Genomic DNA, 288,358 nt, shown 5'->3' on the forward strand with positions numbered 1-288,358 from the left:
TGTTTACCTGTGTTTAGACAGAGCAGCACCTGATTCTTGAAAGTTTTGGTGAAGTCACAGAAAGGAGTCACTTTTTCATCGCAGAGCATAATAAGAGGTAGGTTAATGAAATCGTTTTGTTCTTAGCATTACCAAATTTAGTACTAAGAACAGTCAATTTCCTCACAATTTAGCACATTTATTCTTCCAAGTCAAAGAGCACATCTGAACTGTCTTTAATGCAAAGTTCTTAATGTAGGGCCGAGCACACTCTGGCACTCGATAGCTGTGACTGACCACCCTACAACTGTTTGTCTGAGGTTGCCAAGAAGGTTTGGCACACATGTCCTCAATTAACAGATTGGATAGTTGCTAATTATCTGGATGAAGGATTTGGCTCTCAGAGCTTGCCTTTTCCTGCAAACAGGAAGAAAGATTCCACCATAGTGTTCTGAATTATTGGAGTTCTCCCGTGTGGCCTACAATGATGTCACACTGACATTTTCTCACCAGAAATTTTTGAGGTGCATTTGGAGTTTAGAAAATTAACCCAAATGGATTAAATAAATGACTAAGGTTTTAAAGAACACTAACCTGAATGCTTTAATTGCAGTGAAGACTTTAGAAATGCAGGTTTGGGGAAAATGTCATTTTCAGGAAATTTAGTTATTTCTGTGGTTAACTACTAACAATCCCTTGGGAGACAGCCCGCTAAGTGGGTTGTCCATGACAAGTTGTCTAAACTGGCTTCTTTGGCCACCCAGTGTACTTCTGATTCTTCCCAAATTGCAGCCCACCCTTATCTGCAATACAAACTCATTTCACATCAGCACAACAAAATTGCACTGCAAAAGGGAAAGTTTTAGATCAAATACAGAATATGTTGCACATGCATAAGCATTTTATGAAAGTTAGTTAGAAATTCCTTTCACTTTTAGTTATTATAGATTATTTTTATAAACATATAATGTATTTCAAGTATAGTGAATATCTTTCTTTGATGACTAAGAATCTTACTGAATTCCAGGGAGTTCAATTTCAACATCAATTTTCATCATAGACTACAACAACTGTGTTAGAAGACAAATTAGATTGAGTACACCAATTTCAATCTTTGAAAGCTTTTCATGTTGTAAAACATGCCAAAAGAAAGTGAGACTAACAACAAAAACAAAACAACAACTACACCAATTAAACCTAGATAGAATATTAATTCTTAAGCCAAACTTCCTAGAATTGAAAATGGCTCTCCCACTTCCTAGCTTTGTGACCAAGAGCAATTACTTAAGCCTTCTGTGCATTAATAGCCTCATCTGTAAAGTGGGGGTGATAATAATTATACCTACCTCATAGGGCTGTTAGAGGATTAAATGAGTCCATTAATATAAAGGACTTAGTATAGTGGCTGATACATCATGCATGCTAACATTAATAAATACTATTCTTAATTTGAAATTTTTAATTTTACTTGTTTATTATTACTTTATTTGAAAAAGCTGGCATCATGCTTTTTTATATATATTTTTAGAATTTTAATTCCAGAGGCACTTGGGTGGCTCAATTGATTAAGCATCTGCTTATCTATCTCAGGGTCCTGGAATCAAGTCCCATGTCAAGCTCCCTGCCCAGTGTAAATTCTGCTTCTCCTTCTCCTTTTGCCTCCTCCCCTCTACTTATGCTCTCTCTCTTTCAAATAAATAACAATAAATAAATAAATAAATAAATAAATAAATCCTTTAAAAAATCAATTCCACTGTAGTTAAATATATGCTGTCATATTAGCTTCAGGTGTACAATATAGTGATTTGGCAGTTCCATACATCATTCAGTACTCATCAATATTTACTCATCAATATTAAGTTTTAAGCATAACACATATAGCAAATTGCCCAATATAAAGTAACTTTCAAAAATTTTCTAAAAGATATACATGTCCTATATTTATCACAGTGTTATATACAATAGTCAAGATATGGAATCAACCTATGTGTCCATCAATAGGTGAATAGATAAGGAATATGTGATACTATAATGTGTATGTGTATTATGTGCATGTGTAATAGATACATATATAAACTATATAAAGTATTACATAACCATAAAAAAGGATGAGCTCTTACCCTTTATGACAACATGGATGGACTTAGAGGGTATTATGTTAAGTGAAATAAGTCAGACTGAGAAAGACAAATACCATATGATATCACTTATATTTGGAATCTAAAAAACAAAACGGATGAATAAACAAACAAACAAACAAACAAAAAACAGAATCAGACTTACAAATACAGAGAACAAACTGATGGTTTCCAGAGGAAAGGACATGAAGGGATCGACAAAGTGGGTGAACAGGAGTGGGAGATACAGGCTTCCAGTGATGGAATGAATAAATCATGAGAATAAAAGGCACATGAAATAAAGGAATTTGAGGTGAATTTGGAGTTTAGAAAATTAACACTAATGGATTAAATAAATGACTAAGGTTTGGAATATGGATCAATGGGGAATATAATCAATGATATTGTAATACTATTGCATGGTTATGGTGACAGATCGTAGCTACTCTTGTGGTGTGGGTAGTATAATATATAGGGAAATTGAATTACTATGTTGTACACTTGAAACTAATGTAACACTGTGGGTCAACTATACTTAAAAAAAAAACTTTTTCATTTACAAAGTCTTGGGGCACCTGGGTGGTCCAGTCAGTTGAGTATCTGACATGTGATTGTGGCTCAGGCCATGATCTCAGGGTCATGAAATCAAGCCCCGCATCAGGCTCCAGGCTAGGTGTGGAGTCTGCTTGGGATTCTCTCTCCCTCTCCCCCACCCCTCCTCCTTCTTAGTGCGTGCACTCTCTCTCTTAAAAAATATTTAAAAACTCTTTTTAAAGAAACTACATTGTATAAGGTTGTTGGCAATTTCAGTTTCTAGAAGTGAAAATGTTATTAACTCACGTTGATAAACTCTCCAAGATAAATAAGCCTCTTAGTCAAACATTTGAGACTTTCTGGAATGCACAAAGAAGCTGTGCCTAGGTTAATGTTTGTGGTGCTTAGGGAAGTAAATGGTATGCATCATTGCCTAGTTTTCAAGGCAGAAGAAAAATGTTGTCCTGAAAAAATTTAAGGTTTAAAGTTCTAGTGTCCCATATAAGCTAAAAATCCTAGATCTGGAAAATGGGTTGGAACTGTTATTGTTGCCTTCTATAGACTGTTCAGGCTGCCTTCAGCCAGCAGAAGAAGAGTGGTTCTGGGTAAAGGACAGTGTCAAGGCAGGGGGTAAGCAAGGTGGGAGCTCTGCTGCTGACATAAATGCTGGTCTCTCTTGACATGACACCCAGGGAAATCAGTGCCTGGTACAAGGGGAGTAACTTTGAATAGATGTTGGTTCCAGATATTCCTAGTTTTCAGGTCCAAGGTAACAACCTGCAGAGATAGAAGTGGGGAATGAGACCCTTTAGTAAGTAGACCAACTAGACCAACAGGTGACAACCCAGGTCCAGAGGAGTTAAGTGGCTTGCAAAGTTTGCTCCGGTAGCCTGTGATAAAGGGAGAGCAAAGCTCTGGTTTCATACCTTCTCATCAAATGCCCTTTCAGTTTCCTTCAAAGTCCTTTTAGAAATTTAAAGACTGGATTAGAGCTGTAATGATGCCTGTAACTCTTAGATGCTAATGTTGCAAACCTTGTCAGTGTACTGTCTTATTCTTCAAGGGGATGTGCATGTGTCTGGGTAGAAACTACCTGGTAGAGTGTTGCTTCAGATAAACACATCAAGAGCTGTGCTTGACAATGTGTGGAATATGAAATATGCTTTGGTCCACTCCTGCTCTCTAGTTATACCACTTCTATTCCTGTGTACTGACAAAAGCAGAGGACACCAAATGAAGCTTCCTACATATAATATACAGGAGGGTGGTTTGGAGCCTGTCCTCCTATAATTAGGGCAGGCAAAGGTGTTCTCAATGTTTCTTCCTGAGTTATGAGAATGAATATCTTGAGCTTTCCCCTCCAGCAAAGACTGTCTGTTAATATCCAAAGTACTTTCAGATTTATTGTGACAAGTGATACAGTACCATGTTCAAGGAAGAATTTTGGGATGCGTGCCTTGGAAACTTTTTTTTTTTGTTGCCCATCTGTTTTGCTTGTCGCAATTCCTGTTTGTTTAAGATGTATGTGTGCCAGAAATGTGGAAAGAATGTGTGTAGCGACAAGTGCTATCGAGCCATTTTCACACTGGACTTATGGGAAGCATGTGCTGCCCATCTGTGAAGTTCTCATTTTATGCAAATTTAGAAAATATATTCTTATGTCATGTTGCCTTAATGCCCAGGGGTAAATTGGAACATACATAAGGAGGAGAGAGACAGGGAGGAAATAACCTCGTGCCCAGTGACAGGGTGGCCTTGCTATGACTAAAGGAAAGTCTGAGATGCATGTTATTTGTCAAAAAAGTGGAAGGCCGAAGGGAAATTTTCTCCTTAAGAGTGTTGCATGCAGTAAAGCAGTATGTCTTTAAGAAGATTGATTTTTAATCTATGAATGAGATTATAGGAGCCCCTATCTCAACAAGCTTTGAATTGGAGAGAGAGAGAGAACACGCTTCTCTGTAGGTCTTGCCTATCTTTTGGAACATTCTGTGATCATGGCCTCAGATATATTCTGAGTTCTAAAGCAGAGTATTTTTAAGGAGGACATCAGTGGATTGACAGGTCAGTAAATATTTCTGAGAAGTTATTCTCTCTGGACCTTTAGGACTATGATTGGAGTTCTGTTTATTCCATGCACCAACCTAGTCGATAACATGCTAAAGTCACCAGAAGTAAATGAGGACAGGAATGGCTTTAGAACAATGCGCTGCAGACCTAATGTGCATTAGAGAAGCTGTCTGAAACTCTGCTTGTGGATCATCCTGAGACAAGATCAAGTGAAAGATCTCCTATATCAAGAGTACTTGCTTCATTACTATCTCCACTTCGGGGTGTCGGGTGGAAGTAACTCTTCATGTTTCCTACCAGCATGAATATAACTCCTTACAATTTATCAGAACCAATTCTCAGTCTTCAAGACAATAGTACAGTAAAAAACTGAATAGAAATGAATTTTTTACACAACTAAGACAGTAAGGACTCTGAGAAACAGATGGTGAAGGGGTCTCGGAGAAGCAGCTGAAATGATGAGTGCAGTTAGTGGTGTTCAGGCTGCCCAGAGCATGTGCTCTAAACCCAGAGCAGGACTGAGCCAACCAGGGCAGGCTTCAAGGATGTGTGACCTGTGTAGTCCCATGACATCCCATCCTTAGAAGGGGCCTCAACTTGGTTTAATGCCCTGCTGTTGCCATCTTGAAGTTATTAATTATTTTTAAATGGAGGGCCCCTCATTTTCCATTTGCACTGGACTTTGCAAATTATCTTGCTTGTCCCACTGAAGACAGATGCAAGCAAATATCAGCAAACCCAAGCAGAGTTTGAAAAGGAAAATTGAGATGACGGGTCAAACCTGATGAACAAGAGGGCCAAGTGTAGCCACGGGTCTGCTTCTCCCTCACTTTGTCCTCAGTATTTGGCATCCGCCTATACGTAGTGTGAGCCTGGAGGTTGAGGCTAAGTCCCTCGGTGTAGGCTTGTCGGTGCTCATCCTCACAGCCACGGACTCCTCTTCGTTACTTGCACCCTGGCCTTGGTTCAACAACTTTTTTGCTTCTGGTAATTTTCTGGAACTCCTCAACAAAATGCTCTCTTAAATGTTGTGCCACTTACCTGGTGGTGATGAGGAGGGTATTAAATGCACGAGTTCTGTTTAAGTGGTTAAACTTGAGGTAAACTCTATTCTAAGGTAGTGCAGGTAAGGGTATAATGTGGACAGTTGGATGTCCCTCAGGTAAGTTCAGACGGGCCCCATAATTGAACTTCTTAGTATCCATTTCCTTTTGTTCACGGTGACCCAAATACCAGTTAAAGATCACCTCTCCTAAGGACTCAATGAAATACTTATTCCGGGCTTTTTGTTGTTGTTGTTTTTGTTTTGCTTGTCTAGGGAAGAAGGCAAAGGATCACTTTAATCCTCCACTTATGTACTTATTCTGTGTTTATATAATGATAAACAGGTCACTAGGTGACAACAGTGAGTTGAGGATGGCATGAGATAGAAGTGAATATTAAGATGCAAAGGAGCAGCTGGAGATAGCCACACTTGGCTGAATATTTTTAATTGCCATGACCTGACTCTTTTACCAGCCCACTGAGTTTGCCTTATGATGGACTTGCTGCCTGAGAGTAGGTCAACTAGCTCAGAGCCTGGCACATACCAGGAGCTCAATAAACATCTGTTAAATCAATGGCATGCCCTCAAAAAAGAAAAGACTTTCTTTAAATTGAATATAGGGTAAGTTACCTAGGGTCACACAGACCCTGGGGAGACCTACTCAAATTCAGAGCTTTTGTCTCTGTAAGTGGAAATATGTTGCTATTATAGCTGATATCATCCATTATTGATTTACCTCACGTGCTGTGCATGCTGGACACACACACACACACACACACACACACACACAGAATGAAAGAATACTAGTAAAAAAGAAGAAACACTTTTTTTTTCCATTTCTTTTGTACTTCTCAGTAAGGCTTCACACTTAAAAATGCATCTGTAGTAAGTTCCAGGAGATTCTCTACCACCTGCCCCCCACCAAGGACCTAGTTGAGTGTACCTCTATTAAATACAAAACAGAAAAAGGATAAGAAAAAGAATGGTACATTTTTTATTCACAGCATAAATAGAACATGTTGGTAAAACCAAGTTCGGAGTCTCTACAGCACACCATTTCTAAAACCAACCTCCAATTTTATCCTATATAACAATATATGACCTCAAGATGGCACTACATTCTACCCATTTAAGCCAATGCCCTGGAAATAATCCCTGATTCTCTCATTTTCTAAAATTTAGTCCATTAGCAGCAAGTTCCATTGGCTTTACTTCTAAAATATCTCAATTGTGTTCACTGCACTTTATGTTTGTTTTCATATTCTTGGTCCAAGCTACCATCACCTCCTGCCTGGAATTTTGAAAAATCTTCCTAACTGGTCTCCCTTCAACCACTTTGTCCATAACCTAATCCATTTTCCATACAATAGTCACAGTAATCATAGTCATCTGTGCTCCAGTTTTCTCTTGTGTAAAATGGGAAGCATAAATACCTACCTTACAGGATTTTTGTAAGGATTGTGCAAGACCTGGTATAAATAAATAAATAAATAAATAAATAAATAAATAAATAAATGTAAAGCACCTAGTACAGTGCCTGACACAATCAATCACTGTTGTTGCCATAATTAAGCCCTTAAACAGCCTTCTTTTATCTTGCCATCTCTAATCTCCTTATCACACATAACCAGAGAAATTTTTCTGAAATGTACATCTGATCCCGTCATTTCAAAATCTTCCTATTGCCTTAAGGATAAACTCAAGTTTCTTACCCTGACATGTGTGGTCCTAAGATCTATTCCCTGCCTGCTACTTCTCTTTCTTCACCTTCTGTCATAGATCCTTGCATTTGTTTCCCCTCCCAATTCCAAAAAGGCAAGGTGTACTCTCTCCATCCAGGTCTTTGCAAATGTTTTTTTTTTTTTTTAAATCTGCCTTAAATTCCTTCCTCCCTTTTCTCTCCTTTCCATCCCCCACCATACATGGTGGTACCCATTCACATGTATAACTCCTACTCAGAATTCAGAACTTCACTGAGATAGTAACTTTCAGGTCACAACAGTTTTCCCTGAGCCCAAGAAGGCTGAGTTGGGTTTGTCTCTCCTGTGTTCCCATAATAGCCTTTATATACATCTTTGTATAGATACATTCTGTATACATAGATATAGAATTATAATAGGAAGTTAAAGTGGAAGTTGTAGTTGAGGCCAAAGAAAAGAGCTCTGTGTCCCATAGGAGATCTAGAAGATGCACAAAATTTACAAAGAGGTAGTTGAAAAATGGCTATATAACTTTTGAACCCCTTCACTTATATTAAAGATCTAAAAGTTAAGAAGTGGAAATTAGAGAAGGATTGGGGGAATATTCCTGTGTAGAGGGTGTTATGCTGTAAATCCAACCTCCTCTAAATAAAAAAGGAGAGGGAGAGGATGGAAGAAAGAGTTGCCAACAAAAAAAGCATATAATAAAGAAGGCCCTGCAGTTCTAGAAGCCAGACTCCATGGTCTCATGTCATTAGTCACTGTATGACCTTGAAAAAGTCAGTAGAGTTTATTTATTTATTTTTAAAGATTTTATTTATTTATTCATGAGACACACACACACAGAGAGAGAAGAGAGAGAGAGAGAGAGAGAGAGAGAAAAGCAGAGACACAGGCAAAGAGAGAAACAGGCTCCATGCAGGGAGCCTGATGTGGGACTCGATCCTGGGTCTCCAGGATCATGCTCTGGGCTGAAGGTGGTGCTAAACTGCTGAGCCACCCAGGCTGTCCAAGTCAGTAGTTTAAAAGGACAAAGTGAACGTAGATCATTTCAAGGGGCTTTCAAGCTCTAATATCCATAATTTATAGTTTAGGTGAGGAGAAATTCACATCAATAGGTACTCTAAACCAGAGGATTAGATGACACAGAATAACTTACTGAATTTTTTCATCTTGTGTGAGAGAGAGAGAGAGAGAGAGAGAGAGAGCACGCCCTTGAGTTTCCTAGAAGAAAGAGCTTTGAGAACTGACCCTTCAGTTCTGAATATATTGTAGCCAGATGCCAACTTGTCCCGTTGTTTAACATGGCTTTTCTATCTTGAATGGCTCTTGTCCTCAAGCTTTTATTGCCAGGAGCCTCCTTGTAGTGAGTTGAATGATGTCCCCTAAATGATATGTCCATATCATAATTCCCAGAACTTGTAAATGTGACCTTATTTAGAAAGGGGACCTTTGCTGATGTAATTTAGTTAAGGAACTCAAGATGAGATCATCCTGGATTATTTGGGTGAGCCCTAAATCCAATGACAAGTGTCCTTATAAAAGATACCTTAGCAGAGGAGAAGGAGGCCATGTGAAGACAGAGAAGAGGTTAGAGTTACAGGGCACACTCGAAGGAAAGCCTGAGGTCACAAAAAATTGGAATAGGCAAGGGAAAATCCTCCCCTAAGTGCCGTTGGAGATAGCATGGCTCTGCTGTCCCTTTGATTTTGGTCTCCTGACCTTAATATATATGAGAGAATACATTTTGGTTGTTTTCAGCCTCACTGGTTTGTGATGATTTGTTATAGCAGGCTTGGGAGACTAATACACCTCCTGTGACATTCGTCTGAGCAGAGCTTGCATTCTAGAATCATTCTTCACTGTACCTCAGCAAAGCTCAACTCTCTGGTGATATGGTGATATACCAAAAGGAGCCAGCATGAATAGCCGTGCCATCGGATAAACCAAGGCTTATCTACATGTCGATAATTGTGGATAGCACTTGCATTTCTTTAGAGATTTTTCTGCCTGAATGAAAAAATAAATATAATATTTGCATAATATTTTGTATTTCAAAGTATTTTCAGGAACATTATCTCATTCTCTGAAGTGCCATTAGACAAATTAGAGATATCACCATCCCCATTTTGCATGTGAGGAAACTAAGCAACAACAGGACAATAGCCACAATAATTGACTCACCCAAGGACACCCAAACAGTAATGATGCAGGTAAGGCTGGAACCCAAGCCTTTGGCTCAAAGGATACTAATCTTCTTGTTATCAAATGACCAATGGAGAGATATCCTGAGGGCAATAACATCTGAATGCTTCTTAAATCATAACAAAGAGGTAACTGCCTAGGCAAAGCTGCTAACTAATACATCACTAACCCTGTACCCATATTATGAAAGTAATTCCCATCTCACTTAGAGGGGAAAGTCGAATTCTTAACCATAGGCCACAGGATCTGGCCCCACCTCTTACCACAATCTCTCCTTTCTCACTTCAACCTCTGTAACCCTTCCATTGCCCTGAGCTCCTATAATCCCTTCCAAAGTACTGCGGCTGCCATGCTGCCTAGATGGGCTCTCTGCAGACGTTTGCCTGCCCTCAACCTGAACTATCACCCTCCAGGTTAACCTTATTGCCAGTTCCCTGGCTTCCATATCATCTTTGCAGTGAGGTTCACCTCAACCCAATCTAATTAGAATTAAATCCTACCCCCCTTCCTCCTTCCCCACTACCCATTGTGTTTTGCTCTCCCGCTTTATTTGCCTCCATATCCCCATGTAGTCTACTGACCCCAGAAGGATGAGTGAGACTACAAAAGGTAACATTAAAAATAAGAAAGAAAGGACAGTTTTAGCCATGAAAACATGCTGAACAAAGGAATGCGGGAATAAAAGTCGAGGGTTGTCCTGGAGTCAACATAAAAGGCCAGCTGTGCACTTTAAAGTTTCTATGTCACAGGATGTGTGCTGCCCGTGGCCAGGGCTTTGCTTCCTACCCTTAGACAGCCAGTCAGGTGGAATGCTCTGGGCCCTGCTCTGGCTGCCTCCAAAGCAGAGCATCACCGGTCCCCTGGGAATATCAAAATAGCATCCCCGAATGAGAAGTAAATAATGATTTGAGAAGTTTTCTTTCTTTCTTTTTATAATTTACAAGGAAAAAATAAAATGTATCAGGAAGATAATCGCAGATGAACTTGCAGGATATTCTGATATAAACAGGAAGCTTGTCCCAGGGACTACTGAAGGATTCTTTCTACTGCAAGGGCAACTGTCCCACCTGCCTGTGGCAACTGGTTGCAACATGGGAGCCAGAATTGCCCCTCACCCACTCCGTAGGACTCGTAGCTCTCTCTCAAAGAGAGGAAAGACATGGGGTTTGGATTTGGTAAAACAAAATCAGGTCTTAGTCGAAGAGGGATGTGCATGTGTGTACCAAATGACTGCGAAGTTCAAAATGTTATTGTGAAGACTTTGATAGAGAAGTTTAAGGCTGACAGTTAAAATGAAAATAAATGAGTTTCCGCCATCTCTAATAAGGATTTGGAAAGAGACCATTAACTCTCCCTGACCATGTGGATTGGGGGATAATGAACTGAGTCCTGCTTTTTGCCCTCCCGTCCCTCCATTTTACCCTGTGAAGAAGAATCTAACCATGGTGGAGAGAAAAAGCACACCAGTGGCACCAAGCAAACCACCATCCCAAGGTGGAGTCACTTGTTCCTAGGACAGCAAACCAAGACTTAATTGCAGTTGCAATCTCTCCAGGACTGGAATTTTAAACCAACGAACCAGGAATTGTCTGATTGGCCTCAATGAAGTCATTTGTCACTTGGGCTCCCTCCATCCTCAAAAGGAAGAAGAGATAATCCACCTAATGGGACCTCCCACCTTTCTGCCCTAAAGGAAGGTGACCTGGCCTGAAGCAAACCTTTCTTCTCCTTGGCTAATAACTTCCTGCCCCACCCCTTTCCTGATAAAAACCTTCCATTTTTGCACAACTCCTCAGATAATCCCCTCTACTTGCTAGGTGGGACACTGCCCTACCTCATGAATTGCTTAATAAAGCCAATTAAATCTTCAGATTTACTCGATTGAATTTTGTTTTTCTAACACTAGACTGGAGTGCGACAAAGCACATGGGGCTGGCTCACAGCCCTGCATTTTTACTTTCCAGGCAAGTGAGTTTGTACAAGCCCTGAGCCTCTCCTGGCCCATTTCCTCATCTCAAAATACTACTGATCTCACCTGCCTCAAAGACTTGTAGTAAGAATCCAATTTTACCATAAATATTAAGAAGGGTCATATTTGAACAGGAGACATGCCAGAGTACCTCAGGCCAAGCATGCAAATTTCTGCAAGTTGTTTAAAATCCACAAAACTCTGTTTTCTCCTCTGCAAAATGGGAATAATAATAGTACCATCTTCACCGAGTTGTAAAGATTAAAGGGACCCATGAAGGCCGCTTAGAACATGCTTAGGTAAAACCCAATACATATTATAATCACTGTATCAATAGTGGTTCTAATTGTTGGTCAGTTAAATAATTGTTATAACTATCTAGTATAGGGCTCGGCATGCAGAGAATGCCCAGGAGATAATAGTGGATAAGCTAAGTTTTGCAACTAGTCATTTCCAGCAAAAAAGTGCTTCTTTTCTCCCTTGAGTATTCCAGCCAGAACAAAGTCTACTCACATTGAGTTTCAATCTAGACAGTAACATGTCAGATGCCAGAACAAGCAGGAACACTGTGCTGCTCCAGGATTTGTGTTGCAGAATCAATATGTTTACTTATGTTGAGGAAGCAATGCTTTGATAAGGATCAATAGTTCTATAAATGAAAGTCCCAGAGAAACATATACATTTCCTTAAACATGAGGGATAAAGGTACTAATCTAGAGGCAGTTACTCTGTTTGACCCTTCTAGTAATTATAGATTGGCACTGTTACATATTTACATGTGAGGGAACCATATCTTGGTGCAGAAAGGCACCTTGCTCTGGATTCAAATTCAGCCTTGTCTGATTCCAGAATCCATATAACTATCCACTTAGCAGGATAAAGCCCTGGGCAAGACCAAGGCCCCTGCATTTAGAAGTGCTTATCAGAGTAACTTTGGAAGTTAGGACAACTTCATAAATGGTGGAAGTGGAGACAAAAATGTAAATGTTTCAGGTGAGAGTCTGATTATGAATGGAGGAAGTTCCTGCATTCAGAGGTTCAAAGGAGAGAGGTTCAAAAGAGAGACGTCACATGGGGATGGGGATCAGCTGTTTTGTGAGCTAGTCCTGGAAGGGACATTGAGTTTTCTTGGACAGAGCTAAGGGCCAGAGAAAAGAGATTGAGAGAGAAAGAGAGAGAGAGAGAGAGAGAGAGAGAGAGAGAGAGAGATAAAGAGCCTTTCAGGGAGAGGTAAACAGAATGCCATGATACCAAGAGGCAGTGAAACCTGTGTTTTCTCCGAGCTGCCACTTGGTGGCTCTGTTACTAGCAAATTACTGATCTCAGACCTTCTGGCTCCCAGGGGTTGTGAAAATTAGGGATAAACATGCCCAGTGCCTCAATCAATGATGCTATTACTATGATTTTCCCAGGTAGTTCAGGGTAAGACACACAAAGATGAAAAATATGTGCCCTAGTTAAGGCACATAAGAACATGAATAAGAACAGAAATAACATAAGAAAACATGAAATAGTTAAACAAGAAAGAAAATTTGTCTCTACAAATACACACTTGCGAGTGTGTGAACATGAACTCAGACACATAACAAAAACACAGGAATATATCATTGGTGTCTCTGGAGTTGGGAGGGCTGGAGACCATTTTTACTTTAGGAATAGAAATGATGGTTACTTTGCTAACTGCCTTCTTTTTCGTATCTGGAGACCTATCAGGACAAGAAAAAGAAGTCCCTTCCTCTGTCTTCAAATTCTTTAGTCAAACACTCGCCAACTCCGATGAAACGTGGGGTCTAGTCAAGGGGGCTGATCCCAGAAATGTGGCATATTTCTCACGACCACAGGACTAAAAAAAAGCACTCCAAAACAAGCAGCAACCCAAAAAAACAACATATTGCCATCCTGCAAAAAAATCCAAGTGTGCTGAAAAAACAACAACATATGGCTGGGCGGGGTGTGACCAAAAGGAATATAGTTATCACGTTTTGAACATTCCTTTTACAGACTTGAGTGAAAAGAAATTTTCTAGGACAGAACATGGAGTAGTCCCAATGCCTGTCTTTTTTTTTTTTTTTTTTTTGAAAGCACAATTGGGGCAGTAAAAGCAAAGAAGGGCTCGTTCCAGGTGAGTTACAGCTGAGAGCCAGGAATGGAATCTCACCCTTGACCCAAGAATATGCTGAAAAGAACCAAAGCAGACAGAAGAGGAAGAGATAAGGCCGGCTCACTGCTTTGTAACCAGAGGGCTGTTGAGATTAAAACAGAATGAGGAATGGAATGTACTTGAACATGCTCATTATCAACACCAAAGCCACAATATACACTGATAATAGCTCTGGGGTGCCATCATTATGTACCTGGAATCTGGGTTTCATTTGAACAAAACAGAATCAGCTTCAAGTGCAGTGCTCTGCTGGGGATTTCTATTATATAACTGTTTCATAACTCAAGGTGAAGTCACACAGCAAGGCTGGAAGAGTACGGCGAAATGAGTTTTCAAACTTTGGGACTTTTGCTATTTATCTAAACCTGGCCTGTTTACCCACTAGTTATACAAACTGAGAGTAACCTACAACTGAGCCGCTCTCTGTAGCTTGGTACCCCAACAGGTCATTTGTTCATCAGGAACTTATACAACACCTCCTTTGTACCAGGCCTAGAGAGGGAAAGACACATGAGACAGATTCCTGACCCCAGTGAGCTTGAAGTCTAGGAGAGAAAGAGTGTTGTGAACAGATGATGACAATGTACTGCTTGTAGTGAGATCGCAAATATCCACTACAATTCCAATGCTTTCTCTTTTTAAACTGACTTCACCCAGTTCTTGCCTCCTTTCTTCTGTTCTACACCAGCTCTTGGTTGGTAGTCGAATAAATTAATTGCATTTGTCCATTAAAGGTATCTCAGTATCTTTTGGAATAATCAGTGTCTTCAGGATAAACTCAGTCTGTTCTAAATGAATATCAACTCAGGAAAGTTGTCCTAGTCCGTTTGGGCTGCAGAAACAAAATACCACAGACGGAGTAGTTTGTTAACAACAGAAATTTATTTCTCACAGTTCTGGAGTCTGGGAAATCCAAGATCAAGGTAGCAGCATGGTTGGCTTCTGATGAAAGCCCTCTTCTTGGTTCACTGTGTCCTCACAAGGTGGAAGGGGCCAGGTTGCTTTCCCAGTCTGCTTTTATAAGGGCTCCAATCCCATTAGATCATGAGGGTTCTGCCCTCGTGATCTAATCATTCCCCAAAGGCCCTGCCACCTAATACCATCATCTTGGATGTTAGATTTCAACATAGGACACCAACATTCAGACCATAGCAGAAGCTAAATATAGTAAGTTCTGGATTCCCTGCACTGGAATCCCAGCCCTTTTGTCTTCCTTTCCAGGGGACTGATGAGTTTGAAGTGGGGAGGGGGCAGGTAGTCGTGAGAGGCAGTATTCAAGTACCATTTTGTTCTATCAGAGGAGGAATACTTGATACCTACTTGTGATGTCTCTACAAAGGATGCCTGACTGGTCACTGAGTGTCCTATCCAGGATCACTGGGTGCTCACCCTATGGACATGACAGACATGGCTGTGGTGGAAGAACTAGAGTTCCTAGGTCTCTAAGTCTCATCACGAGTCTTTTCCAGTCACCAGATCTCTTAGTATTTTAGCATTCTCTGTAGAGATACTAGAAGTACTCGTGCCACGAATATGAATGAGGCTGAGCCTGTGCCCAGGCCCTCTTGGGGGATGCCTTCCTCAGTCATTCTGAACTACCTCCTATGTGGCATCATCTTTCTCTGAACACAGGAATCCCCTAAGAGACTTGAAATTTTCCTAGGTTTCTATAATGAAAGGAAAAGCCTCTCTTCTGTGGATTTTCCCAAAACTCTCTGGTTATTTTTAAGTACACACCTCCACAGATTCAGCACCAAGGCTAGGGAAGGCTCACATTTACCAATTATTGCCCTTCCTTCCTTCATCTCAGTGGAAGGGTTTTCAATTGTAGGGCAGGAACTCCTCTTCTGTTGCATCCTGACTTAGATGCCATTTGTATTCTATTTTCGTGAGGCAACATGTAGGGATGGTTACAAAGCAAACAAACAAAAATACCAAGTTACTAAAGCAATAAGATATATTAGGAAGTTTTTTTTTTTTTTTAAATAAGGCCTCTACAACAGTGCTGTGATAGATCAGACTTTTTGAGGTAGATGCCCTAGTAATTCTGATAATATACTTTTCCATCCTTGATTTCTGCCCCAAAGTGGTGCTTGCAGGAAACTCAAACTGAAACCATTTACTATTACTACACAACTTTTCCCCAAGATAATTAGAAAGCACACTGCATCTCCAGAAGCCCAGTACCCTCAGCTGTGAAAAGATTCTGAGAATTTGAATTTCACAACTTATGATATTATTAAAAATTTCAATGCTTGAGAAAGGAAATTTTATTCCAGTTATATTAAATTATAATAACTGTCACATCACAATTTCCAAAGGTATCTCCCATCAGCCACACTCTTCCATATGACCCTGTCTCTATCAAGATGTGAAATCTAATTCTCCTGTTCTTGAATCTGGGGAGGGTTGTGATTGCTTCGACCAATGGGATACTGTAGAAGGAACAGTATGTGATTTCTCAGACAAGGGCATAAGAGGTCATACATCCTCTGCTTTGCCCGTCATATCACTCATGTTTCCTGAGTTCCACGTATGACATCCAACTACCCTTGGGTTGCCATACTCTCTAGAATTCAAGATAACATGGAGGTGCTAGGGGAGGAACTGTGGTCAGCAGCCTTAGTCTGAGTCATCCCAGCCCAGGCACCAGACACATGAGGGAGCATGCCTTCATGTAACCTAGCCTCCTGTCTGGCCAACCCCAGCCTTTGGGTCTTTCCACCTGCTCTTTGAACTATCCTCACCGTTCCCCATCCTATTTCTTGACCCAAAAAATCATGTAGCATAATAAAATGGTTGTTTTAGGCAACCAAATTTTGGATAATATGTTAGGTGGCTTTAGCAACTGGAACAATGACTTAAATTATATGTTGCATATTTGCATATTTTTAAAACTTGTCTCAGTCAAGGACTAGGAACCAGACTCTATTTATTGAATCCAATATCCAAATGTGAGAATGAACCACTGAATTATGTTTCATATATTGAAGAAAACAGGAAATACCTTGTGTTTCTGTGAAGTACATAAATCAGTTTGGTGTGTGAACATTATGTAGAATTTTGGACAATTTGGTTTTGGGATAACCCATGTAAAATTTTCTACAATAATGAAAACTGGATGATACTTGGTGGGGGAAGGGAGACTATAAATACCATGTATTTTTTCTCTCAAAGATCTGCAGAAATTATTAAATTATTAAAAATAACTCTATATTATGAAGCTTACAATGGGAAGTGCAAAATTTATAGAACAAAGTTTTACTCCATTAATTTGGCCAAGTAAACTGCATGAAACTTTAATGTTTTTTTTTTTAAGATTTCGTTTATTTATTCATGAGAGACACACAGAGAGAGGCAGAAACAAAGGCAGAGGAAGAAGCAGGCTCCCTGCAGTGAGCCTGATGCAAGACTCGATCCCAGGATCACAACCCATGCTGAAGGCAGACTGAGCCACCTAGGCATCCCTAATGTTTCAATTACACTGAAACTATATTTTTTTAGGGGTAAGGGTAGAAGGATAGGCTTTATCTCAACCTGGGTGGAGCTTGCTCTCCAACGAGAGAGTGGAAACTTTATATTCTGAAATCACTGATTCTAATGGAAGCGAGAGAGTTTCTCGAGTTGATCAGGCTCTGCTCCTCCTTCCTTGCTGTATTACATTGGGCATTTCTATATACATAAACTAATGAACTATGATAGGCCAAGAATATATGCAGTCTTGGGGTTGGGATATATCATACATTCTCTGATAGATATGAGCTTATAAGACTCCTGGGGAACCAATTTTGATCTTAACAGAATGTTCCAAGGTTTCAACCCAATTCAGTACTTAACCCCTGCTATATGACAGACAATGGCCGTGACACCTGAAGACTCAAAAATGAAGAAGAAATGCTGCAGGTAGTATAAATGAATAATTACACTAGAAAGTGATTCATGTGCATATCTTTATGATAACATTTATTACATTGTGTTGAAATTGTCTGCATATGTGTCTGTCTCCTTAACTAGGGAAAACATTCTGTCTCACTCATCTTTCTATCCACAGCATCTAGCATAGATCTTGGCTCAGAGAAGGCACTCAATAAATACCCTATAAAAATAATTGAGCCAGAAGTAAATAGAAAAAGAGGCATCTATATTGCGTAGAAATTCTGTAAGTCAGAAACCTAAGAATTGTGCTTAACTCCCCTTCCCTTTCTTCCAATTCCCACATCCACCTGTCCACAAGGCTCTGATGTTCCTCCCTTCTAAGTCTCTCCAGAATCTCTACTTTGCTGTTTTTTTCTTCTGTTACTGCCTTAAGTAACAGCCTGATCATCTTTTCCTTGGGCTGCTGTAATAGTCTCCTAACTCTTCCCCGCTTTCTATCTTGCCTACTCCAATTCATTCACCACATTGCCAAGTTTCTAAAAGGTAAATCTGCTTATGTTATTTCCCTGTTTAAAAATCTTCAAGATCTTTTCTTTGTCTATATGCTCCAGTCCAAACCACCTTGAATAACATACAGGACCCTCCATGATCTGATCTAGAGCCACTTTTTCAGGTTCATTTCACACACATCCAAATTCTTCTCTAAAGTTGGTCAAAATGATTGTTAGTCTCACCATGGTTTTTGGAAATGACATGGTTTGTACATCCTGTTCTATGAATCCACTTTCATCTTCTTCCTCTCTACCCCCATCTTTATTATTTCTGGCAAAGTTCTACGTATCCTTCAGGGGTCACTCTAGCAGAGTTCTTACCTTCTTTGTACTGTCATTATGCTTTTACTCTGTCACAGGGGAGGGCAGAGCTTCAGGAATAAATAGTAGCCTCTAGTCTGAAGCTGCCTGGGTTCATAGTCTACCTTCAAGACGTACCAGCAGTGATCTTGGCCATGTGCTTAACATTTCGGTGCCTTCATTTTTTCATTGGAAAAGTGAATCTTCTGGGTCTCTGCAGACTGACTTTCATGGGCAGCCCCAGAAGACTGTATTGCCTTTTGCTAGGATTTAGCCAATAATAATTATTACTTGAGCATGAAGCAAATGGGGCTCCTACACAAGCTTTGTTTGGTAAGAATGATTCTGTTGCTGTTAAAATGTTTGAATTCACTGTCTTAGCCAAGTTCCTCACTTGGTATAGATAGGGAAAATAATAGCTGGTAAAGGATAAATGTAGTAAAGGGTAAAGGATAAATCTAGTAAAAGGATTGTCCAAATCACTATAAGCCCTTTGGAGCATTTTCATTTATGACAGGGAAGTTCAGGTCTCCACTCCATCTGTTACCTTGAGTGTAATAAGCCCAGGAAAATCGAAGACTTTGAGCCCATAGAGTACAAGGAGGAACACTACAGACCTTGAGGCAAACACTGTAATGAGGCCAAGCTCATTGCTTTGTTAGAGGCATTGCTTGCCAAATGGAATTGGCTGTGGAGGGAATGCTCTGGGGCAGAGCCCTTGGGAGACTAAGGACAGCACATTACAACAAGCAGACACAATTAGGCCACAATCCATTCTGCATGGTTTCCTTCACCAGAGAGCTGGCGCTGGAGACCAGATTTCCAAGGAGTGGGTCAGATGGCAGGCATATGAGATGCAATTGTGAGGTTCAGTCTTGTAGATCCACTTGCTGAAATAGAGACACAAAAACTGAGGAGTCTACAGTCCAAATGGCAGGAGAGAGCTCCCTGTAGGAAACCACACACTTATTCTTTCTAACTACTTTCCTCTGTGTGCTTGCTAGTAGGAACTTGGAGAAAAAGGAAGCAGGCTTGATGTCATTAGCAATATGGTAGTAGTGGCCATCTCTGCCTCCCTCAACCTTTAATAAGTAGTAGTATGTGGGCTAGCAGGTGCTCAACTGAAAGTATTCATGAATAAATCAATGAAGGAAGGAATGAATAAAAAATATCATGTATCGTATCTGAGCCATTTGGATAACTGGTTGCCAGGGACTGAATATTGTGTCCTCCATAAATTCATATGTTGAACCCCAAACCCCCAAGTGATGGTGTTTGGAAAGGGGGTTTTCAGGAGATAATTAGGATTAGATGAGGTCATGTGGATATGACCCACATGATGGATTAGTGTCCTTATAAAAAGGGACACTGAAGTGTTTGCTTGCTCTCTCTCATGACACGTAGTCGAAGAAGAGTTCATGTGAGCACACAGTGAGAGGTGGCTTCTCTGCAAGCCAGGAGGAGTCTCACCAGAACCTGCCCATGCTGGTGCCCTGATCTTGGACTTCCAGCCTCCAGAACTGAGAAAATAAGCCACCCGGTCTATGATATTTTGTTATGGCAGCTGAAGCTGACTAATACACTGGCTATAGTTGCATTGTTTTTGTTGCTGTTGTTAAAGAAATAGAATGACTTTCACTTGCCAAGAGAGAACAGAATTATTTTGAGACTGAGATGCAGTGAAGAAGTTTGCTATGCCAGTGATGTTCAAATATTGACTCTAACATTCAATACATATTGCCATCTAAAGGGCTGGGCCTTATATTAAGCTCTTTAGTAGTAGTAAAACAAGCCCCTAATCTCTTATTCAAAACTATAGGGACCAGACCTGTTCCAGAATTTGGAATTTTTGAATTTTAGAAAGATTAGGTGCATATGCCATATATTTTCTCTTATCCACAGTGGGTTCTGAGCAGCACATCACAACCATTCATGCTATTATTTCTGTAGGAAGGCATATACATATTCATACTAAGTGGAATAAACTTTGTATCAACTCAATTCAGGTCATGTTTAAACACAAAATAATTTTGCTAAAAACTTACAAAAGCTTTTGATATTGAGAATTTGGGGATTTAAATTAAGGGTAAGAGCTCATGTGGACCTGTAGTAATAATAGCTATATTTAATGCTTACTGTATGTTAGGGCTGTACTAAACACTTTACATTTATTAGCTTATTTAATCTTTAAAGAAGAAAGGCAACTGTGAATAGACTCATTTTATGTTGAAAACTACTCTTAGAGAGCTTTATACCTGCCTTTCACCACATAGCTGGTCAACTTGTTGCTACCAGTCCCCACTGCCTCCGGCTGTCTGAACACAGAGGTAGAGAAGGTTGGTCTGCCACAAGGTAGAGAAGATTGAAGAAGATCCAGAGACAAGAGATAGAGAATGAGGAAATATTTTTTATTGTCAATTCCTGGTTTTAGCCCTCCTTGAGGTTTTACTTCTTTTCTGGGTTGTAAGACATTCTTGTTTTTGGAATAGACTCTGAATTTTTACTTAATCTAGCTTTTATTTTTTAAAGATTTTATTTATTTATTCATGAGAGACACAGAGACACAGGCAGAGAGAGAAGCAGGCTCCATTCAGGAAGCCTGACGTGGGACTCGATCCTGGGATTCCAGGATCACACCCTGAACCAAAGGCAGACACTCAACTGCTGAGCCACCCAGGCGTTCCTACTTAATCTAGCTTAAGATGGTTTCTATGACTCGCACATAATTAGTGGCTAACTGATACCATGTGTGTCAGATATTTATTATGCAGTTTTGATAGGGAGAACATTGAATGTTATTGAACACTGAAAAATTAGGGGACCCTACACTAAAAAAACAGCAAAGTCAAACAAAGCTCCTCTGATTAGTAGTCAAGGTAGTTCTCACACTGAGGTTGTCTACCTGATAAGCCATTTCTACTACATGATGTTGCCTTTTACCATGAAGAACTGAAGTTTTCCAGATAACTTGCTGAATATTACATTTGGTTAAAGGTTTCACGGTGCAGCATCTGAAGCTTAGAAAGAATACTTTCAATGCAGAACCACTACACATGGAAGAATGACAGGTAGGAATGTTGAAAAGTTTCATTATACATTGAACAATAAAAAAATTGACCAAGGTGAGTGGGTTGTAATTCTCAGGGTTTGAATGTGTTGGACAGAGGTGGAGGGGGTGAAGAGAACAGCAAGAGCACAGCTCTTTGTCAGTGTGAACAATATCCTCTGAGTTGGCCATTAGCTCAAGGCCATTTCCATAATGAATGGTGACAATATTGCCAATTGCTCCTGGGGTGGCCGTAGATCTTCTGTGGATGCTGTAGGTCTTAGCTCCTCTTTGGCAGCATAGATGTTTCTTTTATTTATCTGGGCTATCTTATACAATATACTACCTAATTTACTACTTGAGAGCATAACATTTAGCAGGCAAGCCACAAAACACACATTTCATTGTAGCAGCTGTTCTACAGCCAGAAGAGGTGAACTGCAATGCCAAATTCAATACTCTGACGCAGGTAGGTTCTGGTTTTCTTTGTCTTTGAAAATGGCTATGGGGTTTATGGGCATCCTTAGAATGGACATTTTTGCTTTAGTTATTTATTCATGAGAGACATACAGAGAGAGAGGTAGAGACATGTAGGCAGAGGGAAAAGCAGGCTCCACGCAGGGAGCCCGATACGGCACTCGATCCCGGGACTCCAGGATCATGCCCTCAGTCAAAGGCTGGCACCAAACCACTGAGCCACCCAGGTGGCTAGACACCTGGTGTCCCTAGAATGGACATTTTAGCCAAACTGCATACCTGTGTTCTATAGACAAAGCTTGACTAAAGACTGGTTTAATTCTTCAGGTATTATCTTATTAGTGAAATTTGGCAAGGGAGTATACTTGTGGCACAACATGGTATATGAGAAAGAAGTATGTTTGTTAAGAGCCCCTGGTCTAGGTGAGACTCAGGATTCAGTCCAGACATGGCTAGGACTTTGAGTGTTACTTAAGTTCTGTGAGACTGTTTCCTCACCTTGAGAATGAACAGATTAGATAGATGATTTTAAAGATCCTTCCAATTTTTAAGCTTGAACATTTTAGAGTTCTTGGAAATCTTTTAGTGTAAAGAATTTAGGGGGCAGCTGAGTGGCTCAGTGGTTGAGCATCTGCCTTTGGCTCAGGTGGTGATCCTGGGATCCTGGGATCGAGGCCTTCATCGGGCTCCCTGAGGGGAACATGCTTCTCTCTCTGCCTGTGTCTCTGCCTCTCTCTGTGTGTGTCTCATGAATAAATAAATAACATCTTAAAAAAAAAAGAATTTAGTAAGGTTGGTAAATAAGGCACAGAACGTAGACTAAAATTAATTAATTATTAAAATCTGGGCATAGGTGTGGTGTGTATTTCTCTGAGAATTGGTTTTACCAAATAGAAACTCTTGGGAAAATGGTTTCAAGATTGCAGAACTATTGTGTGAAGCTAATTAGAAAACAAATTTATTATTTTATGTTATTTTATTTTTTTAATAATAAATTTATTTTTTATTGGTGTTCAATTTGCCAACATACAGAGTAACACCCAGTGCTCATCCCGTCAAGTGCCCTCCTCAGTGCCCGTCACCCGTTCACCCCCACCCCCTGCCCTCCTCCCCTTCCACCACCCCTAGTTCGAGAAAACAAATTTAAAAATGCTTACCATTTTGGGAGATTCTGCTATTGATTTATTTTTAAGGAATGCCTAGCCCTTATGACTGCCATCTAGTGGACACAATAATAATTACACGATGCCCACTTTCTTTGGCTCCTGCAACCTCTCACAAATGGGATTCTAGAATGTGATTTCAGTCAGTTCTCCCACCGGTACATGCCATTCTAACTTAAATTATTTAATTTACATTTTTTAAGGAGAAGTATCTCATTAGAGACATTAGAAGTATTTGTTGGCTTTTTAGCCAGTCAGCCTTCTTTAAGTAATAGAGCAAGATTTCTTTGTGGGAAATGCTTTTTCCCACTGGGAATGTGATCCAGGCTTGAATGTGGATCTTGAACAGAATGACTATGAGATGGAACGTGGTAAAGTGTCTGCACATGCCTGCCAAAAAATTGCTTTTGCTGCTTCGACCCACAACCTTACCTGTTACTTCTCATTTGTCTCATTTAACGCTCCAGTTTTCCCATTAAGTTTTTAAAGCCTCCATATATTTTTAACAAAGTCTCCATTGTATGTAGAGGAGGCGGATTTTATTTTGTTCTTTGTAACTTGAAGGCCTTAACTTATATATTAGGAGGTCAAGCATACGAAGCAGTTATGGTAATATTTGCAGCAAAACAAAATAAATGGCCCAAAAGCTGCCATTTATTGCTTTAACTTACGGGCCATGTGCCAGGCTAAATTTTTGCCATGTACTCTTTATTTAATCAGCAGAACCATCCTTTTCACTGTTACTATAAATCCCTATTTTGAAGGTAACACAAGTTCTACCTCAATGAAAGGTAGAGCCTCGGTAAGCTGCAGCCATCTCTGGTGATCAGCAGAAAGCACAGTGAGGCTACTTTTCCCCCATAATCTGTAATACAGACATTGCATTTCTTTGGCTGCAGCCTGGGAATGTTAGTAGCCACATTACCTTGTGAGCTTATTTGAATTTGTTAGCCAAAACCCTACCTTATCTTTCATTTGAGTTGCTATCAAGCACTTCCGGGTCACATAGCTTTGCATGGTCCTGCCTTCTCAAGAGAACACAGAACAATCTGACAGAGATGAGGAGGAAGGAAGCATTCCCCTCTGTCCCCTGACTTTCAATTTGTCCTTGGAGTCATTCTGATTCATACTGTCCCAGCCAATTCTGGTCCCCAGGAGTGATGGTGAAGCCAAATTTAAATGCTCTAATGGAGCACAGCCACACTCCCCTTCCTTTATTTTTTCTTACCACATGTAAAACAGGGTGAAATTTTAAAGAAGAATTTAATTATCTACTGATAGCAAAACAAAACAAGGACAAGAAATCCCCAGGAGGCAATATAAGAAGTCTGAGTCAGAAACATTATAGAGTTACTTGATCCATTGCTAACTTTATTATAACAGATCCTGTTGTACTCTTTATCCTGTCTGAGAGTCTATGAAAAAAAACGATACCTTTAATTCTTTTTTTTTTTTTTAAAGATTTTGTTTATTTATTCATGAGAGATGCTGAGAGAGAGGCAGAGATATAGGCAGAGGGAAAAGCAGGCTCCCTGCAGGGAGCCCAACTCGGGACTCCATCCCAGGACCCCGGGATCACAACCTGAGCCTAAGGCAGAAGCTCAACCATTGAACCACCCAGGTGTCCCCATACCTTTCATTCTGAGGCTTTCCCCTCTTCTCTTCTCATCAGAACAGAGATCATGGCCACAAAGATATTTACGGAAAAATAATAAATTTATCCACTTATCAAACGAATATTGATTGAGCTATAATAAATGCCTGAATAAATAAATGGAGACTTCAAGTCATTTTTAGAACCAGCTAATTTTTAGAGCATGTCCTTTACCTCCATCCATAGAGACCCCTTTGTCTTCAGTTCTCACTGCTTCTCTGAGCCGCTCGAAGTGCCAGGAAAGACTGCCTGCATGCCATCCCACAGGAAAGGCTCTGACTAGGGGAGCTTAGAATCAGCAGCACAGACTTTCCTCTAAGTAAAGCCAATTGATTTCTAAAGGAATTGAAATCTGATGCCATACTCATTAGCACAGGCCTATGAATAACTGAGCCAACTGGGCATTCCAACATTGGTGCTCCACTGAATGAAGTGATTCTCTTGTGGCCTGAGAGACCTGACCATGCCTGTATCAAGGACCTGCTTACCTGCAGGGGCAGGCCCCTAATGGCAGCCACCATCTTAGATCCAGAGCCATCCCAGGCCAGCAAGGAATATTGTCACCATTCATTTAGAGCCAGCAAGGAGTAGATGACAAACCCAGAGGCCTGTTTCACATTGACAACATCTCCATACCCTAAAACCTAAAATTGGCTTGACCTCTGTGTACTTACCAGCAGCAGCACTGGTGTGGCACTGATGAACTTGGGGCCCAGGGAGGTTGCACCCCTCTTTGTCGTCTGACTCATTGCCAAGCCTGTAAGAGGAGACATGCTTTTCTCCATCTAGTTATTAGAAAATAGCCACTGAAAATAAAATCAGCAGTGAAGACAGAAATGCCTTTGCTTATGACTTAAATGTTTCCTTTTCTCCTACAGCCTTGCACACTTCAAACAATGTAATCCGCTCTTTTTGTGCATATTCTATCTTGAATAGTCTACTGGTTAAGAGCCTGAGCTTCAGTCAGATGGACTCTTTTCTAACTGCGTGGTGGTGAGCAAATTACTTAAATCCCCTGAGGCCAGATTTCTCATCATGAAGTGGAAATACCAATAGCTCTACCTGTAAGGTGGTCGAGAATGCTTAAATAAGATTATATATATACATACACACACACACACACACGTATAGTGCTTAGCACAAAATCTAACCTAGTATAATGCTTAGCACAAAGTCTAACCTAGTAAATGCTCAATAAACTTAAATATTACTATCACTAAATGAACTTATACATATGCCTAGTCCAGAGTAGGTTATTAACAAATGTCAGGAGAGTATTTGTAAACTATGGAGCGCTATTCACATGTAACAACTGAATGTTGTTAGCACTGTCTTACTGATGAAGCATTCAGTTCAGTCATGGTCCAGTAAGAGATGAGTCAGAAGGAAAATTAGGGCACACAGCAGATGGCTTTCCCAAGCATATGACCTGCTAGATCTTGAAAATCAGCCTAGCCACTGGTCACCTAAAATCCTGGGGTATTTTTCAGTTGAATTTCTATCACATATTTTCCTCTCTTGTTGTCCTTGCTAAAAGGTATGACCTTTCTTCTTTAAAACATGAAACACTCCGAGAGAAGTGTTAACAGGAAAAAGTTCAACTCTGGTCTTTGACCTTAGCCTCCCCTAGAGTCCTTTTTATTCCTGCTGCCTGCATTTTAATCTGGTCCATAAGTGTGGATTAGAACTCAAGTCTGGGTATGGCCAATGGCCCCTTTCTTTAGGTTCTCTTTGGACATCTAAAAGCAGCTGAGCTATTCAAGAAAAAGTTGACAGCAAACTGATGATTCTGGAACCCATTGACAATGAAACGGTGTGTTTCAGAATGGCAAAATAACCTCTGCTTCTCTTTCTTGATTGTTTTCGTGTGCTGTTTTAAGTCCCTCTGGTTGGATACTATATATGTCAGATAATGAGCAGAGCTTCTGACAGGTCTGGGGTACAGCTAAATAGGCCAGGATTGATGAAGAAGCACTGCTAGCTTGAGCTAAGTAATTAGGTGGTGTTAGAATATGATTTTGATCCTGTTTAGTGTGTCTAATTTAATAAACTCTTGAAATTCTTTTCAAGGTTGCAAATAATTTATGGCACACTAGAACTTCACTTCAGCAGTTCCCAAAGCATGGTTTGTGCATCTCTGGGGATCCCTGAGACTCTAGAGTTCCCTCAGGCAAAAACAACTGTCATAATAATGCCAAGATATTAGGGGACCTTTTTTTACTGGGTTGACATTTGCACTAATTGTGCAAGAGCAGTAGTAGGCAAAACTGTGTGAGTCGCGATCATGGTATCTATTTTTTATTTAACATTGCATTCTTCAACACCATATGCTGACAGTAAAAAAAAGGAAATGCCAGTTTCACTTAACAATACCATTAAAGAACTAAAAAAAAAGTATTAGTTTTATTAAATCTAGACTTTTGAGTACATGAAACACCATGCTTAGAAGAAGGACTGACAGACTATGGTTACTCAGACTTGGACATTCGGCAGATAATTTCTTAAAAAGCTGAAGACAATGGATCTTTCACTTGAAGGAAAACAATTTACAGTATTTGTTGCCAGTGGTAAAATTTGAATTTTCAAATTCAAAATCAAATTCTTGAAAACTTGAATCTATCACTGTGGGTGTGGAAACTTTTTAATATTTAGCGATGTTGCTGATGATATAGGTGGTGATATCAACAAATATGGCTTTTTGATTTTGTATAATAATATCTGTGAACCTTTGGAAAACTTGCATGACTCAGTGAAGCAATACTTTCTAAGTGACCAAAACATGATGTTAAAATGGTTTTTGGAGTCTACATTGTAGCTTTTTCAATGAGTTTTAGTGTAGTTTCAAAGAATACTTAAATTACCTAAAAAGGCTATTAACATACACCTTCCTTTCCCAACTGCACACATCTGGGTGATGTATACACATTTCTGACTCAAGGCTTTTTCTGATCCCTTTAGAATCTCTTTGGCTTGTTTTTGAATTAGTGACCATGGGGTATAGGAGCAGGTGTACTCCAGCATCCTGCCCTCCAGGTGCACAATTCAGGGAGACCTTCTGTACGCTTCTCACAGATGTTGGTGGATGTAAAGCCTCACTGTCTAAGGTGGACACTTTAGTAATGCACCCTTCTCTTGATTTTTCCTCCCGGCTTGCCCCTCTCTCACTCTTGCTTCCTGAGATCACCTCCCAAATAAACTGCCTGCACCCATATCATAGCCCCAGGCTCTGAGACAACCTAAATCAGTAGGCCTGCTATGTTTAGGTAGTACAAGTAACTGAGGATGTAATGCTAGAAAAAGCCATGTTGTAACAAGCAGGTGAGTCTCACTGTGTTGGTGATAAGGAACTATTGTGTGATTTGAGACAAGATAATAAGATTTCTTCATTTTACAGTGTATTATCCATCCCATTGGATATAATCTTTATATACAGAAAAATAACACTCATGTACCTTCTACCCACAGAAAGAAATAGAAGAGTAGCAGTGCCTCAGAAGACCTGTGTGTCCCTCTCTAGCATGATCAGATTTTAATTTTTAAAAGAACGCCATGGTGGCTGCATAACCAATGGATAGGAGGAGGATCAATGGAACAATAAACACCCACCCATATTTCAAGTCTTGACCATATTATCACTTTTATATAAAGTCTTTCTTGATATTCAGGTTGAATACTGTCCTTGCTAATCTTGATGAACTCCAGAGCTTTTTGGCGGCAATTAAAATCCTTTACAGCACATACGTAACTCTGCTTTAAAACACACACACACACACACACACACACACACACACACACACACCAGTTGTATTGAAGTATAATGAACATACTATATAATTCACCCACAGAACATGTACAATTTCAGTGTCTTTTAGTATATTCAGAGTTTTGCAATCCTCACTATAATCAATTTTAGAACACTTCCATCACCTTAAAAAGAACCCCCATGGCCTTTAGCTATCACCCTCTCCTATCTCCCTGATCCCATTCCCACTCTCAGCCCTGAGCAAGCACTAGTCTACTTTATTGGTTTCTTTTTTTTAATTTATTTATTTATTCATGAGAGACACATACACACACACACACAGAGAGAGAGAGAGGCAGAGACACAGGCAGAGGGAGAAGCAGGCTCCATGCAGGGAGCCTGACGTGGGACTCGATCCCAGGTCTCCAGGATCAGGTCCTGGGCTGAAGGTGGTGCTAAACCGCTGAGACACCCGGGCTGCCCATACTTTATTGGTTTCTATTGGTTTTTCTATTCTGGACTTTTAAAAAATATTTTATTTATTTATTCATGGGAGACACAGAGAGAGAGAGAGAGAGAGAGAGAGGCAGAGACACAGGCAGAGGGAGAAGCAGGATCCATGCAGGGAGCCCGATGTGGGACTCGATCCCGGGGTCTCCAGGACCACTGCACCACTGGGGTTGCCCCTATTCTGGACTTTTATATGAAGGAAATAATACAATTTGTGGCTGGCTTCTTTAGTATGTTTTCAAAGTGCATCCATGTTATAGCATGTATCAGTACTTCCTTTCTTTTAATGGCTGAAAAATATTCCATTGAATGGACATAATATATTTTGTTTATCCATTAGTCCATGATAGGCATTTGGGAAAGAACCCAACCTATCACTTGACATTTGGCTATTATGAATTCTACCATAAACACTTATGTACAAGTTTTTGTGTGGACATGTATTTTTAATTCTCTTGAGCAGACATTTAGGAGTGGAATTGCTTGCTTATATGGTACCTCTATGTTTAATCATTTGAGGAACTTCCAGACTGTTTTCCAAAATGGCTGCACCATTTTAATTCCCAATAGTAGTGTATGAGTCTTCCAGGTTCTCTACATCTTCACCAACATTTCCATAGTCTGGCTTTTTGATTCTAGTTATCCTGATAGATGTAAGACTGTCTTAAAAAAAGAAAAAGACCATGAGCTTTTGGAAAACTGGAATCAGATTTTATTCATCTGTACATTTCCAGTGTCTAAGATTGTGCCACTGGAAGTCCATTTATTTAGTGACTGAGTGAGCAAGCAGATAGAAGTTTGAAGAAATGAATGGGCTTAAAAAGTAAATTGACTTTAACTCTTTCCTCATCTTCTCTTTTTCTTTTATCCCCAAGTCCAAGTGGTTGCTAAGTTCTCCCAATTCTCTCTGTAATATCTTATTTGTCTCCTCTTTTCCATTCCTAATTTGTTCCTAAAAGGATAGCCACCATACTGGTCACCCTAATTCTAGGCTTTCTCCTTTTCTCTCCATCCTATTCATGAAATGGGTATATATGGCCACTCTATTCACTTTCCTAAGACACTGTTTTACAAAACCCATTTCTTATTCACAACTTTCATCAGTTCCATTGATTAGCAAATAAAGTCTTTCTTTTAGAGCCTGATATCCCTTATCTAACACTTATTCACGATGTAGGGAATCTGGTCACTCATTAGTGCACCATACGCCAGTTTCACAATGGAATGCCCATAACTCTCATTTCTCTCCATTGTAATCTTTTATCCCTTCTTCAATGTATAGGTTAATAGCAATGTTTTATTTATTTTAAATTTTATTTATTTGACAGGGGAAGGGAGAGAGAGAGAGAGAGAGAGAGAGAGAGAGAGAGAGAGAGAGAACGCAAACAGGAAAGTGGCAGAGGGAGAGGGAGGGCTCAACCCCTGGACCCTGGGATCATGATCTGAGCTGAAGTCAACAGCTCAACTGAGGGGCCCCAATGGCAACACTTTAAAATGTTTCCACTCCTTTCCTGACTTCTCAGCTTGCTGGGATTTTTGCCTGTAAATTCTACAATCCTTATTTATATCTCTACTACTTAGCCTTCTATTGGCAAACGTTATTCTTGCTTTCTCTCAGAGGGAGTTCCTTGAGAACAAGGACTATGATTTCATCATCCTGAGTATAATGGCCTATGTACAATAATTGATAAATATTTAGGAAGCTAATCACTAAACAAGCAAACAAATATGCAGATAATTTTAACTATGAATCAACTTTATAAAAATAGTGTGAGAAGGGAGTATAGTCTGGTGGGGGCTCCTTACTTTCCGTAGATGACTCCAACCATTACTTAGCTGTTTGGAAAAGCCATTGCTCATAAGATGAATGTGACAGGAAGGTGGCAATGACTCAGGATAAGCTCACCCACAGAAACAAAGGAACTGAACTTTTTCTGAAAACTTTTCAGGAGTATAATCCTCTTGTGTTAGAGAGGCTCATCAAAACCTCACCAAGTTGTCTGTTGGACTGTGTTATTACTTACCCTGACTTCCCTTCTTTATAACAGCAACAGCAGTAACAACAAAAGCAATCGACTGACTCAAAATTTACTTGGTCAAGAAACTTGTGTTCTCTTACAGGGGGCTAGAGGTTAGACAGCATCTTAAACTATGGGCCTTTTGTGGAAGGTGGATCCTCTAACAAAGTCTTTTGTGGAAGGTGGATCCTCTAGCAAAGCCATTGCAGATTATTGCATCTGTCTTCCCACAAAAACCCCAGGTATGTTTAAATAGCAATCTTGTGTATTTAACCCTTGTTCTTTGTGCACTTAGTGCCAACCAGACAGACTGTGTTGATGTGGGATTAACATTAATGCAAAGTAGCAAGATAGAGTGAGAGAAACTTGTTCAGAGAAATCTTTATGTAAATACAAACATGTTTTCATTCAAAGGCCTGGTGGGGGGAAATGTCTGCAAAGAAGGAAGTCATAGGGTTTCATATTTGGAAGTTTAACCATTCTGATTCCGAATGATGATGAGGATAATGAAGAAGAGGAAATATTTTGTGTGCCAGATAAGGTGTGGATTTCTATCCCCCTCTAACTTTTGATTTAAAAATATAGTACCATTTCATTTTACATGATATTCCAAGGGAAGTGAGAACTTTTGCCAATTTGCCAATTATTTCTATGTTTGATCTTTAGTATAAGAAGGATAGGTCCAAAATCTTTGCTAGCTCGTTTCATAAATCACTATTCAATCTCAATGTGAAATTTTTCCTTTAAATGTATTTGCTATGAAATACATTAGGCTTTTTTTCTATCTCTTATCTTTGATAAATTACAGCATAAATACTATGAATATCCAGTTTTCTTTTTTGTAGTATCATTAAAGAAGAGATTGTGTCATTCTGAGTACATTTTCTCAACCCATCTTTGTTTATCAATGAGATTGGTCACTAGATGGCACCAGCAGCTAAGCTGGTGAATTGAAAAATCTCTTTGTTAAATCTGCACTGCCAACCCCTGGCAAGGATTGTCATTATCATCACTTTGATGTTTTTATTTTTCAAGAAAAGCCAATAGGTAGAAAGACAATGTTGCTTTCTAAATTTGTTGCAATTATAAACATATATTTTAAAATAAAATATCCCCCAGTTGTAATATTCATTCTACTGCTTAGGGGTGATTTGAAAATGATTAGCTGAATCTCCAGCTATGAAAGACTCTATGATCTTTGAAAAAGTAGTAGATGCAAGTTGCCAAAATAATTCAAGCCGAAAAGTATTTTATGTGTTGAATTTGTCAGGTAGCTCAGTCTTCCCCTTCCTCCTGAATTGATTCCTCCATCCTGGAGATTATTTGAATTTTACTTCCTCTGCAGTCACCTGGTTGATTATAGAAGAAGAACTGAAATTGGCAGGCTGTGTTGACATGCACATTTAGATGATAGCACTGTGTGCATATACTATGACCCTTCTATTTCCATACAATCTTTGCTCACTGTGGACAAAAGGAATCTCATTCATCTTAGAGCCGTAGGCTAGAATTAATTACTTCTAGAAATCTATATAAGGCGAAGTTTTTACATATTTATAAATGAGTTCCCATTTCCCCAAGAGTTCCTGAAACTGCCATCTAAGATTTCTTTCTTAGGGAACTGTGTCCACAGGTGAGGTTAATCGCCCATGCACTATTCATATTCAGAATATAGTTTACTATTATTTCCCACCAGTCTCCTTTCTGAGAACTTTAGTTCAATTAATCTGATATACTCAGTCTTTCTTCTTTGCCTTTTGCCTTTGCTTGAGCTCTTCCCTCTACCTGTATACCTCATCTCTTCTCTTCACCAATGCAACACTGTTTCAAAGGTATATCTTCAAGATCAACCTCTTCCATGAGACCTGCCCTGTCCCCCTCAAACTGATATTTTTTCCTTTGTCTTGACTCTCATAAGACTTACATTCTGTAGTCAAATACACAGCCTACTGCACTGGTCAAAAATTCAACACATTTTACCATACCACTATTTCTAAGTGCCATTCTCAAAAACAATGAATGAGGGAAATACCTCCATCCTCACAAGGTCTGTCTAATGAGAAAAACAGGTCATAAAATATAATTTAATGGAATAGAATAGAGGGGCTGGAAATATGCTCTTATAGTCAGCTAATCTTTGACAAAGAGAAAAGGCAATACAATGGAGTAAACAGATCATAAAAATGTAATTTACATGGAATAGAACAGAGAGGCTAGGAATATAGTCAACTGATTTTTGACAAGCAGAAAAGCAATAAGATTAATAAATGGTCCTACAACAACTGAACATCCACATGTAAAATAATGAATCTAGACACAGACCTTACACCCATCACAAAAATCAACTCAAAATGGATCATAGATTAAACGTAAAATGCAAAATTATAAAAACCTTAGAAGATAGCATAAGAAACAACTTAGATGATCTTGAGTACGTTGATGCCTTTTTAAGAAACAACTCCATGAAAGAAATATGATTAATAGTTGGGCTTCATTAAAATTAAAAGTTTCTTCTCTGAAAAAAAAAAAACTACTCTGAGAAAGACAATGTCAAAAGAATGAGAAGACAAGCCACAGACTGGAAGAACATATTTGCAAAAGCCACATCTGAAAAAAATACTGTTACCCAAAATATACAAGGAACTCTTAAAACTCAACAATAAGAAAGCAAACAACCTGCTTAAAAATTGAGCCAAAGACCTTTACAGGCATCTCACCAAGGAAGATATACAGATGACAGGTAAACATGAAAAGGTGCTCCATATCACATATCAGAGAAATGCTAATCAAGACAATGAGATACCACTACATGTGTATTAGAATGGCCAAACTTTATAACACTACCAACACCAAGTGCTGCTGAGGATGCAGAGCAACAGGAACTCTCATTTATTATTGGTGGTAATGCAAAATGGTACAGACACTTTGGAAGACAGTTTGACATTTTCTTTTAAAAATGCTTTTGCCCTAGGATCCAGTAATCACACTCCTCGGTATTTACTCAAAGGAGCTGAATACTTATGTCTGCACAAAAATCTTCACAAAAATGTTTATAGAAGCTTTATTCATAAATACCAAATTTGGAAACCATCATGGTGTTCTTAAGCAGGTGAATGGTTAAATAAACTGTGGTACATTTAAACATTGTAATATTATTTAGCACAGAAAAGAAATGAGCTATGAAGCTATGAAAAGACATGGAGGAAGCTTAAATGCATACTAATAAGTGAAAGAAGCCAATCTGAAGAGACAATATACTGTAGGACTCCAATATGTTACATTCTGGAGAAGGTGAAACTATGGAGAAAATCAAAAGATCAGTGGTTGCCTGAGGTGGGAGGATGAATAGGCAGGGCACAGAGGATCTGTAGCGCAGTGAAAGTACTCTTTATATAATAATAATGGATCCATGTCATTATACTTCTGTCCAAACCCATAGAATGTGCAATAGCAAGATTGAACCTTAATGTAAACTATGGGCTTGGGATGATTATGATGTGTCAAAGTAGGTTTATCCTAAAACTGTACCATGTTGGTGTGTGGTGTTGATAATGGGGGAAGCTTTACTTCTGAAAGGGGAGGGAATATATGGGAAATCTCTATACCTTCCTCTTCATTTTGTTGTAAACCTAAAATTGCTCTAAAAATAAAGTTTTGTAGTGGTTTATACACAAAGGGTATGTTAGGAGAAATCAAGCCTGCCATGTCTGATCTAGCCTAGAGATTATAAAAGGCCTCTCTGGGGAAGGCATGCTAGACAGGCTCTTGGAAGAGGGGTAGAAGGTAGTCAGATGACTGGGAATTGTAAAGAAAATTCAAGGGAGAAGAAACTAAGGGATCCAGGATTTGAACCTAGACAGTCCTCAGATTCTGTCTACATTGTCACCACCACACCATGCTCTATTAGTTCAGTGTTGCCTGTCAACTCAGTGATACTTGCTACCCAGGCTTGGCATGCAAACCATCATTGTTTCTAGAGTGTACATGGTTCTTCTACTTGGCTTCCCTTGAGTTTTACATTGAAATTTCACTCCAATTCTGAGACAAGCTTTTGTTCTAGTTCTCTGAGGAAACTAGCTGGTAATGCATTCATTCATTCATTCATTCACTTAATCATTCATTCATTCAACAAATACTTAAAGAGAGTCTGCTATGTTCCCACTTCCAGAGATCAGATAGTCATTCCAAATAGATAAAGCACTTTCCTCTTATTATTTTATAATGTCGGGAGAGAAGCAGACATCAATCACAGTGATCTCTTAAATAAATATAAAGCCACAATGTGATAATTGATATGAGGGAAAAGCACATCATGCTCTCAAAGCCTCTGGCAGAAGGATTGGATTCAGTCTGAGGAAAGGCTACCTGAAAAAGGGACTTTTGAGTTGACTAATCACCCCCTGGTGAATTGGTATTGAATGGTGAAAGGAAGAAAGGGTCAGAGAATCCTTGGCAGAGAAAGCAGCGTTACAAAGAGGTTCTAGCTATGGGAGTGAAGGAAAGCCATGGAGGGTGGTTCACTTGGGTGAGGCATATGGTCCAAGAATAGCGAGGAGGCAGTCAGGCCATTCAGTACTGTAGGGATGGGTTAAAGGACTGAAGAGTGATAAATAGGGAGAAGATGAGATCTGGAGTCCATTTTAAAATTCACCCCATGTAGAGAGACCAGATTGCAAGGGGTGTAGAGCCCAGCTAGGAGGCTCCAGTAACAATTCAGGGTAAATGATGCTAGTGTGAGACAGGGAACTAAGGAGGGAAAGAAGACAACAGATTTTAGAGATGTTTTAGCATTAGGAGGAGACAGGAAACAACATAAGGAAAAGGGACTTTGAACAGTGTGGAGCATTTTGAGGTAACATTCAGCTTAGAATATACGAATTTTCCTCTCAAAGCCAGGGAGATTTATATAAACCATTCCACCCTGGTGATAGAAGTCCTTCATAGTGGGCATTTTGTCCAAAAGTTTACAGACACATTATGGAATGTTCTTCCACGGGAATGCAAGCATACCTCAGCATTTCCCATGTGGTATAGATGTGTATGGCACTAAACAAAATGGAAATCACTACAGCAATAAATTTCCATTTGATGGATCCTTTATAGTAAAGAAGGAAAACCCAGTAAAGATCAGATTTTGAGAATATTGTTTATCCACTCAGAACTCTGCAATTTGTAGACTAATTTAGCTATTAGGAGTCAATCGGTCTTGTGTGAACCAGAATGGGAAAATGATAAATGTGTCCTGGAAAGTAAATGATTCAGAACTAAAGACACCTGAATATAAGGATTCAAGACTCAACTAATAGAACTTCCTGTAAAGATGGAAATATTTTGTATTTGCACTGTCCAGTATAGTTGTCATTAGCCGCATGTAGCTATGGAGTAATTTAAAAGTGGCTAGTGTGACTGAGAAACTGAATTTCAAAATTTTGATTGAATTAATTTAAATTTAAATAACCACACATATGGCAGTAGTAGTGTTTTCGGTGAACACACATCTTAGCTAACACCAAAACAAGAACACTACACAAGATTCTCTTGGCTAAAACTTTCACTAATAACCTAGTTAATGGAAGAACTGCTCTCTACATTATTTGTTATTTGACACATACAATTGCATTTGAGTTGACTGTTGATTATTACACATGACTGCAAAGTTCTAGCACCTACTTACGACATTGTAATTTTTTAGTAAATGTTGAATGAATTCTAATAAATGAAATAATGCTACAAAGCAACCATCATAGTATTTTTTACATACTAAGAGCCCAATAAATATTAGCTATTATCATCATCATCATCATTTATAATGTCCAAATAAACTTTTAATCTCTTCTGAGAAGTTGTGAGTAAAGAGCATCAGAGCATCTTTTTAAAAAGAGGACTGAATTGGCTAGGTGACCTTACCAACCTTTTGGCTTCAGACTCTGCTTCTTTTCTCTTGAAAAACTCCAGAAAAAACTTCTTTCCTGAAGAGACCAGTCCTGGATTCCCACTTAATTGAGAATAGTTTCACCAAAAAGAGGAGTCTCAATGCCTGCTGTCTTTGTGTTCTCTCTCTCTCTCTCTTTTTAAAAGATTTTATTTATTTATTCATGAGACACCCCCCCCACACACACACACACACACAAACAGAGTGGCAGAGACACAGGCAGAGGGAGAAGCAGGCTCCATGCAGGGAGCCCGACATGGGACTCCATCCCTGGTCTCCAGGATCAGAAGGTGGGCCGAAGGTGGCGCTAAACCACTGAGCCACCTGGCTGCCCTGTCTTTGTGTTCTCTAATTTAAATACAATGTTGAGTGTATAAGCAGTACCCCTATAATTTTACTGGCCAGAGGAAAACGAGAATGATAGTAAGATAAAACTAACACCAGCCCCTTTATTTTATCCATTCAGCATCATGTAAGCACCAGTAATATGGTATTTAGCATATGAGAGAGCATTCTTAACAGTGGTCAGAAAGTACAGCTTTCTTTTCTGTGCTTCTAATCTTACTATTTTTCAAGTCATAAAATAAATTCCCAAAGTCTGCCAGTACCCTCCTGTTATGGCAGAACAGCGGGTTCCAGGCAAGCATGATGAAGGAGCAGATGTTGTCTTCTTCGCACATTAGACTGGACTTACCTTAAGTGAGGTTAGTTGGTAAAGAACAGAGAAGAGACCATCACTTTCTGAGCACTGGCCTCTGTGCTAGGAGGGGTACTAGAGGCTAGAAGTTTGCTACAGTTGGAGAAACTGAGGACTCACCATTCTGAGTTTGAAGAATGAACATGGAAATAGAAAGTTCACTTGAGAAAAATGAGGAAGAGAAACCAAATAATCCTGCTTCCTTGGTTTGATTGAGGGTTCTCAAGAATGACTCTATTAACATTTGGGTTGGATACTGCTTTGTGGTGGGAGGAAGGTAGAGGTGCTACTGTCTCATTCATTGTGGGATGTTTACCAATATCCCTGTCCTCTATGCATTAAATTCCAGTAATAGTACCTCTTCCTCCAATCAGGATAATCAAAAATGTTTCCACACATTACCAAATGTCTCCTGTGGAGCGGGGTGGGAGGCAGTAAAATTGCCCCCAGTTGGCAATTCCTGATTTGATTGAAGTTTCACTTTGTGCTTTTCATCTTGTGATTTGTCTGGTCACTTGCTGAATGACCCAGAATAATAAGGGTAGTGGTCAAGAAGACATAATTATCTGTAGTCCTTACTTATAATTAAAGAAAAATAAAGACTTGAGAGACAGGGACACCTGGGTGGCTCAGTGGTTGAGTGTCTACCTTTGGCTCATCCCAGGTCCTGGGATGGAGTCCCACATCAGGCTCCTCGCAGGGAGCCTGCTTCTTCCCCAGCCTATGTCTCTGCCTCTCTCTCTGTTTCTCTCATGAATAAATATATAAAATCTTAAAAAAAAAAAGACTGAGAGGCATAATGAATACTAAGCTGGAAAGGACATCTTGGAGGCAATTTACAACATTGGAGATTTCTTCTTTCATAGAAGAGAGAAAGCAGCCCCACAGAAGTCTGACTGTTACGCCAAGAACAGGGCTGCAACTTAAAAGGGAAAAGTCCTATCCAATGCTGAAACCCACATGTGTTTTATATTCCCATCCATAAGGTTTATTCTTCTAAGAAAAATAAATGCCTAGGAGATTTATAGATCAATCCAGTATCGATTATTAACAACACTATATCTTACCATATAATGGGTAACCATCCCAAAGCTGTAGCTATTAACTTAAAATGAAGCATGGAAAAGCCATAGTTCTTTTTTTAAAATCAAAATGTCAAATGATAGGATATCAAAAATATTGGGAAGAAATATACTATATTTTAAAAATGCAAATATGTATTTAATTTTATATGCAGATATGTTTTAACTTAACAAGTTACTACTGAAAACACTGACAACCAATAGATAAAGTTATTATCCCTTATTTCCCTTCTCTTCATCACTGGTCCTGATAATCCTCTCAAAATGTCCAGTAAGGAAAAGGCAGTTATACACAGCCTGGCATGAAAGGATGAGGGAAACTGAGGCCATTAGACACCTTTGCCTGATGGTCAAGGGCTACCAGACAGAACTTGGAAAGGTAGGTGCCTGGACCACTGAGGCATGGAAGAAGTCATGTTTTTGCTTAGTAATTGCTTCTTTTTGAAAAGAACCACTGTTTTTGAATAAATTGAAATCAGTGTTTCAAACTTGTATCAAAAGATATCTGAAAATAACAGAGAGGAAATGAAAAAGAATTTCTTTGTTACTCACAGAGGGACATTCTATGATTTCCTTCCCTAAATGTCTTTAAATGTAGGGCAGGCAATCAGTTTTCAAGGATGGTATAAATGGGGACCTGCCTGGTAAAGGGGAAATAGTCAATCTGTTGACTCCTCTAGCTCTCTGGTTTTAGAAATTCCTGTCTTCTCTGAATGAGAATGAAGAAGAGTATGGGGAAGAATACTCAAGGCGAAGTAAACTCTCATCCTATGTGCTCCTAAAGAGAAATAGTGAAGACCTTTAAAACATAAACACATAAAAAAGCTGTTCTGAAAATCCATATTAAATTCTTACTTATAGACATAATAGATGTAGAGGCATTGTGCTGGGGAAAAACTAAAGATGTTTAGCAATGGTCTGGTCCTATCAAAAAAAGGGTGTTATCTAAAATATAATAATTTAATCTAATGCCTTTTCATTAAATCCCTTCTGCTGCTTTCTCTAAATTTAGAATGCCCATGTATAAATATTTTTCTGGGCTTGTTTCACTAAAATTTGATCTCAGACCTCCAAGTCTCCACTGGCTTAGAGCACAATGAGGCCATTGTTAATGGTAAAGATATAGTCACCTCTTGGGATGCCTGGGTTGCTTAGCGGTTGAGCGTCTGCCTTTGGCTCAGGGCATGATCCTGGAGTCCTGGGATCGAATCCCACACTGGACTTCCTGCAGGGAGCCTGCTTCTCCCTCTGCCTGTGTCTCTGCCTCTCTCTCTCTCTCTCTCTCTCTCTCTCTCTGTCTCTCATGAATAAATAAATTTAAAAAAATCTTAAAAACAGAAAAATATAGTCACCTCTTGCTCTCTCAAGAACCTTCACTCCTCTAACCCCAACCTGTCTGGTTAAGGGGGCTTGAAGAGTTTCCTTCATGCCATGGTCCCATGCCACTGCAACATGAACAGCATGAAGCTCTCTGCATATTCCTTATGAGATGTATTATTATCTCTTCCCCTTCTGAGCTCTAACTTGCCTTTAATAGAGCTTTTTCATTTTTTATTTATTTGACCTAATGTTTATGAGAGATTCTGATTCTAGATTGAGGGCTATGATATCAATTGCCAGATTTAACAAATAAAAATACAGGATACTTAGTTAAAGATACATTTCTTTTTAAAAAAAATTCATTTATGATAGTCACAGAGAGAGAGAGAGAGAGAGAGAGAGAGAGAGAGAGGCAGAGACATAGGTAGAGGGAGAAGCAGGCTCCATGCACCAGGAGCCCGATGTGGGATTTGATCCCGGGTCTCCAGGATCACGCTCTGGGCCAAAGGTAGGCGCTAAACCGCTGCACCACCCAGGGATCCCTAAAGATACATTTCAGGTAAACAAGAACTAATGTTTTAGTTTAAGTATGCCCCAAGTATTGCTTGGGACATAATTCACTAAATGGTTATGTCTTGTTTATCTGAAATTAAAATGGAACTGGGCATGCTGCATTTTTTCTGGCAGTGCTAATCCCAATAGCCCAGCTGCATTCAAAGTAGCCTTTTTCCCCCCTCCAAGGAACATTCTCAACATGTCTTTCTGGATAAGTACATTCCTATCAGGTCCAGTATTCGTGAGTTACGGCATGGTCTTCACTCTCATATTGCTTCCAGAGTCTTTGTCATTGGTAAACATCCTTCCCTGTACATATACCAGTCATCTGGCATGGAAACAGAACCCCAGATCCTATTCTTATTGCCTTTTCAGATGTCTTCACTCGTGTTTTAATTCAATGGGACTAACGTTCTTAGGCTGGAATCGTTGCTATAGAAATAAATTTAAATTCTAAATAGAGGGCAGCCCAGGTGGCTCAGTGGCTTAACGCCACCTTTAGTCCCAGGTGTGGTCCTGGAGACCCGGGATCGAGTCCCACGTCAGGCTCCCTGCATGGAATGGAGCCTGTTTCTCCCTCTGCCTGTGTCTGTGCCTCTGTGTGTGTGTGTGTCTGTGTGTGTGTGTCTCATGAACAAATAAATAAAATTTAAAAAATTCTAAATAGAGCCATGATCTTTTACCTAAAAGTAACGATTATTTAATTCATTATTTCAAAATCCTAACTGCAGGTTCTTACCTAATTCGTATCTTAATGTTTTTTTTAAATTCTCCTTTTGACATATCAGGTAAAGGGCTAGTATCCAAGATCTATAAAGAACTTATTAAACTCAACACCCAAAAAGCAAACAATCCAGTTAAGAGATGGGCAGAAGACATGAACAGACATTTCTACAAAGAAGACCTAGAAATGGCCAACCAGCACATGGAAAAAAATGCCCCACATCACTTGTCATCAGGGATGTGCAAATCAAAACAACAATCAGATATCACTTTACACCAGTGAGAATGCTAAAATTAACTAAACAGGAAACAACAAATGTTGGCAAGGATGTGGAGAAAGGGGAACCATCTTACACTGTTGGTGGGAATGTAAGCTGGCACAGCTACCCTGGAAAACAATATGGAGATTCTTCAAGAAGTTAAAAATAAAAAATAATAAAAAATAATAATAAAAAAAAAGAAGTTAAAAATAGAACTACCTTATGACTCAGCAATTGTGCTACTGGGTGTTTACCTCAAAAATACAAAGGTAGTGAAACAAAGAGGCAACTGTACCCCAATGTTCTTAGTAGCAATGTCCACAAGAGCCGAACTATGTAAGGAGCCAAGATGTCTTTTAATGGAAGAATGGATGAAGAGGGTGTGGAATATATATATACAATTTAATATTACTCAGCCATCAAAAAGGATGAATACTATTTACATTGACATGGATGGGACTGGAAGATATTATGCCAAGTGAAGTAAGCTAATCGGAGAAAGACAATTATCATATGGTTTCACTCATATGTAGAATATAGTGCAAGGGACTATAAGGGAAGGAAGGGAAACTGAATGGGGAAAAATCAGAGAGGAAGACAAACCATGAGAGACTCAACTCTGGGAAGCAAACTGAAGGTTGCTGAAGGGGAGGTGGGTAGAGGGATGGGGTAATTGGGTGACATGTGCTAATAAGGGCACATGATGTGATGGGCACTGGGTATTATACTGTATGTTGGCAAATTGAATTTAAGTTTAAAAAATCTAAATGTAAGAAAAATTTAAAAAAGGTAAAATTCTCCTTTTGGGGCACCTGAGTGGCTCAGTTAAGGGTGTGCTTTCAGTTCAAGTCATGATCTTGTGGTCCTGGAATTGAGCCTTGAGTGGACCTCCCTGTTCAGCAAGGAGTGTGCTTCTCTCTCTCCTTCTGTTCCTCCCCTTGCTCATGTTCTCTCGCTCACATAAATAAATAAATAATCTTTAAAAAATTATTCTTATTTTAATAGTGATATGATAGCATAATGAATATAGGATTCTCCGAAATTATGGCTATGAATGACTATATTAGGAAAGTAGCATAGAGGTAATATACAATTTTATGAAAATTTTCTATCAACTTAATTGCTTTAAACAACTCAAAGAAGGTAATCCTTTATTCTGTAAGAGTTCGTATATTTGATTAGCCTGCATGTTGGTTTTTTTTTTCCATATAAAAAATTCTGGAATATCTTATAGTGGGAAGTTTTTGGATAAAGGTAACTGATTGAGCACCTACACCTTCTTTTAGTCTTTCTGAACATCTATAGTAATAGAGTAAAGAGTTTTTTTTAAAATGGCATAAACCCATAAGGATGAGAAAAACAGGAGATATTGCAATAACAACAAAACTATTGGGAGCGAGAAAATGGAAATAAAAGTGGTAACTGACTCAGCAGAGACCAGAAAGTTGAATCTTAAGCTAACAGTAGAGAAAATTGGAGACCAATCTAATTTTACCATAGAATTCACAAAAACTTGTGAACTTGTCAATTCCAGCTATCTAGAGACAATGAAATGAGAGGCTTACATAAGAAGACAGAGTAAAAGACTAGTAGATTCCTGAAAGCCCATCTCCACTCTAAGCTGCTGAGGAACTGCATCTCAACGCAGGTTTGCAAATTAATTCTGTGGAGCAGTAAAGAGTGGGTTGGGGATGTCCCTGCCCTGGAGACGTTAGGGCTGCATGCTCTATCAAAAATAAAGAAATCAACTCTTTGTATACTGAATAGAAATGCAACCCAACACAAATTCAACTCTTTTGCTCCACTCAGGTGCCAGGACACTAGCAGCCTTTTATCTATGCAAGAGATCGAAAAACTCTCTTCTCTGGTTACCAGCCTAAGAAAAAGACTTAAAGCTATAAAATCAAGAGGTTTTCCAAAAGCAGTCCACATTGAACACACTATACCTAACGTCAAAGGCAGCACACTCCTTGTGCTCAGATATTCCAGATACTTTTTAAATCTCTCACCCTTGATAGGGAGCTGACTACCAAGGATGACCAGACATTTCAGAAAAACCTTTACATAAAAGACAACCAAACACACTTACTGAAGAAAAACAAAATAACTGCAATTCAGAAGAATTGCTATAAATTATTTTAGGGATAAAAAAGTAAAAGGCTATTATTAGAGAGATATAAATCTACTTTATAGCAAAAGAAAACAGATCAGTGGTTGCCTGGGGCTGGAGAGGTGGGTGAGAAATTGATGGAAATAAAACACAAGGGAACTTTTGGAGGATGATAGAAATGTTCTGTATTTTGATAAAGTTAATGGCTACACTGGTGTATATATTCACTTAACAGTATATTTATAATGAGCGCATTCACTGTATGTAAATTATACTTTGGTAAAGTTGATTTTTAAAAATCCCTAATATTTATAACCCACATCCTCAAAATATTAATTATTGTATCCATGAAACAAGAACAAGGTGCTATATGATGATGGAGGAGAGGCATTTAAAGAAAAAAAAACCTTTGAAATTCAAAAGTCAAAAATAGAAAAATAAAGTTAAAGTCTCCCAGAAAGTTGCACAAGAAGTAATGAAACAGAAAATAAGAGATGAAAAAATCATATTGCTAAAAGAACCCCTACAATTTGTATACCCCAATAGTAGGAATCTCAAAAAAGAGAAAATAGAGGTGAGAAAATCATTAATAATTCATGAAGACATCCTAAACATGAGTTGACAGTTTGAAAGGGTCTGCTAGATCCCCAAAACAATGACATTTGAATAAAAATTGATCTACACAAAGGATCATCATCATGAAATTTCAGAATGCTAGAGGGTAGAAAGAAGTTTGTAAGTTTTTAGAGAGAAAAGAAATCAAATCTTATCACACATAGAGAATCTGAGATAAAATTACCTTGGGCTACTCAACAGCATAGGAAGCAAGAAATCAATGGAGCAATACCTACAGAATTTTGTTGGAGCCTTAATTGCAACCAACAGTCTATACCCAGCTATTCAATCAGCATAAAGGCAACCTATAGACATTTTCAACCATGAAAGATCTGATTAAAAACTCCCATCAACCATCTCCCAAAAAACAATAGGAGGTAATGCCCCACTAAGTAAGAGAGAGAGACCAAGAAAAGGAGTATGAGGGATACAGAAAACAGGATTTCAAACAAGGGACTTAGTGGAAAGACAATCACTAGGAGAATGGAGAAGAGATAATCCAGAACTCGAGGTGTGCACAATAGGGAGGGTCGGACAGGGTGCATGTGAGAACCACATGGTTACAAAGCACTCTGTCCTTCATATGAGGACAGAATGCCTAGTGAGCTTGGCCAAGATTCTTAGGTACACTAGGCTTCCTTAGACCATATGCTCATGAAGTTTCTGCTCTTGTCTACTTGTCTTGCTGCCCAACTTGTGGACCTTCACATGACTAGGAAAAAAAGGCACTTTGAACATCTCCTGAGAGATAGACTCTGGTCAGCTTACAAACAAAAAACAGAGCTGCTTGTTTTCTCTGACCAGAGTCTTGTCTGATATTTAAATTTGGTCTGCACTTCAGCCCTTCCAAGTGTCCCCACTGTGGTGAGCCCTGTACTTCCCAGGACTCAGTTGTGACCTTGCTTACTGACTTCCTTAGAAGAAGTTCTTACAAATTGCCAAAACCTGAAACCAGACTCACAGACTCAGGACAGTTTTTCTTTTTCTGGAAGCTTCTTTCTGACACTGGCAATATTACCTTTTCCTTACATAGCTATATTTGAGCTTACTACTCAGTTTTTCAAAACTCAATCATTTAGGGACTTCTAGGTGGCTCAGTTGGTTGAGCATCTGACTACTGGATTAGGCTCAGGTCATGATTTCAGGATCGTGGGGCCAAGCCCATGTCCTGCTCTGTACTCAGCATGGAGCCTGCTTGAGTTTCTTTTTTTCCCCCTCCCCCTCTGCTCCTCCCCATGTTCTCTCTCTCTTTCTCATAGATAGATAGATAGATAGATAGATAGATAGATAGATAGATAGATGATAGATAGATCATGGCTACCTTTGAGGAAAAGAGAAGAAAATGGTATCAAAGAGGGATATGCAGAAGGCTTAAGGTAGGGTGGTGTTTTACCACTTAATTTGGATAGTAGATACACAGTAGCCTAACATTTTATATATTGTTTAAATTGTACATAAGTACTCTTTTGTGTATATCATACATTTCACAATTAATAACACATCCTGTGGCAAATATATTATGCTTTGAGAACTGAGATTAAAAATGTTCAGCTCTGGTTCTCATCTTTCCAGATACCCTATGGGCTTCTATAAATGGTGAAGTCTTGATTAGCAGGATCTCTACAAATCAGGTTTCAGACATTTTATTCTCAAATATGTTGACTTGCAACATTCCAAGGTTGCTAAAGATTCATAATTTGATTTCAAATGATAAATATTCAAGAATACCTTTATTTCTTTTTAGAGGCTATCAGTTATTTTGTGACTATAAACAAACAACATAGTAATCTAATTTTAATTGATCAAGTTACTTTATGTTTCAGATTATAAAACTGCCATTTATAACTTCCAATAGTATTTTTTCCCCAGAACATCTTTATTGATTGGTCAGACCCAGAAATGTCTCTAGCACTCTTCCCTATGTGTGGGAAGTAAAAGAGAAGAGACTTCAGAGGCTATAGGAGAGCCTCAATTAAACTGATGACATGTGAAATAGGAGAGACACATGAAACATTATTAAATGATTAGATAAAATATTGAAAGACTAATGTAGCCTGGAGAATTATGAGAAGATGGAGTTCCACATCTCTGTTGAGAAATCAGGATTTATTGGTTTGATTGCGGGACTCATTCAAGTCCTATACTTGTTAATTTGGAAAATATTTCTCATAGGACTTCAATAATATTCCAAGGCCAGGGACTATAAACATTTCACACATTTCTATTTTGATTAAAATACTTTCCCACATTACCAAAAGAAGTAAGTCCTCACTGAGAGAAAGTGTGTAATAGGGTGCTAGCTCTCTTTCCTACTCTGGAGGATGGAAAGCCAAAAACAATGTAATATGAAAATATTCTAACATAGGTGTTCATTGTGGACTTCTTGCATAAAAATGCATTGTTAAGGGATCCCTGGGTGGCGCAACGGTTTGGCGCCTGCCTTTGGCCCAGGGCGCGATCCTGGAGACCCAGGATCGAATCCCACGTCGGGCTCTCGGTGCATGGAGCCTGCTTCTCCCTCTGCCTGTGTCTCTGCCTCTCTCTCTCTCTCTCTCTCTCTCTCTCTCTCTGTGACTATCATAAATAAATAAAAATTAAAAAAATTATTTAAAAAATGCATTGTTAAGATATTAAGTAATAAAGTTATTTGAAAGCTCATCTCAAGTCCTTCATAGCATTTCTATAATTACAACTCATCAGGAAGATGACAAGTATTTAACTCTAAACGAATGCTATAATCTAATATGCCTTAGATTGCTAACAGAGTGTAAATTCTTACTCAGTGCTTACTTGTATTTAAGATGGACCAAAAGCTAAAGCATTCTTCTTATATCCAAATTAGAAAAATACTTCTCTGGTTAACCTGGGACCAAAGACTTATTTTGAAAAGAGAATATAAACAAAGAGCAAAATAAATCTCTGAGCTAAATTTCTCACCACAAAACACATACTGGCATTAAGAAGACTAAAATTAGCCAGAGCTAATTTTCAAGCAAAAGAAGTTCTTTTATGCTTCTCTGGACAATTTGTTTCATGCTTCTTTTTGTGAGCTCCTCCCAAATTTTAAGTTGCCATTGTATAAGAATGTCGAGTCAAAGAAATGGCTATATCAACAATTGCATGTGTGTGGCCTACAATCTGCACACAATATTGTCAAGGGCATTTTCGGGACCCAAATATAAAATTCAGCTTCTAGTTGAATATATTATTGTTTGCAATATTTATTCCATATTTCTTTACTGAGGTTTCTTTTCCTCCTCCTTATGATATGCTATGCCCATGCTGTTTATTTAAAAAAAACTTAGTATCTTTCATTGATTTTTTTAAATATTGAGAATGCTACCTTTTTAGTGCCTTTTACCATGAGAAATGTTTGTTTAAAGTATTCAAAAGATACAAAAAGTTAATACAATGAATGCCAATATACCTTAAATAAAAAGCACAGTTTGTGCCTTTTCTAAATTACATCTCCTTTTCCTTCTTTCACTAAAGATGATCACTCTCCAAGATTGCTTTCTGTCATTCCCATGGATTTATTTATATTTTTACTATATATTTATAAACAATATACTATGATTTCACAATGTTTTCACTTTCATATAAATATTGTATGTACTCTTCTGCAACTTGCTTTTCACCCAATATTATGTTTTTGAGATTCATGAGTCTTGATATGTGTAGCCATAGTTTATTTTCAGGATTGTATAAATACTTCACAGTGTATTTATCTATGCTCCTATTGATGGACATTTAGGTAATTTCCAACATTTCTCACACAATCAATGCTATATGAATACTCTTATATATGTTTCTTCGTGCATATATAAGAGAATAGGGCTTAAGCCTACAACTGGTCACAGATATGCACATCTTCACCATAATTAGAGATTGGAAAAATGTTCTCTGCAGTGGTTCTAGCAATTTCTAATCTCTCAATTGTGGATTAGCAGTTCTTTTCTTAACATCCTTGACAACATTTTTACAGTAAGACTTTGTAAATTTTACCAATCTGATGAGTAAGCGATGGTACGTACTGTACACATAAGATTTTCCAGAAAATGTGGACTATGTTGTGTGAGATTCTCCAAGTGATGATAATTTTGGCATATTTGTGATTGCCACACATTTTCTCTAACCACGAGTTATCAGTATTTCTTTGACACAGCTAAAGATCAGTCCTAGAGAAACCAAAAAAAACATAAGATAACATGTCTGTTATTTTTACAACTCTGTCTCTGTCCCCAAGTCCCAATCCTCAAACCTTGGGAGCAGGAGTAGGAGAAGGTGTTGCATGGTCATTCTAGAGCATTCTAGATGAGGTCAAAGCACCAGGCAATGATATCAGGGATATTTAGAATGCTGTTATTGCTTCTTTTCCATCTATACCAGGCAAATCATTTGCCTATTGTTTTTTAAGATTTTTTATTTATTCATTCATGAGAGACACATACACACACAAAGGCAGAGACACAGGCAGAGGAGAAGCAGGCTCCATGCAGGTAGCCCGACATGGGACTTGATCCCAGGTCTCCAGGATCATGCCCTGGGTTGAAGGCAGCGCTAAACGGCTGAGTCACCTGGGCTGCCCTCATTTGCCTATTTTTAACAAGGGTTAGAAGGATGTAGATATATGCTTGCACATTAAATCAGATCTTGTCTTTGGATACAGAAAGAATAGATATAAATAGGATTTTTTTTTTTACAATTCACTGCAACTATGGCAACTTTAAATATAAGTGTGGCTTTTATTTTAAGTGGGATTAGACATGTAGAAATATCACGTAGTCTGATCATACATCCATTCAATAAGTATTTTAGAATTAAATCCATACAAGCTACTTGTGGTATATTACCAACTTTAACTTTATGGGATGGAGAGATATACAAACAAATAATTATGATGCCACAAATCTTTACAAAAGAGACAATGTGTTACAAAAAAAAAAAAGAAAGAAAGAAAGAAATGGAGAACCAGAACACTGATACATAAAATGATTTTAGACCATGCTCAAATGAAAGCTGAAGCAAAGCCAAAAACAAAATAAAATCCAAGTTTGTCCATCAAGTTTAATATTTTGTAGCTAACTAGATGCCTTTGTTCAAATCCCAGTTCCACCACTTACTAGAGATGTGACCTTGGACATAAATTAAGTACATTCTCTAAGTCTCGGTTTCCTAACTAACAAAATAGAAAAAAAATTACTTGGGGTTGTTGTAAATATACTGTTGATATATGTAAAGTGCTGAAAGAATTCACTGGCATTCACATAGCACTTAATAAATATTTGTTGTTCTAGGGTTGCTCAATAATATTTTATGGAGGGATGTTCCCCTTCATCCCCAATGTGAAGACTTATCTCTATGTTTCCTAATTTCATCTGAATAATCTGGAAACAAATATCACCTACAAAATCATGGATGCAGTCACTTTCAGACTCCATGGTTTTTGTACCTCTTTAAGACTTTGACTTCCGCTGCATACTTGAATCAAATCTCAAGCCACATTAAACTTCTAATTTTGTTCCTTTTATAGGATGTCAGAACATTTGTCCACTGTGCATCATAGATGCTTTAATCTCTGCTCTACTTTCTGAGTCTTTTATATCTCACTCTGCCTCTGGGAATGGCATAGTCTCTCTTTCCTTTACAATATCATTGCTGAAGCTTTGTGTCTAACTGTTCTAAAAACTTTATATCTTCACACTGGCTTCTTTGGTTTGAATGCCATGATTGGGAGGATGAAGGAGATAAATATAGAATCTCTATTTCCCTTTCATGTGGAAGTCTTGAGAGCCTCAACCTTATGGCAGTTGCCAGCAGTAGGCTTTTTGTAAAGCCTTCTCTGTGCTTTTATCAAACCCAGACCGTGCTGGCACGTGAGTGAAACAGCCACTGGCAGAGCTTCTGTGCAATCTTTCTGTAATTCTCCCTACTTTTTCCCCTTCTTAGGCATGCCATTACCCTATTTGCGTGGGCTCTTGGATAAGGGAAGACAGCACAAGAATAATCTAAACTGTGAAAAAGAAGGGAAAGGCTTAGAAAGGAGTGTGATGGAAAAAGAAGGACCGAGGGTGGAAAAAGAAGTCAACATTTATTTAGGATTCATTGCATGCTAGCCATGACGATAAAGACTTCAGATGTGATGTCATTCATTCTATGTGGGTATGCATGTATACACGTGTTGGGGAAAAGCTCAGCTGCAGTATGAGGACTCTAGTGGGCTCTATCTGAAAAGTAAATAGATATTTTGGAGATGGGGAAGAAGTACTCGCAAATAGCTATTTTGTAATATTGTTTCCAGTGGATGGCAGGAACATTTAATGAAACTCTTGATCCCAAAATATTTGTTTTATAATAATAATAATAATAATAATAATAATAATAGATATTTGTTTTCACTACAGATTGAACTATAAGTGAAAGAATGATGAGAACTATCCATACCCATTAACTCAGTGTTGGTCTCTGAAAGAATTCAGCAAGTGCTACCACGTGTGAAGAAGGGTGCTAGGCACTGCTCTAGGTACACACAGTTATGATCTGCATAGTGCCAGAATCCATTTTACTAGTCCCAAATTCTTTAGTTCTGAAAGTAAAGTTAACTACAGGGTGGAAAGTGCACCACTGAGGAAAGAAATTTGATCTAGGCATTGATTGTACAACACAGAAAAGCAGAAGGAGCAGAAGGAGAGCAAAGAGACATTCCAGGTAGACAGAGAAAAAAATACTGAAGTTAGGTGGAGCATGCTTTGGAGAGGCTAGTTGGGAATCACTTGGGAAGGATGGCTCTGTATTATAACTTATCTTTAAATATATATCAAGTCTCACCAGAATTATCAAAAAGAATTAGAGAAAGGACCCAAATAGATAAAATCACAAATGAGAGAGAAGAAATAACTAACAATACAAAAATACAAACAATTATAAGAGACTATCATGAAAAAGTATATGACAACAAATTACACAACCTAGAAGAAATGGATAAATTCCTAGAAACACATAAACTACTAAAACCAAAACAGGAAGAAGTAGAAAATTTGAACAGACTAATAGCTAAGAAAGAAATAGAATCAGTAATCAAAAAACTCTCAAAAAGCCAAAGTCCAGGGCAAGATACCTTCAAACAAATTCTACCAAATTTTTAAGGAAGAGTTAATATGTATTCTTCTCATACTAATAGAAAGGAAAGGAAAACTTCCAAATTCATTCTATGAAGCCAGCATTACCCTGATACCAAAACCTGATAAAAATTCCACTAAAGAAGAGAACTATAGACCAATATTCCTGATGAACATGGATGCAAAAGTTCTCAATAAAATACCAGCAAACTAAATGCAACAATACATTTTAAAAAATCATTCACCACAATCAAGTGGGATTTAATTCTGGTTTGCAAGGGTGGTTCATTATTTACAAATGAATCATCATGATACACTACACTAATAAAAGGAAGGATAAGAACCATCTGATCATTTCTATAGATGCGGAAAAAGCGTTTGATAAGTATAACCTCCACTTATGCCTTAAGAAAACCCTCAACCAAGTAGGTTTAGAAGGAACATAGCTTGCCATAATAAAGTCCACACATGAAAAACCCACAGGTAACATCATCCTTAATGGGAGAAAAAACAGAGCTTTTCCTCTATGGTCAGGAAAAGATAGGGATGTCCACTGTCACCACTGTTATTTAACATAGTACTGGAAGTCCTAGTGACAGCAATCAGACAACAAAAAGAAATAAAATGCATCCAAATCAGCAAGGGAGAACCAAAAATTTCACTATTTGCAGGTGACATGATATTCTATACAGAAAACCCAAGAGACTCCACCAAAAAACCACTAGACTAGAACTGATAAATGGCATCAGTAAAGTCACAGGATACAAAACCAATGTACAGAAGTCTGTTGCATTTCTATGCACCAATAATGTAGCAGTAGAAAGGGAGATTAAGGAATCAATCCCCTTTTAAACTGCACCAAAAAGAATAAGATGTCTAGGAATAAATCTAACCAAAGAGGTGAAAGACCTGTACTCTGAAAAATATTAAACACTGATGACAGAAATTGAATTGACGAGGACACAACAAAATGGAAAGACATCCCATACTCATGGATCAGAAGAACAAATATTATAAGAATGTCTATACTAAGGGAGCCTAGGTGACTCAGTCAGTTAAGCATCTGCCTTTGGCTCAGGTTATGATCTCTCATCCTGGGATGGAGCCCCCAGTCAAGATCCCTGGTCTATGGGGAGCCTGCTTCTCCCCACTCCTGCACCCATTCCCTTTGCTTGTGCTCTCTCTATATCTCATAAATGAATGAATGAATAAAATCTTAAAAAAATAAAATGTCTATACTACCCAAAGCAATCTACACATTTAATACAATCCCTATGATAATACCAACAGCATTCTTTCACAGAGCTAAAACAAGCAATCCTACAATTTGAAACTACAAAAGACTCTGAATAACCAAAGCAACCTTCCAAAAGCAAAGCTAGAAGCATCCCAATTCTGGACTTCAAGTTGTATTACAAAGCTGTGGTAATCAAAACTGTGGTAGTAACACAAAAATGGACACATAGATCAATAGAACAAAATAGAAAAAACAGAAATGAACCCACACCTATATGGTCAAGTAATCTTGGACAGAGCAGGAAAGAATATACCATGGGAAAAAGACGGTCTCTTCAAAAATGGTGTTGAAGCTGGACAGCCACATGCAAAAGAAAGAAACTAGACAACTTTCTTATACCATACACAAAAACAAACTAAAAATGGATTAAAGACCTAAATGTGAGACCTGAAGCCATCAAAATTCTAGAGGTGAACATAGGCAGTGGTTACTGTCAAAGTGGTTACTTTGACATTTGGCAGTAGCAACTTCTTTCTAGATATGTCTCCTAAGACATGAGAAACAAAAGCAAAAATAAAGTATTGGGACATCATCAAAATAAAAGCTTCTTCACAGCAAAGGAAACAATCAACGAAACTAAAAGGCAACCTATGGAATGGGAGAAGACATTTGCAAATTGCATACCTGTTAAAGGGTTAGTATCCAAAATACATAAAGAACTTCTAAAACTCAGCACCCAAAAAATGAACAATCCAATTAAAAAAAAAGGCTGAAGCCATGAATAGACATTTTTCCAAATAAGACATACATATGAAAAGATGCTCAACATCACTGATCACTAGGGAAATACAAATCAAAACTACAATGAAATATCACCTCACACCTGTCAGCATGCCTAAAATCAACAACACAAGAAATGGCAGGTGTTTGCAAGGATGTGGAGAAGGGGGAATCTTCTTGCTCTGTTGATGGGAATGCAAACTAGTGCATCCACTGTATAAAGCAGTATGGACCTTCCTTAAAAAAGTAAAAATTAGAACTACCCTATGATCTAGCAATCGCACTACTATTTACCCAAAGAGTACAAAAATACTAATTCAAAGGGGTACATGAACTCCCATGTTTGTAGCAGCATTATTTACAACTGCCAAAGTGTGGAAACAGCCCAAGTGTTCACCAACTGATGAATGGATAAAGAAGATGTAGGGATGCCTGGGTGGCTCAGCAGTTGAACGTCTGCCTTCGGCTCAAGGCATGATCCCGGGGCCTGGGATTGAGTCCCACATTGGGCTCCTTATGGGGAGCCTGCTTCTCTTTCTGCCTATGTCTCTGCCTCTCTCTGTGTCACTCATGAATAAATAAAATCTTTAAAAAAAGATGTACTTTGATACAATGATGCACAATGGAATATTACTTAGTAATAAAAAGAATGAAATCTCAACATTTCCAATGATGTGGATGGAGCTAGAGAGTATTATACTAAGTTAAGTAAGTCAGAGAAAGACAAATACCATGATTTAATTCATATATGGAATTTAAAAAACAAAAAAAAAATGAGTAAAGGGGAAAAAAGGGAGAGGGAGACAAAATAAGAAACAGACTCTTATTCTAGAGAACAAACTGATGGTTACCAGAGGGGAGGTGGGTGGAGGATGGGTTAAATAGGTTAAGGATTAAGAAGGGTACTTGTGGTGAGCACCAGGTATTGTATGTAAGTGTTGAATCACTATATTGTACACCTGAAACTGATATTGCACTGCATGTTAGCTAACTGAAATTTAAATAAAAAACTTAAAAAGTAGATCAAGTCTCAGACACAGCAACCCCCATTATTCTCTAAATGTGACCATATGATAGTGAATCCAGTATATGCATTTTTTTTATTTGCTCTTTATAGAAAAAATATCATCCTGAACCAAAGGGTAGTAAGTCATGGGTCAAGCTGTTGAGCTTCCTAGGAGTAAGATTGAGAATAACACCTTAATCCAGTAGAAACTAAAGAGCACAAGGGACACCTGGGTGGCTCTGTCAGTTAAGTGTCTGATTCTTGGCTCAGGCCACAATCTCAGGGTCATGAGATTGAGCCCTGAGTCAGACTCCAGGCTCAGTTGGGAATCTGAAGCAGATTCTCTCTTTTCCCTCTCCCCTTGCACACCCCACCACACTGTCTCTCAAAAAAAAAAAATGAATAAAAATTAAAGAGCATGACTATTGAAATACAGTGATTGGGTGTTTATTTGATTCTGACTTGAGGGGTGAGGGAGATGATCAAGAGATCATGAAGAGAAATCAAGCAGAGTGTCTAAATCTAAAAGATAACATTTGGTAGAGCCACTGCCCATAGTATGGAACTCCTCTCTGCCTACCTTCCCAAGAGAAGGTGAGGATAAGGAGAAGAGTCTTGAGGGATGTGTAAGAAGTGTCAGGGTCATAGAAGCAACAGCAGCAGCCACAGTGGGGCAAATCACTTGAGGGAACCCGGAGGCTGTTTTACTTTATCAGCACAAAGATTCTATGGCTTTTTATTGTTGGCTACAGTTCTTGGGCCTACTGTTTGATGCCTCTGCAATGAAGTTAAATGAGGAGTCCAAGTACTTACTGCCTGGATGTTTCTGAGTCTTTCTTTTGCTCCATCTCAATTTCCTATGACCCAACACTGGTCCTTAAAAAAACAAAGGAAATCTATGGTCTGGTTATAGGGCATTCTTATGCTACTCATCAATATTCCTTTGGGAGAAATATTGAGAGAAGTTTCTAAAGTGTAATTGTGCCCCAAGGGAACTCAATTATATTCTTGAGACGTTCTTATGAAGATTCGTTTCCATGTCAAACATACCATCCAGCACTTGATCAGAACTAAGGGTAATATCATACCTCACAAACACAAAAGCTGAGATGCAAGGATGGTAAAGAATATTGCTACTTGAGGTTCATATGCAGCCTGGACACCAGCCAAGTTGGTGTGGTACCGGGAGAGGAAAGATCAGTGGGTTTTGCATCAGAAGACAATAAGCCCTTGTTCCTGCTCTACCACTATCCTGTCCTTTGGCTTCTCGCCACTTCTCTAAGCCGCAATTTCCTATTTTGCACAATGGGAGGATGGGAGAATGGGAGAATGGGAGAATGATACTTTCCTCACAGCACAGTTGTGATGCTTACAAGTCACATGTGTGAAAATGCTGTGAAAACTATTAAGTGCTAGACAATTGAAGTTTAATGTCATTGTGATTAAAAGGGACTCAAGTGAACTGTACTCAAATTAGCATTTACAGCAATCCTGGCAACTATAAAATTTCTAGCATCTTTAGCCTCCATCTGATGGACAAACTGCTGAGGGCTGAGTATTGAAACAGCAGGGTTGAAAACTATTAATGGATTTTGCTCCTTTGTAGAGTTTTAAAAATGACACTTGTTAGAGGATGCAGATTATCAATAACCACACCATATCATTATTAATTGCTTTGTGAAACATATAGTAGTTATTGGTATGAGTGATTTTCATTCTGAGAGATAATGTGCTCCTACCCACATTGCTTAGACCCTGGGACTACTCAGAGAGAATGTCTCACAAGCATATGTGAATTGTCACCAGCTCTTTATGCTTTTGAGCATTGTGAAAAAGTGATGATTCCAAAAGGCAGAAACATGTACGAATATACAGTTATCAGTCACTTGGAAGCTGGTTTCCTAGTTGTTGAATTAATTACCATGTATCATTGAATTAAATATGTTAATGGATTTGGATCACATTCTCCCTTAGTAGTCTCATATCTTAGTAGAAGTAGGAAAATGAATAGCAGCAGAAAAGATTATTTTATAAGACAATAAAATATCATTGGACTGTGGGTTTTTGTTGTTGTTGCTGTTGTGTGTGAGAGAATGAGGACAAACTCATGTACCACAGGGCTTGCACAGCCTTCTGAAGAATCCACAGCTTCATTAGCGTCCACAAACTGTCTGTTGGGTTAATTAATTCTGAGCAATTACTGAAAAATTTAAATAAAATACAGCTATTTCAATAAGGAATTATTGTGCACTAGCCCTTTATAACAAAGGCTAATAAAAGCTTTTTCTGAAACTTGAAGCCCATTGTGAGAGTTTGCTATATATAGACATTTTATTATGCATTAAATGATATAACATTTATACCATGCTTCATAATTAAATGTAAATCAAATGCTAAAGAAGGATATATACCATTCCAACAAGATCCAATTAATCTTAAATATGCTGATTATAGCCTCATTTATTAAGAACATATTCCCACTGCATTAAATAAATGCATTGTTAAAGAATGTCTCCCCAGATAGATCAAAAATCATTTATTAAGTTTCATGCACATCTATCTAAATGGAAGTTAATGCACTTGGAGTCAGTGTCAGATTTCCTCCCCTTTCTCAGCCCTTGGTGGCTGGTACGTCTCTTTGTGTGCCACCTGAATGGTTACAGTTTTTTTTCATAACTCAGTATAGCATGGATACTCTCAGTGCAGCCCAGATACTCTCTCCTGAGCTATTGGTTCAGCAGCAGCTTGTGACCAGTTTCTGTATAAGGGTGACTGATCAGAGGGAGCAGGGAAAAAGAAGTCCACAACTTTTGTGTTTGACAGTGCCTTTGCTTGCTCAGGAAGCACCATATAGTATATATATATGCTATACTTTAGGACTATTAGTTATCTCCCTTTTTGCTACCATTGGAGTTTAGAGGTGCCTGTATTTCTTGGGGGGGTGTTATTCCCTTCTTCGCTGATGCACATTACCAGTTACCAAATTAATACATGAAAAGTGCAGAATTGCATTACAGAATTGCAGGAACCCAGATGGCTTTCAGTACTCCCTCTTCCCCCACTCTCCTCTAGCAACAGCCAAAGAGATGGAAAACTGGATCAGAACTTTGTAGTTTGTCAGACTACTTAATTGGAGACTTCTTGACTGTACTTAACTCTCCACATTCTCATGGAACTAGCTTCTTACTTCACCTATGCTGTAGCTGGAGAAAGTCCAGATATTCCTCTGAAGAATTCTTTCTAATTTTCAAAAAGTAGAGAGACTGCCTCAACAGAGAAGTCACTGACTGGCTAAACTTGACCCTAAATGGATTTGAGTCTCTTGCTATCTTTGATCCCAAATGTATTTATCTGTTTGAGATTATTGTGCAGCTTTCGCCCAGGTTCTTCTCAGGAAGCCCTGAGGCAAGGGCTAAGGGATTTTGTGGGCAGTTAACTTATTTTGAGAGTAAAACCAGGAAATAGAGTGGAAGCGGGAACAAAAAGGGAAGGAGAAAATATCCACCCCATAGTGTCTGTGAGTTGGTTATGCTGTAGGTTTGAATACTGGTAGAACCCTGTGAAAAGGCTGTGCAGATGGTGGCTCAGAACTATCCATAGGAAGCTGCAATGCAGGAATGGTGGGCATATTCCCCTAGGCAAACACAGAGAACTATCCTGAGAGAAACTGATGATCCTCAACAGTCAGTCTCCGAGCAATACTGGTTTCCCATATTAAAATAAAAATGAAGGACTTTTCTCAGCAGTTTGTTACATATATTAGATTATATCATATTCCTTTTGCTATTTGTGTTGCTGCTATCAGAACTAGTTAAACTCTGAAATATATCTTAGATAACTAATTCCATCCTTTCACTTTTTAAAAAGGTTTTATTTATTCATTTTGAGACAGGTGGGGGAGGGGCAGAGGCAGAAGGAGAGAGAAAATCTCAAGCAGACTCCCTGCTGAGCACAGGGCCCGACTCTAGGCTCTATCTCATGGTCCCGAGATCACGACCTGAGCTGAAAATCAAGAGTTGGACACTTAACCAACTCAGCTGCCCAGGTGCCCCCATCATTTCACTTTTTCAAATGAGAAAACAAGGAGTCAAAAAGGCAAGATGAATATTTAAAATTGCATAGCAATTCAGAGAAAGAGCCTATTTGTATACCAAGAGTTTATTTGACCTCCCCTTTAATCCTTGTTGACCACAACCCACTGCCTTTGAAAATGCAGGAAGCATTTGGAGACAGGTTCTATTTCAGCCACATTAGATTGCTGAATTCTAGGACCCTTAGAGATGAGGTAGTCACCCACTGTTTATGAGTGATAGTACTATTTGCAAGAAATCTTTGTTTTGTTAAGCATTACTATTCACTAATAATCTGTTATGTTCAAATTCCAGGTATATGGAAGCCTTGAATTCTCTCATGGCCCTACGACCAGTTCTACCAATAAAATACGAATGGAAGTGAGATCTGTGATTTCTGCGTCCAGGTGTTTGTCTGTACTTGAATTTCTAGCCTTCTCTGTCCTCAAAATATTGTTGAGGAAGGTCATACTTTTGAAATGATGGCAACTTTAGATGGTGAAGTTTCCACTAGCTGAACTTCTTGGGACACCAATATGAGCAGAGTCCCCTTCCAATCTATATGGACATATAGCAATATACCAACCTATACCCCCCAAAAAATATACCAATCTATGTTGTTTTAAACCAGTGAGATTTGGGGGGTGTTCACTATAATAGCATAACCTAGCTCATTCTAAGGAATACATTTTGGAAACAAGGTAATTATTCTATAGTTCTTGAATTACCCTCATCTTTTATTGATTATTGATTCTGCTCATATCCCATCTGGGTTTTCTTTAATGTGATGGTAGAAAAATGTCAGTTAAATTTCCTAGCAATTGACTTTTTTTTACTAACAATGATTTGCCTCTCTGAGACATCCACAAGAATATACCTTACAGATCTCCAACTACAGAGAATGGAATTAACAAAAAGCCCCAGACTCTGTGCTCTAAAATCTATCATTGTGTTATTCAGAGGCCATGTTTCCCATGGACTGCTCACTACCTCTTCCTATGGTAAGGATACTAAAGCGGCAGGTTCTTGAAAGACCTAGGATTCCTCTGAGATCCAACTTTGGCTCAAGTGCCTCCTGGTGACCCTGCCAAACCTTCCTTAGATTGCATGTTATTTTAAGACACTTGCATCCTACTTACTCTGCTTCGCTTATGAAGATCAGACCGGCACTGTAGTCTGAGAGGTCAGTTTACCTGCCCTCCTCCTATTTTCTCTCACACTGGCCTTTTTCCTAATAAAAACATTGCACATTCAATTCTGTCTTGGCATTTGCTTTTCAATGAGCCCAGACATGCATACTCTCCATTTTAAAACTAAGATTTCTTCAAAACACTGATTCTTTCTGGATCTGCTTATCAGATTCACTGTCTTAGAATTATTAGTTTCTTTTAATTCATAGCCAGAAAGTTCAGAGCTAGAGAGACACTTGGAGAACGGATCTAGAGTTTCTCAAAATGTAAACCAATTGCATCACAACCAGCTGCAGTGTTTGTTTAAATGTGTCCAAGACCTGCTCAAACTGAATCTCTGAGGATGGGACCTAAAAACCTAAATTTATAGCAGCTCCCAAGGTAGTTCTTATTGCATATTATGGAGGGTCACTGATTAAGTTCACATAAAATTGAGGTCCAGTGAAAAAAGAAAGAAGAAAGAAAGAAAGAAAGAAAGAAAGAAAGAAAGAAGAAGAAAGAAAAAAGAAAGAAGGAAAGAAAGAAAGAAAGAAATTAACTTGACTCAACCAATTAAAGTAAGAGTTCCATCTAAAATCTAGATCTCCAGATTCCAATGTCAGCACATTAATTACTTACATGGTATACTCTGTTATACCAACTATGTTTTAAAGCTGGAGAAGTCGTACCCTTTTGATGAGTTCAGCAATCACAACTTACAGGAAAAAAAATCTTTGACCCTTTAGTACACATGATACCTGTCATTGTAAAAAAAAAAATCTGACAAACATTTGACATTTTCCAAGACTTAGACAAGGTGATCAGCCAACAGTTGTGAACAATAAAGTGAAGAGGGAATCATGACCATTTTTTTTGGAGCCATAAATCTAAAAACTTCATAGCTAATGACATGGATTAATGAAGAGTTTGCAAATTACATATGTGGGAATATTTTGAATGACCAGTTGAGTTGATGTTTATCTTATTTTTTTTTGATGTTTATCTTAAATATTTGAAATAATGAGGTCATGAAAAAATTGGTCTGGTTATTATGACCAGTTTAATAACTAAATTAGATTTGGTATGCACTTTTAATCAATCCAATAAAACCAATCAACGATTTGGTTGATCTGAGCTCGTTACATTTACAAGCTCTATAGAAAAACAACATATAAATTGAAAAGAATCTTGATAATTAAAGAAATAACTCATCAAAATGAAAGAAAACAAACAGAAGGAAAAAATGAACAGGAACAAAGGTATAGGTTATCAGAAACATGTATAAATAAGGGATAATGACCAAAGCACAGAATTCAGATGAACATATATGGCAAAAAAAGTTACATGGGAAGTCAGAATCCGTGATGAACTGGAAATAAATATAATGAATAAACACAAAACTCAAATGTGGCTAGAAAAACCATAAGTAAAATAGAAATTAATAATTTATCAGTTATTAATACTAATATTTTGCTCAGTTTATGACCAAATTTGAAAGGGAATAGTAAAAAACATTCATTGTTACCAATGCAGAGGGAAGCAGATCTACAGCAAAAATGTGCATGTATTGTTTTCATTTATCCTAGAAAAGTCAAATACAAACCTGCTTTTATTATGAAGAATAATTATTGGAATAGAAGGGCTTAAAAGGATTTAAATTATAGAGAGTATGTTAGTTTGTGGGAGCATAAATTTTAACACTGGGCTAAGTTTCTGGATAAGACCATAAGCTCTGTCTGGGTAGATCATATTTGTTACATTCACCATTGGATGGTCAACACATAGTGCAGGGCCTGGCACCTAGTAAGCATCCATTGATGAAATGAATGAAGACATTTGTTTTTATAGTTGGCAGTTTGGGAGAGTTTAGGTGTTTACCATGGCAAGGAGAGGTTAAAGAAAAATCTGTTAATGTATTTTTATATATATGATTCTTTGGTATAAATTTGGGTTTTATGACTGATGGGTGTGTTCAATGTTATTAGTCTAAAAACTTACTTCACTGGGTTCCATTATTCAAGTTAGATAAGAGGAAGCAGAGAGGGGAGGGAAGATACTGTAGACAAATTTTATACACTGAAAGGACATTATAGATTGAGAAAATGTTAATTACTGCAGCAAGTTATTACAATAACAACAGCAGGAGTATGGAGAATAGAAAGAACTGGCCAACGTTTTAATGTTTCTTTATTAATAATTATCTTGTATCATGGGGTTTTACTGTGTTGATGAGCTGGATAGTAAGAAGATTACTACAGGAGAGATGTGTCCAGGCCATAGCTAAAATTGATTTTAGTTTTTTCACAACCATATTTTAAAATGTTAACTGTATTCTCCAATATAGCTTTTCTCTCTATACATATGTATGTATATACACACTCAGCCTAACCCTCCTTCTATAGTTCAACTGACACAACTACCTGAACCTTGCTGGGCATTTGTAAATATTCATGTTTTCTGAATTAAAGGAAATAAATAGAAATAATCCTTCGATAGAATCAGAATCTCTTTCTTTTCAATATGTCCAGGTTGTAAAAATCATTTATTGAAGAATGTATTCACAGAGTGCTTACAGCCAGTCTCTATTTGATTATCTGATATTGTCAGGACAAATAAAATGGACAACCACTGTAGCCTAGTTCTGGGAACTGAGAGAGTAAAGTCAGGTCAAGACATCCAGAGAAGAGAGAAGTCCTTCTGACCTAGAAAATTGACACTGTACAGCTCTGGGCAAGACAACACCTCTTTCCACTTAATGTTTTCATAGCAGCTCAAACTTCATAACCTTTGAGTTGACCTTGGCCAAGGTTCTCAGTGTTCAGCATGTCAGCAGGGGGCTCACTCCTCACACTAACATTGCCTACTGGGAACTCCTAGAAGGTTCCAATTAAGTAAACTGGCTGTCCAAATATATTGTGACTGCTGCTTAGAACATTGAAATCAGTAAGGGACAATTTGCTAAACCAAGTTTCTTTTTTATGTATCACTGTTTTATACTTAAACGAATTGACAGAGGAAGATATTTTTGCCTAACATATGCTATATTGTAATAATTCTATTATTTATACCATGCATCCAATTAGACTTAAATTAATGTTTTCTTAATAATTAAAAAAGTTTGACCAACAACTAGGAAAGGAAAAACACAATTCTGCCTTTCAATCCATGGGATAAGAGTTGAATAATAAAGTAATATTTTGCTAATTTGATTTCTAATTTTTTTCTTTAACACAGTAAGATCAAAACTGCAATGTATTCCAGTGAAGAAACCAGAGATGATACGTAATAATCTTTTCTAAGGTAATATCTATCTAAAAGAAATATCTTCTGTTGAAATATTATAAACAAAATGGAAGTCAAACTTTTAGTTCTTTTTACATGTACCTCAAAGAGCATTTTTTCCCATTTTACCCTATTTTGCCTTGGTAATATCTGCTTCCAATACTCAGCTGTTTTACTTTCCTGGTTATTTGGTCTTTAGCGTAAATATTTTCCCTGCACTCTGCAACTACTGATGTTCTAAAAGATAATTAATTCCAATTTCTTGACATTCCAATTTTATTCCATCTTAAATAAGGCATCATATTTTCTATCCTACCCAGCCATATTTCTATATTGTTAAGAAATATGGTTAAGAGTAGCTGGTGGAAATTGCAGTGACAGCTGAGTCTGAACATGGTGTAAAGAAATACCAAGGGCACTGATGCCTGTTCATTCTAATATGAAGTCTGGGATTAGGGCTTTGATTTTTGTGGTCAGCAAGTATTAAATTGTATACTAATTTCATCCAAGAATGGGTATAAAGAAGGGCACAATTATTGTTGTGGTTAATTCCTGAATAAAAGTATCAGTAATAAGTTGCTTTTATGGTATTAATGCTCCTCATAAATATCTTGTTTAGATGAATAGTACTCCTCCCATAGAAGTGAATGTTTCCATGGATTCTAAATAGCCAGAAGTTAGGAGTGTTTTAGTTACAATGTTATCCTTGTACGGATATCAAATAAAAAGAGGTTAAAAAACCTTACATACAAATTTGAACAGCAAACATTGGTGCATGCTTTTTGTCTTGGGCAGCATCTCTTAGACATCTCAAAAGCTTTGTTCTCTTGTATTTCTTTTTAAAGAATAGAACAGATGAGTTTTAAGATAGAAAATGTTTTGATATATATTATGCATCTTATTTACTTAAAAATTGGTTTTAAACTTATTATAACTATTAAGAATATAGCAAAATTATGTCACTGTGTAAATTCTCTCCTAAGTAAAATATGAATTTATTTAGAAAGAAATGTAAATTAGGCAAAAAGGAATTTAATATTTAACTTTTTATGAGAAGGCTTAGAATGAAAATATAAAAATTCTAAAAAATTTTTTCAATTGTTACACCATAAATTTATAAATACATTCTTTGCAGAAGTAGTTTTCAGGAGACAAATGTGCCTGTAGTTATATGGAATTTTACATAATTGGCCAAATATTTAACTTAGTTTAACATTTAACCAACACTTTTTTCTATCATAGCATAGCAGTTATAAAATCATATAAAGTTTTAAGCTTAATACTGTCAGCAACTTTATAGCTTAATATTCTTGTAAGAATTTTCATTTATAGTGGGATTAAATAAGTGATATTAGCTATTTCATTCTGATGCCATAAAATAAGTAGAACTTTATTTTACAAGATTTATTTAACAACCACATAATAGAAACACTTCATTACATTAGCACTGATATATTCAACAATAGTCTTCATGGCAAAGATGTGTGTGTGTTTAGAAATAGGCTGTAATCTTGAAATTCACAATTAATACAGCTGTACATTTTAAAAATCAATACAAACCCTATAATACATAAAAATGAAAAGATTTTTAACCTTTAAAGAAAATGTCCACCATTTCACTTGAGAGATTGTTCCATACTGAAAAACTCAATTTTAATGCAAGTGTCCCTTATGAGTTTACCTCTGTTGCAACTATATCAGACAACTCTTAGAGTACATTCTTTTCTAAAGAAATCTTTGTAAACTAAGTATGAATATAAATTCATTTCAAAAATTTCACGGGTAAAAAGAGTATACATATTAGGGTGAAGCAAAATTTTCAACTTCTTCCTCAAACATAACTCACTTTCTTATTCCCAAACTAAAGCCTGAGAAAAATCTGGGTTAATCATCAAAACAAGAAAATGATTCTTTACCTCTTTCCTTAGTTTTTAAAAATGTAACAACCCGTGCTTGATACCGTTAATTAATTTTTTTCCTTTATTAGATTTTAGTTATCTGGAGAAACTAGGAAAGGTCTCTTTACTCATATATTCAGCACAAAGGTTTTTAACTCCGATCTGCAATTTCATATTTCAATATAAAATTAGAGAAAGTGTGCAGAAATTGAACTACAGAAATAATTTGAAAACTTTGAAACATTTGACTCTGTATATATAATAAGAAAAATATTCAAGAAGTTCTCAAAGTCAAAATCAGGTAGCCCCCTTCAAAAGTACAAGATGATGAGAGCTTTTTAAATTTCACAGATTAAATGTTTCTAAGAACTTAATGTTTTCACTGCTGATAGAGACTCGGCCATCTGGGTATTATAGCTTGTGTCCTGCCTCTTTGTGGCAGCAGAGGGAGCTCTGGCATTGTTGACAGCGTTTAAGTCCCTGGCGCACTGCGCTAGCATCTCCTTCCCAGGAAGGAAACGTGTATTTCCCTGGAGGGTTGTCACTGAGTATCTCAAAGGGTCAAGCTGTTCCTAAGTTATTCCGAGAAGCTTTAATTTCAGACCACTAAATGAAAGTTGTGATTGTCAAAGGGCCTCCGTGGCATACTATGCCGAAATTCTCCGATTGCGAAGCGTAAACTGTTTTATTGGCAAAAAATGCTGAGCATAGGATTTAATAGCAAATTGGCAATAGACATCAAACTAGATGATTATTTTATAAATAAATGGAAATGAAAATAATCTTAAAAATCTAGAAATATTATGGATCGATAGCCACTCTGGATTTAATTCTCTTAACCAGAACACAAAATTGTGAGTTCCCTGATTTAAATGGTATTTTACCTTCTTTCATATCACGTACCTCATTTCTATTTAGAAAGTAATTTTAAAACTTATTAAGCTTTCTGGAGGACAAGTTTAGATTGTGCTAAACAGGAAGGATTGGAGTGAGGGAGATTAGGTGTGTTTCTATTATGTAATATGAATTATAACATGAGTAAGGCAGAAGTACTTTGCAGCCTTGGACCCTTGTTGCTTCATGAAACATACAAGGGAATGTGGGTACAGGAGATTGGCACAGTTGCGTGAACTCTGGAATGAAATCAAGCTTCCATGATAACATGTAATGCTTTAAACCCATTTCAATTTCCAGTCACTACTCTTAACTGGCACAAGAAGAATGTTTCCCAACACTTTCCTTTTATTATTTGAGAAGCACCCTTCTTTAGTATGTTTTACCTATTCCCTCTTAAATTACATAAAATGAAATATAAATGTAAGTCATCAATGGACATGAAAGACCTCACTTACAGAGTTCTAAAATCAGAGAACAAATAAAATCCACCCTGAGGGAAGGAAATGTGATTCTGTCCTGAGCATATTGTGCTTCACCACTTGACTCATTTGATATATCTCCATCATTAAGGTGTAAAAGAATGAATCTGATGAAATGTATGATCCATTTGTGTCCCACTTCTAGATCTGGATCAAAGTGGGTCTTGCTGTCTCTATTGCCCAATCTGGATTGTTTTATCTATTTCTAATTTTAATAATGTCTTTTATGCTTGTGGATTTATAAACAAATGCAAGCCAATATGTAGCAATTTCTTTTGAGACCTCAGGCTAGCTACAAATTGGATGATTTCCTGTTTCTCGGTCTCTCTCCCCTCTTTGATTCATTATTTAGTTAGGATATTCGAAGTTTTATCATTTATATTTAATGCTCTCAATATCTAGGCTAGGACAATGAAATGTGCGGTGAGATTTAAAGATTTATTGAATATATGAATACTGACCCATACGACCCTCGACTCCTAAAGCGAATCTTCACTGCCTGCGATTTAGTAAGCCACCCTGCCCTTTTCCAGGAGCTTTGAGGAAGAAGATGCTGTAGTCGGTTTTTCCGCAGTGCGGGTTTCAGGTCTTCTGGCCTGCAGTGCCTCCCGCCGGCCAGGAAGCGCTGAGCAAGCTCCGCGCAGCAGAGAGATCTGCAGAGTTTGGGTCTCTGGACCTGCTTCAGAAGGCTGCCCTTGCTGCCGAGGAGGCAGGGGCTGGGTGAGCTCCCGCTTGGTCTCACTTAGTCAGTGCCCACCCCATCTCGTCCTGGTAAGTCTCGAGGTCCTCACGTGAGTTCGTCACGAGTCCCTTTACTGACCACATTAGCACTGTTCAAGTATGCAGCTGAGGACCTTACAGTTTGTATGTTTTAAGGAAGATGACTTAAGAAAAAAAGAAGAAGAATAAGAAGAAGAAGAAGAAGAAGAAGAAGAAGAAGAAGAAGAAGAAGAAAAGAACCTTCATTTTCCTCATTCTCCTTGCAGGTCCCGCCCATTGCTTAGATTCGGGTTTCAGTCTAAATAAAGTGAAACTGTTTCCCAATATACATACACTAGCTGCATAATTACGGGAAGACGGAAAAGGGCAAGTCAAGTGTGGCAACAGCTAGAGCGGACTATTTTGGTAAAATATTAGGTTTTGCTGTATGCAGCATTTCTCTGCTTTTATTTTATTTTTATTTTTTCTTTCTCAAATTACCTAATACTCTGTTATTCTTTGGGACGGGAGCGGGAGGGTCCTATTGCTTTTTGGTTCAATTGCGGAGACGGGGGAGCCGAGGTCAGCACCGCGGACAGCACCAGGCGCAAAGGGCGCGGCCACTCTGGTGAATCCTCTCTTAGCTCCCCTCCTTTGTTCCCAGCCCCTGCAGGCCAAGGCAGAACAAAGACATCTATCAAGGCTCGCTTTCTTAGCCTGGGTTTGTTTTTGGCTCCAAGGCCGTGGTGCGGAACTACTACCTTAAGAAAGTCCACTTCATTGGCTTCCAAATAAATTAATTTGCTGAGTCCTTCTAAACTTTCAGGCCTGGCCTTTTCCCCCCTGTCCTACTCCTTTGACTGATTTGGCCATGGAGACTATGTCGATACAAGGAAACTACCTTGGCTTTCTAAAGCCAGGCAAGGCCGACTGGATACTAGGAAGAGAAAAGAGAGGGGATGATGGAGGGGTAGAGGGCTGTGGTGGTAGTTGTTGGGGGCTTCCCAAAGGAGTTGAGCCATTTGAGGTTTCTTGTGCAATGTGATGAGGGCGCCATTTAACATCGTTATCCTCTCTCTTCTGTTTTGTTTCCGCAGCTTGGCCCAGAATTGCAATCACCCTACTCGCTCTTTAAAGAACCACTGCTTTCTAAACAGTTCCACTCTAGAATATTTGCACAAACGGGAGCTCCCGCTCTCCTGATGGCTGAAGCTCCTGTCTTTATGCGGCAAATGACGGGTTTGTGCTACTACCCCTCAAACCCCCTTGTGATTGCCTTTTCCTTTTTTCTCGTCCTGAGACGCTCTGGTGTCCTTCAAGTGCAGCCATAGGCTCCGCTCTTGGCATTCACCGCGTGCCTTAATTGTATGACATTAAATCAAGGTCCGCTGTGAACACGGAGGGCAGAGTCTGATCTTGATCCGGAAAGTAACTGACCCACTGCGGATACACCACTTCTCCTCATGCTCTTCCCCCTCCCCCGAGCTCTGAGTCTCTACGACTCCCCCAGAGTCGTAACTCATAAGCCCGGCTCCTGTCTCAGCTCGCCTCCTGCCACAGCTGCCAGAGCCGCTGCTAATTAGTCTGTTCGGTGGAAGTGTAGACGATGCATGTGTCTGCGTATACATATGCATATATCTGCATGCCATTTACAGCACACCTAAAAACATACATACGCCTGTAAATCTAGTTTTCAAATGACGGCGTGGATCGAAGTTAATTACCCCTCTGGTACAGATCTAATTTCGTAATCGTGTTATTTTCCTGAAGGCAATTAACCGAGCTGGTTCGCCCTGCATCTCTTCTAAGTCACTTGTAAGGAATGGCAGGTTTTAAGGACCGCGCCATTGGTGTTCTGCAGAAAGCTTTGTCAATCATTTCTTGCTGTCGGGAATGAGATCTAGCACATAGACGGGAAAATCATCATGCGTGTGTGTGTGTAAGATAAACACGCAGATATGCCTAGTCTCTGTGTCCTCTGATAACATTACCGCGGTTTCGGTTGGGAGATTTGGGGAAGAGATGAGAGTCCAAGGGCGGGCTGGGTCGTCTTTCTTTGTAATGCGGAAAAATTAACTCAACCGCACCTGCCTAGTCCCGAGAGAGCTGGGCGGCCCATCTGGTCTGGCTACAGCTTTGGTGCAGAGAGAAAAGGCAGCTCGCTAAGGCTTCCCCACCGCCGGGGAGCGCGGACCTCGGGTCTGGGCCCGGCTGGGGGTTACGGCTCAGAACAGCGCAGCCAATGCGCTCTCCTCAGACTGCGGCAAGAGTCAGGAGGCTGGAGGAACCTGGGCCGGGCGGAGGGAGGGCGAGCAGGAGAGAGGAAGGGGTGAGGGGAGTTGACCTCTACGGGCGGAGCCCTCTGCGCAGCGGGCAGGAGCAGGCGGGCGCAGCGGCTCTTTTCGCGGCGTCCCCTACGGCACGGTCGGCCCCAAAGGCCCGCTGCGGCTCCTGCGTCCGAGGAAGGAAGGATCCTCAACCACCGCGGTCTCCGGGCGGCGTAGATCCCATCTGCGGCTGGAGAGGGCGCGGAGAGCCAGTCCAGCGCAGATTCCCCAGCACGCGCCCCTGAAAAACAGAATCACAGTGCAGAGTTAGAGAGGGCGGCCGGAGGGGGGAGGGGGCTCTGGGGCGAGGGGAGTAGGAGGCGGGAGGGAGCAGGCGAGGGAGATAAGGTGACGGGACCCCAGACGGCGGCTGCGACCTCCATCCCCAGGCTTCGGCCGCGCGCAGAGGGGCCCGCGGCGCGCGGAGCCCCGGGCGCGCAACCCGGGGGGCGGCGCGGTGGCAGTGCGCGCAGGTCCCGGCTGCGGAAGCCGAGAGGTGGGGGCCAGACGCTGCGGCACAGCAGCGGCCCGGGAAGAGACGTCGGGAGCTGTTAACTGTCAATACGCGTCCACAGAAGATCCTCCGGCGGCGCAGTCCAGCCGTTCCCGCATTCTGTGCCCCCTTTCCCCTTCCTCACCCCTTCCCTCAGACCACACTCTGCATCCGTACTCTCCAATCCCCACCCCTTCTTGGGTTAGGACCCTGCAAACTGCAAGACCCGCGAGTCCCAGCAAGAAAATCGAAACGATCGATGAGAGAAAGAATTACAGATACACATAGCCCTAGAAATCCGAAGGAGAAAGACCTGCAAGCCCTGATCAAACCTGGAGAGGACCAAAGCGTTTTCAATCGCTGTTGAGCGCCTTCGCGGAGGAAAGAGGAGGCTGAGAGGCTTCCGTGGTATAAGGTGCTTTAGGGTGGGAGGTGGGGGTGGGTGGGGGTGGGTCGGAGCGGTCCGGTCTTTCCCCCTCGCTTGCTGATCCAGAATTAGGGATTAATGGCTCGCTCCAGCCAAACAAATAAGGCATCTGCCTTCAGCACAAGAGGATTACACGGGCTGCTGACGTCACCAGTCAGACAGATGTTGGCTCCCAAAGTCCTGAGCAGCTCGCTGTGTCCTTGAAACCAAAGAGCCGCAGAAGGCGCTCAGCCCCCAAGAGCTGCGCCTGGGTACAGCAAAGGGCGAGTGCCCTGCCCTTGCCTGTACCCCCTGGCGCCCACGCAGTGTTCCAAAGGCAGCCCCCCTAGGACGTCGTGCCCCCAGTCTCTCCGGCTCTTCCCCACAGCCCTACCGTCAATGCTCAGACTTGCTCAAGGCAAGCCAAAGTCACCATTTTCGGTTGCCTCTCCCTAAAATGGAGACAAGAGTCGACACCCCCTGGGCCATCTCATCTAGATCTCTAATTCTAAGCTCTTGGGCTCTTACTCACACACATGACTGGCCAAGTAACTACAAAATAAGCACCTTAGGCCGGACAGAGCCCACGCTCCAGATGAGGGGCGGCCTTTTAATTATGTGCGCAAGCAGCAGAATCAGGGCTTATCTGCATCTCCTCTTCTCGCCCCCGCCGCCATCCTTTCCCCAGGCCTAGGTTTAGGTTTATGCTTAATCTTATCATGAATGCCATTCCGGGCGAAGGTACCTTTCTAAACAATGACCTGTTCCCAATCAAAATGTGTGTCCCCACCAGAACCCTGAGCCACCACTCAGTGAGCCACGAGGACCTCACCATGGTCCTGATCACTGCATTTTCTTTGCAGATACTTTGAAGATGGTTTTCAAAAACAAATAAACAAAAAGGTGTGTGTGTGTATGTATGCATGTCCAAAACCTTTGTGGCATCTGATTTTAAGAATTTGTATATTCAGGTAACTGCAGTTTTATTCTATAGCTAAATCGAATTCATAATTCATAAACCCTAAACTCTGTTTAATTTGATGCCGTTTCAAAATTAAAATTTAAGTATAAACTCTTTTAATTTCTTAAACCTGCATATTATTTTTGCTTTATATGATTTCCCAGTCCTATAGAAGTCACCCTGAAGTCAGATTATGAAATAAGCCAAAAGATAACAAAAAACTGGAAATTTAAAGGAACAATTTTGAATGTGTTATGTAATTCACGAATGAAATGGTTTTAAGTGAAGTTCAATTTTGTAAAGAAATAAAGGCAATTCAAATAATGTGTGAAACAAAATAAATTGATCTCTGACACAGAGCTTCACTGAATCAATCCTGTGCCCCAAATCAAATCAGTACATATTAAAAATCTGTGACTTTCTTGGAAAAAAAAATGTTTGCCCACAACACTGCACTGTTGGTTATAGACTACAATGCCTAAACAGGAGTAGAAGATGTAGCTGGGTTATATCTCCATTCATATTATTCCTGTCTATCAAAGTGGCATTTAATTTTTCCAATTTTATGCATTTAGAAATTCAGCCACTGATAAAAATCAACTTAATTTGCTTTAGTGTTATTCAGGTAATGCCAGCCCAAAATAGTAAAATTTCTCTATCCTCGCTTTGCTTTAAGGCCTTATAAGAAACAGCCCATATCTTAAAGGGGTGGATTTAAATTTGTTATTTACCAGTAACAAAAGGTAGACTTCATTTCATTTTAATTGGGTAAAGAACACACACTATTTGAGACAGCGTATATAAATCATTTTTTTTGAAACTTGGTAGAATAAGTTTGAAATCCCAAACTTTAAAGAAGTCTAATTCTTCATAAAAATCAAAAAGATTGTTTTGCCTCTCAACATATTTGAATGTAAACTTCCATTCTGCTCTCACAAAATTTTACTAGAGTCCTTTTTGCTCAGTGATTTAATATTAGTTCGCTGTCCATGGTCTTGATCCACATGAAAGGGAGATGCTAGTGGTGCATTTTGAAAAATGTAAATCACAGTGCTTCTGCACCAATTTAATGCCATAACATTTTAAGGTAATGTCAAAGGGGGGAACATCCAAAGGCTTTGAGTTCTCTCCCCCATTCCAGTTGTTTTCATTTTTCCATATTTGCCACCAAATTGTGAGTACAGGAAGCAGATGGGAAAAGTTTGCATTTCATTATTTTTGAGCTGACAAAATCACCATCCCATTTAGGGGTCCAAAGAACTGCAGTAAATAGAAAATAGCATTTTTTTTCAACCTGAGTTTTTTTCTTCCAAAAAAGTGACAGAGACATCCTTGTCTAGGCTGCCTTGTTCACTTTTACAAATGGTTTAACAAGTGCAGAAATTTTTACAAAATGACAAACTGAGGGGGGGGGAAGCCAAACAACAACTTCTTCAACCCTCTCTTTGTAGATAGCTAGATAGATAAAGATATATCACACACATAGGCAGCTCTAAGAACATTAAATTAAATCCCTTCTCTAACACACTATAATTTTTTTTTTTTCTAGTGGAGCAAAGAAAGCATTCGCCCTAGCAGTTAAGGCTACTCAGTAATTCCTTCTTTCCAAAATAACGTTTCACCTTCCTTTCAAAAAACAAAAGACTGACCTGGCAGTGTAACATTTAACCTCCCCTGGGGTTTCCTCCAGGGGGGGTGAAAGAATAAAGGAAAAACTTTCCTCTTTTCTCCAAACACTGCATTGTCTTTCGTCTTTTATTTTTCTCTTCAGATTATCAAGAAAAGTGCATTATTTATCTATATGCGTATAAACGCACATAAACAGATGCTCATCTTCCGAATCCCTAAAAGCCGCTGCGGATCTTTGAAGGACACCGACCTGAGCAAACCGGTCACAGTTTTGTTTTGATGCAAGTACCCCAACGGCAAGAAAACGGGCTCCTGCCCAAACTGAGGTCGGTACCCACGCCAGGCCAAGGGGCCGAACTTCAGCGATTCACACTTTTCCGGGCACGAGAAGACTAGTCTCCGAAGAAGTATTTAGAACTTGGGAAAATCCTTGTACCGGAAGAAAATGGCCTAAACACAATAGGACTCGCCATTTTCTCCTTGTGAAGCACAAAGCGCTCGGCGCTGCCCGGCACACAAAGAAAGCGTGGGCCCGCGGAGTTCTTGCACATTTTCAAGAGGCCAAAAAAAATACCTCCCCAGAACCACAGTTTCTCCCGCTTGGGCGCTCTGAGACACACTCTGCTCCCCTCACTCAGCCCTTGTCACAAGAAGATCCTTTATATCATAGAAGCTAAAAGACCCACCAAAGGCGCGATGCTAGCAAGCAGCCAAACCCGGGCCGACCGAGTCCCGCCAGCCGAGGGGGCCCGGCCAGCGGCGGCCCAGGACTGCATTCTAGGCCGGGGGTGCTCTCGTCCCCTTCCCTCCTCCTCAGATCTCTCCCTCCAATTCCATCCCGTCTCCCGTGCACGTCTCGTAGTGCGGGATCTCCATGACCTGATTTCCATCCAGTGCCAGGAACCAACCTTGCAGCCCGGAGCCGGGCGGGAGGCTCCAAAGGATGCTCGCAACGCGGGAACCCCTCGGCTCCGCGCCTCCCGACGCCCCCCGCCCGCCGCTCCGAGTCTCCGCATCCAAGACTGCCGGTGCCTTGTTCTGCACGCCCACAGCGGGCGAAACACTTCACTCGCTCACGTGCGGAAAGTGCAAGCTTCGAGGGAGCCCCTGTGAATAAAAACACCGAAACACAACCCGCGCGCTCCGACTCACAAAGCGAACACTCCCAACTCAGCCAGCGACGCAGAGCACTGCTAACGTAGGAAAAGACAGTACTTACAGCCGGTGCGCGTTTGGGTAATCCGCGTCTCAGCCCATTGGGTTTGTTTGTTTAGAAAATGTATATATACACATCTCTATAGGTTTGATTTTGCACATCTTCCACCGTTGAGAAGGAACAACAAAAATCTTGTAGCCTAGCGGGGATGGGGGAGGGGGATGGAGATTTTCATTGTCTACGCTCTGCACACGCAGCCCAAGGAAAGACGCTCATTGCCGTGTGGGGCTCCTTCTACTTTCTGCTTGAAATTCAGAAGCGTTCAACGCAGTAAAGCGGGGGTTTGGTCTCCCTCCCAGCCTCCCACCCTCTGCGTTCTCTCTTCTCTCTCTCCCTCCCTCTCCCTTCTCTCTCTCTCTCTCTTTCCCTCTCTCTCCTTCTTTTCTCTCCTGTCCCCTCCCTCTCTCTTCCCCAGCTCGAAGTCTCTCTCTCTCTCTCTCTCCTCTCTCTCTCTCTCTCTCCCTCGCTTTTTTTCAAAAGAGGGCAGGTCGCTTCCTGCATCCCAATGAGTTAAATCAGTCACTTACTTCTCATGCATCAGCAGCCTCTATAACAACCCGAGGGCTGCAGGCACAAAAGAGCATTTAGCTGCCTCCAATTTGTGTAGAAGGCCTGTCCTTAATTTGTTTTTGGAGTATAATTAAATCATGTATTTCACGTAATATGAAAATACCAAGTTCCCAACTTTAAGGAATGAGCCGCTAATGGAAACCTTTGAAAATATACCTCCCTTCTTGTTGGTGTCCTTAGAAAGGGCCTAGGACGCCCCAGAACGGAGAGACCAAGGGTTTGGGCCCAAATCTACCCGCCCCTCCCCCCTTTACACGTCAAGGTCACAGTCATATGATTCCCCCATTGCTTTAAAACGGAGCCCTTTTATCAACTCTTCGCCTTGGAAAGGAATTAAATCTCTTTGTGGTATGGGAAGATCTGAAGGATTAAATAAATAAATAAATGCATCCTTAATCTGAAATACACACGTAAGCAGAATCAACAGTGATCAGACGATATGGTGGTAGGGGGTGTGGGAAGGCTGACACGCCATGTGAGAGTGTGTGGTTTTCATCTCCCCCCACACTCCCCACCCCTCCTTGCCAGGCAAATTCTGAGGTCTCTGGGTTTTGCTAGGGTTTCTTCCTGAGGCTTAGTGGGCCTTACTGGGCGGGCGACAGAGCCAGCACTCCCCCCCCCACCCCGCTTTTTTTAAGCTCTTAGAGAATCTCTGAGGGGTCCAGATCTTGAAGACACTGCCCAATGGTCAGGAGGGTCCTGTGTATGGTCTGGGTCACAGAGAGCAACTCTGCCTTCCCGCAGTTTCTCTTTCAGAAAAACAAAAAACAAAAACAAGGCCAGGCCATTGTTCTTCCTCAATGAAGAGGGAGAGGGTGATAAGAGAAAGACCTCCTCTTCCCCGCACTCATCACCCACCTCCTCCTTCACTCCACCCAAAGCCACTGCTGGGGAGATAATTTGGGGAGCATTTTCTTGCTCCTGAGGTCATGGGAGCCAATATCCCATTAATATCTTCGGTATCTTCCCTGTATTTTCTTCAGCAATATTCCGTTAAGTCGTCAGCACCCCACTCCTCGTTTTCTGGTTCTAACAGGGCTTGTTCAGAAACACTGCATTCAGATACCAGAGAGGTTAGGACTACAGATAACCACATTTAGTTCTATCGAAAGGGAATAAAACAATATCACTCACCACCTCCTGCCTCTGAACATTGGCTCTTATACGGTAAAGCACCCTGGGGTTCTGAGTAAGGCCATGTTTCACCTTGAACATTTATCAAACCGGACTCTGCTGCCGCGGGAGGACGCGCAGGCCGCCAGCACCCAGCTGCTATCTGCTTGAAAAATCCAACAATACCTCCAACGGGGTCGTTTGCAAAAAGTGAAAACCATAAATGGAAGAGGGATTTTTAAAAAAAATTATATATATATATATATACATATATATATACATATATATATATACACACACACACACACACACACACATACATGTGTGTTCCCCCAAAATGCTGGGCTTGGGGTCTCGAGTGACCTAAAACAAAACATTATCTCTGCAGTTAAGTCCAGACGGAAGGCCTCACTGAACCGGTGTTTTATTAACGGCGAGAGACAACGTCCTGTTAGGAAGCACTAGAAGGAATGCGCATTGTCCCCCTGTCCTTTATCTTTCACCAGATGATGCTCATTCTATCTGTTTCCAGTGTATTGACCTGGGATGTGGAACTGTTAAGGATCGGCAACGTCTTGCCAAAGCCTGAGGGAGGCAGGGTCACGCGGTGCGCACCGGTCGCGCTGCCGAAGCTGCGCCTCTGTGCTCTGATTAGCCAGAAGGGTCTGCTCTGTTGGGTGACGACGGCAGACGACCCCAGGTGGGCCCTTAACACAGCAAACACCCCCCCACACACACACACATACACACACACACACACACACACATCCTGGCTTTGGTAATGCCAGCTTTGCCTCTTCTTCCTGGGTCCTGGAATTTCAGACATGCTGATGGGGAGGCCTTTGGAAGAAACCTAGGCGGCGGGTGCCTGTCCTACCTATGGGCAGCTTCCTCGCCCGCGGTTTATTCTAGGTTCAAGCTGCAAAGAAAAACCCTAGAGAGGTCAGAGGCGAATGCTGGAACTTTCGCCTGGGCCTTTTTACCCCTCCTCCCCCAACAGATGGCCGGGCCAGGACACCTGCAAGGCAGCCGGCAGCCGTCGCCTCCGCGCAGCTCTCCGGACAGGGTCCAGTGTTGGATCAAATAAGGTCACCTAACATCCTGGGCCCGGTTCGTTCATTTCCCCCGCCGCCCCCCGTCCCCCCCCCCCAACACCTTTTTCTGGACACCTTTCAGTCCTTTCGGAGAACAGAGCTTCCGATCTCCGCTTCCCACCCTTGGCCCAGGAACCTGAGCGGGCGACTGACTACTTTCCAGCCTCCGGTTTTTTCAGGTTTGCCAAGCGCGCAAATCTCCTGCCCTGCGCACCTCAGCACCCGGGCTCGGAGCTTATGAAAATGTAACCCAACTCATTGCCAGAAGTTGTTGCTAATTAGTGGATAATAAACTTCTGTAGCCAGGGCACAAAAGTCTTTTAAAAGTGCAAAGGTGTTCTTTGTTATGGCATCAGAAAAGGGATTAGCATATCAATTGGACTGGGGGGACCGGACAATGAGCCCTCCTCCCCCTTCTCTGCCCTTAGTGTGCCGCCCGCCGCCGCCACCTCCTCCACCTCCTCCTCCTCTTTCTGCCCTTCCTCCTCCTCTTCCTCCTCTCCCGGCTCCGAGAGCTGTCAAAGAGCGGCTGGGGAACTAGCTGCAGGGCCGAAGGCTGGGGCCGCGCGGGCAGGCGCAGTGCAAGCTTCCCGCCGCCCACCAGGCCGCGCGGCCTGCGCTGCGCCCTCGTCCCGCGCCCTCGCCCTCGCCCTCGCCCCGCGCCCTCGCCCCGCGCCCAGGCGCGCGCTGCGGGAAGCGGGAAGGTGGAGGAGGCGCGCGCAGGGCGTGCGGGGACGCGGAACCCGGGCACCGCGTGACGGGTGGCCTCGGGGGCGGGGACGCGGCCTGTCCGGGGAGGGCGGCCCCACGCGGCCCCACGCGGCGTCCCGTCCCCGCGCCCGGGGCTGCGCCAGCTCGCGCCCTTCGCCTCTCCCGGGCCGCGCGAAGCCCCAGCGGACGCCGCGCCCCTCGGGCAGTGGGGAGCCCTCCTCGCCGCCGTCCGGCCTCTCGGGGCCCCCATGACCCCGACCCTCCCGTGCACGGGTCGGGCGGGTGGCGGGCGCTCCCGGGAGCCGAGCCCTGCGTCCTCGAGGCAGCTGGGTCCCCGGGGGCGGCGGGCCGCGGCGCCCCCCAGGTGCGCGCTCGGTGCTGGCCGAGCGGCGCAGGCCTCAGCAGGCCTCCCCCGCCCCGAGCTGGCCCCGAGGGAGCCGGCTCCCCGGGCCGACGGAAAAACTGGAAAGCCTTCCCCGCCCGGGTGCAGTAAAGCACAGCAGAAGTAAGTCTCTCGGAGAGGGAGACGCGGCCCGGGCCTGCGGGGCCTGCGGGGCCCGCAGGGCCTGCGGGGCCCTGGCTCCCGCTCCCCGCGCCGCCCGGAGCGCGCCGGGGCCGGGGCCGGGGCCGGGGCCGGGGCGCGGGGCCTGCGGGGCCGCCCCGGGCTCGGGGGAGGAGGAGCCGACGGCGGCGCTGGAGCGCGGGCGGGCGGAGCGGGAGGCCCGCAGCGACGGCGCGCTCGGCCCCTGGCTGCGGCCTCGGGGAACGCGGCCCGGGCGGCTCGCCCCTCCGCCCCGAAGGCCCCGCGGGCCCTGCAGCCCCCGCGAAGGAACGTTTGCTTTTCTTGTTCTTCTCCCCTCCCCCCACCCCCTTTCCCCTCGCTCCCCGGAGGCAGCTTCCGTCCTCTAAATGCATTTAAAAAAAAAAAAAAAAAAAAGGAACTCTCCGGGGCTCTCCCTTCCCCCCCCCAACGTCTCGCCTCCTTCTAACACTGGGGTTTGGCGACCAAGCACCAAACTCACACAAGTTTCCCCGAAAACGAGCCGCTTTTACAGCCGAGAGGGAAAATGTCGGGGGGGAAAAAAGTGGAGGTCGGTGTTTCCCTAAATGCAAAACATCAGAGAGGAATCTGAAAAGAGCTTTACTTTCCCTGCGAAATCTCCATTGTTGCTTGGCAAACAATGGGAGCCTGGGCGACTGTGGGGCTGTGGGAATGAATAGGCGATCCGCGGGATGTGTGCGGGTCAGTGCTTGGGGTCCCGGGCCTAAAGCCCCTTTCTCAGCTTGCCACAATAAACCAGAGCGAGGTTTAGTCTTTACTGGGTCACCGGCCATCCTCTATTATTCAACACTTCACAACAAAAAACACTTATTAATCAGCGCTGACCAGAGGCCCCTTTTGAAACAAGAGAAGAGGGGAGAGAGGGGGAGAGAGAGAGGTGAAAAGAAGATTGAGAAGCCCCGGACAGAGCTTTCTAAAGCCAGAGCAACCATAGGGTACCTTCCTCCAGTGGCCAAAGTTTATTTGACACAACAAAGTTTCTAATCAGGCCACGGAGACCTGGATTTCTCCTCATTTGCCTTACTCCCCTTCTCTTCCTCTGAAGATGTTGGAGACTTTGTTGCGAGGAAGGATGGCTTTAGGTCAAATTGCTAAGGCCTGATCTTAAAGATCTAATTGCTATTGGAAGAGAAGCCTGTTTCCCAGCTGGGCCTCCACTCTGGAGATGGCGCAAGGAAGACTGTCCAGCTCTGCTCTGGGCACCCTGCTGATGGATGAGGTGTCAGGCCAGTAGTCATGTGAGGACTGGTTTCCAAATGGTATGAGCAGTAGTCAAATGTGGTACTTATTGGTGATACTGAATGCAATCTGTAGATTTTCTACTTCATGATGTTTCAGTCCGGATATATCAGAGGACTAAACTTGCTTGCTAGAATGAAGAGGAACTGCTGATTCTTATGCTTTGACAAGGATTTAAGGGAAAGAATGTGATGAATAGTTTTTGAGAAGAAAGCGGTTCAAAATGTTCCATACCACTAAAATCAGCGGGTTCTTTGCTCAACTTTGATAATTTTTGCAGAGCTTATGTGATGTTTGTGACCTAATTGTATTTCTTTCATTTATCTGGTTACATGATAATTATGAACACATGCTAAGACATATATGGACACTCATATACATCAAAGTGAAGTGCTACATACATCAGCTTTATGGATGATTTGCAACTCAGCTAGATATTTTTTGATGGCGAAGTTTTGTTGCTTTTTGATTTGGGGTTGGAAGCCAATATTTCTTGGTTAGTCTGTCTGTTTTACATTACTCAGGTTGTAATTTAGCCAAGTGAGCAAAACTCTTTTGTAATGGCTGATGTGTACAAGTGAACAGAGGCGGCAGATAGTGAATCTTGGTTGTCAAAAGCTATGAAACAATTATTTTCCTAAAGAAATAGAAGTGAATGTCAAAGCAGTAGTCTTTTAAGTTTAAAATTTCGTTTGTGTGCACTTTTGAATTCCTGTGTAACATAACTAACCATTTCACTTGTTATGATTCAAAGAAGCCTTTTAAGCCCAGAAAATGTATGGAGGGGGATTGTGACTTCAGCAAATTAAGCTGTAGAACTAGATGGCTTGGTAATGAAAGCAAGAATGCAGAATTACTTGGTAGTAAACTGCACTGGTATTTACCAGACTTTATGTAGCAAATGCAAAAATGAGTTGCATGGTTTGGTCTCAGGAAGTGTTTTACTTAGATGCCTACTATTTGAGATTGGCTTTTTTATGTTGAAAATATTGTGTTACTCAGATTTTGCAGAGCTCAACGCTTCTTGCAATGGAGTAATCAACTGTTATCTGAATTATTTAAAGCCTGGGATTAAAAGGCCTTAGAGTTGATGCTGACAAGCTCTCACATGTAGGCAGGGGAAAGTTTAGTATTCTTTTCTTTCTGTATATACTTTGAAAAAAATTTGGTCAAGTGTGGTGAATTATTTTTAAAATTTATGCATAGGAACAATGAATAATTCTCTTACAAATTGTTTTCCAGATGAGCAAATAAGATATTCTGGAAAAGAGTAGGAATCTCTTTCATACACAACAGTGTGTCTCCTAAAATTCATTGTTTTTAAAGGACTCATCTTTACCAAAAAACAAAACACGTTTGCTGTAGAAATCTCTACTGTTTCAGAAGAGTGTTTAGGGTGTGGGTACACACAATACATTCACTCAACAAATCCATTTGTGGGACATGACAATTTTATGTCATGTTTTTTCTTTTAGTATTTTGGTTAGCTTCCTAAGTTGCTTAAAGGAAGCAATCCTCTATTTGTGTGGGTAGTTTTACTTGTAAACTGAAGGTATGTACTAAATGGGACTAATCAGTGACAGATTATCTTCTGAGTTCTACTGAAGAAGCAAATAGTCGAGAAAAGCTTTAATCATGATATATAATACATTGAATGTGTACATATATCATCACACAGCACATTATTTTAATACATATTTATAGACTCCAAATACTTATCTTTACATTATTTTTCTCTTATTTTTTTTTTGCTAAGGAATTAACTAAATAGCATTGTAATGACATTCCCTTAAACATACCAGTGAATTTGTATGAAAATTGGAATAGCTTCCACATTTGTCAAAGGAGAAAAGAATAATACATAAATATATATTCAGCAAATGTTTAAAATAGAGAAATGCTATTTGTTTATGTTATTTGCCATGGACACAGTATTTATTAAATTTGATATATCTTTATGAAATCGTTGTTATTCCAAAGTACATTTATTCAGTACTATATACATACTATTGCACTTTTTAAAAGAAAGTACTGAAATCTGTAACAAAAACCTAAAAATCACATGATAAATTTAGCACATCATGAAAATTACTTACTAGGTAGCTAAGTCATCTATGTCCTGGGAAAAAAAATGGTTTTTTTTTGCCTTAAAAAAAATCCAACTGGACTTTTTTTTTTTTTTAATGACACATTTAAATAAATCTCAGTTACAGAAGGAAACAAATATCTTGGTAGACCTCGTGCATCTTTATCCAAATGAAGGTTAGATGGCAAAGCCTATGGCTATAAAATGAAAAGTATATGTAGTCTGGTGAGCTTATTTTAAAACATATTTCAGTTTTTACATTTGCTTTTCTTCTTGGCAGCTGCATATAATTCAGACGTTTTTTTCTATCTTGACAGAATTTGTCAAATTCAGTTCAATTTATATCCACATGATCTGACAAAGTATAATATCAATAGGTTATCATGAAGTATAAATGTAAACTCTATCAAATGTTGCTTTAATACCTAGTACTATTTCTTTTATCTAAAAATAAATCAATGTAGTTTTTCATGATAGAAGGTAAAAAGAAACTGATAGAAATTTGACTTGCCCCCTATGATTTACCCTGTTGCCAGAGAATTCTGGTTAGCTGTATAGATCTGAGACTTCTGTGAAGAGACTCAACCTGGTGCTTATTTATTTATAAACTTCCGGCTCACTAGAGAGTCAAAGTTATATTTAGGAAACTAGAACTTCTTACGATATGTGTTTATTTGAGTCTTCGATTTAAATACTTTATGAGTACACCGAAAGTAATTTTTAATGGAAAATTTTGATTTGGTTTACCTGCATTACATCTAAACAACGCTGATGTATTTCTGTATATACCATGATATGACATCTCATTTTTTGGAAACAAAAGAAAATGAAGCTTCTGAATTAAATTCCCCCCTTCCAAATTTCCACAGTTCTTAGTTTAATATTTCCATCGACTAATTGCATTTTGATACATATATCGTAAACTCCATTTTGGCTTACACAACAGTTTTTCACCCAGAAATCTATCTGCTTATATAACCATTTGTGACAAAGCAGAGTGTTCTAGAGAATTGCATAAAAGTCTCCAAAGATGTATGTGTGCGTATTTAAATGCTTTAAATTTCAATGGTTTGTGGCTGTTTAGTATAAGTTTAAAACAGATTATTTGGCAGGCTCTTTCTTTATGGTAGTTTTTTTTTTTCTTTTAATGAGAGCTAAGTTTTAGAAATGCCTAAAAATTAAAATGTACAAAGTGGAACACTTCTTTATTTGGATTTTTTAGTTTGGTAATCAGAGACTCAGTTGATACAGTTGCCACAAGCTTGCTTCCCCCCTCTTCACCCGCCCCCCCCCCCCAATTAAGGAGATACTGTAGGTAGTTAGCTGTGTTGAAGCTATGGCAAAGAACTAAGGTGTTTTGGTTTGGTTTGGCTTGGTTTTGTGCTTTTATGGAATAGAATGTAGCTGAAAGTCCTTGAACTCCTATAGTGCCCCTTACATGTTTTATTGCCTTTTGTAGGACTATTACTGGGGGCAGGGGTGTTAGAGAGGAGGAGGAGGGGTGGGTAGCAGAGTCCATGGATCAAGCAGAGTTTGTGTGGTAATGCTAACGATACTGAACTAGTCTCCCTCTGCCAGGAAAAGAGCCATTTTTCAAGCTTTTCATTCTCTGTTGTTCTCTTCTCTCTCCAAAGTGCCTAGGAAATCCCATGAAAATTAAACTCTGGTAAAAATCATTTGTTCCGTACCTGATGACAAAGGTATCAAGAGGCAGGAGAATGACTCAGGTTTCACGTCAAGATTGGCCCTTTGGAGTTTGTGCTAATCTGCTGCAATATAATGTTATGTTTTATGTATGTGCACAGTGTTTTATTTCCCAGTAGTTGCATGTACATTGCAGATGCATGGATACCATATTTAAAATTAAAACCCTAAAAATGAGAACATTTACTTGAACATATTTTGTAGGGAAAAAGCATAGAGGGGAAAAGGTCTTTACTATTGGAGAAAAAAATACATGGCCATGAAAATATATAATTACATATCTTGGAACTATCCTTAATCAGACTCCAGTTTTCTGAAGACCACACTTAACTGATGATTATGAATATCCCAAGAGGTTTTCTAGATACTCCAGCTTATGAAGAAAGGAAGCTTTTTTATAAAACCAGCAAGCTGAGACCCTGCTCTATCTCAACTGCCTTTATCCCAAGGTGGTTCAATGATCCCCAAAGACCTAGAAATAAACAGGTTTGTTTGCACATATACATCACCACAGAGCCTAGTCAGGACAGGTCATTTGGGGGCCATCTGGGAGGAATTTAGATTGGGGCTGTGAGCCTGGTTCAGGAAGGCTGCTAAGTTTGATATGACAGGTTCCCTGGAATTTTGTGAAGGGCTTTGCACGCAGAAGCAGAGACACAGTTTCTCCAAAGTGGTAGAGTAATACCATTTCATGCTTTGGGGAGGATCTGGGATTGCTAGCATCAATCCTAATGATTCCCACAGCTTTAAAGAAAATGTACTTTATGAGTAAGCTTTCTTTTTTTCTTCCTTTACCTTCTCTGCTTTCTCTATTCTTCCTTCTTCCCCTCCTTCCCTGTTTCTCTTCTCGGACTACAGTAGCATTGAATCAGCTCCATGGACAGATGTATACTCTGCCATAGATTTACTTGCTTTGTTAATTATGCTTTAAAACTGGTCTGTTGAGGGCTTAAATGAAATGTCTGTACTTAATTTTTTTTTTCTGTTTCATTCTTCTGAGTGTTCCACTCTTCAAAGGAGACTAATGTCTTAGACCGGTGTACTTGCTGAACACAAGCCTCACTGTGGAGTCTGGAGGTCAGGTGTGGTTTTCTTCTAGGGTGGGCTTACAGTGGGCCTGAGGTTTACTGATCTGAGGCATATCTCTGAGACTACCCAAAGGGTCTCAAACTTTTAGGAACTCTCCTGGTTTTTGAAGTTCTTCTGGATCTGAAAAGAAAAACAATGAGTTGCCCTTTCGGGTAATTCTATTTTGATTATGTCCACATTCCCTCTGAAGTGTGTGTGTGTGTGTGTGTGTGTGTGTGTGTGTGTATAAGGAGAGAGAGAGAGAGAGAGAGAGAGAGAGAGAGAGAGAAGTGACAGATCATGGTAGGGATAGTTGAGATACGGAAATGGCCTTAAAGTTGGAATACAGACATAGATAAACATGGTTATCAAGGACTTTTCAGAACATCAACAACCTAGGACAAATAACTATACAGTTTTACAATGCCTCTAGTTTGGAAGTGTACTTCTATAGATGGATTAAGAGATTAAGGAGACTCAAAAATCTGAACTGCCTGGGAGCCAGTAGAATTGGTAGGCTGTAAGAGAGGTGGTCTGTTGTATTCCCTTATCTTTAAGTAAGGCTGAGGGCATGTGGGAAGGAAAGAGAACTGACATTGGCTAGGTTTACTCTTCATATCCAGAGTTCTACAAGGCTCTTTCACAGCATGTTATTTTATATATTCTTACCCAAACCATTCAAGGTAAGAATTAATTTTTATTCATGTTAGAGATGAGAAAACAGAAGCTCTGGAGGGTTATATAACCTGACTAGGGTCACACAGCTAACGCATTTTGGAATCCAGATTAGAATTGAAGGAAGCTTCTCTCTAGAATCTATATTCTTTTTCTCAAACCAGAAATATCTCACATGATTTATTTTCCTCATAATCATTCATGACAGAAGTAGCTATTTAATCACTACGTATCTTCCCTGACTAATCTTTCTCTATACTCTCCTTCCTGTGGTTATTTTATACTTCTGTCATAGGGGCAGACACCTTAGGCTTTTCCATACACTCCTAACCCAGAGCCTGTTCTTTGACTCAAACCAGTTCTGTTTGCCTACAGTGCCTTCACCAGGACATTGATTTGAGTTGCCTTTTATTCACATGGGTGTGTGGACTGAAGAATTTGGACTGAACTGATACATATACATAGGTGTACGTGGATTGGTATTTTATGTTGTATTATATCGTGAAACGGAAATTCGACGCCAGCAGTAGCAATGTTGCTTTTCAGAAATTTAATTTTAGTATGTGAAAATTCTTTTTCTTTTTCCAGTTCTTTAATATTTATTTTAAGAATTTTTTTTGCTATTCTATTTCATATCCTAGCACCCAATCTAGCCAATTAAATTATGAATCTGAAACTTTGAGGACTTATGCTAGTTCCTTATTGAAGTTAGGCATTATTTAGTATCAGAATTAACTCTTTCAAGCCCTTGATTACACTTCTTATTGCACTTATTAAACATTTAATATTTTATTCTTAATTCTCAAAGGAAAGAAATACAAGGTATGTTAGTAATATGCCTATATTACATGGAATTTTCTAGCTATGAGTATACTTTTAGTACATTGAATATAATTCTCTGTCTCAATTTTCATATCATGAGAGTAGTAGTCCCTATTTTAGTGAGAACTTTAACAATTTATTAATATTGACAGAGCATCTTGAGAATGATAAATATTATCAGGTATAAAAGTGAAAATATAAATGCTGCTAGAAAAAAATTTAACTTCAAGTTAAATTAATGCTTTTTTTTGTTGGAACATTAATTTTCTTTCAAGATTTTCATGTTAAAATCTTTAAATGGCTATTACTCATATGTAAAGACTGTTTCTGAAGAAAACGAAGATCCTAACATAAATAAGAATTCTTTTTCTTGGGTGTTAACCAATTATAACTTAGGGAAAATTAGGTCAAAAAAGATGGAGTAGTACTTTTTAAAGTATTTTGGTAATTAGAATAACTTAGTAAACAACGATAGAAGTATGAAAGATAAAATATTAAAATTTAATATAGTGATTTGGGGATAAGAACTAAACATTGGAGATTACACCAAGTATTTGCTTCCAAGATACAAATAACCTTGGAAGTTATGCCTTTGGGTATGAGTTACTATTTGTAGTACTGCTCAAAATCAAAGATTGAGGGTTACTATGGGAAAGAAGCAATGAGAGTACATACTCATTTGGATTCTTTCAGAATAGTACTGTAATATCAGTGACCAAAATACTAGACCAAAAACCATTAAATCCTGAGTTTTATTTGGAGTTAAATCTCAGGTAAGCCAGTAAAGCTCTTTGACTTTGATTTAGTTTCTATATCCTCAAAATGGAGATAAAATTGCTTACTTACAGAAGAGATATTGAATACTAATTAATTAATGAGTTTGAACATTGCTAATAAATTCCCCTTTTTTTTTAATTCCCTTTTCTTAATTCAGTTTTCAAGACTACAAACTCAGACATGCTGAAGATGCCGAAGTTCTGTGTCTTAATATAATCTATCTCAATATTTGGGTTGTTCAACTGTGTACCCAGACTCAAAACACAGATGTGTTTCTTGGATAGCTTAAAGCTGGCTTTAAACTAACCAAATCGCAATGAAACTTTTGGTAGAAAGTACCAAATTCTGCTGGTTTCACCTACACAGCTTAAGATTTACATGTGTGTCTGTGAGTGTATATGTGTGTGTGTGTGTACATGCTTTATATATTTAAATATATGCAATTCTTTTGCCTTTTAGGTAGAAATGTGGAAAAATATATTTAGTAAAATAAACCACCAAATCACAAAGATTCCAAACTAGTCCTTATCTCTAGTTACTAATATGTTTGCTGTGACCAAGGCATGGCAGCATGGGTTTAAGTTGAACTGGTTGTATCTGACATGCTTAACTTAAAGGAATGGTTTTATGTTTGGAGGAATTAACTTACCATTATAGTACCCTCTATGCAGGGAAGTAAGATAGACCACATGGTGGCCTTCCAGGGTGAATGGGTCTCACATGTATTCAGTGTCTTGGAGAAGTCACTGGACAAGGAATCAGGAACCCCCATTTTTAGGCTTGGCTGCATCTTTAACCAACTAATGAGGCAATAAGCGGTATCAGTTTTCTCAAATGGGAATGAGTGCACTAGGTTAACATTATACCCCCCTTGTGCTACAACCGTAATCTCTTCATTCCTAGGCTGATAGCCTTCCTATTGTTTTTACACTATCTTCCAAAGAGTGTTTCTGAAGGCTGGAAATCAACTCCAGGCAAACTAGATGGCAGGGAGTATTGCCTGCCGAGAGCTGTGCACATATTCAATAAATACATATTGCTTGAAATACTTGATGATTAATTAACCATCTAGAGAAAGCCTGTGATCAATGTTGATGACTAAGCCTTAATGGCAAAATAGTTAAAATTTATTGAGTACCTCCACAGTGTCAGGCACCCCATTTGCAGTTTGCATATGATATCTCATTTAAGCAATCATCCAGGAAACACATCTCAATCTTCCTGGAGAGTTTTGACATTGTGGAATTATTGGCCATTCTTTTCAGGAAAAGTATTTTCTGCTGGACTTGTTTGGAACCTCCCTCTTGATGTCATTTGAAGAAATTCAATAAAGGCAAATGGATTTGCATTGGAAGAAAGCAGGATGAAATATCCATAGAAAATTCCAGCTAAAGCATTGAATTTATAAATTGCATCTTGAAAACTGTAGCCAAGATCACGTTTAAGCCAAAATCTTCCTCATCATCCATAGTTCCTCCCATTCTTTGAATATGTAAATAAGGCAGGGATATAGGCAGGGAGTGGTTTTATTTATTTTTTTTAATTTTTATTTTACCATGTAAATATCTCAAGAATCCATCTTCTGCTCTCCATCCCTGGGATAATTATTTTAGTTCAGATATCATCATTTCTATGGTGGAATGTTACAGTAACTTCCTCACTAGTCTCCCTTCTCACCGTTTCCTAATCTGTTCTCTTTTCTTACTACCACAGTGTTTCCTAACACTCAAACTTTCTAGGTTTTAAATTCTTCAACAGCTCTTCTTGACATCCTCTATGAGACCTTGCTTCCTTGTTGCCTCCTTCCTAAGAGGAGGGAACTGCCCCATCCTCTGAGTTTCTGTGCACTTTGGTATATGCTTCTTTTAGCAAGTATATTTTATGAATGTCTCTCCTGTTGGTTTCTGAGCTTTCTATAATACAATGTCTTTGAATCATGTCAGTGACTGGCACATTGTTCATAATTATTGAAGGAATAAAGAATTTGGGAACCTGAGCTATTCTGGGTTTAGTAGAGAAGATATAATGTCACAGTTCATTAAAATTATTTTTCTAATCCATTATCTTGTTTGATTCTCACAAAAAAACCCAACCCTGTAATTTTGATCCAAGAAAAGGGCTTGGTTCATCTCCTCAGAATGTCTGATAGGCAATCTGTTTGATCAGGTGACAGTTGGGCAGGGCCTAGAGATAACTATTTCAGGGTTATTTGTCAAAGGTCTGATCCTCCTTTATAACAGTAGGCCCTAAAGTTTTAGGGCCAAGTTTACCCTGACAGCCAAAGCAGAATCCAGTTTCCAAAAAGGAAATGTTTCCAGTTCTTAGCCTAGGATGGTATAGGATGGCTGCAGGAAGTAAGGTAGCAAACACATTTTTAGAATGACCTGAATGAAGAGAGTAGAAAAGGGAATAGAGAAGAAACCTTATTAGAGGCCCTGCAGAAGCTTAGATCTGTAAAACCCAGCACTCTGGGACTTAGAATTGTCCTGTTCTGGCAAACATAGCTAATGGCTAGGGAATTTAGGAGCCTTTTATATTTAGGAGAAGAGAGCCAGAGGCCTTTTTCATCAAGATATTCCTTTAACTTTCTTACCAAATTCTTTCACTTTGTCATGCGTCCTGACATCCCATGAAAAAGAAACTTGTCTTTGTCAATAAGCCTGTTTAATAGACAAATGGCAAAAGGCAACTCATTTTAGAGATGTGACTTACCTAACAGAAAGAAAAAAACAGCATCTCAAATTTAACATGTCCCAAACAGAGTTCTTTGTTTTCTACACTTCCCAGATGTCCCCCTAGTCAGATCTTCCCAGTTTTCCCTATCTGTAAATGACACACCCATCCAAGGGAAAAACTTCAGAAGCCATTCTGGATTCCTTTATCTCTCTCACCTCCTACTCATCCATCAGCAAACCCTATCAGCTTTTTTATCTTCAAATATTTCATAAGTCTGATCACGTTTTTCTGCCTTTACCACTACCTTCTTATGCTGAGCCTACCATCACTTCCCTCATGAGCTAGGGCAATAGCTTTCAAACTGGTCTCCCTCCTTTGCTCTTGACCTTCTTGCTCCCCAACTATAGACCATTCTCCACAGAGCTGCCAGAGTGATCTATTAAAATGTAAATCAAATCACTTTGCCCCACTGCTCAAAACCACACAAAGCTTTCTGTCACACTCAGAATAAATCCAGAGTCCTTGCAATGACCCACAAGGCCCTACATGATCTACCTACCACCTGTCCATTCTAGTTCCTTTCTTCTTTCTTCTCCCCACTCTTTCCTTTCAAGACACTCTGGCCTTCTTACTCATGGACCTGGTGTACTATGAAACTAATGGAGTTTCCCTTTTAATTATTTTCTAATAAGTTTAGAGTTAAATTCCTAGTCAATCTCTAGTAAGACTATAACAATGCACAATAAAAAAAAATACCAACCTTACTTCTGGCTTAGCTTTATTTTTTTTTTGCTATTATTTTTCTTTCTCTTACCTTTATTACTTACAAATTAAATATATGTTCCTTACGTCTTTGTTACTATAACAGGGAAATCAGAAAGCACAATAAAAACAGAATATTTTTACCACATTGCTCCCTACCCCAATCCTCCAGTGACTTCCCATTATTTCTATTGTAAAGTTTAAACACCTTAGCATAAGTTAAAAATTCTGGTTTCTTTTTACTTCTAGTCTCATATCTCAACTCTCCCTCTTCACTTGGCTACCTTGTATTTATTCTTCAGATTTCAGTGGAAATGTTAGGTTTTTCTCAGTTATCTCATTGGTGAGCTCTCTGTCCGCACTGAATCCTAGCACTCTATTGTAAGGTGATGTGTTGCCCCTATTGGAAGGCAGGGACAGTGTTTTTCTTTTTTTTCATTATATCCACAGCTTTAGTCAGTATCTAGCTCATAGAAAATTCCTTTTTTTAAAAAAAATTAAATTAAAGTACAATTAACTAGAAAGCTCTTAATACTGATGAGTGAGTGAAAAAATGAATGATGAGAGGCTTTTGTTAGGAGATGGTTTTTTTAAAGTATCTGTCCAGAGTTTACTTCACACACAAATAAATTATTAGGGGTGGGCAGGGAGTATGTGTAAATAATAAAACACTTCAAACAGGTGCACTTTAGGGGATAATGTTGTCAGAATCCTTTCTCTTGGAGTACACCCAACAAGACTAAAGACTGCCAACACTCTTCCTTTGGTAGGGGATCTCTTCCGTCCCCTTAGTGCTACTTGTGGAGACTATTGAATTTGAATGCATAAACATGGTACAGTCAAACAAAAAATTGGAGAAGAATGTGACCTTTGTCATCATTTTAATTTTATTGACTTGCAGTATTCATTTTATTGATTTATAAAATCGATGGTGTTTTTTTGTGTCCATAGCTGGGTAGCAAGCACTGTGAGCTTGTAGCAGATTTGTGGCTATATTCTCAAGCTCAGTCTCTCATCAGGATGGCAGAAATTTGGCTTAAATGTAATCTATTTTCTGAATTAATGAAATAGCTTTCATTTGGCCCTGCCATCTTTATGGAGCAGTTAAATCTTTGCTCTAGGCAGAAGTGATGGCAACACCACGATTTACAGAAACACAGCAATGCACAGGGATGGGAAATGTGGACAGTTCCAGTAGATAGTTTATTCTGGACTTTCTGGTCTTTTATAAAATGGTCCAAATTGTCTCTTCATATGCAGATGATTTTTTTTAGTAAAAATGAAAACACAGATCATATCTAGACAAATAATATATAGGATGTTGGATTTGAGGTCACTATGATAAAATTGACTTTAAGTGTCATCTTTTTCTCAGTTGGACTTCCTAGGGACATGAACTGAGTATCCTCATCTAATAAGTAGGGAATTACTTTCTTTTTCTTTACTCTAAATAGTTACCATTTATTCAGTGCTTACCAAATGTCCTGTAATCTTGAACCATCAACACAATATGATAGTTGGGTGTTTGTTTTTACCCCTAATTTACTGAGAGTAATTGAAGGTACAGCAAGAGTAAATAACAAATTGGGAGCCACTCAAGTTTCTTTGACACAAGTCCCTGCTTTTACCATGACAAGGATCAGAAAGAATGGTAGAGCTGCCAATGTAGGATCTAAAGTATTTTAAAATGCTTAAAGGAAGCAGAGATTTATTTTTTCTCCAACATACAAGTTTACATTATAAATCCATGAATGAAGCCATTGTGCAGATAGGAGAATGTTCTCTTGGCAGTGAGGGCAGATGCTCTAGAAAAAGTAAAGTGGTATAAAGTTGTGAAATGTTCACTGACTCTTAGCAGAAGTTTATAAGTATAATAAAAAAGGAGTTGAAAGAAGTGAAAGAGAACTCTCGAGTCCTGTGGTTGATTAAGGAGGCAAGGAAAGACAGGAAGCAAAAACTTGTGTATCCTAGAGGACAGACCCTAAAAACAGGCTTGGAAATAGACTTTGGTGAAACAGCCAAAGGATACAGGATGGAGAAGCAACAAAGATCTCTGACTGGTTTGCTCAGGAGAGTGTGGCCCCACGTCAGAAAAAATAGGCCAATCATGATGCTTAAGAAGGAGATATGAGGGGGTGCCTGGGTGGCATAATTGGTTGGGTGTCCAGTTCTTAGTTTCAGCTCAGGTTGTGATTTTGAGGTTATGACCCTGAGCCCAGCATCACGCTCCTTGTGGAGTCTGCTTTAGTTTTTTTCTCTCTCTCTCTCTACCCCTCCCACTCCCACTCTCTAAAATTAAAAAAAATAAATAAATAAATATTTTTTTTGAAAAAAGAAAGAGATATGAAGGATGATACTTAAAAGTGGCTGTAGATTCTGCTCCATACCAGAAGTAAGGGGCATTTCTCTCCAAAGACCATGGAGAAAAGAACAAAGGCAATGAATAGTGAAGTTAGATCTAGGACTGGTTAGCAGAAGTCAGGTGGGCTAGAGAAAGGCTGGGGCCCCATTGACTGGCCTTCCAGCTGAAGGGCAGTGATGACATTTAGTCTCTTAAAAGGTTTGCTGACCAAATTACAGACTCACAGAGACATTGGCTGCAGTCTCTGTCCAGATATCAAGATCACCCTGTGAGGGGAGATGGAGAAGGGAGGGAAAGAGACAGATGTGTAAGCAGATAAATTAGACAGCATAGTGGGTTATATAATATCTACCTATATATAGAAGGCACTTTGAAAGTGCAGAAGCAGTCATGACTAACTGAATAGAAACACACAGAAACTATTATATAAAGTCATAAGTGTTTTTGTGTCATGAGAAAAGTACAATTTACTAGCACAGTTACAGAAGAATTAATTCTTCCTTGTGGCTGTAAAGAAAACTTCATTGAACGGGGAATATTTGCGTGATCTTGAAGGATGAGATTTTCTTCAGGCAGAGAATGAAATTAACTGCCAAGAAAAAGAAGGAGGATTCTGTACCCATGTTCTTTGACAGAAAGATTCTAGGGAGAGAACTATAATCTATTCAATCAGCCAGGGAGAGGCACTCAAACTGTAGATTCAACTATATCCTTCTCTTTCAATTATCATTAAAATGATCCAATGTAAGCAGTTGCCCAGCTTCTGTGCAGTCAAGCTTATAATGACGGGTTTCTTTGTTGTGGAGGTGTGTTTTGTAGTGTCTGTCGACAGGAAAACCATTGGAGTTCTAGCTTCCACAGTGGTGGTTGGAGAGAATTCTGTATGTATCTGGTAGATGAAGGGTCAAACATGGTGTGTGTGAATGTGTGAGTCTGTATGGAGGGAAGAGGCTGTGGTTCCGCCTGTCTGCCTTTGGGCTTCGTTAGCCATATATATATATATATATATTTTTTTTTGTATCCCTGGAGGAATTCTCTGCTGTCCTGGCATTTAGCTGATGGCATTTGTAGAGATCTGGCCTCAGCCATGTCCACCTCTCATCATTAAAAGCCCACGTTTTGTCTGTGCTGCCATTCTGCCTCCTGTAGAAAGGGATTTAAATGAGATAGTCTCTTTTTTCCAGAGACCAGTTTTTAGTTTTCAAATTATTTTCTTTGGTCTAGATATAGTATAGAACGTGTCTAGGTAGTTTACTATTGCTTCTTAACAGCTGCCCTTTGGTGGGAAAAGTCAGGCACAGTGTGTACCCAAAACTATAGAAATGTCAGCATGTGCTATGCTGATAAGTTAATTCCAATAGTGGTGATTCAAAAACACATCCTGCATATACACCATATGGGCCTTAAATATTTATGAAACCTAAAAGTCACAGAAACAATTCTTTAATGTAAAAGTTAAAAAAAATCTATTACTATGATTTTTCATGAACTGAGTTTTAAGCATTTAATATTTTAATTTGCAGATTAACTTATTACTGAAAGGACACTTGTAATTTAAAAATATCATTCTCATTGATTACCTGTTCTTCAAAAGACACTATGTTAGAAGGAATTAAAAGAATGCCCAGAATTTGTCAGATTCTTAACTTGTTCTATTTTCTATTTTTACCATCCATTGAGTGAATTTTTCACTGTAGGAAAAGAATTAAAAAAGAGAATAGGGAAATCTCTAATCAGTCCTTTTCCAAATGAAATGGCATATAGGGAAAAGCAGAGCTTGGAAGGAAATTGCAAAGCAGTAAGTATAAAGAAGGTGTCTTAGAATTATGAAAACAACACTTTTTTCTTAGCGTAGTCTTTGAAGAAGCTTGGTGCAATGCTAGAGTGATTTGATATAATTTAATCTAAAAGCTCTGGGCTAGTAACCCAGACACCTGGCTTCTAGCTGTGACTCTGATGCTAATTATTTGTATCTTAGTTTCCTAATTTATAAATGAGAGACTGATTAGCTTATCCTTAAATTTGATCCTATTAAATATCATCCAGACTTTTACATGTTTACAGCAAAGAACTTAGGCTACTGAGAACTAGAACCATCTCTGTTTTGATCACTGTTGTATATACCATATACCTTGTACAGTGTTTTTAAGGAATATTTAGAATGAAGGAAGGAATAAGATAATGCGAAAGGTTTATGGAAGCTGCCTTTACTGTGCTCTGAGAGCCTGGTCCAATTATCTGTGGATCTGAAAAGTCATAAAATAGCCTGTAATTCGCTTGAGTGTAGCTATGCATCTCGCTATGCTATAATCAAAATCTAATCTTAATCAAAAATTTCCTGATACCATCATATCCCTTTTTAGGAGATTCAACTTCTACCTTTATTGCTTACTTATTGGAATAGGAAGAGATTTTTGCATTGAGACTTGCTTTGTCACATAATTTGTATATAAATGACCTTATACTATATTTTGAACACCTTTTATGCATTGTACTCTCTTTTTTCTAGCCTCAGTGTTACTCATTGACCAATGTCCATGACTCTCATCCATCTTGATAATTTCAGTTTATTGTTTGCCTTTTTACTTTACCTCCTATGAACGTCCTTCAAAATTTTTACTTAATTATTGGACACTTGATTTTTTTCTTAACTTCTTCATTTCTTCACCTTTACTTTATCACCATAATTATTCCAATGGGATCTCATCCCTGCCTAGAGTGGTTTACTTCTAATATCTTAAGATCAGTTATAATAATAATTATAGCAGTAGTATTTTCAGTGTTTCCATTTCTCATCAATTTTTTTAAAGTTGCAACTTAAACATTTCCTTACACCAAATAACCTAATATTTACTTTTTATTTTTAAAGTTCCTCCCCTCCCCATTGATTTACTTTTGAATTGTTTTGAATTCATATCTCCTCTGAGTCTCATGAGCAGTGACTAAACTTTGACATTTTGAGAGTGCAATACTCTTGCAGTTTCATTTTGCTGTGGATCTGGTGTGTCAATTCCAGCATCGAATGCAACTCGACTACTTGTATTCTCAGTTCTCATCCTGCCAGTTATAGAAGGTCATAAATGCATACTAGTTGGATCCTATAGAAATTTATGCAATCTGTCCTGTTCTCTGGGATGTGACATCACATTTTGATGTGTCAGTTCCAGTCCATTTCTATATGTCTTGTGTCCTCACTCTTAATCTTTTACACTCAACCATTAAGCTTTCTTGATTTACTGAGAACATTGAGAAATAATCCTGTGGCAATGATACCATCAACTTCTTTTTCCTTAATCAGAAAATTTCTTGTACCTCCACTCATTGTTTTTCTTAGTGGGGTCCCTTAATCTGAGCAACTTGTGCTTGACGTTACTGCCACCTGATTCCTCCAGGAGTCTATTTCTTGTGAGTTTAATTTCCCAGGCCTACTACTTTTTGGATGTTTTTTGAGTCGATCATTTGACTTACAGGCTCAGTTTTCTCATCTGTACAATAGGAAAACTATACTTATCTGATTGGATTGCCTATGTGTCTTGCCAACTACTTTGTTGTGGTGACATAGCCTTAGCTATTTGTAGTGAAGTTGTTATATTTTCCCCCTCCTAAATCATTAATCTTTGCTCTGAGTATGACCAGAATCACAGCAAACAGCATACCCTAACTGCAGAATGTATAAACATATTTTTGATTTTAAAAAATCAGACTAGGGCAGCCCCGGTGGCACAGCAGTTTAGCACTGCCTGCAGCCCGAGGTGTGATCCTGGAGACCCGGGATCGAGTCCCGCGTCGGGCTCCTTGCATGGAGCCTGCTTCTCCCACTGCCTGTGTCTCTGCCTGTGTGTCTCTCTGTGTGTCTTTCATGAATAAATAAATAAAATCTTTAAAAAAAAACAAATAAAAAAATCAGACTAGACCTAGAAATATGCTGGTATCCCGACGGAATACGTTTTTTACCTTAGAACTGTGGAGACTCACTTGTTAAGAAAAATGAGAATATTCAATTTTGAAAATAAAACTTACAGCTGACTTGGGTATTAATGTGGCTTTTAAGAGCTGAGCTGTTTTACCTGCAAAACCGTAGGGTTTGACAGGATGATCTTGAAGATCCCTTGTAGCTTCAGGGATATTATGGCCTAGAGTCTGAGCTCTGCTTCTGAGTATGAAATTCATAGACCAAACTCCTGAGTCTCCTGAAATACAAGGCAGAAGCTCAGGGATGGTACTATCACATCAGACAAAGAAGAATTTCTTGTTGCAAATGATTGTACTATTAGTTTTTGAGAGAAAACTCAATGATCTGCTGAGTGTACAAGGAACAGTATTGAGTGTTTCCTAGCAGATAGATAGCTGGCAGGCTTAAAATGAGTATTGATGTGTTTATGTGGAGATAAGGACACACGTTAGCTTTTCTCAGAATTCCATTTTCAATTACTCTTGAACTAGTTTGAAAATTCATCGTCTTCATGCCAAATATCTTTTAGTGTGCCACGTATGCCGAGTAGCAGACCCTGACATCTCAACAGGGCTCACATAAGTATACTCAGGCAAAAATTAAGCAGAATCAGGGGAGTGCAGATTTCCGATGCTGCTCTGGTAGTCAGGATTCAAGAATCTTTGTCCATTAGATGATATACCTGTATCTCTTCTCTGTCTCTTCTTGTTTTGCTTCTCATTCCTTCCCTCTCACACCCCTCTTCCTTTCTCTTTTTCTCTTTCCTTTCCTTTCACATAAAATCCATTTTTTTTTAAGAAAAGAATGAGCAAATGCCTGGATACAGGTTTTTCTACCATAAGCCGCTCCTGCTAGTTAAAAGCAGAGACAATATCATAGGGACTTAGGACTGGAGGGGATCTTGGGAAGTCATTCAGTCCACTTCTCTCACTTTAGGCCACACCACACTATATATAGACAACCTTTCTAAATGAGAAGATTCCATCACCTCTCCTAGTCTCTTTTCTAATATTGACCAATTTTCACTGTCAGAAATGCTGCAGTATTGAACTTGCTGCTAAATTGTCTTTAATGCTGGTCAGAGTGAATGTGTTCATAAGTTACAAAAAAAAATAATAAGGCTATTTGGGCATGATCTTAGAAAAGTTCCATGTTTCTAAATATGATGCTTTATAAGATGGCTGTACGTATATGCAGCCTAGAATCGGATTGATCCCCTTGAGATATAATAAGCCTATAATTCTCAGCTACTTTAAATCCTGTCTTGGTCCCATATGCAGCCACAGCTGTGAGGTCCTCACTATGGTTATTTTAAATCAAACAAACTGTTTGTCTAAAGATAGACAATTAATAATGTTAGTAAAATTGTGAGAATCAAGTTTCTACAAATTGAAATTTTACTTATTTTACAGTGTTTCATGGATTGTTGGATTTGGGAAGAGATCTTACTACTCCATCAGGTGCTTAAATCCCCTTTAGAATATCCAAATGGCCGTCAATCCTCTATCTGAATATATTTTGAAGATGTGGAGTAGTTATTAAGGCTCTTCCATTTTTAAAGCACTCAAATTATTAAAAACTTCTGCCTGTATGCGAAGATTTGGACATAATCTAAGTATTTTTCTATCCATTCCTTCATTCAGGATTTATAGCTTGCTTGCAATAAACCACTTACCCCTTTCCCAATAAAACAAAGCAAAGCCAAAATCAACCTGAACATAATTTACAAAGCTATGTAGATCAGTAAGATTCAATTATGTAGATTTTTGGTAGTAATACAAAGAAGTAATTTGTTAAAGCAGGAACACATACAAAAAAGAACACCTAATTGTATATTTTTTTCCTTTGGGGCATCTAAACTTTTATTGGCTGAACTATTGATAACTTCAGCTGTTACATTTTTTTCATAAGACTTAGGATCTGCCCTTTAGTTTTTAATTGTCAAAAACATGGCCTTAAATACATATTAACTTATTTTCATTTCATAAAAGCAAAATCTTTGCTATAAAATTAGCTCAAAGCACAGTACAAAAGTAAAACATTCTAAGCTAAAAACAAGAGTCAGCTGAACTAAAAATGGAATCTATTAAGAATACTGTATTTTAAAACTACAAAATTATTCCTTTTAGTTTGCTGTTGACATGAAAAACAGGCAAGTGCAAGGGAAGAAAGAGCCACTTGAATAAATTGTGGGGGACAAGGGTGGGTGTGTTGAAACTCAGAGGTGTGGTGGGTGAAACACTACACTCTGTCTCTGGCTCTTGGTTCCTTCACATGCAAAAATGGAATGGTTATAATATTTGATACAGAGGGTTGTTGAAAGGATTAGAAATAAAACACATGAAGTATCTGATAATCAATAAAATGGCCATTTTATGACTCATATGCCTAATTTCCAGGTTTATAATGAATCTAGAAATTGAGAAGGATCTTAAGGGAGTTTCCAGAGTTAGTGACTAACTTGTTACTCCATGAGTTTGGGAGGCAGCTATAGTAGAAAGATCACAGATGTGGGAATCTGAAAGGCTTGGTTTTGAATTCTAAGTGTACCACTTGCCAGAAGAGTGACTTCAGGCAAGATATTCATCAGTCTAAATCTGCATCTCTTAATTATGAGTACCAAATGAATAAGACACATGCCAATTGTTTAATAAGGAGATAATGCTTTTTTCCCCTTTTCCTAATATTGCCAATCTATCGCAGACCATAGATTACATTAGTGTAGATTACTCTACTCCTGTAGAGTCCAGAGTAATCATAACTATGGGAGGGAGCAGGCACTATACAATTACTTTCAGAGATTTCAAGGTTTCAGATTGCCAAACAAGGTGTGAAGTTTTGGCATCATAACATGCTAACAAAGTCCCTACTGCTTGTCAAATGCATACTGTTACTGTTCTGTGTAGAAGGATGAGACATTCCTGAACATCTCCTGTCCTAAGATACAACCCCTGCCACGCCTCTGAGGCAATGTTATTGTCATAAGCTCAATGACATCATTCTAATCTATGGTTCTGCCAAATAGTATTTATCCAAAAATCAGGTGGGTTCTTTTTTTAAACCTTTCCTTTTTCTCAGGAAAGAGAGTGGTGGAAGTTTCTGAAATATGGGCATTACAGTAAAAATAGAGACCTGGAATCTGAATGCTTGGTTCTGGCTTTAGTTCTGTTACTTGCAAGACATGTGAATTTGGGCAAGTCACATACCTAATTTTAGTCTTAGTTGAGAAGAATAATAATAGGTTGATATCCTCACAGAATTGTTTTGAGAATCAAATGAGATGATAAAGTTGCTGAAAACTGATATGTGCCATATCAGTGTGAAGCTTATTATCTTACCAGACTTGACTGAGCAAAAATACCAATCCCTTTTGAAATCCCCTGTAAGATGGAGAGAGGCTGAGATACTGCACTTCTCTACACCAGATGATCCTCTTGGAGTCAAAGCCTGGGAGCATTGTGCTGAGGACATAACTGCAGTAGAGCTCCAAAAAGCAAAACAGATTGGCAATTTTAGGCCATACGGAACATATTTTTAAGTATATGTTTCAAGACATAAGGGTCCTATAGTTGTAAACGTTTTGTGTAGTATGTTTGTAGCAGTATAAGTCAATGAATTAGTAGTTGGTGAAATATCTTTGTGAACTCCAATGAACTAACAAATGGTAGTTATCTTTTGTTGTGACAGCTGTTAGTATATATTCAACCCCATAACTGCCCCCCTACACACCCTACCTCCAGACTTACTTCCCTAGATAACTCTAAAGGGCTTTAAACAAACACACTAACAAACATGTAAAAAATAGATTAACCATAACCTTGATTCTAATCATTGGTCCCATACATGGTGTTTTATTTTTAACTAATAATTAATTAAGAAAATTTAGGGATCCCTGGGTGGCGCAGCAGTTTGGCGCCTGCCTTTGGCCCAGGGCGCGATCCTGGAGACCCGGGATTGAGTCCCACGTTGGGCTCCCGGTGCATGGAGCCTGCTTCTCCCTCTACCTGTGTCTCTGCCTCTCTCTCTCTGTGACTATCATAAATAAATAAAAATTTAAAAAAAAGAGAAAATTTTAAGGTCATACAGTACACACGGGAAACTCATCATCTAACATATTTACATGATTTACATGTGTGAATGTTACTTTACCTCCTATAACTCTACCTCTTCTCTTGGACATAATTAGTATCTTAAATTTTTTATCATTCATGCTCTTGCCTATTTTAAAATATGATTTTATCTTAAACATCTGTATCCCTAAAAACTTGCAATTTTAGCCATTTTTAGTTTATAACAAAATATTATGCTTATTCTGCATGTAAATTTGTAATTCATTTTTTCACCCAATTATATATTGCTGAGTCATTTATGTTACTTTAACTATAGTTTATTTGTTTTGACTTTTGTATAATAATATTCCATTGTGTGAATCTACTATAGGTCTTTCTTTCATAAATTTTCTTGTAGATAGACATTTGTATTGCTCCTCCACATCCCTCTTATAGTGAACATTCTTATATGTGTCTCTTCATGTAGATGTGCAAAAGTAGAATTGCTAGATTTGGTGGACGTGTTTTGTTTTAATATTACAAAGCCATGTTTAACTGTTTTCCAAAGTGATACTATGCAAGCAATGTCAATTTCAATGTGCTACACCTTGTCAACACCTGGTAATATTAAATTTCTTAGTTTTTGCCAATTGCTTGGATGTGAAATGATATATCATTATGGTCTTGATGTGCTATGCTGTTCCTTAATAATAAGATTGAACATTTCTTTATTGGCCATATATGTTTTCTCTTTTGTGAAATGTCTACTGGTGTTTTTTGCCCATTTTTCTATCAGATGTTCTATACTTATTGTTGTGCAAAATTTCTTTATATATCTTGATTCTCATCATTTGTTGATAATACAAATAGCAGATATCTTCTCTGTCATTGCCTTGTCTCTTTCCTTAAGTTACTTTTGGTTGAACAGAAATTCTTTAACATCTTATATATAATTTATTTATATGCACTTGATATTTGTTATTGTAATGGTGTGTTCTTCTTTTCTCTTGTTTTTAAACTCAGACATTTTTAGTAGATGCCAGAAAATCATTTGATAAAGTTCAACATCCATTACTCTAAAAAAAACATAGATTGAAGGTTGGCTACAGATTTCCTTGTGATAAAGATATTCAGTCAGTAGAGACTTCATCCCTAGTAGTGAAACAGCATTTTCCAAACTATGTTTGAGGAACACAGGAGCTTATTTGGTATTATCCAAAAAAGAATTTTGGGGCCAAGTAACATCTAGAAAACACTGCTCTAAGAGACAGCCCCTTTAAAGTCAGTTGCAAGACAAGATGTCTTCTCTTATTACCATTAATTGTTATTCTAGAAATTCAAGCCAATGATTAGGCTAGGAAATGGAAGTGGCACAGACTCTTAGAAAGGAAGTTGCAAAATTAATGTTTGGAAATGGATACAATGGTTGTCTTAGGTTTTCAAAGTAGACAAACTAAAAGATAATTATACATAGTTAAGACAGTGTGACGGCCAGTTGCACAATAAATATGCAGACATTATCACTTTCCTATGTATCACAGGATAACCAGTTGCTATATTTTATGTTAAGAAATATAGCCAGAGGAGGAATAGTTCTACCACCTGTTTGCTTGGGTGAAAATGAACTAGTGGCCTTATTTTCTGGGTTAGAAAAAAGAGTGACACCCAGGCAGTCTCCAGCACCTGCCAGTGTCTTCTTTGCCTTCCTAGAGTCCAGAATCCTAAGAAATGTAGGAACAATGGTATAGATGGTGTAATGTAGAACATTCTGGATCTCTCCTGGGGTCATGTAAAAGCTATTTCTTGAGGCTAAGTCTCCCATTTAGTGTTGTAGATGTGAATATGTGATTTAGTCAGGAGACATGGATTCTGATTCTGGTTATTCTGCTTGCAGGCAATAGGGGTTAAGATGTGTTATTTGACCTTCCTGAGGCAGAATGTCCTTATCTGTGAAAGGGAGAGAATGCCATCCTTACAGTGTTATTCTGAGGTGTCTCCAAAGATGTTTGGAACACATTTGTACATTGTCAGTTGTTATTATGAAGACTGGAAATCCATTATTTTAAGCTTAGCACCAATCACAGATGATGAATGCAACTTCTTGAAGAGAAACGAACCATCCTATATTCTCTGAGATAGGGGCTCCCATCCCTGGAATCCTCAAAACTGTCATGTTGAGTGGGAGTGAGGGTGGTGTTTTCACAAGCCCTGGGTGACAAGAGCCTCATTGTTGGGAGTTAATTCATGTGTTCTGGAGGCTGACATTCTGAGATCAGGGAGCCAGTATGATCAAATTCTGGTGTGAACCATCTTCCTGGCTTGACAACTGCTGCCTTATCATAGTGTCCTCAGATGGAGGAGACTGTCTTTCAACTTATGTTTTCTGACTATATATTGCTTATGTATGGAAATGCAGTTGACTTGTGTATATTGGTTTTATATCCAGTCATCTTGTTAAACTATTAAATATTTTGAATAACTAATTTGTATGTATGTTTTTGGGGATTATTTTATAGATAATCCTGTCATATAAATCATAAAGTCCTGTCATATAAATAATAAAATATGTTATTTCTTTTAAAATTCTTATGCCTTTACTTTCTTATTTTTTTAAATAAAGTTGTCCAGTAGATGAAATGAAAGACAGCTTTGTTTATATTCTTCAGTATCCTATTTCTTGTAGAATCTGTGCCAGAAACTTAGTTACATCTTTTATTCCACTTAGATTTGAAAGATTATTTATTTATTTATCCATGAGAGATACAGAGAGGAGCAGAGACATAGGCAGAGGGAGAAGCAGGCTCCTCGTGGGGAGCCCAATGTGGGATTCGATCCCAGGACCCTGAGCCAAAGACAGATGCTCAACCTCTGAGCCACCCAGGTGTCCCTGTTTTCTTATTGTACTGACTAAAACCTTCAGTACATTTGGGTAGAAGTGGAAATGGAGGGTATTTTTGTCTTTTTTTCTGATACTAACATACATTCTTTTAAATTTTCCTTCTTTAGGATGATATTTAGTATAGGTTTTTATTGATATACTTATCAGGCTAAGGCTATCCTTTCTGTTCCTACTTTACTCAGATTTTTTGTATTGCTATGTTATCTTGATTTTATTAAATGCTTACTTTGCATTGATTGTGATAATCCTATTTTTTCCCTTTTAATTTGTTAACATGGTGAATTACATTTATAGGTTTTTAAAGATCCGATCATCTTTGAATTCCTGTGATTCACTCAACTTGGTCATAGTATATTCTCTTTTTATATACTCTGTTTTAGTTTGCTAATATTGTAGTTAGGATTTCTTTTTTATTTTTATTTTTTTAATGTTTATTTATTTATGATAGTCACACAGAGAGAGAGAGGCAGACACACAGGCAGAGAGAGAAGCAGGCTCCATGCACCGGGAGCCCGACGTGGGATTCGATCTGGGGTCTCCAGGATCGCGCCCTGGGCCAAAGGCAGGCGCCAAACTGCTGCGCCACCCAGGGATCCCAGGATTTCTTTTTTAAAAAGATTTTTTGTATATTTATTTGAGAGATAGAAAGGTGGAGAGAGAGAGAGTAGGACTAAGCACTCCCTTGTTGGGGGGAGAGGCAGAGAGACAAGCAGACTCTCTGCTGAGTGGGGAGCCTGGCGCAGAGCTCGATCCTAGGACCCTGAAATGATGACATGAGCTGAAGTCCAATGTTTGACCAACTGAGTTACCCAGGTGCCTCTTAGTTAGGATTTCTACATGTATTCATGAGTGAATGAGCCTATAATTTTAAAAATTATTTTCCTAGTTTGGAACCAATATTTATTGGATCTATAAAATAGGAAGAATTTTCTCTTTTTCCATTTTCTGGAAGATTGTATACGGTCGGGATGATATTTTTTTCTTTCAAATGTTGGTAAACCTTGCCTATCAAACCATTTGGACTTAGCATAGAGTTTCTAATTTTATAGTCAACCCTATAGGTTTATTATTATTATTTTTTGCATTTTTTCCCAATTGTAAACATAGTGTATCTTCTTTATGGAGAATAAGGAAAAACATTAAAAACCCAAACAATCATTCCTAAATTACCCATTAAGAAGAAGAAAGAAAGAAAGAAAGAACCACCATCAACATTTTATTGAAGAATGAGATAGAGGAATTAACTCCACCAGCCTCCTGAATACTCAGTTTCTCAGTAAGGTCTCCTGTAAGCACCCATTTTCCATTGTACCTCCCAAACTCTGTTCCCTGTTACTCGACTTTTTCCCATGATACTTTTTTTAATTTTATTTATTTATTTATGATAGTCACACACACACACACACAGAAAGAGAGAGAGAGAGAGAGAGAGAGAGAGAGAGAGAGAGAGGCAGAGACACAGGCAGAGGGAGAAGCAGGCTCCATGCACCGGGAGCCCGACGTGGGATTCAATCCCGGGTCTCCAGGATCGCGCCCTGGGCCAAAGGCAGGCGCCAAACCACTGCGCCACCCAGGGATCCCCCATGATACTTTTCATATTCTAACATTGTATATAATTTATTTATGTTTCTTATAGTATAGAATGTGAGCTCTCAGGGATTAGAGATTCTTATGCTTTGTTTTGTTAACTGCTACATTGCTATCACCTAGAACAGTGCCTCACACAAAGCACTCATAATATTTCTTTAATAAATATAATTTTTGCACAGAATTCTTCTGTATTTTTATACAATTGAGTATCTACCTTTGTTTGTTTTGCTTTGATACTGTTTTAGAAACATTTTCCTGTATCACTAATATATCTTTTTAAGATCATGCTCAATGTACTATCCTGCAAATATATATCTTTACACATCAGTGTATCTATATATCAGTACATAGATATATCTCACATCAGTATATCTCTTTATCTATGTATACTTCTTGGTCCAGGCAAGTCACACTTGAGTATATTACAACCATAGATTAAAATGCTAGGCATATATTTAAAAGTCATATGACTTGCTAGACCAAGAGGTATTTATGTCTTACGCTCACTATCTAATTTTCTGACCTCCTGGATAGCTAAAAGAGCCTGAAGAAATTGCCTTTAGTGATTCCTTTGTCTCAGCCACATCAGTCCTTTACTAGTGGAGGTTTTACCTCCCAAGGTATAAAGTGGCACCTGCTTAGTCCCCTCTTGTTGCTATTTGCTTCCTGAGAGATACATGAAATACATAGGTATAAATGGAGAGGTACTGATGATGGTCAGGGAATGGGGCAAACAGCACTCTGGCTATGTTTGTATCAAGGGGCTTATATTTCCCACTACAAGATAAGATCCTTAAAGTTAAAGACCTAATATATCTTGCTTTCCATGACATCACCAATGTCTGGTATAGTCTAGTATAGTCATTTTATAGTTGTAGAATAAACACTTGGTGACATTTTTTTTTCTTTTCCTATGTCCTCAGAGACTTCAAGTATTTTTCATTTTATTTTATTTTTTAAAAGGTTTCATTTATTTGAGAGGAGAAGACAAGCAGGGGGTGGGGCACAGAGGGAGAGGGACAAGCAGACTCTTTCCTCAGTAGGGAGCCCAACTTTAGAGTCAATCCCAGGACCCTGAGAACATGACTTGAACCTAAGTCAGACACTTAACTGATTGAGCTACCCAGGCATCCCAAGGATTTGTCATTTTAAACCACCAGAAGCATGAATAAAGGAGGGAGTGCATAGTACAGTGATAAAGAGTCCAGACTCTGAGACTACAAGCCAGTGTTTGAAAGCCTGTTCCAACATTTACTAGTTGTATGACTTCAAGCAAATTATTTGACTTCTCTTTCTCAGTTTCCACACTTGTTAAATGGAGATAATAATAATTCATACCTCACAGGGTTGTTGTGAAGATTAAATAAGTTAACCTCTGTAGAGCTTTTAGAATATGGCACATAGCAAACATAAACACATAGTTCCTCCAGTAGCCTTTTGAACTGAGAGTTATAAAATACTTAAAGCATATTTTCAACTGACTTTCAGGTCGATTAGCATACCTCAAAGTGTGGCTGCCTAAACTAACTTCAAAACACACACACACACACACACACATTGGTGTTTTATTGCATTGGCAATAAGGAATGAGTGGCTCACAGAACTATTTTTATTCATTATAATCAACTGTAATATTTTTGGAACATCCTTATGTTCTTCAAAAACTTACTTCATGAACTAAACCTCTTTAATATCTGCCAGCACCATAATGTGAAGATACTGGTTGGGGTCCTTTGATTTTCTTAGCACTTCCTTCACTGCAAACTTATGGCTGTTGCTTTTGATTATATCCTAATATTATGATTTTGGATAATTCTTAATAGTAACCTAGTCAGGTGTACTATGGGATGATACTGCAGAGTACTTACTTGCAGAGAACTTTGGCAGCCACTTTGCCTCTAATATGAATCACCAAGGTGGCTTCCTCTATTAAATGTGTTCATATCCCACCAGTTTTCATTGCAGCATGAGCAAAAGCAAAGAGGTCAAGCACTACTGGCACCATCAGATTTGTAGGCATTCTTTACATTCCCTGCATCACTAAGTACTGAAATTCTTTGGTATAGGAGGCCCTAGCACTACTCTGAAACCATAAATTTAAACTAGGACATGTTAGGAGACTCAGGAAGAACAGGGAAAATATTCCACAGAAATATCTAAATTTGGGATAATGAAAAACAAGTAAGTTTTAGAATCGTGTTGAATAGTATTTCAATTAATTAGCAACACTGAGGAAGGATGTAAACTGGACATTGTAAATGCATTTTAAGAACTCATTAAATTTGTTCAATATGTATTGAATAATTACTATCAAGTTAGGTGGTAAAATGTTCTAGGACTTCATAAGAGTGTCAGTAAAGGAGGATCTTAGTTAGGATTTATGTTGGCCACTCATGAAGGGGTAAAAATATTATGTTGTAGTGTTGTAAGCTAAAATGAGATAATGCATGTAAAGCACCTGGCTCATACCAAACTGTTATTGTTGGTTTGGGTTCAATTTTCCAAAGACAATAAAACCAGCTGTGAACATCCAGTACAGATATTAGGGACAAATTTTATCTATGGCTTTATTCCTTTCTGGGGTGAAAGCTTCCAATGTGATACTGATGAAAATGACTCTGATTTGTGGCTTTCTGCATTGTGAGGCACACAGCCAGTGGATTACTCTGAATAATAAAAAGTGGCAGAGGAATTCAAAGTTGGATTGAAGGAAAGAGAGCATTTACACAATTTGTTACCTTCTGTATGAGTTTCTGGGCAGTACTCTCAGCTCTGAGTCTTTACTCTATGATCTAGGCCAGTATACTTGCCTTGGAAAGATGCTTAGTATATCTGGAGTGGGAGAACTACGATATTTATGATATATATTGATTTTACTAGTGGGTGGGTATGAGACATAATCCCTGAAGAGTCCTATCCACCGATTCTAGAGACTCATATTTTTTTTCAAGAAATTGTCTCTATAAGGCATGAGATCAGAACTGGATCTGGAATTTCCATTTCAAGGTACTGGAGAAAGCCTGGGGGGAATTATCCATATCCTCTAGGATTTCTAACAATATCTTGGAATATCCATTTCAACTTAGTTGACTTTAGTTGAAAATGGGAGGTACCATATCAGTTTAACAACCTTAGAGTCCTCTATCTTCATCTCCTCTTCTTTTTGGCAAAGGGATTTAGAGCCTATTTTCAGGCAACTTCTATGATAAGTTTATATATTATAATAATATATAATTTATTATATATAGTATATAATTAGCCTGGCCTACTACTTAAGGGTTCTTTAATGATCCAGTATATGTAATCTACAATGTCTAGGGATCCCTGGGTGGCGCAGCAGTTTAGCGCCTGCCTTTGGCCCAGGGCGTGATCCTGGAGACCCGGGATCGAATCCCACGTCGGGCTCCCGGTGCATGGAGCCTGCTTCTCCCTCTGCCTGTGTCTCTGCGCCTCTCTCTCTCTCTCTCTCTCTCTGTGTGTGACTATCATAAATAAATAAAAATAAATAAATAAAAATTAAAAAAAAATCTACAATGTCTAGATTACATGTCTAGGCATAGGATAAAAAGTACATGGAGAAAGAAAGAATGAAAATGCAATAAAGGGGGGATGGCAGATGGAACAAATCTCGGATAAGGAGATATGGGCAAACATAGAGGGCACTGGGGTGGAAGAGTAAACATGTTTCTTTGGGATGGTGTTAGGTAGAGTGGATGATGAGATTGTAGAGAACCTTTAATTGGATAGTGTACACCTTTTTAGTAAAGTGACAATGTCACCATCCCACGATGGAATCTTGAAATGATTGAAGAGGGCTTAATACAGTTGCAATATAATAGAAGATAAGAAGACAAAAAATAAAATGATTTCTGAGCCAGAGTCGAGGATGTGTGGTTGACACTAGATCATAATTTGTCTGGGGTCCAACTGGCATGATTTTGTGGCTTTCTCTGGTGATGCTAAATAGCCTGGGGTTATAAACAGAAAATAATGGAATTGAATGCCTTGTCCACCACAGTATCAATCTCTTAAGTTAGGATTATTTTTCCCCAAGGAAAGAAGTTTTCCTTCTTTTGCTTAATTTGATGTAGTTTTGTTTCCTACCAACTCCTCAGCATTCTTTTTTTTTGGGAGGGGGCGGGTACAAACCATGATGAAGTGCAACAATTGGTCCCATAATCTTTTGCAAAGATAATGTAAAATTTTAAAAATAAATTTACTGATCATATATTGTTAATGGTTGCCTGGTATATGGAACATGCCTACTTACTTCATACTTTCCTCTTGTCTTTTCAGATAGATTTTCCTATATATGTTGCTATAATACTGCCATATGTCATTTAAAAATTTTCTTCATCTCTTAGGAGACTGATTTTGCACAATATCTATCCCTTGGGAAGCATTATATTATACACTGGGTTCTGCTAACCAAGTTTTAGAACTTTGGAGTCTATTAAATGATATGTTTAATTCTTGATATCACACTTAGCTATAGTAGGATATAAAATAAAAATATTTTATTTATTTTTTATAAAGATTTATTTATTTTAGAGATAAAGTGAGAGAGACAGTGGGGGTCAGAGCAAAGGGAGAGAATCTTCAAGAAGACTCCCTGCTGAGTGCAGAGCCCCACATGGGGCTCCATCTCACAATACACGAGATCTTGACCTAAAACGAAACCAAGAGTTGGGCGCTCAACTAACTGAGCCACCCAGGTACCCCTCTTTCTTATTTCTAACAGGGGTACATCCAAAGATCTCAGATTCATTCATCATCTTTTCCTACTTGAGCAGGCCAAAGATACTATTATTATGACCTTGGCAGTTTTTCCAGCAAAAGTTGGAGTAGGTATTGACCTTCCCAATATTTTGAATTCTGTGGAGTTTTCTTCATTACTTTATAAAGTTTTAACAAACAAGTTATCTGCTTGGGTGTAAGGTTATCACTCATGCTAAACTAATAGCCATCTGAGAGAAGCAGATACCTCCATTAAAATATGGAGGCTTAGAGGTGTTTAGCGCTTTGAAGCTCTTTTGCATGGTACTGTAATGGTGGATACATGCCATTACATATTTGTCAAAACTCATGGTATGCAAAATAAAGAGTGAACCTTAATTTAAACTGTGGACTTTAGTTAATGATAATGTAACAATATTGGCTCTTCAGTTGTAGCAAATTACCACACTAATGCAAAGTGTTAGTAACAGGGGAATGGTGTGTATGGAGGTGGTGGGGTGAGATGATATAAAGGAACTCTGTACTTTCTGCTCAGTTTTTCTGTAATCATAAAACTGCTCTAAAAAAAATGTCTATGGGGCGCCTGGGTGGCTCAATTGGTTAAGCATCTGTCTTCGGCTCAGGTCATGATCCCAGGGTCCTGGGATCCAGTCCCATGTTGGGCTTCTTCTCCCTCTGCCCCTCCCCCCTCATGCTCTCTCCGGCTCTCTCTCATGCTCTCTCTCAAATGATACATAAAATCTTTAAAAAAATAATGCCTAGAATTTAAAACATTATGTAGGCTTCCAGAGAGGAGATGAAGATTCATACTTAAATAATTGACATTTTAAAGAATGCTATGTCAAACAATACAAAAGGAACAGAATGTGTTAATTTAAAGGTTTATGGGTGACAAGTAAAGCTTTCTGCTTACCTGGTTACACATGCATTTCAAACAGCATAGTAATGCTGACTTAATTATATATTTAAAAGTAAATTCCTACATATATATGAACTACTAGTAACTGTATACTCAGAGGCATAAATGAACATGAAAACTGCTGCACTTGTCCTGAGCTACACTCACCAGTTATGTTTCTTTTTCTTTTTTCTTTTTTTAGATTTTATTTATTTATTCATGAGAGACACAGAGAGAGAGGCAGAGACACAGGCAGAGGCAGGCTCCATGCAGGGAGCCTGACACGGGACTTGATCCTGGATCTCCAGGATCACACCCCAGGCTGCAGGCGGCACTAAACCGCTGTGCCACCAGGGCTGCCCACCAGTTATGTTTCTAAACAATAGCATCAAACTTTGTTTCATGGGAAGATGTGGCTGCCTTAACTTTTGAGATCCAAAATTCTTTCAAATTTTTCTCATTTTACCCTTAACCTGATATGTAATTATCTACTATCTCATCATAGATTTTTTTATATTTGACTCATTTCCAAATAGATAACAAGTTTCAAATACTTATACTTACCACTAGTAGTTTTAAGACTTAAAATCAGCCCTTAAAATTTTCCCAGGGATAATCTATTATTCTAGTGTTGAGGCAAATGAGCTTGTTCTCATTTTTCTCTAATCCTCCTTAATTTTAAAAGTTTAAAAATGTACCTCTCAATCCATATTTTTCCCATGATCACAGCATTATAAGTTATTTTCTTATCTCTTAAGAAGAGAACTTTAACATCACATATTATTCCAAGGAAGAGTATGAGGCTACCTCATACTCTTACGAGTATTGGGATTATACGAGTTCAGGAATTCCAATAGTTTACTTCTCTTTAATACCTTGCCAATTAATTGGTTGCTGCCTAAGATTTCAGTGTGTTAAAAAAGAGACAGCAGACCCAAAATAGACTCACTTGTGCTAAGCCCACATCACCAAACTGAGACTTAATACCTCACCTAATTGCAGTTTCAGCCTCCCTGGGAATATAATCTTAACCAGCCAGACTGGAATTACCTATTCAACAGTCAGTGAGATAATCTGTCTGATAGACCCTTGCCATTCTTCAAAGGAAGGTGATCTTGCCTGAAACAATACACTCTTTGTTGCTAACTTCCTTGTCCCACCTTCTGTCTATAAATGTTTTCCATTTTGTACAACTTTACAGAGATCCTTTCTACTTACTGGATAGGATACTGCCAATTCATGAATTATTGAATAAAGCCCGTTAGGTTTTTAAATTTACCTGGTTAAGGTGTGTTTTGTAAAAATATTTTGTGGCAGTGTCACAACCTGAAGGAAAACTTCTGGTGGTTTTGGGGATGGCAAGAAACAGAGAGAGACACCTAACTCTGGGAAATGAACAAGGGGTAGTGGAAGGGGAAGTGGGTGGGGGAGTTGGGGTGACTGGGTGATGGGCACTGAGGGGGGCACTTGGGATGAGCACTGGGTGTTATGCTATAGGTTGGCAAATTGAACTCCAATAAAAAAATTAAAAAAGATAAAGAAACAGAGATATGGGAGTTGTGAATCCCATAAGTTCTCTGTCTTCCTTGACATTTCTGAAGGCTGTGGGTAAGGTCCACTTAGTTCTGAGATATGCCTTTTTGAGTTGAGCTCCTGATCTATTTGGCTTTACACAGTTCCATGTTGGGAACAGTGGTAGTTTAGATTACAATTCCCTGTTGATTGGGAAACCCCAACCCCAGATTCCCTGTTGGGAACTACTGGCAGTTTAGTTCACAGTTCTCCATTTGTTTGGAAACCCACTCTGCAGTCCCATTTTGTTGGGTCTGCTCTTGGTTCTTTTCACAGTCCCAGGGTCCATGTTGGGAATCGTTGGTGGTATACACAAGGTCTTTGCTTGGCCAGGCTGCACCAACATCTCTTGGTGACTACTGGTGTGTTTAGGCGCGCATGTTTACTTTGTTTTGTGTAGATAAAGTTATTGTTAATGGAATTCTTTGAGGCCAAAAGCTGCAAAATTGGTGGGCATAAGAGCTTAAAAGCTGTTAGAATAGTTTCTACCTAACTCTGAGATTCCTGTGTTAGGATAAGTTGGTCATGAAACAGGTTAGATTGACACTGAACCTCAAGAAAATGTCTGTGCAGTGAGGTACACTGTGAAACACCATACAATATCCAACTTAGAAGCACATCCCCTTTAGATATTAGTTTGGCTTGGAGATACCCAGAGGCTTAGCTAAAAAAAGGATGAGATCCTTAAATTCCATAGTTGAGTGGGTCACCTTTCAGCACATCCACTTATTTTATATCTATGAACTATGGTCCCAGAAGCTATAGATAGCTACAAAAATGGCAAAATCTAAATAAAATCAGCTTAGGATTACAATGGCCATTATGGGGAACATTCTAATTAAACAAGATTGTTCATTTAAGAAGTGTACTTGAAAGCAAGGTTTCCTGCATTAGAAAGAATAGGATGCTTATTTTAATTTTATGAAAATATAGTTATTTCTTTGCATAAGTTCAGTAAGAATTTATACTCCTTGTAATGGGACACAATTGGACACATTGGATATAGGACCAAGGCTTTGACTGGAATGTCATATTTGAGAGAAATGTATATGGACTCACAAATGACCAGACAGGAATTTTTTAAGAAGCTGCTTGGAAAAATTTGGCCTGGTATCTTAATTTCCAACAGTCTTACCAGGTGAGTAAGGAAGGTTACTTTCTGGCAGGCCCAGGTACCTTAGGACATTTGAGGGGACTACAAGAAGAGAGGGATTCACCCAACTATAGCTATTGCAATAAAATCTTATGATGAGTCCCTGGCTTGGCCTCTTGGCCTCAGAGACTTTTAAGTGTTTGATCTGAGATTCATTATGAAAAATTCTAGCAAAACATTCTTTTAAAAAACTTACACGGTCAATCACAGTTTTTTTTTTTTTAAGATTTTATTTATTTGTTCATGAAAGACACACACATAGAGAGGCAGAGGGAGAAGCAGGCTCCATGCAGGGAGCCCAATGCAGGACTTGATCCCAGGACTCTGGGATCACGACTTGAGCCGAAGGTAAATGCTCAACTACTGATCCACCCAGGCGTCCCTCAATCACAATTTTGGCTGTACTTATGTAAATATTCAGGCCAAGTTTGATAGAAACAATTTAGTTTTAGTGTGATTATATTGGTAAAAAATGGGGGTGATTGTGGAGAGAAAAATTATGTTTGAACTTTTGTAAACATTAGACCTTAGTCCTGTTAATTGTTTTTGAGGGTTTTTTATATACCTATAAACTGGATTATGAATTCTTCTTGTTTTCTCAAATATCTGGTTATGTCTCTCTAAACTTTTAACATTTTCTCGTACCCTTCTATTTTGGCATCATTAAAAACACAGACTGCCCTTGGACCTCCTTCAAAGGGACTTTATGAGATCCTTCTAACTACCCAGGTGGCCACAGATGTAAGGGGCTTGAATGTTGGGGCCACATCTCCCAATTATAAAGGGAGTGCAGTTGTAGGGCCTCAGAATAAAATTTACAAAGAGGAGAAGTAGGTGACATTAATGTAGACTGCTTCCTCCCTAGATGTCAGATCAAGAACATTTTTTTTCATTTTTCCTTCTCTGTCTAATATTTCCCCTAACTCTTACACAATGAAAGTCTTTATGATTCTTTTGTCAATTTTGCCTTTCTCTGGCCTAGAAAGATAATGATATCTCAAGCCATTGCCAAGGGGGTAACCTTTCAGATTTCGGGATTTGTCATCTAAAACTCTGATCTGTCCACAATGCTAGGACCCATTGACAGTGCCATTTTAGCAGGAGTAGTTTGTGCCCTAACAGAATACATGTTTGTTATGGTGGTTATCATTCTTCTTGGTCCAATTAATGCTTATATGGCTGATGTAAAACTAGAGAATGCCTCTTAGGTTATCTAAGTATGTGCCTAACTGTTCAGAAACAAACTGAGATACCTCATTGGTAAACTCCCTTGATTTTACATCATTGAGTTAGAAAGGACCTATGAAGAGGCATTTATGATTGAGAATTCACTTCCTTCTATAAGTCCCTATTTCCCTGCTATTTTCCCTATTACCATTTAGCTGAACAAGGAGGTGTCTCTACTGTGACCAATACCACTTATTGCACCTGAATCAATATTCTGGACAACTGGAAACTCAGCTACATAAGATCACTGAGCAAACCCCTTGACTTCAGGAAGTTACTCCTTTAGTGTGGTTTTTCTTTGATTTATTTGATTTTGCTTGATTTGGATCTTGGGGACCGTGCCTCCGAAGTATATTCCAGACATTGGGAATCATCCTGCTTATAATAATCACAGTAATCTCCCCAGTGCACTGTATTTTCTCAAAAGCTTTAAATGCATGTTTGCAGCCACTAACCACCAAGGAAATGATCTCCTTAAAACAGAAACATCAAAAAAGGAATGAGAGGAATAACTGACCAAAAAGCAAACAGACAAACAAAAAATGTGGACCTGAATTCATGACACATATTCAACAAAAAAATGTTAATCTGTGAATACCACACAGAAGATCAGAAAAAAAATTTGAGAACTTTAGAGCAGTAACAGGGAATGACACTTATGCCTTAAATTTTGATCACATCTCTTGGTTAAGCTGAGAGGCTGATCAAAAATGGGATATTATTTAAAAAGAGACAACAGGCCCAAAATGGAGTTACTTGTGCTAAGCCCACAGTCACCAGACCAGAACTTAATACTTAATTATAATTTCAGCCTCTTCAGGAATGTAATCTTAGCCAGTCAAACTGGAATTTTCTGGTCAGCACTTGTGAGGTAACCTGCTTGATATGCTTCTGCTGTCACTCAGAGGAAGGTGACTTGCCTGAAACAATCCACTTTTGCTACTAACTTTCTTGTTAGCCTCTTTCATGCTTATAAAAGTCTTCCATTTTGTATAGCTCCTCAGAAATTCTTTCTGTTTACTGGGTAGATTCATGGATTGATGAATAAAGTCAATTAAGTCTTTAAATTTACTCAGTTGAATTTTTTTAACACTATTAAATACTCTTTTGACATGATTGTTTGACCACTGTTAAAATTTTACTACTCAGGGTAAGAGTGAAATAGAGAAAATAGAGAAAGAAAAAAAAAATCCTCAAACTTTACCTCTGTGCCTAGAAAAGCTAGACATTTGTCAGTGGTTTCCATCAGTGGATAATTAATGGCATGAAATGGTCTATTCCATGGGAAACCAGAAATGGTGGCTTTAACATCACGTTAGGCCAATGCTCAGCATGTAGGCTAGAGTGACTCCAGATAGTGTTGTTGGTTTGTACCTGGTTGGTTGGTGCAGAGAGTTTGAAATGATTGAAGTTGGAATATTTCCTCTATAATGATACCCTTCTGGGAGATAGTCTATTATAATGCAAAGAATATGAACAGGAGAAGGAGAAAGATTTGAATTCAAATTCTAGACCCACCAATAAGATCTGTGTGACTTTAAGCAAATTTCTTATTTTCTCTTTTGCTTCAACTTATTCCTCTAGAAAACAGGGAGAAATAAACTCACAGGGTTGTTTCAAGTAATGAGGCAATGAAAGTAAACGATATGTTCAGTGTCTGGTACAGTGTTGGCACCTAATATAGGGTAATGATTATTGTGGCCTCAAATGAAGTTTCTCTACTACTTTCAGGTGCTTTTAAAATCTTATAACTTATCCTATTAGGAAAAGCTGAGTTTCCTCAACTAATAGAGACTTCCCTATACATTCTTCCTTTCAGATCATTTGGAGTTTTGGAATAGTACAACTAGGAAGAACTTGGAGAGAACCTATTTCCAAAGCTTTATAATGCACGTTAAAAATCTAACATGAAGGGCTTTGATATGACTAGCTGGGGAACCTACTCAGTACTGATCCCTTCCAAATAGTAAGACTAAGTGTGATCTTGCGGTTACTTTAATAAAGAAATGGCATGGAGGGACACCTGGGTGGCTCAAGTTGAGCATCTGCCTTCAGCTCAGGGTGTAATCCCAGTCCAGGGATCGAGTCCTGCATCGGCTCCCTGTGAGAAGCCTGCTTTTCCCTCTGTCTGTTTCTCTGCCTTTCTATGTCTCTCATGAATAAATAAATAAAATCTTAAAAAAAAAAAGAAATGGCATGGAAATGTAGGAAACATAAAAGGCACATAGTTTTTTTCCATATTGCCCTTGCAAAACTAAAATTTTCTTTCTAGCTGTTGTCCATATAGCATAAGTTATACAAAATTGTAATAAGTATAAATTGTAATTCTGAATCTTTCTTTTTATGCTTAATCACATGCCTATCATTTTTTTCAGTATTGTTATATAATTTTAAAAATTATACTTTTTAATGGCTGTTTAATATTTAACTCACTGGAAGTATTATCTGAAAACATTAGCCTATAATTAGAAATTTTATGTTGTTCCTGATCTATCAATGAATGCCAGCTTTTTCCTTATCATTTCATTAGACACTTCCTGAAATTTCAGATTTTTAGATCAAAGAATAAGGAAATTGAATGGATTTTAATATGTATTGCCAAGTAACTGCCAAAAATGTTATGCTAATTTATAATACCACCAACCAAGTACTTTAGATTCACTGTAGCCACACCAATATTGAGTATTGTTTTTAAAAATATTTGCTAATTTGATAGGTATGAAATGGTAGCTCATTGTTTTAATGTAAATTTATTTAATAATTAGTGTGGTTGAACATTTTTGCTATGTGTTTACGTACATGTTAGTTTTTTTTCTTGTGTCCATTGACTGCTAGACTTTGTTTATCTATGAAAACAGTCACTTTCTAAGAAATGTTTCCTTCACTAGCTTAAATTATTTTTAAGTTTCTATTTTAAAAGGAAATACACATTTCTGATAGAGATTTCACTGTAAAGTTCCAAGACTATCATAATCATCTGTCATTGTTGTCAAATGAACTTATATAAAAAGAGATACTAGAAAATCCCTTTACATGTCAAAAGTATGCATATGCACTATATTTACTTCAGGTCCTAAGCGTGTGATATGCAAAGAGTCAAGTGAGGTAAAACTACTTTACAGTTGATATTGCAGTCCTTAGCATTGTTGTTGTATTATGAAAGATGATAATACAATAGAAGAAAAAGCCTTTCACAGATTTTATAAAGCACTTAAGAAGTAATTTTTGAAGTGGATATTCAAGGAATAGCAAGGCTATTATTTATATATTTATATTATTTATATTAAGGGAGCAAGGTATTATTTATATAACAGTATTGTTAAATTTTTTTAAAGAATGAAGATCTAGGTCTTTTTTATTGGTTTCACTCTTAACTTTATAAGTTTGCTATCTGGATGAATTCTTTTTATTCTGATGTTGGGAAGTTGAGCAGTAGTAGATTTCAAGAAAAGTAATAGTAGATTCAACATTCTAGTATATGACAAGATTATATCTAAGTTGGGTTTCTGATGTCCCGTTAGAAACATAAAATTTAAAAATATATATCACTGGCTTGTAAGGTACTGTTATTGACCATCCAGTCTAATTCATTTTTTTCTACTACATCTGCGAAAAGCAGTTTTTAATTCTATACTTGAACATCACGATGACAAGGAATGTACTCTTTTCAGAGGCAACCCAATACTAGGACAACTCTGAATGTCAGAAATTTTTTTCTTATGTAGAACTAAAAGCTGTTTTTTGTATCTCTTAGTCATTAGTCCTGGTTTTACTCTGGAGATTTGTGGAACAAGTTTAATCTCTCTTCCCCATGACAGGCTCTCAAATATTTGAAGCCAGTTCATGAACAAAAAACTATAATACAAAGCACAGAAGAAATCCCATAACTGTGGTATAGAGATATACTTCTTGAGGGCCTTCAAAGTAGGTAGAGATCAAATAATTTAGGGAATCAAAAGTATGTGACAATTAAGATAGAGGTGAGTGGATAAAATCATAACAAGGGGATTAAGAGAGGTATATTTTCCAAGTAGAGTGGACTGCAGAAGCAGAGACATGAATTAAAAGGAAGACTATGTCCCAGAAAGTTAAGTTTGGCTGGTTCATAGAATAAATGTAAATTCTTAGATGGAAGATGGGAAAGGTATTATGGAAAGTCTTGCATACAAACAATTATTGAAGGTTTTAGAAGTAGGAGGTATCATGTTTGGATCAGAGCTTTGGGAAAATTAATTGACCGTAAGACTAACAGGATTAATAGAAATGTGGAAAAATAGGATCAAGGACTCTCTCTTAACAAAAGCCTAGTGAGCAAATAATGAAAGCCTGAATGTGTAATGGAGGTTGGAATGGAAAGGAGATGGATACGGAATACAATGTACAACTTTGAAACAAATTTGAAACTAATGTAATAGGGTGGGGAGAGGAGGAAAGAAAAGGTGACTCTAAGGTTTCACTTTATAGTTCTAGAGGAATAGAGGTGCTAGAAATAGAAGCAGCAAAATGAGCAATTAATGATGGTAGGAAGACAATGAGCTGCTTCTGAACAAGTAACTGAGAGCACAGGTAGGCTATGGCCTATGGGCATTTGAAAATGCAACTATGGACTCCTATTTGACTCTCTAAAAGGGCCAAAATCATATCTCTGGCTCTACCCAGGTCCAGCAGACACTGCCAATCAGGCAGGCAAGAGTAAGAGCAGAGAAGGAACCAAATGAGATGGAAGAGTGGGAGAGGATCCCATAAGTGTTGTGCACAGTCAGCTGGTATGGAAAGGACTGAAAAGTGAAAAATGAACAATCAAACAAAATATGTTGGTGAGGATTTAAGTCTGTGTGAGTCTACAAAGTCAGAGAGAATGGAGCAGATTTAGGCAGGCAGGAATAGAAACTGGGTTGGTGACTCAGTTTGCTTATCCATGAGAGAAGGATAACACTGTGCCTACCTTGGTGGATTGTTGTGTCAATAAAGGAAAACGTGTGTAGAAATCATCACACTATCTAGGAGAGGTAAACATGTCATAAATACTTCTTAATAGGGGGGAGCCTGGGTGGCTCAGTGGTTTAGCGCCACCTTCAGCCCAGGACATGATCCTGGAGACCCTGGCTGGAGTCCCATGTCAGGCTCCCTGCATGGAGCCTGCTTCTCCCTCTGCCTGTGTCTCTGCCTCTCTCTCTCTCTCTCTCTCTGTGTGTGTGTGTGTCTCTCATGAATAAATAAATAAAATCTTTTAAAAAATACTTATTAATATTATATGATATTATCAATTGGGAGATAAACTCATTGTTCTTTATACTATGTAAACATTTCAAAATATCTTTTGAAATAGCTCATTACTTTCATTGTTAAAATTGTAACCTTCCAAGATCATAATATTGCATAAGATAAATAACATTTGATCAGGGATAGAGCCATTAGATTCCTGATGCCAGTTGTCTATAATGAACTTTGTGATCTTACCAAACTTCTGTATTGCCTCTTGAAATCTTCATCTTTCTATGCAAGGAGTAGGGCTTCATGATCTCTAGAATATCTTTTATCTATAAGTGTAGATTCTGAGATATGGATTTGGAAGTCTGAGTTTCTCACAGCACTACTTTGTGCTCTGGAAGGAAGAAATTGGGGTTTGGATTTTCTGTGTAAGATAGTTGCTCTCCTAAAGGGAAAAAGGGTTCGGGTACATGTTTGGCCCTATCAGGAATCTTTCTTTCTTGCTCGCCAGTCCCCTCCCTTATTCTACTCACCACTGCCCAGCACCTTGAGAGGATCAGAACCAGTTACATTGTGGATTTTAATCCTGTTTAAATAGGTCACTCTAGGGTGGTCTGGGTGGCTCAGTTGGTTAAGCTTAAGCATCCTACTCTGGATTTCGGCTCTAGTCATGATCTCAGGGTCATGATCTCAGAGTTATGAGATTGAGCCCCATGTCAGCCTCTGCACTCAGCATGGAGTCTGCTTGAGACTCTCTATCCCATTCCCTCTGCCTCTCCCCTGCCACACTCTAACATAAATAAATAAATAATAAAATAGATCATTCTAGGAAAAACCAGACTCTGGGATCATCTTATCCTACAGATCTCATCGCTCATGAGATCAGTCTCTCACTTTCCTATTTCTCTCTTTTTTAACCACATTTGTGCCCACCCCCAATTCCTGAAACCTTTCTAATGGAATTCACAGCCAATGTTAAGCAATCTTGTTCCTTCACCCTCTTGCTTTGTTTGGCCCTGGCTTTTTCCATAGACTCTGCTTTATGAGCTCTCCGATTTTGATTATTTTTCTCCCATAACTTTTTACCATGAGGCATGTAGGTAAGGAGAGCATTCTCATTGCTTGTCAATGCTACTTCCAGGCCATTCTTCCTGTTTCCTTCTCAAGCTTCCCTAGCTTTAAATCTTATGTCATCAAACCATCCACCACTCCTTGCCATTGTCATTGGCAAACCCTAAAGTAGTCTCTAATCATTCAATTCCTGGCTCACTGTTGCTTTTCCCAATACTATTTCTTAATTCTTGGTGATTTTAATAACCCTGAAATGATCCTTCTAATATCCTGCGTTTTTTTCCCCAGTTCATTTAGCTTCTTTTCTCCAGGGATTTTGTCCTCCACCTCATTTTAGTCACTCTCTCATGTGGTTAAACCCTTGTTGGGGTCAAATACCTTGTATTTGCCAACATCTGGCACCTGTCCATAATCTCAATTTCAGTAATTGTACTCTGCAAGTCTCAGCTCTAATTTTCTGGTTTACTCCGTCACATACCCAACTCCAACAATTTATTTGTTCAATGGGAACCTGTATCCATCGACCCTTGTACGTTTTTCCCATGACTCCCTCCATTCAGGGCCTCAAACTTTCTTCCTTGCCCATAGTAATTTCCCATACCAATCATTATAATCACTCCCTTGCATATTCCTTAAACCCCCTTGTTACTATCTTACTTTCTACAGATACAAAAACATCAGTTTTAGTTACATCCAAATATCCACCTATCCCATGCTTGTATCTGCAAAACTGAATAAGCCAAAGAAGAAATGAACAATTAGTGAGCTCTAACATCAAATGCAATCCTGGTCCTAATATTAGTTCTTTCCCTTTATCCTCAAGCTTCCAAGACATCTTTCCATATTCTCACTCTTAGCATTATCTGCTCTAATACACTAAGAAAACAGCAGCAAATGGAAGATAATATCCATAAGCTCCTAGTACACAACTTTCCACCTACCCACACTCATACTCAATATACTCAGCCTTCCAGTTTGTAGCTGGGAATGAACCATTTGTGCTCCAGTCCATGGCCAAATCCACCTGGTTTCATCTCCTCTTCCTGACTCAGATTTTGCTTGAAAGTTATTATCAGTTAGCCCCTCACCCTCTTTAAAATTTCCCTCCCCTCCCCTTGGTATTCTTTAGTCTCTTTCCAAGATTCATAAATTTCTTTATTTCGCTTGTGACCATCTAACATAGTATATACTGTCATTATGTATTCTAGGTATTGCCTTGCCACCCTGGGTAATGGAATCCCCCATAGGCTCAGAGGATCTTGTCTGTTTTATTCACTTATGTGTCTAGAAGAGTTCCTAGAACATAGTTAACTGCTCAGTAATTATTGTCGTATGGAAGGATGAATGAATGAGTTCTGTTTTGGGCCATGGGTCAGATGGTGCCATGGGATAAACATGTGGAAATTTTCAACAGGAAATTATAAGGAGATTTTAGGGCAACTATGTAGATTTGAAGTTTATTTTTACATAAAACTGAAATCACAAAAATGAATAAGGATGTAAAGAAAACAGATTAGAGAGAGGAAGCACATTTCATGAGATGATCATGTAGAATTATGAAAACACCTGTGTCTAAAATAGCAGTCTTGTTCCCATTATAGTACTATATTTAATAGGTGGTGGATTTTTTTATTAAATCCTATTAATATATAAATATTATTTTCTAAGCCCAGAGCATGCTGATTACTTTTGACCTTAAAAACCAGAAAGATATAGCCACTTTAGGTAGCAAAGGTAAAAACAAGTTGATAGTAAGGTCCACAAAGCCAGTCAACTTCAAATCCTGCAAAATCACTTTGGTTATGCTTTTTACAGGGAAATGGTCTTTTGAACCCTGATGTCCTTGAGATTAGAAGTTTATTGCATTAAATTCTGTAAGATAAAACATATTTAATTACCAAAGTATTTTAATGTGTACATAATGCATTATAATATATGTATATATAAATATATATGTGTTCATCCCATATTTTTAATAAATTTGAGTTATCTCAAACCTTTGTATCTGAGTACAAAGCACAATAGAATCAGCTAGTATTTTTTATTTCAGGTGGTGGTACTGATCTGATCCTTTAAGTGACATTTTAGCAAAAGATTTTCATCAAACCAGTGTATTTGGCTTTTTAAGATTTTCCTCATTTGTAAATGCCTGTTTAAAAAATATTTTTATAGGTAAATGATTATGACTTGACCTCCTTGCATACTGTCTGGGATTGGTGTTGTGATGGTAACATTATACATCAATTTAAGATATTCCCTAATAACCAGCTAAGTGCCAATACAGAGTCGATCTTCTATGATTGGCCCCAAACCAGCCAATCTCTGCTTGTCTACCTCCACAATCTCAGATGAGACAAAGATTTTGGGTAGAAACATTATTTTCTAGTTTCTTGGTTCTAGTCACCTCAAAATTAAGTAAATTCATTTGGAAAAGTTTCATGAGAGAGCAGGGTTTAGCTAACTGCTCTTGTCTTGACTCTTTCATTGTCTTAATTCATTTTAAGCCATCATCTTGTTTTAGGATGAGGGTGAAAATCCTCAGAGTTCTTGAAGCCTTATGACAACTTCTATAGTTGGACACAACTATAGTTTACAGTTCTAAATATTTTCATCTCATGCTCTAAACAATAAAGCAAAACAATATTTTGGTTTTCTAAAATTCACTATAGATGTTTGCTTGTGTTATAAAGATAAATATCACTTTTTGATTTTTTTAAAAAGATTTTATTTATTCATCACACACACACACACACACACACACACAGAGGGAGAGAGGCAGAGACACAGGCAGAGGGAGAAGCAGGTTCCATGCAGGGAACCTGATGTGGGACTCAATCCCAGGTGTCCAGGATCACGCCCTGGGCTGAAGGCGGCGCTAAACCGCTGAGCCACCTGGGCTGCCCTCAATTTTAGATTTTTAAGTAAAAAAAGAATTACTAATGATATATGTAAAATATAAACACTAATCTAGTTTGTGATTTTTTTTCTTTAACAAAACAGAGCAGAAATTCACACTGTAAAACAAAATAGATAGGAATATAAAGAGATGAAAGTTTTACAACCATAGAAACCATAGATTCTTGGTGACTTATCCTAATAAGTAAAGTAGAACTTTATTCAGTATTAATCAAAACTTGTTTGCTTTTTCACGTTTAAGAATTAAAATATCAGTTAGCTGATGTCTTCGAATACTTAGTGGTATTAGCATTCTTATATTTTGAGTTGGTACCACAATTTTAACTATGTTAAATGGCTTTTCTTTTCATATAATGTTTTTCAGGCTTTAATATACATACAAATCACTTGGGGATCTTGTTAAATTAAAGATTCTGATTCTGTAGATCTTTGGTGTGGCCTGAGATTCTAATAAACTCCCTGGTGAGAAAAATGCATAGATCATACTTTGAGTAGTAAGGATTTAGGGGACAATTAGGGTAATCTTATTTAGGTTATTCATTTTGCTATCATTTTATTAAATAAAGTTCTTTCATTACTTAACAGCTAATGCTATATTTCCTTGTGAAAAATAATTTAAATAGTTTATTGCCACAAAATTATTGTCATCTACAATGCCTTACTATTAAGTCTAATTTTTCAGTTATGTAACTTGTTTCATTTTTTTACATTAGTTACAACACAAGGTAATAAGTAATCTAAAGTAAGATTGTCATCTATTTTTACAAGTTGATATCATTTCTTCAGTTAAGAAAAGTAACATTGTTATTTTGGTTGAGACTGTCAAAACTTGGTATAACACTTGAGTGGGTAGGTCTATTAAGTTTTTATGTGTTAAATCTCTTTGATGCTATATCAGTGGGATATGATTAATTAGGGAAAAACTAAAAGGAATCAAAATCGAAGATAAAGATATGCAGAATTGTATTTGGAAGAACCACAGTTAGCAGAAATATTACTTCTTCACATTATTTGTCTGAATCAAAGTTAAAGACTATTTTTAGTTAGGGAAATGTCACAGTATTGTTTGTATCATGCTTAAGAACCCTATCTAATCTTGGTGGCACACTTACTAGGTTTTGTTTTCCTATGCACAATGCACTAAAGACCCAAATTAGAGATCTCTTAGGGGATTTACTCATCCAAAGTAAAATGCAAACCAGTGATCCAGGCTGACTTGAAGAAAAGCCTGATGTTATAAATACTTGGAAACAAGAAGGAAAACTGTGAGCTCATTTAATAGAAAGGCATATCCTATAGATATCCTGTGATATATCAGGACTATGTATATTTGAGCACTATATATCCTCAAATTTATCAAATCCACAGAACTTTTATCTTTTCTTGAGATTGATTTTGGCCTGATGGAAGATATATTGTGCTACAAGGCATTGGTGATTAGAGCAAGAAGGCAGAAAATGTTACTGAAGCAGAGAACACCTGCTGGGAGCAGGAATGAAAAGCACTGAATGGAATAAGTATACATGTGGTCTGCAAGGAAAAGAGTGTGATGTGGACACTTTCAGAGTCAACATGATATACACTGAACAAATAAGCTGTTTTTGTAAAGCTAATCTTAATTACAAGGTGATTATCATCTAGTCACAGTATCCTACAGGATGTCAGGGTGAAAAGCATGACAGGTATAGTGGGAACAGAATCAATCCAAAAACTAAGTGTATGATTTTTTTAAACCATTGATTAAAAATGTATAAATTTTTACCATGCACAAAGTAGAGGTAAATGATTCTATCCATTCCAGTTTGTGCATGTACCTAGAAATTTGTTTAAGTTGAAATGAAACTTATTCCTAGTGGTTTGTTTGAATTCTAGCTTGACTTTAGGCTCTAAGTGAGAATATGCATGTTTGAGTTGGAGGAAAAAGAGAAAGAACATTCGGTTGAAATGAACTGAGATGTTAGCTCTTATTTAATCCTGGGTCGTCGAGAATTTTTAGAAGTCTTTTTTTCTTTCTTTCTTTTTTTTTTTTCCTTCTGAGGGCGATACGTGGGTTCATGGCCAGTAGCCTGCCTTCATATAAACTTTTAAAGTGAATTTCATATTTGTGTTAGGAAAGGAACAAACTTTCCTTGGCTATTTAGTACAATAGATTGGGAGGTAACAGCTATTTTAGTCTGTACTTCCAGATATCTCTCAATGCATGCAAAGATTCTAAAATAAATAGCATAGGTATTTCTTTGGTAAAGTGGTGGTAAAATTATGAAATTGTATTCTATTTATTATGATTCTATTATGGATTCTACTTATGATGATTCTATTTACTGATTAAAAAATAGTCAAATGCTAAAGTATTAAGGTTTTCAGTGGGAACTATATCCTAGGAATAGCAAATCAAGTGATAATTCCCCTAGAACTAGCACTATTGCTAACGTTTTAGTAGTTTACTATTATACTTTAGAAATTAACTTCAGTGTTTAAAAATATCTGAACCAAAATGTTATTTCAGTCTTTTAAAAAGAATTGTATTTGAAAAATCATAAGCATTAATTGTGAAAGCAAAATCGACATTAAGACCACAATCTGGAGATAGTCACTGAAAATATTTTGTTCTACTTTCATTTTTTTCTTATCAGAAAAATTGAGTATTTTAATTGTTTTACTCTTGATTGCAGTTTTATTACATATATGTTTTTTCTCAATTTTTCTCAAAGAAGAAATAATCTCTGGAATTCAGTGGGAAAATACCATACCCTTTAATGCAAATGTTTCTGGAGGACATTTCTTATATTGAGTAAGGAATGTTTTATGTATTTTTTATATTCTCTAATATGTGAGCCATGCCAGGATAGATCTTGAATCTGTCCACTTCTTTCCTTCTCCACTAATGTCATTCTAGTTCAACCCACACTATCGCTTGCCTGAAGTACTGAAATAATTCCTTTTTCTTCAATCATCTTTCTTTCAATTTTGTATCTCCAGAATTCATTGTTTTCACAGCAATGGTGATACTTAAAAACTGAAATAAGATTGTACCACTGCTCTTTAAAATCTCTCAATGGCCTCTTTATACTGAAATTTATTTTTTATTTTTATTTTTTTACACTGAAATTTAAATTTAAACTCTAATCTTGTTCTACAGAACTCTACATTACCTCATCTGTATCTTCTTCTCTGACTACATCTGGTACTACTCTCTCCTTTATTTACTGCCCTGCATCCATTTACATTTCCAACTTCTGTGTCCATTTTTGTAATTTGTATCTTTCAAGGAATTGTTCCTTTTTATTTAAGTTGAATTTATTAGCATAAAATTATTCATAATGTTTCCTTCCTTCTTCCTCAAATGTTTGTAGGATCTGTGGTGATATTTCCATTTTCGTTCCTGAGAGGTAATTTCTGTTTTCTCTCTTTATCAGTGTAATTAGACGTTTATCAGTTTTATTGTTTTTCCCCTTAAGACCAGCTTTTATTTATGGATTTTCTCTATTATATTTCCATTTTCTATTTCACAGATTCCCTTTCTTATTTTTATTATTTCTTTCCTTCTTTTTTTAAAAAAAGCTTGCTTATTTATTTATTTATTTATTTATTTAAGAGAGAGAAAGAGAGAGAGAGAGAGAGAGAGAGAGAGAGAGAGCAAAAGCAGGGGGAGGGACAGAGGGAGAGGGAGAAGCAGACTCCCTGCTGAGCAGAGAGCCTGGTGCAGGACTCCATCCCAGGACCTTGAGATCATGACCTGAGTCAAAGACAGATGCTTAACTGACTGAGCCACTCAGGTGCCCCTATTTCCTTCCTTCTACATATTTTAAGTTTAATTTGCTCTTTCTAACTTCCTTAAGTGGAAATATAAAGCTTTTTTTCTTTTCTAACATAAGTGTTTAAAGCTATAACTATCCCTCTAAGCACTACCTTAGCTCCACCCTGCAAATTTTAGCATATTGTGTTTTTGTTATTGTTTATTTTAGTTCAAATACTTTAAAATTTTCTTTTTGATTTCTTCTTTGACTCATGGGTTATTTATAAGTATTTTATTTAATTTTTAAATATTGATAGGGTTATCCAGATATCTTTCCTATATTAATTTCTATTTTAATTCTGTTGCTATCAGAGGATACACTATGTATAATTTTATCTTCTTAAATTTATTGAGACTTATTTTATGGTTCAGCATGTGATTTATCTTGGTGAATGTCCTGTATGCATATGAGAAGAATGTATATTCTGTTATTTTTTAGTGTGTTGTGCTATAAATGCCAATTAGGTAAGGTTGGTTGATAATGCTATGTAAATTTTATTTTTTTTGTATGCATGTTCTATGATTCATTGAGAAGGGAGTTGAAATCTTCACCTGTAGGTATGGCTTTGTCTTTCTCCTTTGAATTCTGTTAGTTTTAGCTTCATGTATTTTGAAGTGTTATTATTAGCCACATATAAGATTTTTATGTATTTTTGATTAATTGACCTTTTTATCATTATGAAATGTCCTTTGTCTCTAATAATATCACTTGTCTTAAAGCCTGATCATAATCTTTGTCTGATAGTAATATAGCTATTCCAGCTTTTATATGTTTAGTGTTTACTTGGCATATTCTTTTCCAACCTTCTACTTTTAGCCTATCTTTGTCTTTATAATTTAAAGTGGTTTTCTTGCAGTCAGCATATAGTTGGGTCTTGCTTTTATACAATCTGAAAATCTACCTTTAAATATATGTTTAGACTATTTAATAATGTAATTATTGATATAGTTAGGTTAAAGGCTGCTATCTTACTATTTATTTTCTATTTATTTCACTTTCCTTTGTTCCTTCTTCATTTCTCATGTAATTTTGAATTAATGTAGTTATTTTTAGTATTCCATTTTATTCCTAGTATTTGTTTATTAGCTATATTTTTTATTCTTTTACTGGTTGTTCTGTGGTTTACAAAATGTATATAACTTATTACAGTGTATATTCATCTAATATGCTATTTCATGTATAATGTCATCCTTATGACAGCATTCATTTTCTCCATGTTGACTTTATGTGTTTTTTACATATATTTTGCTTCTACACGAATTATATACCTGACAATATATTGTTGCTTTATTTTTTTTCTATTTTTTTCTTTTTTTTAATAAATTAATTTTTTTTATTGGTGTTCAATTTACCAACATACAGAATAACACCCAGTGCTCATCCCGTCAAGTGTCCCCCTCAGTGCCCATCACCCAGTCACCCCCACCCCCTGCCCTCCTCCCCTTCCACCACCCCTAGTTCATTTCCCAGAGTTAGGAGTCTTTATGTTCTGTCTCCCTTTCTGATATTTCCCACACATTTCTTCTCCCTTCCCTTATATTCCCTTTCACTATTATTTATATTCCCCAAATGAATGAGAACATACACTGTTTGTCCTTCTCTGATTGACTTACTTCACTCAGCATAATACCCTCCAGTTCCATCCACGTTGAAGCAAATGGTGGGTATTTGTCGTTTCTAATGGCTGAGTAATATTCCATTGTATACATAAACCACATCTTCTTTATCCATTCACCTTTCGATGGACACCGAGGCTCCTTCCACAGTTTGACTATTGTGGACATGGCTGCTAGAAACATCGGGGTGCAGGTGTCCCAGCGTTTCATTGCATCTGAATCTTTGGGGTAAATCCCCAACAGTGCAATTGCTGGGTCGTAGGGCAGGTCTATTTTTAACTCTTTGAGGAACCTCCACACAGTTTTCCAGAGTGGCTGCACCAGTTCACATTCCCACCAACAGTGTAAGAGGGTTCCCTTTTCTCTGCATCCTCTCCAACATTTGTGGTTTCCTGCCTTGTTAATTTTCCCCATTCTCACTGGTGTGAGGTGGTATCTCATTGTGGTTTTGATTTGTATTTCCCTGATGGCAAGTGATGCAGAGCATTTTCTCATGTGCATGTTGGCCATGTCTGTGTCTTCCTCTGTGAGATTTCTCTTCATGTCTTTTGCCCATTTCATGATTGGATTGTTTGTTTCTTTGCTGTTGAGTTTAATAAGTTCTTTATAGATTTTGGAAACTATCTCATTAGATGCAGAGAAAGCATTTGACAAAATACAGCATCCATTCCTGATCAAAACTCTTCAGAGTGTAGGGATAGAGGGAACTTTCCTCGACATCTTAAAAGCCATCTACGAAAAGCCCACAGCAAATATCATTCTCAATGGGGAAGCACTGGGAGCCTTTCCCCTAAGATCAGGAACAAGACAGGGATGTCCACTCTCACCACTGCTATTCAACACAGTATTGGAAGTCCTAGCCTCAGCAATCAGACAACATAAAGACATTAAAGGTATTCAAATTAGCAAAGAAGAAGTCAAACTCTCCCTCTTCGCCGATGACATGATACTCTACATAGAAAACCCAAAAGCCTCCACCCCAAGATTGCTAGAACTCATACAGCAATTTGGTAGTGTGGCAGGATACAAAATCAATGCCCAGAAATCAATGGCATTTCTATACACTAACAATGAGACTGAAGAAAGAGAAATTAAGGAGTCAATCCCATTTACAATTGCACCCAAAAGCATAAGATACCTAGGAATAAACCTAACCAAAGAGGTAAAGGATCTATACCCTAAAAACTATAGAACACTTCTGAAAGAAATTGAGGAAGACACAAAGAGATGGAAAAATATTCCATGCTCATGGATTGGCAGACTTAATATTGTGAAAATGTCAATGTTACCCAGGGCAATTTACACATTTAATGCAATCCCTATTAAAATACCATGGACTTTCTTCAGAGAGTTAGAACAAATTATTTTAAGATTTGTGTGGAATCAGAAAAGACCCCGAATAGCCAGGGGAATTTTAAAAAAGAAAACCATAGCTGGGGGCATCACAATGCCAGATTTCAGGTTGTACTACAAAGCTCTGGTCATCAAGACAGTGTGGTACTGGCACAAAAACAGACACATAGGTCAATGGAACAGAATAGAGAACCCAGAAGTGGACCCTGAACTTTATGGTCAACTAATATTCGATAAAGGAGGAAAGACTATCCACTGGAAGAAAGACAGTCTCTTCAATAAATGGTGCTGGGAAAATTGGACATCCACATGCAGAAGAATGAAACTAGACCACTCTCTTTCACCATACCAAAGATAAACCCAAAATGAATGAAAGATCTAAATGTGAGACAAGATTCCATCAAAATCCTAGAGGAGAACACAGGCAACACCCTTTTTGAACTTGGCCACAGTAACTTCTTGCAAGATACATCCACGAAGGCAAAAGAAACAAAAGCAAAAATGAACTATTGGGACTTCATCAAGATAAGAAGCTTTTGCACAGCAAAGGATACAGTCAACAAGACTAAAAGACAACCTACAGAATGGGAGAAGATATTTGCAAATGACATAACAGATAAAGGGCTAGTTTCCAAAATATATTGTTGCTTTAAATAGTCAATTCTCAGGACACCTCGGTGGCTCAGTGGTTGCGCATCCGCCTTCGGCTCAGATCCTGATCCGGGGTCTGGGGATTGAGTCCCACATCAGGCTCTCTGCCAGGGCCTGCCTCTTCCTCTCCCTATGTCGCTGCCTCTCTCTGCGTCTCTCATGAATGAATACATAAAATCTTAAAAAAATAGTCAATTCTCTTTTTTAAAAGACTTTATTATTTATTTATTTATTTATTTATTTATTTATTTATTTATTTATTTATTTATTATTTTTCGATGTATTTGATACCGCGAGAGAGAGCACATGAGTTGGGGGCAGGGAGCAGAAGGAGGAGAAGTAGATTCCTCACTGAGCATGGGACCTACCGAGGGGCTAGATCCCAGGACCTTGAGATCATGAGCTGAGCTGAGGGCAGATGCTTAATTGACTAAGCCATCCAGGTACCCCAATATTCAATTGTCTTTTGAATAAATTTTTAAAAATAAGAAAAACTGACTTTTTCAAGTCCCAACATATTACCCTTGCTTACACATTCATTTGTGTAGATCCCAGTTTCCTTCTCATATTATTTTCCTTCAACCCAAATGATTTTCTTTCTTTATTTTACTTTAGAGCAAATCTGCTAGTTTCAAATTTTTTCAGCTTTTGTTTGTCTGAAAATGTCTTTATTTCATTTCTTCTCTTGCAAGATATTTTGGCTGACATATTTTCTTTCAGCACATTAAAGATGGCACTCAATAGTCTTCTTGCTTGCAATGTTTCTTGTTAAAAATTGGCAAATATTCTTATCTTTGTTCTCCTCTATGCAATGTCTACACTTCCTCCGCTTGCTTTTAAGGTTTTGTCCTTATTACTGGATTATAATAATTTAATTATGATTTTTTCCTGTGGGTTCCTTCCTGTTATATTGGAATTTGATGACCTTGTTGCATCTGTATTTTTGGTTTTCATCAAATTTGGAAAATTTTCAGCAAATTTCTTGAGATTTTTCTGCTTCCTTTTTTATGTGTGTCTAATTATGTGGATTTTATTTTATTAATTTTTTAACTTGGAATTTTAACTATGTAAATAAATAACAACATGAGAACAAGGAGTTCTGAGGCTAGCCATTATCTCTAGATGAGAGGATTTCAGATTAGTCTACTTATAGTATGGCATCACCCAAAGCAACAAAGAAGCCTAGAATAGTTTTTCCTGAAGAAGAAAACCAATATTTTAAATTCAGTATGGACTTGTGCCATTTTTCTATAGAATGTTTACAATATGGAGTTTCCAGTGTTTACCTATAACATTAAAGTGGCAAAGCACCTGGGTGGCTCAGTGGTTGAGTGTCTGCCTTCAGCTCAGGGCATGATCCCAGGGTCCTGCGATGAGCCCTGCATGAGGCTCCCTGCTGGAAGCCTGCTTCTCCCTCTGCCTATGTCTCTGCCTTGCCCTCTGTATCTCTCATGAATAAATAAATAAAATCTTTAGAAATAGAATAAAATAAAATGGACAGAGCATGGAACATTCTCCTTATTTCTGGGTGAATGCTTCACATTTCCTGGCTTTTGAAAATTGTCCTACATATCTTCTATGACTATATATCCTCATGAACCACAGGCATATAATTTCTTCCCACTGACCTGGACAAATATGATGGCTTGTTGTGGATAATAAAGAGAGGCAGGTAATCCCATGAACCCAGATGGATACACCAGCTTCTTTGTTTTTGAACCTCTTAGCCAAAAGAAGTCCAACAATGCCAGCAAAACCAACACTAGCTCTTGGAAAAAAAATCCAAGAGGTGCATTTTGGAGATATTCATTGTTATCTAACCCCCACTGAACCAAGCTCTGCATCTTAGGCTTAGTTTGTGGGTGTATTTCTGGACAGCAACTTGTATATGGCTCACAGTAATGTTGAAGATGTGAGATGCTTTCAAGTTGGGTCTTTGGCTTCTCTACATATTTAGATTGACCCTCGGGAATGGAGTACAGTGAAAACTTACTAACCTTGATGAAAGTTTTGTGAGGTGAGTCCTTTTTAGGTGATGTGTAGACTTGGAAGGCGAGCAGAATCAGACTACCTGGCCCCATAGACCTCTGAATTACTTTGAACATATTGCTGGCACAGGTCACTTCTGCCTAATTACAGGGATTTTAGACCATTTGATATTGTCATAAAGATCATTGAGACTGTGACTTTTATTCTCTAGGAATTATTCTTAGCATTTTATTGCTGTGCACTTTGGATTTGGTAATTTTTAAAAAAGATTTTATTTATTTGACACAGAAAGAGAGAGAGTGAGAACAAGCAGGGGAGTGGGAGAGGGTAGGCTCCCTCCTGGGCAGGGAGCCAGATGCGGGGCTTGATCCTAGGACCCTAGGATCATAACCTGAGTTGAAGGCAGACAGTTACCTGAGCCACCCAGGTGCCCCAGATTTTATGATTTCTAAAGCTATGTTTTCAAATGTAATGATCTTTTTTTCTATGCTGTCTAATCTGTCTACTGAATTTTTATTTCAGATAATGTTCTTCAGTTTTTGAAGTTCAATAATAGTTTCTGTTCCTTTCCTCATTGTGCTCCTATATTTCTTTAACATCTTAAGCATATCTATAATAGCTATTTTAAGGTTCTTGATTACTAAGCCCATCATCTATGATATTTATGGGCCTGCTTCTATTGACTGATTTTACTTCTGGCTATGGTTTACAGTTTGCTGTTTCTTCATCTGTCTTGAGTGTCTGGATTTTGTCTTGAGTGTTTTCTTTAACAATTTTTTGCTTTGACAGGTAGTTAATTTACTTGCAGTGCAACCTAAACCTCTGTGGATCTGAAGAAACCTTTACTGTAGAACTATTTCTGAGGCATGACTTTAGTTAGCCCTGTTTCTAATGCATGACTCTTCTCTACTGAATCGTTCTATTGAATGCCCCAGGTATTCAACAACTCTCTCTGCTTGGCTTATGGGAATTTGAATGTCTCCCTGCTCTGCTTGAGCTCTGGAAATCATTTAGCTTTCCCAAGTGCTTTGTTTAGCATTACAAAGTTTTACCTTGGACATAATGCAATTTTGTATTCAAACAAGAACACAAGGAGGCCCCTCTTCAGTTTTTGGAGCTATTTTTCCATATAGCTCCCTTCTCTCTGGTACTGTCTTTTGCCAGTCCAGCTATCTCAGCCTCACAGTGCTTAGCTTTTATTCTTTCTTCTTCTAAAAAATGGTCTGTTGACTTTAAGCAGAAAATGAAGCAATGGTAGAAGTCATTTCGTGTGTTTCTTTTCTCTTAGGAGTCACAATATTGCCTGTTTTTAAATGTCTAAAAACAAGTTTTTCTCTAATATTTTGTCCAGTTTTCTGATTGCCATAGGAAGTCATGTAGCTTGCTGAAAGCACAAATTAGGAGCAGAGTTTTCCTTCAGCTATTCTGGCCTTTTATTCAGTCCTTCAAAAGGAAAAACGATCAAGTTAATATTTGCCTTAAAACCATTACACTTGTTCTTTCTGCTTAGAAAAGTCTTCCCTTGCATCTCTACAAGCTGCCTCCTTCTCATTTCTTATTTTCCAAAAGAAGCTTTTCTTGAGCACACTATTTATTTAATTTTATTTAAATTTAGTTTGCCAACATATAGTATAACACACAGTGCTCATCTTGCTCATCTTATCATATACCTTCCTTAATGCCTGTCAGCCAGTTGCCCTATCCCTCTACCCACCTCCTCTTCTGTAACCCTTTGTTTCCCAGAGTTAAGAGTCCCTCATGGTTTATCTTCCTATTTTTTCCCCACTCAGTTTCCCCCACTTCCCTCTCTATTTCTTATATTCTACATATAAGCGAAACCATAAGATAATTGTCTTTCTGTACCTGATTTATTTCATTCAGCATAATACCCTCCAGTTCCATCTATGTCAATGTAAATGGTAGGTATTCATCCTTTTTTATGGCTAAGTAATATTTCACTGTATATACAACCACATCTTCTTTATCCATTCATCTATTGAAAGATATCTCACCTCCTTCCACAGTTTGACTATTGTGGAGTTGATGCTATGAACATGGAGGTGCAGGTCTTCTATTGTTTCACTGCATCAGTATCTTTGGGGTAAATACCCAGTAGTGCAACTGCTGGGTCATAGGGTAGCTCTATTTTTAATTTCTTGAGGAACCTCCACACTGTTTTCCAGAGTGGCTGCACCAGCTTGCATTACCACCAACAGTGCAAGATGATTCCCCTTTCTCCACATGCTTGCCAACATGTGTTGTTTTTTGTCTTGTTAATTTTAGCCTTCATACTGGTGTAAAGTGGTATCTGTGGTTTTGATTTGTATGATTTGTATTTCCCTGATGATAAGTGATGTGAAGCATTTTTTCATGTGCTTGTTGGCCATGTGTAGGTCTTCTTTGGAGAAATGTCTTTTCCAGCCTTTTGCCCATTTCTTGATTGGATTGCTTGTTTTTTGGGTGTTGAGTTTGAGTTTCTAAGTTCTCTAGATCTTGGATACTAGCCCTCTATCTGATATATCATTTGCAAATATCTTCTCCCATTCTGTAGGTTGCCTTTTAGTTTTGTTGACTGTTTCCTTTGCTGTGCAGAAGCTTTTTATCTTGATGAAGTCCCAATAGTTCATTATTGTCTTTGTTTCCCTTGCCTTTGGAGATGTGTCTAGCAAGAATTTGCTGTGGCCAAGGTCAAAGAAGTTGCTGCCTGTATTCTCCTCTAGGATTTTGATTGATTCTTGTCTCACATTTAGATCTTTCAACCATTTTATCTTTGTGTATGGTATAAAAGAATGGTCCAGTTTCATTTTTCTGGATGTGGCTGTCCAACTTTCCCAACACTATATATTGAAGAGACTATCTTTTTTCCATGGATATTCTTTCCTGCTTTGTTGAAGATTAGTTGACCATAGAGTCGAGGGCCCTTTTCTGGGTTCTCTATTCTGTTCCTTTGATATATGTGTTTGTTTTTGTGCCAGTACCATATTGTCTAGATGATTACAGTTTTGTAATACAGCTTAAAGTCAAGCATTGTGATGCCCCCTGCATTGGTTTTCTTTTTCAACATTCCTCTGGCTATTCAGGGTCTTTTCTGATTCCACACAAATCTTGGGATTATTTGTTCCAACTCTATGAAGAAAGTCCATGATATTTTGATAGGGATTGCATTAAATATGTAAATTGCTCTAGGTAGCATAGACATTGTAACAATATTTATTCTTTGAATTCATGAACATGGAATGTTTTTACATCTCTTTGTGTCTTCCTCAATTTCATTCATAAGTTCTGCAGTTTTTACTGTAGTTTTTAGAATATAGATCCTTTACCTCTTTTTTAGGTGTATTCCTAAGAATCTTATGGTTTTGAGTGGAATTGTAAATGGGATTGATTTCCTTAATTTCTCTTTCTTCAGTCTCGTTAGTGAATAGAAATGCAACTGATTTCTGTGCATTGATTTTATATCCTGCCACATTGTTCAATTGCTGTATGAATTCTAGCAATTTTGGTGTGGAGTCTTTGGGTTCTTTATATACAGTTTCATGTCATCTGCAAAGAGGGAGAGTTTGACTTCTTCTTTGCCAAATTGAATGCCTTTTATTTCTTTTTGTTGTCTTATTAGTGAAGCTAGGACTTCTAGTACTATGTTGAACAACAGTGGTGAAAGTGGGCATTCCTGTCATGTTCTTGGCCTTAGGGAAAAACCTCTCAGTTTTCCCCCATTGAGAATGAGATTTGCTGTGGGCTTTTCATAGATTTGACCACACTATTTAAAAACATGATTTATCATTTTAATTCTTCCCTCTTTTCTTTCATCCAATCTATCACAGTCTATAATTATCTTTAAAATTTTTTACATGTATATTATCGCTTCTCCCTTGGTATGTAAATTGCACAAGGAAAGAAACTTGCACTCCCATATTCCTTAGCCACTTGAATTATACTTGGCCCACAGGTAGGAACCATGACACATTTCCTAAATGTAAGTATGAATAAAGATAGCATCTAGCCATATATTCTGAAATTGTAAGGTAGGGAGATGCTAAGCAACATAGCAGTGAAGACCTACACATTAGAGTAGGTTATGCCTATGTATTCCTGTAGAATCTTAATTGTCGTGCACAGAAAAGATAATTATTTTCACAAGAAAAAAATGTGACTTTAAATTTTAGATATTTAGCTCTATTTGATATTGGTCTCTACTACTCTATATGCAACCTAAATGTGCTGTACTCTTATTAGCTGCCTGTCAATCTTACTTGTCATGCACAGTAAAGTTAATTTCTTTCTTTAATTTTTAATTGTTCCCAGAGCTTTGTTATTATGATTATGTTTGTGGACTGTTCTTCATCATCAAGTATTGGTGGCTTTCAGTGTGTCATGTAGCATCATGAATATATTTTGATATAAACTAAAAGATTTAATTTTTAAAAGTTATACCTCATGATAATGTCACTTTAATCATAAACCTTCTTCAATTCATCTGTGCTATATTGTCATAATTCAGTATAAAGCTACAAACTTAAGCAATAATTTATTCAGATTAACCAAGGATATAATTTATAGTATATACAATTTTTTAGATATTTTTCAAAATATCTAGAGAGTATGACTTCTCTGCCTAGATGATAACAGCCCAGCATAAATATTTAAAGGCATAAAAAAATTACTGTGATGTGGTTAGAGGCAGGAATTTGTTTATTTAATGTGCTTTGTACATAATTTTTCAGATATGAAAGAGAAGGATCAGCTTTAATCCTTTCAATGTTTCCTGAACATTATGACTTTTAGGCTTGTGAATACTGCCAAGGTGATAATGGATTCTACTAGCAGCTTTTACGTGTAGGTGGGAGTGGCTTTCAAGGTCTCAGGTAACCATGGTTCAAGAGTAACTTATGTTTCAGTCTCTAATTTTCTTGGCTCCACTTAGCTTTTTCCTTCATTGAGAATACTTGCTCTTAGGCCCACTTTTCCTAGAGTCCTAAAGATGTCCGATGATAAATTGGAAGCCTCATCCTCACAAGTAAGTGAAATACGGAAATAACTTTGTTGTATTAAGTACGGTATCTAGTGTTTTAGCTTTTTGCTTGTTCAAAATACCATGCATATCCATCAGTCTTCTTTCCCAGGTTGACTTTCCTAATGTATTAAGATTTATTTCTGTTGTTGATTATTCTTTTTCTTTTTTCTTTTAAAGATTTATTTATTTTATTTGAGAAAGAGAGCGTGCACATGCATGCACAAGTGTGGGGAGGGGCAGAGGGAGAGAATCTTAAGCAGACTCCTTGCTGAGTGTGGAGCCCGCCTTGGGCTTGATCTCATGACCCATGACCTGAGCTGAAACCAAGAGTCAGACACTCAACTGATTGAGTAGCCCCAGTGCTCCTGTTGTTGATTATTCTTTCCTATTAGATTGTTTGGACTGGCTTCTCCATTTTCTCATAAGTAAGTAGAGAAAGAGAGAGAATAAGAGAGAGAGAGAGAGAGAGATAAGAGAGAGAGATGGTAGTTAATCTCCTTTTGGGGAAGAAAATAATTTTGTAAGATTGAGCAGAAAGGAATAATATAATGAATATAATACCCGATCATCCTTTGTAGATATCTCTGCCTTTCAGTGTTCCATTCATATTTATTAAATAAAAGAGTGGATTAGTGAATAAATGAACCATATTAAGATATTTTTAAAATTCTTGTAGAAAGAGGAATATTTTTTTCCAGATAGTCTAAATCTCCAAGCCTGGAAGAATTAGCTATTTAAATCTATGTTTGACAAATAATGAAAACTACTTTTTGTGATTAATGCAGTTTGCCCAAACCAATCACTGATGGCTCACTTCTGTTCAATAGTCATTGTAAAGGGAGTAAGAAGGTCTCTGATGAGAGAACCCTGTGCATCTATATACATAGAGCTGTAATATTTGTCATTTTATTCTGTAATTTGTAAATGAAAGAAGGTCAGTTTGTTGTTAATACATTGCAGATAGTTTATTTTTACTCAACAGTTTTTATGTTCAGAAGTTGGGATAGAAATTTTTTGATAATAAGGCAATTCATAAGCATCACCACATTGTCTGACCTTTTTATAAGTTGTCCTAGTTCAGACACCTACTTTCTTGCAAAGTTTCAAATTCCCCATTTGCTTTTTTGTATTCAATTTATTTTTCTCCATGAGTTTAAGATGTTTTTCTAAGAGGGAAAAGTGTATCAATAAGTTCCTCAGCACTGCTAAAATTATCAGTGAACATCTTGTCAGACAGTGATGTGTGAATCTGTTTTGTATGCCTCTATCCAAGGCCAGGTTTGTTGATGGAGGGAAACACTTTCTCGTTTTTAAACCTGAATCCCACCCCATGTAGAACATATTAGTTATAATGCAGAGACTTCTGTGGGAGGAGAAGCCATTTTAATTTGCTTTCTAGCTTGTTATTTGTATGTTTTCCTAAACATTAAGTTTAAAACAATGGACTCTGCTAGTTGCTGTTCATATTCATTGGTTGCTTTCAGAGCTACTTTATTACTTTTAGTTTAAGCAGAATTCCATCCCGGTTCTAAGAATCTGTGAGTTAGGAGTGGAGCCTCTTTGTCATGTTCTTTAATGTCCTTTGGTGCAGGTCCAGCATGCATCAGCTGCTGCAATGATCTTAGAATAATTTACTTATCCCCTAATGCCATCTATGAAAGAGGAAGTCAACCAGGTTTGTATAAATGCAGGATTCTAATGTGACCACTAACATTAAGTCACTAATGCGACCCTCTCATTAGCTATTACTTTCAATTAGGTGTTCTCAAACAATTAGCTTTCGAGCTACACGATCTTATTTATAGCATATACATTCCCTGATGAGAGAAGAAATTACTTCTGGGAAAGCTGAGTCTCCAACTTTTAATTTAGGTACTAAATCCAGATACATTACCTCAGTTGGACTTTCTTCTTGTGGAATTACTAAGCTCAATTCTCTTGATCATGTGACTCTAGGCATCATGAGCCTCTTAAGAAGAGAACCGCTAAACTCCATGGGTGCTTAGAGCACACAGGGAGATTAATGCAGCAGAGACCTGCTCTTTGCAAATAGCATTAAAAGTTTTCAGATTTCAAAGCATTCTCAGGAAAAAAAATCCTTACATTTTTTTTTTTAAGATTTTATTTATTCATGAGAGACAGAGAGAGAGAGGCGCAGAGACACAGGCAGAGGGAGAAGCAGGCTCCACGCGGGGAGCCTGACATGGGACTCCATCCTGGAACTCCAGGGTCACGCCCTGGGCGGAAGGTGGCGCTATACTGCTGAGCCACCTGTGCTGCCCCTTACATCTTATTTAGTATCATTTGAAGCCATTTATTTGTAGGTTCCTATTATTATGCATGGCTTTGTCAGAAGTTCTTGTTGTTGCTTTGATTCTGTTTTCTACCATGAAAGCTGAGACCCTGGAGTCACTTTAAGTGACAGTCCTGATGGAGCTTTCAAAATCCATAGTAATATTTATTGCATCAATAGTCATGTGGTATTTTACAGTCTGTATTAGACATGTTGGTTTTTATAATATCTTACTTCTACCTTAAGATTTAGGTTTTTAAAATGTATTTTTGCCCATAATTGTAAATTTGATGGAAACTCTGCTTTTAAAACCATCACTTACTGGGTTCTAATAAATTAAAATTAAACTTGTAAAAAAATTAGTCACAGACAAACAATAGTCATGTGGTACTTTCTGGGGTGCCATGTCAATTTTTCTCCAAAGAAGACATGGTCTTTGCCCAAAAAGAGTTTACTATAAGTGTAAAGTCATACAACAAACATTAAATATATATCCATCCATTTTTTCAAATCCATATGGGCACCTAATATTTTCTAGATTCTTAGAAACAGTCAATGTACAAAAATAGACAAAGTCCTACTCTCACACTTCTTTTATTTATCATATGAGGAGGATTGGGGTGGAAAAGGACAGATAGTTCCAAGAAAACCAATAAACAAGATAATTGCAGATTATAGCAAGTGCTATGGGGTAAACAAGGTGATGTGATAACTCAGTAGGGAATACTTCCAAGCTCTCAGTAGAGATGCCATTTCATCTGAGTGCTGAAGGATGGAAAGAAACTAGCAATGGAGGAACACAGAGGCAGAGTGAGAGCGAGTCCAAAGGCCCAAGAAGCTTGACCTTTTGAGAAAGAAAAAGGTCAGTGAGACTGGAGCAGAGAGAATGAATGAGAGAGATGTGGAAGCAAGAATCAGATCATAGAGGCCAGGATGAATTTTATTTTAAAGGCTGTTGGAAAGTCATTGAGGCATTTTAACAAAGATAGTGTCTTATTAAATTTTAAACAGGATGTCTCTAGCTGCTGTATGGAGACTAGATTATAAAGGCAAGGGTAAAAACAAGGAAACATATTAGGAATTTGTTTAAATGTCCCTAATATCACATAGGACTAGATGGGGTCAGGATGGAGAGGAATGATAGATAGGAGATATATTTGATATATTCTGATGATGTAATGATGGATTGGCTATAGGGGATAAGGGAAATAGAGAAAAAAAGGATGATTTATTGAGTTTTGGCATGAACAACAGTATCATTTGCTGAAACATAGAGAATAATGGAAATATATAAACTGGAAGATTTTAAACTATGTAGAGGAAGAAACTTGTAACAAGTCATGGGATCATAGGGGTTATTTTTTATTTGTTTATGTGTTTCGCATGTGTTATATTAAGCAAATATAATGATATTCAAAGTTCTGTGTTAAGTGCTATATGCAAGAATAGAACAAATAGAATGTTTTAATCAATCACATTTATTGAAGGATTATTATGTCCTAAGCACTACGTTAAATCCATCATATTTTTAATTCTTGATCTTCCAGGCATGCCAAAAGCAATTAAAATATGATGCTATGAGTGCTGTAATGGAGGCATATATAAAGTACTCTGGAAACAGAGAGCAGGAGACATAGTCATCCCTGAAGGTGGGGCAATGGCATCTGGAAACAGTGATTATTCCAGCATTCTTAAATGTGAGGGGCTGAGGCTTGTAGGAGGACTGTAGGGGTTAGGACGGAGGGCCCAGTGACCTTGTCCTAATACTTTGTTTGAGAGGGAGTCTGAGGGTGATTGTGGGGACCCCACATTCTCATGGCACTGTCAAAACTCAATGACTACCTCTATACTGGCCTTTCAAAATGAGACAGAAACTTTGCTAAGTAGAAATGGAGGCAGATGGGAGCTTTCTAGGGAGAGGGGGAAAAAACCTAAGGTCTAGATTTAATATGGAAGAACGATAAGAATTGTGGTTGGAGATGTAGACTGAAAATAGCTGTGAAAACCTTGGAAACTGACCTCCAGAGTCCTATTCTTGTCCTCAAGGAGCTTTCCATCCAGCGAATTTTACCACATATGTGCATGCTGATTGACATACTAGCCTTACATTTGACATGATAGATTGAGGGCATAATTGATTCTCAATAAAGCCTTGATGATCATGAAGCTAATGTCTTCACTGAGTTAATTAAGGGTGTTGAGATTTGTGTTTCCATCAGTCAGAAAGGAATCAGTGGCATCATGTTAGGATCCAGGAGGGAAATAGTGTGAGGCTTGACTATTGAGAAGTTTGGAGGTCAATTTTTAGGACTAGCTCCTTTTCTCAAGTTCTATTTTCCTTTGCTATCATAGGTTTCAAGGAGTGAGCCTACCAGTCTTTCCCCTTTCCCCTTTGTGTCTTGGATTTCTTGTACTATTGAAATGGCTTATGAGTATATGACATTTCTGCCAGTTCCCAGTTTCCAGAACTTATCTGGCAATAAAGTGGTTGAGAGTTTGGCCAGAGTGACAAGATTAGAATTTTGATTCTGATTCATTATCTATTCATGTATTATTAGCTCTGTAATGGACAGGTTTCTTAAACTCTCTAAACTTGTTTTTCCTTTTTAGATTTTCCTTACTTTTAATTTAAGCCAAAGGTAGTACTAATGCTTACCTCACAGGGTTGTTGTAAGGGAAAATGAGATAATGCATATGAACTTGGTATAATGCCCGAAGTACAATGAAAAGTTCTCGATAATGGGCAGCTATACCTCAGTGACTGAAAACAACCCTTCTGTAGGTACTCTGTAAATATTAGCGGCTATAGCCATTAATCCTCAGCAAGAGTCACCAAAACAACAATGGCAAACCTTAAGTAAATCATGTCACCTATGTTTCCAATGGCCATACCACCATGGAAATAAAGATAGAGCCATGCTCAAACAAATTAATTTCTCTACTTCTTTTTACTCTGTGAAAATAGCATCTTTCATCCATTCCTCCCACCTGGCTCAGGAATACTCAGAGGTAGCTCTTGTGCCCTGGAAAACTGATCCTTTTGGTCACTGCTTACTGGCATGCACCTCCTTGACTCCCTATGGCCATAGCTCTTTCTGCAGCTTCTCCTGTTCCTCCTGCCATAATTGCTCCTGTTGTGTAGCTCTTACTGAAACCTACGGCCTTTCCCAGCTTCACCACTGTTTCTACTCTGAGCTCAAGCTTAAATACAAATGGAGAAAGAGCTCTGTCCCCCTTGGTGGAACCCTCTGTGACATAGGCTATTTTGTAATGCTGCCTAATGCTCTTACTGTATAATTGAGTGCGCATGTAACAGGTATTTGAACTTTTACCAGGTACTTTTCAGTACCTGAATCTTCTTAAAATGCAAACATGATTTCTTGGGAATTAGTTTGGAAAACATTGAGTGTATGGATATCATGGTGGTCTTATAAAGCATGCTTGCTGGTTCTGACTCTGCTACTGAGATAGTTATTGGAAGCCACTCTAGACTTTTACTCTTTTCTTTTATTAAAAAAAAAAAGTCTATACATTCTTTTAACATTCCTTAGGAAAAGCATATGCTGACTGTGTTTCTCTGGGAAGGTCCTTTTTTAAATTTCTGCAGAGATTGGGCTTAGCCTTCGCTTGCCAGATATCAATACTATTACAGAAGAGGACTCCTTTCCAATTTCTAATAGTTATGTAAGGAGAAAAAAATATCTGTAAGAAAGCTCTATAATCACAGATAACGCAAAATACAACAAAAAATGTTTTGCACATATCCCCAAATTTCAATTTTCTTTTTATATCAGTTAATCTTATTTTAAGGATCAGGGGGGAAATGGGAAGAAAAGCAGGATATTAAGAATGATCAGGGAAAATCACTGAGAGGAATGCAAAAAGATAGTAAAGATAAGACAAAAGAGCAAATGCACCAAAAGAAAAGCTGATAGTTCTTGCTCTTAATTTAAATATTATCATCTTTCACATCAAACTCTAAACAGTTATAGAATCTAATAATTCAGAAGTTGAACAATTGCATTTTAATGGTTTAAAAAAGTGACTTTATGATAAAAGTTACTTTTTTTTTTGTCTAATGGCTACTAAAAGCACCATAAATAATACATTGAGTTAAAACTTCCAGATAACTATGTCACCTTTCTATTGGCAAGTAACTTGGTACCAGATGGGATTCCCTAAATACATATTCTGGTTTATCGTCTCAAAAGAAAATTTTTATTTCAAATAATAAAATATGTAGACATAAAAATATAGGCAGAAGGAATCCTTTATTTCATAAAGACAGGTTTAAAAAATGCCAATGTATTATCAACTATTAAATTTTGGAAAGAAATCTAAAGAAAGTACTATTTAGTGTCCATGGTGTCTCAGGGCCAGATGAACAAAAATTTGAGGTCACTGGAGAGAAAATATGGTTAATTTATTTGAATTCTGTAACTTTTTAAAATAGGTGTTAGAAATAATAGAAAAAAAGCAGTTAGAGTGCAGGGACATGGGTGGTCCACTCATCTCTGTTGTTCCTTTATTGGAGTACCTATGACCTTTGCCTAGCAACTGGCCTCACAAAAGCCCACTCAGTTCTCAGCAAGTGGAGACCAATCCCCCTGCCCCCATTTGGAATTCAGAGATAAACAGAGGTGGTTGAGGGAGAAATAGTCTCTTTATTTATGTACAAAAACATTAAGCTTTACTATCAAATATTGTTATAATACTAAGTGGAAGCAGTTTCTTCTTTTATCCTTAAACCACATAGATGGAAGTGAGTGTTAATATTCACTTTTCCTTTTGCTGCTTTCACTTGTAAATACTTCTTAGAATTCCCTCAATTTTGAGATTTTGCCATTTAATTATATAAGATTCTTCCATCTTTTGATTGCTGTCATCTCTAATTGTCCCAATTCACTACACTTTGGGGGAAGCCCTCCTTGACCTCATGATTGGAAAAGTTCTTGTGTGTACATATCCAATTTCAATAGATTATAATACTTCTACACTATTTTCTGGAGTTAATTCCCATGTGTAAAGGGACCACATAGGTAACATGAATGAGTGTCTAAGCTTTCGAGTATAAGAAAATAAGGATAAAATCGCTTGTAGTGCAACAAAGCTAAATTTATCCCCTGGTCTCAGTACATTAAATTCCACAAAGTTAGGAGACATTTTTGTTTTGTTTACTGTTGTGTCTCCATGAACAAGCACAGGCACTGGTGCTTAGTGGACTTTCACTGAGGAGTGTTTGAATACATGAGTTTATTCATTCTAGACTTTCTCTAGACTTTCCTCCTTTTCATTTTGTGAAAGTGTATGTCTCCTTTTTAGGTAGGCAGTGACCCTTAGAATTGCACTATAATATGACATATATTTGTATCTTGCTACTTAACTTTTCTAAAGGTAAAAAAAGTATTTCATATCACAATCTTTTTATTAAAAAGTTTTCTTACCTTGACAACCTGTTGTCATTTTTTCCAGTTTTCTCCCCACCTCTCTGGCTACTCCTGTTAGGTCTCATTTTTCTATTTTCTCTCTTCCCATTTATTCCTCTTTTTGGCTTACTTTATTGATTCCCATAGCTTTAAGTACTCTCTACTTACTAATTACTCTTAGATGTGTGTTCTGATCAGAACTTGTACTTGAATACTTTTTAAAAAAATATTTTATTTATTTATTCATGAGAGACACAGAGAGGGGGGGGGGGGCAGAGACACAGGCAGAGGGAGAAGCAGGCTCCATGGAGGAAGCCCCATGCGGGACTCCATCCCGGGTCTCCAGGATTAGACCCTGGGCTGAAGGTGGCGCTAAACTGTTAACACCGAGGGATCCCATGTACTTGAATACTTAAACAAAATATCTAAAAAGAAAATTGCTTTGTGAGTGTTTCTACATGGATATTCCACAAATATTTTACACTTGTTTCATCTAAAACTCTCTTCCTACCACAAAACTCCTATTTTCTTTTCAGAATCCACCACTCCATGTATTTATGGGGTCCTCATAAATGAATGTTTTTGGGTTAGACAATATGCATAAAGAGGGACCAAAATAAACACACTATTTTGACAGAGACCAGTACGGAGTATATATTAATCAAAGTAACTATATAATTGTGGTTGTAGTAAGAATTATGAAACTAAAGTTGAAGGTGTCATGAGATGTACTCTGGTAACATAATCCAATCTAGAGTCTAGAGACAGCTTTCCTGAGTAAGTAACATTTGGATTGAAGGGATGGGTGTGAAAAGGTAGAGAGAGATTGTTCCAAGGAAGAGGACGAATAGGTGTTAAATCCTAGCCTGGGCAGAAATGATTTTACATCGTACGTACAGGAGCATCATGGAGGAGGAGGCTAGTGATGTTGGCACATGTTTTATAGGTCACATTAAGATTTAGGCTTTATTCTAATAGTAAAATAAGTCATTAAAGAGTTTTTAGTGGAGTTATAAAATCATCAATTTGGGGATCCAAAAAATGATACTATGATCTAGCAAGTGATCAAACCAACACAGTGGTTTGGTTGTCTGAGATTTTATGTCTCTCCTTGACCCCATCTTTATTTCCAAGTCATCTGATTGACAGTCCTGTAGTGGTCTGTAGTACTTACCACCTTAGTACTTACCATATGGTATTGAAATTATTTGTTTGCTTTCCTTCTACTCCTTTAGACTATAAGCTTTTTAAAGTCTATGACTGCTTTCATTCCTTCATTTCCAGAGACTAGCACAGTGCAAATGATAACTGCAAAACAGATAGGTATTAAATAAAGAACTGTAGGAATAAAGAAGACTAACCTATTATTTTGGCAGTTCTAGATAATTTATTTTTAAATAAGTATTATTTATGTATGTTTGTTATATATCCATGTGGATACATAAGTTGGATATACACTGGAATCATGTGTAGGTATACATAAAACACAGTTTTATGGAAATAGAATGGAGTGTACAAATAGAGCTGGAATTACGCTTTGACTTCTATCCTTAACCATGTCATTTGTGGGAAGTTAGTTCATTTTTTCCAGGCTTCAGTTTCCTTACCTACCAAATGGAGATGCTAAGTTAGTTTTGTGAATTAAATAAAATAACTGAATCAACACAGAATCTAACTTATGGTAAGCTGTTAATAAATGGTAATTCTTTCCTATTTCTTTTTTCTTCCCTTTCCTGCCCTTCACCCACATGCTCACACTGCCTTTATTTACTTATCCTGCAATTGAGTACTCAAGAAACTTGGCTTCAGTGTTTATAACAATTGATGAATTCTTTTGAGAAAGGTTATACAAAGTGATAGAGGACTGCATATCTCTGATACTAGAATTCAGGAAAGAGTTTCAAATATTCGAAGATAGGAAGTACAGTCAGGGAAACTGATATTTAGTCATTATCATTGCACATCATAATTTGCCTTATATACCATGGAAAATAATTTATGCTAAATTATTCAATACAATTTACTCTTTCTACTATTTATGTTATTTTGTGATTTTTTTAAAACTAGATCAGATCTTTTGTGTTTAACAAAGTCCAATATATCATTTGACAATATGTCAATTGACAATCCATTGTTAACTAAGGGATACATATATATACATAACTATACATATTATTATATAGTACTATAATATATTACTATATTATTGATAGAGAAAAAATGTCAGAAGTGTTAGACTAGTTTTAATTATGTATACACATATAACCATTTCATTTATATGTATTCATACATTGAAGTAAAATTGTTTTATTTTTTAAAGGTTTTATTTATTTATTTAATTTGAGAGTGAGAGAGCACAGGCAAGACACAAGCAGAGGGAGGAGCAAAGGGGGAGGGAGAAGAGCATGGAGACCAACCCTGGATCTCCATTGAAGGACTGTGAGATCATGACCTGAGCTGAAACCAAGAGTCAGATGCTTAAACAACTGAGAAACCTAGGTACCCTGTCAAATTGTTTTAAATAGCACTCTTCACCATTGATGAATACTTACCCCTATTTTAGAACCTGTTTGTTATTTTTATATTCCTAACAAGTACAAAATATAAAGCACTAAATAATAATTAAGAAGAATTAAATAAGCTTACAAGTAGAAAAAGTCAAATATTTGATTCATGTTTTGAACTGTGGACTGCACTCAGCAAACTGTCATACTTTATATAATATGAACTAAATTACTGACATCGTTTAAAGTTTCTGAAGATATGCTCATTTAAAAGGTTTGGGCTGACGTTTTGTGTTAAAATAAGTTATCTAACTCCTGGGGATTGGATAGATACAGGCTCCCAAATTACATTTCACATTCATTATAGACTAGAAGGGGCAGACAATGAGTTAGATTTTGGTAGAGATGTGGGTCTGGGAGAGTATCCATTTTGACAGAGAGAAATGCCATCAAGGAAACCCTCTGGACATATTTGGAAATAATGTTTAACCAAATATCTGGGCATCCCATGGCCTAGTCAAGATGACACATAAAATTAACTATCAAAAAATGTATGAGTCAGACCACAACTTCAGATATCAAAACTGGGACCCAGGATTCAAGTCAAAGAAGTAACAAAGGTAATTGCCTGTGGAAGGTAAAGGTCTGGTTTGGTCTTAGGACAACTAAGGACAAACTGAAGAATGGGACTTATCCTGGCTGCTGGAGCAAGAAAGGGGCTGCAAGGCTGGATATGTCACAGTTAATATAGTCTCTAAATGGTTCTGACTTATCAGAGTGCAGCTGATTGCAGAGGACTAGGGCATATTTGATGTCAGTGCCGACTTTCACTATGACTCATTTATTCAAATTGAAATGTGTATTGAAAATGTCCTTCTGAAAAAAAAATGTCCTTCTGCAGAATTTGAATAGAGATTGAGAATCTCTCTCATTAGGAATATTCATAGTATTATTTTGGTTTGAGAATATCTGTCCTATTTGGAACTCCTGTGCCAGGCAGACTATGTGATAGTGATGGTTTTCCTGGAGTACAGCAACTTTGCACTTGGAATTGGCAAGTGATAGGAAAAACTGGAGTAGATTGAGGAGGAAATTAGAAATGAGTGAGGAAGCTGAAAATAGGACCACTGAGATGGGGTGAAGAAATGTCCCTGCTGGTGGTGAATATCTGGAAAACTATGGAAGAGGAGAGAATATGGAGTCTGGAAGCATCTGGGCGCACTTTGGGAAGAGGAATTAGATATTTGAGTAGAAAATGAGTGGTAGGAAAAGTATCACCAAGTGGAATTGAGTGACAGTGAAATTCTAATCTGAAGCTAAGATTCTAGGGAGCTTGAGGGCTTATAAAGAACAGTATAACTTGAAGAGCGGGGATCAAGTAATGAGCTGCCTGACTAGGAAGTGAAACCTGGATGAATAGCATTTTTAATGCTTAAGTATTATGTCAAACTGCATCAAGTCAATATGAACATCTATCTTTATTTATTTTTATTTTTTTGAACATCTTTATAACTATCTGCTCCAGTAAATAACTCTCTAGCCTACAGTTTCAGATATAAATATAAGTAAATGTCCTGCCTGAAAGTAAAGTTGTTATGTATTATGTGTATTTGACTAAAGCTTGTGTTTTTCAGTTATGCATTTTCTAATGTAGATACTTTCTAATATGAAAATATAAAATGTATATTTGTTTACAGTATATGAAAATATATTTTAGATAGCTTGTAGTTTTATAGAATGAGTCTGTGGTCAATAAGATCAATTACATATCTCTATTTATTAAGGTTTTCCTTCCCCACACTTTTATATGTAACTGCTATCATACTAGATGCTGGTTATAGAGAAGTAAAGAGTAGAATAAGAGGGTGCCTGGGTGGCTCAATTGGCTAAGTGCCCAACTCTTGATTTCAGCTCAGGTCACGATCTCAGGATTGTAAGATTGGGACCTGTATCAGGCTCCCCACTGGGCATAGAGTCTGTTTAAGATTGTCTTTCTCTCTCTCTCTCTCAAAAAATAAAAACAAAAACAAAAGGTGGGATATGTGCTCTCTAGAAGACTATGTCTAATAGAGTACCAGGCAAGTAAATGCTGAATATCATAGAGATGTAGGAGAGGAAAAGCCACAGAAGCTTGCAAGGGAGCACCTAATCCAGGATAAGAAACCAATTGAGAGACAATAACCTCTGTTTTGAGATTTGAAGAACAAAACTAGTAGCCAAGATAACACTATAGAGAGTAACACAAAATCAAAAAGCCTTACTATAGCAAGCTGTATTTGACAAATTACAAATAATTCACTACAGAGTACAAAGTTTAAGTGGTAAAATGTTGGGAAAAAAGAGGAAGTGTAGAGAAAAGTTAGAGAGGCATGTAGTAAATAAGTCAATGGAAGAGTCTTATTGGTCATGTTGAGGACTTTTGGTTTATCCTGATGCCAATGATAGTCTGAAATCTTTGAAGAATGTTAACATGTAAGTAATATTTCCAGGTTGTCTTATGAAAGTATTATCATGACAGTAGAATGGAACATGGTTAGAAGGAGGTGAGCTTGAACAAGATACAATACAACCAAAGTGGAACTTTTGAACTAAGGCCATCAAAGTAGAAATAAAGAGATAGAAGCATATTCTGAAGATATTAAGGAGACAAACTTGGTAAGACTTAGCAAGCAATTGGATGTAGGTGGTAATTGAGAGGCATGAGGGTAAAAAATGACTTCCATAGTTTCTGGTAGATAGATTGGATGAAAGGTGGTGTTATTTACTGAGAACATGAACTCTGGAAACCTGATGTGGAGGGGATAGATAATAAGGTTTAATTTTGAACATATTAAGAAAAGTGTAGATATAAAATCCAAGTAGGAATGTTTAGTGGAGATTTAGGTAAATGGGTTGGGGGCCAGCAGGATGGAGATTTGGATTTGGTAATAGTCAAGAGTTGACATAATGGGAAAGGATAAAGTAAATTTGTGTTATGGTTTGAAATGTGTTTCTGCAAAATTCACATTTTGAAGCGTTAACATCTAGATATGTGACTGTTTGGAGGTAATTAATGTTAAATGATGTAATAAAGGTGGAGCCCTAATCTAGTAGTACTAATGTCCTTATAAGAAGAAGAAGAAGGGGTAGCCCCAGTGGCCCAGTGGTTTAGCGCCGCCTTCAGCCTGGGGTGTGATCCTGGAGACCTGGGATCAAGTCCAATGTCAGGCTCCCTACATGGAGCCTGCTTCTCCCTCTGCCTCTCTCTCTCTCTCTCTCTCTCTCACTCACTCTCCATGTCTGCCACGAATAAATAAAATCGAAGAAGAAGGAGAAGAAGAAAGAAGAAGAAGAAGAAGAAGAAGAAAGAAGAAGAAGGAAGAAGAAGAAGAAGAAGAAGAAGAAGAAGAAGAAGAAGAAGAAGAAGAAGAAGAAGAAAGACGCCTGGGTGGCTCAGAGGTTGAGCATCTGCCTTGGGTTCAGGGCATGATCCTAGGATCTGGGATTGAGTCCTGCATCTGGCTCCCTGCGGGGAGCCTGCTTCTCCCTCTGCCTGTGTCTCTGCTTCCCTCTCTCTCTCTGTGACTCTCATGAATAAATAGATAAATATTGAAGGAGGAGGAGGAGTCGGAGAAGAAGAAGAAGAAGAAGAAGAAGAAGAAGAAGAAGAAGAAGAAGAAGAGACACAAGAAGAGTGTGCACAAGGAAAGGTGCACGTGAGGACATGGTGAGAAGGTGGCTATCGAAAAGCCAAGATGAAAGGCCTTGTCAGAAGTTCACCTTGCCAGCACCTTGATTTTGAACTTCTAGCTTTTAGAACTATGAGAATAAATTCCTGTTGATGAAGCTACCCAATCTGTGGTACTGTTAAGTAGCCTGAATAGACTAATACAGCTAGGAAGATTCTATAAATGACTAAAGACAATGTCTGGGCAATTAATATCATTTAAAGAAGATGAACTACATTTGAGAAAGGACAGCCAAGGGAAAGGAGTGAGAACAGAGGGAGATGCTGATGATACAAAGTGAAGAGATGTTAAGTGGAAACTTGCCCCTGTTGGGTTTAAGGGGAGGGAAGGAAGGAATTAAAAAGTGCTTATAGATTTAGGTAAACTGTAGAGTATTTGAGACAGATAGTTAACAAGTTATACACAGGCTTTGAGTAAGGTTGTTTTTGAAACAGGCATTGGAAGGAAGGTGGGTAGGAAACTTGAAAATGCTAAAAATTTAATACATTTATTGTGGACTTCTGCTTCTGATTAAGATGAGGTTATAGGGGTTTGATTGAACTTTCTGCTTTAAAAAGTAGATATCTGGGCAAAATATAAGAAATATGGTCTTAGGACAGTGGATATCAGATAAAGAAGGACAGTAATCCCTTCCCTGAGAGAGGGGGGAAAGTGAGGTAATCCTATGGTTGCCCAGCTAGCTGCCTGGAGAGTTTCTGGCCATAAGGCAAGAAAGGGGTATCCATATGGAGCTTAAAATCTTTGAGTTGAGTTTACAAAAGTGGGACTTCAGAGAGGCCAAAGTAGCTACAGTTTACAGAGGGGGTATATATATATATATATATATATATATATTGAGAGAGAGAAAGAGGGAAGGGAGTGGAGACCCTCAGAGTGCCTTCAGTTCTTCAGCTGAGTATTAATCATCATATGCATGTGAAGGAACTATCCGCTTAAAAGTAACAGAGGAAACAATCACTGGAATTCACCCAGGATCAGGAAAAGTACCTCTTTCTACTAGCATTAGTGGAAAAACTTGTAATTGATGGGGCATCAGATAGATTACTATTTGCTGTAGTAGTAAGGCAAAATTTACTCTAGACTAAAGGCTGCTGTAGTCTTGCCTAAAATATCAAGCTTCAAAAGAATCAGATTGTTTTTAACTAACTTGACTAAGGCTCAGAAAAATGTTCAAGACTATATATAGGGATACAAAAATATTCAGCACTCAGGAATATTTATAGGAATATAAAATATCCTGTACCCAAGAAGGTAAAATTTACAAAGTCTGGCATCCAATCAAAAATTGCCAGGCTTGCAGAGAGGCAGAAAAATATGACACACAATAAAGAGAAAAGTCAATCAACAGAAACAGACACAGTAATCACACAAATGATAGATCTTCTAGTGAAATACATTAAGACAGTTATTATAACTATATTCTATATGTTCAAGAAGATAGAGGAAGGATTGAACATATTAAGTAGAGACATGGAATATGTATATATGAAAAAGACTCATAAACTTTTCTAGATAAAAGAAAAAGACTGTCTGACATGAAAAACATACCAGATGGTATTAATAGCAGATTAGAAATCACAGAAAAGAGCAATGAACTTGAAGACAAAGTAAAATTGACTAAGATAATACATACACAAAAAGAAAAATGACTGAAGGGTAAATCTTAATGAGTGTGGAACAATATAAAGCTGCCTAACATATGTGAAATTGGAGTTTCTGAAGGGAGAGTTATAAAAATATTTGAAGAAATAATGGTTGAAATTTTTCAAACTTTGAGAAAAATTATATCAACTCAGGTACAAGGCATTTGACGAAAGCTTCAGCAAAGCACATCACAATAAAGTGGTAAAGAGATGTTAAACCAGAATTACAAAAAGTCTTTAAGAATTCAGAGAAAAATGACATATTAGATATGGAAGAACAAAGATAAGAATGACAGACTTCTCACTGAAAACAATGCTGTGGCACATTCCACTGCAAATCAGTGGAGCAGCATCTTTAAAGTACTAAAAGAGAGAAAAATCATCACCAGAAATATCTTTCATAATTAAAGCTAAGACCTTTTTCAGAGAAATAAAAGCTGGAAGAGTTAATAACCAGCAGACCTGCCTGACAAGAAATGTTAAAAGGCCTTCAGTTTGAAGGCAGATGATAGCAGATGGAACTCTAGATTTACATAAAAGAATGCAGAGCACCAGAAATGGAAAAAATAGGAATCAATATAAATCTCATTTTAAAAATCTCTTTAAAAGACAATAGACTATTGAAAGCAAAAGTAGTGACAAAATAGTGTGAGCTTTGTAACATACTTAGCAGTGTTGAAACAATAGCACAATGGTTGTGAGGACAGTAGTGAAAGTGTACTATTTTAAGGTTCTTACACCATATGTAAAGTTTTGGAGTATTAGTTGAAGGTAGAATGATTCGTTAAGGATGTATACTAAAAACCAAAGCAATTGCTACACACACACACACACACACACACACACACACACATACACACACACTCACCAGAGAGAGATAGAGAGAGAGAGATGAGAGAGAGAGAGAGAGAGAGAGAGAGAGAGAATAATAGCCAACAGAGGGGGTAAAGTGTAATAAAAAAATACTGCATCAATCTAAAAGAATGCAGAAAAAGTGGAAAAGATGAACAATGAATACATGAGATAGATAGAAAACCTGTAACAAGATGGCAGACTTTGACAGGACCATATCAATAATCACATTAAATGTAAATTATGTAAGCACCCCCAACTGAAAGGCAGAGGTTCTCAGACTAGGTAAATAGGAAAGACTCAACTATATGCTGTCTACAAGAAATTCACTTTAAATATATAGACATAAATAGTTTAAAAATTAAAAAAAAAAGATGGAGAAAGATATACTATGCTAACACTAATCAAAAGAAAGCTGGTGGGAATTTAAAATGATACAACTACTTTGGAAAACAGTTTGACAGTTTCTTAAAAAGCTAAATATACACTTACCATATGATCCAGACATTCCACTCCTAGGTATTTATGCAAGAGAATGAAAGCATATGCCTATACAAAGACTTGTACATGAATATTCATAGCAGCTATATTTGCCATAACCAAAACCTTGAAAAAATCCAAATGTCCATCAGTAGGTTAAGAGATAAATAAGTTGTGGCCTATTCACAAAATTAAATACTCCTCAGCAATAAAAGGGAATGAACCACTGATACAAAGAATAGCATAATTGAAGTTTGTAATTATTATGCTGAGTGAAAGAAGCCAGACACAAAAGTATAAATACTGTATGAGTCTTTTTATATAAAATTTGAAAGTGTAATCTGTAATGGAGTAAAGCAGGTCAGTGCTTGCCTGGGGATGACAGGTTAGGAGAGAGGGGTGGCTAAGGGTCACAAGGAAACCTTTGGGAGTGCAGGATATCTCTGTTATCTTGATGTGTCAATGATTTCTTACGTGTTTAGCTATATCAAAAGTTATGAAGCTCTACACGTTAAATGTGTATCATTTATTACATGTCAAATATGTCTAATAAAAATAGTTGTTGAGTTATAAGAGCAGAGAGTGTGAAATCTTTAAGGAATTGGTTAGGTATTTTCCAGGAATCATAACCCACAGCCAAAAGAGTAGCATGTACTGTGAGGTGGGAGGATTCCAGTCTCAGGATAAATGAAGCCCATTTGGTGATGTGTGTTCACTAAGGCACATGAGCAGAGGAAAGAACTCACTAAGTGTTACCATGAAAGAGTTAATGTGCTACATCAAGTGTCAAATTTTCTACTGGTGCTTAGACACTCAAGAGAATCTGACTTAATGTATTTGCAACTATCTTGATAACATGCTGTATTTAATAAATGTTTTCCAATATAATATTTGCTCTACCAGCTCATTTCATATCTCCCTCGTACTTTTTAATAATCTGGTTAGAGATGAGCTTAAAAGCACTGAATAACAATGGACAGAGAATTACATATTTAGTACTTTCCTTGACCTACAGCATTAGAACATAAGCTTTCAAATAAAGATTGCAAAAAAAAAAACCCATTTAATTGTTCTTAGTTCTGCCATTTGCATTGTTCGTGTGTGCCGCACCTTGCAATCCTAGCATATAGTGTTCTGCAAGGGTAGATTTGCTATGGATTCTGCTGCTCCTGGCAACACTACTATCGACTATAACTCAGAAATACCAGATGGCTGACTGTAATCAAACAATAATGTAACAGAGAAAGATTAATCCTTATTTTTGAATATGATGTTAAGCTTTTGCAAACCTATTTCAGGTTAAGCTCAGGTGATTGATTTATAGTACCATAGACATGTAAAAAACTAGAATTTGGGGATATTGGAATTACAGGTCTAGATTTGCCAGTATTTACTGTGGTAAGAATCTCAGAATATGATCTCAACTCACCCCTATAATGTGTCCATATCTATGTATAACTAAAAGAAAAGTAAGTTTAAGTATGCATTGCATTTACAACCACAATGAAAGCCTTCTTTGATTTCATGAATGAGGCAGAGTCAGGCTCTCCTTTGTTCTACTTGTACCTCATTCCTAGCATAGCACTTGTTGGAATTATTAGTTTATCTTTGTCCCTTCATGAGTTTTGTGAGAATAGGAACTGTGCTTTTCATCTTTGTGTTCCCAGCAACAAGACACACACTTTTGTTTAATTAATGAATATATAAAATTGGTATCATGGAATCCAGCAATTATAATTTTCCTCAAGGTCTTTAGTATTAGCTGGCATCCCTAGTTATAAGTCTAATAAATGATTTTAAAATACAGTTTGTTTCTATAATACAGCCCAGCGCTAAGCAGGTGGTACTTTTAAAGGCCTATGGAAGTGCATTTGATTAACTGGTTCCATGCATTAAGAGAAAATTGATCATTGAATTTTCTTTATTGTCCATTTCCTTAAAAATTGAGCTAAATTTTTACTGTCATAGAGGTGTCATTTATTTAGGTAATGTGTCCCAGAAGGCACCTTTTATTTCTTAAAAATAAATGCCCTTGCAATTTTAAAGTTGTTTCCAAATGAATAGTGTGTGGCATCAGAGAGATCTTGGCATCAGCCCCTCCTGCTCTCCTTGAAGCCTCTTGAAGGCCAGGTGCTTGGATGTCTTGTTCCACTGAGACATCACCACTCATTACCTTATTTTCTTGCCAAGATCCTAAAAATAAATTGGGTAGAGTAGCACACACATTTATGTTCTCCACCTCACTTGTGTTTTTGGTGTTGCTATCTAGCACTCCTTTCTTTCCAGTCAGTTCCTACCTATTCTCCACAAATGTTATTTCAAGATAGCATTGCTTTAAATTTTGACCCCGCCAAAACCTGTGTTCTCTCTCCATTGCTGTCCCTCATGTCAGGAGGATCCCTGGTTCCTGGTCCACAGAAAGGTTAGAAGTCATTAGGCAGGAATGCCACATCTCTTCTGCCCCACATCCTGTTCCTTTTTGAGGATTTCTTCTTTTCCTAGAACAGTACTTGCGTCGTTTCCTGCCTACATAAGAGAATATGTGTAGTACTGACCATATTTCTCTTACATCTTCCTTCTCTACTAGTTCTTTTCTCTCAGCAGTTAAGCAGGCTCAAATATCTCATGTATTAAAAATCCTCATATTTCCTTAGCTTATGCTGTACTTATTATAGCTAAATTTTATGTACTCCTGTTATATTTTCCATCTTCTTCTTCCTTTCATTCCTTCATATGCTGAATTGATTTCCAGCTTATTGAACTTTGTCCCTGAAACTCCTTCAGAAAGGTCAGAAATGCTTTTTTGTAGAAAAATCTGTGAATACCTTTCAAAATTTATCCTACTGACAAGTGGCAGTTCTTCTCGAAGCTAGTCTCGAGCCCTGTCTTCTACTCACTGTCACATGTGCCCTGGATGATCTTATTCATTCTTTGGCCTTGAAGTTCAGTCTTTTTTTTTTTTTTTGAGTCAATTTGTTTATAGCTTTCAACTTTATATCCCAGATCTCTTTCCTGAGCTTCCCTTGGTGCCCAGTGTTTTTCTGGAGATCTCCACTTAGAGTTTCATATAAATATCAAACTCTATGTGTCTCCACAAAAGCTATTATTTCCCTCCCCCCTCCCCCGATGTTTTCTTTACTTATGATTTATATATAACAGTGAGGGGCAGCACCCAGTTGCCCAACCTTGTGTGTTTTCCTGGACAACTCTCTCTATGTCCATGTTCATATTCAGTTAACCACCCCATATAGTGAATATTATCTCTAAATATCCCTAAGTAGTTTAAATCCTCTGTATGCACATGATCCCTTTCCTACTTCAATCATCACTCTCTCACTGGGAATACTAATTCATCCAACTGGTTTCTCCACCTCCAGGCTGCCTTGCTATAATCCTGTCTCTATGCTGCTGCCAGAATGATCATTCTTGAGGATCTAACCAATGTATTACTTGCACTAAGAACTGTTTAGTGACTCCACGTTGCTTCAGCGTAAAGCACAAGCTCTTTAACATGGCTTACAAGTCCTTCATGATTTGTTCCCTATATATCACCCCACCCTCATCCTTTGTCAATTTAAGCTCTCTCTCGAGGCTCCAGCCTTTCAACACTACTTTCAAATGCTCAACATGCCAGGCTCCCTCTCATTTCTGGAATTTCACATATGCTGTTTCCTGTGCCTGGAATATTGCTACCAATCTCTCAACTGGAACTTTTAATTTTCAGCTTAGATATTAATTACTAAAAGTCCTTCCCAATAACTTGAGTCAGGTTTAGGTGCACTTCTAAATACCTCCATAATATTCTACATCTTCATCTATTATACTGTCAGAGGTCATCTGTATTTCCCCTGTACTCTAAGTTTTATAAGGCATGATCTATACCTGTTTTGCAGCTTTATTTCTAGAAACTGAGATACCTTGGTGCTTAATGAAAGTTACCTGAATAAATGGATGTTTGTGTGAATAAATGAATCAAATCCCTCTTTTTGTAATTTATATTGCTTGGTTTCATTCATTCTTTCATTAGGAAGCTTTTCATGTCAGTTCAGATGTCTTCTCTCCTTAAAATCTATATAAGACTAGCTTGAGCCCACATTTCTGTGTTTCTAGAAATTCAAGTTCATTTCTGAATTTTGTCATATTTCTGATAGACTTTTGCTGTCATGAATAACTGGATCCTCAACTCTGGTGACTATGATTTGTTTCCTCATTGTTAGTCCAGATATGAAACTCAGGTCTTTTCACAATTTTCAAAAAATTTTATGTATAATACTTGTGAGTGTGGGAAATTTTATTCAAACAATGGGTGGGATAATATGAGAGGAGATATGGAGGGTTTTATATTTCAGCAGTGCAGACAGCTTCGGATGGATCCTACCACCACCAGGGGTCTCCAACTGGTCCATTTCAGAGATTCCTTTCATCATCTTTATGTGCTCTTTTTCTTTATTTGCTCTTTCTCAACTCTCTAGCAAAGACCAAATTCCTCTTCATCTTGTACAAAATGATTTAGCTGTTCTCTTCCCCTGCTGCCTGTGCTCTCACTTTCCAATCCATGCCTTCAGCTCTCGTTGTTTATCTCAAATAGCTTATTGAGATATTTTTCCAATCAAAGGCAATTCCTTTCTTAAAATAATGCCTTTTTAGTCTCATTATGATTCTTTTATTCATTCCTTCATTCAACAAAGATTTATTGAGGTGTGTGCTATGCTTACCGCTATGCTAGGTATTGTGGATACAGAAGTTAAGAGGATGGAGTCCTTTATCTTAAAGAACTCAGTCTTGTGGGAAAAACAGATGTCATGTATGGAGATATGCATAGTGCTGAGGGAACACAGAGAAGGGATTGCTACACGAGTCTAGGATTGCAGACTTGTGTCAGCCTGAGGGAGCTTGAGGAATGACCAGCCTAGAGAAAAGAGGTAGTATGCTTGAACTTCATTTTCCAAATTTTAGTTATGAAAGGCAGGAAGTGGTAGTACTTGAATGAGAAGAGGGCTCTGGATGATATCCATTTGCTCACTTTATAGCCAGCTTAGAGATTTTTCTGAAGAAACAAATGGATAGCTCAAAACACTGAACTTTAATAAGGTCTTTTGTGGGGTTTGCCTTTTAAAAGAAGTAAGAATTGAGGTAGAACAGAAATTCCAGCATTCTAGATTTGTCAGTTGTGAATCTACTTCCCTCACTAATCAGAAGGTAACCTTGAGCAAACTGTATAACTTCCGCCACTCCATGTCTTTGCTTTTTAAATGAGAGGGAAGCACTTACACTCTTTTGCAAGTTATTGTAAGGATCAAGTGAGATAATGTATGTGTGTGTTATTTAAAAGAAATATTAAAAATACATGAATGTAAGCTATTCATCAAGAGCTAGGATAAAAACTTAATGTTCAGAAATTAAAAGCTGTTGTATTTACGAACAAAAAGTTCCAAGCCTTAAAAAGACTCCATAAATATGGGTACAGTGATTCACAAAGTAGATAAATAAATACAAAATCTTTTATAGCCAAGTTCATTTTATTTCGTATTTACATGTACTTGGCAACATTTCTAAATCAATGATGCAACAGAAAGATGAGCCACAGTAAACCTGACTCTGATTTTTTTTTTTTTAAGTTGAGCAGATTGAAGATGATGAGTCCAGGATTCTTAATACTGATGGTGGTTCCAAGTTTTTGTCCTTTCAATCTGATGGTGCATTCTGCCTGGAGAGAGTCCCCCTTTTCATGTGTGTTTAATGACAAAAGAATGCTTTCAAACTGTGAGTCAATTTACTAAACAGCAAACTGTAACATCCCTGAAGGCCACACACATACAAAAAGGCAAACCAAGATCTATAGAAATGATCCCAAGCCATTAGCTGGCTCTGGACTGAAATTGTTTCAGGAAACATTGCCAGAGGTACAGTGTAACTTTAAAACAGAAAGGCTGCAGGATAAATAATGGGAAAAAATTACTATGATTGATATAGATCAGTATATAACTCTCAAAAGAAACATTTTATAACAATACACTAGGCTCAGAAATTATTTGCTGATAAGCTTCTTTTCTCAAATACAGAATGAACTATTATTTGCAATTTAACCTTTCAAGTTATGAAAAAAAGAGCAATGTACAAAAAAGAAATCTAAGTTATTATCTCCCATCCATTTAAAGTTAAAAACTTCTAACAAAGTATCTTTTTAAAGAGCAAAGTCATAGTGAGTGGAATTTAATTATTACTATTTCTTTAATTAAATGTTCCATATGTCTTATACTTACAATCATAATTTGGGAAATAAGGTTGCTTAAAATTGATTTATTTAGTATATTTTGGTGTGTCTTAATTAACATTCATTTACTTTATTTAAAGACTTGAAGCTTAAAATTCAGTGGTTCAGTTCTGGGATAAAAACAAATGGATAAAATCAACAATAAACTTGATTCAGTCTTCTGTTTGATATTAATCTTTAAAATAGAAACTATTCTTCTATTTTAATTCAAAGTGAACCAAGGAGTGTTAGTATAAACTATAATTTCCACCTGAAAAACAAATATTTAATAGAATTTCAAAGCTATTATAAAATAATGCAATAGCAACTAGCCTTCTTTCTTCAGGATTTGATAAAGTATTTGGCTAATTTTATATTATAATACTATATAAAACTTTCATTTGACCAAATGAAATTTTAGTTTATGATTTCATGTGAATAGAAATTGAAATGTGAGCTAATGTTGTATTATTTTGCCCATGTTGAATAGAACTAATCGTATGTTAGGACAACTTCATTCAAGATTAGTGCAATTATGAAATTATTAAGTTCTATAAAAGTGGCTTTGGTCACTTGATCTACTATTGATTGACTCAACGAAAAGTAAACTCACCTATTTATAGAAATTTTTCTCTTCCAAAAGAACATTTTTTGAAAAGTTAAAAGTTTCATAATTAAACCTTCTATCTTCAACCTTTAGAAAAGAGAGAATACATCCAAATAAGAATTGTACAACAATCCTATAGCAATAGAAATTCTCATATAAACACAGTATTCTCAAGAGAGTATGAAAGGAAAGATGTCTTAAAAATTATGGTGATTTAATTTTATTTTGCCCTAGAATGACATTCTCTTGAGTATTTGTGAAAATGAAGATGAATATGCAGGGATACATTCGGTTGATTTTGTGCCAGATGGCCAGTTGCAGAGGCTGAACTAAGCTGAACTGATTGATTCGTTTTTGCCATATTGCATGCTGGCGTTTACCACCGTCACATCATTCAAGTAGTAACATATTTGGTAGGTTGGGTTTTTTTTAACCATTTTTAAAAACTTTCTTGTGATGACCTCTGCTTTCAAACACATCTTTTCCTTTGTTATGTCAAATGGTCAGCTCTGCTAAATAGTTCTTTAAATTTAACTTTCAACATACTCTTTTGTCTTCATAAGATAAATTATTTATATTGAGTGATATTAAATAAGTGAGTTAAAGTAAATAAAAATAATTACTTACTTAATGCTTGGAATAAATCTGTAGTAATAATTATGATTCAAATTAGTAAGTCCACAATAACTTTAAAGGAATATAGAAGACACAGTTCCTACCTTCAAGATGCTTGCATACTAACAGGGCAAAGAAGACAAACAAGTCTGTTTTAATATTGCTGTTTTAAGTACTTTGGTGTCTACATTAGACATAACTACTTAGCAATCTACAGAAAAGCCAAGTGCTTAAAAAGTGAAAATATACATGTTCAGAGTCCAGAGTAGGCTATTCCATTATAACAATACCTTAATAGCCTTGTGGAGTATTTTGACAAGTCCTCATTTATTATGATTATTCTCTGTTTTGTTCATAAGTACTCTACTTTTTTGAAGGTAAAGAGAAACAAAGTGTGAGATGTTCCAATGCTGGAGCGCATGAGAGATGCAATCACATATACACAAATTCTCTTTCATTTACTATTTATTCTCTTCTATAGGCTTCTTCCATCATCTAACATTAGTAGGTTTTGAATATAAGCTGTTGTCTAGAGACTGATAATTTAAGAGGAAAACAGTGGCAAAAACAATTACCAGAACTCTGAAGAAGGAAAAGAATCACTAAGGATTACTGTATTTTTCACTCATATGCATTAAACTCAAAGGAGAAATTTTATTTTCAAAATTTTAGTGTCTCTCATTTTTAATATATTTTACATGGATCACTATACAATGAGACAATTGTTTAAAGAATTGTATATTTAGCATAGTCTTCAAATGTTTTCCAAGAGTAAGATGTTCTTGGTACTAACCCCAAACAAACTTAAAAAAAGAGAGAGAACAATCATCATAACCCTAACAAATCATAAAAAAAGGATTTTGTATTCTTTACTGGCAGAAGATTTCACAATATTAGGAGAGAAACAGCCTGGAAAACACTTTTCAGGGAAAAAAAAACAAATTATCTCTGTGCATGAGATATCAAGTTTTGAATTTTTAGTTATTTATCCTCCACAGAAATTTTAGAGAAAAATGTAGGAAAACAAAAAGGATTATCTCAAGGTGCATAAGGCCAAATGCTAATCTGTTTAGGTTCTCATTTATATGTTTATCAAGATTGTGTAATATCTTCTGTGAATGATGGGTGGGTGAAAAATTTAATAAGGAAACAAATTTTATTGTGAAAAGAGGACTAAAAATGGCATTACCTAGAAATGAAATTTGGCCTTTATTATTTGAGTTGAGAGAGAAAAACTTGTCAAATTATTCTGAGACATTAGTGGTTTTTTTTTTTTTATCTTCTGAAACTTGAGACTGACTGCAAATACATATTTCCACTCTGCCAAAAATTCCCATGCCATCCATGTTACCTATAGTGATTTGTTGAGTCAAGCAGAGCAGTCAGCCCCGCAGACTATAGGATTGAAAGAGATTAAAGCCGTGAACCTACAGTACTTTATTGACCTAGGTCCGCACATTAACCTGATCTGATCCTGTAATTACTATGAATAGAATAGGGCTTACAGTTCTCCTTAATAACACCCCATGCTTTTTTATTCTATAAAGAGATTTTCTATTCATGTTCTTTACTCCTTTTCAGATTTACAGATTTGTAGCAAGAAAGAATGTGTGTGGCTTTGCTGACACACCAGGAGAGAAAGATACCTAATGTTCATGGGCAGTAAGTGACATAGTTCATTATGTCCAAGTTTCTTTTTTTTTAACTTAACTTACTTGAAAGTTTTGTCCCATATTTCCAATTAGCCAAATATTCTCCTGCACTTTAGGAGTAATAAAAATTGAGTTACAAACATTGGCTAATTATGAAGGAAGATTGGCTTTAAATTTAGAGAATGGTTAAAATACCATAATTTCAGAGCATTCTTCTGATTTTAACTTTTAGAGTGCATACATTTAAAATTATATGGAAAGCCATCACCTATTTTAACTGATTCAAAATGATATATAGTCAGAAAGATCATGTATGAAAGTGATACACAATGGCATAATTAATAATCAGTATTGTCTTTCAATTTAGAAAAACAGCTGCAGCTAGCTGATAAGGTCTATTTTGAGAATAAAGTAATATCTGACTATTAATAATTATGATTTACGGTAATAAAAAATAGTGATGTAATCATTGCACTCTTAAAAATAGTCTATAGTAGTTGGCTTAGTTAATCATTAAAATGTAAACAATAGTCGATATTAAGAGTTGGCAATTTAGGTTATCACAAAGTCTTTTAAAATACAAAATAAGTATTTTAATAATACAAAATAAATTACAAAATATATAATAATAATTACTTGTACACTATAGCTTATAATTTTCATTACAATTGTGCAAATTTCAAAAGCACATTCAGAAATGATGAATGTCCTTGTGAGTAAGTGAGTGAGTGAAAACAAAATGCCTGTTATGAGTCTAGGTGAGAGAATTTAACATATTAGAGAACCATCTTTACAAGTGTTACATTCAACACCTCAAGTAAAAATACGTTTTGTAAGATTTCTATGAATATTATATTTGTCAAAATAATTATCTTTTAAAAGTGTCAGCATGAGTCATTCTTTTCCAGAAGAATAAATAAAATAAGCCCATTAAGAGAATAAATTATGTTAGTTAAATTTTTTGAACAAATATTTAAAAATCAAGAATGTTCAAGAAAAACTGTGAGCCATAAAATAGAGTAATACTTTGACAGTTATGGGATATTGGGTGGATAATATAATTTCATTTCTTTTTAAAGTTCCTGTTTAGAGCAATTAATACAAGTAGAATATAGCATTTAATATCAGAACTTTGTTTTAAAATCTTTTATCATAATTTTCTCATCCTCCCAAATAGAGGGATTATTATAAGTCAATTTGATTAGTCTGTCAAAAGCCTCTTTCTCTGTTGCACTTTACTAAGTGTATGAATAATCTATATCATGCTTTTAAGAAGTAAGAATTTGAAATTAGGCAGGTTAAGAGTTTGCCAAACAAATGCAGTTTGCTGGTATTGGTTGTGAGAACTATATTGCTCTAAAAGTATTGTGTGCATAAAATCTATTTAATAGTGTGATTCTTTGATGCTATTTTGGTATTTGAAGTTTTACTATTGAGAGAGTATTGATACTCTAATTAATGAAATTGTTAAAATATTTCGGGCTTAAAATACAAGTTAGCAATTAGTGACTTTAAAATAAAGTGTGTATATATTTTATACTTTGCAGTAGTATGTACGGGTAAGAGATTCACAGTGAAATCCCATCTTTTTGGTAGCTATTTTTACCATTAAAATGAAAAAGCATTTGGAAACAGTAGGGTAGTTTTTATCTCTAGGATTAAAAAGAATCTGAAGAGAAAAATGGATTCATATCATGTTCTTTTTGGGTACTAAACCTAGAGAAATATATAGCAGTTGATTTATTGTAAGTGGGTTGAATTTTCTCTCCTGGTGGGCTTTTCAAACCTTTAGATGCTGTTCTTATCCTTGCTGTGTGAATATCATTTTTATATCACTTTTTGTTAAAAGGAATTTCCCATGAAAGCCCACAAAAGTAGCCTGGAATGTGATTATCCTCTTTCCATGAAAATTTTGATGGGTTTGGGTCAGTATTACATTTCTGTTCACTGATTTACTTTGCACCAGTCTCTATAATAAGGGAATTGTTCATGAATGAGGGTTGGCATTATAGCCTTTAGGACCAGAGAGGATTTCCTCTGTAAAACACAAAAGGACTAAAATGACAGTAATAGGAAACCATGCTATTAGAAAAGCATACGAGATTTTGGTAAATTTTTATGGCTATAGTAGATGATAATGTAAACATTTTCCCTCCCCATCTTAGAAAAAAATTGGTTACTAGAGAGGGTAGAGGAGAAAAAGTGTTTTTCAAAGAAAAAAAAAAAAACACCTCCCAAGTACTTATTTTAGGCTGTTCAGTTTTAAAATTTGTTACATTATTTGAATTGTCTTTAGCCCAAACCTATTTATCTTATTAAGAAAGAAGCTAGAATGTGATTAGGGCCTTTAAGTTAAAGATCAGGATAAATAAGTAGTATATTTTAAAATATAACTACTATTGTGTCTTACTGCCATAAATGTAGATTTGTAAATAATAAATCATATTTTGTATAATCATTTACAGAGTTAATTACAATAATGTTGCATTGGAATATAGACTGAGAGTCCTGATAAGCTTGCTCTCAGACCTTAGAAGTGATATTCACTGTAGGCAGAGGTTTTGCAATTTTGTTTTAGAAAAAAATGCGGCCTTTAAATGCTTGCTGCTTTACAGCTATAAATAAACAAATATTTATTTTGAGTTAGTAATATACATATATATAACACAATATTTTGCCTTAAAATATAAAACCTTTGTGCTATTATAATTTTGTGCCATTGTTAATTGGCCTATATTTTCCTATTGCTAAGAATCATACTAATATTAATTTATAACATTGCACTTTTAGCAGTAACTTTAGTGGATCTGACATTAAAGACTATAAAAGAGGGCTATCAGTTGAGTAATTTTCTTTCCAAATATAAACTAAAGCAGTGACATTCATAAGTCTATATTCAGAGAGCTAAATCTTATAAGTGATTTAGCTTTTTATTAAAAATTATTATATAAGATGAATTTTTGAATCTTTGTGCAAGAATACATTTTAATTTTATTATACAGTAGTATTTTCAAGTTGGCTGTATGGGAATTATGAGAAGGCTCACAAATGCCTATGGAGGTTTTTCTTTTTTCTTTTTTTAAACTAGCTTTTGTTTTTTTTTTTCCTATTATTTTTGGGACACATATATTTATTATACAAGTTGCACTACATAAGGTTTATATACTTAGTGTCGCTATTTTTATTCATTCAAATGTAGGTCTGTTGGGCAGGGAAACATTTAAACACACTTTTTCCTCTTTAGTAGAAAATATGTTTCCATTTAAAAGAAAAATATCAAAACAGATTAGATGGCGAAACAGAATACTGGCTGAGTGTTCTGAATGATGCAAATAAAAGTAAAAATTGAATTAAAAATGAGGATACCCAGCAAAACAAAAACTTCACTGAATTCAAGAAAGCCCTTCTTAAACATTAGTATTGGTTGTAGCTTTGAATCACTTATGCAGAATTCATGGTGGGCATTGCTACATTCTAGATAATTTACCTCTTTTGGTTTGATAAGCATGTTAACAGCATGAGTAATACATGTGTTTTTGGGCAAAATTCTTGGCTATAGGGACATAAGCAGGGTTTCCATTTTCTAGCTTTCCAGGATGTATTTCTTTTATAGGCCCTCAAACACTGGTATGCCAGGGTTCTGGAAAACAAAGTATGTGGCTATTTCCCCCCCAAACACAGAAGTTGATTACATTCATTATATCATTGCAATAGTTTAGTCACACCAAATTTTACCATTGATACATGTGTAATTGTGTGAGCATGAGTGTGTGTCTATGTGTATGCGCATATGTATGTCTAAATTAGCCATAGAGTTCCAGGGAGCAGGACCTTTACCTAAAGAAAGGTTGCATAAATGTATGTCACATACCTATTTAAACAAGTCTGTTATTAGTAGTGTAGTATATGAAATTAGGGCTCTGATCATGATTTTACAAGATTACAAATAGTTACAACTTACTGAGCACCAACTTCATGTCATGTACTTTTCATACATTTACTCCTAAATGGTAGCTATTATCATTCTAATTTTATAAGGAAAATTAAGGATCAGAGAGGTTAAGTGACTTGCCAGATGTAATGCCACCAGTACATGTGAGATTTTATCAATGTCCATTTAAATCTATTTGGCCTTTTTATTCCACCATTTGTAAAAGATTTAAAATTTACAAAGCATCCTGATATAAAGGATGCCAATCTCATGAGTTCTAATAAAAAAAATTCTAAAATGCTTGAAAGGCAAATGAATTTGTTGGCATTTGGGGTAGCTCCACACTTGGTAAGGTTGACAAGGATAAATACATATTATTTTACATTTTATAGAAAGGTTTTTTAAAGGGGCTGCAGGATCTACATACTTTATCCAATATAAGTGGCCTATTGGGCATAGGTGTTTCAAATGTAGTCTTCTATTTGCAAATCAGAACCAAGCACTAGATAATGCAGGAATGAATGAGATTAGAAAAGAGATATGAAAGATCTCTTCTAGAATTTTGCTCTAAAAAAATGACGAAACTTCATTTATACATCTAAATTGCCAGGTGGATTGAAAGCAGGTAGATACTGGATGTTGTCGACATTTTTTAGAATTCCTTTATTTTCTATTTGAGAGAGAAGCGTATTTTTTTTTTTTTTGCTTTTTGGTATTATTATTAAATTATAGACTTATTTAAAATTTTAAATGTGAACAGTTATTTTTAGGCTTTTCATATGCTTTCTGAAATAGAGTGGGGAAATGATTTTGTTTTTGCAGTTAATTTCCATTTTTCGCTGTTTTTCTATGTATTCCAAAGATATAATGATGATATAATAAATATATATTTAACAGTATTGGGAGAAAAATGCATTGTGCTAGCCTTAGAATACCAAAGTGCTATGAAACTCCTTTACTTCCAATCTGGACATTCTATCAACTGTCAGGAGGTGGAGGGGTTGGGAGAAGGAAATTTAATCACGAAGTATTTCAGGCACCCCAAATTGTCATTATAAGTTACATGAGTAAAATGGCTGGGAGATCCAGGTCCAAGGTGTAATCAACCAAATTATTTTAAATGAATTGTAGGATTTCATACTTTCAGTGACAGTGGCAAATGACTGTGCTTTCTTAGCAATTCATTCAAATTAGGGATAGAAAAATGAACACACCCAGAATAGGGGCTAGGTACAGTCCTTTAAAGAGGGTAATCTTTTATAGCCAGACATAATGTTATTTTTGTTGTACTCTTGGCCAAAAAATTTAACCTAAACCTAATTGTTAAAAAAAGAAGAAGAAATTTAAGCTGTGGGACATTTAAATGACCGACATGAGTTCTTTAAAAAAATTTAATGCATGCAAGACAAATGCTGAGCAACTATTCTAAATTAAAGGTGGTTACAGAGATCTATATAACTAAATGCAATGTATATTCCATAATTCTTGATTGGATTCCAGATTCCTTCCCCCACCACCAAATAAACTGTAAAGGATATTATCAAGAGAAGTGGATAAATTTTACATATGGATTTTAAAATAGATAATACTATTATTGTAACACGTTAATTTGATTGGGTGTGGTAATGATATGGTGGTTTAAGTAGCAGAATGCCATTGCTCTTTGGAGGCAAAAGCTGAAGTATTTAGAGGAGAGATGTCATGATGTTTTTAAGCTAAAGTTCAAATGGTACAGCATAAGAAGATATGTTTCAGGTTGAAACACAATATTGCCAACATTCAACAATTTTTGACTAAGAGAAAGCAAATGTGGCAAAAATGTTAGCAATTGTTAACTGAAGGATATATGGGTATTTGTTATACTATTCAAATCTTCTGTAACTATAAAACTTTTCAAATAAGTTGGAAAAATACTTTTTGTTTTATTTTAGTGAGCCATGAAAACACAATTTAGTTGAAACTGGCATCCTACATTCAATGTACACAAGCTAATTCCTATTATTCAAGCGAAATAAAACCTTCTCATTCTCAGTCACGGGATGTAGTATTCAAATTGTCTAAATAATTAGCTTCATGGATTCATGTCACTTTTACAGAAAATAGCACAATGGTTCATTCACCAGAAAACCATTTTGAAGTGTATTTTGTATCTCCAACTATAGGTGTATCCTTTACTATATTAATTGGGATGTATTCTATAATTATAGAACTCAAAGACTCCAGTGCTTGATCATTTTGGGAATGGGAAATATAAATCCTAATCTTAGTTTGATATTGTGCAAACTAAAATTTTTGTTGTTAAAGCATCTTTATTATATGATTTGAAATATCTTTCAGATTAATGTAAAATGTGTTGAGAAATGATCACTATATTTTTAAAAATCCAATATGATTTTACCTTTCTTATTACCTAGTAGACCCGGTTTTATATCCTGATGGGTAAATTTGTATTTACTTGAGTGTGAGTTCTCTGCCCTATATTCTGGTAAAATGCAAACTGTAATGACTAGGCCATAAGTACCAGTCTACAGAACTGCAAAGAGACCCCTTTTGTATATATCAGGTTGGGGATTTGTTTTGTGGTGATCACCCTTTCTGATTTAAAGATTGCATGACAAGGAACTATTAAAGTAAAGGGCAAAGAATTCAATTTCTTGATGTCGCTTTTCTTGGACAGGCTTTAAAAATAGGTCACTCAGTGTTATCTGGATTTGTGTATTACAGCAGCACCTGCTAACGCTGCTGTGCTTAAGGGTATATCAGTGTTTTCATTTTCAGGGTTTGTAGACTGTATTTTGATTCTCTAAACCTAAATAAGCTTCCGTCCAAATGGTAGTGAACGAGGTCTGTGGGAGGATGCATGTTTTTATAGTCTACTGCAATTAAAAAATGAATGTTTGCTTTAATATACGCTAAGAGGTAAAAAATGAAAACATCAGATTAACAAAATCATCCTAACATTGGATAACTCAACATTTGGTTCTTTTTGAAAAGGTCTATGAATTGTGCAATTAGGTATCTACTTAAAGATCCATTAAAATGGTAATTATAAGTTTCTGAAATTTGTGTGTGTTATATTTTAATCATGAACATATTAATGTACTACCTTTTAGCTATTGTTAAATTTCACCTTTTAAATGTGTCTAAGTAAGGCTTTTTAGAATGGGCAATTATGCTTTATTATCATATACTATTCTACTAATGTAAAGGTAATACCACTAACACTTTCTATGAACATATGTATGTATATGTAGGTATGTATGTATATACACATATATACACAGAAAGATTTTTATATGCTACTATTTAATTCAAGAAATATCTTTTCTGACATGTCTGGGGTGTAAGTTTCTAAGTGATAGATAATAAAAAATAGTAATGGTTGTTTTCTACATAAATATTAAAACTAGAGAGCTGTCTTTAACACTTGATACCACCTATATCTAAAAGTTTTATGAAGGGCTTTATTTTAACACAGCCCCATTTCAGCAATTTATATATAAGGACAGGAATGTATTTGAGAAATCTTTTATTTAGTGGATTAATGATTATTTTTAAAAATCCAAAAGCTAAAAATAAAAAGTTGGCCATTCTATATTGTAGAGCAAAAATACTATGCTGCCACTAAGATCTAATTAAATACAATAAAAGCTACTTACTTTCTTGTCTGCTAGTATTACATCATATAAATTAGAAAGCAAATGGTTAAATTGCCTTAAGTAAAATATTGATTTTTTACTGATAATTCTTAGCTTTCAGTGAAGAAGCGTTGTATCTCCAAATAAGACATTGAAATATCAGGATAAGAGTGGTAAATGATTACTTTTTGGTGATGTTTTAAACCTACAGTTGTAAAAATATGGTCACCTAATGCTATGTTGTAAATGGTTTCTAAGTTAGTATTGTGCTCATGTCTTTTATGTAATAAACATATCAGATATTGTGGTATCGAAGATTCTTGCAATATTCAGGTTTACCAGAGTTAGATTAAAAATTAGTTTGAAAGAAGTATCAGTGATGATTTTCTTACCATCTCTGCTCTTGAGTTTTCTTTTTAAGGACTGACATTGGGATCACATGCAGCAATCTTTAAGGATGATGGGATGGGTTAAGGATAGAGACTTAAGATGGCTTAACTGGCATTTCTGCTTACATTTTAAAGGCTCGGATCAGTGTCATCAGAGGCATCCTTGTGGTTTATCCTGCCCGACACAACTGAAAATATTAGAAATACAAATGGAACTTCGGGACAGAGGCCACATTTTACATGTTAGGTTAATTTATATTTGGGCTAAGTTGCTTGTTTCATACAAAGGTTTCTATGGGCATTGATTTTTTTTCCCTGTTGACATTAAATGAGAAAGCAAAAAAAAAATTTCCAGAAAGCCAACAGTTTTCAATGTAAATGGGTTCAGACTTAATTTTAATGGAAGTGAAACATAGTCAATAGAGGCAAATTAAAACCATATAATTTTGTAATCTTAGTTTAGCTATAATTGCAGCAATAAAACAGTGGAAAGAATAATTGTGGAACATATGTTTGTGAGTGACATTATCTAGGTGACTTCCCCTTTACGGCAATGTGCTGTCCTATTTGTTTCCCCCTCCCTATGTATTGGAATGACAAACCTGCAAGCCTGGAGTTAATGCTGATTGCAGCAGCTGCTTACACATGGAGTCTCCATAGCAACTGTGAAGGTTGCCATGCAACCATATTCTTTTAGGGACAGTGAAAATGCCCAAAGGCTTACTAAAAATACATGGGGAAAAAATCTGAAATTTTCTTACTACTTTTAGTGGTTATAAAGAACTATGATACAAGTTGAAAGCACAGGTCAAGCAAATAAAAACCCAGCCCTGACCTTTCAAAAATTGCTTGCTGTTGCCTGAAATCTCAAGCTTTATTCACAGAGATGACTTTTGATCGATTGTAAAATTGGTAGCTTATGCTAGGCAGCCCTTGAAGACGGGAAGATTCAGTATGGTGCTATTGGTATTCCTCATGGGGTTAAAGGTCAGTAGAAAGTCATCAATGCAATATTGATTGGTGGGCCTGAAAAATGCCCATGTTTACACCTTCTCACTGCTTAGGGTTGTACACCAAACCTTAAGGAGACTCATGCAGTCTCTGAGCGTGCTCTAGAACGAGCCATTCCACCAGCAAATGTGACATCACTTCAGTCAGCTCAGCTGTTTCTGCAGCTTTCTATAAATAGCTAGATAAAAAATTGAAGACTACTTGCAGAGCATTTAGTCAACCAATCTGCTTATCCAAATCATTGAAGATACGTTAAGGTTCTGGTTTTTAAAAATCTTATTATTGTCTATGTTTTTCATTGTAAATTGATATTTTAATAGCAGAATCTTTTGGTAGACATGTAAAATTTGCTAGTGTATATATACCTTTATTATAACTTGATTCTTTTAAAAGGTGACTTTTTAAAAAACCTGATTAGATGTTGGCCAACATCTAATGGGGTAGGCTACGTCCTAGCATCTGACTATATGTCTTCATGGACATATAGATTTTTTTATCTAATTTATTTTATATACAAAAACTTAGTAAAAAATAACATATCAGACAAGATGACTATCATCAAATGATTGTCAGGTTTTAAAAAATCAACTGAGGTAATAATAAAGACATGAATATTTGCAAATGATAAAGAACCTATATGCATTCCCACTCATCATATTTCAGATTAATCAGTCATATTCTAGCATTTTTTTCTGTGCAATTTTCTCAAGATAGTTACAGATTATATTTTTCAAATGAATCAGTTTCTCTACAAATGCTCTGAAATTGCAAACTGTTTCCACCAGGCTAACATTGTAATGCTTTGTGATGAGGCATTCCTCAATTTTCCTGGTTTTGTACCAGGAAAGATGATAGCGAGTTACCTGGGTCACAGTAACAGAAAATTTTATTACTTCAAATCAGGAAGACAGACTTCCTTGAAACCTTGTAGATAACCTGTGCCTACAGTTTAGCAAAATATGTGGTTATCGCACTCAATCTAGTTAGAGGGTCAAATGAACGCTTTGTTTCTAAGATGTCATATATCCAGACTGATCTAAGATATGAATATGGAGATATACCTGAAATACAGAACAAAGTTCTGTATTTTGGAACATCCTAAGGAAGAATAAAGGCCAATCATCTAGAAAGAAACCTCTATCTACGTACCAGCTCATTTCTTACTGTTTTTAGGGTTTTTTTTTTCTTTTGCTTTGCTGCCAGCAGTTTGGGTTTTTATAATACCTTCATCCCCTCCTGTAGGAAAGATTATGGTAGGCAACATAAATTTTATCCAGATCTACTCTTTTCTTAAAATAATTAACACAGATATCTTGGATTATTGACATCCTTTTTGTTTTCATATTCCTCTTTAATTGACAATAAAGGCTATCTAGCACATGATGTTAAATTAACGACTAAATTGAGATGAGGTCTAGATTTTTTTAAAATATGGATTTACCTTATTATGTAAGCAGATAATACCTAGAACCAGACATAAAATTAGCCTTTAGTACAGTGATCTGAAATGAAAAATGTTTTTTGAAAATAATTATAGTGTTAAATGTGTAAAAAATTTAATAACTAGTAGGTTTGATACCAAATTATCTGAACATAGCTAATATTTTTAAAAATTTGGAAGTAGTTGAATTGACATTACTAAGCAAACTGTAAACATGTATACATAAACTATGCAATAAGCTGAATAAACGATCTATAAGAGCACGGCTTTAGGTTTATACTTCACACTGCTGCTTTTTCTTAAACTGAATATATTATGATAAAAATGGAAATATGACATAGCATGTAAGCTTGAAAAAAATTAAATTAGTATTGTTACATCACTATCTGTCCCATCCTAGTATTTAAACGCATGAGAAAAAAAGTGTGCTAATTTTAAGATTATTTTCTTTCTTAACTGTGATTTGCTGTGTATGCCAACTACACATTTATACTTATTTTACTCTGGTCTGGTTTTAAATTTGAATCTTTTTCAGGGAGCAGTTTTTAGTATGCTATTCCATTGCCTCATTTGTGTTCTCAAACAAATTTACGAATATAGGTGGACTGTTTTCACTTGATTTGATAGACAAGCCTCTTCCCAAATATGCACAAATCTCCAAAATATTCTGGCTTTTTAAGATTACTGTAATTTAAATTGTTTTTTTTTCAAAGAGCCATACTAAAATAGTGAGAAAAATTTTATATAGATATTATTTGGAAATTGAATTAAATAAGAATGTAAAATTTTGGTTACAATTCTTTTTATCTCAGAATACCCTTACATGTTCTTCTATGCCTAAATGTAATACCAGAACCAAAATTACATTTAATTTTTGAGCATCTGTTCTATATGTTCTCACAATTTTTTTAAGTAAGCATTTAATAGCTTGGAAAGAAGAACTTATTAATATAAAAAAGATGACTGTTTATTAAAACATAATAAAAATGCATTTAGAAAGTAGTTATGTGATCCTATTTTAGATCAGTATGTCTCTGGGCATTATCAACACCCTAAAATATTTGAAATTGAAAAAAAATTTTTAGCTTTTTTTTTTATAACAGTGAACCATTAAATCTCATGAGTAATATTGAAAAAAAAAAAACGGATTGTGCATAGATTGCTCTTTACCCAGGATGCACTTCTGTCTGCAAGATTCTGAATAGAGACACACCTGCTAGCTAGCTGATAACACTCTGGGGTCATTTCATTGAAGAAACTGTCAGCCAGGAGGTACTTAAAATAAAGCCACAGACAAAATCATGACCTGCACTGTAGAGACTAAAAAGGTGTAAAGGCAGAAAGGAAATGTAGATAAACGCACATTCCTTTGTAGCACAACAAAACTTTTACATGTAAATTCAACTGAATAGGGAAGAATGGGAAAGAATGTTTCCCTCTACAGTAGAAACAAATTAGATTGTTCAGCTGCACATTTGGCTTTCAGCCAAAGGAGTCGTGTGCCATGCTTGTTTGCCTACCAGTGCTGCTTAGATTGGCAAATGCCCATGCAGTTTGAAGAGGGCAGGCGGATGACTGGATGCCTGCCAGGAAGTGTGTGGGACTGATGCCACTGCTGGACTCCATAGCCTGGTAGGAATGAGGAGTACAAAGGCATTCAATAATCTGAATGTCCCTTTGCTTCAAGAGAGTGGTGCCAGGCAGCATTTAATGAGAGATTGCTTTGTTACAAAGTCCTCAACATCAAGTGGGCTGGTGAGCTCATTAACCTGACTGCAGCAAATAAAAAAGGCACACTCAGAAGACTCCCATGATAGCCTACTCAATGGTGTAAGAGCCCTTTTGCTTCCTTTATGGTGATCCATTAGCACGCAGCAGTGTAAACACCATAAAGCAAGCCAGGTTTCTGATTGTTCAACTAAAGTCTGTTTCCCCTTGGGGATTATACCACCAGTTGATATAGGCTTTTTCCTCTTAAGATTTCTATCTACTATATAATGACCTTCTTTGCAATGAAGGATTTTGGGGGTTGCTCTTAAGAGTGTAGCTCCAGTTAAGGAAACATGAATAGTTCAGGTGTCTGAAAGAAGGTAATGATGTAGGACATACAGAGAAACAAACTACAAAGTGGAGTGATCCCAAGGGGAAATCTTGCCGTGCACTTCTGAAGCCCAAAATGGTGAACACATTACATTACTTTTCTATGTTCCCTTTATTTTTAGCTTTCATGGGGCTTTACACTTATATAGGAGGTAGGCCACCCCTGCAGTTAGGAGACAGTTAGTTCACTGAGCATCTGTCTCTGAGTGCTGCTCTGGCTCTCTGGGGATTGCATTACTCTGCAAAGGCTCTCCAGCAAGGATTCGTTTCTCCTCCATTTGAAACATATTTGATGGTCGGTTGTGCAAAAATTCAACCTAGAGCATCTAAACAGAATGCTATAAACTTTTTTTTTTTTAACTGTCAACTAGAAAGGCAAGGCAAAGGAAAACCAAAATGAAAACACTATACATTTCAACATTTCATCTTTAGCTATCTAAAGGCCATCTGTTGCTTTGTTACGTGTCCAATTACTCATCTGGGGATGTCCAACTAGGGGAAGGGTTTGATTTAAGGGATTGGTTTGAGGAGTGGGAAGTAAAAAGCCTGTTATTTTCAGGTCATCAGTTCAAATCCAAGACTAGGCACCAATGAGTGGCAGTCATTGTTTTTTGGCTGATAGTTGGTGGTCAAGATAAAATGAGTTAATTGTCTTGGCCTTATTTTTAGTTGACATATGTCTTTAGTGATTAAAATTACTCTCTATATTTGCAACATAATTTGGACATAGAAGGTGTTATTTTTATTTTCTCCATAGTCATTTTGGAAAAAGAATCAAGTCTAAGTGTGATGGAATCATGAGTAAGGCTATTCTGGCCCTTCGTTAATTTGCAAAAAATAGGATATATCAAATTGACTTGTGCATATTTCTTTTTTCTTTGCTTTTTAAAGATTTTGTTTATTTATTTGAGAGAAAGGGCACGAACTGGAGGAGGAGCAGAGGGAGAGGGACAAGTAGACTCCACACTGAGTGCAGAGGTGGGGCTCGATCTCACAACCCTGAAATCATCAACTGAGCCAAAATCAAGAGTCCAACGCTTAACTAACTGAACCATCTAGGCGTCCCAAGTTGTGTATATTTCTGAGTGAAATATAATGCAATGACTAGAGAATTCAATGAAGAGTAATGAAATGCTGAAAGTAACTTATATGTTAATAGCATTGAATCCACCCATCTGAATATATAAAACAAAAGTAGCTGTGTACCTCAGTTTCCCAATTTGTTTAAATAATAGATATTTTTAAAGAAGGTAATTATCTTCATATATGAATTCCTTGAAAATTAGTTTGTATCTGATCTATATATCTATATTTATATCTAGGACATATAGATACATAAATATAAATGTAGATAAACATAAATGTCTCTATATCTATACAAAGACATGTGGATAGAAAGGTCAAGTTAAAAATATTGATGACTTTATTTTGAACTGATGACTTATTCAACTTAAAATGGAAAGCACATAATGAGAAAAGTACCCTTCGTTGGCATATGGGAAATAGATTTTTAAAGGTATGGTTAGACCACTAAAGTATCAGAAAGGCTTAATAAATATTTTAGAGGCCTTTTACTGGATGGTGAGCTTTTGAAGGGGAGACACCATAATTTATTTTTATTTTATCCATCTTTATTTTCTTCACTATACTTCTCAAAGTACTTTACATAAATACATCTTAAAATTATTTAATTTATTGCATACAGATTTCTAAGCAGAGAGAATTGCATAGGAGGCAAATCAAGGATTTTGAAGTAAGTCAACCCTGAGCTATAAATCCAGCTTCTTCACTCATGAGCTCTGCATCCTTGGACAGATTACTTAACTTCTCTAAGCCTCAGGTGTAAAATAGATTTAAGAATGTCTACCTCATAGGAGATTAAAGGACTCAATATCTGAATGGTAACTTGAATACTGCTGGCATATACAAGGTACTATTATTATTATTTCAGTAATATTGTTATTTTGAGCTCTTGTTTATTCTTCCATCCTGGATTTATTGAATATCCACCATCCCATGTTCATTTCATTAAGCCATGTCCAGTGACCTCCATATGATATGTTATATTTCTTGCTGCAATCACCAGAAGTAATAAAGTCCTTTAGAATTATTAAAACACACACACACACCAAAAAACCTATTTCCCACAGAAACCATAAGACTTGATGTATACAGCTTATTGATCAACCAACAGTTGGCAATGGTAAATACCTGAAAATCTAAGGAAAGAGTAAATCCTCTTTTAAGCTCCACAGTATGCCCTAAACAAGGAACTGGATATCAATCTTTTTATTTGCAAAGCAGTTCAAGCATAATATTCTCATTTGGTATTGTGAACTATAAAAGTAGGCCAAAGGCAGATGTTCCACTAGGAGGCAGCACAACGTTGTGAGAAGGTCCAGGACTTTGAGATCAGTGAAGACCTGGATTCAAATCAGTCCAATCATAGACCTTCTGTGTGTAACTTGAACCAGACCTTCTCACTCCATCCAAGTCTCCTTTTCGTCATCCAGGGAGTGGGCATAGGTTTTCTTTGGAGCGTTATAATGAGAATGCCTGAAGCAGCAATGTACCATGCAAGGTGCCCACAGGCATTTTCTAATTGCTCCTAGCTTGCCACCTATGTGAAGCTGCCCTTTAAGCTGAAGCCTTGTGGACTGGCAGAGGAGCTAGAGAGTGCTAGGCAGCCCTGAAAGTGTATAATAAAATGGTGGTAGAGAGTGTGAGTCTGTAGAGGGTGACAGGGAGGAAGAGTGTGGAGTGGGGAAAAGAAGTCTCTTCTTGATCTGAAGCTGAAACAAGAAGAAATTGTATCAGTTTGGTTGTGCAGTGCAATCTCAAAATGAAGGTTCAGGACAACAGAATAAGCCTAGAACTCCTTAAGACATGAAATGATCTAGTCAGAGAAACCATTTCCTCTTGTTTAGGCTGCCGCCTCAGTCTCTCTCTTGGTCTCCTTTTATCTACCCCTGCCCTCTCTTAAGTCTCTTTTCCCATACTGAGGCTCAGCGTTGTTTTGTTTTTTCTAAAACACATATCCTTTCCTTGACTCTCTTATACTAATTCTCCTCACCTGGCTTGGACTTCTGTTGAATATCAGTGGGTAAGGGGAACATTCAAAGGAGAAAAATGCTACAGTCTCAACCAGTTAACAAAACCCACCGAGTGGATGAATTCCATTGTTTTTCTGTCTGGAATTTGTTTCCGTAGTGAAAATGAACAAGCAAGCTAGTGTTCTGCATAAAAAACAAAGTCCTCTACATCCCAGGCTCCGTGGATTCATTTACATTTATCACTCAAATCATTCCCTGTTCTGTAATCTCACTTTTTGTCCTCTTCTCAATTCAAAGCCCTTATATCTTAACTCCCCTCCCCCAACAAAGTGAATCTCACAAGACCACATGTTACTCTGCCTCTGATTATTAGTTACTACATTTGCATATTGTGTTTGCTCATTATAATGTTATTAGCTTGAAGAGCAAATCTTGCAGCAGAAGTTACCAGGAGTGACGCTATACAGTTCTTTTTAGCAAGGACCTTTTCTCAACTTGGAGCTGTCATTTTTGTGACTGCAATAATATAGTCTCTTCCTTTTTTTTTTTTTTTTACAGATTTTATTTATTCATTTATTTATTAGAGAAAAAGCAAGAGAGCCTGAGCAGGGAGAGGAGCAGAGGGAGAGAGAGAATCTCCAGCAGACTTTGTGCTGATCCCAGAGCCTGACTAGGGGCTCATTCTCAGGACCCTGAGATCATGACCATAATCAAGAGTGCCATAATCAAGAGTCCACCTTAATCAACTGAACCACCCAGGCACCCACCCCTGTAGTATCTTCCTTTTTGAGATTATTTTAATAGTGCCTTTGTGTATTTTATGCACTAAAACATATCCTCCTAAATGCACCAAATCTATTATTATAGTTCTATTAACATTATATAAAAATATTGCCAATCATAATACAGTGATTATATCTTAAAACTATTCATCCAAATATATATAAGCTCAATTTAGTGCCCCAATTTGTTATAAGGACCTGACATGTTATTATTCTATTTGTCTCTAAATCTTTTCTTCTAAGAATAACCTATATGCATACTTACTCATTTATAATAAACCATAAGCTGTCTGGATATAGCTCTCCAGGCTTTGTCTGCTGGCAGAGTCTCTCAGCCAATAAGAGCTAGTGTGACAGTCTGAGCTAGACTTGGCCTCTCAGCCAATGACTGTCAGTGTACTATACTGCAAGTGCTCTCAATTTCAGTCTCTTCTCGCCATTATTATATATTCCTGTGAATAATTTTGACTCAGGATAGCTGCCAGAAAATGTAATGGACCTACTCATCCCCCCAAAATCAAGCAAAAAATGTACTACCAAATATAAAGATTAATTTTGCAAGTGGCTGAAGGAGCTTAATGAAATGGTACGCAGAGGCAGATAAAGATCACAGGCAATTAAGGACTAGTGCTTTGACTTTATAAAGGGCATCAAAAGCATTAGTGCAGCATGGAAGTACTGACCAACCATTATATGAACTGCAATTGCAGGCATATAGAGCTGGAGGTATGCCATGATTTCAGGAGTTTTGAAGAGGTTGAAAGAGGAATTCTATCCCTTTATCCAGATGCAGTAAGGACATCATCTCCCTAAGGATGCAGTAAGGACATCATTTCCCTAAGGATGACTGAATTATTGCTGATCCCATTTTCTTCTTTCTACAAATGTGTTAAATGGGATACCCTTTATATGCCAAGTTCTTAGTATAAGAGACTTCTCTGGTCCAGGAAAAAGTTTCTTTTTCAAATCAACACTGTACATCACTTTCCAGGATTCCCCAGTCTTCTCTGCTGGCAGACTTTGGGCCCTGCACCTCTTATTTCCTCTTTACCTCTTCACATTTAGCTCTCAATTTTCATCCTCACACTGTGACCTTTTGAATGTGCCATTTCTTATATCTAGAATGTTTGTGTCTTCTTGCTTCTTTTCATAGTGAAATATAATCTTTGGGATATTCACCCTAGTATTCTTCTTTAAGGAATCCTTCAATGAACCTTCAGGTAGGCCAGTCCCCATGCCAGGTTCCCATGCAATATGCCACCACCCTGCAAACCTCTCCATTTGCCTGTTACAGTTTATAATTCTTATTTATTTATGCCACTGTGATATGGTATAATCACATGAAAGCAGGAATTATGTGTGTACTTTTACTCACCATATACTTCCAACACCTAACATAGTATGCCTGGCATACTGTAGATTCATAATTATCATTTGTTGAATGACCGAATGGACTCAAAGTCACTTTCCAATTTCATTTTCCACCATCCTCCCATTTCCCTGTGCTCTTTATTATCCAGTTATCTTAATGTCAGTATGATACTCCCCAAACACATAATGTGCTTTCACATTTATCTACCTACGTTTATCATCTCTCTCCAGTCAGAAATGCATTTTATGCTTATTGAAATTATGCTCCTAGCTTAAATGCCTTGTTCTCAGATATTCATTTCCTAGTCCCCCACCCCACCCCAAATTTCTTTTTTTTTTCTCAGCACTTTTACAACAGTTAATTATACCTTTAGTACTCTTCTCTTAGTCAGTCTGTGGTGCTCTAACAAAACAGCATAGAGTGGGCTGCTTAAACAACAAGCATTTATTTCTCACACTTCTAGAGGCTGAAAGTCTGTGATCAGGATGCCAGCATGGTCGGATTGTTGATGAGGGTCCTCTTCCTGGTTTACAGATGGATGCTTTTTCACTCTATCGTTACATGACTGAGACAGAGAGCTCCAGTGTGTTTCTCTCCTTACGAGGACACTAATTTTATCATGGATGCTCTACCCTTCTGACCTTGTATAAACTTAATTCATCTCCCAAAGGATCCACATCCAAAATCCGTCCCCTTGGAGATTGGGGTTTTGACATATGAATTTTGAGTAAATACAAACATGCAGTCCATTACACTCTTAGAGGCCCCAAATTATGCACATTTTTTTTTGTTCCTCAACTGATTTTCCTAGCCCTTAGACACTGACTTTGAACACAGATTATACGTACATTTATAAATGTTTCTTGAATTAGATTAAATGTTCCAAAAAGCTTATTTTCCAGCTCTTCAGAAGGTTGGTCCTTGATAAGGAAGAGTTAAAGACATGGCTTCACTTTGCAGAAGGTGATAATGGCCGACAGGATCATGCGCAAGGTCATGATGGACAGAGAAGAGAGACAAAGCAGTGTGGAGGCTGTGTGAAGAGGGTGTGCTTATGGAAGTAGAGTGATTTCTGAGCAGCCATTGTGGGGACCTTAGGGGTTGGACTGATGAAGCACTCAACATGTTTGGCTTAGCACAGCATGATGCTTTGTGTAACCCTGCTTTCCCCTTTAGAAAAATCTACAATAAAGGTCTACACTATTCTTCAGATTTCTAGAATTGAATCTGTGGGATTTGAGGGGTGGTTGATGATGGGAAGATATAGGCCCCAAGACAGTTTGTTTCTTGTAGATTATATATACATTCTGAAAATAAGAGGTAAGATAGAGGTTAGGAAGGTGGAGACAGACTTCACAGGCAGAAGGAGAAACTTTTTTTAACCCTTTTTTAAAGCAATTACTCCCCCCTCCCATCTTTTTGTTATTTTATATTACTACAATGGACCTCAAATTATTCAGTCATTAAAAAACTCAACATAACATTTGATGCAGTCACTGGTACATTTGTTAAAGGTCACTTACAGTTTATAGGGATTAATTGTGTGAAATGTCATATGAAGCCCTGATGGGCTAAAGGGAAGATGTCCTGATTTGGGGTTAAGGATATGCCTAGGACAATAGACTTGACATGAACTCTCACAGTTCATGGAATCTAGTAAACTCTTAAAGAATAAGGATGAACTTAATTGCTGATGTGAGTTGAATAGGGACATGAAAACAAAGAGAGCCAGCTTATTTACTTGTTCTAAGGTGTCTTATTTGTATGTTTTAAAGTGTCTGCAGCTCAAGTCTTGCTAGCATACAGAATCACAGGATTCTAGGGTTGAAAGGCCAAAAGAAATAATTTACCTCTTCTCAGCAAATCTGGATCTGTCAAAGTGAGTCCCATTAGCAAAGATCCTGAAGAAAGAAAATATTATAACTTTCACTGTGACCTATTTTTTTAAACAACTCTTATTTAAAAAAATTTTTACATATAATATGGGCTTATCATTGTTCAACAATTTTGAATTTAATCTGAAGAATTAGATGGCAAAGATTAGGAAACATTTTAAAATTCTTTTTCCCACTGAGTTAGGCTTGGCTATCTTGGTATGTCGGAAATTGTTATTCTCCTAAGGAAATTTCTACTGGAGAAAAGCAAATCTCTCGCATTTCCTCTTGACCTTATAGGTAACTTCAACTTTACTCCATCTCTCACAGTTACATTTGAGTACCTGAAAATGGGACGAGAAGCAGTATGATACTTTTAGGCTGCTGTGACTATATTTTTGTGTGTATCATCTTTTCTTTAAAATAAACGATGGCATTATGGATACAGTAGTCCAAAATATTTACATAGTTCTTTCATGTGCATCATGAAAAATGGTAATTTCTTCTCTATTTAATAAGTCCATGTTAGAATTCAGTTACATGTGTTGTCCCAGGCTTTTCTTTTCCAGACTAAGGAATCTATAATTTCTAAATCTTTTTTATATGTGTTATGTTGCAATAACTTTATCTAACAATCATCATTCACTATAAAGCCTTTTCCCTCACTATATATTCTTAATGAGCACATTCTAGTTGGGCATACATTGATCAACAAGCAGCTGAGCTTCCTGCCTTCCAATGGGTCCCTTACACTGCCAAGAGTCATTGAGGAACCTAAAAAATGTGTAAGACATAATTCTTCCACCTAAGAAATTTCATTTCAATAGGAAGGGAAGAAAAACATAAAATCGGCTTTTTTTAAACTTATGTACCAGGTCCTGTGCAATGCATTTTGAGAAAGTAATGCCATTCAATCCTCAAATACCCCTTCAAGTTATGTATTATTTCTTCATTTGTGCAAATCTGAGGTTCAGTGAAATTAAGTAACTTCCTGATATAACACAGATAGGTAGAGTTGGAACTGAAACTAGTTTTTTGTGGACTCCAGGACCCTAACTTTTCTTGCTAAAATTACGTACACAAAGTAATGCAGTGTACTAGCAACCACATAGGAGTTGTCCTATAACAATGCACTCAAATGTTAGTGACCATGTGAACCACCTAGGGATTTTTTTTTTTTTCAATCCAGAATCTTGTTCAGTAGGTTTGGGATGGGGCCTGAGATATTGCAATTCTAACAAGCCCCAAAGTGATGTTGATTTCCACTTTCAAGGACCACACTTTGAGTAGCAAGATGATATAGGGAAATAAAAGTGAGAGGAAGAGTCCAGATGTGGAGAGTGCCTTAAAAAAGAGGTGACATTTGGAAGGGCCCTTGAATAATAGGAAGAATGAGAAAGAAGCAGACATGAGAAGGAGGAGGTAAATGGTAGCAGAAAAGCATGAGTAAGAGTGTGAAGGTGAGAAAAATAAATGCAAAATATGTTGTGTGATGGTTAAAAGTATGATGATGAAGGTATAGATACTATGTAGGTGCATGGTGGATAATTACAAACTGGTATATAGTGTTAAGTGGATTACAGAATTCCTTGATGTGAGGCAAAAGATTATGAAATTAATTTTTTAAGATTTATTTATTTATTTGTGTGTGTGAGAGAGAGGAGTGTGGGGTAGGGAAAGAGAGAATCTCAAGCAGACTCCCTGCTGAGCATGGAGCCTGAGTCAGTGCTCAATTTCAAGACCTTGAGATCATGACCTAAGCTGAAATCAAGAGTCAGAGGCCTAACTGACTGAGTTACACAGGCACTCCAGATTATGAAATTGATTCTAAATGCAAAAGGAATCCACTGGAGAATATTATAGAAATTAGAATATTATAGAAATATGAAGAAAGTATTGCTTTAAGAAATTTAATCTGGCAATGTTAGGTTGAAGGCAAAGAAAAAGCAATGAATTATGATAGATATCAATGATTTAGATAGGAAATGATAGAAACTTAAATTTCCATGATAACAGGAAAAACACAAAGTGTAAATATCAACCAGTGTAAATATGAACTATACTTTGAAACCACTTAGTTTAATAAGTGAGAGTATGGAGTCAATAATGAATCTGAGTTTACCATCTGTTATTAACAGAATGGTGCTATTATCGACAAACTTGGGCACAGAGGGATTAGTTGATTAGAGAAAACAATAATATGCCCGCTATATCATTCGTTCCCTAAATCTGCTGCCTCTCTTACTGGGTCCATTCTTATAGAGACTGTCTTTAGGTGCCATCCCTAGGTAGATGGTTAGATTGATTCCTGAGTGAGGATTTGTGGTGAATGTGGCAAAATGACATTTGGTGATAAAGATTTTATGATGGAGTGTGATGTCTCTGCTAGATAGGAGAATACATAAAACTAGAGGTTGAGAAGGGTGAGAGACTGAGAAAAATAAAGGATCTAAATTTAGTTTATGTCTTAGTGAATTGTGAGCAGATGAAGTGAAAGTGAGAGATTGAGAAAATGGGAAGATATAAGTTGTGGCCAGAGTATAGGATATTGGAGTGAAATATTTCAGAGGTGGGACAGACACAAGTGATAACAATTCTGAAGTTACCACAGAAGTGTACAGCTGAACTGAGATGGTAGAAGAAGGCCTTTTGAGTTGTGGATCCAGAAATTTTGATCATAGTCTATTGAATATATATTATTTGCATAGATGATAAAATCTACCAGGTTGATGTTAGAAGATAGTGGATAAAGAATGTGAGCCAGTACCAAATTTGAAGATGTGATTTGGTAATTGGTAAATGATAGGGAGATAGAAGAATAGAATATAGTATTGCAGGATAGCATTAGATTTCAAGGAGAGGAAAATTTGGTGAAGCCTGTAAAAATAGAAACCTGGGCGTGCCTGGGTGGCTCAGTAGATTGAGCATGTGACTCTTGGTTTTAGTTGGGGTCATGATCTCAAGGTCCTGCGATCAAGCCCTGTGTCAGGCTCTGCTCTCAGCATGGAGTCTGCTTGAGATTTTCTTCCTCTTCTTTTGCCTGTCACTCCCCCCTACCCATTCATGCACACATGCAGGCACTCTCTCAGAAAGAAAGAAAGAAAGAAAGAAAGAAAGAAAGAAAGAAAGAAAGAAAGAAAGAAAACCCAGAAACTTAAACATGACAATGTGATTTGGAAAACTCCAGTATAACTTCCTGTTTCATGTATATGCTTTTATGTTTTTAAGTATTTATTTATTTTTATTTTTTGGTGGGGTTTCGGGTTGGATAAACAGCAAAAGAGGGGTTAAGTGATAGCACCATATCAGAAAGAAATTTAAGAACTAAATGGGACTGAGGTGGAGAGAGAAAGGAAACTAGTTTTCATTGAGGTAAGTTAGACAACTAACAGGTGTCTGGAAGCCTACCATGTGTACCAAGATAAGGTGGAGTATGAAAACACAGTAGAATAGTAAGGGGAAGAACTGAAGGAGACAATGTGCCATACTCCTATTCTTGAGCCCTCCTATTTTGAAGCTTTTAAATCACCATGTGGCAAAATCTATTATCTTATAATAGCTTATCTCATTGATTCTCACAAAAATCTTAGGTAATATCTACTAGTAACTCTATTTTGTAAATGAGCAAAAATTCTCAAAGAAGGTGAGCAAGAGTTTTTAGAAATAAGTAGCCAAGGAATTTGGAATAATGTTGAGTATGTCATAGATATAAAGGCTGGGGTTAACCAGGATAATGACAAGAATTAGAAAAGAGAGAATCCAACTAAAGATCATTCAACTAGTGAGTAACAGAACTCACCATGAAGTTAATGCTGTTGGCATGGTAAGACATCTCGTGTTTGGGATGTATGGAGGAGAAAATCTGAAAGTCAAAAAGGAAGAATGAAGTACCAAAAGTAATAAAGTGCTTCTGTAGACAGAATGTTGTCATTGGAATAATTTGGAAGATTTACCAATCCTGTTATTCTGTAAGTGATGTTGGTATGTAGGCATTGTCTAGACAAGGATCAGTAAACTTCTACCATACAGTGCGAGGTTGTAAATAAATGCTTTACAAACCATATAGGTGATCACAATTGTTCAACTCTGCTGTTTTGACATGAAAGTAATCAAAGACAATACAGAAATAAGTTAACATGACTGAATTCCAATAAAACTTCATTTACTTACAAAAACAGGCAGTAAAAAAAAAAGAAAAAAAAACAGACAGTAGACTAGATTTGGCCTACAGTTTGACAATGCTTGGTCTAGAACATTTCTCCTAAAGGATGGACTTTCCAATATCATCTTGACATGGAAAGACCAACCCTGTCTAGATGCATTAAGAGAACTACTCAAGGATTCATTCATTATTCTGGTTATTTAATTTATAATTCTCTAGTTCCATAGATGAAGTTCTACCACAATCCTTTCCTATTTTCTTTCTTGAACTTTATGCCCACACTTAGTTCTCTGGCACTGTGTTTGCCTTTTTTGTTTTGTTTCTGATTTCTACAAAATATTAAGATCATTTGAAATGATAGCAGTGTTTCTCAAAGTTTAGATAGTATGCCTAACTTGGCACCATAAATTGAAGGAACATGCATTTTATTATCAGGGCTCTTGGTTAGAGAACTGTGGAAATATAGGAAATTAAAAATTTCCTGAAAGATATCAGAAAAATGTTTCTTGTTTCAAAAGAAGAATTATCAAACTATGATTTAAAAGTTTGATGTAGGGATGGGTGTGGAAATTAAAATATTTTCATAGATACTTAATACATATTTCTTCATGACGAAGAATCATGTTGATGTGAAACAATATTACATATTTAAATATCACTATTCCTCTGGAGAATGTGTAGCTTAATACAATGCCTCAGATAAAAAAACAAAGCTTTGTAATTTGAAGAAACTTTTTGGACAGTTCCATTATACTTCACTTTAACAAGATATGTCGCTATAGGGGTATTAAATATCAATCTGGCATTAAACAAAATAGGCCGCCAAGGCATGCTCACCAACTGAGAAATATAGTTACAATAATTATGAATAACTTTTGTCAATTGTTTTCAGTTACTTAAAGTGAGCTTTGTGCCTTTGTGATGCTCATAATTTTTCTTTTGCTTTTTTCTGCTGTAGTGTAAACTAATATATTGCAATGTGTATTTGAATTCCCTTTGCTACATAATGTTCATTAGGTGTAACATTTCATTTTAATGTTCTTCTATAATTTTGGATTACATAAATCTAGAAATAGAACTATCATTTATTTTTATTTAAAATTTTTGTCATGTATTTCACATCATTGTTCTGGCACCACCTTTAGTATTTGTAATGTTTTGTTACTGTCTTATTTACCTCATCTGTGTATTTCAGATAAGATTGTCTCAATGTGAGAGATGGGTAGCTAAAAGGATTGAAAATAATTATTTTTATTAGCAATCATAAACTATTTACCTAAATGATGCAGTCCAGTTAAATGTAAGTTATAGCTGATTCCAAGTAGGAAAAATGGATTGGGGGTAGATAATAAACCACATTTATTTATCTTTTTTATTTGTTATTTATATTATTTTGAAATCTGAGATGTGTTAACTGTGAATAGTATATCTAATTTACTTTAGATTGATTTGAGTTATGTGTTTTTATGGTGATCTTGTTCTTTAAAGCACGCAAAAAAATTTTGGGGTGAATTTTTAGTTTCTTGGTAGGTCTTCTTTACTTAGGGAAATGAAGTTACTTAGCTCAGGCTAATGAGATTAAAGTCCAAGGTCCAATATCTCAGCATGAGTCATTTGGCTTCTCTTTGTTCTATAGACACCAAGTGCATCTGTCATCCAGCCAAATACATTACAAAGGTCCATCAGTAGGTGAGTCCGATGTTAAAATAGAGATGAGATTGTGCATATCCATTTCAACTAGGAATACAGCAGAATGTGCATGTTTTAGACAGCAATTCATAAAAGCAGTCTGTTATACAAAATCTGAAGCATATGATAACATATAAAGACATGTAATTTGGATGAGGTCAGGTGTGTTCAGGGTGGTATGGCTATAGATGACAAGTAATTTGGGAAAAGAGTTTCCTATTCATTTTATTTATTATCCTAACAAAACAACCACATTGAAATAGTGAATGCTAAATACTTGTTGAATTAAATCAAACATCTGGTTAAAAGTTGCTGAATTAGAAGGAAATTTTCTAGATAATATGTTGATATGTGTACATCTGGTATTTGCTTACCTTTTAGTTATTTTTATGGATATTATTATTATTTCCCTCCCAAAGATAAATTATTTCTCTCATTCTGATCCCCATCTCCAACCTCAGCTTGCTTTTCAGATTTCATTTCATTATTCTCCATTCAATTTGCAATGCAAGCAATACTCCCAATATTTCTTTTATTTTTTTGGAGTCTTTCTCTTTCTTTTCCCATTAAATTGAAACTTTGGATCTCGTATTCTACATTTGTTGTATTTCTTTTTTCTTGTTACCTCTCCTAGGACTTGGAGTAAGTCTAAGAATATATGCTGTTGGTATGATGTTTCCATGATGTGTTTTCAGTAAATGAGATCCTTGCAATGTGCTGTGAGAAAGTAGAAGATAGAATCTCTTGGTTATACCCCAGAGATTACAATATTGAAAAAAAAATCCCTGTATGTATCATCACTGCAAACCTTAAAACTCCTTAACACTCATAAGGCACTGATCTAGGCTTTGTGACTCAAACTGCTGGGATGACTTGAGAACCCACTGAAACAGAGCTTCTGATTTTGCTGTAAAGTATTTATGAGTGCCCAACACATGACTTAACTTTGTTAGTCTCCATTTCCTTATATAAAAATGTGGGGGAATGAGCCAAATTTCATTTTTCTGACTTTTTTTTTCAGTAACAGCATTTTAGGATTACAGTCTTTTCTTGGTACTGCAAGGTATAAAACAGTGAAAAGCAAAGCATCTCCTCCTGGCAAGGGAAGGGAGCTCAGTCAGAACCTCTTTGGCCCCCTCTTCCTGTTACCTCTCTTGGGTTGCTTCAGGTATTGCCCTGGAACACAGCTTGAAGCCCAGCGACCAGATGATTTCCAACGTTTTATCCAAATTTGGATTTCTAAACATTACATGTAGTCCACCATCTTGGCCCCTACAAACAAGAGGTATTGAGAGTGTGTTGAATTGAACTAAACAGAACCAAATTAAGCTAGCACCACTCAGTATCTCTAGGATTCCTTCGAACTAGTCTCTATAAGCAAAGAATGGATATTCTTTACTTTCTATATTCACCTGGCTTCTAGCAGTTTGTAAGAGAAACTCTCTTGTTTGGTCTCATTTGCATGATGTTAGAGAGGGTACATATTTGAGTCTCAGATGACAAGAAGTTTAATTTTTATTTAGCCCTATTCATATAAAAATGCTTTGGTTGATGATACTTAACAAAAATAAACAAGTGTATTGATAAAATATGGGAAAAAGGATTAGCTGACTTAAAAGCATTGGTCAGTAGATTATTTAGACAATGGATCATTGAATAGGAATTTAAATTTATTTTATTTAATAATATTCCCTCAAAAACTAATTGTGATACTTTAAGAATTATATCCAGAGATATATTATTTCCAGAGATAAATTGGTGCCTGAATAAATTGTTTTTTTTTTTTTTCTGGGCCAAATAAGACTTTAGTATTGTTAAAACTTTAACAATTTAGAATAACTCAGGACGATAGTTACTATACATGAATTAAAAATTTGTAACTAGAATCCTGGTTGTTGGGGGGAAAAGTGTTTCTCTGGGGGTAGAAAAGAGGTTTCTTTTTTTACTTCATTTTGAGTTTATGCCTGCTAGAATGCTATATTTTAAAAGATACTTATAAAGGTTTTAGAAGGTTATTCAATTTTTTTGAGGTTTAAGCACAAATGTGCTTTTCTCTTCTCCTCCCTCAATAGGAAGAAATGGATAATCAAAGAAATTTTTTAAAAATTGTGTAGCCTTGGTAACCAGGAGTAGGAAAAGCATGGACAATTAAATTTTACCACTAATTACTAAGACTCATTTTTAAGGCAAGTAATTTTAACTTCCTCCCCCCACTGAAATCCAGAGCTACTAACCAATTGAAAATCTGAGTGGGTATAATTTCATTTCTATTATTTTTCTTGTGCACTCTCTGAAGTAGTGTCTAAATAAAGATAGAGTAGTCCTAAAAAGGACTACTGTGAAAGGGAAATGGATATGTGGAAGAGTGAAGAAATAATTCTCGGGGCTCAAAAGGAAGATGGCTGAGATTGAATTGATCTTCTCCTATAGCTAATTTGACTGGATTGTTCCTAAATGAATTCTTGTTGGTTTATTTCTCTTCATATCTCAAATGCACATAACCTTTTCCTGGCATTGTCTCATGGAGAAAATGCCATGTATAAGGTTTAGAGTTAAAACCCTGAGAAATCTGGACCCTTCCAATTATGGAATCGGTTTTCCAAGTATTTGTTTTTCTTGAGATCTGGCCATGATGGAACTCAGCAGTCATCAAAACTTTGAAATAGTCCTCCATTTATAGTGGTCAGAAACTATTGTGAAGATACTAGAAAGAGTTCTTAAAAAAAAAAGAGAGAGAGATTTATTTCTTCATGAGATAGAGAGAGGTAGAGGGAGAAGCAGGCTCTTCATGGAACAGGGAGTCTGATGCAGGATGCCATCCCAGGACCCCAGGATCATGACCTGAGCTCAAGGCAGCCACTTAACCAACTGAGCTACCCCACATGCCATTAAAAAGAGTTTGAATGCACCAGTTTTAATATGTAAATATTTTTCATGAAAGCATTTATTTGGAATCAGTGCCATAGTATGCTGTATCCACTTACTGCTTTAGTTAGTCTACATGGTCTAGGAATATGAAAGTCAAAATAATGGCTGGGTTTGTTTTAACGCCTTGAGTATAAAGTTGATAATCCTGACCTTAAAGGTCTTGCATTTAAAATTTTGTTTTGTCAGGTTTGGGTCTAATATTAGATCATAGAAGTACTAAATATATCCAGAAGCTGTAATGAGGAGGCCTTTACAAACTTGAACATGAGGAAACATTAATTGACCTTTGAAAGAGTCTAGTGAAGGGCTGACTTTTTAAAAATTCTATTTGAATTTCTACAATCATCGCACAGTGACTTGTAGCTTTTGGAGAGCAATGGGACACCTATACAAGATGCTTCTCTGAACTCAGATGCTTTCTGGGACCTATGAACCCAGAAAACCAAGCTGACCCAAGTCAGGGAATGGGCTCCTCAGACTGGCCACAGGAACACCACATTTTGCAAAGTAAGAGGACATTAATGTGGATGCATATTAGCTTTTCTGCATCTCTTCATCTATCTTTCTTAGTTTTCAATTCTGAGATTACTGCTCTTTGCTACTTACCTGTAAATCTATCAAAGTGATTACACAAAATGGTAAGAGAATGTCCATTAATTTATCATTTCTTTAATAAAATAAGAAAGCAAAGTTTAAGTCTCCTTAAGTTTGTAGAAATTGTGGGTAAGTACCAATAAAAACATGGAATATAGCAAGATTTTGTTACAATTTAAATGGCTGAGGATTATTCAACCACCCCTAGGTTGACGTGGCTGAAATGATCATTCTGGAATATTGGTAGGTGATGAAAGAGTGGTCCTAAAAATACACTAGCCCTAGGAAAATGATCAAGTATATGATGTAAACCTCAGTTATTTGATTAAATCCTATTTTCCCTGTTACAATGAGGGTTGTGTTCTTAACGGATTTTTTTCCCTGTTAAATTCTCAGTAGCCAAAAAGTGCCTGGCACATAGTATGTGCTTTGTAAATATTGGCTGAATTGTATCTATTTAATCTGTAGCCCTGTTCCAAGTACAAGTGAGAAATTTAAATGTACTTATTGCTGGCAGTTGGATGGGGGACAGACTTTAATCATGAGACTCTTCCTACTTCTCATCTTCTTTTCTAAGCAGCATAGTGAGGGAGGTGGGGCCCTGTTAGGCTCTCACAAACTTTATTACTGACTGGCTACCACAAGCATTTTATCAAGATCCATCTCTATCTTTTCTTAGATGGTTTTCTGAGAGAAACTTGGTAAGTTTCAGCTTTATTATAGATAGAAAAACAAATCATGATTTTTTTTTCCTTTGGCTTTGGGGGACCTAGGTGGCTCAGTCAGTTGAACCTCCAACTCCTGGTTTCAGCTCAGGTCATGATCTCATGGGTCATGGGATAGAGCCCCAAGTCAGGATCCCTAGTTGGCAGGGAGTCTGCTTGAAAGTCTCTCCCTCTGCTCCTCCCCAAACATCTGCCCACTCTCTCTTTCTCAAATTAAATAAATAAATAAATAAATAAATATTTTTTAAAAAAGCTTTGGCCTCAGTGTTGATCACTTACTTACAGGTATGAACTATTATCAAATCCTGTGGTATACTATTGTTGAAGCAACATGATGAAATACAAAATTTAAACATCTTAAATAAATCTTATATTATCTTCATTCTAATCCACATGTCAAAATACAGGTGATCAGCACATTTTAATTTTAAAGTCTTTAGAATCACAGATTTGTTTATTGAATTGGATGTCAATCATTGATATGAGTAGTAATTAATTACCTTGGTGAATGCAATATACTCAGAGTTACTGGGTTTTTAGAGAGCTTTATTCCTATATCTTAAGACAGGGTATATGGGCTCATATCTTCATTCATTCAATAAACACCTGGTGAGGCTTTTCCAGGGTGCAGTTTCTATTCTAGGTGAGGCTGCAGTCTAATGCTACACATTCCCTGCCCAGTTTAGGAGTGGAGGAAGGAAATTGGAGAACCCGGATTACTGTGGTAAAATTATATTGAAAGTGTTGTAGAAGCATGTAGAAGAAGGGCATTAAAATAAGGCACTGGAGGGATATTCAGGAAGAGTTCTCAGGTAAATATGTATTGATTAGACATAGAACAGGACAAAGGGACAAACAAATATTTGAAAAAGAAGGACATCTTTGGGTAAATATTTGCAGATGGTAAAGCTAGACAGGTCAGTGAGACATAGTTCATTTTGGATCTAAGGTGATAAGCTAAGGATTGTATTCTGAAAAATATGGGAAGCTCCTGATGGGTTTTCAGAAATGAAGTTATTATGATCAGCCTACTAGTTTTAAAAATCATTTTGAAACATTGTAAGAGAAAGACAATGGGGAAGGGGCTGATGATGAACCCTCCAGGAGGTAAGTAATGTTGAAGCTTGAATGAGACACTGGAAATTGAATTATTGGGAAAAGTACATGTAGAGATATGGAATTCTTATTTCTTGGGTTTAAAGGTATTTCAAACTGGAGGTATGGGAGAAGTTAGAGGGAGGAGTTTATGATAAATATAAGTTTTCTGGAATATAATGAAAAGGATGAATTTGATATATTTAAGATCCTGTGGAGTATCAAGATGGAAATTTCTATTAACTAAGAGTATGTGAGAGAGCACACTGGATTATAAAGGGAAAGGTTTAAGAATGAATTCACTGGGATAAAACACATTTCAGAGGAAAGTAGAGTAGGAGGAAAAGAAAACAGGAAAGCCAGGAGAGAATGATGCCACACAAGTTAAGGAGGCAAAGAGTTTCACAAAAGAGAGTGTGGTCAACAATGCACAATATCAGGGATTTAAGGGGGAAAAAAACTTGTTTATGAGATTTGATAAAATTGGGTAATCATTGGTGATCTTAGAGAAATAATTTCAGTGAGATAATCGGTACTTAATCAAGATTTTAATGAGGTATGGGATGACTGAGAAGGGAGTTGAGGAAGCACAATTACTGATAGTATGCTATGAGTTACACCTTACACAGTTACACCTTACACAGAAGTTTGCCTTAACCTGGGAATTCAGAAGAGGGACCACAGAGCAGAACTGGTAACTAGATGCTACTAGAAGAGCACAGAAGATTTCAGAGATAAGATAACATTTGATTTAAGCTTTGTAATAGAAGAGTAATATTTTTCATAGAATGGAAAGTAGAGGGGATATTTCAAGTGGGAAAAAATGACATTAACATACATGTGATGCTAAAAACATAATCTCCAACTTTGGCTTGCATCCAAATCACATGGAAGGTTTGTTAAAACACACCCAGCATTTCTGACTCAACAGGTTTGTGGCGGGACCTCCGAAATTTCATTTCTAACAAGTTTCCAAGGTGATACTGATGTTGCTGGTCTGTAGACCATAGTTTGAGAACCACTCTGAGTGGAAATGAATTATGAATAAAGGAGTAGCAGGAGAAGAGGCTAGAAGAAAGTTTGGGGTCAGATGAAAAAGGAGTTTGAATATTTGACTAAAGGCCATTTTTGTTCCTCAAAAAGTGGAAACAACAAAGTTTTGGACAAAAACATGATTCAAGTTTTACTCTTAGAGGCTTCATTTGCTAGTTCTAGGAAGGATTCATTCATTTATCATACATCAATTTGCTTTACAAATATCTGCTGAATATTGTGGAAATCATGGTGCCAGATATGGAGAACTTTTAGGAGTTTTCTATAATAATTTCTCTCGAGGTCAATGTTGGTAGAAACCAGGAGAAATGATAAGATGGGTTCAAGAGGGGTTTTTTTTTTGTAAAAATAAAAATAATTTATTCAATGAACTTCTACAGAATTATTAGATATTAGGCATTGCTTCTTTTTTAAAAAAGTTTTTAATTCCAATATAGTTAACATACCGTGCTATGTTAGTTTCAAGTGTACGATACAGTGATTTACCAATTCCATATATCACCAGGTGCTCATCACAAGGGCCCTCCTTAATGACGACCATCTATTTCACCTGAATCCCCACTTACCAAGAGTTATTTTGAAGGAAGAATGGATGAACCAATGATGAATGTAAAGTTTTGTAACTGAGAGAATGGGTATGCCATTAAGAGAAACATGAATATCCCCAAGAGGAGGGCTGACTTCTGGAAATAATTCATTCTTTCAACTATTGTACCATATAGTATTTCATTAGAGACCTGCTAAATTTGAAGTACAGGTTAAAATGTCCCCAAGGCAGAACTTAAGGAGGGAAGAAATTAAGCCTAGCTCATAGTTGAAGCCAGAGGAATGGAGATGCTCACCAGATCTTGAAGAGCTTAAAGTATTAGGGTTGTGGAGTTACATACCACAGCTTAAGATTTCAGGCCCAAAGCAGTCCAGGTGTTGACAAGTTCTAGGATAAGGCCATGTGGAATAGAGGCTGAAATGGAATAAGACTAAGGCATTTAACTTGAAGAAATCAAGGAATTCAAACTAGGTTTTTGGTTAATCTGATAGGCTCTAAACTTGCCCAAGAAGAGAGCTGAAAAGAGAGATTGAGTGAATTGTTCAAGTGCTGAATGAACTCTGGACAGTGACCAAGGAGATAACATATGATAATGACATGAAGGAATAGTGTATCATATATTCACAGGAGTTTGAGCATCACATAAGACATATTTATTTAAGAGGGAGGCAAAGCTGGAGGCAGCAAGAAAAATTCTGACCATTCTCTCCCAAGCTGCCCTCATTCTTCAAATGCTATGGAACATGGGGAGAAGGAGAAAAAGCAGCTCTTATTTGAAAGGGCCACACAGAGAGCAAGATTGAGAGTCCATGTGGATGATCAAGCAACCTAGGAATCCTGGGAAGGTGTTTTGTGAAAATCCATGGCTAGGGGTTTAGGGAAGATTCCCTGAGACAAGGATTTAGTTAAATAGGCAAAAAGGGCAGGGCTGGGAGGATAACTACAGAATTTGAATGAATGACTGGTAGAAGACAGGTGAGTGGAGAAGCATGTATGCATTTTGAGGGCTGGCCCAATATAACCATTCCTGGTAATTCAGACATGGGAATTTATTTAAACTCACCTGTCCATTTCATTTTTCTGCTAGATCCACAACAATATTTATTTTGTGCTTTTCAAATAATACAAGATGGCACCATTTTTTAAAAGTGCATATTCAAATTGTTTTTAAGATTTTGAGTTTTGTGGGATGTCATTGCAAAATCTGTGAGAATACAGTGGATTCAGGGTGCTCATTTGTAATTGAAGAAATTTGAATGTGATGTTAGTGACATGGAATTCTACTGTAGTTTGATATTTACTTATTTTTCCATTCTACTTAAAAATAAGCAATTGGAGGGGTGCCTGGGTGTCTCAGTTAGCATCTGCCTTAGGCTCAGGTTATGATCCCAGGGTCCTGGGTTCAAGCCCTGCGTCAGGTTCCCTGCTTAGCAGGGACCTTGCTTCTCCCTCTCCCTCTGCCTGCTGCTCTCCCTGCTTGCGCTCACGTGTGCTCTGTCTCTCTGTCAAATAATTTTTTTTAATCTTAAAAAAAAAAAAAAACAGTGAGAGAGGCACCTGAATGGCTCAGTTGGTAAGCATCCAACTCTTGGTTTTGGCTCAGATCACTCTCTCAGGTGGTGAGCTTGAGTCCTACATTGGATTGGGCTCATGCTGAGTATGGAGCCTGCTTAAGATTCTCTCTCTCTCTCTCTCTCTCCCCCTCTCCAGCTTGTGTGCACTCTGTCTCTCTCTCTCTCAAAAAAAAAATGCAATTGGAAAGATCCAGTTGGTTGACCGGCTGCTCTGAATATGTTACAGGGAAATATTCCAATTTCTAAGGTGATTTTATACAATCCTTTGAAATGATAGTACATTATTTTAATTTTATTTTCCCTTAGTTTATCATCAGTATTTCTTTATGAACCTTACTCCATTTCTTAGCCCATCTGCCAGATCTCTTTTGTGGAGTAGTTGCAACCACAAGTTAGGTTTACAAAATTTCACTGGTTTTAAAGGTCAACATGTAAATGAACTAATTAGGTCAATGCAAATCACCGTAGCACTTTCCGTTACAAACCTCACACCTTTTAAATTCTTTCTGAATTAAATAATGAGCCATATTGTTAACAGAGCTGGCATAACATAAAAAAAGATATTAAATACTTAAGACTCCTAGATAAACAGAAAACTCATTTGCAGATATTTTACAATAATAAAATAATGCATAAAATTATAAGTATAAGATTTACACAGTACAATATTTACAAAATGGAAATGTAACCTTAGTGCTGAGAAGAACAGGAAATTATAAAATGGAATTGAAAGGACTCAAGGAAATGGAACCAACTCTCCATTTGTCTAAAAAGAAATTCCCTTTCTGCTCTCTAAAAAAAAAGTTTCTTAAAACAACAAATGAACAGACAATAAACTGAAGTAACCCAATCTCAAACAGTATAAAAATTTCTATCATCTTAAGTATCTCTATTATTTAGAAATAATTGAGGTTTTGTTGCATTAATTACTTTTGCTATTAGTAATTTTGCATGCCATAAAGCAGAACATATAAGTATATATATGTATGTAAATATATGTGTAGATATAGCTGAGCTATATATTGACTTAAGGACAGGTGGTATAAAAAACAACTCTTCAGCCCTTTTAGCTGCAGTATGGATAACTGTTAAACAGGCCTCTCTTAGCTATGGTTTTACTTTCCATAGTTTTATTTGTCTGTGGTCAACCAAAGGCCAGAAGGAGATGATTCAGTAGTAGCCTAATGCTATATAACAATGCCTACATGGTTTACCTCACATAGGCATTTTATCATCTCACATCACCACAGGAAGTGAGTATATTACAATATCTTGAAAGAGAGAGAGACCACATTCACTAAACTTGTATTGCAATGTTATAATTATTCTATTATTAGCTATTGTTCTTAACCTTTACTGTGACTTACTTATAAATTAAGTTTTATGTACATAAGGGAAAAACATGGTATGTATAGGGTTTAGTACTATCCATGGTTTCAGGTATCCACTGGGGTTCTAAGAAGGTATACTCTGAGTCAAGAATCCTGAATTACTTTATTTCTTAGAATATTCCAAGGATGGATATTAAATTTAACTATTTGCAACTCATGGGTAGCTTATAAATCGATTTTAATACCTGCAAAATAGTTTTTTTTAATGTTGAGAAAGTTGAGTGAATAAAATACTAATGCTCATTTCTATTTCTGATATTATATATAAGCTATAGAATAAGTTCCATTCTTAGTCTTGTATCAGAACTAGAAGTAGGAAACCCCTTTTCCTTTCTTTTCCTACTTTGAGCATTTCAAAGACACCAGATGCCTTTTATTTTGATATACAAGTGAATTCATCCCTAAAAATATAATGAAATGGACGTAATTTTCCTCATGGTATCTACTAATCTATGAGTTCTCTATAGAAGTTCCATTTTTTTAAAGTCTTGAGTGTTTTTATTTTTAAAATATAGTGAGATTTTAAAAAGAATAACAAATGAGAGAGTAACTTATAATATATTAATTCATGCAACAGCAGCTGCCTCTTTTGCTATTAGAGTGTGCTTATGTTCTCAGTTTGGGTGAGAGAGCTCATGTGAGCACACTTCTCTTGTAAAAGAGACAGCTGCTGCTGCATGTATTAATACATATCAAATGGCTCCAGAGTAAACAAAATGCTATAAATTACTTGAAGCTTTCTGCTGACGTCATGAACCCTGAGATGACAGGAGAGCCGATGAGGTTCTTCTCCTTCTATGTGACATCACTGCAATAACAGAGCTAGGGAATGGATTTCAACATCTTGTTTTTGTTTGCTGACCTTAAACAGGTCATCCATGAAACTGTTCACGTGCTTCTTAGTTGATTCACAGAAAGCATAGAGCTGCCTTATTTTAAGAAGTTCAGTTTGTAATCTTTAGCCCTTCATTTTTTTGGTCCTTCACTGATACATTCTCAGGTCCTTGCTAAACGGTGGTGCCAATAGAATTCCCAGTGCACAATCAGAGCTGACCCGTTCTCTCAGAAACTGTGATGTGGAAGGGAGACAATGAACAAACAAACAAGTGAAAAATGCAGCAAATGGCAAAGCAGCTGGTGTACCTCAGGGAAACCTTTAAGTTTACTTACCCAGACCCTTCTATGTCAGGCTCTGGAATGCAGGTTGGTCAGTGGATGTCCTGTTGCTAAGTTCATCATCTTGCTTATTTGTGAAGGTATTCTTGAAAGCATGGTGGGTTTTAACTATATTACTAACTTACATTTATATTGTTTACTATATGAAATATGCTATTTTTGACAATCACACAAAACCAGGCAAGTAGATCATAATATTTATATTTACAGGTAATTTAAGAACGTATTTAAGCCTTGTAAAAGAACATTTCCCATTTCTATTATATTAAGAACAAACACATTAAACCTTAGAGGAACAAAGAAATATTTTTCAGACACTTTGCATTTCTATTCTATATTTTGATAAGGGAAAACCTCTTTTTTTCTGTCCTTTTCTTATGGGTATTTCAATAAATTCACTTAATAAAACAAGTAAATTCATGGTTCTGTAAAGGTAAACACATATATTTGTTAATCTTAAGATGTCTGTAGAAATAGATAAAGAAGGTTGTTAGTATCTGACCACTTTTTGTTAATCAGGATTGGGAGTTCTATTGGCTTAGAGGAAGTTTTGTATCCCGGTAACCTCTGGACATTCTAGATACACTAAAGCTTATAGTTCAAGGAGAAACCATTATTAAAGATAAAAAGAAGAACCTGATTTGAAATAATTCCTAGATTTCTTTACTATCTAAAGGTTGGTCTTTCTCTCTCTTCTTTCCACCTTTTCTTTCTTTCTTTCTTTCTTTCTTTCTTTCTTTCTTTCTTTCTTTCTTTTCTTTCTTTCTTCTTTCTTCTTCTTTCTTTTTTTAAAGCAATGAATAAATTAGAAACCATACCTTTGTTCTAAGAGCCTAATTCCAAAGACATCCTAATAGAATGTCATAGGTCATGTGTAAGGCATTGTAATGCAGATCTGCAAATCTATATCTCACATAGACGTGAGCCTCCACTGCTACAGATGAGTGCAGACCCATCCCTTTAATGGCCAGGGAAAGCAACAAATCCCCTACCTTAATTTCTTCTTGGAAATACTCTGCAGAAGCTTCCTTGAAGCTGCAAACTTTTCCAAATTCTCCTAAATTGAAAATATCTCTACAATTTTATTATATTATCCTTCAATTGTTCAAAAGACCATTTCAAATGCTATATTAATTACATATGGAGACACATTTCCTTATTCATATTGAGTCAAGGCCAAATAACAAAAGGAGTCATTTCTAATGCTTGCATTGAGATCTGTCTCCTAATCAGAAATGGATGTTAGAAATCATTTCATTCAATCTCCTTATTTCTCATACAAGGAAACTGAGGTCCAGTGTGGTAAAATAATTTAATCAGAGGTCAGGCTTTTATATTGGATATTCTCTTCACTTGTAGTTTTTCTTGGACTCCCAATACTTTTTTTTTAGAAAAAAAATAATAAAATGATATGATGAGCTTTGCCCTAGTATTGGCTAAAGAAGGGCTATCATTTTGAGTGCTGATTGCTTTTAGTTTTGTTTCTTCATCATTGCTATGCTAAAAAACCCTTGAAAAGGGATGTCCCATCTGCGCTGAAAGATCCTGCATAAATAAATAACAGCTCTCACCCTAAAGGATAATGTAATACTATTAGAAAGGTCTATTAAATAGATACTGATTTTTTAATAAAATATTTGGCTAGTAAATGATTCACTAGCAAGACCAGTGATGATGTGTGACCCTACCTCATGTAAAATAAGAAAGATTCACAAAACTTTGTTTTCAAAAAGTTTTCAGAGTGAATTGTATTAGAAAATAGAAAAAAAATAATGATTTTCAATGAACTGCTTTAAGTAGTGCCTCTTTTCTGTTAATTAATTACTGAATTAATATAGAATGATTTCCCCAAAAGAAAAGATTTCTTAAAGAAAAAAAAACATACGTTTATCCATCATTTTTATTTTCTAAATTCCATATTTATCTATCTGGAAATTTTAAGGGTAAATGAAATGGACAACGGGATAGCTTGGAAACAGCGGGCGGAACCTACTTAAAGGCTATTAGAATCATCAGGATAGTGCATGGCAATTTGGGTGCATAAACTTCAAAGTGCTTACTTTTTTTTTTTTTTTAACAAGGTGGAAGCACAAAGTTCTTGGCTCCTGTTGGTGCTTATGGTGGGCTAGAAAAGTTCTGTTCCACCAAGGAGGCGGGCATTATGATGAGGATTAGAAAGGATTTCAAGAAAAGGGTGATGTGGGGGAGGGGAATGTCACCCTGCACAGAAAAAAAAAAAAAATCAACAAAGGGGAAGAGAGAGCCTGCCAGCTGCCCAGCTCCATTTCATGTTGAGAGGCTCCCCAGCTGTTCCCTAAAGGCTCCAGTGAGAATCCCTAGACACCGTTTTGCTCTTTTCCAAGGATTCCCATCACCAAGTGCCTGTTCCCCCCAAGAAGGGATAACATTTGGAGGGAAACATGGGCACGAAGATGTAGCATGTATTTCAGGTGGGATTTAGATAGATTCACTAAGATGTTTGAGAGATTAAAATGAACTGAGAACTATGTGACATACCCGGTGCCCTTGGAAATTCTGTATGTTGGGAAAATTACCGGAATCTCAATTTCTCACTAATGTGCATGGTTCTGTTTTATAAAAAAATTTACAAATATATTTGAAAATATTCTGTTTGAGAATGGAATATTTCCATTAATGATCTGATTGTCTTGTCACTCAGTAGCAATGACAATTTAGTAGGTAGCCCCAAGGACACTAAAATTACTATATCTAGTAGTTTGTAGACAAAAGCAATTGGTGAATATGCCCATAGCAGGGTGTGTGTGTGGTGGGGGAGGAACAGGAGAGAAGCTCCCTTCTCTCAACATAAAAGGACTTGGATGGATGATAAACTTAATTTACTAAGGGTAGATATATATATATATGTAGATATATATCTATATATATGTCTACACTCCTCTTACGGGACCACCTACACATTAGGAGTCCTTTTGTTAGCTCTGAGATTATTTATTATTGATTCAGTTCCTACAGAAACCAATATTATAAAGTACTGAGTCCATCAGAAATTGAATACTACTTACCATTATTTTTTATACCTTATATTAAAAGTTGTTTCTATTACAGATTTTAAACTTCAAAATTCATATCTTTAAGTGTGATATAACATTTTAAGAAATAGTTACTTTGTTGTTCAAAGAATGATAAATGTATGCTATTGTTAGTTAAAATTTTTATTTTCTTCTTGTTATTTTAACTATATAAAATATGTCATTGTTTTAATTTGGGTTAGAAGAACAAAGCAGCTTCATTCAATTGAGAAATTAATTATAACACTCCAGAACAGAGTCCTTACCTTTAAGCCAAATTTTAAAATGCTGTCCTTCTCCAATATTAATCTGCTTTTTGGTGCCTTGTATTTCTCTTTATAATTTTTACAGGTACTTATGAAATTTCATAGAGAGAAGCTTCTCTGATTACCTACTGAAGGTTTGAAGGTCCAAATTTTTCATTTGGTAATTCTTATTTCATAGTTGGGAAAACTGCAGCACCCAAAAGTTAAGTGAGTTCATCCAAGACATTCAATTACTGAACTTGGAACAAGAGGCCAGGTCTTTAACTCTCCTAAGAATTCTGTAATCTATCCTTGACAATCCTCAGGGGATTCTTTTCCTTGCTCTAGGAAGAATTAGTTATATACCCTTATTGAAGTTACCCAACTGTGACTTAAGTTTGGCTTTGATTTTGGAGAACTATGGGTAAGCTTAGAAAGTTACCCCATTAGTTCCCTAAAGAGCCTTATGGAAGGATTAATTGAAGAACAGCATGGTAGAGTAGAAAGACCATAAGATTTAGCATCAGGCAGAGCTGTGTGGGTTAGGATCCTGGTTGGTTTTGTTTTGTTTTTAATTTTTTTTTTTATTTTATGGCTTGTAGTCACTGATGAAAAACAACTGAAATCTGCTAAGATTATTTCCCCATAGCCATGTCTGATTAGATCATAAAAGGTATATAATCCACTTCTATGGTGAATATCTAATTGAAATGTGTGTTTCCTTCCTGATTGAGCTGATTGGTCAATCCTCAGGTATCCTCTAGGATGTGCGTCATTTGGGGGACATAAGTGAAAATGTTTAACCCAAATCCCAGGATAAGTGCCATATTCTGGCCTCATTTTAGGCTTCACTTTGCCAGCCTAGCTGGCTTATGAACTCTTAAATCCCCTCCTGGTACATTAAGAATTGATATTTGGTGATTAAATACAGCATCCCAAACTACCTTTTTGCTTGCGCTATTTCAAGGGTAATTGCTTATGGTGTCCCAAATAAAGCAGACCAAACCCTAAACAGCAGTCAGATTATTAGTTCTGCAGCATGAAGAGTAAGTAGATGGTAAAAAATCATGAGAGAATTCTGAAGAGAGTTTTGAATGGACTCTAGCCATGCTAGCCAACTCTGCATTAATTGCATAAGTTGTTATTTTTTTCAAATATATATAGATACTGATGGGCTGGTTGCAATGTAATTAATTTAAAAGTGCTACTAAGTTTATATAGCACTTTGTCTTCATCTCAACAGGTACTAGAAGGACAATTACCATCATGTGGTGGGTGATCCATGAAACTGGATTGGTTTTATTTTTTAATTTTTATTTATTTATCTTTTTTATGGTTTTATTTTCACTTCTTTCATTGAAAAAGTGTGAGATCCAATAGTATAGTAGAAAGAAATTTGGCCTAGAATTTTAGAGATGCTGGTTTGAGTCTTGGCCATGCCACTTACAAACCACATGACCTTCATCAACTTTCTTTTTCTTCAGTATTTTTTCTTCATTAGGGAAAATAGCTAAATAAAAGTTTTTTACCCATATCATTAATATTTAGTATATGAGAAAATTTTGTAATAAGTAAATTATCAGAGTAGTCTTATCCAAATAGAATGACAAGCTCTATTTGGGACTGAAAATTGAACAAGTTAAGTGGTTTTGAAAAATTATTTGTGCATTACTCTTTAACATTTCAAAGACATTTTTATTGAGTACTCTACTCATGATGAGCTAGGCAGTTAACATCAAAGGCTAAATTGTTACTTTAGGAAAATTCTTATATTTTTTAAAAGAGATTTTATTTATTTATTCATGAGAGACACAGAAAGAGAGACAGAGACACAGACAGAGGGAGGAGAAGCAGGCTCCATGCAAGGACCCCAATGTGGGACCCAATTCTGGGAATCTGGGGTCATGCCCTGGGCCAAAGGCAGATGCTCAACTGCTGAGCCACACAGGCATCCCCCAGATTCTGATATTTTAACCATAATTACAAAATAAAATTTTCAATTCAAATTGATTTTTAATGCCTGAATCAAACTTTCCCCTAGCCTTGTCCAGAGGCCTCTTGCTATTTTCCATATGACCATATCATCCATAGATGGGCCAGACTTTGTCAGTGACTTACATCTTAACATAAATATCACACATTTACATATGTATATGTGCAGTAAATATGACTTTTCTAATGTTTCCATTTAAAAGTCTTCAGACTGAGTATAAACACTGCAATCTAATAATTCTTGTCTGTAATTCACAGTGCGAGGGTAACTGGTGTAGAAATTTGAGAAAATATTATTCATTTTGCATTCAGATACTGTTGTCTTAAATATCTCAAATGCCCCAGCACATTACTTATATTAACCCAATTAGGACTCATGACAACTCAGATGAGGTGGGTACTATTATTTTTCCCCTTCTTACATTTAAGATAACAATAACACAGAGAGATTAATAATTTGGCCAAAACAGCTTCTAAGTGGTACAGCCAGAGTTTCACTCAGTTTGGTTGCTGAGTCTGTCCTCTTAATTGCAATGTTCTGACTTATTGAATACTTACAATCGGCCAGATCCTGGGGGTTCTAAATTCATTACTGATAAAAAGCCACAATCCCCAAAGTAACCCAGCAGATGAGTGGAAGAGCGGAGTCTAATCAATTTCTGTCTAACTTCGATTAAGCCTCTGTTTGTGTGCAGGTATAATTAATAAAATCTTTATTGAGATATCCTTCACATACCATAAAATCCATCCTTTTATAAATCTACAATTCAGTGATTTTTAGGATATCCACAGTTGTTCAATTGTTACAGTACTATAATTTTAGAGTATTTTTATTACTCCCCCAAAAAACTTATATGCATTAGCAGTCACTCCTATTCCTCTGTCTGTCTAGGCCCTGGAAAGCACTAATTTGCTTTCTGCCTGTATGGATTTTCCTATTATGGAAATTTCATATAAATGAAATACAATATGTGGGGTGTGTGTGTGTGTGTGTGCATGACTAGCTGTATTCATTTTAGCATAATGCGTTGAGGGTTGATCCATGTTGTAGCGTGCTTCATTCTTTTTTATTGTTAAGTAATATTCCATAATATAGATATAAAACATTTTGTTATCCATTCATCGGTTGATGGACATTTAGATTATTTCCACTTTTTGATGATTTTGAATAATGTGGCTATGAACATTTGTGTATACATTTTTCTGTGGACACGTGTTTTCATTTGTCTTGGTTATATACCTAAAAGTATAATTTCTGGATCATTCTGTTACTCTCTGGTTAACTTTTTGAGGAATTTTCAGAAAGTCCACAGAATCTGCACCACTTTACATTCCTACCAGCAGTGTATGTGGTACTCTACTTTCTCTATATTCTTGCCAAAACTTATCACTATTTTTTTTTAATTATAGCCAAACTACTGAGAATGAAGGAGCATTGCATGATGGTTTTGTGCATTTCCCTGTTACCAAATGATGTTGAGGATACTTTCATGTGCTTCTCAGCCATGTGTGTACCTTCTTTGGAGAAATGTCTAGTTAGATCTTTTACCCATGTTTTAAATGGGTTATTTACCTTTTTATTGTTGACTTGTAAAAATTACTTATGTATTCTGGTTACAAGTCCCTTATCAGACATATAGTTTGTAAATATTTTCTTCCATTCTATGGTATTGTCTTTTCATTTTCTTTTCTTTAAGTTTTATTTATTTTTCTTTTCATTTTCTTACTGGTGCCTTTTGACATTCAAAGGTTTTTAATTTGATAAAGAAAAAATTATTTTTTTCTGGCTTGTGCTTTTGTTGCCATATCTAAAAAACTGTCACTAACAAAGTCACAAAAATGTTATGTTTTTAAGAGGTTTATGGTTTTAGCTCTTATATTTAAAACCTGTGGTGTTTGGGGTTTTTAGACAATGTGAAGTCTTAGAACTTTTGACAGAAACACAAGTCCTTTTGGTCACTTTCATTCTCAATAATGGAGGATCAGGATATTTGTAACAACTAATTTGTTCCTTATTAAGGCTTACCATGGCTTTCTGGGTTACTTTACTGTAGCTTTGAATAGAGCTTCAAAGTTTGTGTTCTGGTGAGTATTGTTGCATCCATTTTCCTTCTCCAAAAGGTAAGAGGGACATAATAGGAGCAAGGCCTAAACTTTTGATGAGCTTGTAACCTTTCTCCATTTTAAGTTTTTGGGTCTGCATCTACATTTACTCTTCAACTTTGAGTAAGATAAATAGTGGCAGATGTTCCTCTGCTGCCTGGTGCTTGCAATAGGCTCTTGATGCCTGGAGTATCGAATGCAACTGAATGCTCGGTGGTGTACATAGGAATTGGGAGCAGAGGCAGGCAGAAAGTTTAACAAATTAGAACACAAATAATTTTCTCATGTTTATATCTTTCTTAATATGCCATTTAAAGAAGTCTTTACTAAAAAAATAATAAATAAAAAAAAGTAAATAAGTCTTTACCAATGATCAGCTGTAGGAAAGCGTGAACATTTCAAAGGGTCAAAATGACTCTGTGGAAAGTGTGAACATTTCAAAGGGTCAAAATGACTCTGTGGATTTGTCTGTGCATGCTCAGCCTTATTTATTTATTTATTTGTTTGTTTGTTTGTTTGTTTATTTGTTTCAGCCTATTTCAGTCACATCTCTGAATGTCCATTTGGCATGTGAGCTGGGAAATGACATGGGATATGACCTGGTACTTTGAATACTGGTTCTTGGGTGTAATTCTTGGGTGTAGTTCTGACTAATCCAAATTTTCCATCTATAAAACATGATTACTTTTCTTTTTCATTCCAATGACATTATATCAAGAATATATAAATTAAAAATGGCTTTAATTTTGATGCTATTCTGGAAGAATAGCTTCCTTCTTCAAGTAAGTCTTTATAATATTATTCCATTTTGTTCCCATGCTAAACACTTTGAAATTCCTATAAAATAGCATTATTTATTTTTATAGTGTTAAATGGCATTAATTTTGACTCTGAGTGTTCTAGTATGGACCTCTAAAATACAATGTATTTAGGATCCAGAACATGATATTAAACTTGGATTTAGGAAAAATATCATAGAGCACCTTAAAATACAATACACGAATATGGTCTTATGTTCTTTCTTACAGATTGATCTAAAGATATGTCTTAATATTTTGTTTAGTCTTTTTAAGGCACTTTTAAAATAATAGCCCTTTACTTTGTAAAGTAAGTATTCTCTAGAATAATAGAAGTGAATGTCAGGGAATTATTAAACCCGTTATTCACAATCTATATAAAAATGTTTATTTTTAGAAAAGGGAATTTTATAAATTTAAGATATTAAGTATGAAAGTCAATGATTATCTTAATTTCTATAATTATTTCAGAATTCCTTAAATAATAACAATTTTCAGTGAGATACAAAAATAATGATATACGTAATATCAAATCAAGTAGTTTTCTTCTTCATCATCATTTCAGAATAAAGATTTCTACTTTTTTTCATCTAAAGTCAGAAAATTCAAATGAGCTACATACAACTTGGTTGCCTCATAATTTGCAATGGAAAGCAGGATTATCTTGATATATTTTTAACCAGGGTGGTAGCAGACATATGAATTCCAGTCTAGAAACCTGCTGTACATTCCACTATATTCAGTCCAAAATGTATAAAAATAAGCCTTTTTTAAGTGCACACACACACACACAATGGTAATTGCAATGTACATAAAATCTGTCAAAGCTCCAATTTCCAATATTCCAATGAATATCAAAAGAGTCCAGTATTTCTGACTTTGACAAATTGCAGATGAGGTTTTATTCATTAAGAGGGGCTGCTAATGTTTATTTAAATGCAATTTACTGTTGCATTATTGATTAGCTACTGCAAAATTATCTTACAAGGAGCACGTGTGGCAAGAAGATTTCAGGTTGAGAGCGGATTTATCTAGGGAAGGCCTGTAGGCTTGATTTAGGCCCCAGGACATGAGAGTTTTAATTTATCTGGAAAGAAAGGCCTGGTGGAAGGTTTGCTTTGTTTGCATTTAGACAGCAGATGAAAGGGGTTTTGATGTTGAGCTGGGAGAAAATGGCTGCCACTCTTGTTATTCACGCAGAGAATTCAGCAAAAGAGAAAAAAAATCTATTACTAGGCAAGATAAAACAAGCCTTTTCTTACCCTCAAATCATTTTTTTGAATCGAATATATGGCTCTAGTTATCTTCCAAAGAAGAAATAAAAATTTTAAATGTTGGCTGTTATCTTAAATCTTAAAGAAATTTCCATATTGCATTTATTACTAAACTTTCACTTTATATTATGGTTCTATATACTTTGGTGGAGTCCTTGTGTCTTAAGTGTCTTAAAATGGGAACATAATTTAATAAAGGAAGCAATTCTAAACTTAAATATTTTAATAAAAAATGAAGAAACGGACCTTTTATATGTTCTCTTTGAAAAGAGATAGTAGAACCAGTATTTAGGTAGAAAGTCTGTTAGAAATACAAATAATACATTATTGATTCTGCGAGATAGACACATCTGTCCTAAGAAGTAAAGCTTTTTCGTGCTGATTTATTTTAGCTTAATCACTATGAATATATTAACGGTAAGACAAAGCCATAAGGATTGTAGTAGTAATCCTAATGTAACTAATAGTATTGTGTTTCTATGCATGTATATGTAAGGATCACAAATGGATCAAAAAGTTATAAAATGAAGAAAATGAGTTCCAAAAAATTCATGAAGTCTATAGAGCAAAATGTTCATCTCACAGCCTGATTGTATTAAGAAAACAGCATAAACATCTTATATTTCTTGCCCAGATAACTGGTATCTATTTCCAGCAAGTAGTGAGATTTCATTTATTCAACCCTCTCTATACCCAGGGTGGAGAACTAGTTTATAAGGATAATTTGGGGATTCTTTTTTTTTTTTTAATCATTTGAAGCTGTGAAATACATATGGTGAGAGCTAATGCTCAAAACTCCTAACTCCTCTATGCGGAGGTTAGTTATCAGTTTGCTATTCCTAAGAATACCATGATAACTATTTTGAATATATGTCAACTAACCACAAGAATTTAGAAGATGTCTCATCTGATCAGTAAAATGTATGAATTGGATTTTCAATATGCAGTGATGTGATACCTAAATCTGGACTCTGAAATGTTATCATTCAGAAGACATTTCAGCTGGCTTATTATTCTACAGAAATCAATTTCATAGGCAGCATTCTGCATTGAGAAAGAAGCAGAAAAAAACTTTCTCTGTGTGATTTGGGGCCACAAATGAGAGTGACAGCAACAAGAATTATGTTTTCCTTTGGGGGTTATACCATTGGAGACACACTGATGATGACTGAGTATCAATTCTGACAACCTGAAGGTTAATTACTTACCCCATATTTCGGGTCTGCCAGAATAGGATACTGCTCTGCATTTATTTACAGAAATTTGAAGTACTCACTTTTTTTTTTAATGTTGCTTATAGTAAAGCAACACTAATGATTTCATAATTGTTTTTTTTCCCTATGTAATTCTTAGTTTTGATTTCCCTTTTAGTTAATTTTCTCTTCTGTTCTTGCTCAAGGAGGCTCTTGCTATTTTTCCTCTTCACCTTCAGTTCTTGGCAAACAGCATAACACTTCAGAAGAACACTTAGCTCAGAATAAGAGCAATTAAAAAATAAAGCACACTAGATGTTATGTGGTCCACTTCCAGATACACTAGTACATTGCTCCATTAAAAGTATTTAAAAATTGTGATTTGTCTTTCCAACATGAAACTGGGTACAGATTTGGCCTACAAAATAAAACCATTGGGAACAAGAGATCAAGCAAGGTAATTCTAAAAGAGAGATTTATTTAAGATGCTGTTAATGAAACATAATCTATTAAATTGTACTAGGTTTATTTAAAAAGGAGAAATGTGGTGGTTGCATGACTATGCTGTTTGGGTCGATATTTAACTTTTTTAAGCTCTCTGAAATTTTTTACACACCAAAGTGCTCTAAGTAAAAAAAAAAAAAAAGAATTAAGAATTAAGGGAGAAAACTAAGCTTTAAGAAACATTAGTTAATGTGCTGATACCCTAAAATAAATAAAAGGATGCCAAATAACAACCAGCAAGATAACCCATTAAGAAAATATGTTTGCTCATTCATTCATTCAACAAATATTTACCACTGAGCACCTCGCACACGTCAGGACTATTCCTTATGTGGGTCTCCAGAATATTAAAACCTCTATTCTAGGTGAGAAGCTGGATGATAAGTGGATGTAGAATACTGGGTTTTGAATAGTTGATTTTTATAAATCCTGTCCAATGCTAAAACATCTATGATGACTCCCCCTTTGTTTTCTCTTGAGTTTATTTTGACAGAAGCTCAGGGACCTTTGCCATATTTTTCCATTTGTTTGTACTTGGATCTCATGGCTTTTAGACTGAGTGATGGGGATCCCTGGGTGGCGCAGTGGTTTGGCGCCTGCCTTTGGCCCAGGGCGCGATCCTAGAGACCCGGGATCGAATCCCACGTCGGGCTCCCAGTGCATGGAGCCTGCTTCTCCCTCTGCCTGTGTCTCTGCCCCCCTCTCTCTCTCTCTGTAGACTATCGTAAATAAATAAAAAATTAAAAAAAAAAGAAGCCTTTAGACTGAGTGATGACTTTCATATTCTTAGAATTTGGAGAATGGTTCTGCAGGATGATTTTTTTTTTTCTGTCAAATAATCCAAGATTTAGAATGGACATTGGGGATGGTTAAACAAATTCACACTGAACATAGTCATCCTGTATGACTATCAAAAAATAGGTCCCTGAATCAAAAACTATAGTAGAAGGAAACTTCTTCCACAAAAAGTAATGGGGTTGTTGAATAGAAAGAAATGGTCACCCTTTCTAAGCCAAATAGAATTTTTGTAAATCGTAAGACTTTGAAAATTAAAAAAAATAATAAAAATAAAAAATGGTGAAACAGATGCTGAATTTCTTTCTTAACTCTATTCTACAATATTTGATTTAAGTTAGTGGCCTATATTTTTTATAGCTTAAAATTGAATATAAAGATATTTCAACATAATGTCTAATATATAATAAAACTCAACAGATAATATACAGCACTTATTTTCATATGTAATTATTCAGCTATGTCTAGTATCTCAACATTTTTGATAAAAAAGTTTGGGAAGGTACCCAGAGAGATGAAAGCATTTGGATTTCTCAAGATGATAATGCTGTTACCATTATTTCTACTACTACTTCTACTATTGTTTTTCTATTATCTCTATTTCTATTCATTTCATTAATGTGGTCACTATTTTGTATCATACAGAATGATTTATAATTCTCCATTGAAGTATGTCTTTTTGGTTTCTACCATCAGGCCTGTTGCTGTCTTTGCATGGCCAGAGAAAGAGTACATATAGAGTTCTATATACTATATGACTGAATATTTGAAATTTATAAATCAAGCTAATAAACTCTTCTTTTTTTTTTAAAGATTTTATTTATTTATGATAGAGAGAGACAGAGAGACAGAGACAGAGACACAGGCAGAGGGAGAGGCAGGCTCCATGCCAGGAGCCCGACGTGGGACTCAATCCCGGGGATCCAGGATCGTGTCCTGGGCCAAAGACAGGTGCTAAACCACTGAGCCACCCACAGATCCCCTAATAAACTCTTCTTTAAAACTTTTTGGGGATCCCTGGGTGGCACAGCGGTTTGGTGCCTGCCTTTGGCCCAGGGCGCGATCCTGGAGACCCGGGATCGAATCCCACATCGGGCTCCCGGTGCATGGAGCCTGCTTCTCCCTCTGCCTGTGTCTCTGCCTCTCTCTCTCTCTCTCTCTCTCTCTCTCTGTGTGTGTGTGTGACTATCATAAATAAATTAAAAAAAAACTTTTTGTTCTACTTTCTGGGCAAATAGACCTTCATAGGAACCTAGAAGGTTAGGTTTAAATTTAGAATTTTCAGACTCCTTTACTCTGAACACCAAGGAGACTGGCCCTTGGTCCCCCACAGCCTGACCCCTTATTACTCTCACTGTGTCCCAACTACAGGAATGTGTACACACCAGTCTGAACTTCCAAGCTCTGTTCATGCCCATTATCCAGGCCTTCAGCTACAGCCACTTTTTGACCATTCCTCAGGCTTATCAGTAGTGTGGTTTGCCTTAATTCAGACCAATAGTAGTACAGGCCATGCAAGCAGGCATGGGGATATTGTGGAGTGCCAATTCCCTTGAACATGATACAGAGGTGGAGTAAATTCTCTAGCTTGATGTATTCCTTTGGTCCCATGGACCTGTCACCCTGTTAGGAGGGCTACAGTGGGTCTTCTAAAACCTTGCCCACATAGAAGCACGTTACTTTGCAGCATCTAATTTGCAGACTGCCAAATGACATTATTTTTCAATTTTTAGTTATTTGTATTATAATTTGTGTTGCAATGAACATTCTGGAACATGTGTCTTGATGCTCATGTGCAAGGATTTATACCTAAGAACAGAATTGCTGAATCTAAAGGTATGAATATCTTTGACTGTACCAAATAGTGCAAAATTGTTTTCCAGGGTGATCTACCAATTTACACTTTGCAGTGGTGCTCTAATTGTGACATAACCTTACAAGGTTTCTCAGAGTATATGAAACTATACTCCCCAAAAATTGAAGTAATGTCTTTACAAATTTGTCCAAAGGTGCCATATGAATTGCTAGTGACTGACCAGGATTGTTTATGTAGTCTTATCTCACATTGTGGCTTATATGTTGATTTTTATCTTGTTGTGAGGACAGAAGTTCTCAATTTTAATGTAGTCAAATTGATTGATCATTCCATTTATGGCTTGAGGTTTTTCCTCTTATTTAAGAAACTCTTCACTGTGAGATCATAGTTATTTTTTATATTATTTTCTATAAGTTTTATTACCTTGTTTATTACATTTAAGTCTTTACATTTAAGTGTCTGGAATTGATTTTTCTGTGAGATATGAGTTAAAGGTCTATTTTAATAAAAAAATAAACAAAAATATTGAAAGTACCATTAAATTTATAAACCAATTTAAAGAGATCCTTAGATTACAGTCTTCCAATAAATGAGCATGATGTATATCTTTCTAATTATTTAAGTCTTCTTTAATGTTTATAAAATATAAAACTATTTTTAAAAATTCTCCAAGAATTTATTGTATAAATTTTGTTAAATGTATTTCTTGATACTTCATAGTTTTGATAGTATTATAACTGATGCATTTTTAAGATTACATTTTCTAACTGTATGATTCTGACATACAGAAATGCAATTGACTTTTTAAAAATTTTACTTGAGGGATCCCTGGGTGGCGCAGCGGTTTAACGCCTGCCTTTGGCCCAGGGCGTGATCCTGGAGATCCGGGATCAAATCCCACGTCGGGCTCCCGGTGCATGGGGCCTGCTTCTCCCTCTGCCTGTGTCTCTGCCTCTCTCTCTCTCTCTGTGTGTAACTATCATAAATAAATAAAAATAATAAATAAATAAAAATTTTACTTGAGAAAGAGAGTGTGGGGGAAGGGCACAGGGAGGAGTTGGAGAGAATCTCTAGCAGACTCTCTGCTGAAGGTGGAGCTCCTGAATGGGGCTCAATCCCATGGCCCTGAGGTCACGACCTGAGCCAAAGCAAGAGTCAGATACTCAACTGACTTAGTCACTCAGGTGTCCCACAATTGATTTTTGTATTTTAGTTTTCTTTTATTAATCTAGAGAGGCTGATAATTCTTCCCGTTGATTCTATTTATCTTGAGAAGTGTATCATCTGTATGTTAAAGAAAAGACAGTCTTGATTCTTCCTTTTTAATTCTTATATGTTTCTTTTCTTGTCCTACTGCACTGTATGTTGTTGGATAGAAGTGGCAAAGGATTAAGCATTACGTGTTCTTGATCTTTACCACTCAAGTTTTACTAGTAAGTATGATATTTGATGCAAGTTTTGCGTAGATAATACTTATCAAACTAATGAAATTTTCTTCTATTGTCAAGTATTTTTTTGTAAGTGTTTTTGTCATGAAATGAATGTTAAATTTTATCAAATGCTTTTTCTGTAACTATTAAGATTAATATGTTATTTCTATTAATTGATTAATATGATGAACTAAATCAATTGACATCTAATATTAAATAACTTTGCATTGCTGGGATAAACCTAGCATAATAATGATGCATTACCTTTTTAAAAAAATCTGTTGTATGCTTGCTTTCCATTTTATTATTTTTGCATTTATCTTCATTATTTTCTTCCTTCTTTATTTTTTGATTTTATTTGTTTTTTCTTTCTATAACCTAGAGATTCTTAGCTCATTTACTTTCAGTTTTCTCTATAAATATTTGAAAGTATAGCTGTGCCCTGAGGTACCATTTTAGTAGTATCCCACAGATTTTCATTATTAAATAACTTCTAAATTTTCATTTGTTTATTTGATCCATTGATTAATTAGAAGTGTGTTTCTTGGGGCACCTGGGGGGCTTGGTTGGTTAAGTGTCTGACTCTTCATTTCATCTCAGGTCATGATCTCAGGGTTCAGTGATTGAGCCCCATCTTCAGCCTTTAACCAAGATATTTAGTTTGTTTGTTTGTTTTTTTTTTGGTTTAATTTATTTGGTTTTATTTCTATCATTTTTTGCTTTCAATTTGATCTTCCTATATGTTTCCCTCTTATTTTGCCTCCTTTTAAGTTTATTATAGTTTTCTCATCTAAAATTTCTTCTCTAATATTGGTTCTAATTTATATATTGTTTTTATTTTTTAGGTATTCTCCTAGAAATTTTACATTTATTATTTTTTTAATTTATATTTTTACATTTTTTAAAATTTAAATTCAATTGGCCAACATATAGTGCATCATTAGTTTCAGATATATAATTTAATAATTCATCAGTTTCATGTAACACTCAGTGCATATCACATAATGTGCCCTCCTTAATGCCCATCACCCATTTACTCTACCCACCCACCCACCTCCCCTCCTCAACCCTCAGTTTGTTCTCTGTCATTAAGAGTTTATCATGGTTTTTTTGTCTTCCTTGATTTCTTTTTAAATCAAATTATAAAAATACTGGCTTAACTGTTATCATCATTTTTCTGAATTATATATTAATGTTATATATTTTAATTCTATAATTTTTAATTTTGTTTTATTTTCTACAGTCAATGTCAGGTTAAATATATTTGCAAATTTATTACTTTGTTTTTTATATTATCTTATATCACGTATCAGTGTTTGTGTCCTTTTCTATCAATATATGAAAAATGTATCTTTTATAATTTTTATTAGCAAGAGTGTGTTCATTAAAAACTCTTTCAGGGATATCTTTTCCTGTTTAAAAGTGACTCCCTGGGTGGCGCAGCGGTTTGGCGCCTGCCTTTGGCCCAGGGCGCGATCCTGGAGACCTGGGATTGATTCCCACATCGGGCTCCCGGTGCATGGAGCCTGCTTCTCCCTCTGCCTGTGTCTCTGCCTCTCTCTCTCTCTCTGTGACTATCATAAATAAATAAATAAGTAAAATTAAAAAAAAAATAAAAGTGACTCTTTGGCCCTAATTTTGGAAATATATTTTTGCTGGATTCAGAATTTTAGGTTTACAGTAATTTTGCTGCAGTACATTTAAGTATCATCTGTATTAGTTTTCTATTGCTGTGTAACAAATTACCACAAACATAGCAGCTTAGACAATAATCATTTGTTAAGTCCTATTCTGTAGGTCAGAAGTCTGGCATGGTCAGTCAGATGTGTAAAACTGAAATCAATGTACAGACCAGTCTGACTTCTTTTGGACACTGGGGAAAATTCTGCTTCCAAGCTTCTTTTTGTTATTGGCATAATTCAGTTGCTTGTGGTTGTAGAACTGAGGTTCTTTCTGATTCTTTGTAAGCTGCTGGGGGCTGCTCTCACTGATTAGAGGCTGCCCCCAGTCCAAGTGGCTACCTCTACCTATAACCAGCTATATGGTGTCCCTTGCTTCAAATCTTTAAATTCTCCTCTCTCTGATCTCTATACCAAATTTAAAATGTTCATATTACTAGGTGAGGCAGATATTAGATAATTTTCCTATCTTAAGGTCAATTAATTTATGATCTGAGTCACATTTGCAAAATGTAAGTTACATTTCACCTCAATGTTTGATTAGTTGGGAGAAGATATGTGTCTACCTGGGACAAAGAATATTAGAATTCTGGCTACCATATTGTTATACTGACTTCTGTCTATCAATTTTCAGTTCAATTCTTATTCCTTTGAAGGCAATCTATCATCATTCTCTGACTATTGTTAAATCTTATTTTTGCTTTAGCATTTTCCTTGTCTAGAACTGAGTTTCTTATCAAATGAACTGTTTGGAATTTGTTAGATTTCCTGTGTCTGTAATCTGGTGTCTTTCCAGCTTTGGAAAATGTTCTGCCATTATCTGTTCAAATATTACTTCTCCCGCATCCCCTTTCTTATCTCCTTAAGTGCATGAAGTATTTAAGACCTGTCTATTTATCCTCCCTGACTCTTTTATTTTATATTCTTTATCTCAAAATTTCTCTGTGGTACATTCTAGTATTTTCAGCTCCATATTCCAAGAAATATTCCCCTCTCTGCCTGTCTAATTTGTTATTATAACTTTCCACTGAGTTTCTAATTTTAATTGATAAACTTTTATTTCTAGGACTTGATTTTTGTTTTTATGTTTATTTTTTTGTCTAACAACTCCAAATTTTAAGGTATTTATATTTATAATTCTGTTTTCTCTCTCTTCTTCCTGCTGCCTTTCTCTTTTGATGCTTTGTTTCCTTGTGTATTTGTAATTATTATGATTTTTTTAACTCAAATACTCATATTCCTTGATGTGATGAGAATTCTTTGAAACCTGCATTGAAGGTTAATTTATTCAGAGAAAATTTACTTTTTCTTTTACTAGTTATTTGTGGGTACTGTCTTCATTCTGTAGGCTCCCTGCTTTCACTTAATTTTTACATCTGATTATGCCTTATTTTCTTACTAACTCGTCAATGCATTCAACAAATGTTTAAACTATGTTTTATTCAGAATTTATTATTATTTTTTTCCAGGATAAGGGTTAAACAAATTATTTAAATTGTCATACTGCCAGAAATTGAAATTCTTCAAAATGTGGTATGTGTGTATGTGTGTGTGTGTATTTACTGGCTAAAAGCTGAGAGGATAAAAAATTTTATTGAGCTTTTACTATGTTTCAAGCACTAGGGGTACAATGCTTCTTAAGCAAAATAGATACAATTCTTCTTACACGTTCATTAACTTTAAAGGCCAGTCCAGTGAGAAAAACAGACCAATCAAACAAGCAAACAAATAACTGTCAATTTGCTTCCTTCACTTCCACAGGCTAATCTGATAAAGCTTCTATCTTCCTCTTTGTGTTACATTTACTGTTTTTCATATTTGTTTTCCTATCTTATATATAATTTTAAATGTTTCCAGAACTTGGGGCAAATAATATCATGTTTTCCACCTACCATTTAGGATCTGCCTTATTCCCTTCTCTAAAAAAGGATAAAATAAACTTCAGGGGGACTCTGGAAATATAAAATAAATCCAGGATATGATAAGCTTTTTGATGGTGAGAGACTGAGTCAAAGTAAGGGAGGCCCTTTTCATCCTAAGAGCTGTGTTCAGGAATTGATTATAGGACTGATATTCAAGAGGTATGCACTGTACCCTGGTATTGTTTTTCATAGGTAGTATCCTGATTTTGGAGTTTCTGTTCTAATTGGTACATGCTTGTGCTGTTATAGCCGTTGAGTATTTTGAATATTATCTCTGACTGATTGTGAATCTGAGATCTTTTTTAGTACCAATTTACACCTCACCAGCTACCTCCAGAGTCCAAAATCAACAGGAAAGGAGACACTCTACTCTTCCCTGCCCAAGTGTGGAGCCTATAGCATATATCAACATTTGAGTTGACCATGGCATCTTCCCTTCCCTTTTGGTGAAGAGTAGAATTCACTGATAGGCCTGAAACAGCCTGTGCTCAACATCTTTCTAGCTTGCTGTAGGAAACAAGATAGAGAGCATTATTTACAAGTGTGTCCTTATGTAAAGCTAGCTTACCTCCAGGCTTCTAGATCTGACTCAGACTGTGTCAATCTGGTCCTCTATGTTTTAATTCACCTCTTGGGTGACTCCTGGGTGGCTCAGTTGGTTAAGCATCTACCTTCCACTCAGGTCATAATTTCAAGGTCCTGGGATTGAGCCTTGCACCAGGCTCTCTGCTCAGTGGGGAGTTTGCTTCTCCTCCTCCCTCTCCCCCTCCCTGGGCTCATGCTCTCTCTCTTATTCTCTCTCTCATGCTTTCTCTCTCTCTCTCTCTCTCTCTCTCTCTCATGAATAAATAAAATCTTTTAAAAATTTACATCTTGAAACTGACCCACACATCTGCAGGACACTTCTGCTTCACTGCTCTTATTCTAGTTCTTCATGTGATAATCCCTTAGCCATTACTCTTCTCACCGTAGAGAGTCAAAAACATGTTGTGCACATCCTTTTGTTTGGAGTTTTTGGAATCTGCTTTTTGAAACAAGGTATTTATTTTGCCCTCCAACTTCGTTTTAAAATGTATGCTTTTATTTAGGCCATCGTTTTTTCACCCTGCTCTAGACTTAAATTGCTCTATTTCTCTATTCATATACCAAGAATTGAAGTGGAAAGATCTCTCTAAGTTTAGAGTATGTCTACTTTAGAATCCAAGTGGACAAGATTTTTTTTTTATTGGAAAGTATGTCTTTCAGCTTCTAGTTCAGTGTTTTATGCACTACCCCAGTGATGTAATGTTTCATTTATCTAAACTTCTCAAAGCTTCTAATTCTTTGCTGAGTATGATGAATGAAGGACACGGTTTAGAAAATCCTTTTTAGAAGACAATTGTCCTAAAAAAGTCAAGCTTGCAAACTATAGATTTCTATCTGTTTAGGTTTTTAAATGGTTATTAAGCTCATTTAAGTTGCTCATATGATCAAGAAATCAAATTCAGACACTGAGGGCAACAATTTTTTTTCACAATTATATACTTAACAGTTGTTCATTTTTCATAGTCTGATATGTACTCTATTGCTACAATTTTATTTTTAGGTAGTTCTGGAATGTTTTGCCCTTCTATCCTTTTTCTTTTGTGGAAGAATAAACAGTTTGGGAAAATGTAAAGAATAATGGGTAAAAAAAACACATTTAGAAAATTTCAGCATGAATGGCAGGGAGGGAAATGTAATACACTGTCAACAAACAGTGTTTGCAAAAATGACAAAGCTTTAGTGTTGTCCATTCCAGTAGTTTTCTCACATAACCCTGTACCTAAACTAGGGCTTCCTATTTATACCTTCTTTGTTATGTAGCTACTGATCAAAGACAGAATTTGCTCAACTACTACTCTTATGACACAACAAAATCTTAGTTTTCTGCTCCATGTTGAGTCAAATCTGCCTCCTTGTAACTAATCTACTATTTGACTAAATTTCTTCCTTCTGTTATAAGATTTATTGAGTGCCAACATATATTAGGTTGTATGTTCAGACATATGGATACAAAAATGAATAAAACACAACCCCTTTTCTGGAAAATCTCACAGTCTAGATGGGGAGACAGACATATAAACAAATAATTAGAGTAGAGGAAGAAGTGCTAATAGAGGGATTCACAATAGCATTATGTGAGTAGAGTTCTTTGAGCTGTTCATCATATGATGTGGTTTTCAGGCCCTTTATCATCATAATAAAAGACTCTTCAAGTAAAGGTTGAAGAGATCTTACAAATTGCCTTCTTATGTGAGGTGGCTGTTCTGAAGCATTCAGTTACAGTAAGTATGGCAATAATTAGGACTCGGCTACAAGGTGGTTTTGGATAGAAATAAGTAGTAAAGGTTCAGTCAATCATGAATTATCCATGCACAAATCAGAATACATATTTGAATGTATAAATGTAATTTGTAAACAGTAACGTGATTCATTGGGTCTCAGAATTAAGTCAGTAATGATGTTTGTGTATTCAATAGAAGACATTTCCAAGTTTTAACTTGTATTAAAATTAATTAATGCATCACACATGCTCAGTGTCTTAGAATTTTCAAAATGCTTCTAGTTACATTGATTTCTTTTAATTACAATTACTTCTCTTTATTCTTTGATCTATTATTTCTAGTTCAGAAGTTTACAAGGATTTATATTGTCTGTTTTATTAATTTTGTTTTCCATGTTAAATTGATCTGGAATCATCATATACATTCCATTATTCCTTTCATTTTAAATAGATGGAGGTGACTTAATATTTGGGACCTGAATTCAACATGACTTTTAGAATGCTGTTTGGTTTATGGTGTGCAGTGCCTTATAAAAAAAAGAAAAAGAAAAAGAAAAGAAAGGACTTCCAAATTGTGCAGATGATTCTCTTTTCATAGAGTTTTGCTTTGTACAATGTATTTAACTTGATTTTTGTGGGGTCAGTACTTGGAATTTTATATAAAGTCTTGTTTATGTGTATATTATGTGCATTTTCCTGGGAATGTCATCCAGAGGGTTTATCAAACACTCAAGAGAGGCTGTGTACCTATAAATATTTGCAAATTTCTGCAGTAGATTCTTCTTGCTAGATATTCATGCAGCCACACCAAATGACAGTATTTCCAAAGCTATGAACATGCTTTATGTTTTATGTCCTTCATTATGCCCTGTCATCTTTGCCATAAATAGCATTATATATTACTTTAAAAATGGATTCTCCCAGAAGGGATTAGGCAATAAAGTTCATGTGTTTGTGCATCAATTTATGGTTTCAAAATACTTTCAAATGTAATCTATCATTTAATCCTTAAAATTTATGAAAACATCTTATCCCCATTTTACAGAAAAAGGAATGGAGATTCAAATACACAAAGCTCAGAACTCACAGAACATAAACTCAGATCAGCTATTCAGAGAGAAATACTCTTTCCACATCAAATATTTATCACAATTTTCCTTTCGATTGGTTTCTGTGTTCTTTATTTAAATAGTGTTTAGGCCTATGAACTCAATGAAACCATGCAAACTCTTTTCTCACATGTAAAATGAAGTAATAAACCCAAGCCACATGGAGATAACTTCCAGCTCCCATATTCCATGTGTCTCTGTCAAAGTTTGGCCCAAAGCTTCTTCTCAGAAGAGCAGGTCCATCCATTATGCTTGCATGCCAGGTGAGTTGGCCTTTTTCCCACCAAATGCAGTTATGCTACCAGTCCCAGTTTCTAGGCTGAACAACGGGGATCCTTAATGAGTTTCTTCCTGTTGTGAGGAACCCACCTTGGTTAATCCTACAAAGACAATGCCTTAGCTGGCTTTTGTTTGTCTTTTCTTCACCTAATTCTTGCCTAGAGGAATTATGTTAATCATTGCTTTAATGCTGTTATGCTGGCTATGTTCTATGCTGTTGTTTTAGTTTTCTTGTATATCACATGATATAGAGGTGAATGAGTGTTTAGAGTGTGGTGCTTGGGTGATGTTAAGCCTCAAAACAAAAGATACTTATTTAAGAAACAATATCAAGAATTAACTTGATTAAAGTTCCAGATTCTTAGAAAGTTTGAGTCTAAGTATTATTATTGCCAGATTTGTTTCTGTTTTGGAAGCTGTATATCCTGGTTGAAAGATGATTGAATTGAGGATTCATGCTATAGGTTTGTTATTGGAGAGCTCACTCATTTGAGCCTTAGCCTTGCCCTTTATCAATGAGAGGTTGAACCAGATCATCTCAAGGAGCTATACCAGGTAGAGAATTGACTACTTTTTGAATACTTTAGTTAATGATCCTTAATAAGCTACTTTTCCCCATTCTTCTAATATTTTGTAGCATGATTTAATCTTCTGACATTGTCACTTCAGATTTTTAAAGACCTAAAGTTTTATCTGATAATTACATGATTTCAAGTATGTGATAAGTGTCCCCCCCCCACCTTTCCCCAGCTTGACCCCTGAAAGTTTTTTCCTGATTTGTTTGAATTTTTAATTCTTCTTTAACTTGGAAATTGGTTACATTAATGGAAATTGGTTATGTTAATGGAATTTGAAGCCACTGTACAAGCCCAAAACACAGTATGTCAATATCAGCTCATTTTACCGCAAGACTATATGTGTAGGTTGGATAGTTTTTCCCAGGCTCAGGAGTGAGTACTTTCTTGATGTAGATCCCTTCATGGATTATGTTCAGCACTCCACACCACCTGATGCAAAACCCACTCCAGAGCTGAAATCACAGGCTAGATTTTTATTATGATGGGATCACCCACTATTGAAATAGGATTTTGCTGTTCCATTTGCAGCCTGCCACCTGATAAATGCTAGATTATGAGTCAGAATAATAAACATAGAGGTGTTGTAGTAGGCCAGAAAGCTTCCCATTGTCTAATGTTACATCTGTCTTTTTAGCATATTCTCAAAGGAAAACAAAATTTGAATGTGTGCCTGTATACTAACAGTTTCTGGAAATGACAGTGCCTATCTATTTTCTTTTTAAATAAAGGCTTTCTGTAAACGGTTCACATAACCAGTTATTTGGCTTGAAATGGCCTCCCCATGAAAATGCCTGCTTTAATGTCAAGTCAGGGAATAGCGAAGCTTTGCTGGAGTCCCCGTGTCTAGCAGATATACTATAAATTTAATTTCATAGCAAAGTGAAGTCTATTACAGAAAATCAGAAAGAACTACCTTCTCAGCAAGGCCATCTCTCTTTTTTTATTGAGTCCTTTTTGTGTAGCTTTTGCAAGCTTTGTCTGCACCTGTCAATAAAAAGGAGCTCTTTGTTTGAGGACAATACTGACAAATTAACCAGAAAACATATTTCCAGTGGTGGGTGGGGGCAAAAGTTCAGGAGAGGGCCAGGGCTGCTACCTGTTTTATTATACCTGTAATTGAGGATCTCGGTCTTGTTAACAATTTTTATTCTACTCAATTTGAATAGTCTTATTCTCCTGTTGTCTTAAATATTTGTCAGTGAAGCCAGGGCATTTTTATAAATTTTCCTGTTGCAGTGTAAGCCAAGGAGAGAGGGTGATGAGGTGGATGTTGAAAGAACCATGATATCTTATAGGAATCCTGAAGTTTCTCAAAGACAAGAAAAAACTTCCAAACCACACTTTAGCTGTTTCTTAATTGGTGTTTACTATTGTAACACATTAATTAAAGATCTCCTGGGTACTCTGAAAAATAGCTGGTGACTTTTAAGTGGCTGGCTTGGCCAGTGATGACTTTTTTATAGGGTCAATGTAAATTTATTTTCTTGGGCATTTGAAAGAGAATTACATTCACACATAATGTGAAAGTGATGACCTGATATTATCATTATTAAAACCTTCAGAAATGGGACGCCTGGGTGGCTCAGTGGTTGAGCATCTGCCTTTGGCTCAGGGTGTAGTCCCGCGATCCTGGGATTGAGTCCCATATTGGGCTTCCTGCATGGAGCCTGCTTTTCCCTCTGCCTCTGTCTCTGCCTTTCTCTCTGTGTTTCTCATGAATAAATAAATAAAATCTTAAAGAATAAAAACACAAACCTCTGGAACTGAAGTAGGTTTTTTTTTTTTTTTTTTTCGATTTATTTTAGAGAAAGAAAGAGAGAGAGCAAGGGGGAGGGGCTAAAGAGAGAGAGAATTCTCAAGCAGATGCCCTACTAACTGTGGAGCCTGACATGAAGCTCCATCCCAGGAGCTGAGATCATGACCTGAGAGGAAACCAAGACTAAACTGTTAAATCAACTTACCACCCAGACACCTCTGGAATTGAAGTTTTGAGGGATTTTCTTTTGAAAATTACCATGAGATACAAATACCAGATTTATATAATATTTGTAGATATGAACTAGACAGTATGTATATTAAATATAAAAAGAAATAAACACCACCATCACCATAATTTTCATGTAACTAGATGCATGAATTACAGGATTCTCACTAGATGTTACTTCACTGTAGCCTAGTGGTTAAGTTTCAACCCAGATCATTTTTTTTGTGAATTCTTTAGCAATTAATTTTATATGAATACCTATGATGCTATTGGCACTTTTCTAAGATTTGTGAAGGACAAAAATAATAAATATAACCCCTTTCCTCAACCAACTACTGGCCCATTCAGTGGCCTGTATAGATTGTTTTTAAAGCAATTAATTGGCCAGCCCAGGTGGCTCAGCAGTTTAGCTCTGCCTTCAGCCCAGATCAGGCTCCGTGCATGGAATGGAGCCTGCTTCTCCCTCTGCCTGTGTCTGTCTGTCTGTCTGTCTGTCTCTCTCTCTCTCTCTCATGAATAAATAAATTAAATCTTCTTTTTAAAAAAAAAGCAATTAATTCTTCTAGGGGTTTTACATTTTCATGTCTAATGTTTAAGTCTTTAATCCATTTTGAGTTGATTTTCTCTGTGTATGGTAAGAGATAATGATCTAATTTTATTTTGCATGTAGATATTCAGTTTTCCCAACATCATTTGTTGAAGATACTGTCCTTTCCTCATTGTATGGTCTTGGTACCTTTATCAAAGATCATTTGACCAAACACAGAAAGATTTATTCTGGGCTCTCTATTCTGTTCCATTGGTCTGGATGTGTGTCTTTATGTTAATGTCACACTGTTTCGATTACTGTAGTTTTGTAATATAGTTTGAAATCAAGAACTATCATGCATCCAGTTTTGATCCTTCTCAAGATCATTTTGGCTATTTGGGGTCTTTGTGACATTATACATAAAAATAGGCTCAAAATGGATAAAAGACTTAAATGTAAGAATCAAAACTAAAATTCCTAGTAGAAAACATAAAAGAAAATCCTCATGACATTGGTCTTGGAAGTGAATTCATGGGTGTAACACCAAAACCACAAGCAACAAAAGCAAAGTAGAGAAGAAGAACTACTTCAGACTAAAAAGTTTCTGTACAGCAAAGGAAATATCAGCAGAATGAAAAAGCAACCTATGGAATGGGAGAAAATATTTGCAAACCATGCATCAGATAAGGGATAAATTTCCAAAATATATAAAGAACTCCTATAATTCAATAGCAAAACCAAAGCCAAAACCAAAACCCAATACATCAATTAAAAAAATAACAGTTTTAAAAAGCACTTGAATAGACATATCTCCAAAGAAGATATACAAATGGTGAATGAGTGTATGAAAGGATGCTGAAATCACTCATCATCAGAAAAATGCAAATCAAAACTACAAAGAGATATCACCTCAGACCTATTAGGATGGTTACTATTGGAAGGAAAAACATGACAAGCATTGGCAAGAATGTAGAGAAATTGATGGGATTGCAAGTATTGTGGCTGCTATAGAAAGCAATATGGAGATTCCTCAGGAAGTTAAAACCAGAATTACTGTATGATCCAGCAAACCCGCTTCTGAGTATTTATCCAAAATAATCAAAATCAGGATCTCTAAGAGATATTAGCTCTCCTATGTTCATTATAGCACTATTCACAATAGCCAAGATTTGGAAACAACCTAAATATCCATCAGTGGATGAATGTGAGCTAGATATAGATATATAATTATTCAGTCTTTAAAAAAGAAATCCTATAATCTGTGACAATATGGATGAACCTTGAGGACATTATACTAAATGAAATAAGTTAGTTACCGAAGGAAAAATACTGTACAATTCAACTTATATCACGTGTCTGAAATAGTCAAGTGGTGGTTTTCAGGCACAAGGAGAAAAGGGAAATAAGACAGTTGCCAATTAGTGGGTATAAATTTTCAATAATGTAAGTTGGATAAGTTCTGGAGATATGCACAACATGTGCCTATAGTTAACGATATTGTATTACACACTAAAAAAAATCTGTTAAGACGGTAGATATGTTGTGTTTTTACCACAATACAATTTTTAAAAATTTAGACAGTAATGTAGTAATAATACAAATAATATTTATTAAATATTTGCCAAGTATCAAACACACTAAATGTTGTGCTTTTCGTTGGGTGTCTCATATAATCTTATAAGATCATTCATGGAAGATTTCATGGTGTCCACTGGTTTTTGGTTATATAACATGGTCAGGGTTACACAATTAATATTGGGTCCCAAGCCTTTTTAACTTTATAGTCTGTGTAGTTGAATATACTCTCTATTCTATATTCCTAATGAAGACACTATTTGAGATTTAGTGACTACATTTCTTATCAGATATTTTAAAGTCTTCATGTAAAACAATCCAAGTTAGGAACAAATGAAACACATTTTATTTCTGTGCTGAGGTAGCATCTCCCTCATTTCATTAAAGTACTTAGTGAATATTTGTTGAATGAATTATAGTGTGGATCCATTTTTTTTAGTTAAAGGAATTACACTAAAATTTTGAATTTAGAAAATTATTTTATGTCATTTTCTCATATGTTAAGAGATTGGGGGGACGAAAACATAATTTTCATAATGTTCCACTCACTTTATTAAATTTTGGTAAAGTATACATAATACAAATTTACCATTTTAGCCATTTTTAAGTGTATAGTTCAATGGCATTAAGTACATTCACATTGCTGTGCAACCATCCCCACCATCCATCTCTAGGACTTCATTATCTTCCCAAACTGAAATTCTGTATCCATTAATCTATTTACTTCTAAAGAAAACCACATTTGGAAGTATTTACATTCTGTTTCAGTATTTTTCAAGCACCCATTTAGCATGTCATTACTAAGAAATTTGTTAGAATTTGTCTTATAAAAGGACAGAAAAAGTTTATCCTTAAAATGTCTTTAACTTTTTTGCCAGCTGATAAACTGAACTTAATTCTCAAACTTGGCATCATTGGAAGTGCAAATTAATCAGCTGAATGAAGTAGCCACAAACTGAAAAATTTGACAATGCCGGATAATGAATGTTGAACATCAAAGTTTGGTTTTACAGAGACAGAAAAACTGAGATCCAGAGAGCTGGAGAGACTACCCCCAATTTGATAGCTGATGAGCAAAACTAAATCTCATATTCTAGAACTAGAATTCAGAGCTAAAAAAAAAAATGATGGGCACAATTTACAAATTATTGTGTTAGGGACAGAACCTAGATGATTACAAGTGTGAGAAGGACCTTTCCAAAGTAGTCTATTCATCAGTGGAACCTGATCCATCTGTGACTTCCTACATTCTTATATCTAGATATAACAAAAGATTTAGGAGGCCAAAATCTGGGAGAAAAGTGTACATATATATTTGTGTGTTGGTAGTAAACATTATGAGGCATCCACTTGTTCAAAATCTGCCCTCAAAAACCTTTCAGTAGATCAGTGATGTGTTGCATGGACCTTGTGTCCTGCAGCAATAGTACAACTAGCAAACACAACTAGTGAGTGTCTCTAATTGTAGAATATTGGAAATAGGTAAATGCTATTAGCCAGGATTTGGGGGTCTGAAAAATTTGGAGAAATTATCATGCAAATAAAATTGATTTGTTTGTTTGTTTTTTTTAAATATTTTATTTATTTGTTCATGAGAGACACAGAAAGAGAGAGGCAGAGACATAGGCAGAGGGAAAAGCAGGTCCCTGAGGGAGAGCCTGATGTGGGTGGGACTTGATCCTGGTACCACAGAACTATGCCCTGAGCTGAAGGCAGATGCTCAACAACTGAGCCACCCAGGTGCCACTGTTTGTTTTTAACTGTTGAGCTTCTCAATATCTTTCATGTTATTATGTACTGGAAACTTTATAACAGGTATAATAAGAAACATTTCCTAAACATGCATGGCCATGAAGCCAGCTTTCTTTGGGAGCATCTTTAGGAACTAATCTTCCAAGAAATACTTTGGGAAATCCTAATCTATTCTAATAACTATGTCCTAAAAGGAGCCATGATAAACCTATTTATCACACTACTACTTAGTTTTGTGTCTATAACCACTTTAACTACATTAAATATTTAATCCAAGATAAGTAGAAATCACTGCTTATCTTGAGACAAAAATACAGTAACAGAAAATAAGATGTTATTGGTTGTTAGAATTTGACATTTTGATAACTGGCCTGCCTGCATATTTTGATTAATTAGTAGGTAGGCTACCTTGGCTACCTAGCGTAAGAAATATCTGAACTTCAAGGGACTTAAGCAGGAAGGATGTATTACTCTGCATAATAAGAAGCAGGTGGTGGAGTGGCTCTGTGGCTCACTAAACAGAAAGGACTAAGTCTCTCACCATCCTTCAGGTCCACCATCCTTCGTGTGACAGTGATGTTGCCACTGATTCAAATTTATATCACATCTTCACAGCAATGTCAAATATGGAGCTAAACTTCTCTCGGAACTCTGCACTCTATCCCCAACCCCCTCACTCAGCAGACCTCCCTTGCAGGTCCTTTGGGCCAGAATGGGCCACATAGCCAGGCCCTAACTACAGGGAAAATAGAAAAAGTGAGTATCTGGACTTTTAGGCTCCATCCTAGGTGCTACTTCTGCCAGAAAGAAAGGTTAAGAAGATGATTGTGTCCTGCATGTGTTTTTCATATTCATATTTAACTATTATTTTGCTGTGGCTATGTGGCTAGGTTTCTACTGGCCAAAAATTCTTTGTTCAGTAATTTAAAATGAAATTAAATACTGAAATACTTTGGAGCAACTCTGTGAATACAGATTTATTTCAGAAAATGTGAGTATTGTAGAAGGATTCTCTTGATATGCCTGAATCCTTTAATTATCACCAGAGTTTTTTTTCTTTTTATTCTTTACTAGTCTACTTTAAATTAAAGGCTTTCTAGCACGATTATAGATCTCAATTTCAAAGACTATTGTTTATAGAAAAAAAATGAGGACCCATCAAGTATTGGTTCTTTCTTCCCTTGTCCTGTTCCAGTTTTTGATTCACATATCCTTTGCATTTTATATTCCTAGCTAGGCTCCTGGATTCTATTTTACTCATGATAGTCCAGAAGATTGCTGCCTTCTCTTCTCCTCAATCATAGGAGATCAATGGGGACAGGGAGGACTGATCTTAGGTGTCAGCAGTCATGTGACTAGTTTTGTTGCTGTGTGTTTGCTTGCTTGCTTTTCTTTAGTCCAGCTTGGAATACATAGATGAAAAATGTGGGGATTGCAGGATAGAAGCCAGCTCCTGGGTCTCCCCCACTCTCAATTTCATATACTTTTCTTCATATCTCCTGGCAGTTAAGCCAGAGTAGAAAAGGCAGCGTAGCAAGAAGATTAGGTTAAGTGTATTTGGAGTATGATCAGATTGGTTTGTGAATCTGATAGGAGGTAAAACCCATGCATGTGGCGTGTGTGAAATTGCCATTGACTAAGTGCCATGGGAGACTAAGCTATTTGAGGTGTCAGTGGAAGAAATACTGACGATCCCTGAAGACCCACGACTCATTTTCAAGTATTTTAATTAGTAACTTGGAAGGGGGGAGAAAGCACATTTGACGGCAAGTTGTGTGTAGAATAATATGGCACTTTAATGTATGAATGAAATGAAATTTTATTATAAAAATCCCATTTATTCAGGCAGTATTTATAGAATGTGTACTTGTGAGAAGCATTCTGTTTCAGTGAAATAAGTCAGAGTCCCTACCCTCTGGTTATTCGTAGTATAACAGAGGCAAAATATTTTTTAGCAAAAAAATTATAAAGCAGATGGTGAAAATTACTTGTTGAACTGAAATTTATTGAGCACCTTCTATGTGTCAGGTACTGGCTTAGGCCTTGAAGATAGAGAAGTGATAAAGACCTTGCTCTAATGAAGCTAATATTCAAGAAGGCTATATAAAAAATATTAACAAAGAACCTAAAGGTTAGAGTGATCACATCTGCTTGGGGGAATCCAAGCAGGTTACCCATAGATAGGAGGTGACATATGATCTGGATCTTAAAGAATTTGGAAGAATTTCCAAGTAGAGAAGTAGGGAAGAGTCATTCTACACAGGGTAGTAATGATCATATGTCAAATAGAATGACTTCATTAATTCATTTGTTCATTTTTCAACATTTATTAAATATCTATCGTATCCTAGAAAATGTGAGTTTGGTGATGACTAGATAATTTATAGTTGAATAGTTTACTAGAGGAATTCACAGAACAATTTGATGTGGCTGGAATATATGAAAATATGGACCAGATAGATCCTGGCCCTTGCCTGATGAAGGAATTTGAATTATATTCTATAGATGTTGTAAGGCTGTAAAAGGCTGAATATTGGAATAAGACACCAAGATCTACCCTTAGGAGGGTAACTCTGGCAGTACAAAAAGTGAACTGAGGATGGAGGAATGTCTCATGGGAGTTAGGGCACTCTCCAAAGCGGGGAGATGAGGGCTTGAAATAGAGCAGTGATACTATTAATTCCATGCATTTAAAAAAGTCTCTCTTCATTCAACAAATATTTATCCAAGGCTTTATTCCTAGTACTCTCCTAGGCACTAGAAATCTAGCAGTGACTAAAACACATTCCTTGCCCTCCAGGAGCTTACATTCTAGTTGAAGGAAAATAACTTAAAGAAATGAAAATAAATAAGGAAATGTATAATATGTCAGACAGTGATGGGAAAATAATAAAGCAGGATAAGGAGTATATGGAAAATCAGTGCTGGGTTAAGATAGTGGTTCATTATTTTGTAAGAAGAGACAGGGGAAGCTTGTTGAAAAGGTGACTTTTTAGTAGAGACCTGAAATAATTTATAGAGGTGTTTGGAGTGAACATGCCAAATAAAGGAAACATAAAAGGCAAAAGCCATGAGATAGATGCATGCCTCGGAATTCTGAAGAATAGCAAATAAATTACTGTGGCTAGGGAAAAGTGAGTGGTGTAAGAGGGTGGTAGTGGAGAGGCAGACTGTGTTTGGCTCATTGTAAGGACTTTGGTTTTTGGTCAGAGTGGGAAGGGAAGCCATGGAGATATTTTATGAGATGACCTAAAACTTTCCTGGATGCATAATATAGACTAGAATGTAGAAGCAAGGAAATAATGAATAGTTCAGTGCAATCCCAGTGATAGATGGTAGTGGCTTTGACCAGGTGGTCAGATTCTGGATCTAGTCTGATATAACTGGATATAAAACAGACATACTATACTAATGGATTTGATTTGGATGTGAAAGCAACAAAGGAATTAAGGGTAGCTGCAAGGTTTTGGGTCTGATAAATTAGAATTTCCATTTGAAGAATGGGATTTGCTTGATGGAAATTATGGAGGAGCAGGTCTACAGCCAAATCAGGAATTCTGCTTTAAAATACTGACTTTGAGATGCCTACTAGATGCCCAAATGGAGATGTTAAACAAGCAGTTGAATATAGAACGCTGGTGGCAAGTGAGAGGTGAGAAAATGGAAATTTAGAAGTCACTAGCATATTGATCATATTTTATTTTTTTATTTTTTTAGATCGTATTTTAAAACAGAAGACTAGATAATGTCGCCGAGGTAGTGGTGTAGATAGGGAAGTAAGAAGGTTCAAAGTCACAGAACTGGAGTAATCAAATGTTCAGAAGTTGGAGAGATTAGTAGTGATGATACAGGAGAGATTGAGGAGTGTCTTGAGAGCATGGTATCTTAAGAGCCAAGTGCAGAGTGTTCAGGGAAATAGGGAATGTGATGAAGCTACAGATGGGTTGAGAAGGATTAAGACTGAAAAATGGGCCATTAGATTTAGCATCAGAAAGGTGACCTCAATAAGAACTATTTTAGTGGAATGTATCATTCTACCAAACATGAGAGTCATTTGTTCAAGACAAATTTGAAGGTTGATAGCAGAGTCTGTGATTATAGATGACATTTTGAGGACATTTACTATAAAGAGAAGCAGAAATATAGTTTGACAGTTGGAAGGTCAAGGGTGAGATTTTTTGTTGTTTATTTGCTTATTTTTAAAAACTGGGAATCATGTGATATCCAGAGTAAAGACAAATAGTGTAGTAAGACTCACAAATCGTTTGAAGATAGATTCAATAAGATTTGGTGACCTCTTTGCATGTGGTTGGGAATAAAGGAGTAATTAAAGAGTATGCCTGTATTTCCACTTTGGGAAACATAAGTAGTAATATTTTAAGCTTTGTAATTTGAGAAAATATTTTTTCTGATTTGTCCTGAACCTTTATGTTTTGACAGAAATGTCTGATGATAACATTCCATGAGAGTTAAGGATGGTAACAATAACAGGCATAAGAGTAATGGTAGTGTACTTAACATTCATTGAATTCCCCTCTCCAACAATACAATATATGCTATTATTAACCTTATTTTACAGACGGAGAGACTGACACCTATGAGGATGAAACTTTCCAAAGGTGTCCAAGCTTGCTAATGTCAAATCCAGCTGTGCTAGTAAGAAAGTACAATTCCAGGGCCTGATCCTGGAGACCCGGGATCCAGTCCCACATCGGGTTCCCTGCATGGAACCTGCTTCTCCCTCTGCCTGTGTCTCTGCCTCTCTCTCTGTCTCTCATGAATAAGTAAATAAAATCTTAAAAAAAAAGAATCATTCTAGTTTTCTTCTATCACTTTTATGTCTTCATTAGAAAAACGGCAGTTCTTACTGGGGCTTAACTGGAGATCCTTGGAATGACTTCAGGTATGTGTGGTCATACTGATATTTCCCTACATCCCACTACCAAGAAGATATCTGTGTTTCTAACTGGAAAAGAAAGGTAAAATATTAATTTGAGCCTGCATTTTAAGGTATACTTGAATGTGTGTGCAAGCATGCACACACACACACACACACAAACACATTTCATGTCACTGGAACCCATTATCAACCAAAATATCTTTCATGATTATATACCTAGTTCTTTCCACGTTCTGTAGATGTTTAGGTTTGCAGCTTTCCATTCTCCATGTGTTCCCAATTCTCTTCCTTAATGCCCTTCCGGGAATGAGGTGAACTCAAGTAGTTTGTGGAGATTTTAAGTTATATTCCCTATCCCTGCATATATGCCTCAATTCTATTGCCGTTTTCAGATATTACACACATGTGTCTGCATTGGAAATTGGATAAGAAGGTAGTTCATAAACTTTTCAAGCATGTTTTACACATGGATTCCTTCCTTTATCTGGGTTTTTCACCTTAGGGGTGTGATCACAAAGAGCCTGTGCAAGAAGTGACAGTAGTTATTGAGGACATGACTGTTAGTTCTAATGATAACCCCATTACTCATTGTCTATGTGACTTTGACCAACTTAATTAACCTTTCCCGAGTGGAAGCACACAATTATACTATTATTTTCCTATACCTGCTGAAATCTTTTGATTTAGAGTATAAGAAAAATGCAGTATATTTTGTCAATTTGTTATTTTCACCAATTATTTTTAATGTGTTAATTACATATAAATACATTGTAAACAGATGTGAAATATTCTACTGCTGCCCAGCTGTCATTTTTAAGTGGTAAGTCATCTGGGATGACATCTGCACTGGCAGGATTTTTTGCAGGGGAGTAACAAACAGATATCAGTGCAAATCTAGTAGAATTAGTATTTTCTCCTACATGTATTTTGTATTTTGTTAAAGTTAACTCTTGAGACTAATTATGTGCTTAATAGACATTCAGACTTTCAACTGCATGTAAATATTTGAAAAGGGAAGAAAGGAAGAAAAGAAGAGAGCTGAGCAAGCAGTCATGCTTGATATATCAGGGTTATCATTCTGTTTTGGGGAGATGCAATTATATGGAAAGCAAATCGAGAAGTTGTCAGGAAATGCTAAAGGACATTGAAGTTCACATATACACATATTCATACTTGTTCTTAATCATCTCATGTATATGAAAGAAAAAAAATCCCCATTCCTGCAGCTTCAGCCCCTAAGATACATTTTCTTTTTGTGATTCTGTCCCCCATCAAGCTACTCTTGCTGTTCATTTTGACAAAATTGCATTTGTATGAAAAAGTGTAGCCCTTGGGGAAAGGAAGTAAGGAAAAAAGCACAGAGTATGATGTGCTTCATGTGCTACCTACCTCCAAGATTTTCTTGGGCCACAGAAAATAATTAGCTTCATCTCGTCTTAATTCATTAGAAAAGAAACCACATACCGAAGTAGTGTCAAATCTTCTTATAGGCCAGATTACTATAAAACAATAGTTAAGGAGACCTTTAGGGTTTATCTAACACTCTTAATAATACATCCTTTTGAAAGTTTCTCCTCCTTAGTTATTTCTAGGCCACCCAGTTTGCTCTTTGGAGTCTTCTTCTTCCATTCAACTATGAATTATGTCTTCCCTCAAGGACTGTGTCCCCTAGCACTCTGTTCTTTTACATTCTTTATGCTTTCTCTGGTGACCTTTTCCAACCCCTAGTAAGGTATATCCATCCAGCCCAAATCTCAGCTAAGATTTATTTATCTATCTACCTGCTTAGCAACCAAAACTTAAAGTTAATTATATTGTTCAAAAAGCTGCTTTTCCTATGAGGCTTATTTTGTGGATATCCCCCAACAACCACCCTGTCACTCAAGCTAGAAGTTGAGGAGGCATCTTTAACTCTTCTCTCTTCCACATCTAATCAGTCATGATGCGCTTTAGATTCTGCCTTCATGATATCTGCCCCTCTTTTATTTCCCATGCCCATCCCTACTGCCTTAGTTTTGGCTCAAATAATTAATTTCTTGCCTTGGTCATTCCACTATTGTCCTCTGATCCATTCGTTGTGATACCACAGGAGTAATCTTTCCAACATGCGAGACAGTATCACATTATCCTCTGCTTAAATCCTTCATTTGTTTCCTTGACCATCCAAGAAAAAAAACAAAATTAAGACATTTTGCTTAGCACACTAGATAGTGAATAATATGCCTTCTGATCTCACTTTCTTCTACCCATCCACACCCTTTCTTTAGTCTAGCCATATCTGTTTGTGAACTGTCCTCTGAATGTATCATGCCATACTGTCTTCTAGAAATGCTTGTCCTCTTCTTTTTTTACTTAACTCTAGATCACATTTAAAATTTCAGATTAGGGGGATCCCTGGGTGGCTCAGCGGTTTAAAACCTGCCTCCGGCCCAGGGCATAATCCTGGAGTCCTGGGATCGAGTCCCACATCAGGCTCCCTGCGTAGAGCCTGCTTCTCCCTCTGCCTGTGTCTCTGTCTCTCTCTCTGTGTGTGTGTCTCTTGTGAATAAATAAATAAAATCTTTAAAAATAAATAAAAATTCAGATTAGGGCAGCCCTGGTGGGTCAGCAGTTTAGCGCTGCCTTCAGCCCTGGGTGTGATCCTGGAGACTCAGGATCAAGTCCCATGTCAGGCTCCCGGCATTGAGCCTGTTTCTCCCTCTGCCTGTGCCTCTCTACCTCTCTCTCTCTCCCTGTGTCTCAAATGAATAAATAAAATCTTAAAAATAAATAAATAAATAAATAAATAAATAAATATAAAATTTCAGCTTATATCATATGTTCTTGAAAGCTCCTAATGGTTAAGAGTTTTTCTCAAGATTGGATAGAAAATCTAGCAAAAGAAGATATGCTTGGAAGCAGTTTTCTGTTAATTCAGCAAACACGTATTGAGCATCTATTGTGAGGTCTTAAAATTGAATGATATATGCTTCATGCCTTCAAACAATTGACAGCTTAGTGAAGCAGACAGAGAAGAAAATCAACAGGAAGCATTGTAGTCCAGTGTTTAAGAGCATGATCTATGGAGACAGAAGACTTAAAATCAAAAGCTGGCTATACCTCTCCTAGCTTTGTGAACTTGGAAAAGTCACCTAAACTGTCAACTATGTTTTCTTCTGTGTTTATATCAGAATAAAAATCATCTATCAGGGATCCCTGGGTGGCTCAGCAGTTTGGCGCCTGCCTTTGGCCCAGGGCATGATCCTGGAGTCCCGGGATTGAGTCCTGCATCGGGCTCCTGGCATGGAGCCTGCTTCTCCCTCTGCCTGTGTTTCTGCCTCTCTCTCTCTATGTCTATCATGAATGAATAAATAAATAAATAAATAAATAAATAAATAAATAAATCTTTAAAAAAATAATTTATCAGAAAGTGCTATTGTGAACATTAGATTAAAAGAGATTATGTATCTAACTCATAATACATGGTCTCCCCATATGATGGTAAGGAAGATGTTGATCATGACAAACTGTAGTGCTCTAGGATAAGAGTGTTAACCAAATATGAAAGAGGATCTAATGAAAGTACGGATAACAGGCACCTTATTTTTGAAGGCTAAGGAAAGCTTTTAGTTACTTAAATCTCATCACTGATAAAAATCTAATTGAGTCATGAGAATTAAGTGAAACAATGTGTGTGAAAGTACCTTCAAAGAACCCGGCACATTTTGTATTTTGAGTGAATATTAATTAAATTTGGAGTTTACTTTTTGATTTTTTTTTCCTTCTCCATATTGTTCTATTACATAACTTGCTGGGTTTCCCAATGACAGTCAACTAGGGTATTAAAGGTCACTCATGAAATATTTACCACTCAAAAATACTAGAAACCCTTAACTGATATGAAATCAGAAAAGTTTCCACATTTACAGTAATTCAATACGTACATATCTTATCCATGCCACAAACAAACTTGTGAATTCCTTCATGCAATCAACACTTACTGAGAGCCAAGTGCCTGGCATGATGTTGGATATTTGTCACAGGACTGAGGTGTCATCATAGAGGAGGATGTCTACAAAGACCTGGAATAATTACATGTCTGTCTTTGACTCTATAACTTTTATATAAGTTATATATGTGTTTTTTATATATATATATATATAATCTTTATATAACATATATCTACAACTTTGCATCTATAACTGTCACTGAGAGAAACTCTATATAAGGTCTTTACACAAACTTTGAGAGAGATTTACACTGATGAGCCTGTGTACTGAACAATATTACTACAGGAGTCCTGGGCAGTACCACATAGCATTGTCACTCCATAGAACACTGAAGAAATGTAGACATTCAAAGAAAGGGCTGTTGCTGCAGCCTTAAGTCCCTGTGCATTAGAGGGATTTAATCAATATATCCTGAAATAAAGAAAGGAAACCAACACTATTTAGAGCAATCATCCTAGCACTTCCTCACTCCCCCTTATTTTAAAAAAAAAACTACACTTGAACAACATTATAATACATTCTTGAACTGTTGTATAGCTCTGGATCACAATGTGATCCCTATTCTGGGTATGAAACTCTGTCTCAGATATGGTTGCATTAAAACTGCAAATTTTGTTGTACATTATTTCAACACAGGCTTGCATTAATTTATTAATTGAACCACTTCTTGTGAAGCAGTTATCCTATATCTTTTCCTGTGTTCAAATTTAGGAATATGTTGATGTAAATACTTTCCCTATTTGTGCTCTCAAGTGCCTCACAGCCTAGTGGAACAATCAAGTTAGTAGAAATACTGCAAAATTACATAGTGATCCCAGGAATAAAGGGTTAACAAAGTACTAAGGAATCCCAAAGGTTGAAGGCACTAACTCTGCTTAGGGCAAATTCCAAGATGCCATCCTATATCTTGGAGGTTGATTTGAAGGATTAATGGAAATACATCACATCAATACATGTGATAGGACATTCCTAGCATTGGAAATAAGAAATACCAAGGTTTGAGATCAGAACAGCCTGCTATGTTTGGAGAAGTTTATTTGGGCTGGAGAGCAGTCTATACCTGGAGGATGGTTTAAAAATTGAGTCTAGAGATCAGAGGCAAGGGCTAGATTACGGAGATCTCTGGATACAGTTTAGGGTTTGGATTACACTCATTCTCTACAGGCTGTGGAAGACCGAAAGAGCAGACAGTGGTGTTTGAGAGACCTATGATCATGATTTTAATGGTATATTACAGAGTCTGAACTGGAGAGAACAGAGGGAAGGACATGGGAGATATATAACCCAGATTTCATCTGCAGATCTTTTTGCCTTAGATTTTAATTGAAATTACTTTGTTCCACACTCAATCCCATTTTTACCTCTGGTGGAAGTTCAAATCCCTCCCCAAGACTTTGAGGGGATGGAAAGGAGTCTTATGCCTCCCTGACTTTCCTATCTCTTTAGACTCCATGACCAAATTTTTTTCAGGCCCAAGTATTCACAAATATAATGAGCTTAATTCAAGTTTTTTTCTTAAGGGTGCTATCACTTAGTACCTGGATCTTAATCACTTTACTCGCTGCTCTTCTCTCTCTTCTTTCTATTGCCATTTTTCATTCCTTATGTCTGGCTTGTCCAAGCAGTGATGTAACTTTCTTATTCAGAGTCAGTCAGCTCTCTCCATTTACTCAAAATTCTTTCATCAAATATTTGTTGAGCTGCTTTCAGTGCTGTGGTTTGAAATCTGTGCTGGGCAAAGAATAGTGAATAAAACTATACTCTATCTCCGCCCCTGTGGAGCTTACAATCTGTGAAGAGGAGAGTTTAATAAAATAATCACATAGCTACATGGATTATTGTAAGTGAAAAGCACTGCTAAGGAAAAAGACACTGTCCTATGAGCAGGGCCAGAAGAAGTTCCCCTGGGGACATTAGAGCTGAAATCTAAGGGGTGAGGAGAGAACTAGGTAATGGGTTCATCAGGCAAGAAGCACCTTTTTCAGAGGATGGATCAGCCACATACAACCTAAGCCCCATGGTGGAAGGTGCTTGCTGAAAAGGAAAAAGCCAACACAGAACTAGCATCTACTTGCAAATTGCTAACCCTCAAATCAAGCTGTTCATTAAACAAGTGACTTAGTGTGCCCAGCTTTGCAGTGCTTATTGAAAGGTTTGATATCAATCTCTTCTCAAAGGGATTCCCTAGGCTTCTTAGGAAAAATAGCTCATTCTTCCCCTTAGGAAGGGCTGGCCTGAATAAGATACACCAAACTCAAAAGGATTTTTCAACATATATTTACTAAGCACCCTTTGTGTGCTGAGTCTATCTTTCTAGATGTTGGGGGTGTTGGAGTGGACACAACAGATAAATATCTTGCCTTTATGGAACTCACATTCTCCTAGGAAAGAAAGAAACTAGGCAAGATGAATAAAAAAAATGTTCAGTTTTCTAGATGGTAATAAGTACTAAGGAAAAGAAAAAATACAAGAAAAAGTGTGTGGAGTTTCAAGGTAAGGAATTAGGTATTACAAAGTGTAGTCAGAAGAGGACTCTACAAAGGTAACTTTTGAATAAAGACTTGAAAGAAACATTGGAGCCAGCTAGCCATGTGTCCATCTGAGGAGAAAGTAGTTTAGACAGGGAAGGGAACAGGTACACAGGCCTGGAGGCAGTAGAGTACCTGGGGAAAAGAGAGTTGCTAAGAGAACAGAGGTGTTAGGGGGATCCAGTTGAGAGGGGTGTCAACTGTCCATAGTGCCTGGTTTGTTGTCTTACAAACTGTGGCTCTTCTCTAGGAAAGATGGAGATCCTGGAAGGTTCTGAACCTGAGGAGAGACTTGATCTGAATTGCATTTCAAGAGGATCTCTTTGTCTATGTCCCTCTGGAGGACCACAACTGTACACAGTATATAACTGAGAAGGGTCCCTTGAAGTATACTCCAGTGGGACTTTCTGTCTTCATTTGCACTGAGAACAATTAGATTCCTTTTCATTAAATAAGAAGAAAAATCAATCTCTGGAAGGGACCTGGCTGCTTCATAATGTGGCAGGACTAAGACAGCTCCTCAGAACATTTTGAGGCAGGAGTGGCTGGTAAAGGAGTAAACTCCTTTCTCAGGGATTGATTTTGCCAATGCCCATATAAACAGTTAGTGAATGAATGAATGAAAAAGTAAAAGAATGAAGACAAAGCAAGCTCATTGAACAGGTTTGCCCAAAGCTAAAAGATTTGTCCAAACTACAGAAGCTAAACTAGAAGGAACTAAGTTCCTGGTTCTTTCTGTTATCAGTCATTTCCCATGCCATCCCATCCCATGGTTGTTTCTGTGATGGAGCTTGAGCAGTGAATACTAACCATTAATTCCATAAATCAGTAACACGGGTAATTTCCTACTTAGCTAATTATCAGTGTTAGTGATTCTTTTGCTTCTAAGATGGAGAAAGGGAGAGATATTTTCTAATGAGACACTTAACATGATGGAAAAATGGCAGAAGGTAGTTGAATGGAAGGAAAGGCTCCATTAAATTCTGGCTCAGAAATCTGCATCCCTATAAGGCACCATTTCTTGGGTTCACTTGTGGTGCTAAAGGAAAACATGCTCCTAAATTTGTGTCTGGTGACTCTTAATCATTCTAGATAAATCCATCACAGTGGACCTCCCTCTTCTGACTCTGTCCAGCATAGAGCCTCAAAAGTTTTCATCCCTGTTTTATAATATTTTGAATATGCCTGAATGCAGGGGATACATTTGAGCACTGGAGGTGGATTGAATTTTCAACATAGAGAATCATCTCCTGAATTATGTATTATATAATGAAGTGCACTCTTGGTGTAATTAAAGTTCCTTAATTCACAGATATATGTCACTTTTCACGTCATTGAACACTCAAGGGTTTCTAAATGAACTAAAAGTAGGAGGTTGTGATTTTCTTTACAACTGTAGTTTTCATTGGCCTTTATGAGAAAGCTAGTCTGACAAGGTATTCAAGGGACTCCTGCAAATGTGAAAAGTTGCCTATTGTTGATAAAGAAATTTCAGAAATCACATTAGGCATGTCATGAGTCTGAGAAAAGGAAAACCAGTGTATTAAATCAATGCTTAATAAAAATTACCTTCTAATTCAGTTGATAAAACTCTCAACCTTCATAATAGGAGATAATGTTTTTAATCTTCAAAAAGTGAATTAGATAACCAAAGTTTTAATCCTTCCTAAAACAGTGACATATTAATTTTACTATCTAAATGTATATTCAACATTATAATTAAATGTTTGTTTTTAGTTATGTGTCACATAAATCAATTTTGTTTGCTCTTTTAATTAATGATTGATTATTTTTATATCAGCATGATTGATTTTTAAAACCACTGTGAATAATAAGGTAGTTTCATGATAAAAATGAAGGTGAAGTATGAAGATAAGAAAAAGTAATTTATCCCAAACAGATACTTATACTTTTAAGCATAGTAATCCTCAAAAGTGACCATTGTGGGGTCTGATAAAGCTTTGGATCACCAAAGTTCCAATGGATTCATATCTAATTCTAAATTTTGCCGTAATATTGGAAAAACTCTTTTGATAGACCTCCCAGTTGTCAAAAGAATAGCATTATTATTGCCTTCCACTGTGTTCTTTTTTGTGTATAGGGGTGTAGAAAAGATTTTTTTCTTGAAATGCTTTTTTGAGAGTTCTTAAAATCATGCATTTATTTATTCAAAATTTATGGAACCCCTACTATATACCAGATGTGGACAGATGCTAGGGACATCAAGATAAATATAACTCAGTCATTGCCCCAGTTAGCTCACCATCTAGTTAGAGAAGTAGACAAAAAAAGAATCCTGCAAAATGACAGGAATGCTGGTAAGGGAGGAGAGAGCAGCTCTTGCTGGAATAATGGAGGACTTCAAAAAGAGCTTCAAGAAGGAGCTTTAAGATGTCTTGAGTTGTCTTTAAGGGCATATAAGAATTAACCAGGCAATCCAGGGGAAGAAGGATACAAGGCGGAAGGGCATTTTGGGTATAAGGAAGAACTTGTTAAATTAGAGCATTGGGTTTTATAACCTGCAAAAAGCACATGAGGTCTGTGTTCCCTAATTCACAGGTGATGAAACTGAGGATCAGAGAGGCGAAGTGCTTTGCTCCGCTTCCTCTCTCCTCTTTTCCCTGGACAGCTCCTATTCATTCTTCTGGCCTCAATTTAAACGTCACTTTGCTACTGGCAACATTCCAGAATACCTCTGAGCTAAGTAGCTGCCCCTGCTCTGGGCCCTGTGGCACTTTTGTCTGGCCCCCCACCCCCACCCCGCCCATAAGTACATCTCCTTCGTTGAAATTGATTTTGGGTACGTCAGTCTTTCTGCTGCACTGAAAGCTCTGTGAAGGCAGAAGTATTGTTCGCCATTGGCACTCTAGAATTTAGCAGATATTTGCTTAATTAATTGATTAATTAAAATCACACACCAGTCTCTGTTATCTCGACCTTCATCCTGAAAATTCCTGGAATGCCCTTTTTCTGCTTATCACTGAAATAAAATATCTGGAAAAGTTGGATCGAGTCACCACCAGGCATGGTTGTGCTGTTAAATAGACCACAAAATACCGATTAGCATAACTTCTTCAAATGGCGGAAATAATATGTATCATTTACATGTAATTCCATATAAGGCAATTTTCATTAACTGAATGGTAGCTCTAATATTGAAGTCAAAATCCTAATGGATGGCAGAAGACCTGTTTTACGATTGATTATGCAGGTCCCTTTCTATCTGCCAAGTCTACAATTCTCTTGCAAACTGAGTTTTAATTGTTGTGAATCATTCCTCTCACAATAACCTATGGGTGGCAAAAAGAACCAAGGGCATTAAGAAAATAAATGCAGGATTCCTGGAGTTAAGTAAACTGGAAAACTTGTCTAGGGCCATTTGGAGAATTATTCCTATATGAAGTAAATAAAGCTTCTGAAAAGGGAGTTTTAAACAATTAATAAGTAGTTGTGTTGAAAATAAAAGTAATCAGTAGTTTTTTAAAATCTCCTGTCATACAAATGTGAAGCCATAAATACACATTTAAATAAAATCGAAGGCATAGTCTTAACTGATTATGGTACTAGGACAATTTTATTTTGGTAAAATAGACAAGTTTATCTTCTTTTCTTGCCTCTGAGAGATGAATGTCCCTGAGGCCCTATCTTTAATCCTTCATGAAGTCTTTTTAAAATTTCTATTGAAATGATGGTCAAAAAACATCTTTGGCCCCAATCTCTGACTCTTTCCTGGATAATTTCCTGATACCTCAAATGCATCAAGTTCAAAACCGAATTAAAATGCTTAACAGTTTTTTGTTAAACAAATAGTTTCCTTTTCCAAAACAGTTTCTCCTGTCGACATCTCTGCTTTTGTAAAGGGAGTAATTATTCTAATAATTACCAAACTTTGAATTAATTCTAGAACATTTTGTCATCCTTTCATCACGTCACCATATTATCAAGCTTTGTTGATTGCTCTCTTGAAATGTCTCTTGACCTGTTCCTTCCATTAATACTTCTACCATTATTTAAACACACTTGCTTCCTGGGTAACGTGCACACCTCTTGTCAGGTTTCCTCCCATCCTGAATAGAAGTGCTACATTAATCCTCTGAAAGCGAAGTTCTAATCATGTCTCTCTTTCCTTTGTGTTGCAACCTTCGTTTGCTTCACCTTGCACGGTGGATGTAATAAAATCTCCTCAATAGTTTTTTCAGGGACGTTCACGTACGGACCACAGTCTACTTTGCAACATCATCTGCCACGTTCTGCTGTTATGGATCTTAAACACCAGTTAAACTAGCTTATCCACTATTCTCAAATATACATGACCCTGCCACAGTGCTTGCTAAGTTATCCCAGTCTACTCTGGCATATCAGAATCCTGCTATGTTCAATGTTATTTCCTCTGGGATGTTTTTCTTGGATGTCTCTCCCTTCCATGATAATTGCTATTAAATATCAAGTGTGTGCATCACTGAGAAGGTGTTTTACAGAAACTACGTTAATTCTTAGAGTAATACTGTAATATACTTACAACTTTGCTATTTCACAGTTTATTTAGCTAATGGGGAAACAGTTGCTGGGTATTTAATTTAGGACATTCACAATGTTACTTACAGGGAACGGAAAACCTTTGCAATCATGGTATTTGCCCTAAACTAAAACTTAGATTGAATGTCTTGGCTAAAATCAGTAAGTGTCAGAACTCAGCATTTCCCTACTTGCTCTCTCTACCCGATTGACACATTTTAGAATGTATGGATGTGGTAGGGAGTGGGGTGGATATTGAGGGGTAGTTGGGATAGTTGAAGGAGTTAAAAAAAAAGCTTCCCAGGTGTTTCTGCTGGTTCACTCTCTTAGTTGGCAGCCACTATATTTAAAAACGTATAGCAAAGTTCCCACATTATTCTCTAGGTAATTGATTTATATATTTAGCACATATTACCTGATTATAGTTTTTTTTTTTTTTTTGCTTCTTTAAGGAGTAAGGAAAGTCACACTGATTAATTGAATACCAATATTTCTCTAGGTACTTTATGTACATTATCTCCCCTTTCTCAGAACAGTTACCTCAGAGAGGCATTTTTATCATGATTTTACATGCAAAAAGACAGATACCCTGCTGGCAAGGGCCAGAGATGGAATCTGAATGCAGTCTGTGTGTTCCCAGAGTCCTTTTCTCTCTACTGTACCATGCAGTCTCTCTGTCTGTATTATAACATAGCCTCCTTAAGGAGAAAGACCCTATTTTTCCTCTTATCCCCTACAGCACTTAACACAATGCCTTACACAGAACATGCTCTCTACATATATTTGTCTAAGGAATGAAGAACCAAAGCAAACCAGGAAACATTTCTTTGTTCAGGGAAATCAAATGAGCATCAATGTATAAAACCCTTGAAGAATAAATAAGCCATCAGAAATTATAATGTCAGACACATTATTACATTTCACAGTTTTTCACAATTTGCACATTCCTATTGATCCATGAAATAATTTAATTACATAGATTATTGCATTATGATATAGTTTGGTATTGCCATTTTCCCCAGCATGTTGTTGGAGGGAGATAAATTCTTTCTCAGAAAGGAAATATATTACAGAAGAGTCTAAATAAAGATGAAAGGACTTACATTCAACTCTTCCATCCCCAGGATAGTACAGGCTAGTTCCCTCCAGCATATTTTAATGATTTTCCCTACCAGTATTCCAAGCAACGGAGCTTCAATTATTTCTCAAGGAACAGTATGGAGAAATTAAGATATTTTAATGGAAAACTATTCTGACTCTTTTTTTTTTTTTAGAGGGGGAAAACATATCCTGACAGTTGTCCTCATTAGAACTCTGAAGGAAATCAGAAACTTAGAAATGATTGTCAAACACATTCATATTCATCTTTCAGTAAATATAAATAGTATAATTAGTTTTTTTAAAGATATTCTAAATCTTTACTAAATTAGGTCTCTTCAGACACATACAGTTGTTACATCCCTTTACTATCAAAATATCCTGTTTTGTTTAGTTTTTAATATTTAAAGCCTTTTCATATTTAATTTTATTCTCATTTGAGGCTCATAGGGCTGCTTGTCAGTCTTCCTGGTTTCAATTTACAGAAACATGATCAGGTTACTTCAGCTAATGGGCATTGTAGAGATCAACAGGGAAATGAAAAAGAAACCATCTTAACAATCTTGTAGACAGAAGTCAGAGAACCTAGATTTCAAAATCTCCATAGTTGATTTAATGTACTTTTGACAATAAACTGAAAGCAAGTTTTTTCTCCCTTCTTGATAGTAGTGGTTGGGGTTGGTAGACATCTATTTATGCTTATCTCAATGTCTCTGCCTCTGGAAGATGTACTCTCTTCTCTATTTTAAACTTCATGGTTCCTGCTGATTCATGATTTCTGTTGATTCATGGATTTAGCTTACAGGCTTTTCTCTGTGTGTGTGTGTGTGTGTGTGTGTTTGTTTTTTTGTTTTTGTTTTTGTTTTTTATATCAGTCAGTCCTATTACCTGCATGTATTTCTGTGTCCATGAATGTTGGACCAATCTATTTGTGTTGATTTCATGTCAGGCCTGGGTATCTAGCACAAAGTCCCAAGGGTAAAGAAATTGTTTCTAGCTCTTTGTGCAGAAAGGGGTTATTGGTATGTCTAGTGCTGTGTGTGCACTCTCCAGTAGAGACTGGTATTATTTGGATATGACAAGTATAGAAATGAAATCTCAGAAAAGTTGCATGATTTGTTTATATCCATGCACCTACTGGAGGCAGACTCAGAATCAGAGCACAGTTTTCTTGAATCTTTTTTTTTAGAGGCGGGGGGGGGGTATAGGGAGAGAGGGAGAGAGAGAATCTTAAGTAGGCTCTTAGGGTTGTTGCAAGATGAAATGAAACAATATATAAAGCTGTTAGCACAGTAGTAAGTGGCTAATGACATAACTATTGTTATTAGGTTCTGTAGTATCTAAAGTATTTGAGCATTTGCATCTTGTAATTTACTTGCCTTTTTGCAAAAATTATCCTCCATATTCTTCTTTTCATTTTCTCATGTATTTTCCTCTTAAAAATTCTTCTCCCATTTCTAAAACTTCTTTCTTATTATTCATCAGTGATGATAATAAGGATGAAGTTGAGGAGGATGATGATAGCTAAGATTTATTGAACAGTAATATGCTAAGCACCTATATTATATCATTGCATTTTTAAATAACATCCCTTTATTAGGTATACTTTTATTACTCCATTTGTAGATGAGGAAACGTAGCCTCAGGAAGATTAAGTCAAAAGCACTGCAAGGCCTAGGTCTGTCTGACTTCCAACAAATAGGTTTTAATCAGGACACTTGCTGAGACCTTCCTTTATTCTTTTTGTTAATGGAATCTGTTCTTCATGAGGCCCATAATCACCCAATCACTGTATAACATCACCACAGATACACAGTGATTATTCCAAGAGGGTGTATTTGACTGCTGCCTGGCCAATTAATCCTTCTCTTGTTTTATCATTTATTTATCTATTCATTCATTTTTTAACACAGACCCAGAAGGCAATAGTCCTTATTTTTCTGATTACTGTAAGCTTTGAGGATATTAAACCCAAAAGGTGCAAATGGATATGTTTCTAGTATTGAGGATAAACCAGAGAATGAATTGACAGCAGAAGAAGTAGAGTAGAATGAGGGAGGATGTCCTAATGGTTTCATATACCTGGTTTCTGTTGTTCCTAAGGTAACTGTGCCCTACTTTTAACTACTTTGAGTAGGACTATATTTGGTTAGAGAAAGCATTCAGCATTTTTTTAAAAGCTAGTTCAACTTGTTAGCAAAGCATGTGACTAATAAAATACTATGCCTGCTAAAGTAAGGAGGACCAGAGTATGGAACTATCTAATTAATAAAATGAGAAAAATAATTACAATAAAAAAGAATCAAGAAGAGATTAAAATTAGAGATACAGAAAAGATTTCATGAAAGATTTTAAACTGTACTATAGAAAATGATTATTAAATAATAGTGAATTTTAGGAATTAAAACTGTATGATTTTATAAATGGATGTGATAAATTCATAACAAGGTTATGAGTTCATTTCCAGATTTCACATCTGGCTGATTCTAAGCTTCAAATTTTATTTATCCATCTGTTCATTCACTAATTCATTTATTTACATTTATTTATGTTTATTTACTTATCATTTACCAGCTAGTATTTATATGTAATGGCATTTTGGCTTTTCTGCTAACTAAACTACAAAAACAAATATGACAGTGTCATGTTCTGCTTGGAATCAACAATTTAGTGAAGGGAGCAGATAATTATAATACAACCTGCTAGTCCTGTAGAAAAGGCAGTACAATGGGAGCAACAAGGACCAAGCGATTCTATTGAAATACCATGTCAAGCATTACCATTGTGAGCATGACATGAAAAATAATAATCATAAATGCAATTAGAGTTAATAAATTTGACTCTATAAAAATAACAAGGTTGAAGGCAAACAACATTCTGAAAAAATGTTTACCACACAAATGGCTAGTTTACATGATATACAAAGAGTTTTCACATGATAAGAAACTAACAATAAAATAGGCAAAAGGTCTAAATAAGGCTCTTCAAAGAAAAAGGAAATATAAATGCCAATAAACACATACAAAAAAGACTGATGCTACACATAATAGAAAAACACAAATTAAGACAACGATAGTTTTCAAATATTAGGTTGGCAAAGATTAAAATATTTGAATATCGATTCTTTCTTGATGAAGATATGAATGTGAAAGAGAAAGTTTCACATAATTTGGGCCACTAATTCAAGCTTTTTGGAGGCTAATTGGGAAAAAAGATATTAAACTCAGAGATACAACCCAACAAATATTTTACATTTGACTCAGCATGTATTTAAATTCAAAGACTATAATTACAATGCCATAAGTTATAGTAAATTATTGGAACCAACATAAATGTATCTATTAGCAAAGAATTGATAAATTCCAGGTAAAAAATAGTATACAACACTCACATATACATGGGAATGTCTGCATGAACATCAAATACGTACAGAAATATTTTTAGTAGCCACTTTTAAGGAGTGGATGATGATATGGGCAGAATGGAAAATCTTAATTTCTATTTAGACAAAGGTGCACAATTTTGTACCAAATATACCACTTTAAATAAAAATTCTTCAAAAAAAAGGCAAAATATGATTTTCCATGAAGATTGTGTCACTTTGGCTTTCTTTCAGCAAAAATCAAAGTTATTTAAATAGAAAAAGTCAATCTTCCAAGTGAATAAGAAGTTGGTTTTAAGATAGAAGTGGGGAGATTGTGTACAGGGAGTGGATAATGAGGAACAAAAACAGCTCAGGAAACAGAAGAGAAATAGAGGAAAACAATCACCTTAGATCCCAGGGCTTTGAAATTCCAGAGTGCTATTGATGATTTAAGCCTTCATCATTTGCAAATCTCTTGTGGTTTTGATCTATGTATTTTTTTCCCCAGGATCTTTTCTCCAAAGATTGCTTTAATATTTAAACAGAAAAAAAAATGTTATCTTTATCAAATCTCACATAGAAATTCTTCTGCCTTGATTTTCTACACTACAAAAGAGAGTGTTTGGAATTACAGAGAGAACCAATTTACCAGTTCATCTAATCATTCCCTTCTTCCCTCTTCTATACCACAGTCCTTATCATTTGGGGTCCTCTATTTCTAAATGACTTAAACAATGAAGCTCCTATTTCTCTTGTAGGAACAAACTACCAGATAATAGATCTAATTTTCTGGAAATGTTCGTGATGTCAGGCTAAAATACATGGATCTGATTCATTCCACTTTTCTTCATAATATTTGTAACTTCTCTGACCATAATTCTTTTCATGTTCTTCGGATATTTTTGAATGGATGTTTCATTTTTCTTCTGCTTGTGCCATCATTTCTTGCTTTAACTAATATTTTTTGCTAATTGAATTGAGACTGTAACATTATATAAACCATAATACATTTTTTGGAAAAACTAAATACTAAATTAATTAATTTTATCGCGCGTAACAACATCAGAAAAAAATGTTTGATTATAAAGCCAGTTCCAACACTAGCATTTTCCTAGTAATACCTTGTTTTTGATTCAGGGTAGTTGAGAAGGAAAGGTTCTCTGCATTCTGACACAAGCTTTAAAATTCATGGCCATTTCTCATACCTAAAAAGCATTTTGTGGGCTGTACAAGAGAGAAGGGGGGATGGGAGGCTGTCTCAATAGGTTCTGCATTAGCTCATTAAATACTAAAATACCATTTCTATTTTACATAATTTAACATGGCAAACTATAAAAAAGGTGAAACTAGCAACCCCTAGGCATGCGTTTTAAAACATCCTCATTTAGATGCTAATTTTGATTCTAAGTGTATGACTGGCTTAAAAAAAGCCATTAACAACGGGCCAGATTACTTAAAAGGGATTATTAGGCAAATATGTGAGGGTGTTCTGATACCAAGTGGCCCCTTTTATGACCGACTACAACTACCCTAAGTAAAAAGGATTAAAGTATTTGTTTTAAAATAAAAGAGAAAAATCATACAATAGATTTGAAAAAAAGAGGAAAGTAGATAATAATCATCCCAAACATAAATCATGCAGCTAAAAAATAAGCTTACCTTTCCCCTAGTGCTAGAGGTAGTTAGGTTACTGTGACGTCTATAACATTTAGAAATACCAGGCACGGGTTGACTGGACATAATGGCGAAGTGAACTAAAAAAAAAAAAAAAAAAAAAAAATCTGTTTAATAACAATCTCCTACCCTGACTTTTGTGTTATTAAAATCCACCATGACAGAAAAATTGAAACAAGGAAAATAATAGACAAGAGGGAGAGCATGCTATCTCCAGCTGAGACTTAACTCATGACTGGCCAAAATGGTTCAATAATGACATTAAAATGAAACCTCTCAGACAAAAGAGATATATGCCCATCTATTATACTCCATAAACCAATGAGTGGTAGAGGATAGGTGGGTGGTTCTGTAAGTCCATCACGACGGAAGAGTGCTGAACTGGCCAAACTCATACAAATTTCACAGTGAAAGGAGGACAGAGGAAGTTTGAATGGCAGAGCTAAAACATGCAAACTTAGAGCAACAGTTGCATTTCACCTTTGAACTTATTAGACAATTAGTCTTTTCCATTTCATAATTGGCTTTCCTGCTTTTAATCTCTTATATATTTCAACGTTCTTCTCCAAGTGGTTGCCAAATTAATTTTCTTAAATGGCTTCTTCTTGTGTTATTGCTAATTGTTTAATAGTTTTATAGTTCTTTCAAGAATGTAAACAATAAAGGGGCTGGGGTGTTTGCTCACTCATTTTCTCCAGTAGCTTGTAGAGGGTCTTGCCTATTTATGCTCCTTAATAAATTCTTGTTGGGTGGATAGATGGATGGATGGATGGGCAGTTTTACATTTTCCTTCATTGCCTACTAAACTTTAAAATAATATTCACTCTGACATCAAAGAGTCCTTTTATCTTTCCAACATTCTTCTCTATTACTTTAGATTATACACTATTCTCCAGCCAAAATGGGTGACTCACTGTTTCCTAAATCCTTTTCCTATTCATCTGTGTGCCTTGGCCCATGCTGTGAATTCCATCTGCAATATCATTTCTACTCTTCTATATATCTGACTCTCAAAATCCTACCTGCTTTCAAGTTAGATCATATACATCAGATTCTTCATTAAACCTTCCTTTGACTCCATATGATCTATCTCTTTTTTCAACTCTTATGATGCTGCAATATTCTTTTATTATATTCTCTCTTTTAATTAAAGTCTCAGGCTGCTTTCTTTTCCTCCTTTTCTTCTTCTTACCTCTTTTTGTTTTTTGTTTTATTTTTGCTATTTGACCATAAGCTCCTAAAGGGCAGGAAATGGAGTATTATTTGCCTTGCTATCTCTTCAATATTGTTTTCAAACTACAGATTTCAATCCATTAGTGGGTTTTTAAGTTAATTCAGTGGGTTTGTCATCATTTTTATTAGGTAGATTATAATAATACATTATTAACTAGAACAGAATTGAAAATATCAGGATATATCACACATATTAAGGTTAAATATTGTCTCAGAAGTATTAAGTCATATAAATATATTTGTAAGTGTATACTGCATCATAATATATGTTTCTTACAATCTCTTACAACCAAAATTTCCCAGATCACAGTCCTACAGCATTTAGTTCAGTTACTTGTACATAATAGGCAATCAATAAGTATTTTCTAATAAAAGAATGGATTTTCATGAATTTCTTCATTTTATTTAAAACACCTCTATGTACCATTCAGTTATACATATATCTACAGGTATATTTTAATGTCAGAACAAAAATGATAATCCCTGTTTCAGTTCAGGAATGTGGGATGACTTAACACTGACAATGTAATTTGAGAACAGGAGAACAAAATTTCTGCTAAAGTGGAAAATATTGTTACTTTTTAGAAGCACTTTAATTCTTAGCTTTTGAGGTTTTTCTATTTGAATAGTGTGGTCCATTTCTATTCATTCCTAATGCTTTTTGTTTCTTAATTCTAGTCTCATGAAAAGGCTCTAAATAAATGTAGATTTCAATTAAAAGAGGCTAGACTGTTATTTATAATTAACCATCCTAATAGTGTGAGATTGTTTACTAGCCAAATGAAATAGAAATGGTGGCTTTTACAATAAATTCAGGGTTGGAGCTTGTTGCAGCACATTTGACTTTCTGTTATGCCAACACAGCTGGAGGCAGATGGTGGAAGTGGTTCCGAGCAGCCTGCCCATGAATAATGGTAGGCAAGGGGAGCCCAGCCCTGCGGGAGGGCTCTGGCTCTGCCACTTTTAGGAGAGACTCGGAAATACCCCTTTGTGTTTAGAGTATTGTTACTTCTGAACAGGCTAGAGACCTCCTGCTAAAGAGTAGGAAATAGTCAGGGAGCAGTGCAGTTTGAAATTAAAGTGATTTCTTCACACACAAACACTGACACTTCTTAGCATGCTGCACGTGAGCTGTGGAGTCTGCCTTCTCTTTCTGGTCAGGCTCACTGGAAGCACTAAGGCTCTTTTGACCTCAATGAGAATCATAATATTTTATCCCTATTATTAATATTGACCCATCTCCAGGACTGCACAATTATGTTAAAAGAACAAGCAAGCATGGCAATTTTAGGGCTTAATGTTAATAAACTTCAAGTTGATAAGAAGTTTAAAAATTTTATTTCTGAGAGTTGTCAACATTGCACATACATTCATGGTGTTATGACTAGTATGGCTGCCTACACCTCTGTTTTGTATACCTTCACCTGTCCTGTTCCCATTTATCACTTGTATTTCCTCACTTCCTCTCAACTTTCACTGCTAATTCATGCAGTGGAATTGGCAGGATACTGGTGTAACACGTGGTCATCTACAACTCTGGATATCTCTGCCATGCCATTGTTATAGGCAACAACACCCTTCCTTCCCCATGCCTCCTGTGAGACTGTGTAGGACAGGAAGTGTTTTCCTTGACCTTTTTATGGTCCTTGACTGGCTTGAAAATTAAGCTGACAAAGATTAATAGGAGAAAAGCATACACATTACTTAATATAAGTTTTACATGACACAGGAGGCTTCATAAGGAAATGAAGAGCCCCTCCCCGCCCCAAATGGTTAAGCCTATTTTGTAGTAGGCTTGATGAGAGTGAAGAGTCATGGAAAAAATGATAGGACAAAAAGATATGCTATGGATAGTAACCTGGGGGAGAAATTAGAAAGCCTTTTTGTTATAGATGCCTGTGGGCATCATTCTGTCTTCATAGATTTTAGGGAAGACATCTCTCATGTGAAGGCACCTCTCACCTTTCCACCTGGTTCAGGGGAGAAGAGAGATCACAGGGTCCTTCCTGGACCTACCATTTTTCAGAATCCTTCAACTTAAAATATTCAGTATGCCAGGGCTTCATATTTTAGAGAAGCATGTTCTGAGTTCCATCACTGACATGACAACCAGATGACAACAGATAGAACTGTGCTGGTCTTTAAGAAATTAAAGGGACTTAAAAAAGAAGAAATTAAGGAAGTTTGAATTATTTAGCTTGGAAGTTATTGTTAATTAGTTAAAGGCTTGAATTCAATAAGAGTTGTTTTTCAGAAGATATTAATTTTCTTCAGTCACAATAGAATAAAAATAATTTTGTTAACATGCTAGCATATGATTTTCCTTAGTCTTATGTCCAAAGTATTTGTTTGGAATGACTGTAGATTGTTCTTTGGCATCAAAGGTGTCCCTAAATGTCAGCATGTGAAATAATGCCAATTTTTTTTTAACCTAGAACTGTTTTGTATAAAATAATAGCCACAGGTCACATGTGGCAATTTTAATCTTAATTTAAATGAAGGAAAATAAAATAAATTCATTTCCTTAATTGAACTAGTCATATGTCAAGCGATCAATAGCTACATCCTTAGTGTCTACCCTACCAAACAGCGCAGGTATAGAACATTTATGTCGCTGAAGAAAGTTTTATGGATAGCACTATTCTAGAGACTTCGAAACTTAGTTTCACATTACAGGATTCCAGGATACTATATAGAAGCTAAGTGGCTGTTTTGAAGAGTTGTATACTAGCTATGTTTTGTTTTATTGTCCATTTAATGTCAACACATTTTTCTCTCTCCCTTTTTTCCCCTTAGGAGTCAGAAATATCTAAGGGTACTTTGTTGAGATTATTGCATGGGTGGGGTAGAAAGTGACACTTTTTTTCTGTAAAGATTTATTAAGTATTTACTATATAACCATACAATTTGCTAGATATTGCAGTTAGCATAGTTATAGACATGATCCTCACCCTCGTGCTATTAAAATTATAATTAGAGACACAAATAGAAACTAAATGCACACATCTTCAAGTGATACAATTCCAGATTCCTTCCTTCTCTAACAGAGAATGAAATGGGAAAATGTAGGAGTGCTAAACATGAACCAAATCATTTAAATTAGGCAACCAACTTCTGGTAATTCATTTAGTTTCAGGAGTACCTAGTAGTTAAGGTCAAACTGAAGACAGTCCTTAAAACCTAAATGCATTCCAGCCTATGGTCAGAGAAAGGACAGAGTAAGTAAGAATAGATGAAGCTGACAAAGGGTAGGGAACGAACAAGGTGGTATACCCATTTTAGAGTTGACCCTTGGAATGGAACTTGGAAAAAGTATTCCGAACTTTGACTCATCTCAGAAATATGTGAGCCATGCATGCATTCATCATTTGCTTGTTCATTTACCTATTTAGCGTTGTGTGTGTGTGTGTGTGTGTGTGTGTGTGTGTGTGTATTTGGCAATGTACTAAAAATCTTAAGAGTCAAAGAACTTTAGGATCTATATAATTTCAGCCTATAGTTATGATACAGCTGGAATACCCTGGAACTGGATCCAAAATTTTAAATCCACGTAGTTAATGAAAAAGAGAAAATGTCTGCTCCATTATGCTTTTATGATGCCTATTTAATATTTGAAAACTTTGAAAGAAGGCTTGTATACTCCCCAAACCAAATGAATTTGGTTTTAGCCTGCCTTTGCTTGATTCAGGTGAGTTTGATTTTAACACAGGTGCTTACTTGGCCATAGGGTGAAGTGTGGGGAATAGATTTGAAAGAACATGTTGAGTATCTCCAGGACTTTGTCTAAATAGATATTTGGATCATTAGATTGCTATGTTTTTTTCTGGTAACCTAGAGGTAAATTGCCCATTTGTGGTCAGATACAATTGAGTGTCCATGATACCTCTCCCTAGATTGCTCCTCAAACAACTTCTAAATATCTTCTTGAACTTTGGTGTTTCTGTCTTCTTGCTAAAAAATATCTCTGTCTAATTATCACATGCCTTACTGGTTTTCTGTGCTTCTAATCCCATTATATTGTATGGCTTCCTTTACAAAATTAATATAGTTCATTAATTTTTGTTATTCATACATAATGCACACTTATTGATTTTTAACTATCCTATTACCACACTTCAAGTAGCAAGGCGCTGAAGCCTCATCTAAATAATACTTGATTTTTACTTGTATAATTACTTAAGTGTTCAACTCATAAGCTCTATGAGGACAGGAATTGAATTTGTCTGGTACCGTGATGATTTTCCATCACCAAGAACATGATGGTATGACTGACACAATAATTTGCCATACTTACACACACACACACAGCATACACGCAATTTTCGAAAGGATGAACATGCATGAGTTTGTCAGTATGCAATCATGGCCTTTTCTTTTACATACAGCTCTTCAGAATTTTAGCAGAAATTATTGGAATGGTGCTCTAGTGTGTATTGTATATTTCATAGATTGCATGTGAATAATTACTTCCCTGATATTTGTAAAGAAATTACTCTGTGCTTATTTTCTTTTCTCACAAAAAATATGGATAAGGCTGGTGCCAGATCCTGGACACAGAAACAGGCTAATGGTTTGAGTAAAGACTTGGGGTTCTTTTAGATGAGTGTACAACTGATGATTGAAGCTGCATTTCTGAGCTTCAATCCTGACTCCACTGTTTATTAGAGTGAAGTTCTATAGACTTCAAGTTACTTCATTTCTCTGTGCCTCACTGTTCTTATTTGCAAAATGAGAATGATAATTGCACATACCTTACATACATTGTAAAATACTTAAAATTGTACCTGGCACACAGTGCTCAATTAATTTAGCTGTTATTCTTTTATTTCCCTAAGATGGTGAACATGTTGTCAAATGTAATAAATGCTTAACATTTAAAAGAACGAGTGCGTGGTGAACACTTTCTTCTATGTAGAACAGAGTTCTGTGAGAATTTTTTTTTTATTCCTGCTATAATAGAAGGGTATAGGGAACTGATATACATCCATCCACCATTCAGGACTCTTTACTGGTATGGAAGAACAAGGTGAGATCCACACGTGAATAGCCTTTTGCTTCTTAAAATGTGTCATTTTACTGCAGTTCATTAATTGATTCCGTGCTGCCAGATTTAGCATTAGATTGCATACAAGGCATTATTCTTATACTTACTGATAAAAATTATGGGAATTCCCTGCAAACATAGATGGAATGCAGAAGTTTATTTTATTAAAAATTAAAATAATAAGAAGAAATAATACTAACATCAACAGTAATATCAATTGGCATTTATTGAGTGCTGTGTACCTTCATATATTTATATGAATCATCTCATTTAGTTCTCTCAAGACCCCTATGACGTAGGAGCCAGTATTAACTCCATTACTATGAGACCAGTGTTTGGAAAGTTAAGTATCTTGACTCATTCATGTAACATAGTAAGTTGGGTCTTGGAACCCAGGTAACCTGATTTAAGAACATGGCAATGTAACAAGAACTGTCATTGCTTGTGTGAGACATGTCAGTTAGCAATACTCTGGTGGACCATCTGAAAAGAGAAATGAAAGTCTGAGTTGTGTGGTTGTTGATTTCCATTGTGAAAATTCTCCCACTAGGGTTAGCTTCGAGGTGCCAGTGTGACATCACGAAGCTCCCAGAATCCTGAATCTTGACAACCAGGTCAAGGCCCCCCCACTCTGCCCTCCCACCCCAACACTGGTGGGGATTACTAAGTCCATCACAGTGGCTCAGGACCTTCCTTTACAAGATGTTTGGCAGTGGCAGTCATATGAGTCATCAGGTTAGCATGATGCCCAGCAGGGATAGCATTTACTCTCTACACATGAAAGAAAGAGAAAGAATCTGGACTAAGCAAAGAATGTTTGTGGTCTTAGGAAAGAAGAATGTGAATTTAGGATTGTTTGGTGGAGGAAACCAGGAGCCAGTTGCTGGAAAGGATTTGGCCTTGGTCTAGGGAATTATGACAATAAGAAGAAAAAAACAAAACAAAATAATTTTAAAAAACCCAAAACTTCTTGTTAATTTAGATAAAGATTTGATGGCAGAAATGCTTGCTATTTTCCTTACTTGCGAGAGAAAACAGATAAAAGAATAATCATATTTTCTATTTCTGTAAATTCATAGGAACTTTCCCACAGAAATATGTCTCAGCATTGTCTAAAGATGTGTTAGACTATGAAAGTAAAAAGGGGAATTCCTTGCTCATTTAGCTGTCTTAAATCATTTCTAGAAGAAGATCTGATATTGTAAAAGTATGCATGTAGTTAGATGTGTATGTGAATTTACATATACAGATATAGTTCATCGATCTGTGGGTATCTGACAAAGTACCTTTCCATATATTGAAGCATCTAGCTTTACATTTATGGACTGCCTGCTAGCTCACTCTTGCTCATATTCGCCTTCTGGAACCATGCAGGTTGTAAAGTGAATAGAAATTAGTTGTATATGGGTGCTCATCAGACGCTGAAGGACACAGTTGGGTTGAAGCAGCTGTTATTTTCTGGCAGAGACCAAATCATTTCTAATGCTGCAGAATGAGATGCTTCCTGTCAACTGGTGGCACTTACCACAAGGGAGCAGAGGCCTTTCTACACCTGCTTTCATCTGCAACTCTAGGAATTCATTCATTTTTCTCACGTGGCAATGTCTGATTTTCTCATTCACAACAACAAAAATCTATGAACAGACTATGGTATTGCTCCTGCAATGCCTGTGGAGACAAGTGTTTGTATATATGGATAGTGGGATGGGAAGAAATAGTTCCTTTTTTAAGATTTTCCTGTCATTCTTCTGTTTAATCTAAACTAAGCCGTTGGAATGTAGAAAAAATACTAGCCTGTGCTAGAGGAACTGACATTTTCCCCTGGATGTCTAGGAATGCGATCAGACTCTAGGGATGGTGAAAGAAAGGTCAAAGTTAAAGGAAATCATACTTGTTTCAATTACTTTGGATCTCACAATGTCAGTTGTGATACTTCGTTGCTCAACAAGTAGAATTGATTTCAAGCTCTAAACAAGAAGATCTTAAACAAATATCAAATGGTTTTACATAGGTCTTTTGCCTCTGGATTGCTTTTTTAATTCACACCACACACACACACACACACACACACATTCTCTAATCAAATGATAGTTGAATTCTGCTCTTGGTTTATTCATTAAAGTTAATGGACTTCCAAAAAACTCAGTGCCTATTTTTATTGTCTTTTCAAGAGTGTCAGCAAAGCTAGCTTCTGAATTTATTCCATTAGCTTTATTATACAGGTTGGGTAGCTTGTCCTTCCTTCTGGGCAGTTGGAAGGATTCTTGTATTAGGCCAAAGTACTGTTATGTATTTAGGTATTTATTTTTCAAAACACAGTTACAAAATGGAGGAAGGAGATGGAATTCTGTCCTGTTCAGGGAATAGTGCATCATCGTCTATAATCAGACAGCTATTTTCCAAGAAGCCATAAAATTCAACTCAATTTAATTACATTTTACTGAGCACCTACAAGGTAATGTAGCATTATACTAAATACTATCAAATACCCAGAATGTAAGCAATGTGAGAAACTATTGCTGCCCTATTTTAAGCCTTCTTAGTATTTAAAGTATAAACAGGAGACTAAATAAATAAATAAATAAATAAATAAAAAGAAAGACAGAAAGAAAAAATCAATCTTTTTTAATAAAACTTCATTATTTTTTTCTAACTATAAAGTACTTCAAATCTCTTTACATCTGTTTACAGGTAGCTCCTTTAATGGATATTTAGCTAGCTAATTTGCCACTTTTTAAAAAGATTTATTTATTTATTTTAGAGAGAGAGCAGGGGAGAGGGGCAGAGGAAGAGGGAGGGGAGAAAGAGAATCACAAGCAGATTCCCCATTGAAAGCGCTCAGAGCCTAACAGGACCCAATCTCATGACCCTGAGATCATGACCTGAGCTGAAATCAAGGGTTGGATGCTTAACTGACTGAGCTACCCAGGCATCCTCTAATTTGCCATTCTTAAAAAACAATATTTGAAGATACTAACTTTCCTGTGTTTCTTTTACATTTTGTTTAATAAAATGAGTAGCAAGATTTTAAAATGATTTTTTAAAGATTACTGAGTAACCTCATGTATTGTGATATGTAAAAAAAACCAGAGCCAATGTCTTCACCCTATATAAATTTAAAAATTGCTGAAAAATTTTCTTTTAATGCAGGTGTGAATTTCATAGTTTTCTTCTTCTTCTTCTTCTTTTTTTTTTTTTTTGCATTCAGTTTTGGAACTTAATATTTTGGTTGAGGACCTTAACATTTTCAGTTTTCATGTAAATAATAAATTAAAGAGTGCTATAGACAGACATATCACTAGAGTATAAATGTCATTGTAAATTAAGAAGGATCAGCAGGATCAATTTTAATATAATCACTTAAAGAATTTTTTCAAATCTCATTAAAGTTATTTCTAGTCATTAGAGTAATGGAAACTAGTAAAGCAAAATGTGCCCACTTGAGTTGACATTTAGACACATTCAAAAGATTGTAAACTTCCATCCTGTTTGACCCAAATGATATAAAAGTGGGGGGAGGGGCTTAAGGTGGTCACATTTTGCCACAATCAGAAGTCTTCCTGATTGAGTATGGGGGCTGAAAACAATAGGCCAGATTCCCAACTTATGAAAAATCATCTCATAGTTATATGATTTAGGGCATGAATATGAGGCTTTAACCAAATATATGGAAAATTTAGATTTTTCAGTTCAAGAGCTCCATGAGTTTATTTTGTTGTTGTGTTTTGCATTAGTTATGTGTGGTGGCTTTTAAGTTTAGTTTAAGGTTTAGCTAATTCAAAAAGAAAGTTACCAATTTACTGAAACTTTATTTTGGTGAGTAAAACATGCCCAAATCCCTTGTCTTTGTAGTTTTAGGTTTTCAGTTTTCCAGAATATTTTCAAAAGATTAGTAAAAGTTCACTAATAAAAGCTTTATATTCCAATTTTTATAGTTTAGAGATAATATATATACATTTGTAATCATTTTTAAATATGCATTGCGGTTCAGAATTGCTCAACTGAAAACTTTTTTCCTATTGAAAATAGTATTTCCTTATATTTACATTGGGCTTTCTACATTTACAAAATGCTTTCGCATTGATACCTGGAACAATGCCTGTTGCACTTGAATGAAAATGTGATTGAATTCATCATCTGATTTTATTCTCACAACTACCCTGAGAAATTTAGTTTTATTACTTTTATTACTTTTATATTTCAAACACAAATGGAAGTTTAGAAGCCACAGGGGTTTTACTGGCAGAACTGCCTAAAAAACAAAATAAACTTATCCCCAATCTAGTCCTATTTCCTCTACACTTTTAATTAATAAGAAATTATAACACCATTTTGCCTATTATTTTATCTAAATATTATTGCAACATAAATCTCACTGGCAAACATATTTCCAATTTGAAGAAATACCCATTTTACTAAAATTTAAGTAAATAAACTTTCAACAAACATTTATTAGGTATCTACTAAGTAGGAGACACTGAACAAAATGGACAAATTCTGCCCTTTTGAAGTTTACAATGTAAAGGGAGAGAATACCAATAAACACAGTAGGTCAATGATGCAATATGTTAGCAGGTGTTAAAAACTGTGGAGAAGTAAGCAGTGGGGATATAGGAGTGGTGCCCTGGGACAGGGCAGTCTGTCTGGTAGGAGAATCATGAGGAGATCAGGATAATTGAAGTGGATGGGGGTCAGGGGTAAATGATCAGGTCAGAGGACAGAGGTAGGGGAGTACGGCAAAGATCGTGTCATAGGCTGTTGAATGATTTGTGTTTTTTATGTTCATTGAGGTGGTAAGTCATTGGAAGTCTTTGAGCAGAGCAAAGACATAATTTGACTTATGTTCTAGCAGGACTGGTCTAGTGCTGTGTCAAGAATAGACTTCAGGGAGTGTGATGGAAACAAAAAGACCTATTCAGTAGCTATTGGAATAATCCAAGTGAGAAATGATGGTAGTCTGAAAAAGAGCGACAGCAGTGTAGATGGCAAAAGATTGATACATCTTGAATGTGCCAGTGGCAGGATTTGCTATTGAATTGGTGTGAGGGATAGGGGAAAACAACAAATTAAAGATAACTCTCTAAGATGTCTGGACTTAGGAACTAATAGTATTGGATTTCCATCAACTGATATAGAAAAGACTAGGAAAATCAGGTTTGAGGGTGGAGCAAGTTTGTTTTTTAACATGTTTATTTGAGATGCCATTTAACCATCAAAAGCAAATATATGAGCAAGATAGAAGAGTATAGAAATTCAGGGGAGTCTAGGCAGGATATATAAATTAGTTTTTAGGATATACAAATAGTACATAAAGTCTTGACATTGGATGGATAAGCTAATGTGTGAGTCTAGATAGAGAAGAAAGAACAACCAAGAACAGTGCCTTGATCCACTCCAATGTTCAGAAGTTGGGAGATGAAAGAATTAGAAAAAGAGGTGGAAAAGAAGTGACAGTGAGTGAGTTGGGAGATGAGGTTGGAGCCCAGGAAGCCAAGTGAAGAAAGTGTTTCAAAGAGGAGAGGTCAAGTATGGCATTACATTATGGAGTTTCAGAAGAGAGTTGGACATAAAAGTCTCATAGAGTGGGTTTAAGTGAGAGTGGAGAGAAAATTGTGATGGTTGAGATATAAAAATCTTTTAAAGAATTTTGCTATTTAGGGTGGTAGAAAAGTAGGTCTTAGGTGATTGGAGAAATAGGACTAAGTAGCTTTTTTTTGTTTTGTTTTGTTTTGAAAAGGGAAGAAGTACAGCATATTTATGTACTGATGGGAATAATTCAGTAGAGAGGGAAAAATGTTAACACGAGAGAGGAGAATTTCTGGAGCAATGTTCTTGATTGGCAAAAGAAATAGGATCTAATCCATGGTGAGGTGGATTGTTTGATGTGCAGACAGCTTATCCATAGTAACAGGAAAGAAGGCAGAATTGAGGGCACAATTGTAGGTGGATGGAGGATGTAGTAATGAAAATGTGGAATGCCTCCGTTTTCTCAGTGAAATAGAGAGCAAGGACTGATGCTGAGCATGAGAAGAGTGGAGGCTGTAGCTGTTGGAAATTTGAGAAGAGAAAGCATGAAATTAATATGTGGGGGAGCAGAATAAACTTGAGAAAGTACAATTACTCACCAGCCATAAGTGCCTATTAAGTTCTCATGGACATAATAAAAAACAAATCATTAAATCATCTAGTTGATATTTATTCTTTTTATGATGTTAGCTACTATCAGACACAAAGAAGTAACAGAATAGTTGTTGCTCATTGGGAAATGATTCATTTGTGAAAATGAGATATGTACAGCATCTTTTTTTTGTACATCTTAATACTATTTTTATATGCAAATTATAAGCAATTTAAATGGGATTCAACAATTTTTTTTTTTACCTATCTACTTTTTGCCCAATAGTAAGTACAGTGGGAGAACAACAGTATGTAGTCTCTGTCTTTAGGGTTATACAGTGGGTTATACAATTCTTTCAGAATTTAATGAAAGAGATAACCACATCATAATAATAGAAAGCCTGATGCAATGGAATTCCATGAGAGAAAGAGAGATCAGGAATTTAAGAAAGCCTCAAGAAAAATACAGGGCTTGATATTGACCCTCAAGGATGTGTAGGACTTTAACAAATGGAGCAAATGGATGATAGTAGCAAATTGTGCAAACTGTGAAATGATACGTATGGCATATAATTAGGCATTAACTTAAGAGCATTCAAAATAAATACAAAAGCTTGGAGGAAAACAAATATTTTTATGTTGTACACAGTGGAACAGGTAGAAATCAAACTGGGGAAAATAGATTGGAGCTTTTTAAATTTAATCAAATTTTAATTATCTACTCTGGAATAATCCTTTCACCCAAGAGGAATTCTAATAATAGCAACTGTAAACATTTGTTTATAGTTAGATGCCCTGTAAAAACTGAACACTAGGGCAGCTCCGGTGGCTCAGCGGTTTAGCGCAGGCTTCTGCCCAGGGCGTGATCCTGGAGAACCAGGATCGAGTCCCACGTCAGGCTCCCTGCATGGAGTCTGCTTCTCCCTCTGCCTGTCTCTCTCTCTCTCTCTCTCTCTCTGTGTCTCTCTAGTAAATTAAAACAACAACAACAACAACAACAACAAAACTGAACACTAATGCAACATCTCATTTAATGCCTAAGCATGAAAAAAAAAAAAAAAGGCTTGGAGGAAGTTGCCCACAGTCGCATAGCTCTTTTTTTTTTTTTTTTTCTTTTGGAGTTCGATTTGCCAACATATCATAGCTCTTTAACTTCACAGGACCTGCCATATTCCTTGGATTCCGGAAGCATTTTACTTAGAACAATTCTTCATTAAATGACTTATTTGGCCTCATATATTCCTTAAAAAAAAAGATTTTATGCATTTATTCATGAGAGAGAGAGAGAGAGTGAGAGAGAGAGAAGCAGAGACATAGGCAGAGGAAGAAGCAGCCTCCCCATGGGGAGCCCAATGTGGGACTTGATCCAGGGACTCCAGGATCATGCCCTGAGCGGGAGGCAGACACTCAACCACTGAGCCACCCAGGTGTCCCTGGCCTCATATATTCCTAAACTGAATTGGTGAATTAAAGAAGAAAGGTTGGGTACCCGTATAGCCCAATTGGATCCCCTTTGTTGGTTGATTCTGCTTCTGATTAGCTATTTGGTCACCTTATTTCTACTTTTAGCTTTCCCACCTGTCAAATGAGAATTATATTACAATTTTAGAGGACTGAATCTATGATTAAATGAAAAAAAAGTAGTATTTGATAGCTTTTTCTGGACTATTATTGCCTATCTATAATTAATTATTAGATGTAAGTAAAACATAAGACTCAACTTTGATTCAGTAGCTCTTCATGTTTGGGACAATAATATTTCATGTCCAACTGGCAGCATTGACTAATTTTAAAGGTATTAATCACCTCAAGTGAAACAGTCCAATGTGGTATAATGATTAGATACATGTATAAAATGAGATTTATTTGATTTAAGGAGTAACTTTAAACAGAATTCTCAGATGGTATATAGAGTTTATGATAAGCTTTTTTTGTTATATGTCTATCTTTGGATCACTGAAATTCATTCACTTTTGTTTTATTTTTATTCTCTTTCATAACAAGGAACTATGACTATTGTATTATGACTGTATCTATATCTAATGGGAGTGTAAAAACTATATATATATATGTATTATTAGTCACAGTGCTACCAATTCCAGACACTTAATTATATTAGTTTGGCTTTGTTTTGTTTTGAATGAATCTTAGGAAAAAATTTACAAAAAAATTCATTTTGTGGTACAACGTAAGAGTGAAAACAAACAAACAATGAACATTAAAAAGGATGATTTTAGTTTTAAAATGTTAGTAAGTTTTGTACTACAAAAAAAACTTATTTATTTTGCCAATATTCATTATGGCTTTGGTGTAATAAAACATGTGACTTTGTAAAATGTTTCATGGCTCACAGCAGAATGTATACTTTAAATTCCATATGAAAATAGACACAAAAAAGCAAATATGGCTTTTGAAAATACAAGAATGAAATTAATTTTCTTTATGTTGGGACAATTTGGGGAGAAGAAGAGAAAAGAAGACTCTTTTATACTACGAAATAGATTAAAGTTTTATTTTAAAAATACAATTTTCTGGACAGCCTGGGTGGCTCAGCAGTTTAGTGCTGCCTTCAGCCCAGGGCCTGATCCTGGAGACCCAGGATCAAGTCCCATGTCAGGTTCCCTGCACAGAGACTGCTTCTCCCTCTGCCTGTGTTTCTGCCTCTCTCTCTCTCTTTTTCTCTCTGTGTCTTTCATGAATAAATAAATGAAATCTTAACCAAAAAAATACAATTTTCACAAATAAAGGCTTCCAACTTTTTTACATGCATTGTGTTATGCTTCTCAGTACTGCGCTTATAGGGAGCACTCAGTCTTTTATAAAATAATGAGTAATGCAAATTACTCATATAAAATAATTGGAGTAATGCAAATCATGGTCTTGATTCTATAAGTCTCAGCAATTTTTTTAATCCAATAATTTAAAAGTAAGACAAGCTAGATAGCATTTCCCAAAGTAGTCTTCCTTGGAGTATATACATCAGAAGTGTTATCAGAAAGGGGGTTCTACAGTAGATTATGTTTGAAGGACCTTGCATTAAACAATGTTAATTACTGAGAACTTTTTTTTAAAAGGATTTATTTATTTATTTATTTATTTATTTATTTATTTATTTATTTATTTATGAGACCATGAGAAAATGTGCAAGCATGGGCAGGGTGAGGGGCGTAGGCAGAAGGAGAGGGAGAAGCAGACTCCTTGTTAAGAAGGGAGGCCTAGAGGTGGTGCTTGATCCCAGATTCCCTAAATGATGACCTGAAGCAAAGTCAGATGCTTAACAGACTGAACCACCAAGGCACCCCACTAAGAGCTTTTAAAGTGTAAACGTGATGCTTTGTGAATTTTCCAGGATATGCAACACTTCATAGGTTGTTAACATTATTTCTCGTGGAATTCCTGATGTAAACCTTAGGAAAGCTGACCTATATCAAATTAAATCCACTTCTCTTCTAGAAGTTCCCATATGCAGTTCCAATCTGGGGGGTTCTCAGTCCCAGAACACCAATTATAGGACACCAGGTATCAGGGAATTCAACTCAATTCTGACACTATCTATCTGGAGACAGCATCAGATTCCAGAGGTTAAGGGTTCAGTCCTACAAGACTGCCCTCCACCCTTCTAGTTCAGATGCCAGTGGCAAGCCCCAGGCTGTGTGACTTGTACTTTCAACCAACAGGCTGCAACCTGGAAGTCCCAATGTCCTCCCTTTAGGTTTGATTAATTTGCTAGAGCAGCTCAGAGAACTCAGGGAAGCACTTATTTGCATTTACCAGTTTATTAAAGGATGTGATAAAGGATATGAATCCACGTCCAAATGAAGAGATATACTAGGTAAGATATAGGGAAAGGGCACAGAACTTCCCTGCTCTCTCCAGGAGTGCTCCTCCCCGTGACACCACACCTTCACCAACAAGGAAGATCTCCTTTTGAGATTTTATGGGGACTTCATTGTATATTAACAATCAACTGGTCATTGGCCATTGGCTCACTCAACCTCCAGCCCCTCTTTTCTCCCCAGAGGAGGGGTCCAAAAGCCATCTTCATTAACAAAAGACACGTGAATCACCCTTATCACAAGAGATTCCAAACATTTTAGGAGCTGTGAACTCCTTCCTTTGGAGGATGACAAATATGTATGAAGAATATATTTTGGTCATCAGAATGATGAAAATATATATTTTTTAGAAGTCACAATACTGCAACTTCCAAAATATTAGCACTGTTATGCTTCATTCTTACCTGTGGCTTTCCTCAGTAGCAATGCTTTTATTAATATTAGCAAGGCTAGAGCAGTCCTTTCTGCCTTTTTGGTCCTCTCAGTCTGCCTCTGGCATCATCACTTCATTTACTACCAATGACACTGCCTAGTCTAGGCTCTGTTAATTCAGAACTTCAGAAACCAACTGATGATTCACTCCTTAGATAAGCAGAACCTGTCAGTACAAATGGCTTTATTGGATGGTGGAACTGTTTAATGAAATAGTAGCATGTGAAGGAGAAGAACAAATCTGTAGCTGATGGATGGTTAAACCAAGAGACTATTTAAGAGAAGAGAATTGGGTCCGCTTTTGCTGCTGGGAGAGAGAGGCCACTAGACCTGTCATGGGGTTTTAGAAACCATAAGGCAAGAATTAGTAAGAAAAAGCAAAGCAGGTTTTTAACATTTGGTTTTAGATGCAGCTGACATTATGTGGAACTGAAAATGTATTATGCATGTTTTAAAATTTTAAAAAAGTTCATGTTATTATAGCTATCTGATTTCATAAGAAATATTTCTTCAATTATTCTTAAGGTTGGTAGAAATTCCTCATATCCACAGATAGACTGATTGACTATCCTAATCACTTTGAAAATTACTTCAAAGTTACTCCATTTATTGAGAAATATTACAGATTTACAAAAGACTGAGTGAAAGAGAGTCCTCTAGTATAGAATGATTAGGCAAGTCAGATATCGTGGTGATTATTCCCCTGGACAAATTATTTAATGTCCATTGACCTGATTTTCTTTATTTGTGAATGGAGATGCTGAGGAGGAAGGAAGAGACAGGACACACACATACACAAACAGGGAAAGCTTCTTAGGTGATTAACAGCCAGACCGTGATGGGGCAGAGTCAAGAATGAAAAATACATGATTCCTGTCCTCAAAAGTCATAGTAAAACAGGAAGCATCACATGTGACACGAAAGTAAAGACAGCATGCTATGAAAATTCAGAGGAAGGAATGATAGCTTTTGTGGGAGATATTGGGAAGGCTTCTTGGTGGTAACATGTGCTAAAAGTTATGACTAATAGGCATGATGTCAATGGCAAGAAATTGGAATGATTAAAAAAGGAAAAGTTCAGACTACAGAAGGCAGCAGCCGAGTTAACATCTTTCTTCCCACCCGGGCTCGAGATCAAAGGAACTGACAAGAGTCCTAGGATGTGAGTTGGGGGAATTTCTCCAGGTTTTAACCCTCCACCCTCCACTTCGGTTATTTATTCTCTTCTCACCTAGGTTGCTATCCCATTTATATCTACAAGGATTTTCTGTTTCCACCTAAGCCATTCAAATTGCTAATATCCCCTCCAAACGTTTGGTGACCTTTATTCTCAAAACTTTGCCTCCCCTACTCTGCCCTGCTTCTGCCTCTGCTTCTAAAAGCCTGAAACATAAGATTTCCCAACTCTCATTTGCCTGAAGGTATAATCAGACAGGTGGGCATCAACCTGATAAACCAGACAGGGGCCAGAATATAAGAGTCTTGTTTATAGGAGAACTTCTGTTCCCTTTCAGTTGAAAATTATGGTAGGTGAAAAGGAGTTAAGTGTGAAATAAAGCCCTGAAAACAGATGGAAGTCCTCTCATTGAAATCCTTGAACGCTCATTTAGCTAAAAATGTCATGCTGGCTTTTTTGGTAAGGAGTGGGAAAGTATTTAATATATTTAATCAAGGAAGTAACATACTCTAGATTTTTCATTATGAAGGTTAAATCGGTGGCTACGAATAAAATGGATTGGCTGGGGCAGAGACTCGTGTGGTAGTTAATAGAACTTGGTCTGGAGTCATGGACTTGGAAAGGCAAAGAGAAAGAAAAATGAAAGAACAATTTGGAAGTGAAATTGATAGGATATTACAATTGACTAAAAATGGGGCTGAGGAAAGAATGCCGATGATATAATCATATCTTCAAGAAGTGCTAGATAACAACAGGTGTCTTTAAAACTCAGCAGATGGGATTATTAACAAGAAAGAGGAAAGTGGAGAGAATCTGAGATTAGTATTGGGTTGATCTGTGGGTAGCAAAGGAATTTGTGTTTTAAAGAGTTTTCAAGTGATTCTACGAGATTCTTCACCCACATGTTTTATTTTGATCACTAAGTACTATATAGAATAAATCCATTATGATTTAAGAAAACTGCTTTTGGTTTTCCAATGACTGTCTTCACCAAATGTAATATGAAAATATATGAGTAAAAGTGCTTTGGAAAATCAAAGATGCATATAAAATAACTTTAAACATAATCTTGAAATGAGAGAATGTTTTCTTAAGAAAATAGTAAAATTAAAAATAGTGATTTTTATTGTAATAACAGCTAATATTTACCAAAGACTTCCATATCCATATGCTATTTATATTGTATGTATTATTCTGTCTAATATTTATATTTTATTATTTCTCCACTCTATAGTTGAGGCTTAGAAAGGTTAAGTATCTTTCCCAGGGTTAAAAAGTGGCACAGCCAAATTTCAAACACTATGTTTTATTGCCCTATTTAAAAACTAAAGAGATTTTTTTTCTTTCATAGCCAAGATAATCTTCAAGGAAACTTCTGGATGAAGTACCACAAGAGACACATATGTCCACATTTAAAAGTAAGCACAAATATTTAATCTCGTAATGTGTTTTTATTCATTGTACTCCTATTTGTTTGGACTGTTATTGCCATAATGTTATCGGGCATGCAATAAACAATAAATATTTGACTCCAAAGGAGTCATTTTTGTTTTCTTCTGGAAATCTTTCATGGGACCTTAGTTCTCTAGAGAAGCCTTGTATGATGAGTCTAGTCTTGAGAACTAAGAGGGAAGGCAAATATAGAGGTGAAGACAGAAGGGAGTAGGCACTAAAGACTTGCTTTGTCAGTTTTACAGTTTTGTTTGGAGCTAGCTATGATAGGTCTCAACATATTAGTTCTATACGAATTCATTCTGAATCTACTGAAAGTTCTTTAACATATTGAAAATTTTATAATAATATTTTAGTATTTCTTTTTTTATAGTGGTATATTTCTTTTCAGTTATGTGTTCTTTAAGGCTTATACAAGTTAGTGACCTGAGTTCTAATTTTTCTAGACTAAAATACTTTTATGGTGATTATTATCAGAAGGAAAAAAGGAACCTCCAGACTTTGCTTTATTTAACCAGTGTTTCTCAATCCTAGGTGCAATCTGAAATCATTTGAAGAAGCTCAAGAACTATTGGTACCCAGATTTTATTGGAAATCAATTATAATTACAGAATCTTTGGGATGGGACCTGGGTATCGTGTATTTTAAAGCTCCTAGATGATTCTGGTGTGCACCAGGGTTGAGAACTATGACTTAACTCCTTGTTTCAAATCAAGAACAAAATTGGAGGCTCTTACCACAGTTGTTATCAAAAACAAGAACAATAACAACAAAACAAAACTGAGCTCTTACCTTCTATAATCACTAAGAGAAGTACTAACTGTTGAAGGGTAAGCTGAAAGCTTTGCATGGTTCAACATAATACATTTATAAAATTTATATGAGGAGAAAAGGATTTTTAGGTAGAAATGTGAATGATTCTCAGAGAAATAGAAATGGTACCCAGATAAACCTTGAAAATCTGAGGATAACAATTCAAATATCATTTGGCAAAATTTAGCTTTTTAATATCTTCATATTAATGAATATGAGTCTTTTAATCCTGATTCTTAAAAAGTTAAAATTTTATTTAATGTTCCAATTTGATCAAAGATCTATTTCCAAACAGAATAATTTCTCATTATGAAGTTCACAAATTTCCTAAAAAAAATAGTGTTGTGGACATTTTTACTAAAATAGCAGCATAGTTATCACCCTAACTCCCTTTCAAAACTAAAGAAAGCTGGAAAATGGAAGCAAAAAAATTATATTTTTGACTCATTCCTTCAATTCACATTTTCCTTGACATGTGGAATTCTGGTTACAACATAGTATTCATTTAGCTTTACTTAAAAGGAGAATACTTTGATTTGTCAAGTAGTGATTTGTCTAGAAGTGATAGATTGTTTGTAGAAGTTGCTTTTAGAGTGTCGGTTGAATGTTATTAGATCCTTTCCAAATGTCACTGAGGTTCACTTGGATTGAATTTAAGTATACTAGCTCTTAGCCAACTGTTTGTGTTGCAAACAGAGCTTAACTATCTCAACATGCCCGTGGTATATCATAATGGCCACTGTAAAGACAGCCAGCCTGGAATTACTTTGATTATGGGGGTTCTAAGGAGTACCTATGATTGATTCCCACAAGGCTAAGGGCCATTTCAATTGCCGAGGGCATTCATCGTGATGTACTCTTTAAGTGGTCTTAACAGGACACCATGAGACTAAAAGTGGAGTTACTTAGACATTCTCTTGGCAAGAGTGATTTCTGGTTTTGGTGTCATGATGAGAGCCCTTTATTGTTCCCACTCTATTTTCCTCACATAAATTCTTACCTTTGTGATCCACTTTAACCTTATTCATTTTCAAGGACAGTTGGTTGGGTGCCATTTGATTTCCTAATCATTAAGCTGTTTCCTTTTTGCCGTGGGTTGGCTCCTTCCCTTTCCGTTTCCTCCCCTCCACTCTTTCATTTTTTCTTTTACCTTTCATTTATTCCCCAGTCTTCCTTCCCTGTCTCTTTTCCTTCCTAATTACAATTGCTAACCATAATCAGAATATGGCTTAGTCAAGAAATATCTGTTGAATGCCATCAGTCCACAGGACTGGCAGTTCCCAATTGCTGGGGATTGTTTTGAAGGACATACATTGAGATATGAGTTCAGAGTATTAGCTTCTTTCTTTTTCTCTAGTGTTTTTATCTCGTTTCTGACTCTTAGATCCTTTTGCATTCTTTTGCAAGGATTTTATAAAGTCATCCCTTTGTGAAAATGTACTGCTTTGTTGAATCACATGGAATTTTTATTGATTTGCAGTTCCTTCATCTTGGGACAAATCCTAACTTACCGCAGATGATATATTTTTGTGTTTGCATTCCTTTTATTGTTTTCTATATATGTTCTCTTTGACTGACGTTTTGATTTTCCAGTCTCAGGTGAAGGTTTTATCTTGAGTGCTCAATGCAGAGTTTCCAATACATTATGTTCAAATACTTCCTTGGTGCATTTTTTAAAAACAAAATTATTAATTGTATTGCCCTTTTCTTAGTTGGTACTACTTAGTAGTGCATACAAAGCATGTGACTGACAGTTGTAGTTCTCTTTACATGACCAATGATCTGGATTTCCCCCTTCCTATGATACTATAAACTGCATCTTGACTCCTGAGCTGTTACTGAAGTAAAATATCTTTTCTATCTATTTCATAAGTTTGTTTTGAGTCTTGAATGGTACAATGGATGATAACCTTTTGTTAACTATAAACCACTGTGAAGTAAAAGGTTACTGTTGCCTGAAAAAGAAGGTGCATATGTTAAATTTAAGCTTTTAAAAATATCAAACTGTGATATAGTGATGATAGTATTTGATGGAACAAAGGAAAAGGAGGGGAAAGGGGAAAAAGGAAAATATCTAAAAAAAAGTCCGAATACAGAGAAAAAAAGGGTGAATAGTACAATTTGAGACAGCATGTAAGAAAGAAAAAGGAATTTGGAAGTTACTCAGTGGTATGGTCTGTGATGAAAAAATTCATCATGAAAAACAAAGAAGAAATTTATATGTTATTTTAATGAATATTTCTTAACTGTGGAGAGATTATGGAAGAGATGATTATAGATGGGACAGCTATGAATATAGGAGTTAGTAACAAGTTGATGACACATCTAAACACACACATCCAGGATGGTAAATAAGCTTTCTTCTAAAATGAAATCTTTCATTTCAACTCTAATTTCATCTTGTTGAAGATGTATCTCTTAGTACATGTATGAAATAAGCAAATACATTGTTTAGGAATAAGTGACAATTCCTTATTCCCTCTTAACTGTTATCTTCTACTCAACTGTATTTGGGAAAGCTAGGGGAGGACAAGAAAGGTATGAGGGGAAGTTGTTTCATTTTAACCTTTAATGAGCGTCTGCTTGGTGTAGTAGAAGGACACTGACTCTAAAATGTTAAAGTGTGGGTTTTAAAATTTAGCATTTATGTAGTAACAATGAGGAACATTGATCTAGAGCAGAGTTTATGTGCATGTGAATCATCTGGAAATCTTGTTAAAATATAGATTCTGATTCAGCAGGTCTACAGTATGGCCCATGAGTGTCCTAGATGGTGCTTGGTGCTGTTTTGGCATGGACCACACTTTGATTGGCAAGGATACTCCATTTATTTGCATTTTATCACACAGTGGACAAGACTTAGAATTGAAATTCAGTGTTTTTCTTATCAGAGCTCACAAAGTGGGCATTAGCTACACATAAAATTCCTTCTCTTTTCTGAAGCATGGATTTTCACTGATAAAGATCAACAAGCACTTCTCTTTCATCATTTACATTTCATGCATGTGTTGAAATTTGATTTGTACAGTGTACATCTATGATTTTATCTACTCTAAAGTAACATATATGCTACACACAAGAAAATGACCCTTTCGTCCTTCATGCCCCTTCAGTTCATTAACATTAAAAACATTAATTGGACAAGGATATTGGCAGTAGCTTCATTCTGTTTTCACCCACTTTTTTATATTGAGGTAAAATTCACATAAGATAAAATTCATTTTTTTATCATTTAAAAATGTACAGTTAAGCGGCTTTTAGTACATACATAGTGTTATGCAACCATCACCACTAATTTCAGAACATTTTTATTACCCCAGAAAGAAACCCTCAGTGTACTCACTAAGCTGTAACTCACCATTCCCTCTTCCCCCACTATGTGGAAACCACTAGTCTCTTTCTGTCTGTATGTATTTTCTTATTCTGAACATTTCATAAAAATGGGATTATATGATATGTGGCCTTTTGTTTTGGCTTCTTTCACTTAGTGCAATATTTTCAAGATTCATCGATGTTGTGTAGTGTGTATCAGTACTTTTTATGGCTGCATACTATTTTATTTAATGAATGTGCCATATTTTGTTTATCTGTTCAACAGTTGATAGACATTTGGGTTGTTCCACTTTTTGGCTGTTTGAATTGCACTATTAGAACAGTGGGTGTAAGTTTTGTGTGGGTATTTGTTTTCATTTCTTTTAGGTATGTATCTAAGAGTAAATTGTTGCATCATCTGGAAATTCTATATTTAACTTTCTAAGGTACCACCAAATGGTTTCCAAAGTGTCTCATTTATGTTCCAACCAATGATGCATGAATGTTCTAATTTCTCCACATCCTACCAGCATTTGTTTTCTGTAATTTTTTTAGTTTTGCGTTTAATGATACCTTTCCTAGGGTTGTGCAATGGTGTATCACTGTGTTTTGATGTTTATTTCCCTAATGACTAATGATGCTGAACAGCCTTTCGTATACTTATTACTCATTTGTATATTATTTTTGGAAATATACTTATTCAAATCTTTTGCCCATTTTTAAATTGAGTTCTTTGCTTTTTTGTTATTGAGTTGGAAGAGATCTTTATATATTCTGAATACTAGGTCCTTATCAGTTACATGAATTGCAAATATGTTTCTCTATTCTGTGGATTGCATTTTCACTTCCTTGATTGTGTCCTTTGATGGATAAGAGTTTCTAATTTTGATATAATACAACTTATTAAACTTTTTATTTCATGTGCTTCAATTATCATATGTAAGAATTCATTCTCAAAAAAACATCATAAAGATTTGTGTCTATTTTCTTTTAAGAGTTTTATACTTTTAGATCTCATATGCAGGCTCTTGATCTACTTAGACTTAATTTTTGTATATAGTGTATCCAGCTTCAATCTTTTTCAGGTGGTTATCCAGTTGTCTCAGTACCATTTGTTAAAAAGACTATTATTTCCCCCACTGAATGGTCTTAGAACAATTTTTTAGGATCAATTGACAACAGGTATATCAATTTATTTCTAGACTCTGGATTCTATTCCATTGATCCATTTATTAATCTTCATGCCAGAACCTAATTATGTTAATACTGTAGCTTTATAGTAAGTTTTGAAATTGAGAAGTGTGTTGCCCAACCCTCTTCTTTTTTTATGATTGCTTTGACTCTTTAGAGGTCCTTGAGTTTCTATATAAATTTTGAATCAACTTGTCTATTTCTGCAAAAAAAAAAAAAACCACTGTGATATTGATAAGGATTGAGCTGAATTTGTAGATCACTTTGAGTTACTCATTGCCGTGTAAACAATATTAAGTCTTTTCAATCCATGAAAATAATCTTCAATTTAGTTAGATCTTCTTTAATTTTTTAAATAATGTTTTATAGCTTTCAGTGTACAAATATCACCCATCCTTGGCTAAATTTATTCTTAAGTATTTTATTTTCTTTGATGCCATCATAAATGAAGTTGTTTTCTTAATTTCACTTTTAGATTGTTCATCACTATTGTATAGAAATACAACTGATTTTGTATCCTACCACACTGCTTATTTTTTTTATTCACTCTCATTGTATTTTTGTAGATTATTTAAGATTTACTCTATATAAGATCATGTCATCAGCCAATAAAGATAGTTATAGTTTGCCTTACCTATCTCGATGCCTTTTATTTCCTTTCTTTGCCTATTTTTCCTGGCTAGTATTTCCAGTGTAATGTTGAATAGAGGTGACAAGAAAGGACATATTGTCTTACTCTTGATCAATGAGGGAAAGAATTCAGTCTTCCATCACCAAGTGTAAGGTTAGCTGTGGATTTTCATAGATACTCTTTATTATGTTGAAGAAATTCCTTTCCATTTCTAGTTTTCTGGGTGTTTCTTTTTTTAATCATGAAAGGGTATTAGATTTTGTCAAATGCTTCTTCTATGTCATTTGAGATGATCATGTATTTTTTTGCCTTTATTGTATTAATGTGGTATATCATATTGCCTGAATAATGTGGTATATCATATCATTTGTTACTAACTTATAACTGGCCTTACAAATTTTTCAAAATTAGAGGCATACTTGGTGTTTTCAAATGATATTCCCAAATAATGGGCATTATTTTATGCTCCTTTGTGAAAAATTTGATTTACTAGAAGGGTAACTGTTTTCTTTGAAAAGAGCATGAAATGATCATACCACTAATTGTCAGAGTTTTATAACAGACAGTAGTCTAGCTACCAGAGGTAAAACAAGGAATTCTTAGGTATTTATTATCTTATTTTTCTAGTTGCACTTTTACTTTTTGGGTGCATGTATGACATAATCATATTTTCAGATTCACATTTTATATCTTCCCTGGATTTCTGTTTACTTAAACATTAATCTGAGTAACTATATTTACATTGCAACTTCATTAATACTTTTAAATGCTTTGATGAATCAATTTTGAGCCACTAATCTAGTTTTGGGAATGAAGAATTTAAAGGAACCTAATAATAACAGGGAAAATAAAAAGTTAAAATCATTGTCATGCAAATGATGAGAATATACATTTTTTCTAAGATAAAAAATAACTGCCTAATCTTTAGTAAATGATTATTAAATACTTTTGGCAATTTTTGTAAACATCATAATTTTATATTTCAAATTTGTTAAAATATATATTAGCAGAACTGGTTCATTGTTTCTTTTCTGGAAACTTGTAAACTATTTGCAGATTCCTTTGTACTCTAGGTGATTGCTAATGGTCTGTGCATTTCACCATGAGGAATTTTGCACTGACCACATTTTTAAAATGACTATAATGATAATAATGAGGGTAAGTCTCTGCTGCAGAGTTTTGGATGCTTGCTGACTTTGCCTTAAGCAGTGTGTGTGTGTGTGTGTGTGTGTGCATGTTTAGTTTTACTTTTATTTCACCTATATTAGACTAGTACAGATATTAGAGTGATGTTAGAATTAACATGAAATGAAGTTTTCTTGAAGATAATAATGTCTCTGAAATCATACTTTCAGAATCTTCAGGTTTAATACTGTAAAGCTTCTCCCCTCCCAGGATGATAAAATCTCCAATTATGGAAGTTCATTAATTGGATTTCTATATTATACATTTTGTATTTATATATCAAAACAATAGCTACCAGATATTATGCTGTCTCTTCCCCACAATTTAATTGCTCATGTTTTTACAGTTCTTCTCTCTTTGGCCCTCTGCTCCTCTAACTCTATCTGACCTTCCTGGACAATTTCATATTATAGGGATGCAGACTGTATAGTCACAGAATTCCAAATGTGTATTTCTAGTCTTGACTTCTTTCATGAGATTCTAACAACATTTCTTCTTGGACATTTACAAATACCTCCAACTCATCTTATTTCAAAAACAATGACTTACACTCCCATGTATTAGTCATCAATAGGAGACTAGAACCAGTAGGAGACTATATGTGTGTGTTTGTGTGTGTGTATGTGTGTGTGTGTATAATCTAGACTAAGAAGTCCCACAATCTTCTATCTGCAAACTCTAGACCTAAGAAAGCCAGTAGAATCCAGACTAAATCTGAAGGCCTGAGAATCAGAGGAACTGATGATCCAAGGGCAGGAGAAGAGATGAGATGTCCCAGTTATTTCAGTGAGGCAGGAAGAAAGGGGGTGAATTCCTTAAATTCCTCCTTCTTCTGCCTTTTGTTCTATCTAGACCCTCAGGGGATTGGATGATGCCCACCACACTGGGGAGGGCAAACTATTACACTGAGTCCATTGATTTAAATGCTAATCTTGTCCAATAACACCTTCACAGACACACCCAGAAATAAAGGTTAATCTGGGCACTGTGTCTAGTCCAGTTGACACATAAAATTAACCATCACACATAGCCACCCTTACATGGCCCTTAGGCTCTCTCTTTTTCCTTTCCTTTCTACTCTAGTTGGTGGCATTATCTCGTATTCCATCACTCACACTAGAAACCTGGCAACTGGTCACTGGGTGAGAAATAGTGTTTCAATGTTTTCTTCCTCTTTACCTGTACAACCTGCCTTAGTTCAATCCCTTCTTGGTTGTGTCTCCTTGCCCCACTCTGCTGGCACAACTCTCTCACTGGCCTCCCTGCTGTCAGTATTTCCATTTTCCTCTCACTCCTCCACAGCCTCCAGAAAAGTCCATGTCAAATGTGAATCTGACCATATCATTCACCTGTGTCTCAGGGTCGCCTGTCTCCTGCAACATAAAGGATTGCTATTCCTTCAGTGGACCTGTAACCACTTTCCTACAGATTAAAACTTATTCAGAATTCAAGAGAAAATTAAAATGAGATGCTAAGGAAAATGTATATGAGCATCACCATCTAGTTTTTAAATATGGAACAGCCTTATATAATGCTTTAATGGCATAAACTTTTATAAGCTTGATGGTACCTCAAATGGCTATTTTGCATCAGATTTTATTAAAGCCCACTGCATTCTATAGAAGAGGATCATTGTATATTTAATTTTTACATACACAATTAAACTCATATATGTGATACATTTATCTAAACAAACCTAGTTTCTATTCCTGAAACTTTATTTTGAACAGTGTGATCTAAAACTGACTTTTCCACGGGAACAAAGTTACATATGGGAATTATGCCTCTGGAAAACCACCAGAAGATTGTGCATATCATGGAATAAAAGAAATAGGGAAGAACAGTTAAAATGAGACTTGGACTGAAATAACATTTATCGAAGGCAACCATCAATAATGCATCTCATGGTTCAAGAACTAGATGTTTGCTAAAAGAGGAAACAAAGCAACAACAAAACCACTTGTGATTTGGTGAGCTGAGTCACTGAAGAGTATTTACAAATGCTATTCTTTCACCCTTTCCATCAAATCTATTCCTCCTTTGTCCTCCTCATCACAGTAAAATACTCCTATTTCCATCCAAATGCTCAGGGCAAAAACCTATGTAGGATCTGTGCATCTATCCTTTCCTTCATCTCTAATATTGGATCTATCAGCAAGTTCTAGGCCACTTCCTCCAAAAGATATCCTAAATCTATCTATTTCTTCTTATCTCTGTCCTTCCTCCCAGTCCATTATCTGTCATATACATTCTTTCCATCTTTTCTTTTTTTTAAAAAAAGATTTTATTTATTTATTCATGAGAGACACACTCACAGAGAGAGAGAGAGAGAGAGAGAGAGAGAGGCAGAGACACAGGCAGAGGGAGAAGAAGCAGGCTCCGTGCAGGAAGCCTGATGTGGGACTTGATCCCGGGTCCCCAGGATCACGCTCTGGGCTGAAGGCAGCGCTAAACCACAGAGCCATTCAGGTTGCCCCTTTTCATCTTTTCCTAACTGTTCTTGGCACTTTCATTTTAGCTTATCTACAATCCATTCTACATATCAAGAAGAAGGTGATATTTTACAAGTAAACATCAGATCATGTCACTCATTTGCTGAAAGCCATCCAAGGTTGCCCCTCTTCAATGAGATGGAAACTTCTTACCATATCCTTCATGGTCCTACATGATTTGGCCATGCTTCACCATTGGTCTTTGTCACCTAATAACCCTCTCCCCTGACTTACTTTGCTCCAGGCATCCAACACTTCTAAATGAACCATTCTGACTTTGAGGGCAACTCACTTGTGCCTTCAGAGCTTTTGTTCACTGCTTGGTGTACTTAGAATTCTTTGCCAGGCTGGCTTTGTCTCCTCATTAGACCATATGTAACTACCTGTTATGTTATGAATTTTGTTTCCTCCAAATTCATATCTTGAAGTCCTAACCCCCGGTATTTCAGAATGTGACTCTATTGGTTTAGTAGGGCTGCCATGACAAAATGCCATGGATTAGGTGGCTTAAACAACATAAATTTATGTTCTCATAGTTCCAAAGCTGGAAGTCCAAGATCAAGGTGTTGGTTGGTATGGTTTATCCTAAGGCATTTCTCCTTGGCTTGTAGATGGCCACTTTCTCACCATGTTTTCACATGTTTTCTCTCTGTGTGTACATGCTTAGTATCTCTTTCTTCTAAGGACACAAATTTTATTAGATTATGATTTTTGATTTCACCTTTATGATTTCACTAAACCTTAATTATCTCCTTAAAGCCCCAATCTCCAAGTACAGTTACATTGTGGATTTGGTCTTCAACATACAAACTTTGGGGGAATACAATTTGATCCATAACATTGACTGTATTTGTAGATAAGGCCCTTAAAAATGTAATTAAGTTAAAGGAGGTCAGGAGGTGGGCCCTAATTCAATAGGACTTCTGTTTTTATTAGAAGAGAAGTTTAGGACACAGACATATACAGAGGGAAGACAATGTACATACAAACCAGACAGAGAAACCACAGAAGAGACCAGCTCTGCCAACATCTTGATCTTAGATATCTAGCTTCCAGAATCATGAGAAAGTTCATTCACGATATTTGTGCCACCCTCTCTGTGGTACCCTCGTATAGTGCCCTAGAAAGCTAATAAACCACCTCAATAAGGCCTTTCCTGAGCCCTCAAGCTAGGCAGCCCTTTGCTATCTCTATTCTATCATCTGGTCAATAGAAGGTAACCCATGATAACAACAGGGAACAACAGTTGCTGTTGTTCTCTGTAGGTCTTCAGCACTCAAGGAGGTGGCTCGCTCATTGTACTATGCTCTGTTAATTGAATCAATGGCTAGATGAAGAGACTAGCTGAATTGTTGAGTGGATGGACCTTCTTACACACAACAAACTGGGAAGAGGAGGGATACGAAATGGGCGAATTTTGAAGAAAGTCACTTTATAGGGCTTTGCCTAGGAAAGAACAAGATTGTAGAGATGGGATGATTTTAGGTTAAAGGGTTAGTGGGAACCTGAAGAGCCTAGTAGAGAATGCATGACAAGAAAAGTGGAAACAGAACAGCTATAATCACTATGACTAGGGTTGGAAATATAGTGTAGTTGTCCTCCCATGAGATGGCAGCAAATGAGACAGGCTCTTAGCTTAGTGACCCAATAGGAAGGGGAAGTAAGGCTTTTCACTGACTTTCCAGAAAGCTGGGCCTTCAGTACTGACTGTAATGGAAGTCACATCTCCCTTTATAATGTGAATGCACCTACCTACCTGTCACATTCCGGGGACTCAGGCCCTCTTTTCTTGTGTATGACCTGAGGATGTGCAGTTCTTGCTTAATTCTGACATCTTCCTTCTCCACCTGCTGCACATCCCTTTCCATGTTTCCCTGGTGCCTGGCAGTGTTTGCTGTATCTGTGTTTGTGTTTCTTCACTATTATGCCTAGCTGCCTGATCCTTGACTGAGATGACTTACACCCTGCTTTTCACAGATCCTAATACCAAGAGCTAATGTTCTATTAAAATTATAGAGATCATGGTCTTTGCCCAAATCCTAAAGAAATGCCAGCGAGAGGAGAGGATAACCATAAAAGCTACCAACCAGCATGCCAGCATCTAGGAAAACAGCCCCAGAGATTAAATTAAAAGAAAACAGATACAAATAAAATCAAACAAAAGCAAAAAAGCATTTGAAGAGCACATATTTGATATTTTATAACTATTAAAACACATTAACTCTATATCAAGTTTATGTATTTATGTGTTATTAGATTTCTAATCCAGTGTAATTCATTGTCCACATGAGCAATAAGTGTTAATATGAGCTGTCAGCCTAAACCTGAAAATTAGCTTGTAGGATGGAATTGGATGCTATTATGGCATTATTAAAACCTGATTGAACGTGTATAAATACAGACTGATTTGAGGACCCAGGTTGTAAATGCTTTTTAAAAATCATTATTTAGGGATTAAAATGAGGTAAAATTATCAAATTCAGTTTTGAGGGGACTATCGTGATATATTCATCTATGGAATTCAAGCTTTCTGAGGCAGATACTATTTCTAAACCTTTTCAATTAATTCTATTTTCTGAAAGTGATAATGAATGTATGACTTTTAAGCATTAGCTCATTAAATTTTTACAACTATCTGAAGCAGGCATTATTATTATCTTAATTTTACTCATGAGAAAACTGTTTTACTATCCTGTCCTAACTCCAGTAGGAGAGTCAGGAATTAGACCCAGCCTGTCTAATTCCAGAAAAGGTTCCTTTAACCACTATATATGCTGAATTAGAGTGAAAACTTTTGCTTACTCCTAATTACATAAGCAATTTTAAATCAAAGTTTATTTTATTTGTAATTTCTTTTATATCTATTTTATTTGTAGTTTATTTATAATTATGCATTTAGGTGGCTATCTTATAGATATTTATAATCCATGTGCTTTAGGCAAAATTTTATGTAGATGATGTCTTCAGCATAAGCAAAAAATTCATATATAGTTATATACGTGTTAATGACATTTGATTGATTGATAGATTGATATTTACCACATACCTGCTTTGATTTCATGAGTCAAACTTTTCCCTGGTCAGGGGCTTGACAAAGATAAATTGAGAATGGCTTTGAAGTTCCTGCCTTTAATTGCTGCATGTGTAATGAGATGTTATTTGTTTGTAGAGTTGATATTCAGACACAGTTCCATTTCTCTTTTGTTCACATTATTCTGCTTTCCAGCGACAGTCCAAGCCTCATAGTCATGTTTTGATTAAGGGACTAATGCTTTATTAAATTTTGAATAGAGTCTGTTATCAGTGTAGTGTTATTCTTATTGAAATAGCAACATAATATTCTTCAGCTGCTTTGTGAAAGGAGAGCAAAATGTGATTTCTATCCTTACTCTGATTCCTAGTTGTTTACAGTGGTTTAAATAATTCTTTTTGTGAAAGGCTCCCAATTTTAGTTTGAGATGATACTGGGCTGTATCTCTGATTCTATTATCATCAAATACATTGGAGGTGTGGTCCACCTATTCCAATTTTATTACTTCTTGAGAGGTGAAGCTACATTTACATGAAATACTGATTTCTCCCCAGAATTCTGCTTAGTGGGCCTAAGATATGCAGTTCATTTCTGAGAGTCAGATGACTTCCAAGTTCTTGTGTTTTCTGATTCTTTCAATATTACCTAGTCAGCAGAATGTAGGATCTATGAATACTTTTTTGTATAAGAGATGCATGAAGAAGGCCAGAGTTTGGACTTCATGGCCCTCTCCGATATGCAGACTCTTTTTTTTATTTTATTTTATTCATAGAGACACACAGAGAGAGAAAGGCAGAAGGAGAAGCAGGCTCCATGCAGGGAGCCCGATGAGGGACTCGATTCCGGGTCTCCAGGATCACACCCCGGGCTGCAGGCGGTGGTAAACCGCTGAGCCACCAGGGCTGCATATATATGCAGACTCTTCAGGAAGAATTCCCTCTTACAGGTCTTGGTCTCAGCTTCAGCATCTGAGAAAGAAAGAAATGAAAGTAGATAATTTTTAATCCTTTCAACACAATTTTATGCTGAGAGATTTTATTACTCTAGTCTTCTGTGTTGTAGTAGCTTTTGTAAATATATTGACAACACGTTCATGTATTTATTGACTACCTAGTAGGATAAAAATGGTTGATTTGAGTTCATCACTCTTTTAGGGCAAATGTTGCACATGTATGAAAAATATTTATTCATTCAACAAATGCTATTCACTGATTGTTATGTGCAAAGCACTGTGCTAAGTGGGCGCATGCAGGAAAAAATAATAGGCAGTAAATATTCTTACTGCCTTTTGATTCTTGGGAATTTGGAGTTGCTTATATTCATAGAAACTCTCAGATGCAAATGGACAGAAGTAAGATTCAAACTTAATTGTCTTAACTTCAATATTGGAAGCTGACATGGGTTGGTAAGGATGCATTACTTCTGGAGGTGTGAGGGAAGACTTCTTTTCCTTGTCCTTTCCAGCTTCTAGAATCTGCCCGCATACCATGGCTTGGCTAATGGACACCTCACTCCAACCTCTGCTTTGTCATCACATCTCTGACTTTGACATACCTGCCTTTTCCTAAGGATCTTCATGATTACATTGGGCTCATCTCGATTATCCAGAATAATCTTTCTGTCTTAAGATCTCTAGCTTAATCACATCTTCAAAGTCCCTTTTGCCATGTGAGATAACATATTCATAGGTTCTGGGGATTGGAACATGGACATCTTTGGGAAGCCATTATTCTGCCTATCACAATTTTTTGTGGAAATGTATAGATTAATAATAAAAATACATAGAGAATTTCTACTATGCACTATATCCTTGAAATAATACTATACTTTTTAAACAATTATACTAATTGATGTTACAGTTATGATAATGTGGTCAACTTGGCTCAAAAGTCTTTAAGATGTCCACTTGGCAACTGCTATTTGGGTCTAGAACATAGTCTTGACAGATCTTCATCTTCTGAAAGTGAAATGTATTTATGTAATATTTGTGATACATGGAGCCTAAAACTGATGAACAAAATTGCTGTATCCAATGGATATTTTGGATTCTAACCAAAGAAAACAATTACTGCTACAAAGAAATGAGACTGATTTTTATTATGTAATAATAATAATAATAATAATAATACATATTATTACTGGCACTTACTAAGTTAAACTTTTTTTCTGGGCACATGGTCACAAGTGAGTCTATAAGGTAATATGACTAATTTTTAGCAAACATAGTAGACCTTATCTATTCAAATTAGTAACTTTCCTAGTATGATCACACAGTTTGTCATTAGAATTGGTTTAGAATGCCATTTAACTGTTACCTTCTCAAAATCAGTTTACCTTCAAAAGAAAATATTGTCTAATCACAAAAGTCAAAAACACGTGTCAGGGACAATGAAAGCAATTCCAGAAGAGATCTTTCTCCAGTGCCTTGGGTACTGCCATAGTTCTTCAAAGCAGTACGTATCCTCCCAAGATGACTACTCTGGAGACAATTCACACAGCTGCAGGTGTAACGGGTAGCATGTTGGCACAGTTGGTTTGGTTGTCATGGGTGCTGCTTATTTGTCTACACAAAATGGGTATCAAAATCTTGACTGTGGTGGTCTGTTTACAGTCTTACTTGGAGGAATCTTTATCTTCAAGCATTAACAAAATGATTAGTTTTGAGTGAGTGTATCCACAGTCTGAAATGATGATTAGGTATAGTTGATTTGAATACAATGTACAATAAGCCATAGATGATAACTAAGGTTCTGAGGTCATTTCCAATATTCCCTCATTAGAAGTTGGTGAAAAATATTCCTTAGTCAAACCTAGATAAGAAAATATCTTTGTCTGTTGCACACTTCTCTTCTTCAATTGTTTACATCCTGTGAAAAGTGTTCTGGGTGACTGTTTCTAACCATCCTGTTTTGGTCTGGTTCCTTCCTTTCATCATTGAGCTTGTTCTTTTCTAATTATGGACTTCTTCAAAGCTCATCTCAAGTGCAGGATGTCATCAATAGGATTGTTGTAGAGGCTTTGCTTACCTCTACTCCACTCTTCAAAATGCGTGCTCCCGTGTGCCTATTATTGCGCAATGGCTTCTGTTTATATTTGTGTGGCCCTGCAGCTTTAATCTCTGTAGCTGTGTTCACCCCTGTGGGCTGTGGTCAGCCTCTATGATGGTGATGAAAGGAGTGTTTTTAATCCACTTATTTCAGTAGGAAAAGTAAGTTACTAACTAGACTCTAAGCTGAAAATGGATTTTTCCCCATTGGGAAAAATACAGCACACACTTACACTCACATATGCATGCATACATACATGTACAAGAGCTTTAATGCCACCAAACTTTTTGTATAATCCATTAAGCGTTTCTCCTGGCCTCTGCTTATGAGGAATGTTGCTTTTTATCCAATTAATGTCTAGTGTCATCTGGGCTAAATCTGCATTTTAGAGGGTGCCTTCACTCTAACTATTTGCTGGAGGACAATGATGCAGTTCCCCGTTGCATTTAAATCCATCTTAAATCACTTAGCTTAACTTGATATAAACTAAAGACTTAGGTAGCAATATGTCTCTGAATATCCAGAAGTCCCTTAGCTTTAAGCTGTGATACAGAAATTCTTATAAATCCAGAGATAGCTATGGAAGTTTGTCAGGAGGCTGAGCTTGGCTATGCCATCCTCGGAAGATTCTGCTTTCTCACAGGGTGTATGGAGGAACTTTCCTCAGGGGAAAATGGCTCAATAGCTTTCAAAACAGAAAATGAGATATATGTAAATATTGTATCTTGTAAAGCATTTTTAAACTAGTCTTCTTGTTTAGTTTTTTTTGCATGTAGGCAATAATAAATGTAGATGCAAAGGCTAGGAAAATTGAATTAAAAAAACAATAAATTATAGAGCCAAATATATAAAAGTTGGTAGGAATGTGTATTTGGAAGCCCATAAAGTAATGTACATGAATAAAAATATAGATTATTTATTAAAACAACAAATGTTTAAATTCCTAATAATCCTGAACTCTATTAAAACATAAATATAATATCTAAATAACATACATTGATTTTCCAAATACTGAGTGAAAATCTCTGAATTATTTAATACTATAATAACTATTCCTTATTTGCATGCAGCTAATTTTGTATAATACCCTATTCTTAGAGTTATTAAACAAAAAAAATCTAAAATAAGGGAGCTTGGTCAGTATTCATTAGAATGGACCATAAATACTCATCTACTGACATTTTAAAATATGCCAGCTTATTTATTTTAGATTAGATATTTGGCCTTCTAAAAGCGCTGAATATTTTATATCTGTTTAAAATATTACCTTAATTTAGTTTAAGCAATTCAAGCATCAACTTTTTACCATCCTACTAATTATTTTAATCACATGACATAATTACAATGTTAGAAATATGCCTGTGTTAACCAAGGAATAAAAAATATGAAGACATGAAAAGTATCATTCTTAGATGTATTTAATAAACCTGGAAAAGAAAAGTGTGCTGTTAACCCAGAGCCCATACTATAAGGGCTGCTCAAACATTGTTTTATAATGCTAAGTATACAATAAAACTGCTTTAACAATGCACTCAACTTACATTTACATTCTCAGAGAAATAGACCAGCAATTTCTTAGTACATTTTAAATGTACTTAATAAATTCTTGTTGGGTAGACTAAACATGTGTTGACGAGACATTAGCCATTTGAAAGAGATCTAACATGCTGTAATGAAAGACTTTATAACACCTACAGCAGCAGTTTTCCCAAGGATCAAGACAATTACTTTGACATTATGTAAAGAGAATGACCAGATCAGTATAGCTGCTTCAGCAATAAGTTTTTGGATCAAACAGCTGTTTACAAAGGCACTGC

The 288,358-nt window shown here is 36.6% G+C and overlaps 1 protein-coding gene across 1 annotated transcript; it reads right to left on the reverse strand.

Moving 5' to 3' along the window:
• Window positions 1-132,580: 132,580 nt before the first annotated feature.
• On the reverse strand, window positions 132,581-133,093 carry LOC129505418 (MICOS complex subunit MIC26-like). Its single transcript, XM_055318466.1, has one exon. It carries the CDS (start codon window positions 133,091-133,093, stop codon window positions 132,581-132,583), a length of 513 nt encoding a protein of 170 aa, XP_055174441.1.
• Between the last annotated feature and the right edge of the window lie 155,265 nt (window positions 133,094-288,358).

This window comes from Nyctereutes procyonoides, unplaced genomic scaffold (genome assembly GCF_905146905.1).
Source record: "Nyctereutes procyonoides isolate TBG_1078 unplaced genomic scaffold, NYPRO_anot_genome, whole genome shotgun sequence".
NCBI classification, from domain to species: Eukaryota; Metazoa; Chordata; class Mammalia; order Carnivora; family Canidae; genus Nyctereutes; species Nyctereutes procyonoides.

What these genes read in the sequence shown, in the direction of transcription:
- LOC129505418 (XM_055318466.1), bottom strand. Translation starts at nt 133,093, where the DNA reads ATGTTCAAAGTAATTCAGAGGTCTATGGGGCCAGGTAGTCTGATTCTG.